This window comes from Agelaius tricolor, unplaced genomic scaffold, assembly GCF_023055355.1.
Source record: "Agelaius tricolor isolate 1412-34295 unplaced genomic scaffold, bAgeTri1.0.p SCAF_13, whole genome shotgun sequence".
NCBI lineage: Eukaryota > Metazoa > Chordata > Aves > Passeriformes > Icteridae > Agelaius > Agelaius tricolor.
The window spans coordinates 7291404-7579761 of NW_027269273.1; the positions used below are offsets into that span (position 1 = coordinate 7291404).

The 288358-nt window shown below is 41.6% G+C and overlaps 4 protein-coding genes across 19 annotated transcripts; 2 read left to right on the forward strand and 2 right to left on the reverse strand.

Annotated features, from left to right (window-relative positions):
• The first annotated feature begins 13994 nt into the window (after positions 1–13994).
• On the forward strand, positions 13995–173644 carry JMJD1C (jumonji domain containing 1C). Of its 14 annotated transcripts, XM_071438599.1 has the most exons (27): positions 13996–14341; positions 65507–65671; positions 117291–117404; positions 134369–134474; positions 139222–139346; positions 140616–140759; positions 140877–141063; positions 141151–142100; positions 142719–142817; positions 145911–146083; positions 146403–148606; positions 151171–151372; positions 153070–153284; positions 154230–154382; positions 157102–157191; positions 158477–158604; positions 158782–158995; positions 160288–160502; positions 160769–161047; positions 161436–161604; positions 162006–162096; positions 162211–162341; positions 163449–163571; positions 164601–164740; positions 166966–167142; positions 172278–172409; positions 172742–173644. In XM_071438599.1, the coding sequence occupies exons 1-27, from the start codon at positions 14201–14203 to the stop codon at positions 172829–172831; spliced, it is 6957 nt and encodes a 2318-aa protein (XP_071294700.1). In that variant the 5' UTR covers positions 13996–14200; the 3' UTR covers positions 172832–173644. The 14 variants fall into 14 exon arrangements, with proteins under 14 accessions (XP_071294691.1, XP_071294692.1, XP_071294694.1 ...); XM_071438590.1 differs by having other exon boundaries at positions 13995–14341; positions 141151–142817; XM_071438591.1 differs by having other exon boundaries at positions 13995–14341; positions 141151–142817; positions 158845–158995.
• A 6079-nt stretch (positions 173645–179723) lies between these two features.
• Positions 179724–267823, reverse strand: NRBF2 (nuclear receptor binding factor 2). Of its 3 annotated transcripts, XM_071438614.1 has the most exons (6): positions 267723–267823; positions 249336–251069; positions 207240–207387; positions 183780–183864; positions 182326–182366; positions 179724–181260 (listed from the first exon to the last, which is right to left on the reverse strand). In XM_071438614.1, the coding sequence occupies exons 2-6, from the start codon at positions 249464–249466 to the stop codon at positions 180544–180546; spliced, it is 1122 nt and encodes a 373-aa protein (XP_071294715.1). In that variant the 5' UTR covers positions 249467–251069; positions 267723–267823; the 3' UTR covers positions 179724–180543. The 3 variants fall into 3 exon arrangements, with proteins under 3 accessions (XP_071294715.1, XP_071294716.1, XP_071294717.1); XM_071438615.1 differs by lacking the exons at positions 207240–207387; positions 249336–251069; positions 267723–267823 and adding an exon at positions 193930–194100; XM_071438616.1 differs by lacking the exons at positions 183780–183864; positions 207240–207387; positions 249336–251069; positions 267723–267823 and adding an exon at positions 183583–183748.
• On the forward strand, positions 266089–268779 carry EGR2 (early growth response 2). The gene is made up of 2 exons (XM_071438611.1): positions 266089–266537; positions 266872–268779. Exons 1-2 carry the CDS (start codon positions 266360–266362, stop codon positions 268077–268079), a joined length of 1386 nt encoding a protein of 461 aa, XP_071294712.1. The 5' UTR covers positions 266089–266359; the 3' UTR covers positions 268080–268779.
• A 1638-nt stretch (positions 268780–270417) lies between these two features.
• ADO (2-aminoethanethiol dioxygenase) lies at positions 270418–273538 on the reverse strand. The gene has a single exon (XM_071438617.1). The coding sequence runs from the start codon at positions 273483–273485 to the stop codon at positions 272742–272744; it is 744 nt and encodes a 247-aa protein (XP_071294718.1). The 5' UTR covers positions 273486–273538; the 3' UTR covers positions 270418–272741.
• Between the last annotated feature and the right edge of the window lie 14820 nt (positions 273539–288358).

Sequence of the window (288358 nt, forward strand, 5' to 3'; positions counted from 1 at the left end):
AAGGGAAATGTGATCTGAAGCGGAAGGGGAAAGTTCAGAACAGCTCCATCTGAGACTTTCTCCTGGCAGCAGTTGCATGTCCATCCTACCTTATTGCTTCCATTTGCAGTTGAAAGCATGTAAAATGTGGCCCCCACAAGGGCAAGCTGAGGCAACAGAGGAGCTCATTTCCAGCCCAGGAGGCTCCCAGAGCCCCTCTGCTGTACCTGTCACTTGCCTGCTTCTGTGTTGCTGAGCTATAGACAGAAATGCCTGACATGTAAGGTAGAAATGTCTGACAGGTATTGCATGTGGACCTTCCAACATGACCCCGCAGGTAAGTGTAACCATACCAGTACATCCCATCCAGTCCTGTAGAGAGGTCTGTACAGTTATTTCTCCCATGTTCCCATTGTGTGTGGGAGTGACATTAAAGCTCTTAACTTGTTCAAAAGCTGCACCTGAATGTTTCAGTAAATAGACACCTCCCTCATGAGAGCAGACCCATTTGAAATGATGAGCTACACATAATCTGGCATCTGATGATCCACTCTTTGGGATTTGAAATCTGTATAGAGAGACAGACACCAAAGCCATATTATTCCTTCCTGTCTGGGCAGTATCACCTCAGCTATATTCCATCACTACTTGTGATGCATCACATTTAATAATTACAGCAATCTGTTGGAGATTGTTTCTAAATACACCTTCTGCTTTTGATGTTTCTGATCCCTGTGGAAAGCTTATGTTATTTTATAGTCTGCTGACTAAGCTCATGTGCACACCAGCTGCATTTTATCAGGGAACAATGATTGCCTTTTGAACCAACTGATGGATTTTCCTTAAAATGAAGAGGAGCTAAACCTTCTTTGACAACACTTGGATTGGTGTTCAGCACAATCTCTATTTGCAGAGTGTCAGAGAGTCTCCAGATAAACAATGCTTGTTCAACATTGCCACCAGCCCAAAAGAGGTGGAAAAAACATATCTTAGAAACAGAAAGGACCCCAAGTTTTTCTGCTGCATAAGGAAACAAGGATCACCCCCTGTCATTTGGAAAGATGTCTTGTCCTACCTGTTCCTGAAGCCTTTCAACAGCAATTACACACCTTTTCTTAACTATGTTTAGTAGTCCCTCATTATCCTACTGGGAAGCTCTTCCTTGTATCAAAGTTAAGCTGAGTCAAGGAGTATTCAGCAGTTTTTATCCTGCCTCTCCCAAGTATGGAAAGAAAAGTGTTCATTTCCTTTGCAGCAACTTCAAAAACTAAACCCAATACTTATGTATCAAGTCTTCCTTGGAATAAAGAACTCCTTATGGGATATTTTCTAGTCCTTTTGATTCCTTTTCTAACCCAACTTTCTTGAAATGCAGAGCCCAGACCCATACACAGAGCTCGAGAGGAGAATAATCAGCACCAAGAGCTGAAGGATTACCTCGTACATTATCCAGCAGCTCAAAAGGCTGCCAGCAAAGGACACCAGGCTATCAGGTTTCCCTTTTCTTCTTTCCCTCACTCCCAGGGCAGCACAGCATGATCAGCTGGGACAGATGCTCAGGGGAACCTTTGCTGTGAGGCAGGATAGCAATTCCTATGTGCAGCCCCAAGTCAGCCTTAGCCAGCTGACCCCACTCTGCCTTGCTTGCTCATTCCAAGACAAGTCTACTCAAAACTGCTGACCAACAAACGCATTTAAGGAAGCTGTTTTATTAAACAATATCCTGATTTGGTTTTCCCTTGGAGCTATGCTTTCTGTCTTCTCATTACTTGAGTTCCTTTTTCCCCCAAGGAGTGTCATCTCTCTGCATTCTCCCCTGAACTGGGGAAAAGGTCTCTCTAGATTTTAAAACTGAAAGGGAATATCAAATCATTTCATCCCACTTAAACCCAAGACACAGAATCATTAATTCATGTGTTGTGTCAGGTAACCTTTGTTTCCTAGAAGCAGTGCTGCCAACAAAGGATATTGATTTGAAGGCATCGATTTTTTTTTTAATTTGCACCAGTAATTTTTTTTTCCTCTTGAAAACTTTTCAACTTTGAATTTGCCCATACTTTTAAACTTTGAATTGGCCTTTAGTTTCCAGTTTAGGTTCCTGCTATGCTTTAAGTGCTAGATTAGAGATGTCTTTCTCACTTACTAGGTCTCCACAAGGATTAATGCATGCATAAGTCACATTTCAGTCTCTTGATAAATTGAACTGCAAGTTTCTTTGAATGTTTTGGTTTTTTTTAGTCCCTAAATGCTTTATGGTAGATTTCTAGCTCTAACCCCAAATTTGTCCAGCATTTTCATATGCTGAACTTTGTAACCACATTTCTGTTAACTTTACCAACTTGCTGTTTGAATGGCATAAGATAATAAATCTGCCACCCTCTTTTTTCTTTTGTTCTCATTAACAAAGAAAACAATGTCCTTGGGTGCTCATATTCAATTCTTTGTCCTCTGATCCAGGCACCTGCCTTGTATGATGCTTCTCAAACTCCTGGCTACCAGTCAGAATGTTTTGTTGATGTCTGTTCTTGGAGGGCTCACCTAACACAGGAAAAATTACTTTCAGAGCCCAGGTTATGAAACACTTCCACTAAGATGCTGTTCTCCCTTACTGGAAGTAAAGGGAGTTAGCACAAGGTTTCCCAAGATTCTTCAAAGAAAGGGAATGGACCCCAAACATGGCTGGATAGGAGCACCCATGTCTCCTCACTCCTGCAAGCATAACAAGGACAGCTCCTGCTGTGCCACCTGACTGCCTTTCCTTTCTCCCCACCTCTGAAAAGGCCTCCCAGGCTTGTCCTGAGGTGCAAAATCAAAGCATGTTTCTATAATATATATCCCAATCATACAGAGTGTGCAGTAGATCAACAGCAAAACAGGATCAACAGCCCTTATATGGTGCCTAAATTGCAATTTGCAAAGCTTCTAGAGGCAACATTCATTTCCACCCTGCAAGAAACAAGTACTTGCTTCTTGCTATACAGAGTGACTCAAGTCAGCACTGAAGAAATTAAAGATCACCTAGAAAGAAAAGAAGTTGGCATGTCTGTTTGTTTTCTTGTTCAACATTGCCAACACCAGCAGATATACACAGCAAAATGTCTCTCTTAGTCCACAAGCCCCTACACAGAAATTTGTTTCTGCCTCAAAAAGGTTTTTCCCATCTTCTGTGGCAAGGAAGTCACCCTTGAGTTTTCTCCTCTGTTATATGAGTAGAATATTGCCAGCCAACAGAATACATTGCTATGTACTCTGGTATCCTTCGGATATGAGTGCAAGCTGTTTGATACATTAGCAATAATTGTCAAAGGTTTGAAGCCTCTCTGGGGAGCAGCAGGAGTTTTGCCCATGGATTTTGTGCACTGCCAGAAATCCCTATCAGTGTGTGTTACTACCCACTCAGAAGGCAGCCTGAAAAGCCTCTCATACTCAAAACTCTGCCACCTTGGCTTTCCAACTAGCCTTTTAGTTCTGAGGAAAGTTGACTCTGAGAAAAGGAGCACAGACAGTCTTTCAGCCTGTCTAGACATTCTGGATGCTGAATGTTTAATAGCCTGGTAGAGCATAGTTGGACTAGAGCAGTAGAAAGTGATGAAGGCAGGAAAAACAATAGGCAGAACTTCTGGTTTAACAGGCATAAATGCACTGTGTCTGGAGCTGCTCTGAGCTGGTAGCCTGCAGGAGGCTGGGAAAAAATCATCCTCTTTATGTCAAACACACTCTGTCTAGACAAATCAGAGCTTCACCTTTTTTGCATACCCCTTGTCTCCCAGAATTTACTAGAAAAAACTGTTAGACATGAAAATTTACACAAAAAGCACTCTCCAGCAAGCCAAAAATGAGAATCAGTAGCTGGTTTGTTTTGGCTTCCTTTCACACAATATTAATGTACAGACACAGTTCTTCCACATACTCTTTTTCATCCTCTTTCACACATTTTGGAAAATAATCTATCAAGATACATGAAACCTGAATTAAAAAAACCCTGACAAAAGTAAAGAACAAACTAAAATTCAGGGCCTTCAGCAGCTGATCTCTGGAGTACTTAGGACCACAAATTACACAAATGATGGATGCTCCTCAATTAAATGAGCAGCAATTGTTGAAAGCTGAATTTAAAAAAAAGTCACCTTTATGGTTTTGAGTGGCTTTAATGTTTATGGTTGACCCACTGGGTTCATAAGCATAAAACAAGTACTCAAGTTTCACCATCCTTAGTATGGAGCAAGTCTCCTAGCTTATGCAAATGCTGGAAGGAAGACACTAATACCTTTCCTCACTTCATTTCCCTGCAGATGAGCTGCCTCACAACTGTGAGCACCACTAACTTTCTCTTGTATCAATTAGTTCAGTCATCAATTGGTTCAGCAGTTATCAAACATGTGCTTTCAGACCCCTTTTTTTGTCTCAAGAAAGTTAACTTAAGCAACATGAAGCACAAGCGTTAAATTGCTGGGTTCTAACTTAGAGGGCTCAAAGCAGTTTGTGATGTAAGAAAATTGGAGTCAACACAAGGCTCTGAGCTGGTGCTTATTGCAACCATTTCCTTGAACTTCCATTTCATCTTTCCATTGACATTAATTGCAAACAAGAAAGACAGTGGATTTGCATTACATTTGGGCATATGAGAGTCACAAATTACAGATTTAATAAGAGTCATTTAAGGCCTCCTCCTGGAAAGGGAACGACTCTCCCCAGCCCAGCCATGCAGTCTGGCTCATCACCTGCCTTGGACCTTGACCTTTCTGAATCATGTCAGTGCTGAGTGCAGTCAAGTCTGCTTCAGGTAAATAACCACTGGGATTACAGAGCCATCAGACATGGCTTGATGGCCTTTTCTGAGGCCCATGTTCATGCAGTGCTTTTAAATACAGATCAGACCATGCTGGGGAATTTTCTGCGTAATATATTCTCATGATTACAATTGCAACTTGATGTTTTGTAATTTGGAGTCATCTTTTGAAGATATGGTCAAATAATGAATATTTACAGGTAGCTACTGCTGCAACTTAGTAATGCCAAAACAAAGTTCTGGGAACACCATTTTGATCAAAAGTGAAAAGATGAAAGGGAAGAGGGATATAGAGCACCAAGAGAAGAAGGTATATCTTCAGTTCAAGTAAATTAAAGGTGAAATTAAACTAAGTTACTTTGATTTTTCCTCACTTAAGATACTTCTAGTATTTAGGATAAGTATTTTGGTTTCATATTCTGAAAGTAGGATCAGTATTTCAACATAGAAAGGGTGGCACAGTACTCCTGCTGGGACCCAGGAGGTTCTTGGTTTGGGACTCAACAGCAAGAGCAAGCCCATCTTCAGAGCACTCACTGAAGGGAGGCAGGTCTTCTGCAGACCTGTACAGTGTGTCCATAGTGCATGGAACCATCTGCACATACCTTACTAAAATTTCTTCAGCAGGTCTTGTATTATGAGCATTTTTTAATACTAAAAATCTGCACCTGCTAAAGTAGATTGATCCTTTGGATTCCTGCATATCATCCGACAAAATCCAATGGGAAAGGACAAGTTCCTGTATAGATAAAAATTCAAAAATACTAATTTCTCTGAATAGAAGCTTCAGGTTCCAAAGTCACATGCAACAGGAAAGTAATGATACAAAATGTGATTGAGCATCAGTTACCCTGGGAACAACAGCAATGCAGATACCTGCAACTACTGAGGACTAAGCACATCTTTCTCTACTAATCCTTTCCAAAACTGTTTTTCCCAGTTCAGTCATGTTTCCTGTCAGTGGTGCTTCAGCTACAGAGTACATGCTTTTCTAAGTTTCACCTGCAATTGGGACTTAGCTCAGTGAGAAAAACATCTCCCTGGTTTGTACACTAGAGTAGCTGGTGCTTGCATTCAGAGGTTATTTACTGAAGACAGACATTTTCTGTTGGCTGAACTTCAGCCAACTGGGCAAGAAGAACCAATTTCTGCTTCTGCCTTTTCCAGTAGGCACTGCAGGAGCAACAGCAAGGATACAAATATAGGAAGCAGGTCCCAGCACTTCTGCCATGGGAATCTGTAGAAAGTGACTTAGGGAGAGGGAGGACAGAGAATTGGATTCCTTTGGTGCCACAAAAATCAGTAGCAAAAGTATAATACATACTTGGTACTAATCAGGGTGTTATTTATAGAAATAGCTGGAATTTATATAAAATAAATAGCTACCATTTATACAAATGGTTGCTGAAATCTTGTTTCAAAGACAAAACAGAGGAGCCACCTTTTCACAGTGGTGCCCAGGGAAAGGGCAAGAGGCAATGAGCACAGGCTGAAATACAGGAAATTCCATTTGAACTTAAGAAAATACTTTTTCCACTATGATAGATTGCACAGAGAGACTCAAGTCTCCAGCCTTAAAGAAATATTTAAAGCTTGGCTGGACATGGCCCCAAGGAGCCTGCTGTAGGTGGCCCTGCTCTGAGCAGGGAGGGGTCAGAGCAGACAATGTCCAGAGGTCCCTTCCAGCCTCAGCTAGTTCATGACTCCAGGACAACCTTCTCATTCAATTAAATGACACAGCAACAGCCAAACCCAATCTACTGCTCTTAAAGCCAAGAAGACATGCAAGTCCCTTCTCATCTCCATGCTTATGTGGGTTTGTGCCTTTTCACATTGTCATTATAAGATGTGATGTTTCATTACAGTCCTGGCAGTAAGGGCAGACTTAAATCAATTGCCTTTATAGGGTCAATGTTGAATGTCGCCTGAACAAATGTGACAGACAGACCCTGGAACACTTCTAATGAGTACAGGAAATTAATCAAAGGAGTTACTGGCTGAGTAGAAAATTTCTGATAGTTTTAATTGGGATAACAGTGCCAGGAAAAATACAAAAGTACCACTGCTTGATCAGCACAGAATCAGTAACATAATTTGTTTACACCCTGTGCCAGACAACACTATGAGATATAAAGACCTAACCCTTACCAAAGAGATAAATATTGTTAAATAATAGCTATTACTGAATTGCAGAACACAGCTAACACTAATTTGTTTTCCTTTCCTGATACATAAACTCAACAAGACAGGCAGCTGGAATAAAGGAAAGAAACCTGTGTGTCACTTGTGAGCCAATTGGCAGACAATTTGCTGGCAGGAAGAAAGAACAAGCATGGCATAAAAATATTCATCAGACAAATTTGTTAAAGAGTGCTTACCATGTGATATGCACTGTTACTGTTTTACACAAAACTGGCAAACAATTATACTTGGTGAGATAGAGATATAGGGGGAACACTGCAATTGCATTAAGAAAATGCAAAGGAATTTGGATAGCAGAGTAGTAAATGAGGCTGAGAAAAGATATTGTAGAAATTTCAAAAAGAAAAAGTAACTAGGTTTTTTCTTAAGCCATTAAGAGCTTTTTTTCCTACCTCAGTTTCAGAAAGGCCCAACCATCTTCCTGTCAATATTTTTTCTTCCCCAGACAAGCATCAGGAACACTGTCATTTTCCCCATCTAGTACACTTTAATGGTAGCTGAAATCAGCTGTTTCTTACCTCAACTTCGGGCTTTTCTAAAGCCCAGAGTCTCCCATTTATTTTTTATTGTGCATATTGTAGAGCAGCATTATAAACCATTTCCTTACCATAACCATGCCCTGTTCTAGTTAAGTCAGGATAGTCAATACCAACATCTAAGTAAATTCAGTCCAAAGCTGCTGTTAACAGGAGCCCCTGCTTTTGAAAAGGGTACCACCCCAACACAAATCATAGAGAAGCTAGAGGTTCAGAAGGAAGCCTCCTGCACTGCAGCACCAGTACAGCTCTTAATAGTTTGTTTAAAAAATACCTTGTAAGCTTTAAAATAAGCATTAAGATGATTATGTACAGAATAGTAATAAGATTATAGAAGTTCTGTTCCAAGTACTTCAGTGCAGTATGTGTGGGGTGCTGTAGAGACCTTTAACAACTCAGGAGGCAGAAAACTCTAGCCAGATATAGTTGTACATTTTCCCTCCTTTTATCTTCACTACACAATATCCCAGTGCTCTCTGGTGAAGATAAGAACTCAACCCACCTCCCAGTTAATTCAAAGAAGATCTGTAAGTTTACTTCAGTGTTGAGTATATCCTGCTCTTTTTATCAGTAACAGTAGCTACTCACAAAACACTTAAACTCATGATCTACTTAAACACCTTTCATCCAAGAGAGATATTCCTCTACAATAGTCTGGGAAACTTTAGTATATCTTAAAACTGAGATAGAAGTCTGATATAAAAGCAATAACTGCCTTAACATAGCTGTTTACGATTTCAGAGATGTTCTTTTTAGTGTTACCCATCTGCTAACCTTCAAAAGCCACTGATTGTAAAAACACAGAAATAGCAACAAGCAAGCACTTAACATGAGGTAAAAATATACAAATATAATCCACAAAGCTGCTGCCCCAGGAGCCCATGTTAGAGAAGCCTACACTTCCACACACTCACCTATCTTTCCAGTTAACGATACCCCAGCAGGGGAAAAAGCCTTACTGACTGACCTTTATACAGCTTAGGTGTGAGTGGGGACCAACCACCACTGGAAGCAAAGGTTCATGGGAAGGTGATTAATTAATTTAAAGGGTGATTGGGTTCAGGTTTTCTGTGTGAGTGATTGGCCAGAGAAAGGAGTGTTGCCGCTAGGAGCAGCCTAAGGTAAGTCAAGCCATTTCAGCAGTGAAGCTGTTTCAGGTAAGCCAAGCCTTTTCAGTGCTGAGGCTGCTCAGGCTCTGAGCGAGCTCAACCTCTTCTGGTGTGTTGTTCTGTAGGTGGATGCCCTCAACTAAGTAAAAAGCTGTTAGCAGTTCTTGTTCTGTCATGTAGGTATTACAGTGTTTGTTAGGGGAGAACTGTTATGGGCTGACTGATATGCCTAAAGCTCAGTCTGATTCTTGGGATGTACCAAGCCTCAAGCTGGCATCAGCAGCAAGGTGAAAAGCATGAAAGAAACTTGAGCAGAAATCTAATATTGCTAGAACGGCCACAGAAATGTTACACTACTGCTGCTGTGCATTATCTTTGCTATTAATGCTTGCAGCTGGGTTGAGTGACCAGTAGAAATGGCATCTTCCATCTGTGCCTTGAAGAAACTCAGAGCATTTTCCTCCAAACAAATTCGAAGTTGTTTTAGGTGGAGGCATTATCTGATAAGGCCAAACCAGGGGCATGCAGTTTCACCTTAGGAATTAAATCCTTAAGTATTCAAGGAAAGGTGGAGACTGAGAGCATTGTTATCTCTATTCCCCCACCTTCTGCATTTTACCTCTACAGGATGTAAACCCATCAGCAGGGGGAGGGACTGTTTGTCCTACACCAAGGTGTAGTGCTGGTCTAATGGTGATTTACCCTCAGGCTGCGTTTAAAAAGCGCTTGAAGGTCCTGCCGTCCCCAGCAGGAGGGAGTCGGCCAACCCCGGGGCAGGGTCAAGGGGTGAGCACATCCCAGCAGCTCCAGGTCTGAGCTGAACCCATCCCTGCAACCTCATCGGGCTGAGCCGGCCGAGTGTGTATTTAAAGCAGATGTGGGGTACCCAGGAGTTCTGTTTGTTGACTCAAGTGTAAGGCAGTGGTTAAGGATGGCAGGAAATGGGGGGCAGGGGTTGTATAGGGATAGGTTGATGTCTTAAGATGTTAGCAAACTTCTGAGAAAGAAAATGTATTGAAGGCTGTGTTTATTCAAGTTGTTCAACCTTTTTTTTTGGTGCCATCTCATTAGCTGGAACAGAAGGAAATGCTGGGATTGGAATATGTTGTGTTCATCTGTTCTGGGCTATAAATTGACTGTGAAACATCACATGGAGGCTCAGTAGTGCTCCTTGCTGTTGTCAGTGTTGATGGAGTGGCACCCTGTGAAAGACAATGTTTTCTTTTGCAGATATGGTTGGAGTGATTCACAAATGCAGTTAACTTAAATCTTCTCCTTTGTGTGCTGTAGCAACAGCCAGGATGGTATTAAAGGAGTCCTGAGGATGAAACCTGGACACAGTGAGGTGCTCTATTCACCTGCAGTGTAAATATAGCAGTAAATTTGCGGCTTTTTTACAACTGTGAAAGCCAAGATATAGGAAAATATTAGGAGTGGTCAGTGGGCAGACCCAGATGGAGAGTGACTGTAGACAGCTGGAGATGCAGGAGATCACCATTCAGGATGTTAATGGTAGAGCTGGGGAGGTAATGCCACAAACCACAACCTTTACTCTCTTACACTTTGCTACCTCCAGTGTTCAGTGCAGCCTTTGCATCTGCATTAAATAGTTGTCTTTAAAGAATCTCACCTTCTCACTGATTCTACATACTATTCAGTGTTCAAGGACTTCCTCACAACTCAAAGAATTGTGCTTTCGAGGAGGATGTGCTAAGAAAAGCCCATGGACTCTGTAGAAGATAAGACACTTGGAAATCAAAAGTTAGCTTTATATCAGAAATAACTGATGTTTGATGAAGAATTTGTTTTCTCTTGGCTATGAATTTTGAAGTTACAAAACTCTTTAACCAGCTTGTTAAATGTAGATTCTTAATTTTCTGCTGCTGAACACTGGAAAACATTACATGTGGCTTTCCAAATTTCCAAGGAATTATGAGTTCAGAAGAAACTGGTGGTCCTAAGGGAAGGTAAGATAGATCTAGAAGTATATAGTACATATTTTAGAAAGGATTAGTTCAGTATTAATTCTGCTTAAGAGTTGTGACACTGACAAGTAATTTTGTCTTTTTCTCTCGATTTTCCTTCCTGTAAAATGGAAATAATAATTTCTAAATATGGCATTTATCTGTATGGAGAAGGTGCAATTACTACTAGTACAGGCTGTGCTGCATTTCAATCAAGAAGTTAGAGAAGGCTCTCAGTAAATATCTTGATTCTGCACCTAACCAATGTGTGTACTTTCAGGGAGTAAGCGGTGAGTTTGTCCACAGTCAATTTCCCAAGAGAAGCTCTCCTTCCCTGGGGGTCAGCCTAGAGCTCTTTTGTTTTATTTTTTTTTTTTGTGGACTTCTTACCAGCCTGAAGGTGTCAGCTCTATTTTGTTGTTGCCTGTGGGCATCTGGCTCTGGGTGTTCCTCCTGAGCTCCAGGAGGATGATTCCTCTGGTCTTTTCAGAGTCATCTACAAGAAGAGGCTTCCTTATGCCACTTTTTTCAGAAGATACATCAATTCATAACATCCCTAATCCTTTAAATCCTGTGAAATATGATCCTTTGACTTTTCAGTTCAAAAATTCCTTAATATTTATCAAACAAATAAGGGAGGTGTTGCTTTGAAAGGGGAGTTAATATATTGGCTTGATGCTTGCAAAGGCTTCTGAAAAAGGAAGAAATCCTACTGGAGTGTGGTAGGGCACAGAGTGTTTAAAAAGTCAATGTCTAAGCTATTTTCAGGCCTTGGCCCACAGCACCATGACTTTGTTTTGTTGAAGACAGAGGTTCTGAGTTGATTTATAGTTGATTTACTCATATCCTGAGCATTTAGTGCTCTCCCAATTTCTTCACAGGGAAACAAGGACAGAAGGAAGCAGCAATGAAGAAATGGATAAGCGAAGAGAGACAAAGAAAGTAAGTTGCTGGAGGTGGAAAATGTTCAGCAACCTGTGGGTCTCATAGGCTGTTCCACCTGAACATAGTAATTTTGACCTTCCTAAAGTACCTATGGGTTAAAAAAGCTGCTCCAAGCTGATTAAGTGAAAGATAGAAGAGCTGAGGTGTGGCTTGCTGGGGAGTGAAGCTGCCCTGCAGTATGTCAAGGCTTTCCCTGGTCCGTCTCAGTGCTGTTGTGGGGAGCAGGGTAAAGCCCTGCCCATCTCACCTGGCATCTGGGAACTGAGAGCTAACCGTGGCAATTGCCACCTAAATGTCCGTGTTACTTCATCTTACTGATATTTTCAGGTGATTAACAAATATAAAATGGTTCTGCATTGAACAATAGCCTTCTGTGAGTTCTAATCTATAAAAAAACATATCTCCAAAAAACAATTCTAGTGTCAGTGCCTTGAAATGATTTTTTGCAACAAATTAAAAATATTTGATTCTTAACAGTTTGTTATTCTGTGATAAATTCACAAGTTCAGTCTATTAGAATCATGTAAATTGGCATTTTGGGGTATATTTTGTTTTATTGCACATTAATGTCATTTAATTGTAGAGTTCAATAATATCTCAAATTACTCTTTGATTAAACAAGAGGGAATGAATACGAGTATTTTGATATGATTAATATTTATTTAGTCAGTTTTGTAACTTCTCCTTATTCCCTTTATGGATAACTGCCCAGTACTTACATAATTTTTGTTCTTTCTGCAAAACTGCAGTACACTTTTGTTGGTTGTAGCATTACCTTGGAACATGAATCAAGATCTCATTTAGCTCAAATGCACTATGGTTGTGCTTCTGCAGCTTCCAAAGTGCACAGCTCCATCCATTCTAGCCTGGGATGCCATAGGTTCCAGTATGAATGTTATGTGTTGTAAATTATTCTAATCCTGTGAACAAACTTGTCATGGTGAATGATGAATTAATTTCTTTTTTCGTTTGTTTTCTGTTAATTAACTTCTCTTGTACCAGAAGTTATTTGTTCCACTAAAATATACAGGAATGTGAGAAGTTGGCAATCTTGATTTATGGCTTTCACCTCATAATCTATTTTTCAAAAATGCACTATTCAAATTTGCTTTTAGTGCTAGATGTGAGATCATTAACCTGCTCTCTTGAGGGCAAGCATACCAGTAAAGGCAGGCAGAAGTTCAGGAAAGCTACACCTCCAGATAACGTGAAGGAAAAACTCTTCCAATGCAAACATGGCGTTACCACAGAATGGCTACAGGAGCCATGGAAAGAACAACAACCCCACAACCACTGCTCCAGAACGTGGCTGCACGGCTCCTCAGGGGCTGCAGCCCAAGGTCTCAGCTCCTTCTGAGTCTGTGAGCTGACTTCTTGGATATGCACTGATTGCTGGCATCCAACAGAATGCAACGGTGTCTTCTAGAGCTGAAGTGTGCTGTCCCTAAAAGCCTCTGAGGGGTTAAACTGACATTACATTCCCGGGGAGTTCTGTAGGGAACTGCCCGTTCCCTGCAGTAGGGAAAGGTGGCTGGATTGGATGGGTGTCTTTGTTGAACTCCCCAACAAACTGACTTCAGGGGAGAAGGTGCTGCAGGTGGCAGACCTGGTCCTGCCTCTCCCAAACCCTGCAGGGCTGGGACATCAGCATGCTGGTGCCTGGCTCTTGGGATGCCCTTGCCAGCCTGGGCTCTCACAGAATCACAGAATGGGTCAGGCTCGAAGGGACCACAGGGGAGCACTGGTCCAACCTCGCTGCTTGGCAGGGTTGTCCTGGGTGACATGGCACAGGGTTGTGTCTGGACAGGTCTAGAGCATCTCCAGCAAGGCAGGCTGCACCCTCTCTGGGCAATCTGTTCCAGTCTCATTAGCACAGTGATGAAGTTCTTTCTCTTCTTCTGGTGGAACTTCCAGTGCATCACAGCAACACCTTGCCTGTCGCTTCGTGTCCTATCGCCTGGTGCCACCGGGGAGAGCCTGATTCCCCCTTCCTGGTACCCCGCCTTCGCACATTTATGTACATTAATGAGCTCTCGGAGTTGTCCGCCTTGAGCAGGGTGTGGGCGAGCCCGCGGAGGACGGACAGCGCTTCTTCCACCGAGGGAAGTACCCCGGAGAGGCCGTGCCCGAGCTGCCGCCGTGGCACCGGAGGCAGGGAGCGGGTACCCCGCCAGTGTCACATCACCGCGGGGCTGCTCTCGGGGGGCGCCGGGGCGGCAGGTGAGGGTCGTGCCGCCCCGGCCGGGGCTGGGCAGGGGGCGACGGGACGAGCCCCCGCGGGGTCCCGGTGCCACCCCAGCGGCCGCGGACTCTTTGCCGCGCTGCGGCCGCTAGCCCCGCGCTGCCTGGCGGAGGGAGACGTCGCGCGGCGTCGGTCTCCATGGCAGTGGGGCTGCGTGGGCGGAGTGGTCGGGGCCGCAGCGCGGCGGGCGGGCGCGCGCGGGAGAGAGGGAGGGAGGGAGGAGGTGAGGGAGGGCGCGCGCACCCCCGGCCCGCCCCCGCCCCTCGCTCGCTGTTTGTGTCGGGCTGTGGCGGCGGCGGCGCGGCCGAGGGGCTCCGACCCTCCCGCCGCTGCGAGCCCGAGAGCCCCGCGCCCGTCCCCGCCCCACGCCCGCCATGCGCGGCCCCTAGAGCAGCGGGCTCGGCGGCTGGTGCGGTGCCTGCGCGGCGGCGGCCATGGCGGTGGAGACGCGGCCGGAGCTGGTGGGGAAGCGGTTCCTGTGCCTCGGCGGCGAGGAACCGCCGGAGAGCGGGCGCTGGCGGGCTGGGGTCATCCGCGCCGTGTCCCAGCGGGACTCGCACAGCCCCGACCTGGCGGTAAGAGCCGCGGCTCGGGCCGGGCCGGGGGCTGCGGCGGGGGGCGGCGGGCCCGGCGTGACACGGCCCCGCGCCCGGCCGGGCACAGTGACGTGGAGCCGGGGGTCACGGCTGGCGCCAGGTGCGGATCCTCGCGGCGTGCGCGGCCGCTCCGTGCCCCGGCCCGCGGGGCGAGACGGCCGCTGCCCGGCCTGGCCAGCGGGGGACAATCGGGCTGCCCCCGGAGCAGCGGGGGAGAATGCGGCTGATCCAGGGGAATGCAGGAACTGCCGCCGCGTAGCACTGTCCGACTGGGTCCAGCGCGCTGGTGAACGTTGTTATTAAAAGAATGTCATTGTTTCCCTTCCTTTCATGCCCGCTGTCAGTGTTTTCCTAAGGGGTGTAGGAATGTGCGTGTAGGTTAGCGAAGGAGCCAGGATATGTGTGTGCTCTGTTGTGCTCAGACACACTCTCGCTGTGGGGGGGAAACACGGCCAGGATTTCCTTGGGTTGGTGTTCTGAATGCATAATCTGTAAAATGGAGTTTTATTGTGCTCCCCGGACTTCGGCGTTATATTGTTCGTGAATTCCGCAGTCACAGGAGTGCTGTGTTACCTCTGTGGTTGTCTCCTGCCATGTTTTTATGTCATTTGGTGTTTCTGAAAGCACATTTAAAAATATCACGACTATGTAAATGGGCATTACGTAGGCTGAAAAAAGGAATCACCGGACTGCGCTGGGCAATCCATATTGCTGCTGGCAAGGGGGAGGCGTTCACAGCCCGACACTGATGGGGTGGAATGTTGCCTTTTTTACAAACTCATCAGGCAAACAATTGCCTGGTATTAGAGATTATCGATTGCTTAGTTCGAAGTGTGAATCACAGAATTAAGAACTCTTGTTTTTGTTCATTCCAGACTTTAAGCTTTGTTTCAAAAACAGAAAGTGGACTTGAGATGCTACTTTTTTGCTGTATTCTGGGTTAGTTTTCTTGGTTGTTTGGTTGGTTTTGTTTGGTTTTTTTTGGTTTTTTTTTTTTTTTTTTCTTTGCATGCTGTTCTGGATTTTTTCCTATTCTCCAGCTATGATTCACGGAGCCCTTGAATTCAATCTCCTAAGTTCATGCCCTTCTTTATGAAATGGTTTGTGTTTTCAGCCTTTGGCTATATGTGAGAATCGTCTAGAACACTATTTTTAGAAGCTATTTTGGATGTTACTCTTGCAGGGCAGTCTCTAGAATCTATATACAGTTATGGAAACACTGAGTAAGGTTTAAGGAGGTATTTACTAACATTTACAAGTCAGAGCCATAATTTGTAAACTCTAGGGGCAGAGCTGACATAAAGAGAGAAAGTCATTTCAGGGGCTCTGTCTGTTTTGTTAAAGGCATGCTGCCGATTGTACAAACTTGTTCCTCTTGTTGACTTCGGTGTCTGTTTTTCTCTTCAGATGCTCTTTCTTTACAATTCTTGGTAATTTAAGGAAGAACAGTCACGTTTCAGCTGGTTTTTGAGGCAGGATGACTAAGGGTATGCTTATGTGTTGTAGTGAAGCACCATTTGCATAGATCCAAAGTACCTGAGAAGCGGGCTGGATGCTCCAGCATTTCAGCCTGGGTGCAGTGCAGTGCTAACGTGGCCATATTCCTTCTGGTGTTCAAGATAGCTGCACAGCACTGCATTATGCTATGTACATACACTCCCAGTCACCTACGAGCGCTGGAAGCCTGGGAAGGTCTTGAAAAGAATTTCTAGGTCTAAAGAGGTGCAGTAGTACTTAACTACTGGAACATCATTGCCCTCTTTAAAGTGCAGCATTTGGGGTTTGTGTTATATGTTCTCTGCCCCCACAGCACAAAGAAGTGGATAGAGGAAAACATGATAAGGTTTCTTTAAGCAACAGGTAGTTTCTGCAGGTTAGACTCTCTTTCTGCATTTATAATGAACATTAGCTTCTCGTTAGTCGATATTTGCTAATGTGATGATCCTCTTCCCCTGCCCCCAGCAAAGGACAAGGATGTTTTTCTGTTAGCCCTGTTCTATGTGTGCTATCCTAGCTGGAGTAACTACTGCTCTTATCCTTCTATGGCTTTTGTTTTGAGGTGGCCATTCCTGTAAATAGGTCCCAGACCCTTCTGCTCCCTGTCACTCGAGTGGAGCAGTAATTCTTGTTGACAGTTTCATTGCTGCCCACAGGGTGCGGTAGGAAAATGTTGAAATTGACTTTTGTCAATTTGGTGTTTTCCTGATCCCACAAGAGTGGCATGTATGAATGAAAAATGCAGAAGCTGCCCTGAGCCACAGGACAGGAGGAGGGCAGCAGTGGGCATTTCAATGTGAATTGCAACTGGCTGGAACTGAGTTACCTCCTAATCCTGGCTTTGGAAGGAAGTGCTATTTGCATTGACTTTGTGTCTTTTCTTCCTGGGTAAGCGTGAACCCCCCAGTCAATTTGAACCAGTTTAAGAACAGGGAGATGTTTGAGAAAGACTGCCTTCCCCTAGTCTGTGAAAGTTGATATCTGAGAACCCTCTCCCCAAAAAACCATAAAAGCAGGGAGGTCATGGCATTTGGTGTTCTCCTGGAAGTGAAGAGGCAATCTCCAGCTGGCCAGCCAGCGTGCACCCAGCCTGAGAGCAGCTGCAGCATATGCTGTCTGTCTTACCCCATTCAGACATAGGTGATGGAATGAGAAGGTGGGTTTGAGGGCATGACAAAGAGCTGAGCATTAATGGAAGTGTGAGAGCAAGCCTCAGTGTGTGCCTGTGGGAATAAATGGACAAATGGGGAGTTTTATGGGGTGCAGGAGCTCAAGCAGACATGGGCAAGTTTAGAGGCAACTCAGGTAATTAATGTTAAGTGGCCACAGGGCTTATAGGAGCAAATCCAGAGGAAACTGAGCTTCATTAGTTCTGCTGTAAACAGAACTACTCATTAAATCAGGAACTCCAGACCTGAAGGCTAGACTAGCTGCTCTCCACCTTTGAGCAGGGAAATCAAAAGCTCAGTTTTCATATGCTGCTAAATTTGTTTCATGATTGTGTTTTTATAGATAAATTAATTATTATTTTCATTGAAATTATTGTCCTGGTAGAAAAACATAGGAAAGAACTCAATTGTCTAGTATTTTCCTCCTGCTAAGTCTTCCCTACTCCATTAGTGTACTAAGTAAAATAAAAAATATATTAAATAACTCTTTCCTTATACTTTTCATGACTGCAATATAGCTGATATGCAAGATCTTTTTTATAATGTATTTCTTTACAAAGAAAGAAACCACTGTGAAAGTATCTTTTCTCCCACTGCTTTATAGAAATTTTGCCTTCCTCAGCTTTCCTATTAATTCACCACTAGTGGGGAATATGGTGAGAACAGCTGGCACTGGTTGTGAGTGCTGTTGGTCTCCTGGAATATGAATGCTCTTGCCATTACATGAGACCCTCCATGCCAGGATTTGGAAGCTGTGCCTCTTTCTTAGTCATCCTGTAATGCTTACAGATGTTGTAAACACCTGCCATACAGGTATAATGTGTGCAATGTAGAAAATCTAATCCAGGAGTTTTCTTCCTGGTTTTCATGGTCTGAGCTTTATAAATTAGACCTCTTGATCTTTCTTGGACATTGTTGTTGCATGCAAAGCATTTGTTTAAAAATCAAAGCAAGGACAGAAGTCTGATATATGTGTTTGTGTGTGTATATGTGTGTCTGTTTCGTAGCCATTGAGAGAATGCATTACTATTTTTCAGCCTCACACCAAGTGTTGTTAGAGGAAACTGGGAGCTGTGTTTTTCCTTCCTTCTAACTGCCTGGAAAAGCTTGTGTGCTGCTCTGATTACAGTGATAACTCTGGGCAAATAAAGAAATGGCCAGGAGGAAAGAGGTGGAGTCAGTGCCATATGATCTCCCTGCTCTTTACTGTCCCATAAGAATTGCTTTCTGGACCATAGGTTGCAAAACTTTGATGTGGTGATGAAAGAGAAAATGGAAGTAAACTTTTAAACATACAGTGTGCAACTCTTAATAAAGGAATATCTCATTAGTTTTAAAATACTGAAATCTCAGTAATCTGTAAGTTCTGGTTTATTGATGCATGAATTTTCTGCCATGATGCACATGGTTTGGAAGACAGCATAAAAATTGAGTTGGTAGTCTTTAATGAATTATGATGGGCAGACTACCATCTAATAATTGTGCATAGGGAAATGTATTGTGGCAATAAATCACCATGTCAGATACTCTTCATAAAAGCCTAAATATTAATGATAGTTTGAAGCAGCTGTGTGATTTTTACAGTAAAGTCAGTAAGATATAATGCTGTAAACAATACATTAATACTTTTGGTGAATTGCAGTTTTTTGGTATCTCGTAATTGGTAATTTACAAACAGGCAATTGTTAAAAATTCAATAAGTCTGGTAAAACCACTTGAAGAGAATATCAGCAGATTGTGTATCTGTTTTAACTGAATTTGTCTCCATTTAAAAGTAAAGTGGAAGTTCGCAAGATGTAATGAAAATTTACTACTACTGTGTTGCACTTAATATGAAAATAATTTTAAATAATTTTGGATAGTTGAAAAAAAATATATATTTTAGACAAGTACTCCATACTCTGATTAGTTTCTCACTAAATGATGAAGTTGAATTTGCCTTCACTGTGTGTGGAGCTGCTCTTACCTAGTCTTTTTACAAACTGTAATTGTTTTCATCTTCTTGCTTCTGCATTCCCAAGGTTTATGAATGGGATCTGTCTTTGTCATAGAGGCACAGACTTGCACTTCTGTAGGTTACACTTGGTTCCTGCCATATATTGATTTTTAGTGCAGTGTGTTGCATATTGTCCTCTGTTTTCCTTTTGCTAAGATAGTATTATAAGGAGAAAGTGCATGTGTTATTTTTTTTAACAAATTTGAGCTGGTCTGTTGAAAATGAAATTTCTTTTTTCATTCCTTACTATTGAAGTATGTGCTCTGCAGCTTTGACTTGCTAGCCTTGACATAAACTGGAAGACACAGAAAAATCTTCAGTAAAATTATTGTAGAAAGTAAACAAATAAATATGCTTCAAACTAGTCGTGCACAGCTTGTTGGTGGTTAATGGAATTTAAAAATTCTGTGTTTCTGTACTAGCATCTGGGTTAAAGATGAAGAGCAAGTTGTTGATGAGGATCCTGTCACGTTATTTCCTTCAGCTATTGGAGATGACACTAAAGACATGCCAGAGTTTATCACATCACTGCTGCCTCTGAATGAAGGAATGTTGTTGTAGGATGTGTTTTGAATCTGGTTTGAAAGGAGTGGGAGAAGCTCAAAATTCAACGGGGATTTAGGCCTTTTTCAGTTGTTTCTGCTGTTCTGTATCAGTGTTGATGCCAACAAGAGTCTTGTAAGTTTGGTGTGTGTCAGCTGGCCAGTCTTTTCTTGGCTAAGCTGTAAAGAAAACTTCCTATTTCCTTTTGTGTTTCTAGTAAGGTTGAGCTTGTCATCCTGTGTCTGTGAATGTCGCCTCATGTGTATTCCAGAGATAATTCAGGAAGGAGTACCTCTTTCATAGTAATTTGACTAAAAGATCAAACAGAGGAGTAGTCCTATGAAATTGACTGCAAGGCTTCAGTGCTTTATACTCTGCCCTTCCCTCTTCACTTCTCTTAGTAAAAGAAACCTGAGTATGATGTAGATCAGTAGGTAAATGTACCTGCACTGATGGATTTTGAGTAAAGTTTGTTTGAATGTCAGGATTGCAGAGAGAGTTTAGGTGTCCTGAGCTAGGGACGAACCATTTAATTTGTTGCCTAGTTGCAAAGTAAACAACAGTGAACAAAGTATGGCAAAAGAAAGGTTTTATCTTCTTTCAGGAGGTTCTTAGGAAGAGATATCAGATATTTTCTTAATTTAAAAAATTGCTCTTGCCTTTTATATGTTTAGTGTATAAATACAGTATTATTCCACATTTGTGTTACCTCAGATTTTTCTTCTTCTGGAACTTTGTGTGAATCTTCAGAGCTGTCTGAAAGCATGGCCTAGCCATCATAAAGAGTTGTAAAAAATGAGCAACTATTTTATAAGAAATCATTCTTCTTGTGCACCTTCCAAGATCTCTGAACCTGCTTGAGAACAGCAGAACCGTTATTTAATATCAAATAGAATGAATTTTAAAAGTGGTCCTTGTGAAATTTGGCCAAAAATCAGCTCAGCCTTCTTCTAATCCTACTATCAGTGAGCTGTAGAGATGCTTAGTTCCATCAGGGATCTTGAATCTTTACTGGGATTAGGCTTGACTTTCCCATTCAGTTGGACTTGGTAAACTGCTGCTGCTTTTGCTGAAAAAAAGCAGGTACAGATCATCTGAGAAGTTCAGCTGAAGTTGGCAACGAGTGTTTGTCTGGGAAGAGACACACACCTCTGTGACTCCACATGGCTTTGACATCCCATGTTGCTTCAGGGAGGGTTTCCCTCCTCACCCTGCTAGTAGGGACTGAGACCTCTGTTTGTAACCAGCCTGTTCTTGGAAACTGGTGGAGAATTCTAAGCTAAACTAATGCTGTATTGCTTCATTATATTGATTCCTCCAGAAATTGTTGTTAGTTGATGTTGTACCTGTGTACCACTAATTTTCAGTGTTATAAGACAGAATGAGAGCAGGGGATCCAGATGAGCATCAAGGATTTTGCTGTGTTTTGCTTTCTATTAATTTTCTTTAAAATATTATTTTACTTAAAACAGCTGTTGCTGTGTTTCAGAATTAAGTGGAATGAAGCAACTTGATTTGCTCCTGAGGAAGTTACTTATGTACATACAGCAACTGGCTTTGAGCTAATTCATGAGCTCTGTTTGGAGCTTCATGGGCACAGAAGGTGCAGGATGAGCATTAAAAGCGTCTAGCTTGATCCTCCAGTGGCAATGTTTTGAGAAGTTTTGAAGACTGTGGTTCCACAGACATTTCTCTTGGTGGCACTGCTGGCTTAATTTTTTTTTAACCCTGAACAGTTTCCTGATCCTTCACCGTATGGCACTTGAAGCAGTTGTACTGAGGCTGGAGATGGTATGGGATCAGTCCGAGGGCAGGAGCAGCTTAAGGTGGAACTGTGTCCAGGAGAAATGTCTCTGGACCATGGCCTGAGTGAAGTTGAAAACTGACTTAAATACTTTGGAGGGTTGTATGCAGTAACTAGTAGATGTGTTCAGTTGTATTAATGGTACTTATTCACATAATATGACTAATTTCTTCTTTCAGCTGAATAAAGAAAGAAATGTTCACAATAGCGCATGACATGATCATTTGATGTCTGCTGATGCAAGACTTACTTACAAAAGCAAGTTTTGGAAGAATAAATGTGAAACTAAATGCTCTGACAGAAACCTAAGCATCTAGATCTGTGTTAAAATGCATAAACCTCTGATGACTCAGTAAAGTGTTGCCTATAATATTTCTGCATCAAGGAAGATCTTTTTGAGTGTGTTGAACAGCACCACAGCTGATGCAGATGTTGAAATGATTGCAGTGAGGCTTCACTGCAGGTAACTCAAGTAGACACTGCTGACTTATTATTTGGGTTGGCTCACCATGGTTTTAGTTTTTGGCTAAGGGACCAGGGCTCTTCAATCAAATGATGGTTTAAAATCTGAATTTTGATTACTCTGTGAAAAAGAGAGCACTTGCTGAGTCATTGCCAGGTGGTCCAAGTCAAATCTCTTCAGTCCTGCATGTCTGGTGAGGAGGGACTGGAAAAGCTGTATTTTGGAGGAGTGTTGGCAAGGACAGTTCATTTTGAAACATTCCTCCAGCTGATTTCCTTATTTCTTTGTTTTTCTTGGCTTGTCTTTTTTCCTGAAACGTGGAATGTAAATTTACTACCTTTCAAAAACAAACAAAGCGGCCTAAAAGCCAAAGTCAAGCAGACAAAGGAACTTCTTGGGGTAATAATAGAAAATATGTGATCTAAACTGTTCAGTCAGTATAGAAAATCTTGGAGAAGGAAAACCAGGAAATGGTATTGAAGTCTTGGGCTGGAGTTTCTCATTAATCTGTACTTTTTCTTGCACCTTAATTCTTCATACAACATGACTTGAAGACTTCAATTTGTCAGCCTTGGTTTTCATCAAAGACAGGAGCAAGAGCATCCAATCAAGACATGGTGGAAGCAGCTTTTAGAGGGCAGGTTAATGAGTTTTAGGCTGTAGACTCTTGGTGAGATTTAAAGAGTTAGGAGCTAACAGTGGTCTAGTTTTAGCCAACATTTTAGTCAAAAGTACAAAAGCTGTTATAATTGAAGAATGAATGGAATGAAGTGCTGTGGCCTTCAGAGCTGTTGGGATGCTTTGTTGTCAAACCTCTACAATTCTGGCACAGGGCTGCACTTCCTCAGTGTTTTTTAATAGGGATTTGGAGCTCAGGGACTTCATCCAGCTGAGGACTTTGAGGTTTGTAGCCCTTCCTGGATTTCTCATAAATGAATTAGTGGGAAATCTTTTTGAATCTATGTGAACTTCTCAAAAGCCTGTGACAAAGAAGGGTCAGGCTTTACCTGTGCATCACAGTCAGGATTCCCTTCTGTTGTTTCAGATATGCTTTGGTCCCTGCATTGAGAGGTACAAGTCCACAGTCACCCCTTTTTTGCCATTCATGATTTTTTCATTGTTTTTGCATGGCACTCAGGATTTATTAGCTCTGCTCTGTGACTTCATATTTATCTCCTGGAGCTTATAAATGTGGCAATTCTCCTTCACTATTTCTTAACCCAAGAGAAAAGGAGGTATCTCTTCTGTCAGTCCCTACCAACCCTGTCCAAATAAATGTCTCTTTGAACTAGATTATTCCAAAGAGTGCAGTTGGTTTGCTTATCTTAAATGGCTCTCCACCAAGATGTGTATCTTCATGTGATTCCCTTTCTGCAGGTTGTTCTGAACAGATTGAATTTAATATTGTAGAGTTAATTTTTTTTCAGGAAATGAGGTAACATTATAAATGAGTTTTAATTTTTAAAAATTGTAATTTATTTCTTCACTGGAGTATATAATTGATATTTATTTTTAGTTTTGCTACCAAAATTGTCTATTGCCGGTGCATTTACATTTAGTATACCTAGATGTTGGTCAGACCTTGGTGGTAATCTATTTAATAGCAGTTTAACAGTGAGTAAGATAAAAAACAATGTGGAGATGATAATGAAATATTTCTGGCTTGCTAACTGTTAATTCAGGTGTGCTGTCCTAAATACACCTGAACCTCCTATATATTGTCATATTTTAAAATTTGTATGTAGGTCAGAATGTGATATGTGAATATTTTTAGATAATGTCATGATCACTTCTCAATTAAATAGGTAGCTTTTCTGTGTAATGGTGTACTTACCTCCTTCTGTGTGATCTTTTAGAAGAGATAATACATTTTGACTCATTTAAAGGAAGTTCAATTTGTTTTTATAAATAGAAAATGTTTCAAGTTCTTTGTTACTTTGTAGTATTTTTTCCTTTAAAAGTATGTAGTCTAAATTAATCCATTTCTTTTGTTACTGATTGCTTTTACAAGATTTCAATTTAGTGAGTCAGGCCTAGGACTATAGAAAATGAAAAATCTTGTTTAATAAATTATTCATTGACTAACTTTATGATTCCATCAGATGGTTTCTCTTAAAACTGAGTGTAGTACTTTAGTAAATGATTGTAAAGATTTTTGTATTTGAAATTAAAAGATTTGGCTTTCTGTTGATGCTTGCTGATACTGCTTGATTTGTTGGTTGGGGTTTTTTTTTGTTTTTTACGTTCTGTAATATTGCCTTTTCAGGTAAAGTGAGATGTGTGTGTATACTTTGGCATATTTTTCCCTGTCAAAATTTTTTTGACAGTAAGTTTTCTGATGTCTGATTTAAAACTTTTTTTTTTAAACTTTTAAATGCATTTGAGCACGGCTGATGTTTCACTAACATGGCAGAATTCATTGCTGCTCAATGGCTTAGTTTCAAATGTGATACACAGGATACAAGTGTTAAGTCTGCCCATATATCACTTTTCTGCTAGAATAATGGTAGAACTTAATAGGGCTCTTCAGTTGTTCCTCTGAAATGGAGGAAGTTTGTATCTCCAGAGGGTTCTTAGGTAAAAGGACTGCATTCAATATCCTCTTAGGCTCTCTCCTAAGATGTGTTTTGTATTATGGTAACTACCCATTTCCAGGTGTCTGGAACCTGTGTTCCAGGAATGTTTACTGGTTTATTTGAAAGAGTTTGAGGCTTCAGTTGATATAACCAATTAGCTCTATGTCTGTGTTTTTCCTTCCTTTTTTACAGAAGTCTGGTTTTGGTCTTGGTCTGCCTTTTAGGAAGTATGTCTTCAGTTAAGAAGAGGACAATGTAAGGACATGCAGAATGGCTCTCAGGAATCTTATGATTTGGTTTATATAGTGTTTGGAGGCAGGAAAGAATGAAAAAGAACTTTTATTTTTTCTTCCTTTTTTTTTTTCCTCTCTTTTTTCCCTGAAAAATTTTATCAGTTCTTGAGCTCTTTAATCAGGACTTTGTATGCAAAGACTGAGCAGGCACATACATGGAGGCACACAGTTTGTGGTGATTGGGAGTGGGGCTGTGGCTGAGCCTGATCCCCAATGGGCCACAGCTGTGAGAAGCAGGGGAGCAGCATTGAAGGTAATGAGCCATGGAGTGCTGAGGTGTGCTCACCAATCACACAGGGAACAGAGGGCACACAGGTGCAATGCATCAACATGAGGGCATAAAAGTTTGGGGCTAAAGAACAGGGTGAGCACAGACCTGAAGCCTTCTGAGCTGGTAAGGTGTTCCTGTGTATGGGTTGAAGCTTTCTGAAATTGTTCAATGATATTCTGTGTTTTGTGGCCATCTCAACTGTGACGTGTGCTGTGACACACAGACTGGAAGGTATGGGTCAGCCAACAGAGGAGGCAAGGGGAGAATAGAGGACTCTGATGGTCTGAATGCAGAACCCCTTATGTAGTTTGATGTAAATTGACAAAAGGAAGGCTCCTCCTGTCTGCACAAAAGGCAGTATCCCTTCCTGGGGGGCTTCTGGCTGCTCTAGGTCCATTCTCTAGCACAAAGAAATATTAAGAAATTTGTAATCAAGGGAAGTCTAAATGTTGAAGTTCAGTACCTGAATTGATAGCTTTACTCAAACCTAGTGGTTTCTTAAGCTCAGGAAAAAAGGAAATCTCAAAAAGCATTGATTACTTAAGATCAGAGCAGAGACGTGAAGCTGGTATTGCTGTGTAATTAATTACAGCTTGGGCCATGTGCACTTCTTGTTCCTAAAGCTGTCAGTTTGGTATTTCTTATGTCAGTTGTAGAACTGAGGGGGTTTTTGTGGCTGCTCCTAATTGCTTTGTTTACTTCTCTTTCCAGGACTTAGCTGTATCTGCTTGTTATTTGTCAGCTCTTACTGCAAAGGGAGGCTCACTTGTAACATAGCAGGCATGTGCTGCTCTTCTGGGACAGCATGTGCAGGACAGAGAGCCTGAGCTCAAACCTCATTTAGAATTGCAGAGTTTCTGGGATAGAGAACTATAGGCTGGTGGTCTGAGTAATGTGGATAATGACACAGCAGCATAATTCTGGAAGTTAAGAAAGTTTCTGGAAAGTTAGGTCTTGGAAACTGCTTCCTTAAAGCACATTGTGGTGGAGGGACATGGTGCTTGATGCTGTGGTAGGTTTAGACTACTTGTGGCACACAGAAAAATGGTTTGGAGTGTGTCTGTGCTAATGCACACACGTTTTCTCTGAATATGTGCTGCTTGATTGGCTTCCCTTTCAGCTGACTTCTTTAATCTCAGATTTTAAGAAAAGCTGCTGTTGAATTCTTTTAGTTATGAGAACTCAAGCAGACAGGTAGCCTTGAAGGGGATTAGTTTATCAGATGTCTGGTAAAGTGCAAACTCTTTCTGCAGCTTTATCCACCTTCAGGCTATTCGAGTGTGAATATCAATCTTAATGTCTGAACCAGTGAGGCTACAGAATTAACCTTTTTCTTTAGTGTGTAGAAGTTGGTGGTTTTTTTCCCTTTGGGCCTTAGAAGACAGTGATGTCTAACTTAAATATGTGTTTTGCTGAAAGCTACTTTTAATTAATACCAGGTGTTTTTTCACCACATCAGTATTCCATACCTTTCTTTATTGGGCCTGTCAGCTGGGCAGTGGCAACATGAGGTTTGGAACTGCAGGCCTGCCTATTAGGCAAGCAGCCAGCTCACCATCAGTACAGTGTATGGATTTGCAAGTCATTTGGTTTGCAAGCCTCATAAGAAATTCATTTGTGGCCAGAAACATCCAGATCCTCTGAAATTTGTCAGTAGCTGAAAGTTAATAAGGAAATCTTGACTGGGAAACATGCTTAAAAATTATGTATATGTGTTTGTGTGTATATATACACACACCTAGAAACAATAGTAGAAAGTAATAAATTTGTGTGGTGATGATATATTACCTACTAGTATTGGCATTTATGGTGATAAAAACTAGAGCTGTTTAATAAGAAAATTGATATATCTGCTTTGCAACAGAAGTTGAAAATTGCTGCTGTAGTGTTTGTGCAATGGACTGTGCAGGCCTTTCCTCTGCTGTGTTTTATTGGCTTTGTTGCTTGTGAGAGCTGAGGGGGTGGGATTTGTGTTCTGTGGCACTTGAGTAGTGGTGAAGGTGTGGGGAGCAGTAAGCATGGATGTGGGGCAGTGCATGCTCTTAAATTGTGCTGTGAAGTCTATTTCTTTATTGGTTGCTTCTGTGCAATCCTTTTATCTGTTTTCTACCACTACTGACATGATCTAAAATGGAAACTACTTACTCAAATAATCTGATGCAAGATTTTACTAACTATCTGGAAGATTTACTAACAATCTGGAGGAAAATGAAGTCCTGTTGTAGCAGTCATGCCAAACTTTGTAGGGTGGTTAGTCTGTGACGCTGGTTTGAGCTTGCAGTGATCTTTTACCCAAAGTGTATGTGCATTATGGGAGATGCACTCCTGAGGAAAAGCATACAATTAAAATTTTTCTACAGGTTGCAGTGTATAAAAGTAATTTGCAAAGAAGTCTTTAAACAATTTCATAGAACACTTAATATCACAGTCATTGCAACTAGAAGGCATTGTTGATGTGCTTTGAAATGAGTGCTGTTTGATAATATCCCCATGCATCTTGCTGTATTCTATGTTTTTTCTCAGCTTCTAATTTTAGAAATATCAAACCAAGGTAGCCAGCATGAGAAAACTGGCAATGGAAAGTGTTATGCAAGGAGAAGGTGTCTTAAAATAGCCTATCAGACTGAGATCTTTCTGAATACATGAGTGAAAATTATTGACACTGCTTTTAATCTTCTCTCATCCTGTGCAAAGCACTCAATCCTGTTTAGTACCAAAGCCCCAAGTCTGTTTAGCATTTCTTGTACCCTACCAATCCCAATGATGAGCTATATTTTAATTTCTCCTTAGACCAAATCTCTTTATTGCATTTTTCTATGGTTAGAGTACTTCAGAATTGTCATAATGATCTAGTCCTGTCCTCACAGTTGGAAGACTCCAGTAAACCTCCTTTCCCTCAGGAAATAAGATACAGTTAGCTAACTAATAACTTTTATTTTTATTGTGAAGATCAAACCTACTGAAACTACTGATTTCTCATTTAAAAATAAAAGATATAAATGCTGCTTCTGGTAATGGTAGATGGTTACACAGGACTGTTGGCTCTTGGCTTTTGTGGGCAATAAATTGATTTAGTAGTGGTGTATTTTTGCTGAAGATGATCTGATGGGTTGGCAGTGGTTAACTTCAAAAATGGAGTTGTGAGTATGTGATTTTTGTTTGTCTGAAGGTAAGACTGAGATGTTCCAGGGTAAATAGACTGTGTATTGCACAATAAACTTTGGCCAGGTCTGTTTTGGAATTGCTGAGATTAGGGTTTCTGTATCCATGCAACTCTGTTTGCTTTGTAGGACACTCTTTGACCAAAACCTCGCTGTGGTAGGTGCTGTGCAAACGCAGAGCTAAAATTGTCACTGCTACGGGGTTTCTGAAATCCAGAGTGACAAGGAGCTGAAATGAGCTTATAATGATGTATTGTTTGTGTCTTGCAGCCTAACCTTTGGGAAATCTTTTGACAGAGGAGAGTAGGAGACATTTTTGAGGTGTATAGCAAAGTAGCTCTACTGGAGTTTCTCAGTTGTCTGTCAAACATGAAGGATAGCCAGGGCTAAAACTCCAAGGTGGCAGATTGAAATGGAATTTTCCTTTTTTTTTCCCCTTTTGTTTTTTTAAGGTAGCCAGTGACAGGTTCTAGCTATTCATCAGAAGTGGGATTTGGCATTTTGTAGCTGAGTCTGAAGTCTTTGAAACCAAAATCCCAGTAAGCTACATTAATAAAGGAAGGAGGCAAAATGATGTAGAAAAGACAGATACTGTCATTATACAATTCTTGTATAATAGCATTGTGAGGTGCTGTGTGTGAGCAGAGTTCTGTGAAGTCCAAAGTAAAAAAATGATGTAATAACTGAATTGCAAACCTAGGGGAGGACTTAAAGATACACGAGGGTAAGGACCTTGAAGGAGATGATAGAAACAACAAGTGTTGGGATGAACACTGAAAGTTCTGTCTTAGCACAGCATGCTTGAGGTGCAAACTATGCATGTTAGTATCACTGAGGGAGTTGGAATGGGTTTTGTGACCCTAACCATAGGATTCAGCAGTCTGATTCACCTCCTATTATAAGTATATTCTGAACTTAGTTCCCCTCAGCACAGAGAATGTATTCTTCATTTCTATCCCACTTCTTTTGTTTCTGTGGTATCAACTCAGGAAATGACTTTTGAAATGGATTAAACTTGTGACTTTTGAACTCTCTGCATATAATTTGTGGTCTAGGAAACTAAGTGGGAAGTGGAATGAGGTATTTCTAATGAAAGTTTAAGTGAATCCTGATCTCAAAGTTTGAGTGCTACCTTTTCAATCCTAAAGGCTTTGGAATCATTTTACTTGAATGTTTTCCTGATGGTTTATTAGACTCACCATCACTGACATCTTGATGACAGAGGTTGATGGCAACTTGAGTTGCCAGCAGACTTTTTCATATATCACTTGTGATTCTAGTTGTTTTATGTTATAGATGTAGCAAAGACGCCTTGGTTTTGGCTTTATTGTAGAGGTTTTAAGAATTGAGTGACAGAGGAGTTGAGTAATAATCAAATTAACCTGGATTGCCCAAATATCAGTCTCAGCTGTAACAGTTGAGATCCTTTTTCTGTGAGGAGCTGACTTGATTTGTCAAGATGTCAAATTGGTCACAAGCCAAGCTTATCACTTCTGTGGGTTGCATCAAGAAAAGCAGAAGAAGTGCTCCATATGTTCTGATCTGTATTCATTCAGTATTGCCTAACAAAATTTTAAGTGTTAAGCAGGGTTTGTGACACCCCCTTGTTTTAACATTTCCAACCTGTAAAAGTGGTAAAACATGGTGGAATCTGGACTGTGATGTTATTAAATGCCCTCAGGATTAAGTTCCTCATTCTTCTACAAGAGGACAACCTGTGGGAGTTGCTAGGGGAAGAAGAAGCATTGGTGTGCTTGCAGTTCTCTGAGACTTCATGCTTTTTGAATTGGGAGGGAGTATTTATCCTAATTTGATAGATTTGGAACTACAATGAATATTTTATATTGACCAAGTTATTGAAACGCTTAACTGTGTGAACATATTAGTTTAGTTTAATGGGAAGGAGGAGGTGGAGGTGTCTAGGGAAAATAGGCAGGAACAGAAAGAATTTTGTGTCTTGGCAAAGAATTTGAGTGCTGTTGAGCCAGTGACTGTGTTATCCCTTGTGTTTCAGGGTTTTTTTTCCTTTGCTTTTTTTGGCTTCTTTGTTTTTAATTAAGCCTCCAGGACTGCTGTTGTAAAAGAAGATTTTTAAAAAATTTTTTTTGCCCACATTTTCAGCTCCCACTCACAAGTGTGGGTTGTAATAATTCAAGCATTCGGACTGAGATGTAGGAGTCCTGAAAATGGGTGTGCCTGAAAAAATCAACATAGCCTTAAGTATCACCACAAGATGTTAAAATAGACATTCTTTAGACTAGTTTCTCAATCTTTCTCTCATTGTGCTTAAAGAAAAACTGGAAATCAGTTTGCTTACAGGTTCCAAAAAGTGTAAGCTAAAGAATCAGTGAGTAAACAAGGTAGAGCCAGTAGGTGATGAGCAATACTTATGATGGGTGACAGGGCTTTGTCCAAGAGCACAATCAGAGGAATTGTATGAATAAGTTAGGTTGCAGCATCTGGGTCTCTGGAGGGAGATTTGCTGAACTATGAGTGACACCAAAACTTAGTTCTGTAACTGAACCGAATCTTTACTTTTCTTCAATTCTGTGCTCAGAGAATTGGTAAAGTTTTTATGCCTTATGGTGGGAGGGAGTCTGCCTTTTTAGGGTAAAACCTTGGTGAACCTGCAGCTTTTGTATCCTGTGCTTACAGTATGTGTATATATAGTAGGCTGTCAGTTAAAAGGGCTGCTGAGAAGGGAGGTCATCTAGATTTAGCAAATGTGTTAAGAAAAAATAGGAGCTCTTGAAAGATGGGCATTATTGTGTGACTGTATTAGAGTATAGCCAAACCAAGATTCAAAGGTAGAGAAACCATTATTAAATATTTTGCTGTAGGTGGTTGGTAAAAAACTAGATATGCTTTTCATCATCTGAGTCTTTGAAATAAAAGCAGCAGGGTTGAGGGGACGGGAGGAGGGAGTGAAAGAACTGCTAAAATAAGTTTCTTCTCCAGAAAAAAAAAAAAAAAAAAAAAAGTTGGTTGTTTGGAACATGAAGAGGGGAGTAAAATTACTGGGTTTATGGCACTTTACTGAGTTTATGGTTTTTGGTGTTCATTTAAGTGTGTTCGTTTGTCCCTAGGCTCATTTTTCCAAATAAGTTTTGTAGGCTTCCCTTGTGGATAAGAGCAGAGAGGGCAGAGATTGTTATTTGCTGAATGATGTCTTGCTCTGGCAGCTGGGTATTTCTGTCCTTTGTAAATGTCTCTTTAACGAGCTCCACTATTACTGTGGCTTCTTAGCTTCCATTAGGCACATAGTGCACTGGATGAGGAATGTTACATTCTGGAAAGTGCAGGTGCAAGGATTTTGATGTCTGTGTTGCAGAATGTGTTTACTGTGGTGGCATTAGATGTGCTGGCAAGTCGTTGTCTGGCACTAATGTAGCTGCTAGGCATTGGGACAGAAGCCAGCTTAGTATTTTGTGTGAAAGAGAACCCTCTAAAACAAAACTGTGAACTGATTAATGATCTTCTGTGCTAAATAATAATTGGTTATTCACCATCAGTCCTTCTCACAGTTTAACCTGTTGTTGTGCATTGGTTGAGAATCCTGACAAACCCTAGGTTGCACTGACTTGTAGGTTTGAATGCTCAGGTATTGCTTGTGTTTGCATTCACTGATCACTGACCAATGTGTGTCTAATGTTTTCTTAGCTAGTCTTTGCCCACTTTTCTTCCAGAGTTGGTTTTTCTAATGTGACACTCTGGGCTAATAAATCTGCTGCCAGTTAAGTACCAAAACTCTTGAGTTTACTTAGGCAAATGGATTGCTGCACTCCAGATGCAAGGCAGCTGCAGATCCTGTATAATTGGCAATTGCTGGTAAATCCTGTTCTGGTTTATTGATGAACCTAATCACAGAAAGGAAAATCTAGGTTTCCTTTGTTAGAAATGGCTATTTGTTTGTCAGTTCAGTATACATACAGCAAAATTCTGAGCCATAGTGTTCAGGACTCTTGGCAATAAATGTAATCCATTTAGATAATCTAGTAATGATCATCTCTTGAATAATTGAGGCTATGAAGCTTTATTGAAGGCTGTCTAGCTGAGTTTTCAAAGCACATTTAATGCAAGCATATTTTCCAGAAAGGGCATTTAGGCTTGATTTGAAGGTTCCGAGTAGTGAGTCCATTGTCCTTTGTTAGTGGTTCATCGTTGCTGTTAGAATACTATTGAATTTCCTGTTGAGAAGCACAACAGGGTGAATTTCAAGTACTGTGATTCCCCTCTCACTGCTCTGCCACCTGACACCAAAATTGTCCAAAGTTTTTGTGATTCTCGCATTTAGTTCTTGAGCAGAAGCCTTAACGATTGAAAAGTCCATGAGATCTTAGAATCCTCCAGTGCTTTCCAGAGGCAATCTTTGAATTGAAAACAGCTGAATTTTCAAGTGAATCATGTGAATAATGTTTGTTTAAGTACAAAGCTTTTTGAAAGATACAAATCATCAATGATCATTGCTGGTATGCTTGGCCTGGTTTTCAGTCAGCTGAGCTTAGCATAGCTGAGAGCTAATGCAAGAGATCTGCAGCCTGTTAGAAAGAAACTCAGTTCCTCAGTTCATCTGGGCACTGTGTTCCCCAAAGTGGAGCTCAAACCTTATGAAGATTGAATGTACATGTTTGCTGTGAAACTTCCTGTTGCCCAGTCTGCATAATTAATTACTTGGGGATGTAAATGTATTAGCATTCTGCTAATGAAAAGCTGTCTGGTGTAGCATTAGGTTTTTGTCATGCGAGAACGTCTCAGATCCTGGCAGCACAGACAGCATTATCACTGTCTTCTCAGCAGATGATTCGTTTGGGTTATGCAAGTATACTTTGCCTTCCCAAACAGCAAAGGAGAAGAGAATCACATACCAAAGGAGTTTCTGTGAAACTTCAGTACCTATCTATGGAAAAAACTTGGGAGGTGCTGACTGTGCAGACATTTTAATGATGATAAGAAATATTTATTCGTAATTTTAGGCAGAGAATAAAAAGAAAAAAAAAGAAAAAGAATTTTGAAGGAGCCCTAGTTGTGACTTTGTCATAGTGGCCTATTACTATCTAGCGTTTTTCTGTGAAGTATTTCCTGGTAATATTTGCAAGTTAGAGTCAGATTTTTCTATCTTTGTTAATAATTTGCTTATATGGGACTAAATGGTTTTTCCTGCCGATTTTCAGCACTCTTCTGCATCCTCCATTTCTTTTAGCATGCTTCTAAAAATGTGAGCTTCTGAGATAGATGCAGTACTTTAGCTCCAATCTCAGAAAATGTTGGGTAAAATGATATTGCTGGTTTTGGTCTCTGATGTTCTTCAGAGTTTCTTTGAAGGAGTAGGTATTCATTGTCTCTCACTATGGCAAGGTGCTGTAAATCATTGATGTCTTCTGGTCTCCCATGTCTCTGAAAGTTGGGCCTTGGGATCCTGATGGGTTCCAAACTCTGTGGGAATGTTATCAGCATGCTTAACTCCAAGGGTAAGGGAAAAAACAATACTATCTTAAGCACTTTGAGAAGTTGCCAGTTTTTCTTCTGGAAAAAGAAATGATAGTGAGCTGTGCTGGTTTCTCAGCCTGAGAAAAAAGGGTTTTTTGTGGGTGTTTTTGGTTTGTTTGGGGTTTTGTTTGTTTTTTATCTATATTTATTAACATTTCTTTTTTTTCCCAATGGTTTTTACTTTTATTCTGAGAGATAGTGAATTTCTACATTCAAATCCACAAAATAAATCAACACCAGAAAGAAGCAAGCTAACACTTGTTAGTATCTTTTTGATGTGGTTGTGACTCCAAATTTATTTATTATCTTTCTTGATCTACTTCTGTTCTAGAAAAGTGGACCACCCTCCCACTATCTGCAGTTTTTGTTGTAGAACTGACCTGATTGGCTGTTTATCCTGACTTTTCTTTGTGTGGCTCTTAAAATGAGTTCTCTACATGTGTTTTATTTCTGTGTCTTCACCATATTTCTTATATGGGTTACTTTGAAACCATGTTGTAAATTTCTGAATAATTTGTGAATTTAGGAATTCCACAAAAAAATCTTCTGTTAATGGTCATTTACTTGGTTATTTTCCATCTTTATGCAAACACCCATTTGTGTGGGCAGCTTTCTCCACTTTGAGCGGCTTGACACACCAGGGCCAGCTGTGATCAAATAGACCCTTTTTCCAAAACACATTCCAAACTACAAGACTCACCTTGGTTGAGAAAGGAGAGCACACAACTGGTGAGGTCCAGCACCAGGGCTCGGCTCTTTGGCTCCTCCTTGCCCTGTGGAGCCCGAGTGGAGTGACAGCAGGGGCACAGGACTGCACACTCCAGTGATGTGAACCAACTGCAGGAAGGACGTGGTGAGGAAAAAAGGGGAATTTGAGCACTAAAATGGCTGCATCTCCCCTTCCTGGAGCGTCCTCACTTTGCTTCAGCACAGACATTTTCATCCCAATTTGCTCTCTCCTTGTCTCTCAGCTCTGAGACCCTGGCATATTGCCTATGCTATACTCTGACAATAGCACTAGTGGGATCCAACCTTTTGCCCTGCAGATGGTCTTCCCTGTTTTCCTTTAGCCCTTTGTCCTCCTGTCAGTCTGGAAAACAGCAGTTAGTCTGTGTTTCACCCAGGAAGATGCTCCTGAGAGGTTGCATCAATCCTCTTTGAAATGTCTGGATGGGAAAAAAAGTAGGATTAGCTAAATTGATTAGTTTAGATGGGAATCGACAGTTCCACCTAAGCCACCAGTGTACTGAAAGTAAAAAAACAGAGCAAACCATCCCCAGCCCCAACTGGCACTCAGTATCTCTGCTGTACCTTGCTTGTTAGTTATAGTAAGAACTGCTTATGGTTGCCAGTTCTCTGAAGTGAGGTGCAAAGAAATGACAGTCTTGGCATAAGAGGCTGGCTTTCACAGGGCTTTTCCCAGAGGAAACTTAATCATAATTTCTTCCTAGTGAAGGAACTTTGTTAGGTATGCATGATGTGCATTTCATTTCCCTCCCCAGTGTTATTGCACACTCAGATCTTATGCTTTATTAAATAGCATCTGTAAATTGTTTGGCATAAAACATCCTGTTTTAGAAAGACCTACTTTTAAAATGAAATGTTTAACTAGAAGAAATGCTTTTGAATTTTCAAACAGCTATCAGCATTAGAAGAACAGGATTGCTGGAAACGTGCTGTGTGGTCTTCAGATAAATGTATGAATTTCTCACAGAAAGGGAACTGTGGAGCTATTACTGGTGTACTGTAGTATAATGGTCTCAAATGCAGTTGTGATTTAGTAAGCTGTACCAGATTTCAAGCTGTCTGCATTGCAGCCTTTTTGTTATTAATAGTTAATGATACTCTCTGTCTGTAAGCAGATCCTTGCTTTCAGCCTTCCCTCCCCCCTCAATCCTGAGGACATTACGTTTTTCCTCTTAACTGGGAGTGGGGGAATGGGTCCAATTGCTTTCAGAGCTATCAGGGATGTTTGGGAGGCAGTCTGGAGAGACTTTCCTGGAGGACAATGCGAGCTGGCCCGTGCCAGCGTTGCTGGGCTTGCCTTGGCTGTGGGCACCCTTATCACACAGACACTGCTCGCCTTGCAGGCAGTGCCGTGCGCTGCCTTTAGCCCGGTGATGACCCTGGATTATGTTCTTGCTCATGACATGTCTGCAGCCGGTGCAAGGTTCCAATTATATCTGCCTTCAGGCGGTTCTCAAGAGATGGTGGGGGGAGGAGAGGGCAGGAAGCAGAGCAATCGTTTGTGTGACTTAGAAAAGACTTGGAAAAGCCTGTTTCAGGGAAGAAATCTGAATTTCCAGTATAATTCTCATCTCAGACTTGAAAATCACAAACACAAATAAATTCAAAATTTGAGACTACCTCTTGTACTTTGTTTTGGTTTTTTGTCCTTTACAAAAGTGTCTACTAAAGCGATCTGGTTTTGTTTTAAGGATAATTTAAGGAGGCACTACATTACTGAAAAAACTCACAATTTTCTTGTTTTGTACTTCGGAAACAAGTAAGACAGCAATGAACTCTGAACTGGAGCTTGGAAAATGTTTTATTTTGCCACGTTTTTTTCTTTTTTGCAGATCGAATAATGTCACCAAAACTGCTTGGCTAGTACATTCTTTTTCATTACCTCTCTGCTTGCCTGTTATCTCTTCAGTTTCGATTAGCTTCAGCTTTGCTACTGCCTTTACTGGTAAGCAATCTCTTTCAAGACCTGGGGACAGAGAAGGCATGAACTCTTCACATAGCAGTGAATGGGAGATATTGTTGTGCCAAATTCATGACAGTATAAATTATAATTGAGCCATCAGTGAGACTTTGGAAGTGACTATTCATAGCTTGTCTGCAAACAGACATTAAAGAGAAAAAGACATTGTGTTTTCAGTTACAGCAACAGTTCTACAAGATTTTCCTAGTAAACATGTTAAAAGCAACTTGTGAAAAGAAGACTTTCCAAAACTTTGGAACCAGTTGGTCATAACTTTCATGTTATTGTACAGGTGACTGATGTAGTTGCTTATTTGCATTTTGAAAACCAATTCAAGAGGAAGGACATTTAGTTTTTAATTTCCAAAATATTTTTATTCTTATATCCAGAAGCAATGCAAAAATAGTGATTGACACCCTGTAGTGAGAGGTTTGGCAAGTTTTCATTAAGAGTAGCCATGAAGGGCTGTGTGTGGAGTTTTCATGTCCTTGTGCTATTCACAAGGGCATAGAGGACACTTTAAGCTGTATGTCCTGCAGTGCTTGGGCAGAGAGTTGGAGTGAACTCATTGTGTCTTCTATTGGGAAGTTTTGTTCCAGTAAACTGTGGCTACAGTGAGTGGTGTTTGATGTAGTTTTCTGTGAACAGCTAGAAACAGCTGCCTGGTGTGTGGCAGTGTGCTGGTTGGGCTTTTTCTCTTCAGAAGAGATTTCTCTGTCACTGGTCAGCCCCAAGAAAGCAGCAAAATGTCTGGGAAACTTCATTACCTCTCTCTTTGAAGAGACTTAAATTTCATTAAGGTATTCTGTGGACAATACACTGAATGCTGTCAGTGGTCAGAACATTTGGGAGCCACTTAAAATAGATAATAAGGTCTAACCACTTCCCTGAGTGAGATTTTATAGACTGTTCCTCTTGCTGAGCAGTACTCCATCTTTTTATTAGGATGCTCAAAGTCCAGAGGCAGATTTCTAAGGGAACATATGCAGAAGGCTAGGGAGCCTTCTCTGGTAAGGTACCTCAAAGGGGAATACAAATGAAAGAATTCAGATTGTCCCAGAAACCCTATTTAACTTGAACCCAAATATTTATAAGCAGCATATCCTTTCCAGATCAGTGGAACTTTCACAAACATCAAGATGCTCTGTAGAAAGGGGGTTGTGACCAGTGATTTGATGGCTTTAATGGATATCATTGATGATCAGTTTTTTGCCATCAGGGATTCCCTTTGCTTTAAGGGGAAACAATCAGCCTTCGATGTTATGAGTTCTGTCCCAAGGACAAAGGAGTAAAAAACCTCTTAATTGCAGGTTGCATCTTGCATTGCTAAGGCAAAGAAAGCAGATCCTCTCACGTGCTATTGTATGTGCTTTGATGTTGCAGACATCAGTGTTGCAGTCTGTTGGGAATTGCTTGCAGGAGAGTCTTTGCTGCTGATTTGCAGGGCATTAACTTGTGACTTGTGTCCTAATCTAAAGTGACTTGATTCAGCAACAGGGCGTGCCAGCTGCTTTTTCACTTTGAGCAGCTTTAATTGGTGCAACAGCTCTCCATACCTCAGATTTTGATGTGTTTTTCTAGCTTTACCTGTACATGTAGCAGTCCTTTAGCTGTATCAGTGCTTTTGAGAGCTTTCAGGCAAGGCAGTGTGAGGCTAGTGGTATTCCCTCACTTAGGGGTTGTGGCTTCAGAGAGCCTGTGGTGGTAGAAAGTCTGGGCAAACTTAGATTCATGCATTTTGGATGTAATAGGGATGAGGCAGGAAAGAAGCTGAAGATAGGTTAATAAAAAAGAAAGAGAAGAAAATGCCTGGTGATTTTCAAGTTTGTAGTGCTGTCTTGAGCAAGAGCTGTGCAGCTAAGTGACTCAAGTTAGAATATTCCTTGCTGAAGATCTTTACTTTCCTTGATACTCTTTCAGGAGGGGAGGATCTTTAAATGCCTCTTGTTTTAACAAGTTTTAAACCAGATTTCTGCATGTAGCTTCTAAAGCTGGTTTTTTATGGTTCCCTCAAGGCTGACTTGTAACCAAGACTTTGTTCGTTTGTTCTCTGCTATGGCCCCAGTAAGAGGAGTGGTATCAGTGAAGTAAAACAGGTGGTTAATCCAAGTTGTTTTTTAGCCTTACCCTGACAGAGATCTCAACGTGCTGATAACTGCTGTGCTAGGTAATGTTAAATAGAGGACTTTGAAAAACTATTTAAAAGAGCCAGGACTCTTTAAATTCTTCTAGAAATGCAGCAATTTTCTCCACAGCAGTAGACATCAACCCAAATGCCTTATTAGTACCTTTCAATCACCCACTTAAAATAGAGTAATTTTACGATGAAAGATGATATTTTAAAGCCTGCCAAAGATCTGTGGGCCACATTATCTTCTGTTTCCACATCATCACACCATGCTAACCACATAAATTGGATACCTTCCAAGAGGGTTGAGTATCTTTACAGTACTCTCCAATTCTCTCTAGCAGTCATGGCAATTGAAAATTAAAACAACAGTGCCTAAAAAGTCTGATCTCATGGGCAGATGGATGTCAATAATTCTTTTTTTCTCCTTTCCTCCCCCCCTCTTATTTTCTAGGCAGAACAGTTTAATATTAAGTTGTACTGTCAAAATTCACTGGGGAAAGATTGCTCAGTTCTTTTGTCAAACCCACAGGGAGTTGGATAGCAAACTTTGCTCGATTGTTCTGGGTATCAGTGAATGGCCAGAGCAATGCTTTAGTCTCTTGGTGTTGCAGATACTGGTATCACTACAACCAGCCAGGTTTCTGATTGGCAGTGCTTTGCTGTTCTCAGGGGATACTAGGTGATAATGCAATAACTCTCCTTTGAACAAATTTTCACTTAGTGCAAAACCAGGGAAAACCGTGGAGTGGTATGGTTTACAGACTCAAATACTTCACTTACTGCATGTCTTTGTGGTTAAGCAGCTCACAAAACTTTATGAGCTGTCTTTTGGTAGCAAAGTCTGTAGGTGTAGTTATCCATTGACATGAGGATGTCTGAAACATCCTTAGTCAGAAAACAGAGTAATTTGTGATTTGTTTTCAGTAGAGACTTTGTAGGTCAGTGTTACATGGTTAAATCAGGCTGTCTCAGTCCATAATTTTCTGCAGCAGTTGAGCGGTTCCAGGAAGTGAAAGATTTCCATCAGGACACGTTTCAAATGCAAATCTATTTGTTGTTAAGCTTACAAAGCCACTCACAACTAGGGCTAAATAGACGTCATTGCCTGCATTCAGTTGTGTGCATATGTGAAACTGCTCACAAGGGTTGCATTGGTGCATCAGCCTTTTTTAAAAAAAAACAAATGTAAGACAGTTGGTTTTTCAATGGTGAACAAAGTGAGAAGGCATTTGTCTCTGAAATATATTCACTTTTGCATTGCCTGACAGTCCTTCAGTCAGTGATTACTTTCTCGTGGGCTGTTTTGAAAACAACCACTTTGTAAACATGAGGATCCTTATACCTGATTGTATGTGGAAAACAGAGATGTTCTGAGAAACAGCTGCGTTAGGTCAATGTTACATGAACAGGGAGACAAATACCTTGTCCCAAGCAGTCCAGGTGTGGGAATGATTGGTTGTAAATCTGCACCATTTTATGGCTGTGGAACGATTGAAAAATGAGCCAGTCTTCTTTGTGGCAGATCCTCTGGTTCATAAAATAGAAGTGTTCTGAGCCTGCTGGCCCTCAAATGAGTAATTCCTTGAGTAGGTCAGCTGCTTCTGGAGAGGTCTGTATTCTGGCAGGGGAAAAGCCCAGTGTTGGTTGTGGATCTTGGCTCAACTATTGTGTACTTCTCTTACCTGTCTGTGAAACACCCAGATAATCTCACTGCTTCTGGCACAGCCTCACTGGTTTTGTTTATCAGACCTTACAGTAAGATGTTTGTGGTTACAGCATTATTTTTTGACTGAGTAGCAATCACACCTAAGATTTCTCAAGTTATCTTTGAGCCTCTCTTTCTCCAGTCCAAGTGCCTGCCTTTTGCTTGTCAGGATGAAGCAGAGTGATATAGTCTGATTTTTGAAACGCTGTGTTTGTGTGGAGCAGAATCTGTTTGCTTAAAGCCTAAATAGTTTTGTTTCTTTTGGTTGTAGAAGGAGTAGTTTTTGGCAGACACTACTAAAGTGGATTACAGATTGAGGCATAACAAAGAATGATATCAACAAATACTCCACTGTATATTGGAAGTTATTCAGCTGGGTCTCAGACTGTCTTCATAGCTTATTTTGGTGGGTTCCCTGTGGTGAGGGGTTGGAGAGAGGATACGTGGTCTTCGTGTATGTGCTAACCAAACAATGTGCTGATGGAAGCACTGGGAACAGATGCAGTGAGAGTTGCCTCTCTGATCTTTCAGATGAATTTTTAGCTTCTATCTCCTACACGACCAAGCTGCTAAGTAAGAGTCACATGCACGGATACTTGAGCAAAAAGCTGTTACTTAATATAACAATTGTGCTTAGAAATGTTCTGTATTTGTGGATCCGGCAATTTGCCCTCTGCTCGTGCAGCTCAGTTTTATTTGCAGTGGGGCCCATGTGGGTTGCCTTGACCCTTGTGTGCTGGAGCCTGGGAGCTGAGGGCAGGGAGAGTGTTTGTGTGACCCCTAACGGAGGCTGCTGAGGAGAATTGCCTGAACTCAGACTGAATGCACACATATGTTGTGTGTAGGATCCATAGCTACCAAGTAACTGGAATTGTAGTTACTACTTTAGCATAACTTTGCGGTAAATATAATGTGGTGTAAATGCTTTTGGCAGAGATGAAGCAGATAGAAATTTTTATTTCAGTATTTAAGTAGATTTACTGAAATGGCAGAATCGTTCTTATGATTTAATGTAGTTTTAAAAAGATAGTTCTAGAATGTGAATTCAGTATAAGTGTACCTGAAAATGCCTCCTGCACTGGATGTTCTTTACTGCAATAAAATGAAGTTGTTGCCTCCTTTGTTGTGTTGCTCAAGAAGTGTAAACTCACTTTGACAAGGAATTATGATCTGCTCCCTGGAGGTTATATAGTAGAAGTGATAGACAGCTTTGTTCACAAATTTGGTGACAAACATCTTCAAAGTTCTCTTGGTAGGGAAGTAAAAAAACCTTAATGAACCTTAAACTATGGTTGTTTTTATTGTTCTCCACTTGTAGATCTGTGTTTTCTCACCTTCTCAATGTTGGGAAGAATCTTCAAAAGAAAATAGTATTACTATATTGAGTCCTTTTTTATGATGTCTACATGATCCAGTTCTTTCCAGTTCCATTTGAATTGGTGTTTTACAGTCATTCAAGTATGGTAGGTTTAACTTGCTTTCCTGACTTAAAGAATCCTTGCCTTTCACATGCAAAACTTATTTCTCTTTATTGTTCAATTACTCCATCTTCTAGCATGAGCTTTCCAGAGTGCGTTTAACTCCTTCCACTTAAAAAAAGAATTAATCAATATTTTCCTGGTCATGTAGGCATACATTTTGTTCCCGTTGACTGCTGTTGCTGATTCTTAACAGCAGGAAAATGAAATTAATCAGGAGAGTCTCTTTTTAGACTTTGCTTTCAGCTGTTAGGTATGGTAGTTTTCAGACTAATGCAATGATGTTCTGCCTTTAAAATGTAATCTTCTAATAGTAAATTCCATTTCTTCATCATAAACCTATTGCTATTATGGATTTTTTTTATTCTCTGGGAGAAGGTTGATTGGTAGTTTCTATTTGGCCCATTTAATTGTTGGAAGAAATCTGATGCCTGGCTCTTGCCATTTTGGCAGTCTCACAGAAGGGCTAAATTACACTGCAGGTCCTGACTTGCCAGTTGTATGAAAATACCTTTGTGCAGACATAAATCAACAAGCTCTGTAGTATTTTTGTACCTAGTACTGCTGGGCAGGTACAGTATTCCCATGTCAAGTTTCCCTTTGCAGAAGGAAGCCTGCCAGGTTACCAGGTTTGTTGTTTCTCCTTACTTTTTGAGTTTGTGGCTCTCCCAGACAACATGCTAACCCATTTAAAAATGTTTTAGGATGCAATGTCTGAAGGGGGAAGGAAGTGACTTGTGTTTTATGTGTTGTATATATATACACACATGGAGGTGGCAGCATCTAGCTGTTTGATGTTTTAGTTTCTACAAGATGTCTTTAATGTTTTTCCCGAAAGACTTAAAACCCCCACTCCTACATATAAGAGTTGGAGTTTTGGGGTTTATTGTTGTTGAGGTTTTTTCTTCCCCAAGAAAGTGTTTTGTTTAAATCATTACCTTTATTGTGCTCAGTTTTTTCTTGGCAGTATGTCAAAACAACTGACTGAGATCACTTTGGAAATGCCTCTGTGCCCAGTGTTGGTGCAGCACATGGGGGCTCCTGGTTCCAGCTGACCCCCAGCAGCTGTCAGCTCAACGTGCCACAGCACTGATGGATGTGATATTGCTCAGATTCCTTGTGGGATCAGGGTTGCTGTTGGTTGGCAAGACTTCTTGCCTGCTTGGAAAGTCAGACTGCAATTTTATTGGGTAGAGGAGCCTGTGAGAGATGGGGGAAGATGTTCGAGATACTGCTTATGACTTTGTATAGATTTTTGCTGCTTTACAGTGGTTGGATTATTCTCAAAGAAGGGTATTTGGAGTGAGTTTGTGCCTTCCCTGCCAGGTACAGTAATCCATCCACCCAGAAGCTTCTTTTCCTAGTGTATTTTTATGTACTATTGCTGCTTAGACATCCCCCTTAAAATGGTTAATTAGATGTACCATAGTCATACACTTCAGGAGAAGAAAAGGGTATGTGGTTTTTTTTTGACCTTCAGTTGGCAGAAATATAATTTTCAAGGTCTGCTTTCTAAAAGTGTATGGGTGTCTGGCCAAGAGTTTGTCAAGAATGCAGAGAAGCCCTGTTCTTTCCTGCTCTATAAATGTTAACATGGGTAGATGGGAGGCACTTACTAGGTAGTAGATATACTGTCCTGAGAAATGGTTTTATAGTAAAAGAAAGGGTTTAAACCTGTAGTGCTGAGATTTTTTTCACTTTTCTTTATCCATTTTTACAGGCATTTCAATTTGTAGTAGCACAGTTTGAAGTAAGGACTGCTCAGTGTAGTAGATACTGGATGTAAGAGTGTGTATGTAGTCTGGTGTTGCTGCTTTAAGACTATTATGTATAATAAGAACTATTCTATCTCTCCATGATTAAAGTAGAAAATTGGAAAAGTTTCTAGATTTCATTGGGAAATAACCATCTCTACTTCAAGAATCTGGTTTGCTGTGCATGTCTGTCTTGATAGACAAGAATTTCCTCTTTTCTGTAACATTCAGATTCACTCTCCCTGCCCCTTCTCCCCCAGCTTTACCAGCTTCTCTTATTGGCAGTTTTGGAGGACTGTGTTGGTGGGCACATCTACCCATGTCCTTCAATGGCAAAGGTCCCCAGCAGTTTGCTTTAATAATTTTATTTCAGGGATGTGGTGTTCGGGTGTTTTTTTTCTTCCAGACTGATATTAGGACAGATGCAAAGAAAATTGTGACGGGTGTAGAAGCTTAAGCATTTTCATGGTTTTTTTTGTTCTTCAGCCATAATTTGTTTTTCTGCCCTTTCTTGCTGATGTTTGAGTCCCTTGACCATTTCCAGTGCCATATATGGTGCAAGAAGCTATGGTAACTAAATACATAGAGAATTCAATGAAAACTGATGTTGAGTAAGTGAATGAGAGTCCCAATGAACACTTTGCATACCAAGGCAGAGGGAGCTCAGCAGGTGATGATTTAATTTGGTCACAAACCAGTTGTGCAGTCATGTATGCTCTTAAGCCCCAGTGTGTGCTGTCACATCCCCAATGTCCAGGCTGGATAAAGCTGCAGGGCAGTGGTGTGGAGTAAGATCACAGTCTAAGAGAGGAAGATGTAGTAAGATATTGGAATATGTTACAGGAGGAAACTCAATTTTGCAACTCCTGGGGAATTCAGAGTACTACAATGAAAGTATATTTTGGAACATAAGACATCACACAATTGTCTTCTGCTTCTGGGGGAAAAAAGTTCAAAAAAATGAAAACCAAAATAGTATGAAGGCAGTGAGTGATATGAAAGATGTGTCCCTTATAAGCTACTGTTATTCAATACGAACAATGAAGCAAGATCCAATTCTTGAAGCAGTTTGTGTATATGATGTGGAGAATGTAACTGAGATGATTTTTTTTTTTACATATGTGCACCCAGGTAATGTGGTTCAAAATTGCACTCCCACAATTTTTTTTGATAATTCCTGGTGTGAAAATGTTGTGGAAACTCAAGGTTTACTATTGAAACATCAGGAGAGACTTCAGGATATGTACTAACAAATCAAAATTGAAGACTTCATGAAATTTGTTCATGCTTCCTGAAGTCTTTGCTGTCAGGTGATGACAAAATCATTTTTCAATGTATGGTAGTATAAACTGAGGACTAAACAAAATTAAATGAGCACAGTCCCTTCTATATAGAGTATTGTTTTTCTTAGATCTTCAGTGCTTTCTCTTACAGGTGGAAGGGAAATTTAAGTATTTAATTGGATTTCTGTAAGAATTAAAGACTTGGAATTTGTCCATACTACTTGTCAGGCTTGAGCTATGCACAAACACAAGGCAGGCAAACCTTCCAATGCAGCATTCATTGTTGCCAGTGGTATACCTTAGTATTTGCATTTGTGCCTTTATTTCTGTCAAGTGTTGAATGCTGTTTGGGAAGGTGGACTTGAAACATCAGAGTAAAGTTCTCTAGAAAAAGCCTTGAAGTGCTAATCACTGGGACTTGTTTCTTTTTTCCTTTCTTCCTTTCCACACATTGAAATTTAGCTGACCATATGATGCTCATTTCTTCAGTGAGATTGTCCTGGCAGGCCAGCTAATAGGTGGGTTAAATAAGAAATTGATGATTACAGTTGGTAGGTTTATGTGATGCTGTTCTGAGGACTTATTAAATGCTGCCTGGGTGTTTAAAGAAATATGGAAAGATGCTAATTCTGGGAGGCAAGAATAAAAGAAGCCTTCTTGTCAGAATTGATAATTGCAATACTTTAGCCTGTCTGTCAAATAATCCTGAATATGCTTGCATTTCTAGAATAAGGGAATTGTCACCATGCCAGAAATGTTGAGGTACTGCACACATATAGGATGAACAGCAGTGAATTGAAAAGAGGTACAAACAGGGTCTCTTGGGGCTGTTTGGGGGCTTCCCTTTGTTTTCTGGGGATGAAGCACTCAAGTGGAAAAGCCAGTGCAGCTGTACAAGTAAGCAGCTGTTGCCACCTTGAAGTCTGTGAGAGTCTGGGTAAGAGACCTCTAAGGTCCTTCAGCCACTGGGTTGCAGGGGATAGATCTCTAATCCTTGGAGTTGATCACTAATAGGTTGTGAGTATAATTGGGTATATTAAGCAGAAGTTATACTCATTCATACAAAGTCTTAAAAGATTTTAATGTTTTTAGGTTGTGCCATAGCTAGAGTATATGTCAGCTGTGGTAAACCTCTTGGGTGTTGGCTAACTTGTCACTTGCATAATTAATTGGCCCTGCAGAGTCTCTGTGAATTACTGGTCACATGATGATGCCAGAGCAGTGATGAGATCTGGCATTTGCAAGCTTGGGTACGGTGAACCTTTTTCCTTGCAATAAACATGGATTTATTGCATTTGTGCATCTGTTGTAAAAATATTCTTTGTACTGTGTGCACTGTACAGAGTGATAATTTAATTTCCTGATCTGTGTAAGCAGATGATGTTAGACTAATCCCATTTTATCTCCCGTGACATAAGAGGCACCATGTGTATGATGGCAGTTTGGCTGGATCTCTTGGTGTTTGTGTTGCAAGCAAGGGCTCTGCTTTCTGGGTTCTGCCCAGCTGTTGGACATGCAATGTGGACTTTCTCTTAGTTTCCTTGGTAGTTTGGGGACATTGGCTTCTGTTTCTTTTTTCTTTCCAATTCTGCTCTTTTGTCTTCTGAAGGAGTAAATTGCTCTAATTGTTACTTTATATGACATGCTTGATTAACTTTACAGGCTGCTGCCTTTGCTGACCGTTTAAGTAGGAATCTAAGTGTTTGTGTGCTCACAGATCAGAGTGTAGCTATGCTTTCTAAATTGATTTCATTTTGATACTTCAATTAACCTTTCTTATAACTGAGTATTCATGTCCTTGCAAGTGAGGAGAGGAGGGAGTATCACAAGTGCTACATGCAAGAATAGTTAATGAAATAAAACCCATTAAATTAGCTGGCTGCCTAGTATGCTCCTTAGAATTTTCAAGGTATCAAACTAAAGTGCAAAAATCCTGCAGGCATCTCCGAGATAAAAACATCTTGACAGCTCTAGTTAAGAGTATCATGTACCAGTCTTTAGCTTTAATTTCATTTTGCACTGGAATATCAAAGGATATAAAACAATAGGAATGCAATTAAAGATAAAGACTACAAAATAGAATGTCAGTACCAATTGAATGTCAGGAAATGGTAATGCTCTTCCAGCTCAGCAGAATAATACTATCTTGCCACACTTTGTAGTTCTGTGTATTGCAGTGAAATCTTAAAGACTACTAAGTTAAGGCAGAGAGTTTCGTTGGTATTTTAGGATGGGGGAAGAATGTAATTATCACACAAACAACTGGATTACTAAACCCATAAACTTCCTAATAGCATGTTACATAGAAAATTGCACAGCAATTTTTAACAGAAATTTTGAGGAAAAGTGGAATTGCCTGTGTCTGTTGTTTAAGTCTGCATTTCTCTCTCTGTGCAGTTAATTATGGTAAACACAGTTAATGATATTTTAAACCTCTCAAGGTTGTTCTGTAAGTCTTTGTCGTTTTGTCCACGTGTCAGTGTTTCCCCAGCCCCCAGTCTTCCCCCAGTAAAATGCTCCCTTTGATTCTAAAAGAGTGACTTGACTTGAGTCTTTATGTAGTTCTCTTCTGGCAATTTCTTAGGTTTGACCCATCTTTCACACTTCATGTAGGCAGCATTCTTATCCGGTGTTCATACAAAAGGAAATCTTTAAGGAGTGAACCTGTGTTAAATGAAGTAGACTTCTAATGGTCAGAGGGTCAGACTGGCTGGCATGTGATAGCTGTTTTATGCATTCTGGGGCTACAAAGCAACTGCAGAATGCAGAGCTGATTCGAACAGATTTACAGCTGCTTTGCCTCACTCAGGGCAACAAGACCTGCAGTTTATTTTCATTCTTGATACCTTATGAACTCCTGAATTTTCTCTTCCTTATTTTCTCCCCTCTCCCCCCCCCCCCTTCAAATACATATCTATTTCCCCTTTCTGTGTGTCCATCTTGTTGATGAATTCAGATGCAGCAGCTCTGAGGATGTTTAGGAGTGAGATTAATTTTTTAGCAAAAGGATCCTAAAAATGCATTTCCCTCCATTGTGTCTGCAACTTCTCATTTTTCAGTCTGACTGAAGTCACAACTGCCTGAATAAAGATGGTCACTACTTGCCTTCTGTTTTTGCTACTGGGAATGAAGCCAATTGCCCCCAGGGGAGAAAGTGGCTTCCTATCAGTAGGGGTATAGATGATGACTTTGAGAAAGGATGAAAGCAAAGTAAGTTATTCTTTGCTGAGAGGCAGCCTATGGCATCCATCCTTTTGAGAGTGTAAGTAAATGGCAGCTGTTGTGGAAAAAGGGCAGTTGTTTTCAAAGATTCTCTGGAGAGCATTATTCTTCATTCTCTTAAATCCATGGGAGAAAATTACTGCTAAATCTAAAATTTTCTCTATTTCACTTAATAAATTGTAATATACTAATCTTAAATATACATGTATGGAGATTATTTTGGGGAGCAATTCTGGTAGCACGTATTTAAAGAACTTTTTACATCCTTTGAACTAGTGAACTTTTGCAAATTCTTTTTAAAAAATCCATTCAGTACAGAATGAATAAGTGCTGTAATTCTGTAGGGGATTGCCATAGTTATGCATGACTAGAAGCTTTAAATCTTAGATTTAAGTACTGAACCTCCTTCCCAACTATTTGATGCTAGGATAGTGGATATCTAATGGTGACCTACTTGAGCTTTCCTTGGGTAATCATTGACTACACAGCTCTTGTGGAAGCAGCATTTAGGCAGCTTTTCCCCTCCTCATTTCTCTCTACTTAATTGAGGCACAAGGTTCCATTGTGACTTAGGTGTGTCACTGAGGGTTGTAACTGACTACTTAAATAATGTGCTTCTCTGGGGTTCTCTCAGAGCAGCATGAGTGAGTGGCATTAGAGCCCAGCAGAGCAGGCTGAGTCTGTGCACTGCAGTGCAGAGCAGATGTACTTGAGCTGGATTGAAGCTGTCGTAGCCACGGTAACACAGAGTTCAAAGTAAATGCTTTGGCAGTTGGCCTGCACTCATAAAACTGGTCTTTACAGATCCTCTAGCTCTCCTCTAACATCCCTCTTCCTCTTTTGTTGGATAATGTCCAAGCTGTACACTCAGTCAGTGAAGGCAGTGTAGGTGCACTCTGCATGTGCAGTTTACGTTTATCAGGCACTTCATTTACTGCTTTGTGGGGTAATACTGTGTCATCAGCAAGTCCCTGGAAACTGGCACCCTCTCTGAGGTAGAGATAGACACTCATGTCCTGGAAAGCTGCAGAAATTAACCTTCTTCAGTATCTTTCCCAAAAGTAAATTCTGCTGATTGTTATTAATACAGTTCAATTCCAGAAGTGAGAGTTAAGCATGCATTGTCCTGCCTTGTGTAGAAGTGTCAGTAACAGGAATGCCAGACCAATATCCTTCCATACATGTGTGTGCAGATGTGAACTAATGTAAGTACTTTGGCTTCATATAGATCTCTTCTATATTCCCATCTGGCCAGGCTGCTTCTTGAGTACAATCTTTTTAAAAATAAAATCTATTCTCAAGTATATCAGTGCAGTTGCTAATGTTTACATATAAAAGCATCCAAATTCTGCAAGCTGTTATTGATCTTGATCCTTACAAAGATTTGCCTTTGGTATGTGTGTTGCTGCATCTTCCCTTATGGGTGATAAATATCATTTGAAGAAATCAATTTATAATGGGGACTTGTACAGATCTGCTGAAAGAAACACAGAGCATGACAGAGACTTATTGGTCCTTGTGCTCTTCCCTGAAGCATCTCACGCAGATGTTTGTTCATTTTCTTGGCTTCTTTTGAATGGAGTATTGGTTGAATGGTTGAAAGTCAGGAGACAGCTGGATACTGATAGGCCTTTCTGGAGCTGCCTTCTATTTTTTGACATGTGACAAAACTCTGTACCCCTAAGTGTTCCACAAAAAGGAGATCAGCCCTGACACTAGCAGCTAGATCAGACAGGAAACACTCAGGAATAAAGGTTGCTCAAAGGAGCTGAATGCATTTTTCAAAGAATAAGTGGAAGTAATACAGAGAAATAACTGTATTTCTCTGTCTCCTTGAAATATTCTCATGTCCTATTGCTGTTCAGCTTTAATAAGGCAATAATAAAAAAACCCAAACCAACTAACAGAGTCATTTATCTGAGAGATAGTTAAATTCAATTTTAATAATTTCATTTTTGTGTCTTGGATGATACCAAGTTTTATCATACCATTAAAACTTGCTGGTAGGTGTGTGTAGGAGCAGCCTGTACTTGCATTGTTTTGCTGTTTGTGCTGTTGAAGAGCCCTTTCCAGTGAGCCAGGCCTTGCTGTGGGAGTGCTGGTCCCTTTTCCCATGCCCCTGTCTGTGTCTGCTGCACAGCCCTCTCCTTTTCTCCTTTCTCACAGGACCACATCTCCTCCCACTCACCGTGCTCCTGGTTCCTGGCACGGAGCTTCTGCTGGGCCTTGCCCTCTGGAAGGCGCGTGGTGCCCTGGGGCACTGGCCTTTGGCCCATTCGGTAGGACTGTCCCAGCTGGGGGGGTCAGGAACTAACTGAGCACCACTGGGCTTAGTTCAGAAAAGAATCCTGAATTTGTACTTTGAAGATCACTTAGTGACACGTAATGAACATAAAATAGTGCCCTGAATTCTGTCAGATTGCTTTGTTACTGGCCCTCTCTTCTGTGTGCAGAAGGCTTTACTTATAAATCAGTGCCAGATTATCCATCTATAAAAATAACATTTTATGTGTAAAAATAGAACAAGCTCAGCTTTTCAGCAGTGTTGGAATTGATCACTTATTTCTTCTCTGTGGACTCTTGCTACAGCACTGGTTTTATGACATGTGATAAGCTGTTGAAATAAAAAGCATGTTGTTTTTACCAGGAGCCTACAATTCCCTAATCTGCTAGCATATTTGGATTATATTTCTGAGGTTGCTTAGTAAGGATTTTAGGGCAGAACTAATGATTTCAGACTGTTTTTTAACTTTGAGATCTGTTTTTTAGAACTTTGCGGGGCGGGGGGGGGGGGGGGTGTTGTTGAAGTCACTGAGTTGAAACAAAGGCACCAATTATGTCAATATTCAGTTTTCTGAAACTTTGTTTTTATGTTGAGTAACATTTAAGTAAAGTTCTCCCCTTTTTTCCCCTCCATAATGTTTCTCTGTATGTGGTATCAGCTGCCCACTATTTAACAATGTGGAAAAATGGGCTGGCATTAAGTAACTCTGTTCTGCTGTAAAAAGCAAAACCAGAATAAATCTTAGCAGACACTGCCAGGTAGACAAGCACTCTGTGGGGATGGGAGGGAGGACTTTGCTGGTAGTGTTTTGGAAGATTGCAGGCTGAGTTTCTTTGCTTATGTAAAACAGGGGTCTTTGTTTGGCACTTCCAATGGCGCTGGGACTGTTGTGTAGCTTCATTGATTGGTTCCATGCAGTGGAAATCTGACCTTTAGCAGATGTTTGAGAAATTGCCAGCATTCAGAGTGATCAGCAGACGAGACAGTTTTTCCCTTATGTTGATGAGAACGTCCATTAGATTAGTAACGTGTGTGACAATGTTGAGCTTTTAAATGATTAGAAAACTTTTTGAAACAAGGCAGATTTTCCTGCAGTGTAGAGCTGCATCAAGTAATTTATTTTCTTCTATGCATCATTTTGCTAATTGCTTAGCTAATGGAAATATTTTGATAATGTAAGTGGTGTGGGGTTTTTCTTTTTGTAATAAGCCATTTGGATTTTAAGTAAGTTTTAGTTTGTCTGTATTTTTCTTAAAAGGTCAGTTTTAGCATGCTGTTGTAGCACCAGTTTGAAATAAATGCTTTCAAAGAAAAAAGAACAAGCTGAAATGGGCTGGGGAGGGGGAGGCAGCAGTGAAACATATCCCATCTGGAGCATTTGGCTTGGAACAGGATGTTGCATGACTCCATGTGAAGTCTGCTCTCACGAACAGGATCCTCAGCAATGCAGGAGATTCAGCTGCTCAGTGGTGGGAGTTCAGCATGAAACGAGGTCTGTTTTCTCAAACTCCAACGGTTAGAGCTACAGGAAAGAGGTGGGACTTAGTAAGAGATTTATGTGTTGAATAACTCAACAACACCAGCAGTTGCCAGATTAAACCCTTTCCTGCAGGTGCTGGCTTTCCTCAGACCTCTGCAATTGTTTTTCAGTGTGATGCATGTGGAAAGAATAATTATTTCAAGGATTAGAGGTTTAAAATGAGAACAATACAATTACTAAGTTGTCTGTTTCTGGTTCTAAATTTAAAAATCAAATAATTGCAAGAGGACTGATCTTGTCTTGGCATTAGATATCCTGTATACGTGTGTGCTTTTAAACAAAATTTGACTGAATTAAGTTTCTAAGTTTTTTTATTATCATTTTGGGTGCAGAAAACATGTTAAGAAAATAGACTGTATTGAGAGCAAAGGGTCATTTTGACAACCAGTCCTGCTATTGTGGACTCTTGGGCAAAATGTTTCCAATGTATCCAGTGAAAATATGTTGTGGGGATTTTTTGTGGTTTTTAGTTTTTGTTTTTTGTTTTTTTTAACATGAGTATTAGGAGGGAAGGGATGTGATGGTAAGAGAAGACACATACATTACAAAGCCTGGAAATCTTTGCCCTTTGCTCTCAGTGCTCAAGAACACTTAATTTTTCCAGTGCTATGGAACTTGTCAGGTATGTCTCTTTATTATACGATTCCCATGAAATTGTGCCAAAATTCCTTGGCAGCTCATTTTGTTATCTAATAATCTATGTACCAAATCAGATGAAGTTTTTTTGGGATATAACTAATATTCTGATTCCTTTTTATAAGCAAAACTAGCAAAGCTGCCCTTGCTTATATGCAGCACATTTAAGGCTGCTTCTGAGTCTTGTTTATTCAGCCTTCATTTCCTGATCTAAACATGAGGGAGTGGGAGATGGTAGAAATGAACTGATTCCCTGAGTGGGTGAAATATTTGTTTGTCTGGTTCATCAGTGGTGATCTCCTTCCCACCCTGAGAGGGAGACTTAACAAAATAGGTTTTAGCTGTGGCATTCCATCCTTTTTTTTTTTTTTTTTAATGCAGTGACTGGGGAGTAAAGGCTCTTGATCTTACTGGTTTTGGGGGAAGTGAAATGCATGGGAGAAAAAACTGGCTTTTTTCCCCGTTGGCCCTGTCTGTGAAGCTAATTTTTGTACATGCACTGAATAAAAATACTGGTATATGTGCTTGTCTGAAATGCTGGCACTGTTGTCTACCCAAAGTGTATCAAAGTTGCAAGATTGCAGGTCTTGGCTGTGCTTAAAACTCTTCATAATTATGATATGTGAGTTATTTGTATCACAGTGACATAACTGAACCAAAATGCTGTAAGGAATCCAATAATGAACATTACTTTCCAAAGTATTTATTGCATATTCCTTTAATTTATTGCAGTATTAATATCTGTTGACTGTAGGAGACAGACCTCTCTGGCTTGAATGCTAAATGGACTTTTTCACATGAGTAATTGTTCCTTTCTTATGCACAGTAAGTTGATTGCAGCAGAAGGTAAATTTTGCATACAATTCACAAGGAAATGAGACTAACTGTTAGAAATAACATCCAGATTTTAAACAGTTTATAGAGAGAAGTGCAAGGTGTTTTGTGAAACAAGATAGAAACCTCAGTTGTCATTCCCTGGTATGTTTTGAAAACAGATTAACTTCTTTGTCACTATCAAATGCAAACTGCAGTTATCTGATACCACAAATAGTTCTGCAGCTGATAGTTGAAAATGCCATCTCACAGTGTGTTCATTTTCCTGAAGGGAACACTCATGTCCCTAAACTTGAACAGTAATTTCACTGCTCATTCCCTAGGGGAATGGGAAAAGTCTGATGTGACTGTGCTCTCTCTTCTCTTGCACTGATTTATCATAGTACAGTAAAACTGTCAAATTCCTCACTGCAGGAAAGCTGGGCGTGCTTCAGTTACCTCTGGAGGTCATGAAGGCCCTGCCTCATTTCCTGATGTCTTTCCAAAGTCTTGTTTGTATTCTGTGGAACTGTAGGTACACAATCAATTGCAGTTTGTGGGATGGTTTTGTTTGTTTTCAAGACGTTTTCTGACTCAGCTTGGAATAGATCAAGTTGTGCTAACATTTGTTACAAGAAAGGACTTGGTTACATTCATACCTTTTTTAAAAGATTCTGAGAGTAAGCGATTACTGGAATTCAAGGAGCTCCTCAGAAAAGAAACTTTCAAATAGAGATGGGAGCTGAAAACTTGGGGAAATTGTCCTGCATTTTTTGTGTATAGAAATGGTTTATTCAGGGGACAGAAAAAACTTATTTCCTCACTATCATCTTGCTTATTTAAAATTAAGATAAAGGGGAGAAAAGAGGAAGTAAAGGGTACCAGCCCTCATTTTGTGGTACATTTATTGTGTGTATAATTTCTAGCATTAAAAGCTGTCTTGGACATACACTAAACCTTGTTTTGTTCCAGAAGCTTGAACAGATGGTGAGAAAATTCTGTACAGTTCTGAATTAATGCTTTTTTATTCTCTTCTCTGCAGCATTTTCAATTGCAGGGAGGACTTTTTTTAAAACACTTAGAGTTACACTGTATAAAACCATTGTACATAAACAAACGTCTTTTTTAAATTCATCATCACAGTCTTCTTTAAAATGCCATTTATTCAAAAATATTATCCTTACTGTTGTGACAAGGAGTGTCTGACTTTTTCACTAGTAAGTTACCCAGAGATGGCTAATGCAGTAATTAAGGTGATTAATTGGGTTCATTAGGCAGCTTTTGATGTATACTCATTGCCAATATTTTGTTCTTATGTCTTTACTTGTGGCCTTAAGCACTAAGGGTTTGATTGTGTTATCTGTGGGATCTGTTGTTCTCTTGGTCTTATCAATGGATCTATTGTTCCTCCTTTGAAAAGACCTTTGTAAGGAATCACTAGGGGAACTGAAAATGCATAATATTTCGTTGCCTTCACTTTTTTGTGTTGAAGTACATTGGATGTTTCTAGGACAATTTCAAATTAACAAAAGTTATGCTGCAAGCTTTAAAACAATTATGCTGTTAAGTTAAAAATCAGACATTTCTCTGTAGTTTGGACAATTGTAATACTGAAATAAGTTAGTTAATTCTCAAGATGTAAAAGGTTAAATGACCTCACATTTTTGAGAAATTTTATTGAAGAACAAAAAGTGATGTTAGAGGACAGAGCAAAAGTCTCTTTTCTAAAAAACAGTAGTAGACAAATTGAAAGACAATTTTAATGTACGTGTTGTGCATGGCTTCTGTAACCTTAAGTGCTTTTCACTGAAGCTTTTCTGCATCAGTAATTCTGTTTATTTGAAGCCATTCCTCCTGTGCTGTAGCCTTAGCAGCTGCAACAACAAAGTGGGCAATTGTTCAGAGGAGCTGGTTGTGTTTGTAGTTCTATGCTCCAGCACAATTTGTCTTGTAACACCTCAGCTGCACCTGAAAACCCCCTGGCATTCCATCTGCAACACATTCAGTGTCATGTAAACATAATCTCCGTTCCCAAGGAATTTGTGGTCAGAGGAGGCAGCACTGGGCTGAAGTGACTGCACTCTTGGTCTAGAGGATGGGTGTGAAGCACAGACTTTGTGACTTGCTTTCTGCCATGGAGTGAGGGCAGAACCTCCCAGCTCACCAGCAGTGACTGAAGTTTTTGATTTGAGTATTTTTTTAAATAAAAAAGCCAAACACAAGCAAATTACTATTAAAAGACTTTTGAAATACATTGTTTTATTAAGTTGGGACCAGACTGTCCACATTGCTAATGTCTTCATTGTGATGTAAACCATCTCCTAAGATTGTGCAATGGGAAAGATGATTTCCTAAATTACTTATCATGCTACTGTATTTCTGTATATCTGTATGGTTTACCTATTATTTATAGAGGTGTAATTTTTTTGCTCAGACATTTAGGTTTCTGTGACTCAGGAGTGGCCATCATGGCAAAGAGGAGATTGAGGATGGTGGGTTAAGACAGACTGAAACCCCAGGAAGCCATGGTCACATTTCCCCTCCTGCTCCCAAAATGTTGCTTACCTTTGGTAGGCTGTTTCCTGATGTCATGTTTGCTCACATGTGCCACCAGCCCTGCTCTTAATCTCCTCTGACCTTTTAGTAATTGCTGGAGGTATCTCAGTTCAGAGTTGAATGAACTTTGATGCCAGTTTGTGGACATTTATGCACTGGTGAACTCTGAACTGTAGTGACCCAGTTCTTCTCTGTCAAGTCTAGCCTTGCAGCTTGGTGTCAGATGGAAAAATAAAGATAGATCATATAGACCTTAAAAGTCCATATGTTAATCCTTTGAAGCTTCAACCTCTTGAGTACAGATCTTACTTTTCTGTTTTATGCTGTGTTTAACCTATAGGAAAGAAGTAGACCTGGGTAAGTTTTGTTTATGAATCTTTTGTTAGCAGGTGTCTTCAAGTTTTTAGTTACATCAGAAAAATTTTATGGGAGTCTTTTTGAGTGATGACTCTCCAGTGTGAAGAATTAGACAAGTGTGAGGGAAACAGAGATGTAGCATTGAAAGATGACTTGTAGAGGAGGTTGAAACTCAAGAGGCTGCAGTGGTAACATGAAGTTGACTCTTAAACAACAAAACAGTAATACAGCTTGTGAGATAGCACTGACTGCAGTCACAAGACAAGGGAAGACTTTAATAATTCACATTTCCAAAAAATTAGAACATGAACAAAACGGCCAAAGTCAAATATCTCTGAATTCTAGCTAGGAAGAAGTTAGAAACTGTTTGCTGTTATTGTTCTGCTTAAAGGTGGTTTTACCAGGACCAGTTTGCAGCGTGGTTATTGGTAGCATGTGAATTGGAGGAAAGAGGACAGCAAATTACTGTTAAAACTGTAACATGTTCTTCTCCAATAAAAGATAAAGCTTTAAAGTAATTGATGTGGTACTAACTTCCCGACTCAAATATTCTGGCCCTCTTATAATGGAAAAAAGGCCTGAAAAAAAATTCCAATTATTTTAGCAGATGATCAATGAAGTAGATAAATATTTCACTAACATTTTGTCTTGCTTCAGAAGATTATGATTATTGTTGCTATTACTGCTATTTTCTCATCTGCTTGCTGAGATTTCTTTGGTTGGCTTGTTGCCTAAGGTTAACAGTCTCGGTTACAAGGGCAAATACTGTTGTCAGAATACAGAAAATTACCATTTTGTAATTGACAATAATTTATAAAAATGCCAACATAATGTCTCTTTTTGCTTAATTTTTCTCTTGGTTTCCTGGTTACTCTTGGAATAGTCCTCCATAGTTCTCTTAATTCCTGTAAGATGACCAAAGAAAGCAAGGAATTGAGTGAGTTTGTCTGCAGGAATTTTTACTGTTGATATGAGCTAGGCCTTGAGAAAATGTCTCTAGTACAAACAAAATCTACCAGCCAGCTTCCTCTGGTCATTTGTCACTATGCTAAGGATTTGCTGGTGTCTTTTTGATATCTCTGGCTTTATCTGACAAAAAGGAAATAGTTTGTGAGCCCACTCCTGGTTTGTTTGACTTGCTGTCTGGAGACTGATGTGGGCACACAGAGCAGCTGAGAGGCACTTGGTCTTGCCTAGCCTGGATTCCCCAGTATGAGTATCAAAAGGTCATCTCAAAACCTTGATTTTCTTTTACAGTGTCTCTTCTGTTCCACTTCAAATGAAGGTTTGCTGTTCCACAGTGCAGTGTTTAATCAGTGTCTGCGCTGTGGATTTGGGAGGACACCACTTGTCCTAGCAGCACATGAATCAGGTTGAACCTCTGTCTGGGCAGATACTGAGAAGGACTTTCAGGTCCTTAGGGTCAGTCCTTTGAGCCTTGGAAGGATGGCTGTTTTGGCTCCTCACCTGCTGAGGATGGATGATTGGATTGTGTTGGTAGAAATAGGGTAGAAATCGTGTGCTTTTGGCTCTTGATTGCCTTTAGCAGTGCCTTGGGTTTGGGCTATTCAGCTGGAGTGAGACATCAGAAAAACTCAGGTAACTGCAGCTCCCTGCTCAGGTCCTGATCATCTCCCAGTGCCAGCTTTGTGCATTTAGGCTGAATTTAGACTCTCAGGAGGACTGAAGCTGAGCTGTTTCCCCATGGGTGGCTTTGCAGCCATACCTTGCTGGCTACAGCAACAGCCAGGTTGGTTGCTTAAGTTTCCTGCCCCACAAGAGGCAGATTTGTTTCTCTCTCAGACTGGGGATGAGGAACAATAGCAATTGGTGAATTCTGACTAGGAGATGACCTATTCCTTTCACCATTCACTTGAATTTGGCCTCCTGGAGTGCATTGTGATTGCTGATGATCTGGTGGACAAGCTTTGTCTTCATTAATAAGCCATCACATTGTAAAAACTGAATTAAATCCATTAATATCTAGTTTTTTTAATAGTGTAATAGTTATGTTTTGTTGGTTTAGTCACATCTTCAAATGACAGATATATACAGTTTAAAGTCAGCATAATCTTTTAAAAATTGAAACTTAGCAGTAATGGTTCCTTATTAAATGACAGGTAGTTGGTCTTTTTAATGTGATATTACAAATGTTAGTACTAGCTCAGATTAATTAACAAGTCATCTAAATCACTAAAGTTTTTTAATGGGCTTTTAGTTTACCTTATTTAAATTACATCTGATTGGAAAACAAATTGTAATTGGATTTTTAAATTGAATGTGTAGGCTTCTTGTAGTATGTGTGCTTCTTAACCACTGTTTTTAGACCTGATCATTTAGAAATGTAGGTATAGTAAAAGTTTCCTATGTTGTGTAATAGTGAAAAGAATTTGCAAGATTTTTTCAAGCCTGAAGGGCCAGGAAGTTTTTGTGTGATGTGCATACTTTACCTAGTTATGATTCAGTAGGCTGTGGTTTCTTAAAATAGTAAGTCACTTCTATTCTCACTTGGGATAAGTAATTCAGAAAATTTCTGGCATGTAAAACATCTTTCAAATGGGGCTACTTGTGCCCCATTGGTTTCTTTGTAAGTCCAGTAGAGTCATGATTTAATTTCTGGTTTGTGTGTTACTTCACTATGCTGTTAAAATGTGAATTTGGAATAAGATTTGCAAAATAGGTATGCCAAATAATTTAAACACTTAGAGTGATTTAAATAGCTTGTGAAGTGAAACTTGGCACTCCTGTAGATTATCTTTTTATCAGAGGGAAGTCTTTTTTTTGAGAAATGAATTTAAAACTCACATACAATAAGCTTTTTTTCCCCCTTTCATTTCATTGTAGATCATATTTTCTCCATCTTTGTGTTCAGAATATGCATTTTAAATTGTGGGCTGAAAGTCACATACTTGTGTTAGATGGTTTTCTTTATTTTCAAGGCTGGTATTGGGGCCTGCAAGTAGGATGCTTTTTTATTCTGTCATCTTCTCTGCAATCTCTACTCTGTGCTCTATGTGATGTGCTGGTTGCTTAGCAATCCAAGCTAGAGACTGCAGCAGGCTGTTGCAATAGTACTGGTATTTTTCTTCAGTTTTGAAACCATTTTTTTGCTGCATTTTTCTTCTGCAGAGGCTACTTTGTCAGTGTTCAAGCATGCATTTTGGGGAATGCAGAATTAAGGTTTGAAAATTAACCATAAACTGGAAAGAAAGAATTGTTGTTGTTTCAAGACCTCTCTGTATTTGTAAGATATTTATGTTTTAAGGCTTAATCTAAGGAAGCTACCTGGAAAATGCATGTTTATTGGAGCATGTATTTGCTTCATCTGGCCCTGTTTTCTTCTGCACATGGCACATATTTGAGATGTCTTGCAGCCAGTGTGTAGCTCTGCTTTATTCAGGAGCCTGTTGAGAGAGCAGGGTTGTCTTCCTTACCCTGCCAGCCCTGGAGTGTTGAGCAATGCTGGCAGTGCAAATGTGGCCTCAGCTTGAGTGTGTCTGTCACTGTGTGACTCAAGCAGTGACACAGGCTCCTCTGGAGTTTTAGACATCTTCAGCAGATGATCCTGAGGCTGCAGATTTTTCAATTGCCTCAGTAATGAGAACAGTGTTTTTAGAGGGGTTGTCTCCTTGCATTTCAGAGGAGCTGTAGCTGGCTGCTGTTATGTGTGGTCTTTCAGTGGGAGGAAGTAAATCTTGGTGCTTTCCTGCTGGACAGACCTAGAATCATTTTGTACTAAAAAAAAAAGAGGGGATTTCCAAGCAGTTGTGAATACTGAAGCAACAGAGTCTTAATACTCTGCAGATAATAAACCAGCCTCTCTTTTTGTACACTTCAACTTTCCAGTTTATGATTGAAGACTGCTGCTGGGAAACTACACCTATTCCATTTCTTTTGAGTAAACAGAGAATTTAAGTATTCAGAATTATCAGCATGCTGTTTCATGGTAGAAGGGTATATCAAAACAGGATTTAATCTTTGAGGAATTGTCCCCTTGATTTCCACAGCTCATCTGAAAGTAGCAGGACTTTCTCTTCTCATTTAATAGAAAATTAAATCTTCTGCCCTTAAATTTGTTACTTCTTGCAAGCTCCACAAATAATCAAAACAGATGTGCAGATTTGAATATTTGTTCAAACCATTTCATGTTTTAAGAGCTGAAATAGCGTAAAATAACTCACACTGCTAATTTCTCCCATCTTCTGAGGAGCTTTCAGTGTTCATGTCTGTAAAACATCTATCTGATTCTACAGCTTTTTTCCTAGTGCTTGAGAGTTAGAAGCAGGGCTCTTGCATTTTAGAGAGAAGCTATTATGTTCCTTAAATTGTGGCATACCAGTTTTGTCAAGAACATTTTCAGGTCTTCTACAGACTTTCTGTGGTATTGTGGGTATCTACTCACCCTGGCTAAAAAATACATGGTACATTTAGTACTTTTTGTCAAAACCAGGTACTTTCTTGACTGCAAATTTAAGTGAACAAACACGTCTGATCTGCACTAAAAAGGCTGGTTATTTTAAAGAATATATGGAGTCAATAAACCCCATCTTTTAATATTAAAATATTTGCTAGTTAAAGACCAATCTATTGCTATTATTTCAGCTGTTTCAGTTGCTTTTAGGCTATATGGAGAATGTCAATGTACTTTAATATGCTTTTTATGAGCTTTTTTATTGTAGAGGACTGTGAAATGATAATGTGAAAGACTGAGGAAATTTTGGTAACCAAAAGCAACATTGAAGCCCTTTATTAAAGAAAAATCTGACTGCTGCCTTTGGTTGCTGTTTGACCACTTTTCCATGTGGAAATGGGTAGCACTTGCATAAAAGAGTAATAATTTTCCTGTGTTAAGCTGTTTTGCTTTATAGTAACTTGTGCTTTGATTGCATTTGATTAGGTTAAGATATATTTAGGAAGACTTGACTGCTGGGTAATGCCATCTCCATGAAAGAAACAATTTGTAAAAACCTGAGAAGTCAAGGATATTGGGAACAGGATGGGAAGATGAGGTTCTATAAAAGCATCCTTACTGCCTCCATTCCCTCTGTACTTAACCTAGCCTTAGTTTGTACCAGCTGGGTGTTTGGCCATCACATCCATCTCCTTCAGGAGATGGACAATTTTCCAGAGTCTAGTGGTGTTTGTTTTAGTTTTCAGCTGTGTACCATGCTGAGGATCACACCAGAGCTGAGCAAGGGGTCAGAGCTGTGCAGGGTTCAGAACTCCAGGACCATTCCTGGCCATTTCAAACCCCGTCACTGCCATGGGTGACTCAGTGTGGTGTCCCTGGCCTTGCTGCCTCCCTCCACCTCTGTGGCAGCAGCAGGAGGTACTGCCTGCTCCCTTGGCTGCCTGGGGTTTCTTTCCTGCAGGTAGATTTTCTTTCAAAACCAAGAAATTCCCAGAACCCTTCTTACTGGGCTAAGAATAAGCCTTTCTTAAACATCCCATAGAGTGCTTGTTCCCCAGAATGAAAATGTGCAAGTTGCACTTAACATTGGGGAATATTGGAAGGGAAGAACTCATTTGGACTTGTATTTTGAATTTTGCCATGGCATCTTGTTATGAAGTTTCTGGTTATTTTGTATAACTTTGTATAACTTCTGTCAAATAGAAAATTTTTCTCTTCCTTTGATGATGGTACCATCATTGGAAATTGAGTTGTGTTTTTAAGTAAAATTTTGTCTTTTTAAATACATTTCTGTTAAGTTACATACAAGATTTACATTTGTGTATTCACTTGGCTATACATCACAAGGTTGGAAATTTGACAGCTAGTTTTTGAATCTTAATTACATACTAAGAAGTCTAGGTCTATTTTAAGTTGCATAACTAAGAAGTTTGAATTGCACAGATAATTTTTAGCATCTGAGTCTGCAGTTCTCAACACTTAGAATTTGCTTATACAGTATATATGTGTAATAATTGAACATGGCATAATATTCTATCTGTTGTAATATTGAAGTGTTACAAGTGAAACCCAAGGGGATGCGCTCTGAGGCTCACCTTGAAGTCAGCAGCCAAACTGGTGTTGATGAAAGACTATTTAATATTGTATAAAGTAGTGTTTTCTTGGCCAATTGAAAACATCTTGAGAGAGGTTGTTTGGATTTTTTTCTTCCTAGAAATAAACATTTGCTAACAAGTATTAGGTGGTAAAGGGGAAACTACTCTCTTCCCTTAGGAGGGCAAACAGAACTTGGATAACAAGGCACTCAAGTAATTTTAAGAAAGTGGATGATGCATGGGCTATGCTTTTTAACATTTTAAGTCAAATTTTTTGGAAGTCAGCATTGCTTTTGTCACAGTTCTAAAGGATTTCAAAATTTATTTGGTCAGGCATATTTATTTGGAGCAGAAATGACTGGAAAACTCTCGATTACAGTTCTGCATGTAGAGGATTTCACCATGGTTGTTGTGTTTGGGCTTTGAAATAACAATATTTTGTTGCAATTGCTTGGCTGACTCCATTGGAAATAAATTTGCTGTCTTGCTTTACTTGGAAAAGCATGCTAAAGCTTATGCTGCTTCCTGTTGGAAGATAGCAGTGAGTTACAAAATTAGCACATTAATGCCAATTATAAATATAATATCATCCCAGGGGGAATTTCTCCTTTTTATTCAAGAGAATGCATACGTGGTGAGAAGGCTTCAGCTACTCTGGGAACACAAACATATAATATCTATCCACAAATAGCTGACAAGGCAATGAAGCAAAATTTGGCTGAAAAATCTCAAAATCAACATTCATTCTTAGGGAGGCAAATGTCATAGAGTTTCTTGCTGTATAGTGTTCTGTCAGCAGAGCAAAAAAGATGAAATATTTTTAGGCTTTGCACTCCTTAGAGGGTCTAACTTTGGCTCTATATTTTATTTTGTTGGCGTAGGTTGCTGGATTGCTTCCTTTCCTCATCTTTTTCCCTTTTTACTCCCTTTCATAAACTGTGCTGTTTGAGATAGTGCTCGTCTCTGTGTGGGAGGTCAGTGTGCACAGAAAGGAGAAGCCTCAATTCTTCAGAGCCTTTACTGTTGCCTTAGAAAAATTAATTTCCCAGCCAAACAGAGAATGGGCAATGACTGGGCACTTCATTTTGTCTCTTTTGCTTCTGCTTTTCAAAAATCAACTTGAAAAAGCCAGCAGATAGTTAATAGGCTTGGCATGGAAAGCTGAAAGTGGTGGAAGCTGGCAGAAGTGATTCCCAAGGATTGTGTGTGTGGAACTAGAGGCGGAATACGGTGCCCTGAGCCATGGCAGACTGGCTCTGTGCCATGCTCCATTCTCCACTTTTCTTGGAACTGCTCCTTTGAAGATCTAATTATATGGTGCCAGGAGACTCTGCACATAGCTCAGCAGTAACTCCCACTGTTGCTGTACTGAATTTTGGTTTATTTGGGGTGCAAAACTTGCACACAAACACTAGATTGTATCACAGCTATCCACAAGTTTTGGCCAGTGGCCAGAAGATACAGTATGTTTTAGTGGGGCTGTTTCTAAACTGCTAACTCTGCTTTAGACTTATCTGTGTTTTTCAAAAATATTTATTCACTTGATTCCCCTTGCCTCCTATTTTTTTTTTAAATCTGCTGCTGTGTGAGGTCTGGTGCTTAACCTCTTAACACCTTGCTACAGACTACCCAGGTGAGGTGTCTTTCTAGATTCTAAAACAGAATTGAGTGAAATTTGCAGGAGCAAGGTGAATTTTAGAGAATGATTTTTAACTGTACCATCACTGAAGGCTGTCTTTAAAATGGATCAAATGAAAATTTTACAAATAAATGGTTCTCCAGAAGGGTTCAGAGTAGCTGCAAATACAAGCTAATGAATGCTGCTAGAATGATTTGGGCTATGATGTGCTTTCCTGCCAGTGTTTTAAAGTTTTACTCTGTTAACTGTTCCTCTTAACTCTTTTCATTAAGAAATGAGTATTCTGTAACTTTACTATATATTTTAGACTGTCTCTAGAAATGAAATTATTATAAAGGGGGGTTTTTTTGGTGATAAGTTTTTGCTGCTGTTTTCTACTTGCTTTGTTAAAATAAGAGGCGATTGCTGTAGTAATGAACAGTGGAGGTGAGAGGATTTTCTTGATCTGATGCTTTAAAGAGGGAAGGGAAAAGGAAAGTGTGTGGGAATGAAGTGGGAGTAATATGGGTTAAAAGTATCTATGGGGGGGAAAACTGGGCTGATGAACTTGGGTAGAGGAGTGAGAAGTGGCTTGGTGAAAATTGAAGTTGTGCACGCAGAAGGACAAGATGGGAAGGAACACTGTGTAGTACACGTTTGATAGTGTGAGACAGAAAGTCTAGACAAGAAAGTATGTTGTAGGCCTAAAATTAACCAGATCTAAAAGAGAAGAATATTTCTGTGACAGTGATTTTTAGTTCTCAGAAGCAGATAGAGGAAGAAACACCAGTTTCGGATATTGCCTTGGGTGTGGCTGAGGCTGAAGTTCAGAAGGGTAGGAAAGCATCTTCCCTTCTCCATTTAGTGTAACAAGCAGTGGCTTTTTTGTATTTTACCAGCTGCTTTTTCTTATGAAATTTCTCATAATTGGGAAAAGAGAACAATTTACTACTTTGAGTTATTTTTAAATTTAAATGAATTCTGTAATTTTGAAATGTAATGTGTTTAGCAGAGTTGTATTTGGTAGTGCAGATAGCTTTTGGATAGCTTTGAGGTCCCTCTGCTCTGCACAACAGGAGACAAAAGGTGTGGTGTCTTTAACCTAGTGGTTTAGTGAATGCAGCTGAGGGGAGAAGGTACAGCTGTTATATATTGGGATAGCACAAGATCAAATAATACAATAATACAAACTGGTTCCACATTAACCTAGCTGGAAACAAAATGTGGTGGTATTGTTTCTTGTTTGGTTTTTGAGCCAAATTGCAGGAGGAAACTGAGCTGCTTCTGTGAGCTGCTGCGTTGTTGGACTTGCTTGTAGTAGCAAGGTCTGCAGGCTCAGGATGTCCTTTCTGGTGCTGTTCCAATTGACTTCCTTTTCTTTTTCCCTTAAAACCATATCATTGGTTAGTTGGTTTGTATTACTTGACATGTATTTGAACTGAAAATGAGAAGTATTCATAAAACTTAGTGATTATGTAGATAGCTGTATGTATTCCTTGAATGCTACTATTAAATACTTAATGTGTAATGCTTTTTCTTCTTGAGATAGGACACCCAATGTTAGTGGTAATGTTTTAGTAGCTCTCCTCTCTTCACCACAAATGCACTGCCAAGAAAACTGTCTTCTGTGGTGTAGGAACTGAATATATAATTTCAAAACCATAGCATTAAAATGGGTAATAAAAAAGATCTTGCATTAAATTTTTTAATGTGTACATTGAAAAGTGCATGTAGATGAGCACATGCTGTGTATCTGCAATAATGTATGTCCTTTCCTTTCTTCCATTTCCCCAGGTGTATGTGGAATTTGATGACCTTGAATGGGAAAAGCGAGAATGGGTTAAAGTTTATGAAGATTTTGCAGCCTTCTTGGTGGAGTACCAGCTGGTCTGGGCAAAAAGAAAGGACCCAAGCCAGACTCAGGGATCAAAAATCAAACAAATTCAATGGCCTGCATTGGTAAGATACTTTAATTGCATTTACTAAAGCATTTAATTCTCTTTAATTCTGTCCTTAAGAAACTGTCTAGGTTACTCCAGTGGTGATGGCAAGTGGTGAGCATGGAGGGGGGAGAAGGGTAAGACAAGGATAAGAAAAAAACTAGTAAAGCATGTTGGTGTTGGAATGATATGATAATAGTCACTCATCTTCCTTTTTGAATCAACCTAAAGCACTGCAAAAGTGGTGTCTGAGTGACATAACCAGGATTATTGTCACTTTACATAGTCAAAGCATCTTACAAATATAAACTTACCAGTAACACATCTTGCTGCTCTGGGGAGGATTGAAATTAAGGTGAAAAATAAACCCTTAAGCTTTTGATACCATCAGTTTCCACGAAGGGGGTATCTGCAATTCAGGTCAGAGTTCAGAAAGATGAGAAAGGATTAATCAAGTAAGTGGTAATTGTTTGCCTGGTTTATGAGGTGATACTTGTGACTCTATTCTTTCTGGATTGTTGCCCAAGCATTTAAAGCTGTTGAGATAACTGCTAGGAGGCTGTGTGCATTTAGATATATCTGATGAGATAATCTATCAAGTAATAAACATGTGTGCCTTTTTTCTCCAAAGAAACTAGTAGTGCTAACAGAGTCTTCAGGAGAGCCAAACAGATGTGAGATTTTGGGAACCTACTGTATTGGATGGTTTTGCTTTGTATACACTTGGGGAAGATTCCTCACAGACTTGTGGGTGAAAGGGGCTCCAACAAATCTGTGGAAATGATCAAGGGAGTTCTTAGATATATTTGATAATAAGCTTAATATCTGTAACTTCACTCTTGTTTTTTTAGATATTTACAGTCATAATGAATTTAGGTGATGATATTTTTTTTCCTCTGGCTTTTGCTGTATCTGTTTCTTTCAATATACTGTTCATATAATTGTCACTGAGCACCTGATGGATTTCTTGGAATGCTGTTGTGGGATAATTTTTTTGAAGCTGGGGTAGGAACAGTCATGCTGATGGTCATGAAGCAGTCTGGTCAAAAAAGTCATGGATGAATTTGGATTGACTTACTGCTCTTCAGTTAATACTCCTACTCAGCTTGTATGTTTGTGCTAGTGTGCTTGAGTAAAGCAGGCTAACTTTCTGGATGTACAGGCTGAGTCATGGATTTGCTTTTTCAGGCAAGTTAGTATATCCTTGAGCAAGAATTTTTAGTTTTAGGGAGCCATCTTATTTGCTCTTGGAAGCCACCCATCACTCCTTGATTGAAATGGGTCTTATAATTCTGTTAAAAACTTAGTGTCTAACTACTCTGCTATTTTACATGCTTTTAATCTCACCCTCTAGGATAGAGATCCTTCTTGGGTTTAGAGGGGGTGTATTTCTATGAAGTATTCCAGTCTGGCTGCTGATCCTGTCCCCAAGTTGAAAGTATGTATTTGCCAATGTGTGGAAGTGTTTTGGTTGAACTTTTCTCCTAGCAGACACTTTGATCAAACTTGTGCTGGTCCAGCAAAAGGCAAAAACTTCTTTTCTTCCACCACTATCTTACAAATTCTGTTTTTTTTTTTAATGTTTACATTCTTGAGGCAGCTGATAGGCATGAGAAGGAAGATGTTGAAAAGATCTGCCTCCTGCTTTTACAGTTAAAAAATTGAAATAGTATAGGCTGAAGTGATGCTCAAATAGGTTCAGGTCACAGTTTTCAGATGTTAAGGATGAGAAATTCTCAGAAATTCTCTCATTTATACTTGGCCTGCATACAGATGTTCTAGCAATTGTTTCCTGAGTCAAACCCTCTAGTCATCCATTCCAGAAAAAACATATTTGAGGGGAAGTACAGATAGAGGATATTAGCTGTAGTCAGAGCAGATTCTCTCCACAGAGACCTCCCAAGGTTTTGCTGTGTGTCAATAGCAGCTCTGAGCACACCATGGCTTGGGGAGCAGTGAGGGTGCTCAAGCTGCCATGGAACTTTTGGGCTTTGTCACCAGACTATCAAAGCACTGCAGTGGATTGGAGTGGATGAGCTCTGGGAAGGTTTGTGTGCTGTGTTTTGGTTGTGGTTTTTTGTTTATTTTCCAAACAAGACTCACTAAAAATAAGAAAACATGAAAAAAGTGGTAAAAAAAAGATTTGTCAAACAGCAGTAGGAATATTTGCACTTTTATGTAAAATCCTACATGTAGATGTGGTAATACACATATTTTGAAAAAGCTGAGTCTTGATGTAGCCTTTAAAGGACAAGTCTCAAGCATTCCCATGCACATGAACAATATTGAAAAAAAAATCATACCAAAATAACAAGTTTTGATACAGTTTTATTTTGGAAACTAATGTAAATGCAGCAAAACAATATTTTAGAAAATTTTATGTAGTGTTTCTCTAGGATCTTTGTGTTCAGTGGAGTGAATGAAAACTGCTTGCTTATTTCGATGGTTCTTATCACCTTCTCTTCTTCTTTGATTAATGTACCCTGTATTTACTGTATGGTATTCAAGCCTGATCAGAAGACAAGGTCTGCAATTGCTGTGGGGCTTTGTGGGTGGTTACCAGGCTAGCTTTCATCACTCAGTTGTGTGATATGATGTAATCTCCACTTTAGAGATGAAATTTCTAGAATGCAAGTTGTTTACAAATGTTGCTATTTTCAAATGCCTGAGTGCCTGAGGTGTGGCTATTCCTGAAAGCACAGCATCTATTGACCTTGTGTAATGATGTAAGATTTTAGGCTCTATTGTCAGGCTGAGAAAGGGAGGAGATGGGAAGCACTGTCTCCCCTTGTTTAGAAACTCAGTAACAGGAGAGGGGTAGGCTATCACCTGAATTCAGTTTCTCTTAAGATGAGATTGTACATTTTTAAGTGAAATTCCTGCCTCAGGTGAAGAGTTGGCTGTAAATGACCCTGGAGCAGCCCTACTGCCAGTAACATGCTTCATTGTGATGACTTCATGTGATGACTTAGAGTGGATACCTCTGCCACTGTGCAGGGCTGAGAAGGAGGGAGGAACTGCAGTGCCTCAGCTTGTGCATGCTCTAATCAAATGCTTTTTCTTCCTGGCAGCACTGGAGGACTTGGCTGCCTAGCTGGTATAATTAGAAATCACCTTGCAGCCTAAAGAAATGGCAGTAGTGATAAGCAATGTCAGTTTATGTGTAGCCTGGATAATGGGGAAAAGTAAGTTTGGTAAACAGTGCTTGTTTTATACCTTAAAGTAATAGAGATGCTTTACTGATGTCAATGCAGGAGAAACTTCTTGGCCAAAGTGTTAGCATAGGAAGAAGTCCAAGTATGGATTCTGAAAAAAAGTTGTAGGTAAGTGGAAATGAGTGGTGTGCCTTCTCACATTAAGGGATTTAAAAAAGTAGTCAAGATAAGGTGTTGAAATTGAAGGCATCATTTTGGGTTGGTAAATAAGAGGGGTGCATGTCACAAAGATAGAAAAAACAGGAGTGATAGGCTCAAAGTGATGGGTTAGAGGAATCACCAGTACTTCAACAATGAGACAGAATTGGGTTTTGAATTTCTCAGAAATAACTTTGCAGTAATTGACATGCTGAATAAAATTATTTGACCTGTAGGTAGACAAAGAATAGTTGTTTTTTAGGGAGGGTAAATTAATTTTGCTATGTAGAAATAGTTTGGGTACTGTGATGTTAGAGATCAGTGCTAACATCATGCCTATGATATAATTCAGTCTGAAGTCTCAGGAGTATGGTGGTATCCCCTCAGCAGCCAGTGGGGGAGTGTGTGGGCAGGGTGACAAACTGGAGCCAAGGTTTTAATGTGGACTGAACAGAATGCTTCTGTGAGCTGTCAGTTTGAATTTAATTATTGCCTCTCTAATTGCACATTAAAATATCTAGAAATAAAGTGCAGAGGGAGAAAATGAGATGACAAAGGAGAGAAGCAGCTAGAGACATTTTAGAGAATAATAGAATAATGTGCAGGAAAAGTTTTAAGGTGACAGACTTACTAGCAGAGGGCACTATGGTAGAAACATAGATAGCAATTCTCATTTTTTCACAGCATCAACTGTACATGTTTTAAGTACAGCAAGGTGTTGGCTGAATGTCTTTTTCTTAATAATTGTGTTTGGAAAGAGGGTTTTGGAAACATGAATGATATGCTGAACCAAAAATTTATTATTGAAGGTCTACAGATAAGAATGAAAGAAAGACATTTCAGACAGGCATTTTAAGAAGTATGTTACATCATCTTGAAAGGAAAATAAGGGAAAAAGAATAATGGAAAATGCAGTTATGATTAAATGAGTTTAAGGTTGATAGGTTATGGCAAATCTGTGCTTTCAGGTAAAGGATCTAGGAGAACACAAGAGGTTGGAAAGAAAAGGATTGGAATTGAATATAAAGAAAAGTGAATTCATTGAATGAGAACACAAGAGAAACTTCTGCAATAAGAAAGGAAGAGGATATAGAGCAGAAAAGGAAAATATCTTATTTTGGCCTTTTCATTTTGGAAGAAACTGGTGGTCTTGTGCAGGGTAGATGTCAAAGGAGGAAACAGTTTGGCTCAGTATGCTGTGATGAAAAACAGGACTGGGGAATGGTACATTGGGCTGGCAGGGCAGAGCTGGGTGCCTGGGATGATGATGAGTCAGAGTGCTTCATGTGTTCTCTTGTTTTGTGAAACATGTGTTGCCTTTTTTCTACCTGTAAACCAACTAGTGCTGCTTGTGAATTCAGTATGAATCCATATGTAATAAATCAGAACAAATCCTGGTAGTTTGTTGCTCTGACTATGAGGACAATGCTTCATTAGCTTTACAGTACTTGCCTTGTCAGACCAACAGATTTGCCCTTTGGTCTCAACTAATATACAAAGGTCTGCCGTAACTATCACTCCCAGTTTCATGCTGGTATACAGCAAGAACTGGTTCTCCTGCAATTCTGTGTTTCTGAGGAACAGCTAGATAAAAGCTAAAATACATTTTCATGAGGAGATTCTGAATATGCATATCTCCTAAGGTAGGGAGGCTGGAAGAACAACTCAACCATCCCCCGGCCCCAGTAAAAAAAGGAGCATGACCTGTTTGCCTGTCTCTCTTGGATCAAGTGAAGTAATTGCTAAACCAGTGCCTTGAGAACAGTCTTTTCTGGGACTCTGTGCAGGGCTCTGCAAGAATACAGAGCTTTAGCCAGACTTATAGCAAAAACAGAGACAAAGAGTGAATCTTCACTGGCAGTGATGAACCCTTTTCCATTGTGAGAATGTGGAGCTGATTTACAATGGCCAGTGCCAGTAGCACATGTGGGGCTGTGGGCCTTCAGTCTGACTGTCATGCTAATGAGGAGATCAGCTTCAGCAGAAGAAGGAGATGAGCTTTGTTTTGGCGGCAGTGGATGTGTTTGTTCTGGTTAGATGTGAATGGGCCCAATATGTTCACGTGCTGACTGCGCATTAGGACGCCTGGTGGTAAAGTATGTGAGGTGAAGCATTCCTGGATACATGGAAAAGAAGATTTGTCCTCTGACCTAATGTAGCCTTTTCCCTCCTCCCTCTGTGCCCCTCTGTCCCAGCTGTCAATTGCAGAATCCCTTGGCTTGACTGCATTCTGCTTCAGCTGGCTTGCTTGTGCTGGATTATGAAGCAAATGTTTTTGAAGTGCCAGTTTATTGGCATTTGTGTCATGATTAAAGAAGAAAGTGTACAGTTTGTACAACAAGCTTCTACAGGACTTCCAGATGTTCTTGAGACAAGTCAAATTCTTTATATTTGGCACAATAATGGAAAGTAGAACAGGTTCCTTGTTCATTTCTGTTTATACTGTGACACACTACTGCTTTTTCACTCTCTCAAGGATTTGTTTTCTTCTTTGTCTTTATGTTCTAATTTTAGCATTTCTGAGTAAGTTTCTCTTTTATATGTTGATCCCATGGCTCAGATTGATCCCTGTCAAAAGCAGGAGCTTCTATAGATATTGCTGATGTTCCCCCTGCATATTCAGTTATTTCATTGCAGCCTGTTCTCTCTGCACAGTGAAAAATAGAGGTATGCACTGCCAGATACTATGATTAAATCCTCAGTGGACACTCAAAATACTCCAGCAGTAAAAAGAAATTAATTCACAGAGGATTACTGTGTCTATGGAAAGTAAGGCAGAGAGAAGACTTGGTCTTCTGAGTCCTAAAAATAAGTAAAAACTTTGATGATATTTCAGATGTGAGCGGAGCAAGTGCTGTAGCTTCCAGGGAAAGCAATCAAAAATCAATAGTGGTTTTTTCAGGTACTCCTTTCCCTGCATCAAAATCCTGGTGCTTGTATCCCTTGGTAATATGGGGTAAAGATAAGATGTATGCAATAGAGGAGAAAATGCTTGGAAGCTGTCAGCTTCTTGGAAAACTTTAGAGCTTGGGGAAGAGAAAATTTAAGTAACTGACTCAGCAGAGCATAAATGACCCGATTTTTGCTGCATTGTGAAAGACAGTAACATGCAGAAACAGCACTTGGAGATGGTTCAAAGATTACTCTGTTGGAGAGTACATTACTGTGATATTCCCACAGAACATAAATGTCTCAGGCAGTACCACATTCTGCCTGTGTACTTTGGCACCTGCTCCTTTTGAACTGCTGCTTACTGGGAGTCTCTGCTCTCCATGCAGCCTTCCAGGGAGAGGCCCTTACCTTCCCAGGACATGCCCCAAATGAAGAGCAATGAAGGGGAATCTGCCTCCCCAGAGGATTTGTTACAAAATATGGGTGTTGCCCTGTGGCTTCACTCTCTGGAAATGAGTGATGGGCTGGAAAGCCTCACTGCAGTGCTGTTCTCTACGTGGCCCTGGTACTTTCTGTGCACTCTCCACTGCTGCATTGGTTGTTGCAAAGTTTTTTCTCTTAAGGTGTTGGCTAATGGCAGCCTTCCTTTTTACTTTCTTGTTAAACTTGCACTTGTAAGCAATGGGGATGATTTTTTTTTTGTGTGAAAGGATTTAGTTTTGTAAAAGCGTGCTTATGAATATATAAAAGAAATATTTTTTGGTAGTCAAGTGCTGGGCTAAGAATAGTTCTTTATGTTAATTTCATTTATAGCAGTTACAGAATGCCAAACAAAATGGAGTATTTTCTAGACTTCAACAGTAACCACAAATGGCATAGATCATACTGTCCTGGGAGTTGCCATTTTGGCAGCTCATTTAGAGAAATTGGCTTTAGTATGTCACAGCACCCTAGATGTCTTTGTACCTCAGCTCTTTCCTGCTAGTAAAGCACTTCTGTTCTCCAAGGGTTGTGCCAGGTAAAAAGCCTTAGGTAGTGTTTAGTGTCCTCCAGCTGGAACTGAGTGATGCTCCCAGCTGAGTGTGCCTCTGTCTCTCACACCTGTTCCAAAGTCAGATAGCAGTGAAATGCTGCTGATGATTTATTTACATGTCTTTCTGTAAAAGACAGATAGGAAGCATCTTGAGCTTCCATATTCAAGCTCAGCACTTGAAGCAGAGCAGTTGAAGCCACAGCTGCAGGGAGCTCAGTGCAGGGTGACTGCTTGCACATTGATATTTATAACTGAAACTGGACTGGTTTGGGACATGGTTATACTCCTGCTGCTAGCCCAGTCAGCTAGACTGCAGTTAGTGTCTGTGTATCTGAACTGTGTTCACACTTTGGCTTCAGTGTTGACCTACTGCACAGCTTCTTTGTGTAGAAGAAACACAAGGTATGCTGGGTTCTCTGGAATTCACTTGAAAGTCTTAAGTATTTGATTTTTCTTTTTTTCAACAACATTTATGAGAACAAAATTTTCACTTGTGCTGAAGAAAACAAATTGCTTTGTAGCTGTGTAGATCATCTGCACTTTTTCAGTGAATTAGAAAGATCAGCTCTATTTTGGAGATATCACAGTGAGCAGGATATAGGCTGCTGGATGCAGGTGGTTATTTCAGTACAGTATTGTGGAAATTCAGCTTCCAGAGCTTGAGCTTTGGAAGATGGCTCTGTATCTCCATCAGACTTATCATTCTGTCGTGTTGCTGCTTATATAAATTATGAATTACATTATAAATCTATAATATCTATATCTAGAAAATATATAATTATATATGTGTGTGTGTGTGTGTATTTATAGATCATGTGTCTAGAGATATACACATAAACAGAATACTTGTCTCTATATGTTTAAAACATTTAAAAAAGCCTATCTTTTGAACTATACCTGTTGAGAGTCTGTACAGTGAGGGAGGGATGTCAGCCTGGTACTTGTCCTCCATCCCAAGAGTGGCTGTCCAGATGAAGGAGAGCTGTGCCAGGAGACCTCCATCCCCACATACTGCTCAGTGTTTCTCTGGTGATGGCAGGAGGAGCAGCTGGGCTTTACACCTGTCAAATCCATTTAGCAGCTAATTTTGAAAGCCACCCACTCTTCAAATCTCCACTGCTGTTTCTGTGCATTAATAACTTGTCAGCTGTGCAATACTAAAGCCCTGCTCACATCATGCTTACTTGAGTAAGATAAGTTATGGAAAGCATAATTAGAATTTTATGAGCTTTGTGTTCTTCTTTCCCAGAATTCCAGCAGTCTCTTCTGTGCTTCAGTGCTTACCATGATGTGTAGTATGAAGTCTCAAAATCCAGCTCACATCTAGCAGTGTGCAAAACCCACCCAAAACGGGAAGGACTTTTCTGTACAAGGTACTTCAGTAGGTTACAGGGCTGTGGATACACAGGGCCTGGTGCATTCCTGTTCCTCCCAGTCTCATACAGCTGAGACATTGGAGCTTCAGGTGAAATTGGTGTCTCAATAAAGTAAAAAATGTTACAGTCAGGACCAGACATTGTGTTTTCTTACCTGGGGGTAAAAGTTCTGTATTTTTCAAATGAAGAAGGCTTTTTTTGGTATTCTTTAGAAAGCATATCCTTCAACTCCCTCTGAATTTCAGTTATTAACATGCAAACAAGGCAACTCTTGTTGCTTAGATCTCTCACCATGCTGCTACCTTCCCTTTCTGGCACTGTGGCTTAAACCCACCTCAGTCTCAGTTAGATCCAGAATCTCCGTCCCCTCCTTTACAGAAATTATTCTTTTAGAGTACACTAAGCACTTGTGAGCTAAGCAAACATATATGTGAGAATGAAGTGCTATTGTTTATTTCTCTTATGCATTGTCTGTACCTGAATTGTATTGATCACTTCTGATTTATTACTTTTTTTTTGTTTCATTTTGTCATTCTCAGGGCTCTGCATTTGAAAAAGATTTTAAAATGAGATGTTGGTAGTTACCTGCCATTAACAGAAATTTCTTTTGCTGGCAGATGTTGCAGGCCTTCAGTTCCACTAAAACAGGCTAAATCAAGTATTTGGAGAAAAAATTCACAGGTGCTAAAGCATTATAAATGGGCTGTCCATGATATATTTATCATGAGCCATCTTTCATACATGGCAGTTTCTTGAGGACAGGAAAAGTCACATTTCCATAGCAACCTCAAACACTGCTGAAGTTGTTCTAGCAACAATTTGATGTTTTACTATGTTTGCTTTTTAAATATATCTTAACTGCTAAGGAGAAAAGTGAACATAAGAAAGTTCAGGAACAGACTGTCAGCTTGAGGTATTTAACTTGCATGAGGAGAATAGCTGAGTAGAATCTGTATTTTGTGTTTTTATCATCCTAAACTTTCTGCTAACTTCATTTTGTAGCAAAGTGACCATGGTGTGCATTTTTTTGAAAAAAACAAACCCTGAAGTAGTAAACCCCCTATGCCCTCTATTCCTGCCTTCACTGTCACAAGAGCAGCTTCCTGAAGTAGTGCCAGTTCTTTCCACGTGCATTTTTGTATGGGAACATGTTACTTTCTGCAGTTCATATTGCACCATGTATGTTGACATGCATGTGATCAGTGTTTCTGAAGCCTTTCTTGGGTTTGCTGGCTCTGCATTTGCCCCAGCTGGGCAGGAGGAATGGAAATGTTGGTGGGCTGCAGGTCACACCACTCATTATGACAATTAAGATGTAGTTACTGCCTAATCACAGATGACCTGGAATTGTGAGGGAGTATTGATGGGGAGGGAAGGATAGAGGAGAAGGCTGCTCAAGGCACAGGTTGGTTTCTTCTGCTGAGCCAGTTTCCTGTCCTGTCCTCACTCCTGTCCTCACAGGTTTTATTTATGTGCTGTGGGTTCAAAATCCATTTGCTGTGCACATGCAGAGGCCAGGGCTGGGAGCATATTGTTTTACCACTTCCTTTCTTGTACCCTTGGATTAACATCCTTCCAGCTGCTGGCCAAATCAGGAAGTTGAGGCAAGGGCAAGAAATGGCAAAGACACATCCAATGACTTCTTGAAAGAAAAACAAAAGCTTCAACTGAAGATGCTTGTGTTTCTCTTTGCAAAGCCTCTCTTGCTAAGATGATGAGAGTCCTAAACAAATGATAGAACAACACTGAAACCATTTAATTTTTTTGTAATTCATCAGGTATCAACAAACTACTTCATGTGCTTTGTGGGTTTAGAAGACTTCTGGTTTTCTGGCATCTGTTGTGTGATATATTCATGTAAATGGGGAAGGACATAGGGTGAAACTTTGGTTTGGGATTGGTTTTTTCCCCTCTAACTTATCTGCACTTCCTTACAGCAAAGCCTGAGGTTACTTCAGCAATAGTTATTGTTAATTCTTTGAGGTGTTGTATCTTATTTAATGTGCATTGCATGTTTAAAGCATTGTTACATACAGTATCTTTAATACCAGAAGGTGAATAAATGCTAAGAACTGTAAATTTAAGACTATATAGGGTCTTGAGAAACCAAAACCATTTCAGAAGAGTATTCATTAGGCTGATTTTTGTAAACAATCAAAACAGATTATTGATTAGGGGGTTGATTTTGTTTGCAAGTAATATCCTTTTGCAGTAATTAATACTTTACTAGAGCAATACACCAGACCTCATCTAACCTTGAGTAAGTCCGACTTCTTATTTACAGATAGGTGAATTATTAACACAATTAATGATATAGTGTTTATTTTTTGTCTACCAGCTCTCAGAGGGTCCACCAGTTATGGGTGGAAAAAAAAGTATTGTATTCAGCTTTTTTGTCTTTTATTAGCTGCTGTTGTATTTCATTTTGACTACTTTATGGAAAAGTTTTGGTTAGCCAATTTTTGAATAGATCTGTATAAGAAAAAAATTAATTATTCTTACATATAATGCATCATTCTGAAAAAATACGGACTGAGTATTTTAATTTGAAATTTCCCATCAATTTTGAGTCTAGGACATGGGGTAAGTACCTCATTTCTTTTAATAAATGATACAAAATTAGATTTCTGTTCTTGCCTCTAGTTTCAGATGACTCTGAAAAATTCTTACATATTTAATTTGAAGGGTTTTACTGAGATTTTAAATGCATATACTGAATTGCTGCAGACTGTATGAGTACCATCACAATAGGAATAAACTACTGATTAGTCAGGCTGATTGTGAGTGGATAGATATTGTTGGAATCCTTGAAACATTTAGCTGCATCCTGAAATGAGCTGAATAGTACTTCTTATCACTGGCTGATATATTTAGTTATTTTGGAGGTATAATAATAAAACTTTATATTAATAAAATACAGCCAAAATATCTTTATGTGTTGCATTTGAGTGTAACCAGCTTTTTAGGGAACTATGTTCCTATTTATTTGGGTGTATTTGCTGGAATAGGATGATCTTTGTAGGTCCCTTCCAACTCAGCATATTCTGTGATCCTATGATTCAGTGCTCTGTAAGGCTTAGTTACCAAGTTAAAGCCTGTTGGTTTTGGTTCAAGAACTTCTATTTGTCCACATATGCTCTTGCTTGTAGTAGCACTTTTACTGTTCTAAATCACAGTACTTTTAGTACTTGTAGTACTTTAGTCCAAATTATTCATTGAACTTTTTTATTGCTTCTAAATTTAAAATCAAGTCTTTTTTCCACATCATGATTACATAAAGTGCTACAGAAATGACAGGGTATATCTTCATACCTTACAGAAAGGTGAGTTTGAAGATGCACCATGAGACCCTTTCCCTTCAGGAATCTTGTTAGTAGTGAATTGTACATGAAGAAGCACCAGCACATCTGTAAACTGCTGTATGATGTTGCTGGAATCAGATGCTTTACTGAAGTTTGAGGCAAGATGCTAATCCTTTTAATCCTGAACAGTGGGCATCACCATCCCCATTCCCCCTTTTTGAACTGTCTCCTTCTGTTCCATTACCTAGGACAGACCTAATCGATTCTGTCTAACTTCCTGGGTAGGACACAATTACAAGGTAGTGTGAGAGGTGGTAATGAATTGATTGTTGATTGGCAAGTAGGGTGATAGGCATTTGTGTGCAGTCATCTTCTAAGATTCCTGGAGCAGAACTCAGGGCAGTTATGGACAGCTGTGGAGGAATTACATTAAGTCAGAGATGTCTTTTAGAACTGTGTCATCTCAAAAATAACATCAAACTACAGTAGAATCATGTATGCATTTATTTATTGATGTTTTTCTACTGTCTAGTAAGATGCTGTCCTGTGGAAAAAAGCAGTTATGAGTTTGAAATGGTGTTAGAAGTTTCATTGACCTTCTTGTCAAAGTGATGTCAGGGTGTCACCTAGACAGGCAGAATTGAATGAACCCACAGCAAGTGCCATCAGCTTTGCTGGTGAAGGTGGCTGCAGGCAGCAGCAGGATCTGCTCAGTCAGGACTCTGGTGCACTTGCAGCTCAGAAATGTGTATGCCTGGATCTGCAGGTGGAGGGATCATGGATGGTTTTTATAAGCCTGACTAATACATTCAATATACAGAGAACTTGCTGTGACTCTGCTGTTTTTTTTCCACCCCCAAAATGTGGTCAGGCAGAAATGCAGCTCTGATGTGTGCCTGAATATGCAGCAATTTGTGTTTCCTTTAAAGTTGGATAATCTCAGATGAGCTGTTGGTAGGGAAGAATTTATGCAGTTTTCATACAATCTCTTATGAATAGTTTTGGTTTTCTGTCCTTTAACTTGGAAGTTAATCAACCTACGTAAGTGCTGTGTACACATACTACTAGAAGGTTATGCTTCAGGAGGGCTTGATGGCATTCTTAATTGATCATATGTTTTTTCTATGCCACGCTATTTTGCTGTGTTACTATCAAAATACCCAGTGAACTGTAATTAATGACATTTTTGCACACAGCTGTGAAATTACTGCCACTGCTGTAGAATGCTGTTTTCAACATCTTTGGCTGCTGCAATTGCACAATCTTTTAATGACAGATGTACTTGGAGTTCCTTCAATACCAATGACATTATTGGCGCACTAGGGTTGTATGCTAGATTATTCATTAGAATAACCATTGCACTTCTTATTGTGCCTTTTAACCTCTCCTCTGAATATCTAACCTAAGCTTCCTGTCACAGTGACAAAATGACCAGTGTTGTATCCTTAAATACTACAAATGCACAGACCATGTACAAATCCAAGTAGGAAGGGCAACTATTCCACACATCCAGGGAAGAGTTGGTGCTATTGGATGTCGTTTGACTGCTCCCATATTTGCCTGATTTTGGGGATGGTGTGTAGGACATCTCACCTGCCCAGGGCACTGGAAAGCTGTGAGCTGTTCTGTGTCTGTATCACATTTTCTGGTAATGTTATTTTAATCAAATTTTGGATGATAGGGAAGACAAACTGGCTTTTTCTCTGGTTTTACAGCATTCTAACCAATTCTTTTTATATGTTAACGGTATTGTAACATATATTTTAGTATATCTGTTTGCAGTGAGACACAGACAGGTTTGTTTTTGTAATCTATATAATTTTACTGTATAAAGAAAGTACAGGTCTGTTACTTGGCCATGGATGTTTTGGCACAGTGATGCTGTGAAAGGTAGTTATTTTCTATCAGGGAACTGGTTCTCTTTAACATATATGTACTTTTTTTCATTGGTGTTAACCAGGGTCTTAGCATCTCCATTGTAAGCTGAAAACTCTAGCTGCAGTTTGCTTTCTTGGTACAGTTTCAGTGTAGTTTTTTCAACTAATGTAGTCCAGATTTTTGTTGGTTGCCTTTGTATTTGAAATGAACTAAAATATCTGTTTATCTTAATAAATGAGAGATGAAGATGGGAGGTAACAGGGAAGTCATTGCAAAATTTATAAAACACAATAAATCATAAATACTGTTGTTATGTTGGCCAGCAATAATATTTTGACTATAAAAAGTAAATGAAGAAAACCCACTAACTGTTTATATGAAATTTCTTAGGGAAAATAAGTCATTAGGCCAAAGCAGATACTTGCTTCTCCCTTGAAATTGTGTTTTCAACTGTGATCCAAAATTGTGACAAGCTGAAGAATATTGGTAACCATGTATGCATGTAAACACAGTAATTTTTTATTTATCAGAAATTGAGCCTTATTTTCCATTTCCAAGCTAGGCATGAGAAGATGGATATGAATTACCCAGAAATTAACTGCAATAAGTAAGGTTAGTAAGATTAGGATTTCTTTTTCAAGCAGTGTTGTGTTCAAACACTCTTCCCATAAGAGTAGTGAAAATAAGAACTTAAAAAAAAACCTTAGGTAAAGTGGTTTTCAATCCTGTGTATCTTCAACTGTTGTAACTCTTGGCCATTGGTTTTGTCATGCTTTTCAAGTCATTTGATCTGCACAGAGTAGTTTGGGTTTTCTGAGTGCAGGGGTTTGGGTGTCCCAAGTCAGAGAGTGTAGCTTGGATCCACCTTCACTGAATCTCCCAATGCCCTCCCCCATGCTCGCTGACTTTGATGAGTTCACCAGACCATAGTTCTGTCTCTTCTGCCTTGCAGACAAAACCTGTGCTCTCTTTGTTCTTTACATTTTACTGCTCATTGAACTGTCCTGCACATTAGTCACCCTCTGAGGGAATGAGTTTGCAAGTAGGAGAAGTTGTGGAGTGGGGAAATAATGTAGTTCCTGTCTGAGACCAAGTGATGAAATTCATTAGCCAAAATTTCTGTTTCATACTGTATGTTGAGAAAGGCCAGAGTTCTACCTCATGGCCATTGACTCAGTAGTGTTTGGCTTTGAGATTAACAAGGCAGTTTACAGATCTGATTAATTTTTCCAGATTGATGAAGCAATGATTTTCAGCCTGTTCATAGTTCTAGGCTTAGCTTCCAATTGTGAAGTCTGTAATTATACTTTTATTATTGAGAAATCATTCTCTTGAGTAGTTTTGTGAGAAGAGATGAAGTGAATCGTGATTTCTTATGATTCAGAGTGACAGAAAGAGTAAAGAAGACTTCTTTTCCCCACAATTTGTCTGATTTCCAGTTTTGGTACGATTTCAGCAGTCATGCAATAAATTTGGCTATATGTTGTTCTAGAATTCCTTCATTTGTCTGCTAGGATTGCTGCTCAGCTGAGAAAGGATTCACTACTTCCTGTGCCTCCAGGATGTGCTGCATGTTGTCACATAGGAGGTTGTATCTCACTGTTTGAAACAGTGATAGGTGTGTGATTTCACGCCTATCCAGTAACAGAATAGGTGTGAAAGCAATGGCTTTGTCTACTTGAACTGCTCATCTTTGGTTCCAGGCTATGACTGGAGCCTGCTTTAGTTCTCTGCTGCTGTTTGATAACATTGCAAGCAGTGTTGGTTCTTCTGGAGCTGTCTGAGCTTGTACTGGGATGGAGGCTGCTGGCAGAGGAAAAATGGGATTTTGGAATTCATTGTCAAAGAACAAAAAAAACATGGCTGTGAGGGGAGCTGGGGAAAGAATGCTCTGTACTTGTGCTGTTTACCACTTCTTCACAGAATGACTGGGTTGGAAGAGGCCTTTTAAGATCATCTGTGCCCTAACACCTCAACGAAACCCTGGCACCCAGTGCCACATCCAGGCTTTGGTAAACACATCCAGGGATGGTGACTCCACCACCTCCCTGGGCAGACCATTCCAGTACTTTATCACTCTTTGTGTAAAAAACTTTTCCCTAATATCCATCCTGTATTTCCCTTGGTGCAGCTTGAGACTGGGTGCTCTGGTTGTGTCAGTGCTGCCTGGAGAAAGAGCCCAGCCCCAGGTGAGCACAGGCACCTTTCAGGAGCTGCAGAGAGTGACAAGGTCACCCCTGAGTCTCCTTTTCTCCAGGCTGAGCACCCCCAGCACCTTCAGTCATTCCTCATAGGGCTTGTGCTCCAAGCCCCTCACCAGTGTTGTTGCCCTCCTCTAACCTTCTTCAGGTTTTGACTTTTTTCTTGTGTTTCAGCATCAGCTTTTATATTGAATCTGTTAGCACAAAAGACTCAGTCTCCATCCATTGCTGGTTTACTCTGTTCCCAAAGTAGCCAGAATGAGGTATAAACTAAAACCTAGCTTTCTCAGGTAAATAAATGACTGCTAGAATATAAGGTCATCATCTCCCAAATTCAGAGAACTGTTGCAGGAGCTCACTGGTGTCAAAAGGGGGAGTCTTTGTTCTCCCTGTTCTTTTCTCTGAAGGTGGTTCAAATGATTGTGCTCTTTAACTAGAACACACAGAGCCAACTTGCTGAGAGAAATAGAATTATACAGTATCTGGGGTAGCTGCTGTCTCAATTTTCCCTTTGAAAGGAGAATTACTGCTGCCACAGAAGACTTCAGAAAAGAACAGGATGATGTCCACTAGCTTTTTCCTTTTGCTTCCTTGTAGTGATGTTTTCATGTTGTCTTTTTTGCCATTTTTGGAAGGAAGAATGGGAGAGAATCCCTTGCCTTGATTCCAGCTGGTGGGCTGAATAGAGGAGTGGATACTGAAAGAAGTACATGTTTGTTTGTGCAGAGCCCCAGATTACCGGTGATGTACTTGTACAGCTTTCATCAGAGCTCTGGGAAGAAAAACTGAAAGCAGGAAACCTCCCCACCCACTTCTGCATAACAGACTGGGGTGATGGTCACAGGCAGAGCATTGTTAGAATTTCACAAATGTACCACAATATAATCCAGGTTTGAGGGATCACTGATCCCTTTTCTGTGATGCCTACAAATTCTTCACTTTAGACACACGATCAGCTCCATTCTCCTGTTCCTCATTTTGCTGTGTCTTGTGCACAGATCTGTTTAACAAGACTGATAACTGTAGCGATATCATCTCAGCCAGCCTGGAGATGATTCTCCATGTCACACAGAAAGAGCTTTTCATTCCCAGCCACACAACCTCTCCTGAAGTGGAGGGGTTTTAGAAGAGGCTTATCAGATTTCTGAGGAAATGCATATGTAACAGCCTTGTGATGAGTTTCCTCCTGTGCCCATAACAGATAAAAGGCCCTCTGGACCACACTTCTGAATCCTGTGCCCATAGGTTGGTTTCCCAGGCAGTGTACAGAACGTGCTCCTTGGGGTTATGTCCAAGGCTCAGAGTTACAGACACCTTGTCCTGTCCTGGTTGCTAGAGTTTTGTCATAAAAACAGTTCTTAGAACTCTTCTCCTTAAAGATTTCTCACTAGTTTCAAAACTTTCCTTCTAAAAGTGCTCCCTTTGTGGAATCTGGTTCTGCAGTTTGCTAGCAATTCAGCTTCAGTAACCTTAATTTTGTAAAGAAACTCAAAACTATAATAGTCTAGGATAAAAAAGAAGTTGACATACAAATGCAGACACATGTGTCAATGTGCCATTTGTTCCTTTTCTCTTACTCCTTTTACAGTGCCTGGGAGCCATTTGGTATTTCTTCACTGTCCTGGATCTTCAGTCCCTCTTGTCCTCCTCAGCTGTGTTTTCATGGAGCTGGTACCTGCCTCCTGCACAGGGTGCCTATCTCTCTTATAGCTCTGCTTTCCATGTGAGTCAGTCCAAAGACAGTGGAACGAGAGCTTTGCATTTTCTGTAGAGTACAGGATTATTAATGAGAATCTCCTTTATGTAGCCTTTGTTTTCCTCAGAGGACAGGATGTTTGATTTGTTCAGTTCCTCTCCACAGCTCCCTTTTGGGTCCTGGATGCCATGTTCCAGTATTGTCAGCACATGGTCAGTCTCAGCAGTTCACAGGACACACAGGATGCAGCTGCCTCCAGGAAATGCCTCTCTGGAGTGATGCAGGGCACATTTGCATGAGACAACTCGTGTTTAGTCACCTGACAAGGGTGCAGTCACCGTGGCCAAAATGCAGGCTTTTCCCATGTCTGCTCATGTGCCTTTGCTGCTTTGTCTGCCTGCTAAAGAGGGTGCTGGAGGGCCTTCAGTGCAAGGGAGTGGGCTGTGCCTGGTTGAACAACTCTCCTGTGGATCTCCTGTCCCCACACAGCTGGAGAGTCTGGCACAGACTCTCACTTGCTGTGAGTCACAGGTGGCTCTGCTGTGCTGTTCTCTTCTTGGGTATGGCCAGGATGGGAGCTGACTCTTCACAAAATCCCATTTGGGGCTGGTGGTGTAATCCCCAACATGCTGTGCTGACATGTCACAGGAATGAAATTAATAACTAATGAAATTAATAAATAATGCTCCTCTCTGAGAGGAGCATTGCCAGGAACTTCTGAGAGCTTGAGTGCTGCCACAAAGCCTACCATGCTCCTAGGATGCTGAACACAATGTTCAAGCCTTTTGTTGATCTGTTTGAGAGACTAGGGATCATCATTTGGATGGGAGGGGAATTAGTTACTTGATGAGTATAAGCAGCTTTCACAGGTCCTTGGACACAATGTGAAATATTGGCAGTTTATGTGTTTTTAGTGGCAAAACCATTGTGAATTGATATTTATTACAGTATGCAGGCTGTCTTAATATGCAAAGTTGTCATTAATTGTAAAAACAGATAGAGGCATGAAAAGGCTCTGAACTAAATGCCAAAACCATACGGTGACTTAACATATCTTGAATTTATGGAGCCCAAGTTGGAGAAAGGGATCAAAAAACTAGAAGGATAGAGATATGTAAATAAATGGGTATTTCTGTTTATCAACTCATGGAGTGCAAAAGAACTATATATCTTGGTCATACAGGTGGCATGATCCTTTAATAATGACTGACTGAAAAAAGAACAGATCTAAATTTATATTCTTGGATTTCAAGTATCACTGGACAAAATTGTTGTAGCCACGTAAAAAGTACACACAATTACCTCCTGATCTCCATATTAAGAACAATTTCAAAATTTGTTACCTGACCCAGTTATTTATTGCTTTACTCTGCCCCCCCCCTCAACTTACATCACTGAAAACTGCAAGTTAAACTCCTTGCTAGTGAATCCTTTTAAATCTAGGCAGCAAGATCAATTCTTCTGGTTTGAGAGTCTGCATTATACCATAGGAAGGGACTATTTCATCACATATATAAAAATATCAGCAGATGAAAACACTTGGTTTAACACATAGATTTGTTCTTCTTTCAAGAAAAAAATACAGAGTTAGGAAATGCTGGTCTCCCTGGATTGCAGTATTTTTTTGAAAAATAGTGCAAGTGATAGGTAAGCTTGTAGCAGCTATTTTGGGGGTGGTAGTGAGCACTGGAAATTGATGCATTTTTCATGATTTATTTCCAGCACTGTAGGTTAATGGAGTCAATAGTGTCTCTTTTATTGTAGAACCACATCCTGTCTGGTTGAAAAGGATGGAATTATTAGCCAAGTCTGTCTCTCTCTGTGACTTTTTTGTCAAGACAGGAACTGCTTCATGCCATGCTGTCTGACAGCATTGCTCAAAAGCTCTTCTGTCACATGTCCTCCTTTCTTCCAAAGGCACTGGCTCCTTTTCTGAGGGGTAGAGATGAATGTTAGATTCTCTCAAATCTGAAGGTGTTTTTTTGGACATGGCTTTAATGACTTTAATGTCAGTGCTTTCACCACGGTCTGCTAATTAACAACCAACAATTATTATTATTCTGTAATACCAGTTGATGCAAAACACTGGCATATATTTACCTTACTTTGGTGTCAGGCATCTCTGATGTTTGTTTTTGTGTGCTTCCATGGTCAAACTGACTGTGTGTTTGTACTAAAGGTGGTAAATTTGTAACATCCTTACTGAGGTTGAAGGGCAGGTTGCAATATACAGAATTATACCAGGTTATTTGCATGTAATATTCAAAGAAGAGCAGACTTAGAATTTACTGTCTGCTAATGTTGATCTGTTCTTTTGATTTTGGCACAGTGCTGTGTATGAATCATATTTAATGGCACAGGGAAGGCACCGTGCTCGGTGAGGCAATGAGGCCGTGCTGCATCTGTTTGAGTCAGCAGCCAGCGCATTCTGCTGCAGCTCAGAACAGTCTGGAGGTTATTTCAGGGGACAGTGAGTCACAGCAGTGCCTTCTTCACTCATCACCAGGCTGCAGGGGACACGCAGCTCTAGTGCAAACCTCTGCGTGGTTGGAAGGGAGCGATTTAAGGTTAAAAAAGGAAGTCTTGTTACTTGAAAAGAAAAAGATTTCTGGTTATAGAGATGGGGAAAAAAAGCCCTAGAATCTGAGTAAGTCAGTGAGGGTCTGCAGGTGGAAAGATTTCCTTAATGTGCTCAAGGTCTAGCCACTCCATTTCTGTAGAACTTGCATTTTCTTTATATGAAAACAAATCTGGATGATAGATCCAGCATGAAAAGGATACATAATACTGTATCTGAATTTATTGCTTGAGCTGCCTAGATAGTTCATTAAACATAAAACCACAGTTTTAAGTATGAAATTAATTATCAAATTAAATCTGGTTGTGGCCACCTCTGCTGTGACACAAATCTCTGAAAAACAATGCAAGTATCAGTTCATCCTCATTTCTCATAACCATTATGGGAAAACCTGTGACCAGCTGAACAAGAAGTACTGTAATTTCTCTTGCTGAAGTGGTAAGAACGGTGAAAGCAGAAAGAGGCCAACTGGGATTGACCATAAAAAGCATGCTTCCTTTCAGAACTAAAAATAAAACCTGTGAATCCTGAGTACCAAAGCTTGTCTACCAGATAATTATGACACTCATTTACATAGTCTTTTATCTCCTTCTAGGGACTGGTCTGAACAGTCTTCTCTTAAAAACTCTTCCAGCTTCTGTGGTTGCCTTGCAGCACAGGTTTTCAGGCTCCTTAGCTCAAAAGACATCTGACAATGTAGGTTGGTTTTAAGCAAGGTCTTGTGGGTTTGTGTTGTGTGGCACCCTGCCAGGGATTTCTGGTGCTTCAGTTCCAGGGAGGAACAGAGCTCTGAGCAGAACAACACTTGGTATTAAGTTGTGGAAGCTGAAGAAGCTCCTCATCTCAGGCTGTCATTTTGTTTTAGAAGAGAGAGTGTTTTAGAGTAGGCGAATACGTGTAGTTCCAGACAGGGGCCCCCATGCCTGCTGTTCTTCCATTCACCTAATTTGGCTAGTAAATTAAATGTGAAAGTTGAAATTAGCATTGGGAGCTCTGTGGGGTCATTGTGCTCCCACATGGTGGAGTTTCTGTAATACCAGTTTCCATTTTGAGTTTAGGAGATCATAGACCAAAAGACTTGTGCTTTTAGGGTCATTGCTCAGGTTGCAAAAAGTCAGCCATTGAAAAACTGGGAGACACTGTTTTCCTCTATGTGTATGAATCTGAAGGTGTAAATTGTCTGTGTAAACTTTCAATCCTCTGTTCCTGAACTTCAGAGTTTTGTTTCATTTTAGCTGAATAAGATTTTACCTAAAGCTGCATATGTAATGAAGGGATGACAGTATCTATGCCTGATACTCTTCCTCAGTCATCTCAAAATCCCCCAGTTAGTGGATAGATGATCCACCAGTTCTTCTGTCAGTGGTGAAAGATGGTCCTTATCTGAAGCCTATTGATTCACTATGCATTTTCCATCATTTTCAAACTATTGAGTATTTTAAAAATTTTACATAATGCAGATGATGTATTCTTCCTTCTTCCCATTACCTTTCACACAGTTATGGGAATTGTCCAGAACATGCTTATTCCTAAAAACTGACAAGTTTAGTTAATAGCTAGGTGGGATAGAAGACAAATTAAAAAGTTAATTTTGTTGGAGTTCTACAAAATACCATGGTGGAATATGTCAAAGAGCATTATATGAGTTGTAATTTAATAACTGTAGCTGCAATATAGTTGCACAAGTATTTCACATATCATAGACTTCAGAGTGCCTCATAGTTGTTCTGCATAAAACTATGTTAAAATATTCAGAGGATGGATTTTGACTATATTTTTGTACTAAAAAAAAAAAGCAGCTGAGCAGATAGCATTGTAATACATGATATATGAAATGTTATTCAGGAATGGAGTTCTTCTGTTCCATTACTGGTGCTATAAAAATAGAAGTGGTCAGTTATCTTTTTAATATAAGCATCACTTTTTTAATGTTTACTTTAGGTCAAGAGTTATATAAGACTTATTCCTAGTACTCCTCAAATATCATTTCTGCTCCACTTTCCAATGCCCAAAATAGTTTTCTGGTTAAAAGGCATTAATTATGAAGATGGCTATACCTTGTAGTCATCCTTTATAAAATTTCATATCAATGATGCTGTATTCAGGTGAAATTGAAATCAGGCTAATTGAATTTTTTTTTTACGCCAGTATAGTACAGTTTAAGCACATATTTAAACTCTGAAAAGAAAAAATGTTTTCATTTATACTAAAAGCCTAAGTTGGAGAGTCAACTACAGTATTTGTCTTGGTTTTTGACAAATTGGGAGGAAATTTCCCAAAATGCAAGTGTCCTCTAATAGAAGGCAGAATTCAGCAATCCTTCCCCTGTGGTAATCACATATCCTCTGAACAGAGAGAACATAGAGACATAGCTCTCCCAGGATTTCCCTGGGAAAAGCTGAGAGAAAAAGTTAAAACAATTATTATCTCAATCTCTACACCTGGCAGGCAATCTCTGTTAGTCAAAGATGTTTACAAAAAAGAGTTATCCTTTCTTGACCAGTAGGTAAGAAAAGATTCCTAAAGGCCAATCAAGTCTGAGGTCCACCACTGTTTCTATGAGAACTGTGAATTTCTAATAATAAAATGTCTGTTCATGCCTTCTGCTGATGTTCTCTGTATCCTTTGTCTGTCCCTGATACCCCTCAGTGACACTCCCCCACCCAGATTCATAGAAGAATCTCTGGAGGAAAGTGAAAAAAAACCCCTGTTTATTCAACAAGCAGGGTGCTCACAGGCATGAGAAGACACAAATAATGTTAAATAATGAAAGCTCTCGCTGCAGAGAAGGGCTGGTAGATTGGGAGTCCTTTCTGTAGGTGTGGCTCAGCTCTCTCCGGGATCTGGAGCTGGCCTCTGGCCTGATGTGGGGGCTCCTGGCAGCATCCTGGGCTTTCAGACTGGAGAAAAGCTGAACAGTTCCAGAAGAATAAGAAGCCACAGTCCCAGGACAAACTTCTTGCCTCAGTTAACTAAAAATCCAGCTAAAAAAAGGAAAGAGAAACTCTCCGTGCCTCTCTGCGGAGGAAAAAGCCGCGAGAGCTGGAAAAGACGGCGAGTTCTCGGAGTTTTGAACAATGCTGCCAAAAGAATTCCACTGCTTCCCCCTCGTTCCAGCTTAAAGCTACAGGACTCAGGCCTGACAGGGGATACAGGAGCACAGAGTCACCCCAGGACAAGTGTGTATGATCCCCTTTCTGATCCAAAAGGATTTGCTGGGAGATACTCAATGGGATGTGGCTGCCATTAAGAATGCACTCTTGCAGCTAGAACCTTGTAAACAGCTGTCTTTAAATGTTCAGGAAACATGAAGAAAAACTTTCTCTTCCTTGGCTGAAGTGTATAGGGGTCTTTGGTATGATCTTGAAAATAATATCAGTATATCTTTCTTCTGCTCAGTCTGCATTTTTACAAGCTGCTTTGTTGGCAAATATCCTTCTGAATAGCCTCAGGAAATATTTTCAAGAGAAGTTCACCCAAGGCAATGATGGAAAATGCTGTTTTGGTGTTTGTGCAGGACACCAAGGTGAGATTTATCAACTCACAAAGACTTTGTGAAAAAGTCATACTTTTTCATTTCTGTTACTTTTTCTCTGGTAAGAGGTATGGATTGCTGATGGTCCAAAGGTACTGTGTTCTTGCCATTGCTTTGTTCCAAGTCATCAGGTTTAGTCTACTGTATTTTTATAGTTTCATCTTTTGATAAGACTCCCTATAAGCCTTGTCTTGCTAAAGCTGGAGGCTTTTTCATAATGTTGTGTCTGTAAGACTATGAAAATTTTACAGCAAATTTAAATCAAGTTTTTGTATGGCAAAAATAATTTTAGTATTTTTGAGATGTTTCAAATACATGCATCAAAAGTGCTTACCTCAGCCATCTTTTTCAATTGTGAAAGTAAGAAAGGAATCAAAACCATTACATTAGCCATCTTTCTCAAATATGGGTTTTTACAAATGCAGGCTTGTTTCAGGACCCTGGATTATTAACACTGACAAAGTGTCTTGTTACTTTGACTCATATCTACTTCTCAAATGAGGTAGACGTTTATTTGACACAGGTGTTGACAGTGTCAGGCACTAATGGAAATACACTATTCTGTAGATCAGCTATTAATCTAAAATAACATTATTTCAAATTTCTATGATCTTGAAATTCCGTGAAATGAACAAATCTTTGTCAAACTCTCCACCTTTATGTAAGCCTCTCTGTGAAGCTCTTTTTCCTGGTTTAGGGCAAATTTGAGAGGAAACCTCCAAAGGGGTCCCTCTAGAAAGCAAATTCAAGAGGCTTCTCCCTGCACCAGTTCGAGAGACATAAATCTTCTTCGAGAGAAGTGGAAAAAACCTGTTTATTTAACAAGCAAAGTATGCACAAACATGAGAAAAGGAATAAAATTCAACGATGGAACCTCTCATTGTTCTGAAGAGGTGGCAAATCCAGGAATTTTCATGGGCTGTAGCTGGGCTTGCTCAGTGTCTTACCAGTGCCTCCTGCGCTAGAAGTGCCTCTGTGGGCCACAGGTGTGAGATCCTGGTGTTTCCTGGATTTTCAGTCCAGAGCAGGGCTGATCAGTTCCAAGAAAAAGAAAAGCCACAGTCCAGGGAACTTCTCTGTCTCAGCTATCTAAAAGCCAAGGAGAGCTTTCTCCTGCTGTCCGTGCTGCAGTCAACACGCACCGAGAGCAAAGGAATTCCGGGGGAGTGAGACTGAAGCTTCTGCACACACCAACTGTGCACCATCACTTCCCCCTCCTTTCACTCCTGACTCTAGTTTTAAAGGTGCAGAACTTAATTCTGGGCTAAACAGACGAATGGGGAGACAATTCAGCATCATAAAGCCACCCCAGGACATTGTTTCATTCAGAAATGCATTGGTGGCATTAAAATAATTTAGGCAATAGAATAACTAATAACTGATAGAATAACTAATAACCAATAGAATAATAGACTAGCCCTCTAAAAGAGGTGTCTAAATTCTCACTTGAAGTTTACCAAGCATTTAAGCATCATTCTAAAGAGCAGGTAGTGGTTACATGTCCTCAGTTGACCTTAATTATGTCTTGCCTTTTCCATCTTGTTTTAGCTCTAGTGATCTGCTGAGTAACAGCAAACAGTGGAAAAAGACTGAGTGTAAGGACAAAGCAAAACTTAAAATCATGTTCCAGTAGAAACTAACAGTGCATGTCTACCTGGCATAGCAAATGCAGGTTATCTTAAGGCTTGTATAGTAGAACTGTAAATGAAAAGAAGGCCAGAAGAAAATATTCTTGTCAGGACTCTTAAACAGGCTTTCTTTTGTGTTTTCTGGCTTGGAAAAGGGCTGGTGCTGGGGGCAGCCTTTTGTACAGCCATGGATGCTGGTGAGGGAGCACGTCAGAAATGACTGCCTTGAGTACCAATGGATGGCCAGTGAAACAGGGAGCAGCAGGTTCACAACAAGCCAAAGGAAATACTTCATCAGCAGAGGGAATGATGGTGACTACCATGGTGCCCTTGCTGCTGAGTGCTGTGCTACAGGGGTAAAAAATGTTCATGGATGCACAGAGTGGTTATGGTGACTCAGGGGGAGGATGATGAAATGGGATGCAGATTCCAGCTCAGGCAGTCAGTCCATAAACTGCTGTTTGCCAGGGGCTGCTGGATCATTTTGGGTCCCCTTTCTGGTTTCAAGGAGGGGAAGAGTGTGTGTGTGGGAACTGCTGAGACCAGACAGTGACCTGGTGTGACCTGGTATCACTGCTTGTAGTCTTGTGAGAGAAGAGATGGGAATAACAGCAGTTAGCAGTTTTGTCTGCTATGATACACCACTTGGACAAGATTTTGTCAGTTTCTTTGGGAAATATTTTTTTTTCCCTTCTAGGTTTTTGATTTCTTTTCCTTTTAACATACTTTGATGTGGTCTAGTGAGCTGTGTGTGTGGTCAGAGGGGGAGTTATGCTGTTCCATTTTGATATGCCTTTTCCCAGTGTCTGTCTGCCCTTTTCTGCTCCTGGAAGTTTCTCTTTATGTCCTCTTGTGCCCCTGCATTGAAGTGAACAACTCTCTGCAGTGATTTCATCCTCAATGAAGACAGGATAGATGATGCTAACAGCACAAATTAGTGAAGCTGTAAAGTAACATTTCTCTGCCTTCCCAGTTTTCCTTCCTTCCCCTTACTAGCATGAAAAGTCAATTAGCATTGTTTCAGCAGCTGCCTGGGTTGTAAACTCCCACTGCTCTTCCCACCCCCCTCAGGACCATCCCAGCTTTAATTCCATAGCATTAGCTGCCGTGGATGGCCATGGGTATTTGTCAGCCTAAAGTATTTCATACCTAAGACTTCATAGCATGTCATGTATCTGAGAGTGGCTTTCTGATAATAAAAGTCTCATCCAAATCTTCTGTGACCAGTTAGAAGTACATTTTACCAGGAAAAAATAACAAACCATACAACAAGACAACATAATCCATCGTTCTAAGTTTGTGATTTTCATGGTTTTTGCAGGAAATCCATGTAATCCATATGTTTGGATATGGTTTATTTTGGGCTTTGGAAGTGTGTGGTATCTTGTCTGGCCTGAATTAGTCCGTGCAAGAAACCCCTCACCTAACAAACCCAAACAATAAAGCTGTTACTGAGCTTCAGCTTCCAGGCTGTCATTCTCAGGCAGTGCTGAGGGCTAGCAGCACATGTTGTGAGACACAGAGACACAGAGGTAATCCAGTGTTTCAGCAGCTCCCTGCTGGCCTTGAACACACAGAGTCTTGTCAGCTCTGGGCACTTCCTAAGAAAGAGTCTTTGGTTGGAACATACAATTATCCAGTGCTGCTCTGTGTGCCTTGAACAGAAAAGTTGAGCTACTTGAAGTTCCTGCCATTAGTTAGTAGACATGTGCAATTATCTGTTCTGCAACCATCAGAAAAAGCAAAAGAATTAATGAAGCTTCCAGATGGAGGTACCAGCTAACCTCATCACCACAGCAGCTGCAATAAAGCCTCCCAAAAAGGTTTGAAATCTCAGTGCTGAGAGAATTAATATGGGAAAGCAATTTTTACTTTTGCCAAAAAATGCAAAATTAAGGGTAGTACATGGTACTGCCACAATACTTTTGTAAGCTGTTTTTAAGCAATGTTAGCCCATGATCTCTCCAAGTGCACTTGGCAGTTTTTTTTCAGACTAAAGTGGGTACAAGGTACAAATCCAGAGATGTTTATAGGAGCTCTTGAAGTGTCTCCTGTGAAGCTGGGCTGTACAATTGCTGTGTGGATCTGCAGGCTGCTGCAGTGTGCCCTGGGATCAGCACTGGATAAACAGACACCTAGAATTTCACAGGTACAATAAGTAAGCATCCACCTGGGGTGCTTTGTGATTTCCCAGAGTAGTGTGGATACTGTGATTGCAACTCTGCATGTTGAGACCTGTGATTAAACCTGCTTTTTGTCAGCCCCACCTGGGTTGCTTTTGTCAGTCAGAGCAGTTCTCATGTTTGAGGTTTCTCAGCTGGGGTGATTATCTTGTGTGATTGGAAGAGGTTACTTTGAATCTAGAGAAATGTGAAGGGCTGATAGAGGTAGCACTCTGGCCTGCTACCTCACACCTGCAGTTTTGAGGAAGACAGAATTTATTTTTTTTTCTTTAATTATTCTGGGGGAAAAAAACCCCAAACCTCATGTTTGGAGATGAAGTCCTGAAATGTGGTGTGAATGTAACAAATACAAGGACATCTGCTTGCTGCTTCTGAGAAGCTATAAGAGGAACCATATACTGCTTTAAAAGAGTAAATGCCAAACCATGTGACTTCCCAGGCAGGCTTGCCAGCACCAGTCCAACAGAATCCCTCTTGTGGGGAGAAGAAGGGTGCAGTTGCTTACTAGTCTAGCCCAAGGCTTCTGGCCTTGTCGTAATGTAAAGATTTCCTCACATCAAAAGTGTGCTAGTAAAAAGGTTGTGAATTTTTGTTACCTGCAAACAAAGGGGGGATGCTGCTGTGTTTAACACAAATTCCCCATGATGCCATCTCTGCTTCTGTAGGAAGGAACACACTTGCTAAGACAGTTTTAGGAGCCTGGAGCAGCACAGCCATGGCCTCAGTGCAGGCTCTGGGCATCTTCTCTGCTCCTCAGGAGCTTGGTGTGGCTATGCTGTGGGTGCATGGCTTGTGTTCTTAGGGTGAAATGTGGGGTTTTGTTCCTGGCTATGCTCAGCAAGGTCTCCCAGAGCTGACTGCAGCTCCTCTAGTCTGGCTTTAGGGGATTGTAAATATGTTGGCTACACGAGCCAGCTGCTGCTGCTCCCTTTGCACCATGAGCAACTCTGAGGCAAAGAGGTGAATTTTATTGACAGACTCTTGCCAATACATCACCATTGGTTTAAATCACTTTTGAGAAAGAAAGTACATAACCTACAGTTAAGGAAAATCTGACAGAGAAGTCAGTTTCTTTCCAATTTATTCTCAAACAAATCTGTTTACATGGTAAACTTTGTTGTGTAGGGTACACAACAAAAACCAAAAATCTGGTTGCTTCTTTCCAGGCATATGTTAGTCCACCTTTTAGTATAGGAGTACATAATTTTCTGAAAAGCATGTAATCATGCTAATATTCTTCAGGGTAACTTACCTTTTTTCCTTACCTATTATGGGGGGGAGAAAAGAGCCACTCATACACATTCATGAGTTTTAGCTTGCTAAATTGACACTGTAACACCATAGGCTTTTTATTAAAATAGAAAAAAAATTTGAAGTGAATGAATCTTTTGCATAGTTTTTTCTTACTTTAAGCACTGAAAAGTTAGTATTTACTGTAACTTGGTGTAACCTAGAAGAAAGCATATTATGGAATAATTTAATTTTTAAAAATAAATGTAATTATTAATTTAGTAAATTTTGATTGGTCCAATTTCACTTATTTTCTTTGTAAATATGAGAATTTGAGCATTCAGTTAACAAACATGAATGCTGCTGAAATTGGTGGTCATCTGGGCTCCACTTTTAGGGTAGGAAAAACTGTGGTCATTTCACACATCCCAGTGTGGTAACTGTTGTTAAAACAGATTGCCCATGGGAAATCCCTTTGTAAAACTTGGGATAAATATCTGTTTTCTCTGGATTAAATGCTGCTCTCCACTGAAGACTGTTCAGCCTTCAGGGCGGATGGCTGATATCCTCTAAAAGTCAGTGTGTTGTGCCTGTTGGGCAACAGGCAGAAAAACTAACAGGCAATTCAGTAAACACCAGAGGCACAAAAGTTGTCATGAAACAGACTGAAACTGTCTAATCTGTTAGCTGATTTCTTTCTGCCAATACTCAAAGCCTGAAGGAACCCAGACCTTATTAATGTTCAGGAATCTTCCCCCCAGTCCACCCCAAGGGCCATAGAGGAAAGCTCAGGAGTCAATGCCTAAAGGACTCTTTGGCACATAATGCAAAACCTGGTTTGATTGCTCTTAATAATCCAATATTGGACTCACCTGTCAGCAAGCAGAAATTCAATTATTGCCCTTGCTTTTTAATTCCTAGTGATAAGCAAAATATATTCAAATATATTTATTTGAGCTGCATCCCTTAGGAAGCATTCATAAGCATCAGCCTTTGCCATGCCGCATTCTCCTCTTGAATGAGAATTTGGTTTCAAAAATGTTGCTGAGGAATGAAAAGATGTTAATTTATTGCACTTTGACTGCAGTGGAGGTAGCCTGTGAGTATTTCAGGAAGGCATCCTCCAGTAAGGAGCACTGGTGGAAGGAGTGCTGACCCTCCACAGTTACTGTGGGCTGACTGGCTCCTGCTTACTACCACAAATCAGGTTATGGTCTTCCTTCTGTGGCACAATACCTACACCAGCAAAGTTTGCATGGAAAAAAAAATTTTTTTTCCTCCATATATTTTTCTTATCTTCATCAACCTTCAAACTACCGTGATCCTTAAAATGTAGGTTTTTAGCCCAGTGTTAAGGGCTCTCTGATTGGAGAAGTAAGATTGTGCAGCAGAATGTCAATTCCAATCAAGCATACATTTCATATTATAAAGACTGTTACAATCTAGAGTTCAGTCAGGTGTGTCTGTGCATCACAGAGAAAACACTTCTGAAAATAAATCGTAAGTTTTTGCATCTCAGAAGTAGGGCTGCCAGACCAAACAACAAAACAGAGGGCTTTCCCTTTTTCTTGAAAATGATTGAAAATTTTTCTTGGAAAGGTCATAAATAAAAACCTGATAATAAAATGAGTATCTTTGTCCTTTTAATTTCTTTAAAGATCTAGAACTCAGCTTCACTTTCCAATTTCATACACCTCCCATCTTCTACCAATTAGTTTTAATGCTGATGTTATAATTCCATTTGTACACATTTACAAATAAATTTCTTTGCACTCTTTAGCCACTCACTCATGTTCAGGAGCTTCTGCACCAACTTCCTCTGAGTTCTTTTTGCCCTTCAACTGAAGCACATTACTATCCTCAAAAGAAAGGTGGTACTTCTATATTTAGAAACCTAATTTAGATTCTGCTCTGACAACTAGGGGTCCATTTCTTTTTCATTACAATGATGAGGTATTTATTGCTGAAGTCCATTGGTAATGTTACTTAGGTCACTGTAGGCAGACAAAAAGTTGCCAGTATGGGGGTTTCTGCTATTGTTAAAGCTACTATTAAAGCCACTTAGTGCAAAGCATCTGTACTTCTGCTGAAATAGCCTCAAACCTGTGGATGCATTTTTCCTTATCCCCTCTCTTTTCAGGATTAGTAATCTTACAGAGAAAGTCAGGTATAACTCAGTTTTAGAGAAACCCAGAGAGTTTCAGAGGGGGAATAATGACAGAGAGAGAGAAATGAAGCATTTCTCTGCAGGTGTGCCAGAATGATTTTGTCATATGGGAAGGTAGTTCTAAAAGTAAAGTAACTGTGCTTCTTTCTCAAAATGTTCTTAGCTTTTATATTCGTTGGAAAACATCACACTTATTTCTTTTTTTTCCAGAACAAGTTGTGGGGTGGTGGGAAGCAGGAAAGGTTATGTTTTTTGCTTTTTATAGGCCAAATGGCTATGTGATTCACAGCTGGGATTTTTGACCAGAAATGGGTCATTTATTTTATAGATTCTCCTGAAGTAATTCACTGTGCAGTGTTATAGCACTATGCAGTTGTGGGGGGGAGGGAGGAGATGTCCTAGAGATTTTAGTGCTTGCTCCATTGTCTAGCTCTACTTGTGAGTCTTGGTCTGATACAGCTCTCTTTCAGAGAAAAATAAAAACCTGTCAGTGAGAATTATTCTTCTGTTCCCTCAGTACCTGGCTTATGTAAAGCTTAGTCTTGTTACTTTGGGGCTGAGGAAGAAAATAAAGTTCTTAAAAACATTTTACAGGTATGAGACTATAAAGACCAATGGGAGGCTTTGTTTTTAAACTTCCATCCATAGTTATGTCTTTAAGCTCAACTTGAGGATATCTTAAATTAGAGTAACCCCCCCCCCCCCCCCCCCCCCAACTTTTGAATACTTTTAGATTTGAAGCTGTTATCTGATTTATTGATAGTTTTGTGTCAGTTATCCCTGGCTAGTTGGGCCAAAAAAAGAGCAATTTAGTTTAAATAGTAAATGAAATACTGTTACAAAAAATTGAACACGTGCAGGAGAATTATTTAAAATTGTTAATTACTACACTAAGTTGAAAGGCAAAAATAAAGGACGGCATTCTCATCCTCAGATGTGTAAGTGTCTTGCAAGAGGCAAAAGTAGTCATAAGTGACACAGGCCAGGAAAGAGAGGAAGGTATTAAGCAGAACAGTGTATGAGGAGACTGCCTGGAGGATTTGTGCTTTGACACTGCTGTGAGCAGGTAGTACTTGCAGAAATAAAATGCTGCTCCTTCTGTCAGTTTGGGGTGGGGGATCCCTGTTTTCATTGATGGAGAGAAGGGAGTGGGGTAGAGAGAAGCTTAATCCCTTTTAATACACAAGCATTTTACAGAGCCAAGTGCTTTCTCCCACATCAGTTGGCTTTGGTTTTGTGGCCCTGGTACAAAAGAAGCAGTAAGTTGTCTTTGTAAAACACCAGAGGAATGTTGCCTGGGGTTTCTAGGTGTGTTTCCAGCTTCCAAGGGGGATGTGTGGTGGCAGTACACAGAGCTTTCTATTCTTGTTAATCCATTGCCAGCTGGTTTGTGTGTTCATTCTTTCTCACCCACCTGGTGGTTCTTTCCCTGCCCCTGTGCCTTCTCCTTTGCTTTTGTCTCCCTTTTTCTTTAGTGCTGGCTGCCAGCAAAGAGGAGCACTCTTTGTCCTGATCTTTAAGGCCACAACCCTCAGTAATCAGGAGCAGTGATTGTCAGGAATGGAAATAGCATCTTGCTTGCAAGCATTTCTCTGTCAGACATCTGTGAACTCTTTTTTTTTAAGGCCTCTAACTGTGCCAAATTTGGATAGACTTCCATGGGAATAACCAAAGCAGACATCTTTGACACATCCAGTTTATTATGAGGCACTGAGCTTATAGCAGAGGTCAGCCAAGCCAGCACAGCACCCTCTCCTGAGGCATTGGGAAGCAAATCTTGTTTCTTGAGGACCAGTGACAAGTGTTTGATTTGAGTGTAATTTATGGACAGCATTTGAACTTAGGTATGAGGCTGGTTCCTGTTGCTACCCACAGCTGATCTCAATGAAGGGCTGAAATTCCTTTAGACAAGAGGTTTCAAAAGTCAAGCAGCTGATAAGTAGTTGCTGTGTAACTGGTGAGTATATCAAGGGAGTTTAATGTGTCCTTTTTAGAGGCAGGGACTCAAAATAAAGTAGAGTTCATAATCAAAGAATGGTGGAGGAAACCTGAAAAACGGCTGATTTAATAAAGATGACTGAATATAGTATGCATGAAATTACTAATACTGTTCAAAAGTGAAGAGGAAGAAAGCCAGAAAAGCAGGGAGGCTCAAGATGCAATTGGCAGTGAGGCTGGAACCTAAACCAGATCCAAGAATTAAGGGAAGGCTGAGAAACTGCAGATTTCTTGGTGGAACTTTTGATGTTGCTGAATGGGAAGATAAGAAGGAATGAGAAAGCTGAGAAAGATCCTGAAGGGATTTGAGTGGGAGTGGGAAGGAGAGACTCCATCATTAACTTCCATGGTAGGGTAAATGACAGTACATTTTCTCTGTGGTGGATTACAGATGTGCATACCATCCTGGAGAAGGCAGAGCAGATGTGTGACAGTCCTAAGTGGAAGTATGGTACCTGGTGGAGAGAGCACTCAGGAGATACTCACAAAGAGGCTCTGATCCCAAGGACCCAGAAAAATTACCTGTGGAGAAGGTGGTAGTGCCATGGCTGGGAACTTGAGTGTAAGGAAAAGCCAGCACCAGCACTGCAACCTCCATTCAGACCTTGCTGTTGGGTAAATGTTTCTTTATTGGCATATGGAAGAGTGCCAGTGGGTAGAAGACTAGACTGAAAAGGAAAAGAGTTCCAAGATTAAGGAAAATGACAGTCAGGCTTTGCAGCTAAGGAAAAATTTCCACTGCATAATGGTATGTGATTACTGAGAAATAACTGAAATGTTGAGAGCCTGGACAACAAAGTGGAGAAATCTGAGCTTCTCATAGAGGTCAGGATATAAAACATCCAAGGACCAGAAGGTTGGCAGAATGTTCTTACTAACTGGACTAGATGTGTTTAAAAGGCTTTGTGCTGTTCAGAAATAACTGAACAAAAGCAAAAGTTGTGCAGTAGTAATTATATAGTGGTCTAGAAAAAAAGGCTTTGGTGTAAAAAGGTCAGACTGAATTCAGTTTGGCTGAAAAGCACTTTGGAAAAAGATGACAGAAGGAGCAAAGAATCTGTGTTAGCCCCAGGGTTAGACTCAAACAGGGGTAGGGATCTTTGTATGTAGTGTTGTTAGATAAATACTGCCTTATTATCAGGTGGTTTACTTTCCTGGGTGGAGATAAGAGAAGTGATAGGGCCAAGGTACTTCTGGATTTGATTGCTGGCAAATTTCTTCCTCAAACTAGTCACTGAACCAACAGGAACAAAGTGTTACTTTAGCCTTCACTTTGAAAAGCAATGAGGATATTCTAGAAAATCATTTGGGATTGAGCATTCAGTTTCCCTTTATGCTTTATCATCTGCTGAAGAGCTGGCTTCCCTCTCCCTGCCCCTGTCCAGCTCATCTGAGCAGTCACACAGCCAAGGCATGAGTTACATCAGCAAGGTGACTCCAGTGGCAATGAGTCAGTCTGGGGTGAGTTCTGATGGATCAGGCCTCCAGAGAGAGCTGCAGCCACTGTTGGAGGCTCCTGAGCCACTCAGGCATTCCCTGCCAGGGGCAGCTTCCAGTTCAGCAGATGAAGTGGAATGTAAAATTGCACCCTTAGTAATCATGGCTTGATTCAGTTTGAAATATGTGAAAAAAATACAGAGAACTGGCTTTGGAAATCTAGGTTTTAAATCATACGGGCAAATTTAAATAAGCAAAATTGGTCACAGGTGTAAGGAGCCTCAGGACTCAGTTTCTGGAACTTACAGATATGTAAAGCTTGCCTGGAAACTGAATCCTCAGTAAAGAGTAATCCTGGTCTGTAGTTCCAAATGGAGGAATAGCCTGAGAATATATAGTACAACTAATGCAGGAATATTGCAGGCAATGGGGAGGTGGAAGGACAGGACAACTTAATTCGGGTTTGTTTCTAAAAATTAAACTTGATCTTGCAAATTATGTGAAAGCAAATAAAAATAAGGGTTTGTTCTCAAACTTCCACACATTGTTTATGTCTTTAAGCTCAACTTGAGGATGGTGGTGAGGATAGAGAATAGAGAATAACCATAATACAGAAAGAAAACATTAAATATTTTTGGCCTAATTTTCAGTAAGGATAATGATAAAGAGAGGAAAATATTAGATGTATGAGAATAAGAAAATGGCAGTTGCTACAACCAGAGGGAACTTAAGAAATTTAAAAAGTCTCATAAGATACTCAGAGACAGAGAAATTTTCATCTTACAATTGGAAAAAAATTAGTGTTGATGTTAAGTATTTTAGCTAATTTTTCCTTCAGGGTGATACCAATCATTGGAGAAGGCAGTGCCAACATGAAGAGGGAGACAGGAAGAATTAGGCAAGCAATTAAAAGCCTGTCAGTCTATCCTCACAATATGTAAAACTTTAGAAGGCATTGCAGTGTGTGGGTGAGGGGCTGTCAAGGATTTAGGAGATAAAAGAAAACAAAGTAAACTACAGTGCATCTACTTCAGAGAGTGAATTTTGTTGACCCTATGCTTGTCTTTGGGGAGAATTAATCTTCAAGACAAGGAAGGCCATTCTATGGCATTCAGGTCAGGCATGATCTGCCAGAATCTTTCCCAAGGTCTGCAGGTAAATCTTCCTGTTCAGCTGCACTGGTGGGAATATGGAGGCTGGGATCAGAGCAGCCAGGGAGAGCTGGTACCTCCCAGCTCTCAAGAGCACTGCAATACTGCTGCCAGTCTCAAGACTCTTTTTGCATTGCAGCCCTCCCAGGAACGATGGTTTGCTGCTGTTCAGAGAAGCCATGAAGTAGGTGATGTTGGGCAGAGAGGTACATGGCATAATAAAAGCAGACTTAAAGATATTAATTTGGCTATGTGTTTCTAAATACTGTTTTATTTGGGAGAGGTCAGTGACTCTGCAGATACTCCAGAATTGTATGACTGAAAAAGACCTTGAGATCATCTAATCTAAATTAAGGCAGTTAAAACTTGTTGTGTCTGCTGTAGAGATTAAGAAATTATTCCTTGCAGCATCCTGTTTTCATAACTGGGGACACACCCAGCTGTTTTCCCCTCCCAGTCTCTTCAGTCTGTATTCATCTACAGTATTTTCCAAAACTGTGTTCCTTTTATTGTACATACCTATCTTGAAGAGCAATATCCAGAACTCTGCTCACTTTATAGTACTATAACTGAGGCTTTATGAATGCTGAACACAGGTTGTACAAACATTCATATATCCCAGTATTGTGTTTATATTTTTACAGCATGATACTGTTAACTCAGTCCAGAAATTGAACCTAACTTCTCTTTTTCTATGGAATTCTTCCTTAGCCACTCAGTATTTTTGCTGTTGACTTCTGCCTATGTGCAGTGCTTTGCATATCATCTTTTTTCTTAGACCACTTGTCCAGTTTTCCTTTTTGTCCTCTAATATAATTTGCAGTCCCATCAAGCTGGTTGGTTGTCAATTTAATAAATGTAGTCTCTGTTCCATGATCTGGGTCACTAATAAATATAGTGAGTATGACCAGACCCAGTGTAGGTGACTTTGGGAACTACACTCTACATACATATTTTGCATATTTTGACAGATAGTTAGTGGTGATTTCTGAATATTTGGAGGTGTTTGTTTTTTGGTTTTTTGGGGTTTTTTGGTTTTTTGGTGGGTTTTTTGGTTGTTGTTGTTGGGGTTTGTTTTGTTTTGAATTGTTTATTCCTTCTTTTTTCCTCTCCTTATGCCTCTCCATTAGTTTCATTTCAGTCTAGTGTGTTTAGCTTGCACACATGAGTGTCATAGGAAGCAAAGTGTCAGGATATAGATCTGCTTCTCTAGCTTGCTCTTTTATTTGGCAAGGAAATTTGCTTTGACATTTTTGATTTAATGCTGCCTTTTACTCATGGTCTTGTATCCTTTAAAGTCTTCACAAACAGACTGATTATAGCTACTGTGTGTTTCTTCCCTCTGCCCTTAATCCTGGTCTACTCTTACCAACAGCACCCTGAAATGCTGTATCATGGACCCACCTGAATAAAAACTCCAGTTGGCTTTGTTGTGAGGCAAGAAAATGTAATTAATATCATTCATCTAGACTTTTGTAATGCATTCCACAGTATGTCAAGCAGAGAACAATCAGAGGAAGACTGGGATTAGTAGAGTGAACAGTAAATTAGGTAGGAATGAGTTTGTGAGATGTTGGCTATGTGGTATTGAAACAGGTGGAGTGTTGTGGTGAAATATTTTTGTCTGCCAATAGCTGTTAGCACATTTTGGGAATGACTTGCTTCGTGTTTTTACTAAAATGTTTGGACTAATTCATTAAATTTGATTAAAGCACTAGATGGTGCAGAATAGGAGGAGCCCTTAACACAGAGAATGAGGGTTTTTTATGCAACTAAAATGGAATATCCTTGAGAAACAAAGAAATAAAAATGGAACAAAACGTCACTGCAGAAATCAGAAAGTGGTGGATTTAGGAGCAGATGGCAAATATAGATGAGAGCTTATCCAGGAGCAGCACTGGCAAGGAGAAGCTTTGAGCCTTCTGGCTGGTCAGAGGGCTGAGAAGCGGCTGTGTGGTGTCGAGCTGATGGCAGGGGTGACTCTGGGGTGTGTGAGAACAGAGGCAGGATTGTGTGCCCCTGGAGCTGCCCCAGAGCCCCTTCACACTCACAGACATAATTCTGCTCATCCATGCTGGAGAAAGATCATTTGAAGCCAAAGAGGATGCAGGGGAGGAGGATGAGGATAATCACAGTATAGAATACAGTCTAACATGAGAGACTACATGGAAGTAGAAAATGCAGGTTAGTAACACTGCCATGTATGCTAGTATGGGAGGAATGAGGGAATGTCATCTATAAATAGATCTTGGAGGGAAGTACTATATGATATACTATACAAAGGGATCCAGAAGATCCCAAATTCACAATACAGACCTGAGACATAACTTGGAAAAAAATACATTGCATTTTTCTAAAGTACCGTTAAGTTTAAACTTAGCAAAACGTTCCACATTCTGTAGAAAACTTCTGAGTGAGACGTGTTTGTGTGACCTTTCAGAGACCCTAGAGAAAGGAGATGAACAAGATCTGGATCATTTTGATTTTATCTTTAAACTCACAGCTGTCACAGTTTGAAGATAAGTGAATTTATAGAAAGCGGAAAACTTGTTATCTCGGAGAGAAATACTTTGAACGCCATCTGTCCTGTGTTTTCCTGAATGGAAAAAAAAGTGATTGTCCATCAAGGTTGCTACTGGACAAGCATGTAGGGCAGATGTGAGAATCTAAAAATAGCATTGGGCGGGGGGAGAATCCATTATGATATCTAGGTTATTTTCTAATTTGTTTACTAGATAGACTGATGGTGTTTCAATATTATTTCAGCATTATCCTGATGCTGGGATATATTGACTAAAACCCTGTCTGTTCCATCAGACTTTTTATTATCAAATGTTAAACTTTTAACCTCACCTTCTTAGTGGCTTATGCCTGTAAGAGATTTTTATATGAGAAGTTCTCCCAAGCCCTTAATGCTGCAGATTCAGGAATCAAACCAGTGTATTAGCAAGTGTATCTGTGTAGGAGGTCTGACAGAGATACAGTATGATTATAAAATAATCATAGCAGGAGAAAATACTGCTCAAGAAAGCTAAAATACATTTCTATGTAGTCTGACACTTGATTGTTTCTTTCCCTCCCTCACACAGGTGAGGTGAACAGTCTGGTGTTTTTATTTGAGGAGTATATATTAGCACGTTGTCTCAGTAAGATGGAGCTTTTTATAAAGATAATTAAAACATAATGCACACTGTTACTTAATACTTAAGTCTTCGTGTTTGGAAATATGAAAATACTACTTTTAAGATACCCTTATGGGTAAAGTGTACAATGTTTAGAATATAAAAAAGATGTATTGCAAAACACAGACCGATGTTCCAGTATGATCTTACTCCCAACAAGCTGGAATTAAGAGCAAAAAGGCACTGAGTCCAAAATGAGTAATTCTCTCCCTCCGTGGCCTATGGGAATCCATAGACAGCCAGCTAGAAAGCCTAAAGAACTGCCAAATGGGGTTTCTGCTTTTCTGGAGACAGTGCAAGTAGAAAAGGAGGAAGGAGTAGAAGTTGCAGCCTTTTAACTATTCACCATCCCTGGACCACCCTGTTCATCCCCAGTTCAGAGTATGCTGCAGACTGAATGTGCTTATTCTGCAGCTCTTACTGTGTCTGCCAAACAGTGAAATGCACTGCTCTCAGTAACAGGGAGTAAATGTAGACCACGAGGAGTGGCCCTGAGGAGTCTTTTGCCTCTCAGAAACTGAATCCAAATTTATATACAACAACTTTATTCACATGATAACATGAAGTAGGTATTCCCCTCTTTCAGCTTCTATGACATGTTCTTTTTAAATACTGCTCTCAGTTCTTGATGTTTTTTCAGTATTTTTCTTCTTCACCTTCTGTGTGTTTTTGAGGTTTTTGTTATTGCAAATAGCTCCAAACAGGAGCTTCTCTCTAACATATCCAGCTCTGTTTCAAGAGGCAGTTCCACTCTCTGAACTGGGTTGTCCCAGCCTACTACTCAAGCGACCATTTTATAGCATAGTGTCAATACCTTGCACGCCCTGGGTGTGGTGTCAGGCATGTGGGGAGCATTGGATGTTACAAGAGTCCTGTGGGGCTACAGGAATGGAAAATACCAGCACTGCTGCGTGCTCGCCACTGCTGTAAGAGGAAGTGATGCCTGCAGTGAGGCTCCCTCAGAACCGCACCCTGACTCGCCTCCAGTGGAGCCAGTGGCTCCTTTCCAGGAGGAGTCCCTGGACCAAAGGGCCTGCCAGCATCCTGAGCCATCAAGAAATCTCAACTTCAGTGGGAAGCTGAGCTTTCTGTGGCGAGGATGCTCCCGAGTTGTTTTGGTAAAGAGCAAGCAGAAAAAATGCAAAATAAAATACAGTCCATTTAAAAGACAGGAAGATGACTAAGCTGGTGAATAAGATGCTCTAGACAAAGGACAGGGAGTGGCAGGGCAGAGGAGCTGAAAAAACAGCAGAATTGGGGAAAAAACCCCCCAGTGTTCTGGAAATTCAAGTTAACAAATACGTAGGGGATAAGATGGAAAAAGGTGAGGCAGGTATTTAGGTTCTGGGTAATAAGAACAGAAAGGGACCTTATGAAAGCTAGATCTGGGTGACTCAGGAAGCAAGATGAGCTTCTGAGAGGCAGTTGGGAATGCAGTCTGAGAGGAACAGGAAATAGTAGGAGGGTGAAAGGTGGACTCCTGTTCTGTAATGGATCTCAATTAGTGGGAAGAATGAGAGCAACACGACAGTGCTGCTGAATCAGAAGAGCAGAAATGCAGTGGATGTTTAGAAGCCTGAAGCTGATTTTCTTACTAAGGTTGTTTTTCTGAAGGTGAGGCTGGAAGGAGGCCAGGTAAATGAATGTTACATTCAGTAAGTTATAGGGGAAAAGGATGCAAGAACATTGTGAATGTTGCTGATAGGACTGGAAGAAAAAAGAAAAGCCAAGAAATGAGTTGGATGGAGTTTGGCATCACTGTGATGGAAGCAAGAAGGTTGAAAAAGCATGAATACTGCAAAACATGGATGGCACCCAAGTTGAAAAGGGTTTGATGAATATTGCAGACAGTGTGGGTAAGAACATTATGAACTTGAAGCTGTTGTGCTTTATGAACTTGAAGCTGTTGTGCTTGCTTTGTAGAAGACAGAATCTGTCCCAAGGTTAATGAATGTTATGGCACATTACCACGACAATTGAAAACTGTTGTTAAGAACATACACATATATTGAAAACTCATGTGAAAGTCCAGAATTCCCTTGTCCAAATGAGTTGTACAACAAGCACAGAATGAAAAGGGTTCCTTTCTGCACAGAGTTAACATCAGACTGTGAGTCAAGGGCAGATGACACACAGAGACAGGAGGTGGGAAATAGAAGGCATTACTTATGAGGGAAGATGAGGCTTCCATCAAGCAGTGCCCAAGCCATTGTCAAGGTTTCAGAGGTCAATCCAGCAGGCAGAGTTTCAAGGAGAAAATGGAAAGATGTCAGTGAATCATCTTTGCTAGTGTTGTCAGTAAATTGTTCCTGAAATTGGTAAATGAGTGATACCAGGATTGGAAGGTGCTGTGTCGGGAAGTGCAGTGTGATGTAATGGGGCTGCTGGGGGAAGGAATGCAAAGAGTGGCTGGGAGTGTTTGTGACAGCATTTTGTATGGTCTGAACATGTGTGCATTAATTAAGGCCAGAAGGAAATCCAGAATGAATATAGGCTAGTGCTCTCAACTATGGGGATGGGTAGAAAAATGTGTTTTATAAGCTTTATTAGAAAGACCTGCACTCAGAAGTGAGAGAGCAGGTCACACATAAGGTGACATTGATGTTACTCAATTTGAGTGAGTGGCAAGGGTCCCAGCATTTTGGATCAGTTAATGAGGGAAGGGGGATTAGGAAAATGCAAGTCTTTTACAGTGATGCTGGGCTTAAAATGAGACATCCACAAAGTAATGCCTGAGAGACTGCTCAATATTTTGTATTTGAACATAAATCTGGAGTTAGAGCACTGTCCAGCAAATAAGAAAACTCATACAATTCTATTGACTACAATGATGATGATTTTTTTTTTTAAGGCTATGCATCTGGTTTTTCTTTTATCACAATTATTGGTCTCCTGTTGCAGCAGGGACCCAGATCACTAACAGGACTTATTCCCACAGTTGTGTTAACAGTACTGGTATGATGAAGTAGATGGGGATGAAGTAATGGGGAAAATTGCACAGTCATGTTGATGCATGCAGCATTAAACCCCATGATGCCTGTCCAGGGAAGGACAAAATTGGTTTTAAAAGTAAATTGAAAACATTAAAAAGATAGACACCATATTTTAAATTGGATTAATTTGAGATATACTGTAAAATCAGTTAGCACTGATCTGGAGTGTATTAACCGTACTGTTGCATATGTTTCTTCATGTACACTCTTGCCCTCAGCTTCTCAATTTTGAAAAATTACTAAAGATAGCCTGGTGAAGTTTTTGCATGTCTGATTTGCCCACCTCAATAACCAAAAAAGGAGAGTTAAATGAAGAATTTGCCAAATGAACTGGCACCTGAATGCTAGTTACTGCATTTCTCCTGTTGCAGTTCCAGTAGTAATGATTGTTTCACACACATTAATTTCTCCTTTGGACTTTGGCTTCTGCACTTAAGTACAGGGTCTGAACTCGATGGGTTGCACAAATGCATAATGGAAAGTTAATTTCTCCACTAACATGAGGCTGACCGTAGCTCTGCCCTTACACTGCATTATTTCTGCAGGAAATATCTGCAGGACTATCACTATGAAACGGTTCTGCTTGCTAAGCAAATGTGGAGCAGCACAGACAGGAAGAAGATAAGTAGAAAAAAATGCTAATTTAAATACTGAAGACCGATTTAACTAACCTTCATTTGTTTTAAAGTTTAAATATTTACTCATTTGCAATATTTGCATGCGCTCTTTCCTGGCCCGCAGCACTGCGCACGTGGGTTTCCCTGGCTCGGTGTGAAGAAGGAGCAGGGTTTGCAGTTCAGGGGCTTCTCCCCCTGCCCGAAACCCGAGGGGGTCCCAGCAGAGCCCCGGTCCATGCGTGCTGTCGCTCCCCTGCAGCCGGAGCGGCATTCCCGGTGGCCGGAGCTCCCAGCAGGGCGGTGGCACAGGGCCCGGCGCTGGCTGCCGGCCAGCCCGCAAGTGCGAGGGCTGCAGCTGCCACCGGGCCCTGCTGAAAAACCTGCCAGGCCCCTCGAGGGGAAAAATAGCAGGGGAAAAAAAAGAGCAGCTCTTGCACAACTGTGCCAGCACAACCTTCCGCCTCAAAGCAAACAAAAAACAAACTGAAAACGTCCAGCGGAGGACGGCAAAACCATCCACCACCTGGAATTTTTCATGCAGTCACTAAAAATACAAAACCTGCAGTATTGCTGTCCTCACATGCGTGGCCCGAGCCTGGGCTGGGCTGCAGCACACCGGGGAAGTTACAACTGCGATTTTAGGAAGGGAATGTTTGCATTTTTCCGTTGATTTTCATGATTATCTGTAGTTCTAGTGATTATCTGCAAAATAGGGCACGCTGTGTTACCAGTAATACATGTATCCTGTGGCAGTGAGCCAAGGCAGTAATTGAAGGTCAGGGATTGTTTGTCGAGTGCAGTTCAGTGTGCTGCCTGATTCCATAGGGGACTGGCAGTGCCAAAGAACAAAGGCAGCTCTGTTCTGCAAGCTTATAGTATGGCTTGTTTGACAGAGCTCAGGCCCAATTGTGAGAAGAAGCAAACAGTAGTGGAAAACAGTGCTAAAATAACGTGACTACTAAATAAGCCTTTCTAAAGTGTAGTAGTTTGCAAATGTCAAAACCAGGCTTGGATAGACACTAATTTTAAAAATTCTTATATAAAAATTTACCTTTACGTGGCAAATCTGTGTTTTGTTAAGAACATACACATATATATTGTAGTAAATTTTGTAAGTAGTAATGATGTAAATGTCATTTTATGTTGCCTTAGTCTACTTAACATTAACAATTATACCAGTAGCAATTTCCTTGGGTTTTTTTAACTTCCAGAAGGTGTTTTACCACTTAGTGGATTTTTCCTGAGGATGTCTTTGAGTGAAACTCTTGGAAATAAGAGTTGCTGAGTTAGTACTCCATGCATAGCTGGTGCAACATGAGAATTTTTTAGCAAAATCTCTCTGTGGTAATGAATTGGTGTGCTGGGCTGGGTATTAATATTCTTTGTTACTAAGTCGCCATCTATTAATAAAGCTTTGTCCAAACGGGCAAACTTGCCTGTCCTCCAGACTGTCTTGTGATTTGTATTTTAATAGTGTCTGTCTTGGATATTATTAAGGATTGCCTGCTTTGACAGTTGCACTACATACCACCCAGCTATCACAGCACCATTAGTTCAAGAGTAGCATGAAGTATGTTGAGCTCTGTAATAGGCATTTTTCATTTGTTTGCCCTTCCTGAAATAGCTATTAAGTGTCTGGGCTCTTAAGAGAAATGGTAAAACAAAACCTAAAGGTGTATGAGAAAGAGGGGAATCTAGTGGTGGAAGTAGTGTGCCTTTGGGATGCTCAGTACTTCTTGGAGGTAATCTAAAATGTGCTTTAAAAGTTAAATTGAAGATCATACAAGTACAGAATTAAGTTTTGGAAAAATACTTTGTTTATTGATTACTTGGCAGTCTGAGTTCCAAGATATTTTCTTGTGTCGGATATTACTGATAGGTCAAGTTTTATTTCTTAGTGGTGATGAAGCCTCTGAAGGACCAAGTCTGTGAAAGACTGTCCTGCCCACTTACAAGTGGCCCTGTTGCTGTTGGGTGGAGGATAACAAGGCACACTTTCAATCTAAAGGGGGAACAGCAAACTGCAGCCCCAAACCTGGAATAAGGCTGCATTTCAGTCTTTGCTACTGCATGACCTCTCTCAGTACTGGTGAAAGCGACTGAGGTGTTATTTCCCCCCTACCCAGTGAGAGGTGGTCTGGAGAAAAAGGAAGTGAAAGGAAATGAGGTCAGAATGGTGTCACTAAGATGTTTAGCTTTTTTCTCTGGAGATAAGGCAGTGCAGCCCTACCAAGGCATGGCTGGGGCAGGAGGTGTGTTGAGGGGGAACCAAGGAGGTTAGTGAGCGGTGTTCTGCTGGTGGTGAGCCCTGGGTGAATCTGGTGAGGGGCTGTGGCAGGGGTGCCAGAAACCAGAGGAGCAACTGTCCAGTCTGGGTGGTCAGGAATAGATGGAGGCTGCTCAAGGCACTGCTGCCTCCCCGCAGCCTTGCTGCCATATAAGGCTGCCCAGCTGCCTTGAGCCAGCCTGGATGGAAGACCACTTAAAAAGGAAAATCAATACCATAAACTGTCTCTGCTAGTGTCCTTTCCAAGTGAAATCCAGGAGCCTTGCAGTTATGTGGTTTGAGCACAGGCCGGGTAGTGTACAAACACCATGTACAGGTAGCCTGGTTCCTGCCCTTGCTTGTGTGCTGTTATGGAAGAAAACCAGTTTGCTGGAGAAAAGCCTGTGGTGGGTAGAAAACCTTCCAGTTCAACTTTAATGTTTAGCTGTACCTAAGTATTTTATTTCAGAGCTTAGTATGTTATAGCATTCTAGTACACCTTTAAGCTTACATCATTTGGAATAATTCAAGATGAGAACAGAGATGTAGTCATGCATTGATTTCCCATTATTCTCATACTTTCTTGGCAAATGACAAGCCTTGTATTTTTTCCGTGAAGTGAAAAATGTACAGCTGTTTATGTTTAAAGAGATTGGGGAAAACAAATGTCTCTATCCCAACCTCCCTTGTGATTATTTTTTTGGGTTTTTTTTTTTTTTTTCCTTACTATCCATGTTTATGTATGCGAGCTAAGCTCAAGGAGTATATTACAGGTGTTTTTGCTAAATTTCTCTCTGGAAATAATTTTCTCATTAGGAAGTGTCCCCTGAACCTTTTCCCCCTGGACTATTCAGTTGAAGTTTCCATGTGAACTGTAAACAACTAGTTAGTGACATTTGGCTAGTGTTGGCAAGTGTGAAAACACGTGAGTTTTTTGTTTGGTTGGTTTTTTTTGGGGGGGGGGGGGGGTTGGGTGGGGGGTCGTCACGGAGAAAATAGGTTATATACTAAAAATGAGGAAATTGTGCTTGAGGTTTTCCGCGAGTCCCCGGGCTGAGTCCCCGCTGAGCCCTGTGCGCTGTTGGTGAAGCTTTTGGGCGGCGCAGGGGGGAGCGGAGCCGCCCACCGCCCTCTGCTCCGGCTGCTCCTGGAACCAAACCAGGCACTGAGCTCATGCCTGACCCGCCCTTCCTCTTTATTGCCTTTTTTTTTTTCCCCTTGGTTGAATGTGGACGAGCAGCAGCCCTCGCTGCTAACTTTGCAGAGCCCACCCGCGGGAGGGATGGAGAGCAGCTTTCCAAGGCCGGGCTCAGCTTCGCGGGGGGAGGAAGCACCGAGGCTGTAGACGAAGTTCGAGGTTGCGGCGCGGAGCAGCGGCAGCAGGAGGCTCCAGGCCCCCGGGTGCCTCGGCCGCTCTCCCGAGTCACGACCACACGTGTCCCGGGGCTCCGCCCCCGCGGGACGTGGCCGCGGGCCGCGCCTGCCGAGCGCCGCCTCTTCCCGCGGCGTGCTCTCCTCGCCCGACGCTCAGCTCGGTGCTTCCCCGCCCGGCTCCTCCCGCCCCGGCACCGCGCACTGCGCGCCCGCCCTTATGTAAGCGGCGGCATCGGCAGCGCGCCATGACCCAGCAGCGGGGACGCGCCGGGGCCTCCGCAGAGCGCACAGCTGCGCGATAGTCCGCGCCGGCCCCACAAAGGGCGGGCGGTGAGTCGTCGTCGTCCTCCTCCCCGCCGCCTCCTCCTCCGGCCCCGCAGTCTCCGCCCCCGGCGCGGCCGCCCGGCCCGACCCGGAAGCGGCGCGGTGAGAACCATTTTCCTTGTGAGTTCAAAGGCGGAGGCGGGCGCGGAGGTCCCGCGGGCTGGGCCGCCGGGCGAGGTGCGTACCGGCCGACGGGGCGGGGGGAGCGGGACAATCCGCCGCTGTCGTTCGGGGGGCCGGAGGGCGCCTCCGAGCCTTCCCCCGCGGGATACGTACCCGCGCGGACACTTTAACTTTGTGACGGGCGCCTTTGTTTGCCCTCCGAGGCTGCTGGGGCGGAACGGGCCGCGCCCCCGGCCCGCGGGGCTGTCGCGGCCCTCGGCCCCTCTCCGTCCTATCCCTGCGGAGCGCGGAGCGGCGCACGTGACGAACGGGCTCCCGCGGGGGCGCGCGCGGCGCGGCACGCGGCCGGCGACGGCGGCTTTGTGCGCGGCCCGGCGGGGACGAGAGCGCGGCGAGCCCGGGACAGCGTGAGTACCGGGCACCTCCTGAGCCCGCGGAGCCGCGCAGGGCGGCCTGCGCCCCTCGGGAAACGGGAGAAAGGGAGTTCGGAAAAAAAAAAGGTTTTGTGTTTGGTTTTTTGCTTTTTTTTTTTTTTTTGGCTTTTTTCGGTTAAGTTTATGCCGTTGAGGCGGGGTGCGGGAGCGGCAGGACTCGGTGCCGGCCGTTAACGGCACGGAGGCCGCCGTTAGAGCAGCCGTGGGCGCCGTTGGTGCGCCCTGCCATGCGGCAGCTCCGGCGGGCAGCGGGCCCGGCTGGCGCTGCCTTCTCCCCGCGTCCCGACGGGTACTTCCTTCTGCCCCCCCCCCGCCGAAGGGCTGCGGGAGTTCCGCCCGGAATAACGCCTTGGCTGGAAACGGCCGCTTCCGTAGGGATTGCAGGCAGGGTAATCCGCGAATGAGGAAACCCCGTGCTCGATACTAACGTCAGATCTGCTTTACTGATTGTCCGCTCTTTCCACTCGGTAATTCTGCCTTTGAGTACAAACCATGGCAACAAACGGGCGTTGGAAGAGAGCTACAGCTGTTTCGAATGATTAAGTGTCATAAAGAAAAGGTGCCGATGTTTGCGCTATTGCAGACTAAACAGCAAGGTTAGAGAACAATATGTGGAAAAGTTTACTGAATAGCATGTAAAAATTAGGTTTAATTGATCTTTTCAATTTTTGTGCTTTAAAGAGGAAGAAGTATAGAATGTAGATGTTTTAGTGCAAGAATAGCTTTCTAAATTACATTATTAACTCTCTAAAAGTCTGTTTGGCTTACGGCATGAATTCCTCTAGAAAGATTTTTTTTAAAAGGGTCACTGCGGTAGGTGTGCATTGTAGGATGTGCTTTTGTGGTGTGGGGAGCAGGCTTGCGGCACAGAGTGCCCAGCTAAGCAGGCTGTGAGCTCCAGCCAGGCAGCTGAGGCAGTGCTACGTGCGGGATGAGCTGGGCAGCAGCTGCGAGCTCAGCTGTAACCCGAGCATTTGCTGCATTGAGCCTTCTGGGTGTCACAGCCTGGCAGCGCCCAGGCTGCAGCAGTCGAGGTGCAGCAGCTTCTGGAGCCCTGGCCAGTGCCAGGGAGCTCCCTCCTCGATGCTGGAGGTACATTACCACCACTCCAGCTGCTTAATTGCACTAGGCAGAAGTAAAAATGCACTGTGTGCTTGCTTACTACTGCTTCCTTGAGAAAGTGGGTCCTATGATTGCTATGGGGGTTTTGGAAAGATAAATAAAGAGATGACTTGTGTTATTGGGCATAAGAAAATGCTGTCACTGGGTAATTTGTTGTATTAGTATTTTGTGAATGCTGTTGAATGGTTTTGTGATAGTTTGCTGTGAAGTGATGCTAATTTATGTCTTCTGAAAAATTATTGGAATTTCCAGAAGATCTAGAATCCAATTTTCAGACTCAGTGCTGTGCCAGCTGCCTCCTGTAGGCAGGTTATTTCTGGCATGAGCCGGGCTAAAACCATGGCGAGGGGCAGAGTAAGAAACACCCTTTATTCAGCATCAGGGAACTTGTTAGCAAAGGAGCCAAAGAGTGTGTGTGTGTATTCATGGAGCTCCCTTTGGCTAAGCAGGGAAATCTGGTGGGGGGGGGGGGAAGTGGGATTTATTTCTTTTTTTTTTTTAAGCATCTAGTTAGAATAGTGGTAAAGCCAGATGTCACTTAAAATTGAGTGCTTGAGTCCTCTGCTCAGTTGTGGTCTTTGAGGAATTGGGTTAACATATAAAACTTCTTTTACAAGCTACAGGTTTGAAAGGGAGATTTTAATTTACAGAGGTTTAGCTTTTCCTGATTTCTGCCAGTATGTTTGGTTGTCCTTAAAGTTGTCCTCCACTTTGGGAATGGAAAGAGGGAGCATCTGCAAGGAGCTTTTCCTCTGAAAATCTGCAAGGAACTTCTTGGACCTTTTTATATATATTTTCATGTAGTTACATGCCTCATATGCTTACCTCTAATAGCCGACTCTTGCCTGCTGTGCTCTCAGTCTATTTGTCTTTGGGCATGTATGATATGTAGTGTGAAATTCAGTTATGTCTTCCATTTAAAATTTTTCAAATCCCTAACCTATCCCAGGTTGGGTGTCTCCTTGGTGGCCTGCCTATCTTGTGGAACTGATGGAGTCTGGACTTTGCTTTTCCAAGAAGGCGTTTACTTAAGGGTGGTGTTTTGTTGTTGATAGTGGCAATGTTTTTTAATGTGCAGCTGAGTGGCTATCCGCATAGGAGGAGGTGTGTGACATGGCATGGTTTTGCTTTATTTATTTACATATTTTTCCTCTGTGCTTGTGGGATAGCCTGCATCCTCTACATGAGTATTTTGGGGGCGTTGACCTGTCTAGAGGCATAGATCTATGAAAGTAAGAGAGAAGGCATTACGTTTCTCTTCTCAGAATAATCACACAGATCTATATTTGGAGCTAGTTCTTTTAATACCAGTAGGAAGATAAACCAGTGGCTCACATGTACCTTAATCTGTAGTGTTGTCTGAATCCTGAATGATAACTGCAAGGCACATTCCACACAGTTTCATTTTAGCTGATGATTTGGTACGTCCTGTTGTTTGTAGTCGGAAACTCATTTATTGACCTGAATAATAGCTCAGAAAGTTAGAAAGAAGGCCCTGTGGGAAAAGCAGAATAGTGTGAAGGAAGACATGGGGGCAGTTAAAGAGCTGAAGGACTACAACATTGGCTTTTTCAAAGAAAAATTTGCTTGTGAGTTTGTACACTCAACACTTTGCAATTTCACGATGCGAACTCCACCCTCTCTTAACCATTAGCAATACAAGATCCATTATAGGAAAGTGATGTAAGAGCAAAGGCCCTTTCTTAGCTATTAGAGGTTAAATAATTATTTACTATTTGGACTCTGTAGTTGGAATATTATCATACACTCTTGCTCCTCCAGCCCTTTCATCTAGTTACCTGTTGGTGGAGAGGTTTGGCTTTTTTTCCTTCCTTGTCTGAGAAAGAGTAGCAGCTGAAGTGAAACCTTAAATAAAATGGAAACAAGAATGCTGTGCATTCAGTCGGAGCGTTTGTGGAGTTTGATAGGTTTATTAGAAAGTATAATGTATCTCCCATGAAGAATTCTCTCATTTGTTTAGTAAGTGCCAGAGCTGAAGCTCCAGAGACACTTGGGTTATATTTAGCCTAATCTCGAGGCAACACCTTTGAAAGTAGGTAATGAAGCCTGATAAAACCTTGAGTGTTCTCTTAGGAGCTGCCTGCAGACTGGCTGAGGGCAGGTCACTGGCTCTGCTGCTGCCCTGCTTAGTGGCTTTTGTCAAGTTATGGATTGCTTCGTGCCTCAGTTTCCCCATCTCTAAATAGGTCGTGGTGATCCTGCCTTCCCTTGTAAGTACTTGGGGTCTCTTGCTGCAGGATGTTGCATGTGAGCTGCTATAGCAGCATTTTATAGATGTTGGTAACGTTTGCACAGTGCTCCATGTGGTTTGACCTGCCCTTGTTTCTCCTCTTTGTCTTTTTCTCCTGCATCTTAAATTTAGAATCGGTCTCAAAGGGCTTTTTTCTTTTCCTGTTTTCCCTCATTATTATTTTTGTGTCCTGTAAAATAACTTTCCTCTTATTTTTTTTTGTCCCTCCATGTTTTTTCCCCTAGCATCCTGCATGCTCTTTCTGCCAGTCATTTCTTTTGTTCACAGATGTCTTCCTCTTGCTGTTCCTGTCTGTCTTCAGAGCAGCATTTCTCTCCCCTCCATCCGCTGGGATTTCCTTTTCACCTGACTCATCCCCAGTAGGTACATCCCCGCTCGGCTGGGCTCTCCTGGTGCTTCTGTTCCAGGAAACCCAGCCGGCAGGGAAGGCTTTGCCTGCTTGTCCCCTCTCAGGGGAGCTCCCTGGAGCCATGGCGCCCTCCCTGCTGCATCCTGCTGTGCCTGCATGAGGGCAGGGGCTTTGGGCAAAGGCTGTGCCCGGGTGTCGAGGAGCCTCTGGCTCCCTGCTGCCTTTTTCTCCGTGCCTGGCTTTTGCAGCAGAGCTGGGAGGTTCCTCGCTTCCTCCAGCAGCGAGGGTGGGCAGCACCTTGTTGCTTCCCCGGCCGGGGGGTGGGTGAGGGAGGCTCCCGGCCCTGCTGCGAGCTGCCCGTGCCCGGCGCTCCGGGCCCGGGGCCGCTCCCGGCTCGCTCGGGGGCGGTGTGCGGAGCAGCCGGCTGCTGCTGCAGGGAGGAGCGGCTGCGGGGGCGGCAGGAGCAGAGTCAGAACAGTTCAGAGATGGGCAGGGAAATGAGATGCTTGACTTGAGGCAAGGTGAACGATTTCAGAACAGGAAGCGGGGGGAGGGATTTCTCTGCAGTCTGCTTCCACTTGAGCTGTCCTTAGTATAATCACTGCTGTGCTAGCTGGTCCTGCAGGCAGGGAGAGAGGAGCTGCGGGCTGAGCTCTGTGTTTAGGATGGAATGGTGCTCCTGTACTTTGAGCTTCTGTGGTAAACAATCTTGCTCAAGCATAGTGAAGGAAAGGAAGAATGTATGGTGTAGTTCTCTTTTCTGGCTGGTTTTCCACCAACGGCACAAAGGAAAAAACGACAGAACACAAATTCTCCTTTCTTGTATAATTAGTAACTGTTATTTAATTTGAATGGAAAAATACATCAGTATTTATACAGTTTTGGGGGTTTGATATGCTGAGGGTTTTTTTCAGTTGCCTGATTTACTCTTTTTTCCTTGACAGACATTCAAGCCCTTGGTTGGAAAAAGTGTATACAATTCAATTACTGCAGTAGAATTCCTTGTGGACAAACAGCTGGATTTTGTAACTGAAGATAGTGCCTTTCAGCCCTATCAGGTAAGAAATTTGACTAGTGTATGAATACTGTCCATTTGATTTATTTCAAAGCCATGATTTTACTATTGTTTAAGTGCATTTATATGTTCAAGTTCTCTGTTACAGGAACAATTTCCTATTGGTTATTAGCAGAGATTGTTCCTTGTTCTGTGAAAGGTTATATTGGGTACTCCATTATTCTAGTTAATCTGATCATGTCAAGGTGTGTACTGTGCCACGAATACTACTGTAGCACGTTCAGATAAAATACCTGACCCCTTTAAAGGTTAACCAGTACCATTAATTGTAGAGCAGATAGAAGATAGTATCCCTCCTTCTGAAGCTTTCATTTTCAGGTCTTTGCATGATTACAGTGATATTCCACTTACTGATTTTTGGTTCTCTTGGAAAATAAATAACAGAAAATGTTAATATCTTAAAAAAGAAACACTCTTCTTACTGTTGCCTGCTAAAATTTCCAGTATCCTTGATTTTAATGCCTCTCCATTAATTAGAAACACATTATTATATTAATGTGTGTGTATTTAAAGAACAAGAGAATTAGTGATTCCCTCCCTTGCTGCTTCAGAAGAAGGTCTAAAAAAATCTCTTCTATGACAAATAGAAAAATACTTGATACTTCAATTTGTGCTGAACTGATTGCAATTACAATAGCCATAAATTCTTCCTTATGGCTTGGATGGTACACTGTGGTGTTACAGAAATAGTACTTAGAGGCTTGGAATAACAGATGGCCCTGAATAAATGCTATGTAATTTTGTCCTGACACCCCTTCTTCCCTCCTGCTTCACCAAGATGTTTTTTTTTCCCAATGCCAAATACAGAGCTAGAAAAAGAGAGTGGCTGAGAGAGAATCCTAGGGAAAGGAGAGGGAGGTTCAGTTCATGGAAGGGCTGGTGCTTTTGTGTGCCTGTGGTAGGGAAGCCAAACGAGTTGAGCATTTCTCACCAGGGTGAGGTTACATGTTATGACTCGAGCTGCTGGAACAGTTTGGCTGTGCCGCAGACAGCAGCTCCCACTCTCAGACCCTGCCTTCAGTCCTCTAAAGCAGCACAGCCTTGATTTTGGAGCAGGGAGGGGGGCACGGCGCGGGGGAGAAGCCTGGGATGTTGTTGAGCTGAGCTGGATTAGCCCGGGGTGCAGGCAGTGCTGCGGCTTCCTGCACGGAGGGGGTCAGGATGACGCAACACGGAGCGGGATATCCTCCTTTGGCAGCAGCGACCTCTTCAATCAGCTGAGCCCTGGAGTGTCAATTCACCCTCCGAGGCCAGCCGCAACCTTCCCGATTCGTTTTACAAAGCAAATACCGGGGCTGCTGTCTGTCCTTTGCCTGAAATCTGTCAAGAGCATGTGTCTGGTAATGCTCATTCCAGTAACAGTAATCAATCTCCTTTTGGCAGCGGATCATTTCTGATCTGAACAAAGCAAACTGAGCATAGGAGGACTGCCTTTTGTTAAACAATGCCATTGCCAGGCAGTGACATTGTGATGTTCTATGCATTTTAGGCCCTCCAAAGAATATTAACTGATAAAGCATTAGACTTGGAAGCTCCTTAATTTGGGAAGGTGCATTCAGGTTGAAGGTGTGATTTTTTTAAAATATGTCATACTGTCTTGATCAGTAATATGAAATTAGCAGTGTTGACGACTTCACTTCTCAAAGACCTATTCACCAAAAATTGCTGCAAAGCAGTAGCTTGTCAAAAATAGTTCCAGACATAAGCCTGTTCTCCTTAACTGTTGGCCTCTATTTTTGATACATAGAGGGCAATTCTGTGTTAGATCAGGCTCTTTCCTTCTCTCATGGAGCAAATAGTTACCTATTGAAACCTGAGATGAGGGCTGTTGATCTGTATCCATCATGAGTAGTTTGGCGACAAGATACTTAAATTGTTTATTTTAATATTACAAGAAGTTTCCTGACAGAGATTCCTCTAAGTACCAAGGCACCCAGAATTTGCATTTTAACTGGATATTGCTTGGATATTGACTGTAGTAGCATAAAACAGCATTGTGCTCACTGATGAATAGTGCAAAGATTTCTTTATTTGAATGGTTATAAAAAGCTTGAGAAATGTTTTTCATAGGAATTTCTCTTTGCAGGGCTGGCAATATCTCAGTGCCAAGTTTCACAAGTTAATTGTACAGATAAGAGCTTTACTGAATGATAATGTCTTCAAGAGAATAGAAACTATATGTACTAACAGTATGTTAGACAGAAATATTAGCTTTATTACTGAGACTTTTTTCTGCTCAAAGATAGCTCAAGTGGGAGGATTGTTTCTATTCCTTTTGCATGCTGTTTTCTGTTAATGGTAGAAATCACATTCCTAGCATTAGTCACTTAATGTAAGGTAGTTTGTGCTTGTATGTTTTTTCTGGAAGATCTCCCTTTTCTTTGCCATTATACCAGATCCTAGATAAATCTTTGGTAAACTTCCTGTTAGTATCTCCTTTTCAAAAAAAATGGTGGTTCTGCTCCCTTGTTTAGTCTGGAATAGCATTGATCTGCTTGTGAGCAGAAGACAGAACTGAGGAATCATTTTTTGCATGGATGAGTTAACTTTGAGTCTTCTGAAACGTGTTTAGTTTTTTGTTCAAGCTCTCATGGCTGCACATTTTCAATATGAAGTCCTTAGAGACCATGTTGACCTAAACACTTTTTTATTGCATTTTGCTGTTAGTGCCTAAAATTCCAGTGTCTCCCTGCCAAAACAAACAAAGTTTGAATTTGTGTGGGAAGACTCCATTTCACTTCAGATACAATTCTTAACTACTGACTAATTTTTCCCATCATTACATGGACTCATAATACTGGTAATGGGCAGCAGACGAGTATTTGGTATGAATTCTGCTCACATCAGTTCTGATCAAGAAACAGTGGTGTTTCACATAACTCTTGGGCCAAAAGGCTTCATGAATAAGGTGCTGCTGTCCAGTGTAAAGGTGACAACTGCTCAAAGCAGAGAAAACAGCACACTTGGCATCCTTTCAGACTTGGCAGGAAAAACAAAGTTTGAGTAGGCAAAGAACTAAATTACTGTCGTTACCAGAAGTGGTTCTTCCAGAACAAGATTAAAGAGACTTTGGCAGGACTTCTGGGGAATCGTGACCCATGCATTCCCATGCCATGTCTGCTCTTTGCATAAATAAACATGTTTCAATTGTTAGGAGATTCAGTGACCTTGCTAAGGGCTAGATGAATATCATTATTAAAAGTAGGGTACGCTGCTGCATTATGTGAGCCCACTTCCATGTCTTCACAAGGTTTGCTATACCAGCTGTAACACTTGCCAGTGAATTTGTTCTTTACTGCTAAATGTGTGGTTCTTCTTTCGCCTTTTGTGTACTGCTTAGAATCCTGCTCTTCTCTTGAGAAGTTGCTTGGATTCTGTATGTGTGGTGCTTTAAACACTAACCTACAACTTGTTTCCTGTGGCTTTTATCTCTGTTGCTTCATGGAGGATGTAAACTGTATTATTCTTTATGTGAAACTTGTGTGTGACTGAGTGACTCATTCATTAATGTGGGATGGTCAGACCATTTAGTCATGTAGTGCTTTTTATGGTGGTGACAAGGGGATCTTGAGGATAAAGCAGATGTGAAGGTTTGCTGTGGTACTTTGCTTAGCAATGGAATGGAAATTCTGTGCTTTGTAGGAAATAGACATAAAATGTACAACTTTTTGATATTTTTTACATTAAATTAGTATCTGTAGGAAGTTTAGTCTTGAAATGGACATGTAGATTAGGTCCTTAAAGTGAATTCTACTTTGCATTCATAATATCATGTATGTTCTGTGTTTAAAAATTCACTAGTGTAGTGAGTTTAATAATGGCTCTTGGTATAGTATGAAAATGAACATTTCTTCCAAAAAGCAGTTTTAAGGAAAAATTAACAGTTAAGTGTACACATACAAGTGTGACCTCAATCAGATACTTTGAACTGAAGAGGTTTTCTGTAATAAGTTATTTGTACTGTTCTCTGACATCTCTGTGTGTCTGTTTTGTGGTACACATATTAAGTTAGGCAGCAGCAAAGCTAATCATGCCTTAATTTGTTTAAGCACTGTCGTTTACTTGAAGGACTATAGATGGGGATGTGAAGCATTAAAGGCCAGCATATGGTATGTGTGACCTCATCAGAGTGGTGTTTTTGTCTGGCTGGTGTTTGGCAGTGCCCGTCACGGACACTGTTGGGCTGAAGTGTGTGATTCTGCTGTTGCTGGCTGAAGCAGCTGGAGTCAACTGCATTATACTTTGGACAAGCAAATGAAGAATAACAAAAAGTGGTTTATATTTTGGTTTTTTTCATAGTAAAATAGGCTTGTGGAAAGATCTGGAAAGACTCTGCTTTGCCTGAAGCAGTGTGTGCATTTCAGCTGTGTCTGGGTTGGGCAGAGCAAGCGTGCATGATTGATTATATACTTCCAAATATGTACATACTGTGTGTGATAATGTATTTCCAAAGGATTTCTGAGCACACAGCACTGGAGCAAATGTGCACAGTGGAGGCAGGACAGAATTCAAATGAAGTTCCTTCACAATCATTAAATGTCCTGCAAAGGGTATTTTACCACTCAGGGAGGAAAGTAGAAGGGTGCACAGTCTTTCAAAAGTCCTCTTGTTTATTTGGTTTAAAGAAAAAAAAACTTGCTAAGAATGAATATTTATAGTGAAATCTCTCTTCAGGCCTCACACTCTCCTTCAGAACTTTTTTTATTTTCTGGAAGACAAGCCTGGTTGCTTTAGTGTTTCAAAATGGTACAGTCTGCCTGTCTACCTCAGTGCTGAAGGTTGCAGATGTAAAGATAGGGCAATGAGAAATCCCCGTGGGAGGTGTTGCATGAACAGTGATAGGCACCTGTACTTTGCTCTTTTTCTAAGTGTGTGTGGCACATCTGAATGCTGGCAGGTCAAATGTCTAACACGCCTTAAAGATTGTTGAAACAATAAACTTTCTCACTAATCATGAAGTAGGTACATCAGATACAGGAGCTAATATACACTTATCTTGATCTATTACAAATTCAAGTCATATATGCCATTAAGAAAGACTTGAGTGAAGGGCCATGGGCAACGCCACTGCTCTGCTTTTCTGTTCATTACGGGCAGACATTGGATATTTCAGACCTGGATGCCTTTGGGTTCTGTGACTTGTTTGCTTGTAGGAGCAAGTAAGCTGGGCTTGTATAGTAATGACATGTGCACATAAAAAAGTCTTTAAACATCTTGAAACAGGGATAAAATAGTATTTTTCTGTCTGTATTTTAAGCACCCCATAATTATATGTGCACTCATCTTTCAAACTTCTTACTTTAGGCTTCAGGCTTAAAAATAACTACTGCAGCTGAAAATTGCTTTTCCCATAAACTTTTACCTCCACTGATGGGCAGGCAGGAGCTTTTTGGGGTTGGTCCCACCCTTTGAGGTTGCCAGAAGCAGCTCGGGAGCTCCGGGTGCCGGCCACAGAACCTCTGTGCTCCCCTCCTGCTTTTGGTTCCTCCACAGACAACCCAGGCACACAGAGCTTTCTGCATCTTTAACTCTGCTCAGTGTTGTGCTGCAGAGCTGTCTCCATTCTTTCCCATGTCTCTGGACCACCCATAAGGAGTCCAGCTGGCTTCCCTGGCAGCCTTGTAAAGAGGATGGTCTAAACAGCTCGTTACCGACACTTGGACTCGAAGTGCTCGGCTCCAGCATGTGGGGAAGCACAAAGCTGGTCTAGCTAGAAGTGGGTCAGATGACTCACAGCACTCCTCACTCCCAGCAACACGTGCAGGACAGGAGAGTTTCATCCCAGCTCACAAAAGGAGAGGAATGAGGGAGGAGGGGTTGGCACCCTCCATTTGCAGAGTCAGAGGGACGAGTACATCATCTGCCCTAAGCCTGTATTTGTGCTTCTCTTTGAAGAAGAGCTTCTTGTTTGAGAACCTCCTCGTTTTCTCAGAAGAGATGGAATAAAATGGCGCCTTTCTGTTTTACCTTGATCTGGTAAGAAGTAAGAACTCAGTCACTTTTTTTGTCTCTCAGCAAGGTCTGGCTCAGGAGTGGAGTTCTTCAGATCTGAGAAGCCTTAGGGAAGTGAGCAGTGTGCAGGGGAGGCCATCAGTCACAGGAAGGTGACACAGTAGTGTGGCTCCACTAGTTCAGGTGGAGCTGCTGAAGCTGTGGCAAGGTACACAGGGAGGAATGGGGAAAGAGTTGGAAGGTCCTTGGGATAAACTGAGGTTACTACAATGCCACTCAGATCCATAGGAAAACAGTTCTCCTTCCTTTGTCATATTCTTCCTACAATTTCTGAAAAAAACAGTTCAATGATTTGATTTCATTAATCCTACTGTAGGAGGTAGTTTTTAAGTGAGTAATTAAAAGACTGGATTTCAGAATGGAAGAGATAGAACAAAACCTGCTTCTTCTTTGAAAGTGAATATTAAATCCTTTTACTAAAGTATTTTGGTACTTCTGAAAGGCCATGCTTGGGATTACTGAGTTTAAAAATCCATCCAGTGTTTCTGGGTAAAAATTTCCTGTGTTTGATCACAAGTGATTACTTTTTCAGCAGTAAAAATCCATGGAAAATATCTCTCAGTAGTAAGTGAAGGAAGCCTTATTCTTGGTTCTGTGTCCTTAAAATTTCTGTTTCATCTATTAAAAATGAAAGTTTAAAGTATTTCTCTTATGTGGTGGTCCTGACCAGCCCTGCTTCTGTAATCCAGACTCAGAGTCAGCTCCTAGAGAAGTCTGTTTCACATTATAACCAGTTGCTGCTTTGCTCCTGTGTTCTTGGTTTCCCAAGCTGCTCTTTGTTGGGATTGGGAATCCTCGTGCTTTAGGGATCCCAGAAGTGTGAATGCAAGTAAACTCTGCAGTGTTGCATGGGAGTTTGTACCCAGAGCAGGAAGAGAGTAGGCATTCCTGCATTTCAGGTAGGGGCAAACTTGAGTTTCATGAAAATGTGTTCTTTCCCAAATGAAGCCTTATCTTGAAATGATAACACAACAGCTCATTTGGTGAAGGGCTCATGGGTTTGTTTGCTTTCCTTCCTCCCTTTGATACAATGTCCCTTTGTTCTGGCTGCAGCTCTAGATATTTTTCTTACAGAATGTGTTTTTGAAATTACTCTAATAGAAGTAATAATTTGTAGTCTGGGGTTACTGCTTCACGGGAGCTGCTCCACAGCCTTCAGCAAGCTACAGTTAGTAGGGGTTGAGAGCTATAGCAGTTCCAGGTCTGTGTACCTAATTCTTTTTCCAGGCCAGACATCTGGGGAGAAACTCAAGTAATTTTATACCAACTTGAAGTTTTAGAATTAAAACCAAGTATGAATCTTGCTATTTTCTTAGATGTTGGAATAACTTTACCAAGGGCTTGTGGAGGACTTGATGCACAAAGCATTATTTATTTTTAACAGTATACTAGTAATTACAGTTATAAAGTCCTTTTACTACTATTGTTTGTAAATACTGAAACCCCCCCCTTTAATCTAGCAAACATTTCCTGTCTTTTGAATGGAATTAAAGTTAACTATTCCCTTTCTTCCCCTGTAACCTCCTCTACTTGAGTGTATCTGCTAGTATTATTGAGGGTAGTATTTAATGGTTTTGCTGAGCAAATGAGTTTGAATCATAGTAATTTCTGTGCATGTCACTAATCATTACATTTTTTGTGATTTTAGTTGTGAATTTTAAGCATGCAGTTTAGAAATTATATTTCAAGCATAGAGGCAGGGGTTTTACCCCATTTGAATGTTTTCTTCCCTTTCATTGTCTTATCACGATGTCACACCATTTTGGTATATGGGAGATAAAATCAGGTTAAAGCAGGTTTCAGAATGCATAAGACTTGGTGTCTGAATTATGGTGCTTGACAGGCTTGAGGTTTTTTTTTCCTTCCCCAAGTGATGTAGTTCAATTTTGAATTATGTCTTCAATAGGAATTTTTTGGTTCTACATGCTAGGAGATTTGTCTGTGAAAAAATATGGTGAAATAGAAGATGATTGTATCAATTTTAAACTCTGAATGACTTACCTAAGTTTACCCCAGGGAATTTATTGCAGCAATAACTGAAACATCCCTGTTTTCTGATTAGCAGTTTAATCTTTCCTCTCTGCAAGACTGTTATTCATCAGTTCTATAAAAGACATATCCACTGCTTTCTCTAGAGTTGCAGAGAGCTGTAGTGTTAATCCAGCTATGATATATGTCCCAGCTGGTCATATCTGTTATTTATAGGGAAAATTCCTAAAAAGGCTCCAACAGGTCATAATGGAGTTCTCTACAGGAAAAAAAGATAGTGCTGCTTTAAATCCTGTTAGAAATTAACTTTGAAAAGTTCTCTGCAACTAAAGTGGTACTTTTAAAATGTGAGAAAAATGAGCTTTATTTTGATCTACTTTCATAATACGAGCATGTGGGCCAACATGTATGTATTTTTGTATTACAAGAAACACATTATCAAATAAATACACTTAATAATGAAATAAATTATAATAATGAAATTAATAATAATGAAAATAAAACATTAATGTAATTCAGTGGACTAAAACATGCTGGGTTTCAAGAACATTTGGATGGTATCTTACGTATTTTTTTTCTGCCTTAAAAAAAAAGTTAAAATATTTTTATTGTTTGTAGGGATTTGTCTTCTGCCCATAATCATCATGAGTTACAGAGAAGAGGAGTTGGAAAGTTGTATGTTGGCAGAGTTCCTATTTGGTAAATAGGATTGAGGATATCTGCAGGAGAGACCAGGTAGCTGTGTGATTGCTGTTGGTAATCTAAGCTGGTGGTAGTTCAAATTCCAGAGCAGGGAGTCATTCACAAGAGGGATACACTGATGAATATCTCTAGGAGGTGGTGTTGATTCTAGGATCTGTCATCACACTGGCACGTATTGGACAGTTTTCTGCAGTTTTCTTCTGCAGAACTGGATTGAGAGGCCTTTGCTCTTCAGTAAGCTCTCAGTAGTCTTGTCAAGGAATCTGGTATTGCTGAGTAATGCAGCTGCTAAAGGATTTGGTGGAGGTGACTGCTGTGAGCTCAGAGATGACCTGTGTGGTCAGTCATTTTCTGTGGTGGTGGTACACAGCCTTCCAGTGCCACTGATAACCCCTGCTGTCCCTCAAGCAAGGAGCATGTGTCTCTTGTAAAGTGGTCAGTGTCTGAGCAGGCCTCTTGTCTTGCCTTGATCTCTGGTTGCCCACTAGTCCAGACAACTGGTGATCCACAGAACGTGCTTTCTTTTTAGCCTAAAGATGCTGACATCCATACAGCTTGTCCTTCAGCTGATGTGATTTGGGTCTTGTTGAATACCTCCTGAAAGCTGTTCACAATTCACAGGGTGTCTGGTTCCCAGTTTAAATTTTAATATCAATGTACAAAAGAGATTTCTGCAATCTACTTACTTAGCAGGTCTCCTTGTTAGCATCAACTTCACTCTGCTAATTGCTTGCTTCAGGGAAATGTCTGCACTTTGAGGTTTCTTTTCCCATAGTGGCAGTGAGTTGCTTAGTGACTCAAAGGCTGTTCCAGTATTGCCACATGACTGAGTGGCTTAGGACCAGTACTCCCTCCCTGTTTCTCTTGCAATTAGAAAAAACAAAATGCCAAATCAGTACAAGTTGCATATTGCTGAGATGGTGGTGATAAAAACGTGGAGCCTGCCCTGAGGAAGCGGAAGGAAATATGATTCAGTGGAAAATGAAAGAAAAGCAAATGTGTGGCTGTGTCAGCAAAATGGGAGAGAAGGTGGACATGGAGTAGTGTACATTTGACCTTTATTTGTCTCTATGTGGAGAATATAAGTAGTACAAATGGTCACCACAGTGTTCTAGGTGGAAGCTGAAAGCCCCTCTGTTTTTCTGTTTTGTGCATAGGAGCCACTTTTTTTGGGAGGTCTTAGATGCTAAAAGATTCCTGTCTTTGGGGGAAGAGTTTGCTTTTCTGACCCAGATTGTCCTTCCTAGCTGCTCAGAGAGAGAGAAAGTAACATAATTCATGGGCATAACGGTCATCAATTTTTTTTATCTCTATTTTCAAGTGCAGGACTATTGTAGATGTCACTAGAGCAGTTTTTAGGCCAGTTTTTGACAATACTTGTCTAGCCCAGGTTTGGTTTTGGTTACCCATTGGTTGTTGCTTACTTTCCTGCCGGATGTTCATCCTGTCCATGTTCACGTTTCCCCTCTGCCTTCCCACACCAGATTGTCATCTACAGATAGAAGAATAATAAACTGACTTGTAAAATGTAAGTTTTCCACGATGCCAATTTCACCTGAGGTATTGATAGTTTTATAGGAAGGCAAATACCTCTGTTGATTTTTGAGTTAGTAAGTTAAAATCACGGAGAATATTAGACTACAAGTCAGATTTCCCCCCCCGTATATTTATGTTCCTAATGTTAGTATACCAGTTATGGTTCCAGAATTGAACAAATCAGCGTGATGATGCATCTTCAAGCCTGAAGTCAGTTGAAGAAGTGTATGTAGCTCTGATCCCTTGGTTCTCAAACCTGATAATTAAAATTTTAAAATCAGTTTCAACTCCTGAGGTAAAATGAGGAAAGGAGTAGGAGTGTGTGGGGAGGAGTATTATGCATAGGGAAGAGTGGGGAGCAGCAGAAAAATCGTTGATAGCTTTTCCTGAGAAATGTTAACTTTACTGACAGTTGGAAAATCACTAAATTTGTATTCTCATCTTTTTTCCCCTTGTAATTTTAACTTCCTACTTACAGAAACATAGTCATTGCTGTTCCACACTGAAAATAACCCCTAATCTTTAAATGTTTGTGGTCTGAACTATCTATAACCATTTGTCCTTGGAGCAGTGCATTCAGAGCCCCTTGCTGGATTAGTTATCCCCGTTGTGTGTCCTGGCCCCTGCGTGCAGGGCCAGCGTCACTGCCCAGCCCTCATGCGGGGCCGTGCCTCTGCGCACGTGGAAGCAGGGCTGACCTCGGCTCGACTTTGTTTCTGCTTTAGGGGTCAGGGTTGTGCCTTCAAGCTTGACTTAACTGGTTCAGATGTAGCCCAGCAGCTGCTGGGTTTGAATGAGGTAAATTGTGACTGTGCGCTCAGAACAGCAGAAAATAGGTCAAGTGTGGGTTGGGTTTACATAGAAAGCGCTCACGTCGCCTGCTAAGCCTAAGCCTCTTCTCTCAGCTCAGACAAAGCCGTTTAAGGTAAACTGGGAAGTTCCAATCTCCCCAAAAAACTTTCTAGCCTTTCTAGCTTTCCTGCCTTGGTGTCTGTGGGTGGTGTTGCCCTGGATGAGGAGCGTGGAGCAGGAGGGAGGTTGCCCTGCTGGGCTCCGTGGGTTCCCAGAGCCATCCCCTCTGCTGTGCCTGGCTGACCTCCTGGCCAGCAGCTGCACTGCCCTGGCAGCTGGGGTAGCCTTTCACTTGTCAGAGAGAAATCAGGAATATTCTGCTAACCAGTGGTTTAGGCATGCTGTGTGTCTAGGAGGAAGCTGCAGGAGATCTGTATTTAGACTCATCTAAATTTGGTCATTTCCCTCCTCAGTTCTGGTGTGGTCTGTGTTGCAGCCGCAGTGCCTGCCTGGTAATACCCTCAGGGGTGTCAGTTGCTGCCAGTTTTTCTGTGTTTTAGTTAGATTCTTATCTTCTGCCACTGAAAAAAGTCTGGTAGCAGGGCAGAGGGATTCTACCAGTTCATAGGTGATGTTCTTGTTATGATATTTGGTATTCTGCCTGTCTGCATTTTGTGTGTTTTTTCTCACTCTGATGTCAAGTAGGACAATGTTAAGATTGAAGGTTTGTTAAAAATTACTGTCAGTGAAAGAAATTACAGATCAGTGATTTAATCAGTATGTCAGGTGACATAATCAGTGAAAGATGAAAGAAAAGGATTTTGCTGGTTATCAAGAAATGAAAATGAGAGAGTTGTACAGGCCTGCTTTCAAATGAGGGGTAAAAATTGGCATGAATGTGTTTGAGGCTGGGTGCAGGTACAATACTTAATCTTTTTTATGGAAGAAAATAATCAAAAATTGGCATTAGGGGACTAGTATAAATTCTCAGCCATTTAGATTTTGAGAAGTGCTTTTTGCTGCTACTGTTCTGCTCTCTAAAGACTTGTGGCAGTCAGTAGGGAAGTGTTGGCTTGTTTTCACACTGCAGTTCTCATACCTAATTTCTATGCAGCTGAAGTTCAGTGCAGTTGTACAAATGACTTGCTGCAAAAGGAAAAAAAAGGGTTGGGGTCTGATTTTATAGAAGCTAATATTCACTTAGAAAACAAGAACAACACTGAGGGTTCGGGACACTTTGAGGTTTTCTTTTGCACTGTTTGAATTTAAGTGTTGTCCCTCTACCATTAAACTCCTGACAAAATACTTATTTTAGTGTGCAGTGCACACTGTGTAAACATTGTAAACAGGACTGTCAGGTTGGTTATGTACTAGTTATCATCTAATTCGTGTCCTAAATTATCAGAAAACCTCTAAGCAGCCAGAGGAAGCTATAGTTAATTAAGCCACAGATGGTGAGGACTAATGTGGCGTTGACCTTTGCGAGGACTGCAAAATCTACTTAGTCTTTCTCTGGAAAACACTAGCTGAAATGAGTTCCTACTGATATTAGAGAGATGTCCTTGATGCATGAAGCCAAATGCAGAGACACCATGACCAAGGAAGGAGGTTTCCCAAACGAAGGTTTGCCGGTTCCTAATGTGTGATGTGTGTTGAGATGTAGTCCTCAGCGCTCTGATTTAAGCCTTTTTAATGCCAAAAGCCACTGTTTTTGTAGGACTGGCTTACCTGGAATGCATATTGTCAGTTCTCCTTCTCTTCTTCACTGACAGTGGAGAGTTGACAGCTGACTGGAGCGTGTGCACTGTCCCATAAGCAGCATGCAGGCTGTGTGACTGGGGCTAGGAGCAGCTACTGGAGTCCACTTCTTTGTTCCTCTTTGCTCCAGGGTTTCATCTCTCCATGAACTCATTTCTGCCTCCCAAGCTTCTGAATGATGACTTGGAAGAGTATTTTAAAATGCTGAGGAAATTGTTGCTGCAGTAGTTTGGGTCTTGTGGAGGAGGTAGCTGTGGAAATAAGTAGACCCTCCTAGCACAGTCATACCTGGCTGCCCAAAATGCAAAAGGAACTTCTGGTCATTTGAGCCTTTCAGAGCACTTTCTATGGTCTTTGGGCAATGGGCAGGTTCAGCACATCTGGGGATAGCTCTCAGTGTCTTGGACTATTTTTTTGAGGATGGAGAGCAAGAAGGAGAATTCTCATTGGGATTTTGACTTGTTTTTCTGTGGGTACTATCTTGAAATTCCTGTTTGATCTCAAGGGAATTTTGACGCATGGCAAGTGATCTAAGCACTGGTTCACCTGGGACTCTGAATGATAAATTATTTTTAGTTATTTTATTATGACTGAATAAACTCTTTGAAAATGCTTCTCTGAACAGGAATTTCTCCTTCCTGGTTAGAGCAGTGTGATACCTTAACCTGATGGTATGGTCTATGGTTTCAACCTGCTTGTTTGTATCGTTTTGCACAAGGATAAAGAACAGATAAACTCAGAAAAGCACAGCATCTTTTTTGATACTTGGGGAAAAATTTCATTCTCTGTTCATCTCAGAACTTCCCTGGAGTCGAACACGTCCCCAGCAGGTGACAATGATCACCTAGAGAGATGTGCAGCTGACCCAGTTCTATGGATAATTAAGCATAAAGTCCAGTCCACTGGAAGTGAGTTCATTCCTCTTTTGATCTAGAAAGAAGGAAGAATATCAGCAAAGATGTGAAAAACTAGTCACAGATTGGCAAGCTGCTGATAGTCACATTTCCTCATGTGACTGTTTTCCAGAAGGGCAGGAGGGGTTATCTCAACCATATTTTTCTAGCCTATAGGTGTTTTGTCTCCTTCCCAGAGTTGCATCCAGTCATTTGTGCAGCAAGAGGCACTGCCACTTGAAGTACATAAAGAGAGCCTCCTCCAGTAGACTTGAAGAAGAATATAACAGTCCCCTTTATTTGATTTGCATCCTGATTTGCATAAGGATTTCAAACCAGTATTAACATCCTTCTGGAGGAGATATTCCAGGACTTGTGGAAAAACTAGTTTAGGAGAGGGTACCATAACTTCTGTTTGTAAAACTACTTTCAAATGAGGAAAAGTCTGGAGGAAAATCCTGCAGGGCATTTAAATCTTCTGGAGGTTAGTCTGTCAATCATGCTGCATCTGCTGAGAAGAGGAATACTGAGGGTTACAATTGCCAAGGTTCAAATCTGTAGACAGTAATTGTTCCTTGAGCAATATAAACACAGGGTAAGGAAAAGAACTGGGAACTGCAGAGTCACCTGCTTGCCTTCAGTGTTAAACTGGGGAAGAGACTGCAAGTCATCAGCCTTACCTGTTGTCCTCTCCCTGCTTTTGCCAGAGTTTGTGATGTGTGCTGAGACTGTGTGGTTAAGGCCACTGCTTTATAGTTTTAACACATTATGCAGTTAATTTCCTGGGTTTTAGATATTCATATTTAAGACTACAGATGGAAAAAGGTAAGTCATGACACACAGGTATTTTTGTAGATACATGTACACACAATAACAGAATTTTTGAAATTACAGAAACTTCTCTGTTAGTATCTTCCGCCCTACCCTGTGATTGATGTGTTAAATGTGTATTGTGTGTATATTTAGAAACTCTGGGCTCTCTTTCGTATCATGCACATAATCCCCGTCACAACTGCATGCAGTTTGTGTAATGGGTCTTTGACCTAACTTGTGCCTTTTGTAGCTTATCTTTGAGCTCATCTTTCTCCAAGGGTGAGGAGATAAATACAAAATGGACTTTGCAGTCTCCTTTTCTATATGTTCACAGGGAGCACTCTCAGCCAAGCATGCTGATGTCATGCATCTGAACAGGAGGTAGAGGTTCAAATGTACAATATATAGGATGGACAATATCTTCAGTGTCAAGTTCAAAGAAGGCCAAGATGCTTAGGAAGGAAGTGAAATCTTAAGAAAAAAAGCACGAATGTGTGTTGCCTTCAAAAGTGGCTTAAGATGACGTAGAAACTCAAAAACTTTGTGTCAAGAACTCATGAAAATAGTATAATCTTAATAGTAACAGGTTTGATTTCATGGTACTTAATCAATGTGTATAATCTCCAAATGAGGATACAAGTTTTCTTAGATGTGACTGAAGAGATTACTCACAATGTTCAAGATCTGCACGTCAGCTGCATTTGTAGGTCAGCCAAACTCAGAATTGCAGTCCTCAGTCTGTTGCTTAGATCCAGTGCATGTGGATCTGAGTGTGGAAATTTCTGCTGTAGGAGTCTCTTGCAGCTGCTGTGAAAGACAGTGCACAGGATGGAGGATTGATCATCACACAGCTCCAGTTTCAGGATCTGTTGAGTTCCCCTGGCAAATAATTCCCTTTTCCCAGTGGTGGTGATATTTTTTCTGTACATAGGATCATTGCTCAAATGGATTTGCACATGTAGGCAAAATAGCCAATACTCTCTTTTAAACTGCTTTGGGAGAGGCCATCCTTGAATAAATTTTAGTTATGACTCTCTTGTGCCTCTGGTAATGCTAACAGCATACTTATCTGGTTGGTATTTTGAACCTCATGGTAGAGGTCCTGTTGATCTTCCTTCCCTTCACTTTGTTCCAATTTACATGTATTAAAATGCTCATCTTGACCATTTCTTCAATCCAAGGCCATATCCTTTGTAGAAACCTAAGGAAAGAGAGCAGTAATTTTCTCTAATAATCAAAGCATTGATGGATTCTCCATAGTGGAGCACAACAAATCTCCAAGTGTCAGGAAGTGAATTTTGAATTGGAAATAGATATCCTGTGATCAGTGGGTTAGCAGGAATAATCTCGTCCAGATGAATAGAGGGAAATTGCTTGTGTCACTGGAGGGCCTGGCAGCAATGCTCAATTCACTGGGTGTTACTTGTATCTTTGTGTTCTGTGGCTGGAGCTCTTCATAATAAATTGTGAAACATCAAGGAACTTGCTGGAGATCAAAAAAGAAATTGCTTTATCTCAGCTGCAGTACTGATAAAACATTCTACATTTTGTATGTGGAGAATTGCACTCATTATTTTAGCTGTCTGAAGTTCTCTTGCTATAAATGAATGTTGCTGCTGCTCATGGGTTTCCAAGGCCGTCTTCAGCCTGAGAAGCCACTGGGCTTTTTTTCTCTGCCACAGTCTCAAAGACAGAAATAGCAAGTTTGCTCTGAAATAGAGAAATAGGTGTTCTAGGAGTCCAGAGATGAATGGTGATTCTTAAGCCATGCTTGCAAGGGTATGAACCAGATTCTGTGCCCAATTTTTTTTCTGTTAGAAGGAGCCACTGAATATATCTTCATTTCCCAGATGATATCCTACCAAATACTGGAAAATAATCTTTTCCAGGGGAACTGATTGTAATAAACATAAAACATGTCTTATTTGAAACTACCTAATTAACAAAGACCAACACATTTGAAAATCAGCCATGGTGTTTATCTCAGAATGCTTGTTTCTCCTAAAATACTGCTTATGTGTTACATTTGTAGGTTTGATATCTGTGTTTATGCTCAACGTGTCCATATTATTACATTTTACAGATATGGAAACCAGATTTTTTTTAAACAAAATTTAGTAATTATTTAAACAATTCTTTGTGCATACCTGTGAGCACCTAAGTCTCAGAGGGCATTTTTAGCTTGTAGCAAGACAGTATGAAAGTGTGATCCTATTAATAGCTTACAAGTCTGGCCACATGTGGGATCTGACATACCGTGTTCCCATGAAATAACTTCTAGCACTATGTTATGCTTTTAAGTTTTCTCTAAAAATAGTACAGGGATTTGTAGGCAATCAGTAAAATTAGCATCTAACGACTTAATATTGTATTTTAAAATACATCTAGGAAAATAAACAGAAATGTTACAAGTAAACATAACATATGGTTCTTTTTTTAATCTCTACTTTAGGACGACGTAGACAGTCTAAACCCAGTTCTCAGGGATAACCCGCAGTTACATGAGGAGGTAAAAGCCTGGGTAAAGGAACAAAAGGTTCAGGAGATTTTTATGCAAGGTAATTATGTGGGAAATTGTGTTATTTATATTCTGTGTTAGCTAGTTTAAGGCCATTACTTGTGTGGGACTCATCCCATAGCATTTGTGAAATAATGGAGAATATATTTTTTAACTTGGAAGTTATTTTTTGGAAGTATTTGTTAATACAAGGAAACAAGACTGTAAGAAGCTGTTGGTGTTTGCTTCAGACTGTTCTTAACTTGTTTGATGTTTTAGTGATTACAGCAAAAGCTGAATATCATTAGTCTGAATGTAGATATTTTATGAAGTTTGTTGTGAAAATAAGTGTGTATGAATGGCCTCCACACACATTTTGGCATGTTTAAAACTGTTCTGTGCTCTGTTAGTGTTACTGTTACGTGTGATAACTTCTCAGATACCTACCTGTCTGTGCTTGTAGCTCTTCACAGTTCTGTCACAGATGAAGAATACTTTCAGATCCCCACCCCATGCTCTCACCCCCTGAGTGAAAACTTGCTTTCAAATCAGTTACAATTTGTAACTCAATTCTAATGCTGGGAGGTTGCAGAAAAAGCTGTGTACAATAATATTTACACTGTAGATACAAGTTACAAGGAAACTAGTATGAATTTGAAGAAATTATTTTGGTGCCATCTTGCTGATAGTAAAAATACTGTATGCATTTGCAGCATTTTTATTAAGTTTCAGGAAGCTCTGCAGAGGAGTTCCTGTTAGTAGGAGGCAGAACCCAACCTCTGTGGGTCTGGGCTAAAATCCCCAGGAAAGAAGTTTCAGAACAAAAATGCTTAAGCAGTCAATTTGTAAATGAAGATTAGGAGGGAAGCTGTAAATAATCAGATATTATAAGGATGGCTCTGAGGTTTCCTTGCTGTCTAGTCTCTTTGATAAAACCAAGATCAGAAGACTAAAAGAATATGGTAAGTATAATACTGAACTTAGAGTAAAAAACTTGTGTTTTTCCTTCTGTGGAGTTTCTCATTTGACTAGAAATGATTCTTATGGGCCACAGAAAAAGGATGCTGAAAAAATGAACACGTGGAATTGCTTAGATAGTAAGTTGGCATGTTGGTGTTAGTCATTTTAGATTTTACTTCTGATATCATCAGATGCAATACAAGTTAATAGTCTGTTGATGAAATTTGCAGACAAAACTGGATTGAGAGGTGATGCAAAATCAAATCAGGGTTATATGAAAAGGAAACTGAAATTGAGCTTGTTTATTGTATTTCATTAGAATAACGACAGTAAGGCTATTGTAAAAGTCTCTGTGTGCATTGGTACAGAATCAATAGTTGAGCAAAGCTCCAGCAGTATTGAAATTGTCATCTAAATGAGACTGCCAGCCCATCACCCAGACAACTCTCTCCCATCATTCCAGGGTCTGTATTTTTGTCCTCATAGATACAGATTCTCACACAGGGGTTTCTGTGCTTAGAAGTGCACAAATGAGCAATAAAATAGATGAGAAGATGTAATATAGATGTAGTAATATAGATGATAAGATGAATCTCATGCCAGTGTTGTTCTCATCTGAGGAGAAGCTTTAGACCCACTTGCTCCCCTGATGTGATGTGTGACCTGAGGAGCCACGTGCTCCTCACAGGGGCCTCAGCCCCATGGGTGGTGGTCAGCCAGCAGAGACTGCTGTCACATTCTCTCTGCCCAGAATCTGCTCCTGCTCACGCAGACTGCCTTGGCACCAGCCTTCCAGTGGCTCACAGACAGCCCTCTGACAGTGCTAGCTGCTGTCATCTGGTCATGTTCTCTTCCTTTTCTCCTCCTCTCTCTTCTCTGGTTTGCTTCACCTCCTCCATTTTCTTGTTCCCTGCAATTTAAGCTACATTTTTGCCTCTGCCTTGTCTAGATGCATCTGTTAAGGTTATTACCACATTCTCGTACTTCATCCTCTACAATATTTTTAGTATCCAGCCTTTTCCTTGTTTTCTGTGATGCTGAAACCTTCATACCATAACGTCGTATTTTCTACTTTGACTTTTGCAGTTAAAACACAGTTTATCTGAAGAAAGAGGAGGGTCAGATAGGAGCATTAAAATCTGGTTCCAAATATTTGGAAAGGAGCATGCCAGTTTGAGGAGGGAGAATTTTAGTCAAAACCAGTCCAATTATTTACAAGAATGAGGCTAAAGAAAAAAATTGGCCCATTTACCTTCTCCTTTGGGCAGCAGTCACAGCAGCATGCTTTGCAGTAGAGATTGTAGCTTTGGCAGGAAAGTAGTTTGTTCCTTGTTTAATAAAAAATGAAACTCCTCCCAAACTTGGCCCAGTTGAAAGCTTTTGGGACAAATAAAACCGGTTCAAGGAACATAGTGAAGTGTCTTTGATTTTTAACAATTAAAAGATTTGATTTCTTTCTTCTGATTAGTTTTTTTATCATTACAATCTCAGGCTGCATGTGTAATAATCCTCCTGAAACACTGAGTGTGCTTCAGCTCTGAACATATTTTCTCATAGTACTGCACAGGCTGTTTTAACAATGTGTAGCTGGAGTGATTCAGCCAGGGACTGGAGACAAAGCCAGGCTTTTCCTGTAATGGCTGCTTGTGGCTGGGCTGGGCTGGGCTGGAGCTGAGCTGGTCTGTGTTGTGTGACTGCAGTTCAATCTCCTTCTTCCTGTCATCCCATCAGCATGGAAGGAAAAAAACCCAACCTGCTGCTTTTAAAGGTAGATAAACTCTCTTTTAAAAATGGATAGGGTAACAGCTGGAATGAAGGATGGACACAGATTAGAACAAGGAGTAAAAGGAAGGAAATTGGCATTGGATCAATGTAGGGGAGTATGGGAGAAGCTGGAAGCTGTTGGAGAAGGAAGAATGGAGCTTGTAAGCTGAGAAGACTGGGGGGGAAAGGACTTAGAAGCTAGTGGCCTGGAGTCAGAGTAATGCTAAAATGAGACAAGAAGCTGGGGAGAGATGCTGGTTCTGCTTATGCAAGAGACTGAAAATCATTGTGCACTTAGCAGTAGGATGCAAGAGAGGAAAGTGGGAATGGGAAATTTGCACAAAGAGACACAGGCAGAATTTTACTGAGACTGTCTGAATAAGGCAGAGCTTTGGGACAGCCTTTGAAAGTTCAAGATGTGAGAATGTGGATGGGGTCAGGCAGTCAGAAGTGTGGGAGCTGAGCTGGAGGCGTTCTGCAGGGTCATGTGGAGTAAGGGTTGGAGAGAAGCCATCAGGAAATGCGTCCCCATGGGAACCCTGTCTGGTCCAAGACCAGAAATGTGAGACAAAAGTTTGTAGATTGTTCCTCCTTTTCTGCCCATGTGTACCTGTGATTGGCAGTGCCTGTGCTGGCACACTTGTGGCCCTTGTCTGTGCTGCTGGAACCACACTCCAGGCACCAGTTAAGGCATCAGCTCAGGGGGTTCAGGAGGTCTCAGTGTTTCAGTTGTGCCATGAATGATGTGGATGGGGGTAAGAAGGCTGCTGTGGTGTGGTGTTTCTCTTCCCAACTGGTTTAAAAATTATATAGTCACATGCAAAAAGTATTTCAAGAGACTACTTGGAAATTACTAAATAATTACTGCTTTTGCTCTTCTCTTGATCTGTCAAATGTTGACATTAAAAACAGTCCTTGCAGTAGGATACTGTCACATACAGAGGGGATAACAGACCCAGTTGTGTGATCCTGGGTGTTTTTTACTAGAGAAAGCTGTCACCTGTGAGGTCCCTGGCCTGTTTGCTGCAGATGTTTGAGCTTTCTTAATATACTGGGCAGGGCTTGGAAAAACTGATCTTTAGGAAAGACAGGGAAATTCTGGCCTTGCCTATGTGGTTCAGCAACTGAGCAGTCTTAAATCACTTAAGTGAGGCTGTTTGTAGGTTGTCACTGACTGGTTTTTCCTCCCTTCCTGTTTGCCTGACCTGGGACCTGGGGTTTGATTGCAGAAGTAGCAAAGGCCACACAGTTGGAACTGAGCTTTGGTGGCAGTGTTGCTTGGTTATACAAAGTGCCATATAAACACCAAGTGTAGTGAAACTTAAGAGTTCCAGTGATCAAGTAAGACATTGAATATGAATAAAACTGTTAATTCTTGATTTCTGGGTCTTGAAACAAACTGTAAAATAGGTACTGTATCACAATAGCTCCCCATTCCCGTGGGTTTTTGGAGGTGAATTATACTGAGCTTTGCAAAATGTGTGAGGTTTCTTTGGATTTGGTATGTCTGAAAACAGGAGCTGAAGTGTTCATAGTGTGTGTGTGTGCTTGAATGTTCTGTGTGGCCATAGCAGTCACGGGTTCATTCCACTGCCTTTCTGCTTGCTGTAATAGAGAGAAACTCTGTGGTCACTTATGGGAAAGACTTGGCAGATGCAGAGCCTAACCACCAAGATGTAAATCTTTTAGCCAGCAAAGCAGCTGGGCATGTGACTAGCCTGTTAGATGGCTTCTGTATAACCTGCTGCTGCCACTTTCTAGCCTTTCAGATTACTTTTCTGTGGTTGCTGTTCGTAGGCAGGAATTTTCCCATCATGTGTCATCATGGTTGCAGAAAGATTTAGTTAGATAAGAAAATTGTATGTTGAAAATGTTAGCAGAATTAACCTCAAAGCATACTTACATGGATCATTTGCTTTTCAAAATGTCTTCCTGAATCTGTGGTTAGCTGTCCATGCCATGTGCACATATATTTGCTGTGAAGCTTAGAAAAAAAGTAGGAAAATTCATGTATGCCTTTTTTTCTTTTTTTTTTTTTTTTTCTGCATTCCTCAATGGCTTTTTTATTTCTTCCCCTTCCAAAGGTCCGTACTCCTTAAATGGTTATAGGGTGAGAGTGTACAGACAGGATTCTGCCACCCAGTGGTTCACTGGCATCATCACTCACCATGATCTCTTCACCCGCACTATGGTGGTTATGAATGACCAGGTGAGTTGATGTGGATGATACTCAAAAAAAAAACTGCAATAAGCTGTGCCTTGGGAGGTTCTCATTTTTGGTGGTAGCACTCAGAATCACACCAAGCTGGTTCAATTCCAGCAGGCTGAGGGTATCAGTGCACTGAAACTGCAGCACCAACGGCATTGGGCTGTCAGTTAAATCCTCCTGGAGCTGAGTATTTGTGCTGCAGTGATAGGATTAATACCAGTCCTACAGTTTGTTCTGCTGTTGCTCTTTGAATGTTGAAGCCTTTGAAGTAAAGCAATCCAGTTTGAAGAACTGGTCTTCCCTGTCTGCTCTGTTGAGAATTTCTTTTCCCAAGAATGAAATCTTTCAGCACTGCAGTAGTGGTTACCTTTTCCAAGCAATTGAAATAGTCACTTCCTGCAATTTATTGAATTAAGCATTTACTGCAGCCCCAATTTATATTTGCTGTGGTAGGTTTTAGTTTTATTATGGAATTTGATGTTGCAAAAAGAGTTAATACTGGTATTTTTAATGTCAGTAATGAATTCTATTTCAGGAGAATAGGGTGATGACTCAACAATAATAGAGTCAATGACCCATCTGCCTTGAAATGACTGACAAAACCATGTGTGACAATAAAAATTTAAGACTAGTCTATTACTCAGATATGTTCTTTCCCTTAATTTGCTCAAATTAGTATTCCCCAAATGTTACTTTTTTCACTTTGTGCCATGTCCTTTGAAGATATGGTTAGCATTTCCTACTTTATAAAGCATTTCTCACTAATAATGTTCAACAGTTCTAGAGTTGTTCTTTCCAGTCATTTTGGTTCTGGTAGCAGTTTTGCTTCTGTTGAAAGTAGTACTGTAATGTGCTTCTGCAGTATAATTTATAGTATATTGAATTTTATAAAATATTTGTATATTGTAATTACTGCTTATGGGTTATTCTATGAATAACTTGTTAAATCTCAAATTTGCAGGTTAGTGAAGGGGGAGGGAATGGGTGGTGGGATACTTTTAGCTTTTTTTTTTTTTTAATTATTTTTACAATGGCATGTAAAGACACATTTGCTTTGGTTTGACGCTGTTCCCAGCATTTGTTGTGTCATATGTCAGTTCTGCTTGTCAGGATTAAGTAGGCTTTTCTCTGATTAGTCTTTAGCACACAAAATAGACTGGTGAACACTGGTACAGAAAATACAGATTAGGCATTGTCTGAACATCTGTGGATTGTTATTTTCTCTCTTCTCTTTTTTCTTTTTTTTTTTTTTTTTTCCACATAAACCAGGTGTTAGAACCTCAGAATGTTGATCCTTCTATGGTTCAGATGACCTTTCTAGATGATGTTGTTCACTCTTTGTTGAAAGGTGAAAATATTGGAATCACTTCACGCCGACGGTCTCGTTCCAACCAGAACAGCAACACAGTTCACGTAGATACATTTATCTTTTTACCTAAATATTTTCATATATTGCAAATGTTAAAAATACATGTTTAAAGACACCAATTAACATTGCATTTAAGTCAATTAATAACAAATTATTTTTAGGGTCATTATACACGTGCACAAGCAAATAGTCCCAGACCAGCAATGAACTCCCAAGCTGCAGCACCAAGACAGAATTCTCACCAGCAACAGAGGAATACTCGGCCAAATAAGAGGAAAGGGTCTGATAGCAGCATGCCTGATGAAGAGAAGATGAAAGATGAAAGATATGATTATATAGGTCGAGGAGGTAAAAGTGGTTAATGGGAAGGGTGGGAGAGCTTTGTAAAACTGTATTAGACTGAAAATCTGATAGATGTGTTTTTATCTTTTGCAGAAAACCCCAAAACCAAAAATAAACACTTTCTTAATAAAAGAAGAAAACCTGAAGAAGATGAAAAAAAACTAAATGTGAAGAGACTGCGGACAGACAACATCTCAGATTATTCTGAGAGCAGTGACTCGGAGATTTCAAATAAAAGATTAACAGATTCATCCTCGGAGCAAAATTCAGAAAATGAGTTAAAAAGCAAGAACTCTTCAAAGATAAATGGAGAAGAAGGAAAATCCCAAACTACTGAGGGAGTAGAACAAACACTAACAGATAGACAGTCTCCATGGGATGAGGTGCAGCAGGATAAAAACCATGAAGAGACAGAAAGACTGAAGTCATCGGTCTTGGATCATCAGGAAAAATCTTCGCTCCATGCAGCGGAGCAGCCACCACTTTATGAGCAGAATGCCAAGGATCCACCTGTTCAAGAGTGTAATGCAGAAAAACATCATACTGTGGAGTTGAAAAATGAGCAGTTTTTACCCAGGCCTCCTACTCCTAAGTGTGCTGTTGATGTTACTAATAAAAACAACTCTGAAAAGGAGAACCAGGATAATGCTGCAAGTACCTTTGGTTTGCAAACAGTTCAGAAAATAGAATCTCACAGCAGTGATTTAAAGCAGCAATTTGCAAATGCAAATTTCCTTGAAGCAAGAAAACAGGAAGCCGATCAAAGTTGGGTTAGCAGTGTTGGTAAAACGGATTTGATACAACCTGGGGTTGTAAAAACATTACCAGTAAATGAACACTTAAATTCTGAAAAAGTGCAGTATGGCTCATTTATGTCTCCGTTAAACGTAGCTTCTCTAGCAGAAGAGAGTAAACTGCGTAAACAAAGTCCCGTCCCCGATTCTGTGAAGTCAAAATCTAGTGCTTCAGTTGATCATCCTAAAACAAAGTCACCTGATGTTAAGCCTAAATTCACCCAATCTTCCGATACTGTGAAGTCGAAGGTTAGTTCCCAAAACAGCCATGCTACTGGATTAACAAGGTCAGCCAATAAAACTGATCATGATTTGCCTAGGTCTAGTTTTCATCCGGTTCCAGCTAGAGTTAGTGCTCTAGAAGCTACTAAGAGTCCTCTTATCATTGACAAGAATGAACATTTCACAGTATACAGGGACCCCACTCTGATTGGACAAGAAACAGGAACTAATCACATTTCACCTTACTTGCATCAGCATAATTATCCTCTGCATTCCTCATCCCACCGAACCTGTTTAAATCCAAACGCACATCATCCTGCATTAACTGGTTCATCCCATCTGCTCGCTGGGTCTTCAGCTCAGGCTCCCTTGTCCGCTATTAACCCTCACCCCCTTAGCAGCGCATCCCACCATTCTGTTCATCACCCTCATCTACTTCCCGCAGTGCTGCCCGGAGTGCCTGCTGCCTCCCTGCTGGGCGCCCACCCGCGACTAGAGACTGCTCATGCTAGCAGCTTAAGCCATTTGGCATTAGCACACCAGCAGCAGCAACAGATGTTACAACACCAGTCTCCACATCTTCTCGGACAAGCTCATCCTTCTGCTTCCTATAATCAGCTAGGGCTTTATCCAATTATTTGGCAGTATCCAAATGGAACACATGCTTACTCAGGACTCGGTCTGCCCTCCTCCAAATGGGTCCACCCAGAAACTCCTGTTAACGCGGAGGCTTCCTTGAGAAGGGTAAGTTGAGATCCTTTCTTGATGACGTATTTAGCTGGGCCTGGTGTCTCCCAGCAGTGATTTCCTAGGTACAGATGTGGTAGTTTGTGTCACACTGAGTAATGTTGTGATGGTGGGGTTTTTGAGTAGGCAGATAAGTAGGACTGGAGCTACAGCAGTAACCACTGTCTCATGGTGGATGTGTGTAGGGCGTTTTTCCAGACCTTGATTTCCTAAGAATTCTAAAGGAAGATGAAATGTTTGATTTTGATTTATGACTAAGGGTGAGGTCAGCTAGCATGTTTGGGAACTCAGGTTCACAGGGTAAATATTTGCTGCCTGAAACTGTGTACCATTGTGTAAGTGAAATATTAGGAGAAGTGAGACAGTTGTCTTCATAGTGAAATTTCATACTTGTTCACTCAGTAATGGTGAAAGACAGAGAAGGAAGGAGTACTAAATGCAGTGGGAAGTTCTGGAGAGAAATACTCTTGCGTTTCTAAATGTTTCAAGTACACTGTACACCCATTTCTCTTGTCTTTACACCTATCTGTGTACCCTTTCTTGGAGTGTTATTTTCTCCCCTTCTGTTTCTTGTTGACACACATCTCTGCCTTCCCATCTGCTTTCCACTCCTCTGTATTCAAGTCAGGGTGATTGCTCTGTCTGTCTGCTGAGTGTAACCACTGCAGTCTCAGAAGAGGTGGTTTGTGTTTTTCAGCCTAGTGCCCAATGTGGTGGTGGGGTTTGGCAGGCAGACGTGGCAATTACAGGAAAGGTTTTCTTAGCTCCTGAAGGCTTGGGGTATGGCATGCTCATTGCAGGCCCCTCAGAGGAATAGTGTAAGATGAAGCATGTGTAGTGCAGACAGAAACTTTGGAGAGCTTTACTGCCAGCTTCAATTAAACCACCACTGAGCATGTGCATACTGATCTTTAGAGGCTTTCAACTTGGCCTAATTTGGGCAGATTTTCACAGGGACCACAAAAGGCATGTCACTGACAGTGGTCCTTCTGCCAAATTGTAAGCCTTTGTGTCAAAGCTTGGCCTTCTGAATGGTTAGAAAGATTTTTTTTTTCATCATGGGGAAAGCTGTTTCTCCCCAGATTCATTCTTAAAAAAAAGCCAAACCATTGTGGCTAAGTCTTTCCCAAAACAGTCAGTTTGAGTTGGCCCTGTAATATGAAGTGAGTTTGATCTAAAATGTGATAAAATCAAAATGTAGCAGTGAAGAAAAGCCTAAGAGAAAAAGATAGGTGGATTTATCTTTTCGTGTTGCTGCCTGCTCCACCCTATAGAGAAGTCCATTTTAAAAGAACTTAAGATAGACGTTGTTTTCACTTTGGCTGCCTGAAGAATGCAGCCCTGCATACTGAGGCACGTAGCTTTTTAATTATGTTGATATGTGGCAATTGTCTTGTGGTGACTTGTCTTCTAGCTCTTGCACTGGAGGCCTTTTTTAAATAGATCTTAGAAACCCAGAATGGGCGTTTCCAAGGTTGGTTTGCATGGATGCCACAATCACAGAAAGGGATCTGTGTTTGAGCTGTAAGAGCAGCAGCAGCAGCCACCCTTGGCTCAGGCCTGAGCCTTGTCTCTGAGCTGAGGGAAGCGTGCCCCAGTCCCACCTTTCCCTGCTGTCCTTGGGGGGCTGTGGCAGCTCCCATGTTTGGGCTGGGCAGTAGATGGTGCAGGTGGAGTCAGGAAGCTGTTTGAGCAATGCTTGGTGCTCAGGCAGATGTTCCCCAGCTCCTCTAGGGAGAAGGTGATGGGCCTTCTTTGCATAATACTTTAATGCAGCTTACAGGCTGCTCGTGGGAACTCCCCGCAGCGTGGGAACTCCTGGCCGAGGAAACGTGCGCACTAAAACTGTCAGCACAAACCCAAGTGGCTGCTTTAAATATTCAAAAACACAGAAATCAGAACTTCAAAGTTGTAGCACCTGCAGATCTAGGCTGTGCTGTGTGCACGTGTCATGAGAGCTCTTGGCTCCCCTTCTGCTGCAGCAGTTCCCAACTGGAGTTGCCAAGTCAGAGGAGAAGGATAGGGATGGACTGGTGAGGAGTGTAGGGAGGGGAAGGAGGTAGGGATGGACAAGCACCTGAGGCTTTGGGGTGTGCACAAAAGCTCACTCTTGTCCCCCAGTCCCTTCTTGGATTGTCCCCAGCACTTGAGCCCCACTTAACAGGTGCCCTGCTTTTCTACTCTGCTGTGCACTTCTTGTAAGCAGGTCTCCTCCTAAGCAGAGGCGGGAGAGAGAGAGAGAGGGCAAGAGGAGAAAGAGAGCTGCTCCTGGTCTTTTCTGCAGGCTGTTACACAAGTTTCAGTAAAGATAAGAAAATAGAAACTTAACAAACTAGTAGATTAAAAAATAGTTTCATAGATTAAGATTTACCACTGTGTCTGAACAAGGAGACCCACCTTTGGAGTGTTGAGGTACACAGCATAAAATTGGACTGTGTCTTTGCCATGCTACACAGTATGGCAAGTGTGTACATTTATGGTTTTAATAGCGTGATGATGATGATCAAGCCAAATAAAAATGCCTGACTAAATAAAGCAGATTAATTAGGATTATCATACTTAATTATTTGGTTGGGGCAGGAGAGGAACAATCCAGGAAGGAGATACTTACATCCCTTTTACTGAGATTTGTCATAAGGCTGGAGATAAAATTGCTTTTAGAAATATCAAGCCATATTTGTATTTTTTAAGAAATACTTCATGCAATTCTTTGAAGAGGTAATGGTCTTTTTACTAGTGAATATAAGTGTTGTCAGGTTGTCATTGGTTTATTAATTTTGATGAGCTTGAAATGCTGTTCTGGAATTAACTCCTCATCCTGAGTACTTGGAAATTAAATGGTTCTAAGAATGCTTCTGAAATGTGTTAACTGCTTTGTATGCTGAAAGTCTAGAGGAGGAAGTACAGTCATATTTTATTTAGTTGGTCAAAAAAGTGACTTAAAATGTTAAATTTTATTTACTGTCTATGATTCGGTACTGAAATATATTACTTTACTTTGATCATTGGTAGGACTTGGTAGAGTTACCCTTGTGGTCCCATGATTGTTTTGAAATCTGATTTTCTTTTTGTTTTGGTTGGTGTCAACAGAATACTCCCAGCCCCTGGTTACACCAGCCCACCCCAGTGACCTCAGCTGACAGCCTCGGTTTGCGGAGTCACATTCCTGTGCGACCGTCCAGTGCAGATCCCCTCCGGCCTCTCAAGCTGACCACGCATTCCAGCCCGCCTCTGTCCAAAAGCATCGTAGAGCATCGCAAAGAGTAAGCGTGCCACTGGTCTCTGTGGGTGAGGGTGCATTTCTGCAAGTGATGTTGCCTTTTAGCTTCATTTTAGTTTATTCATAAATCTGGGTGCCTGTGGGGAACACAGGCTTGTCACTGTGTTGCCTTGTTGTGACTTGGTGTGGTACTTGAGCTTGTGAGTCATTTGAAGACTTCTGAAAATTGTACTTAATATAGAGGAAAGTTTATTTTGTGTTAATAGATAACTTGGTTCAGGGCATGGGAAGAAAGGTCTTCCGTCTAGCACATGGTACTACGTTCAGGCTAACCTGTGTTTGCTTAACCTTTCTTCAACCAGAGAGCTGGAGAGGAAAGCTTTTGCTGAACCTTTGCGTTCTGTCACCACTGCGCCAGTGAAGAGTGAGCTGGAGCAGAGCAGAACACAGACAGCAAAGGAGAGCCATATGCACAGACATTATGCAGATCCAATGTTGAACCAGCTGCCAAGGCCACCACAGGAGACTGGGGAGCGACTGAGCAAATACAAAGAGGAACACAGGCGGATTCTCCAAGAAAGTATTGAAGTTGCTCCTTTTACAGCTAAAATAAAGGCACTGGAGGGAGAGAGAGAGAACTACTCCAGGGTAACATCCTTATCTTCAAGTCCCAAAAGCCATTCAGCAAAATACGACAAAGACGCTGAACGCTCTGTGTCAGAACTGTACAAAATGAAACATTCAGTTCCACAGAATTTGCCACAGAGTAACTATTTCACTACCTTGTCTAACAGTGTAGTAAATGAGCCACCAAGATCGTACCCATCAAAGGAAGCTTCAGGTGTATATGTTGATAAGCAAACTAATTGTCCTTCAACAGCAGCTAGTGCCCAGGCTCTCCCCTCCTACATTTCTTCACTTTCAAAACCGCCACCTTTAATTAAGCACCAACCGGAAAGCGAAGGCTCTGCAAGCAAGATACCCGAGCAGCTTTCACAGTCGGCGCAGTCTCACGCTGTAAATTCTTTCAGAAGTGACAGCAGGAGCCCTACTCAGTTGTCAGTCTCATCTTCAAATACACTCCGGAGTATGCCTGCCTTGCATAGGGCCCCTGTGTTTCACCCTCCCGTGCACCAGAACCTGGAGAAGAAGGAGAGCAGCTACAGCAGCCTTTCACCTCCAACTCTAACTCCTGTTCAACCCGTTAATGCTGGTGGTGGCAAAATACAGGAATTGCAGAAACCGCCAACTTTAGTACCTGAGCCCAAGGAAGCCCAAACTGTTTACAAGGGCACTTCTGAGCAGAATTTATCAGAAATGTGGAAGTCTAATAATGCCCCAAATAATGAAAAAGTGGATTGGCACACCGAAAGAATGAGTGGAAAGTCGCAGTCCGCTACAGCATCTGTTATTGTGCGTCCTCCTTCTAGCACAAAATATGAGAATGTACCAGTAATGCAGTCTGCTTCCAAAGATCGAGTTAGTGAGAGATCCTCAGCTGTGACAAATCCAGCAGATTGCCTGAAAACAGCGGAAGCCAGGGAGACTGGAAGAGTCATACTGCCAAATATGAACTCAGACAGCGCTCGCACACAGTATGAAAAGAAATTTGCAGCTGTCTCGCAGGGCAGCATTCCTCGTGCTGTCACTCCTACCACAACTATCATCTGCAGCACCAAAACGGATGTCACTGCGTCGGCAGCAGTGACCACCAGCGTGTCGAGCCGGGGCAGCTCTGCAGTGACGGACTCGGTGTCGAGCGCGGTGTCCTGCGCGCCCCTGGAGAGCGCGGCCCCGAGGGCGGCCGGCCAGGGCCAGGGCCAGGCGCAGCCCCAGGAGTGCAAGGTCAGCACTGCAGCTCCGGTTACATCCGCTGCTGGCAGCGCTGCTCAGCCCAGCTCGGCGTTCTCCACCTCTACCGACTTTGTTCATTTGAAAAAGCACAAGGCAGCGTTGGCCGCAGCTCAGTTTAAAAGTAGCAATGCCGCTGAGGCTGAGTCCAACTCTGTGAAAAATCAGACATTTTCAACCTCTCTCTCCCCAGACAGTGCTATCGTCTGTAATACAATAAACAAAGCGAACTCTGTAGGCAGTGGGCAAACTTCCCAGACGAGTCAGCCAAACTACCACACTAAACTGAAAAAGGCTTGGCTAACAAGGCATTCAGAGGAAGATAAAAACACTAATAAAAAAGATAATTCAGGGAACAGTGTTTCAGAAATTATTAAGCCGTGTACTGTCAATTTAATAGCTTCTACATCAAATGATTTGCAAAATAACATAGATAGCAAAATTTTGGCAGATAAGTTTGTGAAGGAAGATAAGCACCCAAGGAGAAAAGGAAAACGAACGTACGAGTCTGGCTCTGAAAGTGGTGACTCTGATGAAAGCGAGAGCAAGTCAGAGCAAAGGACTAAACGGCAGCCCAAGCCAACTTACAAAAAGAAACAAAATGATTTGCAGAAAAAAAAGGGTGATACCGAGGAAGAAGTGAAACCAAATGGTGTTCTTAGCAGGAGCGCCAAAGAAAAAAGCAAGCTGAAGTTACAGAGCGGCAGTAACAGCAGTGAGTATATTAATCTGATTTGGAAGACACAAAAGTGTGTGAAGTCCAACACTGTTAATCCTGGAGGGTTTGTCATGTACCATAGCTGGGAAAAGAGCTAAAAAACATGCCTGTGTAAATGAGTAGGTCCTGATTTATCTGTCTTGAGGCCATTTGAAATATCCTGGTGTAAGAAATAGACCATTTTGTATATCTGTGTTAACAAACTGGTTCTTGGCCTAAAAATAAGCAGTAAACTGTCTTGCTTATGCTGTCCATCAGAACTGAGCAGGCTGGTGCATATAGCTATGCCACTTGTATTGAGCTCTCTCTATATATATATATGTTGGGTTTTTTTTTTTTATTTTAAGATCTAATGCGTTTATTTTTAGAGCACTGCTGGAGGGAAAGATTCTCTGTTGTTGAACTCTAACTCATCCTTTGATCAGAAAGCCAGAGGCAGTTCCTTGAGAGCCTGGTGCCACTCAGTTATGATTTGGTTAATTTAATGAAAGGTTTAAGGGAGAATAATTTCACACTCCTAACTAGCATGTGTAGTACATGGTGTTAACATCCCTCTTGTTTAAGGAATAAAAAATTTAGGGAAATACAAATTTCCATTTAAATGTAATACTGTAACGTATAGTAGATTGTAACTAGATTAATCTGAAAAGAGAAACTGGTCTGCCAACATAAGGGATTTTATTTAAAAACTTGCCTTATTTTTATCCCAATTTATTCTTCTCCAAGGATTCTTCTTTGTCTTTGGTCTGGTTAAGTATTAGAGAGTCTACCATTAAATTACTTCTTGTGAGACTTTTTAAGTACAGGTAGCAAGAAAATGAGCAATACTGCCTGTAATTACATTCTGTGGCTTTTCACTGTCTGGTGTATAATGTTACTCTTCTGGTATCTGAGAGTACTTGATCCCTGAATTGTACTGGGTGCTCAAAGTGTTGTAGTCCATGTGAAGTATTCTAGATATTTGGTCCAGTGGTAATAGTACTTTTTCTTTCTGCTCCCAAGTAAAGGGAAAATCAAGGCAAACATGCCTGTGAAATCTTTTCCAGCTTCTCTTCTTCAAGTAAACTGTAGATACATGTATTTAACATGTTAAGTGCTTATGATCTTTCTGCTGTTGCAAAAGATTTTTTTGTGGTAAATCTCTGCAAGAGAGCTGTCAGAAATTTTTCTTTCAAAAAGAACTTTCCACGAAGATTTTACACAAAATCATAGTCAACCTTGAGGAGCTTTCAGCAAAGATAATGTTCCCTTGGAACAGCTGCCTGGGTTCTCTGTAGGTGGCTGGAGGTAACTGGCTGTGCTAGAGGCTCAGTGGCAGCTTTGCAGCATGGGTGGTGTGTGGATCTGCTGCCAGGGTTGAAGAGTGCTGTGTCCTGATGCTGTTTTGGAAAGCCCTCGGGAGCTCTCAGAGCTCCGGGCTGTGAGGCTCCCTCCTGCAAAGCCCTGCACGTGCTGGGGGTCTTCAGGTGCCTACCCTCAGAGCTTGAAGTCTTAGCAGCTACCAGGTGACACCCAGGATCTCTGCTTCCAAGGCAGAAATCATTGTTTTGGACTAGTAAAACCTGTACTTGTGCCCCTTTTACTCCTCGGGTTTTAATCCGGTTAGTGTCATGCCTTGGGTGAGTGTGGAATGTGGTTTCTAGGCCAAGAACTGAGGCACAGGCAGTCTGTCACTTGTAAAGTTTGCACAAGTCATCTCTGGCAAAACACCAGTCTGCACCCAGGTCCCAAGTCCAAAGTTAACACCCTGACCCTTTTATCATCCTACATCAGATCCCTGTTTACAGGACATGAACTTTCAAGAGTAGTGGTAGATGAAATGACAGATAATTCTCCCTGTCTGCAGATAAGAGTGGTGCCACTTTCAAGACTCCTTAAAATGAAAGCTTGGTTAAATGACAACAGGGTTGAGTTTCAAAACCTGTATGTGAAAATTGCACTTATTACTCAATAGACTTGCTCCTCATGTTACTCAGTGTCAGATCTGCTGACTTCAGTATCGAAAATAGAATTATACAGCTTGGTCTTGCAAAGCCAACAAACCAGACAGAGTGTAAATGGATTCTGTGAATATAACTGCTATTCTGTAACTTAAAAAAAAAAAAAAAAAAAGTTTGGAAGGAGTTGGAATTTGGTTTTAGGTTATTTTTTTTAAGCTCTGCTGTTATTCATTTAACTGTGGCTCTTTTTGCCCACACCTTCAGAAACAGAGTACAAACCGAACTTTCTTGCAGTATTGTATGTCTTTGCTTTTTTAGCAGAATGAGATTCTGAAGAGGTTTTAGTAGAATATCTGGGGAATAATACACCTAATATAAGGAAAAATGTAGTGTCTTGGGAGCTTAGCAGTTACTTAGGTGTGCTCCTGCCTGTGCAAGTTTTATTGGTACCATTGCTTTTTTCACTTGGCTGCTGACAGGCAGGCAGGTGGAAATAAAAATGAAATACATTATGCAGGTAACAAATGTACCAGAAAAAAAAGTTGAATTCTGACTATCTTGTCTCTGATGTGTGAGGAAGCAGTGCCAGTACCTCACCTGAAACTGTCCTTCCTTTTGCAGCTGGGATACCTCGCTCCGTGTTAAAGGACTGGCGCAAAGTAAAGAAGCTGAAGCAAACGGGAGAGTCCTTTTTGCAGGATGATTCTTGTTCTGAAATAGGACCAAATTTACAAAAGTGCAGAGAATGTAGGTTAATAAGAAGTAAGAAAGGAGAAGAACCCACTCACTCACCAGTATTTTGTAGATTTTACTACTTTAGGAGGTAAGTATGCCTAATTTCCTGGTAACGTGGTGCTTCAGCTTTTAAAAATGATATTGACAAAGGACTGGCATACTTGAAAGCATGTCTGATTTTTCTGGCTCAGTCTACCCGATAAAAGACAGCATCTATTTTAACAGTATTTACATTTGCATTTCTTTTGTGGATTGACTTCATTGCTGTTTAAAAGCTTCATAGCAAAGACATCAGAACATCTGCCTGCTGTACCTTAGGCAAGCAGAAAATACAGCACATCACCATTACACAGGTGTCTGACATTTGAAGTGGGATTTTCAAAAGGCAAGCTTCACTTTTTCTGGACAAGTTGTACAACCACAGAGTTGCACTTACTTGTAATTGTTCTTATGCCAGTATATGGTGGGAATGTTGCTCAGGGTTTTATGGGAGTTTTCTGAGGACAGAGAGGAGTTGTGATCTCTTCTTTTTGGAATTAATGGCCCATCAAGGAAAACTCACAAGGAAGGAAATTTCCTGGGGTTCAGGAAGCTCCAAGAAAGGATAAAACAGCTTCAGTTTGTGTATGGATTGTGCTGTCAATATTAATCCAACTTGTATTTGACAAGAAACTGTTCCCTAAATGGGGTTTAATTTTTTATAATGAATCTTCAGTTACAAGATTTGATAGATCTATAGCAATCATTTCAAGGTTGGACTCTGAATACCTTTTCTGTTAGGATACTTGCTTCCACATTTGGCAAAATTGGAATTTTGGTTGATTTTCTTCCCCCAGTCTAAAGGAGAGAACATGAGGGTTTGCCAACATTTTTAAAAAACAGTATGGGATGTTTTTATTGTATTGTGGTAAATTTTACAGCAGTTAAATTATTTTCATTGTGTTTAGGTAGTTGAGCTTGAATTGCAAAAGAAGTTTACACTTCTTTTGGAAATTGTTGTTTTGGAAGCTGAAAGTTGATAATTTCATCTTGTTCATTTGAATACATATCTAAATGCTGTTATTGATACTTGTAAATTCAGAACTGTCTTGATGCCATAAACTCCTTAACTGTTATAATCACATCTGTATAATGACTTATCCTGTTTTGGATAAGATGGAATGATTAATTGTTACCACTTAAAAACAGGATAAGTGCAGCCAGGGTTAGTAGAATGGCCCTGGGTAGGGCAACAGGAAAGCCTTTGAGAGGTCAGAGTTTAGTGGATACAAAAACGTTAGCTTCTCTTGCTGATTTGTTCTGCCTAGAAAAATTTCAATGTAGTGTTTGAACCCATGTTTTCTCAGTATGAGAGCAGTGGGATACAAGAATCTATAAAATAAAAGTCAAAGTGAGTCAATAGAAATCAATGTCTGCTGTCACAGACATTCTGAAAATTGAAAGTGAGAAGGGAAAGTGGGTGGAACCCAACTTCGATGAAAATAAAATAGAAAAAGAAAATTTTTCTGTCTGCAATTTTCAAGGAGTAATAAATGCTAGAGGGAGAGAATGATGAGTGAATGGAATGGGAAAAAAGTTCCTAAAAGGTTAGTTTTAGTTTTTGTGCTTCCTTACTTATCCTTTTAAAGCTATTTTCATCAGTAGGATTTATTTTAAAATTTAAACATTGTGTAGGATGATAAGGTGGAAAGAAAACATCTGTGTTGTAAGAGATAAGCAGCAAGGAAATTGGAAGTCACAGAGTATACTGATACATGCAGTTCAACTATCTGTTTTCATTTTTAGGTTGTCTTTTAGTAAGAATGGAGTGGTTAGGATAGATGGTTTCTCCTCTCCTGATCAATATGACGATGAAGCGCTGAGTTTATGGACACATGAAAACTACGAAGATGATGAACTGGACCTAGAAACTTCTAAATACATTCTAGATATCATAGGGGATAAATTTTGTCAGTTGGTAACCTCTGAGAAAACAGCCATGTCCTGGGTGAAAAAAGACGGTAAGGAGCCCTCAAAGCTCTCAAGTGTTCTGCAGTTTTTCTTGGATGACCTTTGCTTCCTTTTGTGCGGCTCTCTCCCCTGGCTGTTGGATTTTCCTAGGCTGTTTGCTAGGAGGACATGCTGGGAGGGTTCCTTCCTCAGTGGGCCAGCCCAATCAATCCCCTCGCTGTGCTGGTGGCTGTGCCAGGCCAGGGCCAGGCTCCTGGTGGGTTTGGAGTAGCCTCCATTGCCAGCTTGGCCTCCAGCCAGAGCAGGCAGCTCCCAGCCAAGGCCTGTGGTGAGCCAGGTACTGAGTGCTGCCAGCAAATGGTGTTTGTGATGTGTCTCCTTTCCAGAACAGAGGAGAGGAGTGGAGCAGAGTAGGTCCTGCAGAGCGTGTGCTGCCACTGTCACCTCCCCACCAAAGCTACCCTCCATCCTTCTGGCCCACAGCAGATGGGCACAGCCTGGTGGCTCTGCTAATTCCAGGCTGTATGAGGAGGAAGTGGAGCAGAAAACACACACTAGCCAGGTCTCCTGAGCAGGCACCTCCCTCTCCTTCTGCCAGCTTCAACTGGGCAGCTCACTGGTTTGGCTGCCCTTTAGATCAAATATGTCCTGGGGCCAGTCAGGTGAAAAACCCTCATGAGTGCATGGGTTAAAAGTGTATGCTGAAAAAGTTCTTCATGCTTGCAGGAGTGTATTTTCTGTATTACTTTAGTCTGTGCTTTCTGAATGCCTTATTTCTTTATAATGTGTTGATAATAGGTAGCATTGAAGGGGATGCTGTGTAATGGAACTAAGAGGGCAGCTCTGGATGGCCTGTTCATGAAGGATCACTTTCCTCCCCCAAAACCCACTTGTGTCTGGGGGGAAACTTATGAATGCTTCATCTATAAAGACTATTCATTCTGTGCTTTGCATTTAAATTTCAGTCCTTTTATTCTGCTTATTTTGTATTTCAGCCAAAATTGCATGGAAGAGAGCAGTGAGAGGAGTCCGTGAGATGTGTGATGCATGTGAAGCCACATTATTTAACATTCATTGGGTCTGCCAAAAATGTGGATTTGTGGTCTGCCTAGATTGTTACAAAGCAAAGGAAAGGAAAAGTTCTAGAGGTCAGTTTTTTATGAACTGGAGTATTGTATAGGTTGTTTATTCTCATTTGCTGCAGAGCTGCTGATTCACTAGAACTGTCTTTCTGTAAAGTGTTAAATTACTTCTTGTGTGTATTGGTTTCTCTTGGATCTTTTTTGCCTCCTTTTTTTGTCAGTAGATATAGAATCAGTCATTCTGAAAGCAGCTGTTCTGGGGGCTATTTTAGCTCTTTGTCCACATTTCAGTCTTGTTGTGTGGATTGCTTTGCCTTGCCCCTCAAGGTTAAATCTTGTTCTTTGGTTGAGACTGGTGCTCAGTCACACCTCCCTGTTTATGGTAACTCATTGCTGTTAAGACTTGCCTTGATTTAAATGCTTTCTGGAGTCCTCCCTCCAGAAGTGGCTTGTCATACTGATGTAACATCCTATTGTATAGTTTTATCATAAAAAAGAGAGAGAGAGAAAAATACTTGGGATGGTATTTAAAATGAGTGTTGATGGAAGTTTCACAATCCATAAGCCTACACATATATGTGGTTTATCCTGTGCTCTAATGGAAATGTCTGCTTTAGTCTGGAGAGAGAGAAGTATAATCAGCAAACCTCTGATTTCTGGGTGACCCAGCTGGGTTGCAATTGAAAGGAGGAATGACTTGGAGGATTGATTTGGGCTTGGAGCCCTCAGCTGTGACACTGGAGTGCAGGCTGCTGGTGGAATGCAGGGAGGCAGGCATTGTGCCTGGCACAGTTCTGTGGTCAGACACTGTGCCAGGAACTGATTCAAGGATAATGCTGTTTTCAAAAGCAGTTCCATGTTTGTCATAGCCTGTAATGTCACAGATGTGAAATGTTAGTAAAATAAAGCTTAACTGTTAGGTGGCAAAGCTTTGCCAAATGGAGAGTCTCACCCACTTTGTCCCTGGCTTGCAGTGACAGGCCTCCTACACTGAAGTTTTTAGGGAGCTAATGTCAGTATTTTCCTGCACTGAGAGCATTTGTTACTGCTTTAGTGCTGGAGGCTGCTTCAGCAGCTCTTCAGGGGCTGCAGTCTGTGTGTGCATCCATCTGACGTGGCTTGGGACTCACGCCAAACATTATTTACCCTGGTGGGAACACACAGTCAGAGGCTTTTTATAGTATGTGTTAACCAGCCAGGAAAGTTTTAGCAAAATGTCTTAGAAGTTGGAACAAGCAGTATAAAGAAGGAGGCTTCTCTTCAGTTTTCTTACAGGGAGGATATTCTCCTTTCTGTTGATTGCATTTTATGTGTGAGAGCAGAAGTACAGCAGCTTCCCTTGCTGCAGATTAATTTCTAATGATGCTGTAGGATTCATGTGAACTGTTGTACTCTCTTAAAAAACATTCAGAACCACCCACCCATCTCTATATAATAGGACTTTATATTACACCATATTTCCTGGAACCAGGAGTTGTTTTTACAGTTGCTGAATGTAACAGAGAATCCCCTGGTTTTCCCCTGCTTCAGCAGGAATGTTAGAGGTTTAAATATTCCAGATTCAGATCCTTATCAATGACTTCTCTTATCACTTTACTACATGAGTGGATGAATATGCAACCATTGTTACCTTCAGACAGTTTATGGCACCATCAAGTGGGATGCCATTTTATGACATTTCTGTGAGAAAATAGATTAAGTAGATGCATACTGCTCTGTTGTCTTGATTTATTTATGTTTGTGACCAGTTGGATATTCAGATGTTTTAGGTGCTACAAAAACTACTGACTAGCTTATAAATTTAATACTTATCTGAAGGAACATTTGAAACACTGTACCTACTACAGTGTAAAAAAATGCTTTAAATGTGTTAAATGCTTCCTGTGTTGTGTTCCTTTGTTGAAATTGCTGGAGTGAGCAAACTGGTAAAAGGCTTGGAAAAATTCCTTAAAATTAGCAGTTCAGTGAATAGGACTGGGGATGGAGAAAGAAATTGAGTTCTTTCTGCCCCAAAATCACATAGCAGGTTATGGACCAGTTGCTTGGCCAGACATTTTTTACTCTCATTCTTCTCGTGTATTTTTTTAAACATTGCAAATTTCAGGAGAGTCTTCCTTAAAGCTTTTAGAAAGCATCTTCTACCAGTTAGGCCCTTTCTGCTCACACCAGTGATTTTCAGCCAGTACATAGAGACTTTGGGTTTCATGGTTGCTTTAATGTGCCATAAATCTGTGATGCAGCCTCCCTCTCCTTTGTGCCACCAGTACCTGTGGTGTAGCTGCATCATAAGCTGAATCAGAGAGATGACTTGATTAGAAGTTCATCTTTTTGGCTTCTCTGGGGAACTCTGGTTGAAAACAGACACTTCCAGTTGGAGTGTGGATTGTGTCAAATTAGATGAACCATAAAATCACAGCCTAATTATGTCTCTTTTCCATGGTAGGATTCATCCAGAGAGGCTCATGGCCTTAGTAGCAACTGTAAAGGATTTCAGCCTATGTTAAATTGGCAACTCAATAAATGTGATAAAAGGAATACACTTTGAAATTTGGAGGTAATTGGCAAGGGCCTGTGTTACAGATGAAGCTATTTCAGTATTGTTTAACTCTTTTCATTAATGTGGAAAGTAGCTGTTGTATGCAAGTCCTTGTCACACTGGATGCCTGGACAGCAGGCCTGTATGTGCAGAGAAATGTTTCTGACCAAAAGCAGTCTGAAAGGCCTTAGTTCTGTCTGTGTGTGTGCAATGGAAGGGAAGTCAAACACTGGCAATCCTATTTTGCAGATAAGGAGTTGTATGCCTGGATGAAGTGTGTGAAGGGACAGCCTCATGATCACAAGCACCTGATGCCAACACAGATTATTCCAGGCTCTGGTAAGACCATATGCAAACAAGCAGAAACTGCTTTCTCCCCAGGTCTTTCTGTGAAAGCAGGGCCAGAGTTGTTTCTTGAAACTTCTCATTTTCCATTTAAAAACCTGGGAATTGGGTTAAATTGTTGCAAGAAGGCAAATGCCTCTGGGCAGTTACCAGCACTGGGCACAGATGATGATGAGAGTAAGAGGAGGGTGCTGACAGATGTGTAAAGGGGTTTTGGGGACAGGCAGTGAAGAAATGGAGGGCCTTTTTTGTGATGGATTTGTACCTTTTCACAGCAGAATGAAACAATCAGAATGTATTTAATAAATCTGACCTTAGCTGTTAAAAGAAAATGTTTAAATAATACCACTGAGGCAAAGGATTTTTGGGGATTTGTTTTTCACTGTTGTCTGTCCCATACCCAAAAAAGAAAAAAAAGGTTTTGGTTGAGATGATTGAGCAGAATGCAGTGAGTGAGCTCATTATAATTGAAAAACTAAGCAGGAATCATAAACCCAGCTAGATTCAGATTTCTGCTTACAACCAAGTAAGTTGTCTGAAGTAGTGCCTTTAGGTGTGGTGTAGTGGTTGTTAGCACAAAATTTCTGTCAGCATCGATATGGACCAGAAAATAGAAAACTGCAATGTGGCCTTAAACGTATTAGGTAAATTCCCAGGTTATTTTAAGCTGAAAATACAGAACCAAGCCATTATTCCATGAGTTGTTGCATGTTAGTTCAGGTAGAAATGAAGGTTGGGTAGATTCCATAACAAATTCAAATTGTGACATTTCCCAGAACAGGTTCTAGACTGAAACTGGTTTGAATTTTAAACTGTGAAAGTGAACCACTCATCTGGAAACAGCACAATGAAGACTGCCTACTTAACCTCAGTTTTGTTCTTCTGTGAATGCCCATTATCAAACAGCCTTCATTTACATGCTCACATACTGATTTTTTTGTCAAGACATGGCTCACTTCAGTCTGTAACTGATGGTTTTATTGAATGAAGCAATGATATACCCATTGAACAATGAGAAGTAAATAATTACTGGCTTGCTTGGTGTGTGCCATGCAATGGGAGTGCAGACTAAAGCTCAGATTATTCAGAAGAGTAGTGTGCAATTATTTAATTGAGTGTCTCTCTGCACAAGCTTAAAGATAAACTGGGCAGTCAGTTTGGAGTAGTTTTGAGTGGTAAATTCAGGATTTTTAATAGTTAAAACATCACTCTGTGTATGTTGTAAAGAGGGTCACAATGATTGACAGCTAGTAATGTTTTTCTCCTTAATTGTCTTTAGTTTTGACAGATCTTTTAGATGCTATGCACAATATTAGAGAAAAATTTGAAATTAAATCCCATTGTCAGTGCACCACCAAGCAGAACACACAAGCTGGGAAGCTCCCTGCAATGAATGGTGTGTCTCAGGTGAGTCTAAAATACGTGTATACATTGCATCTTGAGGGTTCTGATCCTGGTGGATTTTTGTATTTGAATAGTACCAGTTGCATTTCAGTTTGCATATTTGGGGGTTAAATACTGGCCATGTCTTTGAAATACTTTAAAGTGAAGCTGTGTAGTTAAAAATAAATTTGTTCTTTACAGGTTTTGCAGAATGTCCTTAACCACAGTAATAAAATTTCTCTGTGTATGCCTGAGTCTCAACAGCAGAATACTCCTCAAAAGTCTGAGACAAATGGTAACACAAGTCCAAGGAGTGATGTGAGCACAGACAGCAAGTTAACACCACCTGAATCCCAGTCCCCACTGCATTGGCTGGCTGATCTTGCAGAGCAGAAAGCCAGAGAAGAAAAAAAAGGTAAATATTTGAAATTGTCATATCATGTTTGTGACTTTGGGGGCCCTGCTGGTACCTTTCAGATGACACCAAGTTGGGAGCGTGTGTAGATCTGTTGGAAGGTAGGAGGGCTTTGCAGGGAGGCTTGGAATGGTTGGATGGATGGGCAGAGTCCAGTAGGATGAAGTTTGGTAAGTCCAAGTGCTGAGTCCTGCATTGTAGCCACAATAACCCTGCAGGGCTGTAGGCTGGGGACAGGGTGGCTGGACAGTGCCCAGGCAGAAAGGGACCTGGGGGTGCTGGTGACAGCTGGCTGGACATGAGCCAGCAGAGTGCCCTGGTGGCCAAGAAGGCCAAGGGCTCCTGGCCTGGGTCAGGAATGGTGTGGCCAGCAGGAGCAGGGAGCTCATTCTGCCCCTGTACCTGGCCCTGCTGAGGGCACACCTGGAGTGCTGTGCCCAGCTCTGGCCCCTCAGGCTGGGAAGGACCTTGGGACGCTGGAGCCCATCCAGGGGAGGCAATGAGGCTGGAGAGGGGCTGGGAACACAAACCCTGTGAGGAAGCACTGAGGGAGCTGGGGTGCTCAGCCTGGAGAAAAGGAGCCTTATATCACTCTCTACAGCTCCCTGAAAGGTGGCTGTGCTCAGCTGGGGCTGGGCTCTTTCTCCAGGCAGCACTGACAGAACCAGAGGGCACAGTGTTAAGCTGTGCCAGGGGGAATGCAGGCTGGATATTAGGAAAAAGTTTTTTGCACAAAGAGTGATAAAGTACTGGAATTGCCCAGGGAGGTGGTGGAGTCACCATCCCTGGATGTGTTTAAAAAAGGATTGGATGTGGCACTGGGTGCCAGGGTTTAGTTGAGGTGGTGTTAGGGCATGGGTTGGACTTGATCTTATAGGTTTCTTCCAAGCTAGTGATCCTGTGTGATTCTGTAATTGAATTAATAAAGAAATAATGCCATTTGCTGTTCACAAAAAGAAAAGACACTGTTCTTTCTCTTCCCTGGTGGCGTCAGAAGATCACTGGTGGAATGGCTGCATGCTGGGGAAGTATTTTCAGCTACAGCATATCTCACTCAGGACAGGCACTCACTCAGCTGCAGGTCTGAGATGCTGAGGGAGGCCTTTGCTTGGTCACCCTGTCTGACTGTGTTTTGAAGGATGCAGGTCATCCTCTGATGTGTTTCCAGGTCAATAAAGCACTAGTGCTGCACAGTCTGTTACCACCACTAGGAAGTGCAGGGTACTGGTGCTGTTCCTGTGTGTGCACCATGATACTACAGCATAAACTTGCAATGATTATTTTTGTTTTAGAGAACAAAGAATGTCCTTCTGGAAAACATTCGAAGGAAGGGAAGGATCAGGATAATTTGGAGTCCCCAAACTGTAAAAGTTCTCCTCCTTCATCCCAGAACAACGAGCAGGGCTCAACCTTACGAGATCTGTTAACTACAACAGCAGGCAAACTGCGTCTGGGCTCTACAGATGCTGGCATTGCTTTTGCTCCAGTGTACTCTACAGGAACAGCAGTAAGTCTTTACAAGATGCACAGTTTTTCTCTTAGGATTTGAAAATCTATCAGTCTGTTCTGGCACATTACAGTTAGAGCAGTCTGATAGGTGTATTGCTTTAAATACTCATTCATAATTAAAACTTCATATGCACACACATTAACATTTTATTTGTTTTTCTGTGTGATGCTAATTGATACAACATCAGAAATGTTACTCTCTTTCAAAAGGAATTGCATTAAGTTGCTTTTACACTGTTTAAGCATGCATTTGTTTTCTAACAGAGTGGCAAGAGTGGAAGGACTATGCCAAACATTCTTGATGATATAATTGCTTCAGTAGTAGAAAACAAGATTCCACCAAATAGAGCACCAAAGATAAATGTAAAATCTGAAATAAAAGAAGAGCCAAAGGATGATAAAAAAAGCATTCAGGATGACTGCAGTAAACGGTACAGTGATATCCAGTATTCGTGGATCTGTGACAAGCATGTTCTGTGGCTCAGAGATCATAAAAACACCAACAACTGGAAACTCTTCAAAGAGTGCTGGAAACAAGGAAGGGTAGGTATTGAGCAGGTTGGTCAGTAAAGTGACATCAGCAGGAGCTCTGGGGAGTTGTGTATTAAAGGACAGATATGCCTAACTCCATGTTTAAAACTGGGGGTAAAAACAGGTTGTCAGGTAGAGCCCACAGATGAACCATGTGTAGTTAAACCTGAGGTACCCAGTTACAATAAATGAGACATTTCTGTTGTGGAGTTACAGATTCCAGAAAGGGGTAACACCTTCGGATATGGGTGCTGTTGGAGAAGTGTTAACAGCTCAGTAAGGCCAAGGTCTTCCATGTGTGTTCCAGACACATTTGTATTCCAGTTCAGTTAAAGAATTTGTCTACTTGTAAAAGGATAAGTACTGATTTTTAAAAATTATTTTATTTTACTCTTTACAGCCTGTTTTGGTATCTGGTATGCATAAGAAAATGAACTTCAGCCTATGGAAAGCTGAGTCAATCAGTCTGGATTTTGGAAACCAGCAAGCAGATATCTTGAATTGCAAGGACAGTATCATTTCAAACACCAATGTCAAGGAGTTCTGGGATGGTTTTGAAGATGTTTCAAGTATGTTCCTTAAAAATGTATTATGGTATTGATTCTGAACATGATCACTGTTAGAAACTGCAGTTAAAAATTATCATTATGGATCTTGGGGCTTTGAAGAAACTTTAAAAAGAAAGCTGTAGGTAATCTGTTTCCAGAGAATGTGGTGGAAACTTGCACTTTGTATCTCTGCAGAATTAAGAATGCACTATTACACTAGCTAGGTCTGACTAAGAAACTGGACAAATGCCCTTCTTACTTAACTAGCTGAGTTTGGTTTGTATCATTCTTGAGTCTTGAAATCAACTATCTCCTGTTTATGCATGAAATTTTGATTCTTGGCAGGTTTAGAGTCCATGTTTAGTTGAATAAAGTGAAATGCCGACAGTACATGAATTTTTAGTTATTTCTGTTATTTACAGAACGGCAGAAAGTAAAAAATGGAGAAACAGCTCTGCTAAAACTGAAAGACTGGCCTTCTGGTGAAGATTTCAAAACCATGATGCCAGCAAGGTATTTTGAGTTTAATATTAGATGTTCTTCAGTCAGTCTTAAGATTACTCTTGCTTTCTCTCTCTATGTAACGGAACAAATTCAATTATATTCTTTTTTTCTTTTCTCCTCCAGATATGAGGACTTACTAAAAAGTTTACCCTTGCCTGAATATTGTAGTCCAGAAGGAAAACTAAACTTGGCTTCTCATCTGCCAGGATTTTTTGTCCGGCCAGATTTGGGACCCAGACTGTGCAGTGCATATGGTGAGTGTGCCCTGTAAATGCAGCTGTTACCTCTTCCCTTAAATGTGTAGAATATCACACATTGCCATGCTTGACAGAAAGATGAGCTTTCTTGATCACTGAATGTAGGGAAATACTGACTGACTTGGGATTTTAACAGTACTTGCACCTGGGCCATGAGAGTCTATTTGCTTCTCCATTTCCATCCATCTTTTCTTATGCTATTGGAGTATTCTGGAGCATATAAATGGTTACCTGCTTGTGCACAGTGATAGAACCTGTCTTTAGTAATGCTATGTGACAAAATACTTCATGAAATATCATGGTATTCATAATTCTGGTCATAAATTAATCTCATAATATTTCTCATAATTTATTTTGTGTGCTGTACACTCAAAAACCTGTTTAGAAAAGGTTGATTCCCTCAGACACTTCGTCTGCTCCTTCTTTTGCCAAGAATTCTGTTCAATTCTGTTTTACAAATAGGACAAGAAATGAGTAGTAATTTGTGACACAGTGACTTTGGTTTTAAAAGTTCTCCAAATATCCTGTGAAAGAGGCATATTAATAATAGTGATAATGGCATGGGTCTGAGAACTGAGTCATTAATGCCACTCTGAGGTAACACTGCTCTAAGGCCGTGTTCCAGAATGTCCTTTTGATTTAAGAATGTTCATTTCCACTTCTTAAAACTACAATTAATTTTCCTCTTTGGGCATAATTTTGATTAAGAACTCTCTTACAGCCAGACATAAAAGTGACAGATTTGATAACCTTGTGTATTCATTGTACCTGTATTGCCTTTGATAACCTTGTGTATTCATTGCCCTGAACAACCTGCAGGGTTGAAGAGGAATGGAACATAGTGGTCAGGAAATGTCTCTGACTATTCTGAAACATTTTGTTCTGACACAGATGCTGTGTAGGGACAGGTACCTGGGCTAGGAGAGAATCTCAAGGACTTGTTAAAAAGTAATGTTTTCTTGTTTAGCAGGTGAACCAAAACCATGTTTTTGATTTGTCTATCTCAGTGATGCCAAGTATACTTCAGAAATTTCTTCACTGTTGTTACATGTTCTGATTTGAATATGCAATACAAACAAATCTTAATTTTATCTTGTAACATAGGTGTGGCTGCTACTAAAGACCATGACATAGGAACCACAAATCTCCATATTGAAGTTTCTGATGTCGTGAACATCCTTGTTTATGTTGGCATAGCCAAAGGAAATGGAGTACTTTCCAAATCAGGTAATGTCATCTCACTCACTGCAAGAGGTGTAGATGGACTGAATGTTCTGCCCCTTCTAAAATTGACACTGTTCTTTGGAAGGCAGATCCATAAGAACTGGCTTACAGCTGGGTGATTCTTTGTTCCAAGGGTTTGCACACACATTAGTTCTGTATAAAATACACTGCAGTTCATGAATTATGAAATGGTATTTCAAACTCTTTCCACTTTTTCTGCCATTACATATAATTGATGCACCATTGCTGTGCTGGGGCTGGCATAGCTAATGGAAGTGCAGGGTGGAGGATTTTCTCTGGAAGCTGTGCTGGTTCTAACAGTTATGTCAGGATGATGTATTTGCCAAACCTTCTGTTTATGCTGCTTCTTCTGGATGCATTGTGCTTACTCTATTGAATTTGGGCTGTAATGCAATTTTTCAACACTGGAGAGCTTAAATTGGTGTATGTTAGTTGTCTCTATGAGGTTTATTGCTTATGTGAAACAGTCTTTAAATCACTGAAATAGTTCTGTTTCTTTGCCCTTTTTCTTTTGTCCTCTTACTCTGTAATCAGCAAATGTAGATTTTGGGTGTGACTAATAGAGCTGCAGTAAGGTTTGTCTTTCATTTGCTTTGTTTTCACTTGTGTATGCATGGAGTTAATAGCAGCAAACTTGAGCATCCTGGGAGAGCTCTGGCTGCAACAACAGCATGCTATACACTGCTTGTGCTGACTGCAGGAAAACACCTCTGTCATCTTTTCATTTTTTGGTACCAGCCCTGCTTGTTTATTTCAGCTAGGAGATTGTGTTCTGTGGAATTCAGGAAATGTGAAAAAGTTCAAAAATTAAAGGTATTTTTAAGGTATCCATGGCATTCATGTTCTAGTAATGAGTTACAGACACTGAACAGAAAGATCACCTGGTGGCTTCTGTGGTATTCAGCAAACTTCCATCTGCTCAATCTCACACAAGAATTTTGAAAAGAAGATATTTAGTTTTTGTGTTTTTTCTCCTTCTCACATTTAAAGAATATTTTTGTTGAACCTTAGGAGTTTTGAAGAAGTTGGAAGAGGAAGATTTGGATGACCTTTTAAGGAAGAGGTTGAAAGATTCAAGTGAATTACCTGGTGCTTTGTGGCACATTTATGCTGGCAAAGATGCTGACAAGATAAGAGAGTTTCTGCAAAAGGTTAGATTTATAACACATCATTTATAAATATAACCTAAGTAATTGGTAAATCAAAAGGGGCTGGCAAAAACCACAAACCCCACTTCAATGTTAGAGAAGGGAGGGAGGCAAAATTATTTCCTTTATAGCACATAAAATAAACTATACTTGACCTGCTGCACCACCAACAAATAAAGTATGTAACACATAAATTCACTTTGTAAGAGTGACAGGTGGTCTGTAACTGAGGGCTTAGGAGCGCATGGAGATCTGCTCTTGCCCTGCTCCAATACAAAAGATAATTTGTGGGATGGTGTTTTTCTGTCACTGATCCATTATTGTGTTATTGCTGCTGAATTTTTGGTGACTTTTCCCATGCCAAATTCCCTGACCACACCACCCATGGCCACCAAGCTTTGCCAGGACTGTGTCACATCAATCAGTAAGCACAGGAACGTGGCTGGGCTCTTGGTGAAGGTGGAAGCAGTGGGAGAACACCCCCAGGGGCAGCAAACTTAACCTGGCTGTGCTGCAGATCATCCTTCAGTGGCGTGTGGTGATCAGAACTTAGAGCCACATCAGAACCTTTCAGGTTGTTCCTAGGATGAATATCTATCAGTGCATTAAATGGAGGCATTCCATCTTGGAAACAGTTTTCTGTGCCCTGTCCTTAGCACATTTGTGTGCTCTGGAAAGTGGCCTTGATAGAAGACACAGACATACCAAAGTATCACTGAAGTGATTGCTCGAGGAGGTGTCTTCACTGTCTTCTTCTGTCAGGAGAGATCAGATGAGTTTTATCTGGCTGCAGCAAAGGGGTCCCTAAACAAACTCGAGGCCAAGGGCTCTGCTGTGAGCAGGGGAGGCCCAAGCAATTCAGCAGTGGAGATTCCCTTTGACTGTAAAGCAGTGTTACTGTACCATGCAGCTGTCCTCCAGTGACTCAAACAGTTGCTCTTTGGCAGGCTGAGCTGTGGGGAAAAATGAGCACTGGTAAGTAAAACGAAGCTAATTCCAGGAGATGATGAATTATTCAGCAAGACTTTTTGTTCATTCAAAAAGTAGGTGCTCATAAATTAGATGGTGCCTTTTCAGTTCAAAAAAGAGAGTTGTGAATAAAGTCATGAATGCAAAGGAATAGGTGGACATAGAGAGGAAATGCTGAATACTCCCTCAGAGCACTTGTGAAATTGTAGAGAATAGCTGTGAAGCTATTTGAGCAGCAGGTTTAAAACAGCAGCATTTAGGATGCTGTGTAAAGAAGTTTGTCATTTGCTACCACAGTTAGCCCTGGTATCCCAAGTGAGCTGTGTACCACCATGTATTTTAGGAGTGGTGGTATTTGGGAAGTATTGAATTGGAGATTATTGATGAGTAATCATTGGGACCACTTTGCTGCTGCTAAGATATAAAATCTCAGTATCTCGTTAGAAGGGTGATAATACTCAAGGAGGGTTTCAAGTTCTGCATCACATAATTACATTCATTTAATAAAATTAAAAAAAAAAATCTATGTTTCATGACTCATGACAGGTGGATTAGGTTTTTGTTCTTTATATGTCATCACTTTTTTCTTTTTTAGTGACTAGGATTGATTTAGAGTAATATTTGTTCCCCTGTGGTTCACTTGATGAGAAATGGTTGTGCCATTCCATTTAGTGATTTCAGGAAGTATTTTTATGTGTTCATCATTTTTTCTGAATACCTTCATAGGGTGGTAGGAAAGCAGCTTCTCACACCAGTGTGGCTGAGGTTGGAAGGGGCCCCTTGAGGTCCCTTCTGTCCAGCCCTGTGCTCAGGCAGAGTCATCTGGAGCAGGTTTGCCAGGACTCCAACCTTTGGCTTTATTGGCTGCTTTGTTCCTGAGCTCAGGTGGTGATGTTGTGTGTCTGTGTCAAAACTGAAGAAAGTTGTAAGCCTGAGGAATTGGCAGCACAGGAACTCCAGAGCTCAGATTTTATTTTCTGGATGAAAGAAGTCACACAGAGAGCATGTTGCTTATTAATAGATTATTGTGCTGAGTTCTTTAAAGCTCTGCACTTTGGAGTGGGAGGGAGTGTTACAGATGTCCTCAGTTCAGTGAGACTTCCCAGATCCTTTGGGGTTGTTTTGAATCCCTAGCCAGAGTTCTTGGTTGGTATTGGGAACTGAGTGACATTGCTTGGCAAGGTGAGCTTACATAACAATGATCAGCAAAAGGTTTGGTTCTTTTGGAAGTTATTTGGGATGTTTTCTGTACTTAACAGATAGCAAAGGAGCAAGGCCTGGAGGTTTTACCAGAGCACGATCCAATCCGTGATCAGAGTTGGTATGTGAACAAAAAACTTCGCCAAAGACTTTTTGAAGAATATGGAGTAAAAACCTGCACAGTTATTCAGTTCCTTGGTGATGCTATTATTCTACCAGCAGGAGCACTTCATCAGGTAATGTACATTAAATTCAAGACATAAAAGATGAATAACTTTTTTCCAAAGACATGGATACATCTGTGCTCAGTTACATTTTATTTTTTATTAGTATCTGTTAGCATGTAGAAATGTAAAATAAGATACATCTGCTGGTGTAGCTGACTAGCATACAGCAAATGGAATGCTTTAAGGATTAGTTCTTTTTTTACTTTATAGATGAACAGACCATTATTAACCATTGTTTTCCACTTTTCATTTCTGTAGCAAATTTCTGAACAAACTGAGTCTAGTTATGGCAGAGTCAGGTTAGTAATTTTCTTCTTCTAAGCCAGCAGTTAACCTAATTGAGGAGGGGCAGGGAGAGCAACTTGAGCAGGTATGGATGGAAAGCACCTGGATGTCAGGTGTCCTTGTTTTTGTCCTTAGCTGTAGGTGAATTGTAGTGGGCGTTCTGGTGTTTCTGTAACAGATATTTGGTTGTTTTTCCACGCCACATTTAAGTTCCTTTTAACACAGAGGGTACATCAATCACCAGAAGTCATCATTGTCTCTTCAGCAGTTTTTCTTGCTCTGAAAAAGAGTGATCTCACCTTTGCAGCAGCTGGGCTGATCTAATCTGTAGTTGGGTAGGAAAAGTGCTGCCAGTGGGGCACTTCTGGAGAAGCAGGATGAATTTGTGTTAGTCAGCCTCAGTTGCCCCTGGCATAAAGGGTTATTAGGTACTTGCCTTCAGGCCTTTTTCCCTCACAGCCTGTAAACTGCTGCTCCTTGGTGGAAAGAGGAAGAAAGCTCAGTTGTTTAGGTGAGACTTCTAGGCCATTCTAGACTTACTTTGATGCTTCAGCAGGAAGTGGAGCTTGCTGGCTTGCTGTCTTGCCAGCTGTCAGGCACCACTAATGAGGTCCTTGACTGTCAAGGAATGAGGAGCATCCCCACCCTGCAGTTGGTTGTAAACCATTGTGATGTTGAAGATCTATCATTGATCTCCCTGTGGGTTCAAGTGAGGCCAAGCCTTTCTGAAGAAGGTGCTGTTCGGTTTCCAATCTGCAGATCAGCTTCCAGCTGTGGCAGAGAGGAAGCAGTGGCTCACCATGTCCCTGTGGCCAGGGCAGTGGAGTTTAGTGGGGTTTCCCCTGTGAAAAACTGACAGGGGTGTGGTGATGACAGGGGTCATGTCCCTGCTCTGTCTCTGGCTGTGTCTGTTGTGGGGCATTGAAAGCACCTGGGACCTTACCTGCACTAGGCTCCTCCTCATCCCCTGAGTTTCTGGGTGGGTTTGACATGGTGGTATGTAGCTCTGGATGGTCTGTGGGGATTTGTTTTCTGGCACAGGAAAGGAAAGACCCAGACAGCCCCAAACAGACCTTGCTGACCCAAATGTAGGGAGGTGTAGGTTGCCTTCCCCCATACAATGACTCTCAGGGCTTGAAGTTGTTTCACAAATGTGGAGGAACAGCTGACATTGCTGCTGTTCTTGGCTCCTGTTAGGCTAAAGAAGTTGGCACTCCCAGAGTCATGTATTGCATCCTCCAGCAGCCTTACTCTGATCCCATGAAACAAGAGAGATCTCTCCCAGATAGGAGAGTGGAAGGGAACCCAGGGGAAATAACAAATGTCCTGGGAAATCTGTTCTATATAGCATGTGCCATTATATAAAGCCATACAGAATATAAAACATGAAGTAGTGGGACTGTTCCAGTCTTCCCTCTACTTTATATGTTTAAGGACCAAAAATAAGACCACTCTTATCTTTATCTCCTTGGCTTTAAACTGGAGATTGTGTTTGAAGTGGTAATGTTGTAGCTTCTGGCACCAAGGAGTTAATAACATGGTGTTTTTAAACCTTAGTGGGTGAAGCTGAGAACCTTTTCATCTTCAGTAAGAAGTTCCTGTGAATCTGCCACGTAGGAGGAAATAAAAGCATCGTGTTCTTTCATGTATGTGCATAGTGCTCTCTGTAGAGATGCGTAAATACTGACCTTAGGGATCAGCAGCAGCACTTCAGAGATACAAAGCACATTTAAAAACTGAAAAATAAGTCTGCACAAGAATACATACCATGTTAAGTTTACACATTAAGTGTTTCAGATTTACATGCACATTATGAACCTTTTAATTATTAAAACTGGGTAAAAGTTGATGCTATATTAGGTGGTAAATTAACATTTTTATTTGCTCATGAGTAATGTTGTGGAGCAGAAGGAATCAGACTGAGGGCTGGAGCTGGGGAGCCTGGCTGCCTGTGGTCACTGCATAAATGTAGTTCTGACTCTTCCTTTCTGGAGCCAGTTAGGATTGTTGGCACACTGCTGCTTCTGACATGCTGGTCTAGAATTTACTGCCCTAACATGGAGGAGGTTGTGTGTATTTCTTCTGTATATTGTTTTTCCACCCCCCCTCCCTCCCCCTGGTTCTATGGATTCATGTCTGGCTTTTTAAAGCTTATTCTTTACATTTCATGGCAGCATATGCATTCCTCTTGCTTCCCAGCTTTCTCCCCCTCCCTGTGTACTTGCAGACAGCAGTCACATTCTTCTTGTGAGGGCTGCAGCAGGCAAAGTCAGACTGTTCCCGGTGGGAGGGGAGGGACAGCCTCTCCTGTGAGCTGTGACGGGCAGGGCAGCCTTGTCTGTTCCTCTTGTGGAGGGAATTGCTCTCTCAGAAGGAGAATCCAGAAATAGATACAGTGTTGGACTGTCACCTCTGCAGCTGCTTCCCTGAATGCTCTGTGAGGGGCATCTCCTTTCTTCTTGGCTGTACAGGCTGGGAGCTCAGCCGTGTCCCTGGCTGCTGATGGCTGAGCCTTGTTCCCTCTGGGGCACTTGTGACTGGGAACTTCCCCAGCTAAAAAAGGGTGTTGATACTGTTCTTTTGCAAGATTCACTCTTCCTGCTGCTCCACTGTGGGTTATGCTGTATCACAGACATCTCTAGGGATGGCCTCCCTGGTTTTAACTTGGTAGCTCCAAATTGGTAAAATATTTTAACTAAAAAAAAAGCTAGAAATACTGGAGTCAGTAATTGAAATGTGGTGTTCAGGCGCCCTGCAAAACTTGTTCATAGTGGAACAAGTGATCATGATGTTGTTTTTTATAGAGGCATTATCTTGATTTAACAGCAGGATTATGCATTGTACAATAACTCGCTCGCAGGTAACGTGGCATCCTGGCAATGCTCCGATAAGGATTGTCGGATAAAGGTCTGGGCGTTGCACATGCACAGCTCGGGGAGCTCAGCCTTGCAGGAAGTGGCTGATCCCATGGCCATCAGGATGGCTGGGTGGCCCTTTCTTCCCTGCCCACTCCCTTTCCCTGTCCCAGCCCAGGTCTGAGGCTTTTCCAGCACCGCAGCCCCTCCCGGGCCCTGCTGGAAGCGCCGGCTCTGCGTGGGCCGGGTGTGGAGCTGTTCTCAGTTCAGCTGGAAGTGGCACAGGCGTGGGAGTGCTGCACTCCTCGCCCCACAAACCTCAGGGGAATCGTTGCTAAACGTTTCTGTGTGTGTGTCACTGCATCAGCTTGTGTTATAAATATTATAAATAGAACTGCCTGGGGCCGTCAGCGGGGCATTCCCATGCTGAGCACCAGAGCAGCCGGGTAAAATCTGTCCCGCAAACTTTCACACGGATAAGACAGGCCCTGGAAGGGAGGGAAGAGCAGACTTCAGGCACAGCAGAATTAAAGGTCTGAGGGAAACAAGTGTTTCCTATTCTGCCATGGAGGGTTAGGGAGTCAGTAAAACCTTGTCTTAGTGAGGAGAAAGTGAATGAGTGGTGTGGGATTTGCATGGGCTGGCAAGGAAGCCAGGGGCAGGTAGAGACTTGAAAGAGGTGGGAAGCCTGTGAGGGAGGGGAGGGGGCTGGAGCTGCTGTCTGCACCATGCAGAGGTGCCTCACCCCAGGCTCTAGGAAATTCCCTGAGTGCTGGTGGGAGCCTCGTGCTGGCACTTCTGCAGCTGCTGCCTCTCTCCTGGCTTTCTGCTGTTTGCAGATGGTGTGGCATCAACAAACCCTCCTTGTGTCCAGAATTAGTTCTGTTTTGATGAATTCTCAGGAGGAGGGACCAGCACTGCTTTGTCCTTGATGATGATGATGAGCAATCAAAAACCCCATGTGCAACATGACTGCTGAGCTGGGGGTCACCTGCTGGGATTTCAGCTGTAGAGAGGGAGCTGCTCTGTAAAATCAGACTTGGGCAGGGGTTTTGGAGAAGAAAGAAAATTTTAAATTAAGTCCTGTGCCCTCAACTGTGTAGACCCCAGTGGTTTCCTTGAATGTCAGGTACCATAGTGGAATTTTTAGAGTGTGCATTTAGAAACTCTAGATTTTGCTAGGTTTCACTTTAAATACACAGATCTCTATCAGTCCTGAGCAGGGTGGGATGGAGTGTTTGCTGGAATGGCTGAGGCTCTGCCTCTCTGCCCCCAGGCTTTGGGAATTCAAACTGTTGCACATCACAGCTTCTGTGAGGAGCTGTTGGAGTTTGGGGAAAAGAGGATTTTGACTGCTGAATTACAAATTACAGTGTAATTTGTAAGGGTTTAGGGGTGAAAACACAATTGGTTCTGAAGGAAATGAACTGGAGTTGGTGGTTGGGTCACAATGAGGAAGCAATTTCCCTTTCCCCTGTCCTCCAGGCACGACCTGGGTGGCAGGAGATGGTGTCTGTTCCTCAGTAGTTATCTCATGTCAGTAAGAAGCAATGTTCAGAGAAAAGAAGAAGGGTGCTCTTTTCCCCCTACTTCTCAGCCTCCCCCTTTCCCTGTTGATGGTTGTTTCTTTCAAGTATCTCCACTGGCAGTTCCTTTTCCATTAAGGTGCCAGCTTGCAGCGTGTGTGCGTGGCTGAGGAGCCGGGTCCTGCAGGGCAGGGCAGCTCCAGGGCTGGGCAGGCTGAGTGCAGCTGCTGAGGGAGGAGCAAGGCCTCAGTGTGGGATTTATGCTGAGCACGGGCAGCTGGGCAGCCTTCAGAGGTGCTGTGGCAGCAGCCAGCCTAGATAAGGCAGACAGACATAATTGCTCTCTCCCTGTAAAGGTGCCCTTTAGTCCCATAAGGCTCTGGTTAAGGCATCTCAAGGCCCACTCTTTCCTCAGGTACCTCTGCCAAAGAATAACCCCAAATACTAATGATCAGTCTCTTTTTGTTATTTTGGATAGGTGCAAAATTTTCACAGCTGCGTTCAAGTAACGGAAGACTTTGTGTCTCCAGAACATCTTGTACAGTCATTTCACCTAACGCAGGAGCTGAGGCTGTCAAAGGAAGAAATCAATTATGATGATAAACTGCAGGTAGGCAATGAATGCTGCTCTGGAAGGGGCTGGGAAGGCAGGGTGTGCTTGGGCTCATTGAAATGCCGAGCAGTGTGTGGAGCTACTTCCTTGCTGCTGTTCACACAGAATAACAATGAGCAGCAGCATGAATGCCAGGGCTGTAAATGACTCTGCCTTGAGCTGCTGGCTTTATTTCACATTACATTTTAAAATGTGTAAAAAGCTGTTCCTTTTGCACAGGCTCGATGAAGCCTTTCTTTTTCCATCCACTAAGCTTAGGGCTCAGTCCTAAACTTTGCAGAGTTCCTGGGGTCATAGTCCTTACTGAAATCTGTCCCATGTTCTTGCAGGTTAAAAATATCTTGTATCACGCAGTTAAAGAAATGGTGAGAGCTTTGAAGATTCACGAAGGTGAGATGGAAGATATGGATGAGAACTGAGCACACTCTGCTTTTTGGAGGTAGCATCACCCAGAGGTTATTTCACCTGATCTGTGAACGGTAAACACACTAATTTAAGCTTCACAAACCATCAGTGCCAAGAAAACACAGTCATCATATTTACTTGTTAATGACACTGCAACGGTAGAGCTTCATATCACAGCCACTGTGATTCCATGTTCCACTTGCAAACAGTTGAGCAGCGTTCTGCTGTCTGTATTATAATGTACATGAAGTTTGTGAAATGTCAAAGATTTAAGATGATGTATTTATTTTTGGAAAAAACGACAAAATTCTATGCTATATTGTTGATCAAATGTAAATGTGACTTGTACAGTTTGCTAAAATAATTCAGATCTTTTTCACTACATTGAGACAGTTACTGTGAGAGTAGGACACAAACACCAGCTATTGCCTGCATTTGGGATCTTGCTGAGTCCGCACAGCAGTCATGTCATATTCTGAAAATTACTGCCAAATAATTGTAAACTTTGTAAAATATAAAGTATATAAAGTAGATATTAAATACAGACACTTCAGTATTTTATTGAAGCTATTCAGTGTACAATTAAACGTTTTCAAAAGGTGTAATTTATTTAAAAATTGTCTCATTTTGGTAAAATTTATGTGAACTTTTAAAGCTTAAATATTAAACTTAATATGCTATGTAAATATATACATATATACATTCAATGATGTATTTTTTTAAAACATTGGCTTGCTTTAATTTGTTAAAAGTGCAAGTGTTACACATGCTTTGTACATTGAAGTTGAAAGGGGTTTTACATTTTCCATTAAAATGACTTTGTCAGACGTCGCGGTGTGGGTTTGTTTGTTCGCTGCTGCCAGGGCAGCCCAGTGCTGCCCCCTGCCGGCCGCAGCCGGCACTGCCGGGAGCCTCTGCCCCCGCCCCTTCCCTTCGGGACTCGGCACCTGCTCCACGGGAAGGGCAAAGGCGTTTCTGTGCCATGATTGTCTCCTAACAGCTTGCCTTTGATCGCTCAGGTAATACTACAAAATAATGGATGTTTTTAAAAATTTATTTTTATGGGTTTTTTTTATTTAATAATGATAAATGTTAGCAGTTGAGCAGAATTCTAGGTTTTTGAGTGAGTTTGAAAAGCTTCACTAGAAGTGTGCTTTAAGTTATTAAAACTATTCAGATACTTAGATTGATTATCAAATGCTGGGCAGAGCCAATGGCTAGCTCCTGAGGTGTCCAAAAGGGGATAGTAATTATCCTGGTTACAGTAATGACCCTGGTTACTGCTTCCAGTCTGACACATCTGACTGGGTTTGGGGTCACCAAAAACCCCAAATCCCATGTAAGTCACCTTTCAAAATAATAAATCACAAAAGCAATTCCTCATTCCAAAAGTCAAAATATTTAGTTGGCTTGAAAACTTGAAATTTGTCAAGTTGCAGAGAAATACCAGGGAGTTAATGGTGCTGCACTTAACAAATGCTTCTTAACTTTGTAGCCTGTTCCATCCATTATCATCTTTATTCTTCCCTGCAGCATTAGAGCATTGGCTGAAAGTGGAGGATCTGCCAGTGTATATTTGCTTAATGAGAAGTGGACTCTAGTTGTGCATACTTTTATTTTTTAAGTTCAAGATATGTAAATACTTTAGTATTTCCTTCTTCAATTGAGTTTTTTTTCCATGTGCCTTACAAGTATGAAATTATAGTTCCTGCTGCAGAGTCCCATTGCCCTTGGTTCTTTTCCTGCAGCCAAGAGCAGTTGCTGGCCCTGGGCCATGGCTGCCATCCCTGCTCACTCCTGTGCTGCTGCTGTGTCTTGGCAGCTGAGTGGGAGGGCAGGGCTTGGTGTCCCCTGAGTTAGTGTCCCAAAGTGTCACATTGCCACGCCTGCCCTGGCCAAAGCCATGGGTTTTCTCCTCTGCCTGTTCTCCAGTGCCTGTACAGCTGACAGCACCTGTGCCTCGAGATCTGAGCTTTGGTACCACCCTATGGCCCCACTGACAGCTGCCCTGCCACCCCAGAGGGCTTAGAGACCTGGGCAGGGCTCCCTGGCACCTGCCTGTCCAGCTGAAGATGTTCTTCTCTCCTTAAAGGAAACTGGAAGAGTGACTAAACAGTGCAGAAGTTGTTGAAGTTCACAGGTACTCCAAATACCACTAAAAACACCAAAAAAGTTGTTTAAGTACTTGGTGTAGCACATCCTGCTTAGTACCTTCAGGTTTCTGGCTCTGTCACCATGAAGCCAAGCTCCCTGCAGGAAATGGGAGCAGGAAGTGGTGCTGGTGTTGTGCTTGTGGCTGTGAGCATGACCAGAGGCGTTCACAGCTGATGTCTGACACCAGAGGGGTTTGTGGGAAGCTCTTTTGTTCTCAGGTTAGTTTTTCCCTCTTGACCTTTTTCCATGTTCTGTGATGTGTTTCTGGGCATGTTTTTCCCATCTTCATTTGCTAAAGACTCTTGGGGGATTTCTGCTCTACAATCTCAACTATTTTAATACAGCCAAAAGTATTCAGTGAGATCAGCTGAAGCTGTTGGAGTGCAGGAATGCTGTCAGCTGCTACAACATGGATATGAAATACTGTGTGTCATCTTTTGCCACCTTCCTGTTGAGCACAAGCTCTGTCTTTGTCTGCTTTGCTCTCCATTAAACTCTTCCTTCTTTCTCCTTTCCTGTCATTTGAAAGATCACACCTCAAGAGTCAGCAAAACTGTGAGCCCTGCTCCCCACACCCCCCTTTCCCTCTTTTCCAGTTCCTTATCACCATCTCCATCCTCAGCACTGCTGTACAGTAAATGGCCACAGCAGTTTCTTTCCTGTTGGAACTGCAGAGGTACCTAATGAAGAATAAGTTTTTAGCAAAGAACAAAGCAGGGCTGTGATGACCTGAAGTATTTCAGCACAGATGGCTGCTGCATTTATGGTTTAGCAGAAACAGAAATTGCTGGAATTGCTGGCAGGGAAATGGTGGTCCCTGTTAGGGAGGTCAGACTAGGGGTTTAGAACAGTCTGATTTGCAAATCTATTTATTCTACTCCTAGCTTCATGCAAGTTGCTCAGATCTCTGTGTGTAGGCCAACTCCCATCTGATCAGCCCTACGTTCTCATGCTCTCTGACCTTTTTGGTAGGTGGTAGTTTTGTTTGTGCCCTCTCCTGTGACATCTTGTCAAGCCCTCTTCTGCTCTCACAGCTGACAGCCTTCCCTGCCCTGTGCCTGTAACTGGGAATTTCCCTTCCTTTTCCCTTCCACAGCCACCATTGCCTGCTCTGCTCCTTTCCAGAGCAGGATGTTTGTGCTCTCCCCCACATCCGTGCTGGATGAGCTGCCTCACGCTGTCGAGATTCCTGGAGTCGGTCTCTGCTGCGCTTTCCCCTGCTAAGCCCCAGCTTTGTTTCAGGCAGTGTCAGCTCTCGCTGTGCTCCTGCTTGGCAGCTTTGACCCGTGCTTTGAAGGCTGGAGCGCTGTGTCCGTCCCGCCGGTGTCCCGTGTGCCCCCGCAGAGCAGCAGTGCTGGGGGCGGTCCTTGCCTGCAGGGGCCACCACCGCCTTCTGCTCTTCCCATCTCAGCAGGGTGGCCCAGGAAACTGCCCCGGGAGCAAGTGCCCTGTGGCGTCAGCAGCACACACAAACCGACCTCTGTACTTCTTTCATTTGTTCTCATCGGTTTCGAAAAGGAAGTCACCATCTATAAATAGCTGCTAGGAAAATCTTGCCTCATAGCAAACTGAAGATGTGATTCACCTGATGTGTTGTGTGCAAATAGCTGCATTTTAAACAAGGGCCTTTCTAAAGGTAGGTGGTGGACTGAGGGATTTTTGCTGTTATGCTTCAAAGTGAACGTTTCTGGTACCTTCCAAACATACCAAGGCTCTATATTCTTGTCCCAGATGCCTGTTTCTTTTTCCAGTCCCTGGGTCTGTGGTACCTTGGTGAAAATAGTAGGGTTTAGTAGCTCTGAGGCAGAAAATCCTGTATTTTCACAGCTCTAAGGATTTCATATTGTTTGATCTCAATAATACCTTAAGTCCTGCAGCAAATGGGCCTGAGGGAACACTTCAAATGATTACAAGACAAAAACCCTGAGTAAGCTGAAATTACTTCTGGTAAAACAAACATGAGAAAAAAAGAAGGTGGAGGAAAAGATGTCCATAGCTCTTAATTCTTTAGGGAACAATGAACTTTTTATACAATTGAACTCCACAGTCCTCATACTCAGGCAGGAAGATGTGGCAAATAACGTCCAGCCTGTGCCTGACTTGTGGCAGCCACAGCACTGCTCTGATTGCTGTGGAACTGTTTGATTTTGTTTTCTACTGTTTTAGCCCAGCTCAGTACAGGATGTTATTAGCTGTTGTGGCTGTATTTGCTTTTCTCCATGTACAGAGCTGGACTGGAAGGGGTCTCAAAAGATCCAACTTTTTGTGGGAAGGAGAGTCTAGATGAGGTGTAGCTCCTGTCACTTGAAGCAGTGATCAGGAGCTGCAGATGGCTGAAGAGCTGCTGCTGAGAGGACAGTAGGAAGGAGTTCACTACCAGAGTTCCTGAACATGAAAACGCTCTCAGAGGAAGCAGTCACAAAATCCTTTTTTTCCCCTTTTAATAAAAGCAAAATGTAAAACCCAACACTTCTGTATTTTGGTTTTAGCCATCATTTTAAGTAGCAACTGGTAGTGGTGAAGTCTGCACATTTTATTCTCAGGAGACTCCACATTGCTTCCCAGTTGCCTTTCTTTGGTTTCTCTTTCTGTGGTGATACAGCCAGAGATTGGATAATTACAGTTTCTTTTGGCATAGCATGTGTTGGCAATATTCAGCAGGGCCAGTATTTCTGTGTGCCAAGACAAGGGTGGTTTCTGTGGTTAAAGCAAAGTCTATGAATAGAAGTCAGTGTCTGGATGTGTATTTAAAATTGGTTCTTGGTGAGACACTGAAACAGCGGACCACAAGATTCTTTAACTCTGTCCATTATAAAACAATGCAGCCCAGACTCAGCACCCCGGGCATGTTTCTGTGTGCTGTGCCAGGCTTTGGTGACGATCCCTGGGACAAAAGTGACTCACGGCTTTGTTGTTGCTGTTGCAGCTCTCTGCACGTCGGTCACCTGCTGCATTCCCGCACCATGCCTCTTCCGTACTCCCTCCAGGCCGGGGCATTGAGCCCATCCCGTCGGTTTGGCGGTGAAAGAGGCGAGGGCACGGCCAGAGAGGGGAGCCGGGCCCCGGGCTCCCGCCAGGTGGCGGCCGTGGCTGCGGGATCCGCCCGGACACGGGCACCGGCCGAGCGCCGCGGAACCGCGCCCGGCCGCACCCCGCCCGCAAGCTCAGTAACTTAGAACAGTTTTAAATTGTTGTGACACAAATTAATTGCTGACAGCCACGGGAGAAGAATTTCCCGAGCTTTACTGCTATGAATCTGTAAAACCTGTCCTCTAGTGGTGAGTATTCTTGGTACAACATACCTTTTTCCAATGCACTGAGTAATTGCTTAGCTCTGCATTCAGACTGAAGAATTCCTTACTTTAAAAAATTCAGGATCACTCACGAGAGTGGAACACGCCCGTGGAGTTGGGATTCAGCAGCAGTCGTGTTGAGTAGGCAGACTGCAAGAACAAACAAGCACTTGCATTGCAGGAGATAGAGAAGACTTAACACCACTTCCAAAAGTGGCAGTATGCAGTTTTGCCCCTACTTGGCCATCCTTCCCACAGAGAAGCAGCTTCTTTCAGATCTGGTGTTTTGTTTATGCAGCTACACATGAAGGGACAGTTTAGCGTTAAAGTCAAGAAGGTAGAGCTTGCAATTCCCAAGCTCCCACCTCTGAAGAACCCTGACTTCAACAGACCTAAAAACTGCTTCCTTCTCTAGCTGCCATTTGCAGACACCACTGACATGTCTTGTAGTTAACAACCCTGAGCTACCACCCCAGCAGTGGCATGAGGTAGGTGCTTACAGGATTTTATTTCCATCTTGTGAGCACATTCTTTGCTTTACTTACATGACCAGGAACAGCATGCTCCTCTGCCTTGTTACCTGGAATAGTCAGCCAGGCAGGGGCCAGCAGAGACTGGCACTTGCCCTTGGTGGGAGCAGTGAGCTGGGTCTGACCTGGAACAGGTCACCTCATCACAGCTGGATGGGGCTGTTTGCTAAACTGCTCCACGTGAAAAATAACTTTTTTATTTCCCCAGCAAGATTAGATTTAAGTCAGCACAAGGCACCTCCTCCAATGAACTTGTCTTACCTCTGTTTCTATAGACTTTTTCTAACCTCCAGTCCCTACGCTCCTTCAAGCACAGAAGATGCCAGGTACACAGAGGTAAGGGGAGAATTGGCATAGCAGTAAGGTGTTCTTGCTGCTCTTCCAAGTCTATTCTGGAAGAAAAATGCACTCTTAGAAAGCAAGCTTACCTTTTAACAGCATAAGAATAACTTAAAATGCCGTAGCTTGCAATACTGAACACTTCCCTAATCAATAACAGCTGAAGGTAATTAATACCTAACTACCCACTAAAACACTTGGAAAGCCCCAGCTGGGCTCCCTCCCCAATGCTGGAAGGGACAGGTGTGAGGAGGCTGCACAGCCCTGCCCAGAGCCAGCATCTTCAGGGTGTATGCACACCCTGCTCAGACCCAGCACCCTCAGCACTGTTCCTACAGCTCCTGCTGGGCTGTGCCCCACAAAATCCACGGAGCTGCTCTGCTGATGCTCCAGTGCTCTACAGGGCTGGAACCCAGCTGTCAGCCAGGTCATTCCACAGGTGGGCAAGGCCCTCTGAATTCATCCCAGCTTTCTTGAATTTGCTGGATGATGAATGTGGAAGCTCAGCTGTAGGTGTACCCTAACACTTAGTACAAGTACTAATATGTTCTTTATACTTGGCAACATTTGTACAGATGTAAGAGACAGTGTCAAAACACCTTGGTTTTTATTTTCCTATCCTTTTTGAATCAGGTTAAGCTGTAAACAATTTCTTTTTCAATCAAATACTGCCAGCTAGAATTACTTCCATTCATGCATCACTGAAAACAAAAAGGGTATTTTACCTTAAGTATAGATTTTTCATTTTAAACCATGTCACTTTATACAGAAACCAATAGCTAGATTCAATGCACCCTGATTAGTTATGTAAACAGATAACCCCCCAAAAAACCCACATCGACAGAACGAGTAAGTTGGTTCCTTCATAGCATGGAAATTAAAATCTCTCCTGACTTGAGGTTAACATGGTCAGGAACACAGAGTGTGGCACATAAATCCATCTAGGAGGTGTATAAATTGCACTGTATCTGAATTAACAAAGTTATGCATAATGAAATGCACAGTTTAAATTCATGCTAGAAAGCATTTTTCAATATGAAGTGGCAGCCAACTGGCAACCATAACAGTTAGGTTCTGCACCATCATTTATGGCATTATAGATAACTATTACATATAGCATACTTAAAAACCCTGAAGGATTGTGTTACTTGAAACATTCTCCAGGCAGTCATTTGGTTTGAAACATTGGGAGAAAGACGAAAGAGATCACCATCTTATACCAACTATGGTACCTTTAACTTCCATGAAGTAAATCAGATATGATGTGTATTTCACAGTAACAAAGTTGCTTAATGCCTTTTCTCCAACAGTAGGATTGTGGTAAATGTTTCTGCCCTCACATCACCATTGTCCTGGTGGCTTTCCCTTTTCTCAAGTTTGGGTAACTACACTGAGCACTTTTCCTGGTTTTTAACTATTCATCAGTCCTTTCAGTATATCATCAGAGAGCTCCAGCAGTGGGAGCTCTGGGGACGGGATGTCCAGGGGGGGAAGGTTGGGTATTGGAATGTCCTTTGCCTTCCCAGCAGTTGTTGCAAACTTCTGCCAAGTTGCAGCTGAAGAAGCAGATTCCGAGTGCTGCTGCAGACCCCACAACTCTGACTTCTCCACAAAGTCAGTGTCTACATCCAACTCCTTGTCTACTGGAGATTTTTGGAGTCTAGCTCTTTCTGCTTTTAACTGCTTATTCTCTCTCCTTAATCTCTCGTTTTCAGCTACAAGAGATTCTATGAGCTGCTTCAAATCTGCAATTTTGGTTGCCTGCTCTTCTATTATTGTTTTGTCATCTTTTGGCGCTTTACTCCCAATACATGCTTCCACTGGCTCCTTTTTTTTCTGAAGCAGAAATAGAAGTGTATCTGGGTCCCTGTCAAAGACACCCCGAACATCCTGTGAATGTTTCTCTGTGGAAGAGCTGTATTTCTGAGCAACAGGAACCAATATGTTTTGATCATCAGAGTCTTCAGCAGATGGCCTGTAAGAAGTCTGAAGATGTGCAGCTGCTTCCTTGTCAGCATTCTGCTGGGCTTTCAGCTTTTCCTCCCTCTTTGCCCTTTTCCACCTCTCCTGGATGAGCAGTAACTGTTTCATATGACTATCCCTTTGTAATTCCAGTGATAGCTGAGCCTGAGTAAGAACAAGATTAAACAATTTAGTTGGTGATCCCTAATGCCACCCAAATAGTCACAAACATTGAATTACATGTGTGTAAATATTTACATCAACAGCATCACTGCATGCTCAAGGGGGGAGCTTTTGTTATTCAGACATTAAGTCCAACAGGAAGTGCTCTCTGCTTGTACAGTGCAATAGATTCAGATATGTCAGATTTAGCATAACTACTGGTCTTTTTGTTTGTAAGTCACTGACCAGGCTGCAATACCTCTGGGCAGAGGCACCCAGAGTTTAACTGACCTATGACCAACACCAAGAAGGAAGAGATTCACTTGGCATGCACAGCCACACTCTGGCTAAACAATGCAAACTTTTTGTATGTTTCTATGATGTTATCTGCGTAGCTGTATCAATAACACCCAAAATGAAGCAGCAAATTGCTCCAAGGCCAGGTATGGCCCCAAATGATTCAGCCATATTTAATGAAGGAGGTGGCACAGTGGTTATGAACTCACCTGGATCAAAGACCAATTTTCTACAAGAATGACCCATTGGAGCAAAGACAGATGTCTGATCTCCAAGGGTTATTTATTTCATAATATTGGCTAAATTCAAAACCTGCTGGTACAAAAGTACTGAGCAGACTACACTACTACACTCACAGATAAACATGCAATGAATAAGAAAAAATGTCAGGGCTGTTTTTCTAGAGATCCCCCAGTCAGGATGCATTAAGCCAAAATGACACACTGTAGGTGAGATGCTTGGGTTTTTGTCTCGGCAAAATACTAACAGATGAAGTTAAACATGACACTAGTTTTGTCACATACTTGAAGATGTCTGGCAGACTAGAAAGTTGGAGACCCCTTGGATGGGTTAAGGTTTCTCTTGTCCTTGGGAAAACTCTCTAGGAAGATTAGTATTACCACACTTGTGAAACTCCTGGTGCAGTTGCCAAGGGTACAGAGAATTTTGCAGAGGCTGATGGCCAGGGGGGGTGTGATCAGACCCAAGGGGACCCATGGGCACACCATGGGGCTGTGGCTGGTTCTGGCAGCTGCTGTGCTCAGGTCTCACCTGCTCCGACTGGGTCAGCTTCATGGCGTCCGTGAGGTACCCTGTGGGACAGAACATCATCCATCAGCACTCAGGGCAGCCTGGGAACCCTGAACACCTCCAGAAAAGCTAAGGAAAGCCTTCAGACCGGTGTGCTCAACCCCACATAAAGGCAGCAGTCTAGAGGAAAGTATTTACAAGTTACAGTGGCTGGAAACACCTGCTGTTTTTCAGAAGTCTGAAAAAATTACTGTAAGACCTTGTAGTGCACACATGGTCTTACAGTAATTTCCCATGGTATCTTGTTGGCTTGGGTCACTGCAGTTTGTTTTTAGAGCAGCAGCAATTTCCAGAAAGACTTTGAACATATCTTAGTAGTGCTGAAAAGGACAATGTATGAGAAATTCTCAACCAAATTTGGAATGATGCAAGACAAAAGCAAAAAACATTCAGTGTAGTTTTGGCTTTTATCTTGGTATATGAAGTGGAAGAAAACAAAAAGTATGCATTTTAGAATGTAAGTGCAATCCCTCATCACTCTGAGTATTCATAAATACCAAAGAAACTATTAGTTTCTCACTTTATGGGGTTTTCTGGTATTTATGAATGGAGGCAGAATGCCTGGTATCTAGGTTACCATGTTCAGAGCAGCCACTTACTTTGTCTCCACGCAAGCCCTGTCACTGAAAATGCCCTACTTGTTGCACCAGTTAAGAGCTCCTTTCTTCTTCTGCCAAGGAGCTGCACACTGTCAGAGAGCTGGGGGACCCCAACACAAAAAATGAAGCAGGACTATTTAAATGGACAGGTAAATGCACAAGATCTCACAGAGGAGAGGCTGTCCCTGCAGAGTCAAGGTCTGTGATGCAAACTGCTGTTTTGCTTGAGTTCTGGGGAGCTTATCACCTGTTCTTAGCTGCCTTGATGCAGACATTAGGAAAGGCAAGTTTTGTAAGCAAACATTTGTTCTTTACTAACAGAGAAAGCACTGTGACCTCGCCTATGAAAGCAGTAAAGAAAATGCAAAGTATAAAGTGAAACTGGCTTAGAGCAGGTACACAACTTCAGTCTCTGCATACCACAAGGTGTTGGCTTCATCTATAGTCAAGAACTGCCTTCACAGTGATAATCACCCCCAATCTAAACAACTTTGGAAATGTCTGACTCTAGCTGCTCACATGAGAAAACATGTTTTCAAAAGGGTTCTTGATCTAGACTGAAAAACAAACTGACATTTTAAAAATATAAATTTTGCAAGTAACGAGACATTCTACTTACACAGCATCACAGAATCTGCTGAGCTGGAAGGGACCCAGCAGGACCATCAAGGCCAGCTCCTGGTGCTGTGCAGGACACCCCAAGAATCCCATGTGCCCAAGCATTGTTCAAATACTTCTTGAACTCAAGATAGGCTTGGTGTAAGCAAATCTAGAAACTGATTTTAAGAGCTGAAATGTGAGAAATAACCTACTAACCAGCAGCTTTTTTGTGACAGGAAATTGCTTCTTCATATTTCCCCGCTGCCAACAAGCGGTCTGCTTTTCTGCTTTGCTGGTGAGCCTTAAAATGAAAAGAACAACATTACATCAATGAGGGTTAATGGACAAATAGTTATACCTATCTTTAAAGTAATCAATACATCTGAAAAACCTGTCCTGATTCCAGTTCTCAGGCTTTTAGGCTCAGATTTTCACTCCCTTCCAAGCTTTGTAATTGGACTTCTTTAATAGTACCTTACAAGAATCTGTACTGGTAAGAACTGAAGTTTGTTAATGCAGCAAAACTGGTGTGTACACAACAAAATACTTTTGAAGCTTTTTTTTTAGAAAGCACACGTTCCCCTTTCTAGGCAGGCATTTACCACAGTAATGTGAAAAGAACACCAGGCCAAAAGAAGTTATGAGAAGTACTTTGGACCAATTTACCTGGCAGAATGCAAGATATTTGAAGTGTGTTACATCCTACAGCTGATTTGATATTTTCTGCTGCCCCATGCCCAAGACACTTTCCCTCTTGGGTGAATAACTTGCCTTTTTTTGTGTGTGTGTGCAGCTTACACCAATTAATGGTTGCAGCACAGCCATAGTTAAAAGTATCAAAGTCACGTTGTTGCAGTTAAATCTATATGAGTATTTGTAAACCACTAATGTAAACCACAAACACAGACTAAGGTTGTTGCTGAAAGCAAACATTTGATGCAAGTATTTGCATATGCTTAGTGAGAAACTATTGCATAACCAGCACTGCAACATTCATGAAAGCAAGTCTTTTTTGTCATTACTACAAGACATGGATTTTATGGCCCTTCCTCCAAGACAAGCTGTGGAATGTGAAATGCTACAAGCACGAGCTGGTGAGACTGTGAGTTACACACACTGTTCAGGACTGCTTTACTACATGTTGAGCTTGAAGTAAACAGACATCAGGTACTGATACTTACCTGGTACTGATATTAACATCCATTTAAAATACAAGGCCCAAAATGCAGGTCAGTTTGTCATTTTTTCTGCCAAGTGGAGTTATGCCCTACAGTATTACAGTAAGTTCAGTATTCTACCAGAATCTTAGCAGCTCTGACACCACAGAAGAGAATGACTTGTAGAGAAAACACCTGTTTAGGCAACAGCTGTTCTTAAGCAATCCCTGGCAGTTACATCACTCCATGAAGACAGACATTTGGCTTTCCTAAAACTGATTTCATATGCTAATATGGTGTGTTCTTAAAAAACCTAAACCAAAACTCCTTGTTTCTTCACAAGAAATATTATTTACTATATTCTTCTTTCTCACCTTCACTGAATCCTCAGAGCATTGTTAGTATTTCCCAGTTATTCTGAGGTTAAATAATCTCAGAAGAGGAAGTATTTTCCTATTGGAAAATCATCTGTTTTATGGCCTTTTTCTACGGACTCCTACAAACAACATATGCCAGAAAGATAAACTTATTTCCCTTTGATATGAACAAACAGTATCAGCACAGACAGAGCCATCTCCTTGGTTATTCCTGGCAGCTTGTCCCATTACAAATTAGCTATGTCATGGACATAAAAACACCTGAGCTAGTTCTTTGCAAAACAATTTTTCAGTAAATTAGTATTGATACAGCTGCTTCTGCAAACTGCATGGGCGGGTCTGAAAAAACAGGGAAAGAGGAAATAGAATAGCCAGAGACAGAACTGAGAAAGCAATTCAACAAGTCAGAGGACAAGTTCCATTTACTAGTTTTTACATATGAAAATGTGAGTCTCATTGTTTTCAAACATTATTCATGTATGTTTTAAACTGCTGGAGTGTGATCTTACTCAAATCACTTAAGCACATGCAGAACATCTGAGGACATTCAGTTCTTATTTGATTGAGCAATTAAATTATTTCCATTCTCAATTAACTCCCAGTGAAGCTGAAGGGAGTCTGAAGAAGTTGGGCTGAACTGTGAATAAAATTAAGAAAACAAAAGTCCACAGATGTTGACAAAAACAAAACCTAGGGTCCTTCGATAACAAAATCACAATGCCTTTCTTGCTCTTACATTAAAATATACATGTCAGGCCATCTTACTCTGATGCAACAGAATTCCCAATGGAAACAACATGAGCCACACCAGGAAAAAAAAAATCAGTTTTCAGCACAGCCCTATGTGAGAAAACTAGCTGTTTTACAGTCAGTCATGGGCAAGGAATTCCTATTTTCCTATCTTTTCTTGACAGGTTGACAAGAAAATACTTGCCATTTATTCTAACCTGTGTCTGTTCTAATTAGTTGATTGTGGAAAGATCAAGGAATTTCCCCCACTTTCACATTAGCTTATTTATCAAGAAGCAATTGGAAGAAATTAGTGGTGCTGTTTCCTAGCAGCAAGTGATGAAGCTGCAACAGAAGTACTTGGATGCTTACTAGCCATTATCATGGATGAGCTTCTACATCTATCTACTCTGCTGGTTTGTTCTGAGTGCTCAGTTACCCTCAGCCATGCAGCTTCCACCATTGCTAGCACATCTGTTTTGAACTCAGAGTGGCCTGTGTCCCATTATAAACTAGCAATGGAAGAACTGGTCCTCTGTCATAAAGAGAAGTTTACTCTCAAGCTTATCCCTGGTCTGATGTCATGCTAGAGGAAGGTATTTACACAACAGCTCTGGAGCCTCAATGCTGGTTCCCAGCAGATTCAAGCAGGATTGCTTTGACCTGGTCTTGCTGCTGTATTACAGAAACACCAGCTGTTTGACAGTGGTGGGTTTATAGATCTGATTTCTCTTTTCTCTGTCCTCTTCCACCCGCAGTGCTGGAAATTAATTTATTAAGAAGCTATAGAATTGAAAAGGGGAATCAGGCTGACAACTACTTTCAGATGTCTCTCCCAATCCTGATGAGCAGGAATTCCCAGTAGGCAAATGGATAGGTGTAAGAACTTAACTCTTGTAATAGGAAGCAGGTGTGAGTGAAGGATGGCCAAGCTATAAAGCTTCCTCACCTTGCTCCAATATAATTGGCTCTCAAGAGATTTGGGTGATCCTTACTGTGTGACTTGGAGCAGTCTGGGCTAACTGCAGAAAGTAAGTGAGATATTTTTCCATACCCTCTGTAAATGTAGTTGAGATGCTGAGGGACAACACTTGCTTTAGTAAGTTTTACTGCTATTCTGGGAAGTGTTCCTATTGGATCTTTCCACCTGACTAGCCCAAATTGTTGTCTATATAATCTCTGAACAGAAGAGTAAAAGCCCAATCAAATAGTCCTCTAGAACAGCAATGAGGGTGTTCTCTTTTTCAACAGCTTTCTTTAACTAAAATTTAACAGTTCACTTCTTTGTTGGTTTGGTTTTTTCCCACTACAGACTAATGAATGATGTGACTGCAGGCTGTGAGGAATGAAGCCGTAAGGCCCACTTGCCAGACCTATTACTGCTCCCTCAAAGGAAAAAATAGCAATATTTTCTTTCTAGACACAGCATACTCTTACAACTTAAAGGACTACCACAGTGTGATCCTGGCCTAGGTTGTGGGGATAAGGAAGGAAAGCTGCTACTCTTCCCATGCAACTCTAGTTGATGGTTAGCTATTGTGGAAAGGAGCATAACAGGAAAAAACCTGTTTGATTCAACAGTATAAAAATAATGTTCCAAAAAAAAAAAAGGGCAGATGAAGTACACATTTTCCAACAGAGTAGGCCTACCACCCTCCTCAGAGCAGTCATTTGCAACAGTGCTCCTGCAGCTGAGACAGGTATGTTTTGTTTTCCTCTGTTCCACTAAGGGGAGCAGATCTTCACTGGACAAAGCCTTGCACAAGATGTTAAGCTTACAGCCTTCTTAGTATATTACAAAGGCCTCACCAGAAAATTATGTATTTTAATGGGATTATGGAGCATAGATTACAGCACTTTACTTAAAATGACAAAAGCAGGAAAAACCCAGCTGCAAGAATAATAATGGCGCCTGATAAAAGTTTAACTGCAGAGAAGTTTCTGTTTGTAAATGTTTTAAGTGAAACCACTGCTTGATGCTGCTATCATATATTTTATGTTATGGACTGTGCATATCAGTTATTATTGCCTGAGAAGATTAATACCTGTGCTCTCCTACTGCTGAAAACAAGGGGGAAGGATTTTTTTGAGAGATGAGGGATCTATTTTAGGATTTGTTTCCTTAAGGCTATAGGTCTGATTTCTCCTTTGAACAGTCAAAGTGCACACTGCATTGCTGCCCTATTATCCAGGAGAGTGCCAAGTGTTTTCCATGTGGGTGTTTACAGCAGCAGGCCACAAAGGGTGGGACAAGGTGGGGCACCATGGCTCTCCCCACCCCACACACACTCTGTCAGAGGCTACATCTACAGGAGCCTCTTTCAAAGCCATTCTTACCAGGAAACACTGAATTTAGAAAGGTTTGAATGTGTATGTCCTCATATGCAGTGAAAAAATGTAATGAAGAAGAGAATACAAGTGCAAAACTTGATCTGAGAGGTCTAAGAATAAACTATGGCCATTCATTTACTAAAAATAGTGCAACCTTGATCAGGGTGTCTATGGAAAATGCTTGTATTCAGTGGCAGTTGCACTAACATAAAAATAATAATAGAGTTGTCCTGTAACTTATGCTAAATAATGAGAATATATTTGCAGTAAAACTAAAGAAATGGGAATGGTGTAGTTTTACCAAGAGAAGCAAAGCCTCCATTTTTAAATACTTGTATTTTGTAGAGAAAGATGACTAAAGGTCAACCAAAAAATGGCAGAACCCATTGTGGCTGTTCAACGAAGACCACTAGTCACATGTTAGCTCAATTTTCTGTTTTTGAAAGCCTGTATTTAGCAAGGTTGACAGAACAATGACTCAACTGTGTAAATTATAGGGTAGTGTTCCTATAGAGCAAAACAAGTGACACTATCATGAGAGTGTTGATATTGAGAATACAGACCCACTTTGAATCACTTTGTATTGAATTGTAAAGATGTCAAAGTTCACCTTGCATGTAAGTAATAGTATTAGACTTTAAATATATGGGCAAACAAGCAAGCAGCTGTTTAGGCAACCCCCATTAATTGACTGAATAGCTCTAATTGACTATGCCTGTGTTCCCAACCTATTCCAAGTTTCAGATAAAATAGTTACTTTGAGTTCCTCACCATGCAAATGCAATTAGAAGGTCTGGAATGAACCCAACTTCCATTCATATTGCTTGGGTTAGGTGGAGTCTTCAAAACCCCATCCAGGCAGAGCTGCAGCCCTTTCCCTGAGCACCTGCACCTTCATTAAGGTGTGGTATCCTTTTACCTAGTGCACAGTCAAATCAACCTCATTCAGCTCCTTTTCATCCATTTACTATGATAAAAGCACTAAATGCTTCAACTTGTTTTGCAGAGCCATTTTCAGACTCCCAGAATGAATGAGGAAAAGACAGTGAGATTGAGTTCAGCCTGTGACTGAACACCACTCTGTCAATGAGACCATAGCACTGAGTGTCATGTCTGGTCTTTCCTTATCCAGGGATGGTGACTCCACCACCTCCCCAGAGCATTTTGTGTGCCTACAGATCTCAGCTGCTTTGGCTATGTCCCTCTTGTCCCCATTTATAATGTGTCACAGCTGGTACTACACAAGTCTTGCTAACTGAAGGTTGCAAGATGAGTGAGAACCACTCCACTGCCCTGATAAACACAAAACCAGTCTGGGCTTCTGTCTGTATGTAGCCCTAAACCACAAAGCTCAAGCTGTTACAGCAACTGAGCTGCCCCTCAATAGAAGCATCTGAACCATTACAACAAATTGTCCAGTAAACAAGCTTCCAAGAGAAACAATTTCAAAACAAGTGGGGCAGAAAGGCTTCAACTGTGCCTTCAGTCTGTCTCACCAGGCTTCTCTGAGATGGCTTCATCTGGGTCTTTAATCTGCTGGTCATGCTTCCTCAGAGCTGAGCTCTGTGGCTGGATGAGAGGCATGCAAGGCCAGTGTGACACAGCAGAAAGGCACTGCTGGTAGGTACCCAAACAGCACAGGTACAGGGAGGAAATAACACCTGCCAACCACCCAGTGCTTAGCTAATTATGTTCTTGACTGGGAGCTGCTGCAAGTTGTTTTATGTGCCACAAGAAACAGTTTTGTGCTGTGCTTTTACAGCAGTTAGATGCCTGTACACAACATTGTCCAGCTTCTCCAAGGTGGCTATTACTGATCTGGCTGTTCAGCTGAGTATCTCATGCACCTCCAGCCACTTCACTCAGATACCCTGCAGCCTCTGTGGATTCACACCTTTTGGTTCTTCCACACTGTGGTAAAAACAGATTTTGTGTTAAGTATGTCTATCTAGTGATACTTCCCCTTTTGTTACCTTACAAGCTTGCTCTCTGTAATTGGACTTCAGAATTGAGTCCATCTGCCTTTTTTTGGTTTCATTTTACACTGGAAGGTGAAGTATAGCAGCTGACAGGTTAAGACTGAAAAAAAACAATCACAGAAAATAAATGGGGTTCCATGGATGTTTCTGTACATTAACATAATATTCCTGGTTTTCCAATGAAAATAACAGAAGTGCAGGCTGGCATTAAGTCTCAAACACATTAACATGTGTGGCTTAAATTCTATGGTCTCTAGTGAACTTCTGTAGATGTTTTCTATTTTCTCCTCCTACGCTTCCATGTTGCATATTACCCTGCTTGTTATTTTGCCTTTGTGTGGATGTAGTATTACCTCATTTTGAAATAATTAAGTAAACCATTGATTGGCTTGCACTGGAATGGTTGCTACTGATGGCTAGCAGCATTAATATTAAAAGCTTTCATTATATGAGATTCTTGGAACACACATTTTGTGCTGTTCTCACTCCAGCTATTGGTCTGTGCTTTCTGGTTTTCACTAAAACAGCAACTCTTCAAGCTGGGTCCTTTATGCTGCAGGAAGCTTAAGAGATGACAGATACTAACCAGATTTTGGATTGTATTTTATTATAAACCATACAAATACTACTACCTTGCAGGAAGAATACAAGTAGAGGTGGTATAGCTCCTTAGCTACAGGACACTACTGATCTGCGAAAGTAGAATCTGCAGAATTATCAAGTCCTGGGTGTCAAACCCTGTTTAAGGAGCAATTTCTAGTCTCTTCCTGAGATTAATACTATTTGCCTCACTTTTACTGTGTTACTTCCAAGCTTCTGATGGTCAGCAGTGTGTGGTTGTGCTTCTTAACTTGAACTTTTGCTCCTACACCTAAGGGTAAAATTATGGCTGGATGTGGGATCAAAATTCTTTGCCTAAATCAGAGGGCAGTAGGAAGTGCCCCTATAGCAAGCAGCACAGAGAAGCTCTCAAGATGCTCTGTAAAAACACGCAGTGTTCATAGAAGACTTATTTTCATGCTTTTACAGTGCAAGTTTTAATTTGTAAAAAGAATGTTGAGGTGTTTTTGATCTAGATTATGTGTGAAATAAGTAATCAGCTGGCGTATGGCTGCCTGCTGGTGCAGGGACTCCACTTGCTTCATGCTGGTTTTAAGTTCCGTGGCATAACCTAAAAATATTTTGTGTGAGGTTGAAAAAGACTCCATGTTTATTTTAGGGAAATGTATCTTTCAGAAGTTTCAGAAAAAGAGCATAACTGAAGCCAGGAAAATAGAAGATTTGGCATTAAAGTGTAAGAGGTGGGGTTGGTTGGTTGTTTTTGTTGTTCTTGTAATTGTTTTTGTTTGGTTTGGGTTTTTTTGTGGTCAGATGAAGTAGCCAGGAAAATCAGGACAGTATCCATGCTTCCCAGTAACTAAGACTAGATGCACCAATCCACTACTAATAGACAATTTTTACAAGACAAAGCAAGATTCAAGTACTGTGGTAAATTCTAATGAATAGCCTTAACTGATGGAAAATCAGTTTTGTGAAAATTGTCAAGCTGTGATACATTGGAAGAGGGAAAATATCTTGTATTTAAACCATTGATAGCAGTTAAATAAGACTAATGATTACTGTATCACTTTGTAGTTTAGGTGTTGGGTGATTTGGTGGCTTTGGTTGGTTTTCCTTTTTTTTTTTTTGGTAGCTTTATTTTTCTCATTGGCATATTTGGAAAAAGCTGTGCTTTTCCAATTCATTGGAACTAGACTTAGGTAAGAGAAGAAATTTATGGAAAAGGAGAGTGCAATAGGTAACACTGGATAGTATCAAAAACTTAAATGAACATCCTTATTTTGGAGGTTGGCACCTTCCCTGAATGATGTTGTCAATCTGAAGCTCCACAGCAGGGAGGGGCTGTGAACAGCAGAGCTTTGCAGAACTGTAGTTACTCCTTCCTGCTCATGTCCTTGTAAAAACCTAGGCATGCTCTAACCATGGCACTGAACCCAATCAACCCTCTTATCATGAGGAGTTTCATGGTGCTTGACACAGCCTCAATGGATGTCTCACTCTCCTGTATATGATGATCCATGACTATATTGCACAGCAGTTTCGAGAAAAGTTTTTGTATTTCAGGACACTCTCAGGCAGTAGGAACATATTCACAGCCAAATTCATAATTGTGTGTATGGAATTGTGTAAAGCAACTCTTCCCTGTATCATCCATTACATCCAGAAGTGTCTTGACCTCACTGTCAGCCTGGAGCTAGACAGGCATGGTGACTGCACGCTCCTTTTGTGGTTGCCAAGTCATAAACCAGGCTTTAGCCACAGTCATGTCACTCCTATAATCCTTCTAAGTGGTCTCAGTAAGAAACATTACTGACTGGTGACATTGCCAAAAAAGTTGCTACTTTCAGACATTTACTAGTGAATATACAATTATAATTTTCTCTTTAGAATCTTATGAACTACTATCTACTTTTTAAAAAGGTTTTTACAATGTCTGTGAAGTAGCTATAATTTAGCCCTCCTGTTTTACCATGCTTCAAGTCTTCCTGACTTTAACTCCATGATATCAACAGGTTACAAGAGCTTTCCTATTTCCTGCTATTCCTTATTTCAGTTAGTCTTTCAGTAGACAGAGTAAAAAGTGAAGATAGTATGATGCTGACATACCCAATTGGTTCTGCACCACTGCAGAACCTACAGATCTGAACAGACCATCTTCCTACTACCCTGTCAGCCCTAATTCCATCAGTGGTCTGCAATGACAGCTGTGTAAATCTTTCTGAAACTAGGGAGAGCTACCTAGAAATACCTGATTGACTCTGTAGGCAATGTTTTGTCAGGGCTGATACCATGCTGGCATAAATAAGCTTTGGTTAAAACCTAAACTGACACCAGTCTCTGAGGTTTGCATGGCAATGTCTAAACAATTCCTGGATCTAACTCATTCCTGGAAGCAATACAGCTGTATTCTCAGTGTGCTGCCTCTGGCTAACTGGACTGCTGGACCTAAACTTGTTTTCTAAGGGAATGCTCTGTGTATCACCACATGGCCAAGCTACAGCTTTGGTAAAACCCACAAGGCAGCAGAGAATTAACTCTTCTTGACCTAGATCTTGTCTATGGGACAGAGACCTGACAATTCAGACTGTTTAACATCTGATTAGCTTTTGTGAAGAAGTGATTTTTAGATTATCTGTGTTTCAGTTCAGGTTCCTTAGAAATTTAGTTTAAGCAAAACAATTACTGATTTAAGGTTTTAAAGCATTTCACCTTCTGAAATTAAAGGAAGCACTTAGCCAATACCAGGCCCTGACAAGCCTCACGGTTATGGTCTGTGTCATCTAAACGCTTCCTCTAGACGCTTCCTTCCTGAGCTGCCGCTGTCCCTCGCTTTTGCAAGGCGATGTCCCCACACCCCTCCAATGTAAACATGCCACGACACGCACCCGGCCGCTTCCCCTCTCCGCGCCGCGCTCCGGGCCCGGAGCAGCGCTGGCCCCGGCGGGACCAGGCCGAGCGCACCCCGCTCCCTCCCGGAGCCGCCGCCGGGCCCCGCTCCCGCCCGGGCAGGGCCTGGCCCGACACCTGAACAGGTGTCTGGGGGGAAGAAGGGCGGCAAGAGCCCCTTTTTTTGTTCAGGTCGCGCCTCTCCGCCTGCTCACCCGGGGCCAGGAGCCGAGCGGTGTCACCCTCTTCCCGCTGTCTGAGCGGCGGGAGCAGCGGCGGCACCGGCTGACCCGACGCGCCCCCCTTTCCCCTCCACTCCCCCTTCCCCTCCACTCCCCGCGCTCACCAGGTTGAGGGGCCCCTCCATCACTTCCATGGACGGCGGGGGCTGCGGGCACATGGGCGAGGGGCGCTCGCCGGTGCCCCCGGCCCGGCCCGGCGCGTCCCGGCCCCAGCGCGGGTTGTAAACACGGCGGCCGCTTCCGCCCTGCCCGCGAGAGCCGCGCGCCGCCTCGCGAGACTTCGGGGCCGCGTCGCCGGGGCAACGGGCGCCGCGCGCACCGCCCACCCTGAGGGCAGAGGGAGCGGTTTGAGGGAAAATCGGGAATGGAGAGAGAAAAAAGAAAAAAGAAGAGGAAAGGACATGTTAGAATCGTAGGATATACTGAGTTGGAAGGGACCCATCAGGAATATCGAATCCAATTCCCGGCCCGCACAGGACACCCCAGAAATCACACCCTGTGCACAAGAGCGATGTCCAAATGCTCTTTGAGCTCTGTCAGCCTTGGGGCCGTGACCACTGCCCTGAGGAGCCTGTTCTGTTCCAGTCGTCAGCCATCCTCTAGGGAAGAACCTTTTCCTGATATCCAGCCTAAACCTTCCCTAACTCAGCTTTATGCCGTTTTCTCGAGTCCTGTCAGTAGTCACGAGGGTGAAGAGATGAATGCCGGCTCCTCTGTTTCATGAGGATGTTGCAGACCGCAATAAGGGCTCCCCTCAGTCTCCTCCAGGCTAAACAAACCAAGCGGCCTCAGCCACTCCTTGGGCTTTGCTGCTTATGATCTTGATTTAAAGTATTTCAGCACTAATGGTTGTTCTGTAAGGATGAGTAGTCTTACAGAGAGGTTTCTAATCCAAGTTTGTGGTCATGTATGCACGTTTATCTCAACTTTAGAATGGCTTTTGACAATCTTCTGTAACATCACTGTATGGGAAGCGTTGAGGTATGATTTAGATAAATAGAAACGGAGAAGGACCGAAAACTGGCTGAGCTGCCAGGCTCAGAGGGCTTGCTTTCATTGTGATCAGTGGCAGAGTTGCACTGGTGTCCAGTGACTAGTGACATACCCCAAGATATGATACTGGGTCCAATATTATTTAATGCCTTCATTATCAGTATTACTTAATGTCTTGCACCACCCTCCTGCATGGATTATACTGATAATGAGCTTGCTGGGGCGAGGGGATGTCTGTGGGGAAAAGAGCCCCCAGCATGACCCATAGGGGTTCTTAGTGCAACACCAGTAAAATAAGTGCCTTTTACAGTGCAGTATGGAGAGAATGTGTAGAAATATGCATGAAAATATGAATGTCTGGTCAAAACCTTGCCTAGCAATAAGTGATGTGGCTCTCAAAGAGTAAAAAATTGTTGTGTTTGAGTTGCATCATATTCTGGGCAGTATCAAGTCAGCATTCCCAGGTCTTTAATAAATGTCAGGAGGATATAATTCAAAATAATGGCTGTAAGCCAATATAAGGCTGGAACTGGCTTGTAAATTTTGTGTATAGTTGTACATGCACAACAGAAGCTAGCTGCTAAAGTGTCAGTCTGAGACCTCTGAAGATCTGCCACAGTCACTGCCACACAGAAGCTTTAAAACTAGTATGAAGACCAGAACTGGGTGAGTTTAATTAAAATGCTTTAAAAAGAGAACTATCTTGCTCACATTTGGCTATACTCTTACTATTCTTCTCTGACTTCAAGTTACTGTTACAGTTCTCTCTTTAAGAGAATACTTATTGAGGGGAATAGAGCAAAATGTGAGATAATAAAAAAGGCTATGCTACTAAATGCTTCTATCCCATGGAAGCTCAAAAAACATTTTAAAAGTTCTAGGTAGAGGCTTCAGGGACAGACACCAAGGGCTGTGATGAGGAGTGAGTGGGATTCCTGTGGGGAAAAGTTCCCCCAGCAGAGTCACAAAGCAGTAAAAGTGCAAGGGCTCCTCATGGCTTTTCATTGCAGGAGTGCATGGAAACAGGTGACAATGGCAGTGGTACTAAAATTGCCATAGTATGTGTATGTGTGTGTTAACAGCACAGTAGTGCCAACTCTCCTACATAACAAGTGATAGAATAAGAGGAAATGGCCTCAAATTACACCCAGGAAGGTTTAGATTTGATATATAGGAAAAATTTATTCACTGTAAAGGTTGTCAGGTATTTGGTACAAGCTGCCCAGGCCAGTGATGGAATAGCAGTCCCTGGAAGTATTCAAAAAACTTGTAGGTGTGGTACTTAGGGTTTATGGTGGACCTGGCAGTTTTGGGTTAATGCTTGGACTTGATCTTTTCCAGCCTCAATGATTCTGTGATTAGTTATTCAAAATACACTGTCTTGAGAGGGACCAGTGAAGCAGGGCACTGAACATGGTGAGGGTCGTGGTCCTCACAACTCTGTGCTTTGTGAAGACCAGAGAAAAGTGTGATAGAGGGATTCTGTGCAACTTTGTCAGCTGGAACAAAGGGTGCCATGAGTTCGTATAATAGTCTGAAAGGGGAAAGAAGGCAAGAAAAAATAGGGAGAGATAGAAGAAGGTAGGACTGAAGCTGAGACACCTAGAAGATAAGAGGTGAAAGAGCTAATTAGCAGCAAGTGAAGAAGGGGCAGAGTTCCTGTGTAGCTGCAATGCTCCGCGGTGAGTGGCGTCTGTGGGTCTCTGAGGGAGCCCACATGGCCTGATACTGCACAGCTCTCGACTGTGCCGCAGGGAGCAGCCCTGCAGCCTGGGAGCGCTGGCGGGAGTTTTCCTTCTGACATATGCGGTTAGACAAGATTGTCTCTTCTGGCAAGGAGTGTCCCAAAGACAGCTTGCCAGTTCCCATTTTCATTTGCAAGAATTTATCTATCACTTTGTTTCAGTATGTATCAGCAAGTCAGATCCCCTGTAGCCCAGAGGGGTTTTGGTCTAGAGCGCTTTTATTGGACAGGAGATAGGGAAGTTGTCCTGGATCAGTTGTTAAAGGCATAGGCTGGCCTGGGTGAGGGAGAAAGGGTAGCTGGCGCTTCACTGTCAGCATTTACACTCAGACATGAGATGATAAAATTGAATTGTTTCATTGTACTGAAGCATTGTGTTTCCCTTCCTTTTAGCTCATGGACACACAGTCATGAAAAAGTAATATTTAGCAGTTATCTGTGGGAGTATAGTACCCGTTTTGACCATCCCACTTGGTCACTGTACCTCTTCACAGTGACAAGCCCTTCTCTAATCCTTAGCCCTCTGCAGCCTGGCCTTTTCCTTTCTCTTCTGGTTGTACTAAAAAGGAAAAAGTTTGCCAAAGGTCTTTACAGTTGGGCACAAAACTTGGTTGCTCAGTTGTTAATGAAGTTATGCTGAATTTCAAGTGTCACAATTTACTGATTTTCTTGCATGTAAACATCAGATCTTACACTTAGCTAGCTGATTATCCTTTTCCGTAGTGCATTAATCCAGAGGCAGATGTTGATGATCTTGTTAAACACTATGTAGGATGAGATTTTCAATACCCTGGCAGTTAAATTGCATACTGTCAAGCTGTTATTTCTAGCACCTTTACTAACTTTTTTTCATCTATTATGATGGAACTGGAGATTTTAATTTATTTATTTATTCAAACCGTATTCCTGATCTGTTTGTGTATAATTTTTTTTAATTTTGTATAAAATATCTGACTTGTGACAGGTAATTGCATAGCTGGTTTTTGCTGTGTGCTTATCAGTTATCTCTAAGTCATACCAATTTGCTAAAACAGATCGTTAGGTCAAACACTTTTGTAGAAACTAAACAAACTAGTTCTGAGAAATGTTTTCCATTACTCCTGCTGCTGGCTGAGGGAAGACAATTTAATTTATTGGATTTTAAGACACAGTCAATGTTAATTTCAAGGCACATTATCTTCAGTGGAAAAAGGAGTAAGATGCTGGGCCAATTTACCATTTGTGGAATGGGAGCTAAAGGATTAAGGGCTATTGTATCAACAGAATAAAGGTTTTAGAGGCTGTGTTGTTGAATCAAGTTGTGTGGATAGGTAGTACTTTTTGGCTTTAGCAAAATGAAAATATAATTGTCCCCTGGTCCTTCAAGAAGCATCACGTTGCAATGTCCTGCAGTGGCTGCAGAAAGCAAGTAAAACCTGTAACCTCATCTTTGTGAAATTAGATTTAATGTGATATAATGATGTTATTGCTCCTTCAAAAAATCTAAATTTAGACGGAAGTTTTTTTACTTAGAAAATAGACTTGGGACATTTTGTGGATTTTTGTCCAAAATACCAAGATCCTGGGGTGCTGAATGTCACATATTTATTCCAGATGGTGTGCCAACCTCTGCTGTGCTGCTCTGAAAATGGCCACTGTTTTCTGCCAGAGTCTACAGAGGTGATCCAAAAGATAAAAAGTTGCCCTCTGGAAAGAAACAGAACCATAGTAAGTACTCTCCTACATTATCTGCAAATTTATCAATGAATACAGATTGGTTATTCCTTTTCATTACCACCCTTTCTGTGTTTTGCATGTTTTGCCCCTCCCGAGGGACTGCATGGGAATAGCATGTTGACTATAAGTATAAATTAAATGTTTGTGTAAAAGAAGAACTATTAAAATGTAATCCTGGGCAGGATGTGCCTGTCAGCAGGAAGCTTCCTAAAATACCCTGTGTTTTAAGGGTGGAATTTTAGAGTAGGAGGGGAGTGTAGAATTGCTATTTACCTGTCTGATGCTGCTTTTGACACACATGATGAGCCAGCTTCATTTGACTGTCACCTCCTTAGGAGGCAGAATTCCTCGGCCCACACTTTGCTCAGCATTGACTACTTCTTTATTTACTCTTTGTGTCTTTGCATTTTATCTGGACTGTGCATTTTCAGTGAAGCTCCAGTTAAAGACAGGCTTCTCAGTCATGGCATTGTAGGAGGGCCCACAGAGCCTCCCACACAGTGCCTTCCTCAAAGAGAGATAGGGATGTCTGATTCTTTGAAGAAGCACTTTTGAAACAAAAGGGATTCCCCTATGCCTCTGACAATTTTTTTCCCACCACACATGTACAGAGCCATCAAACTGATGGGCCTCCTTCCATTTCTCAGATTTTTCAGAATAACCAGATTTTAGGATTTCCCCCTGGATGTGCTGTGTCTCTTTGTGTTGCCTCTGGGGAATGCCTGAGAGGAGCTGTGGGTGAAGGAGAGCTTTGACAGCTGGGGCTGAAGGAACCTCAGTCAGAGGACTGGCAGGTTCAGGACAGTGAAATCTTGGAGAAGGTGTAAACTAAATCAAAACCTTTCCCAGTCCCCTTTACTCCTTTTTGTGTCTATTTGGATTTGCCTTCTCAAGGTCTTCAGTGACCTTTTCCTTTATTACTGACATGTGGTCAGCAATAAGAACCAAAAGAGCAAGTCATTAAAATCCATTGAAAACTTGCAGTTACAATGCCTTGGCATGAGAATTTTGTCTCTGAAAGGACTTGAGCACAGCTTAGAAATCAGCAACCACAGTTTGGCACTTTTCTTAGCTACCAGAGCAACTGACAGAATTTGAAATCAGTCAGATTTGCAGGGAAGAAAAAACTGGTGAGTTAAAAAACAAGAACATAGCAAGACCATGTCTGAATAAATTTCCAGTCGTCTGTACGTAGACCATTTATTGAGAAAGATAAGAGAAACTAAATTTTCATAATCCTGATTACATGCAGAGGATTGACCCAGATGCATGATTTTAGCTGTATTTATTATATTTAAACACAATGAATGCCTTCACGTATGTTTACTGAAATGAGAATCCACAACCACTTAAATGCCTCTTAAATATTCCTGTTTAAAAAAGAAACTATTGGATTCATGCATACTAAGAAGTAATGTATATGGCTGTGGTGTTCTAGAATTAATTAGGTCTCTTATTAGTTTTAGAATCAAGAAAATATTTTCTCATTGCTTGCAGAATAAAATAGTTAAATCCTCTGCTTAGATCTGAAAGTAGTTTTGCCCACAGCAATCAAACTGATATTTTCTTTATAGCTCATTCTCTCTGTAAGCCTTATGCTGATTTCATTAGGCTTTAGATCAGGTTCCAAGTAACTAATTATATTTATAGTGTGATTTCTTTGCTCAGAACAACTAATTTAGTTAAAGGAGTTGGTGGGAATGGTGAAAGGTTAAGTACTATTCCTTTGCATTACTTTGTCCTGGTGCAAAATACCAGGAAAACTTTTGTCTTTGTGTTTATAAGCCCTCAGTATTAAGCTGAGCAGCAACCTTCCTGTTTTCAGTATTTTGTGAGAGCATAGTGATGAGCATAGTGATATACTGACTTTTTCTTTTATATTGAGTATGGCTGATACATTTTTGGCATAAAAAGTAGGGTCAAAAAACTGGCCATCTGAAAGTGATGAGAAGTCAAAATGTGAGGATTTCCATGTTTTTCACGTATGCTCATTGCCCCAACTCTCTTCCTAACATTTCTTAATGCATTTTTCTCACACAGCTCTACTGTAAAGCCACCACCCTGCCTTTCATCACTTTCCCACTCTTGCCACAAATCCCCTCTCACCTACAACCCACAGGCCTGCCCCTATTTCCTCAACTCAGACCTGCTGCTGCACTCATGCTCATCTTTGAAAGGACCTGTGCTGCATCCATGCTTCTGTTGCTGCCTTCCTAAACACTGCCACAGGCAGCTGAATGATGCTTCTCTCTGCTGGCCCTATCCACAAACGTACAAGACCCTTTCAGCTTTGGTTTTGGGGATTTAAAAAAGCTTGGACAAAAGTAGGTTTGTTCAGCAGCTTTACTTTGCTAAAGGATATGAAGGTTCTGTTTCTGCATCACCAGCACTGATTCTGTTTCTCTTTCTCTAGACTGGCTCTCTTATCCTTACTCCACAGCTGTGTTTCTCTGCACAGTACATTATTGCTTTCCTTGCCCTTAGAAATCAACATATTTTCAACATACAGTGAATATCACATATCCAGAGTGCACAATCAAAAATTTTCTGGATTCTTTTGTTTTTCCTCTCTGAAACTGTAATGCAAAGAAATAGGCCTATTTCAAGTTGAATTTCTGATAGAAGGTCTGGTATTTGACACAACCCTGTAGACTACAAAGCAATGTTGGATCATTAAATGCTGGATTTTGTTCTAGTGGAAGCCTGCAGAATTTTGAAGGTCTGAGCCATAACATTATGCTCTAATCTAAAATGTACTGAGAACCTTGAGTTACCTTTTCTTTTTTTTCCCCTGGTGTGTTTCCATTCCTGAGAAAAGCATGAGCTGCAAGACTGACTTAGATATACTCATTCAATTAATCAAGTGAGAGTGAATCAAACCTTTCCAGGCAATTTTGTTTGAAGTGTCTGCACTCTTCTCTGTATCGCATGAGGTGCCAACACCAGTGGGAGTTTGCCTGAGGTAAGAGCTGTGGGTTTGGATGTATTCTTCCATTTTTATTAAGCCTTACACTCACAGGAATTTTGTGCTTTTTAATCTTGTAACTGTACAAAACTTATCTGAGTATGGAGGAAGATAACTTAGTGAATTGCTTTAATTGTTCTCATACCTGGTCACATTAGGTGTTATGAGCTAGTCACACTTAAAAAAATTCCAGACCCACTTTTATAGCAAGAAGAGGTTTAACTGAAATCCTTGTGCCATACATTTAACCAGTAAACCAGTAGCTCAAGTGAGCTACCAAGATACATCAGTACTACCTGCTTCTTCCCAGTTGGTCCTTAATTTCATTGTATCCATTTAAGCCTTGTAACTTCCTTTTCTGCCTTTATTATTATGGTTTTCTTTGAAATCCTTCATATGGAATGACTTCTAGCAAAAAAGCAAGTTGTCAAAAAAAAAAAAAATCCAGCTAAACACATTAAAAATTTATTGCTCTTAATATTCAGAGTATAGCTGCAGAATTGAGTAGTATTTATTTGCAAGGCAGTAGCACTGAGATTTCCCATGCTGGTAAATAATATAAGGCAATCTTACACCCCCTGTAATCTTTCAAAACAAGAAAAGGGGCTGAAAGTGAGACTGGGACATGAAGAAGACAACAGCAATTTGGAAAGGTCTTGTGGCAAGTATGGTGCAATGCATTCATTTATGAATACAATTAACTATTCAGTTAAGCAGGACTTGTATGCTACTTCACATAATCAAAATTAGATCCAGTAACATCTGATATCTTGGCATGAGAGTCTACCAAAAAGGTGGTAATATGACAAGACTGACTTTCTTTTTGAAAATATATAAGGTACAAACAAATGAGAGAAGAGACCTGTTTGGTCTGTAGCATGGGACTGAAATTCTACACAAGGATAGTCATAGATTAATTCACTGAAAGTTTTGAATTAGCACCTTAGACTAAGGAGCTAATTAATAGCTTTCAAGGAGCTCTCAATTCTTTGGAATAAGTTTTTCCAGGACAGGTTAATACTTGAATTGTTTTGTTACAGTCTTTCAGCTAGTACTCCCTCCAGTACTGGTTTCTAGAATTCATCACTTAGCTTCTAAAGAGGAATGCTCAAAATCAGAAGTTGGGTCTTTCAGTTAAGAGAGAGGGGACATGGATGTTCAAGGCAGACAAAGGACAACATAAGCAGATGCCATGTGAAATTTTACTAGAATGGGAAATCTAAGTAGATGAATACAATTAGATCTCTCTCAGCTTCAAACACAGCAGTGAAAAGACAGTTCAGTGCTTTATTTCCTGTCTGTCAGTTAAAAGTGCAATATAGAATTATGGCCAAATACAAATACCAAATTTTCATATGAACATGTGAACTACTGGTGTAAAGCTGGAAAGAAAGCTGCAGCAGTAGAAGCACATTTTCTGGTGTTCCAGAGTGAAACCATCTTACATTTGTAGATCTAGGCTGTGAACATGAACCCCCGTTTGTCTCCCTGCACACCTCCTGCAAAGCCACAAAAGTGTATTTTAGGTAAAAACAAACAGACCAAGTGCATTTCATGTGCCTCACACCCTGCTGCTCAAATCAGAGCAAGGTTTTAAATACACTGGGCTAATTTTTCCCAGCTGTAGTGGGAAATAATGTTTCTTTTCCCTACACAGGCCATCATCTTTTAGTAAAGGCCCTTGTGCAGAGTATATGTTAATCCATGCATTTTAAAGAATGAGACAACTTGCAGTATAAAAACCCAAAGCATTCATATCAGTTACAGACACCGGAATACTTTTGATGGATCTAATATTCAGCCTTTGGCTGGAAGGCAATTTTGAAAGAACCAACTAGTTAAACTTGAGATACTTCTATTTCCTCATAAGATTTACTTCTCCTCCTTAATCTGTAACTCCATAGTGAGTTTCTCTAACCATCAATACGACAGTACAGCAATATTGCCTCATCAGTCATGATTTACTTAATGTTTTCTGAATTTAGTAATATTTGATTAAAATTTAATGTGAACATATCATATCATGCCACATATATTATTGCATCCATTAATCAGGTAACCATAATAATGAAATGTCGGAAGATTGGATGAAAAAGGAGCTGAAGTCTTTGATATATGTTTGGCATGGGTTTGTGAGTGATTAACGAAAAGATATCCAGTCAATTGTGTAAAGCTTCATTAATATACATTTACAATCATCTATGTACTGTATCATTAGATATTTTTAACCTTAGTTAAACTTGATTTTTTAATTTACTGCATGACACTAAATATTAATAATCCTGAAAAATATATAGTATTCTATTAACTCTCATAATGCCAGAATGATTCATAATGTGTCCTAATGCTTTTGTAGCAAACTATGTACTAAAAATATGGTCAGAGTTAATGGATCAGTTTTGTTAAAGGTGGAATAACAAATGCTTTATGCATGGCTCTATAAACATCAAATTACACAATCTTATTAAAATAAATGTAAGTTGGTATTTCCATCTACTTTTTTAATATGCAAAGTTATATATGACCTAGTCTAGCAAAGCATCTACTGCAGTTTGCTAAAGGAGATATTGATAACAGTGACACCTGAGTTCATACTCATAAGTATTTTGTTAAACATATGAAAACCAAAATCCAAGCCAAAGTCGAAATCCTTTGGCTTCAGTTCATGAAGCAGGATTATTACATGTTCTCCAGGTAAACTTTGACAAACATGTCATTGTTTTCTTGCTAGTTGTGAAAGGAAACAATTGAAGCAATAATCCTACAGCCTGGATCCATGCAGGAAGTTCTTTATGGCACGATGGATCTTTTCAGGGCTGTTTGTCATGGCAGGAGTGCACACGTGGCTCTTGAGCCGTGTGTGTTCTTGCACTCAGGGCTGGGCACAGAACAGATCAGAGCACACGTGCCTTGTTGGTACCAATGGCTTGCAGTGTATTCATTGTGTACAATATGGAGCATCCTTGCAGGGTGTCCTGGAGGTACTTGTTGAAAAGCTGCAGCTGTTATACATCTGATATTTGTCTCATATCTTCTCACACTTTTGGTAACAATTCAATTTATTTAGTTTTCATATATTGATTACTGTGAATCATAAAGAACACAATCATTTTTTTCACTGCAGGTAGCTAAGTACATGTTTACCCTACAACAACTTCAGAAAGCAGATGTCTTCAGAATAGTTTCAGAACAGTGCTGCCATTTGTCTTTTAACATGGCCTGAGATTTTGAAGTATGTTTGGTTAGAAGCTGGATGCTGATCTCTAAATTGAAATATTGCCTCTTTTGAAGGCTGTGGGAGATCACTGTTGTGTGGTGTTGATCTGTATAAGCACCGTGCAGTATATTGGCATCCAGTTTATATTTTTACTCCACAATGTCTTGTTTTCAGCTGATTTAAGGATGTTCTCTTCAGTGGTGTCTAGTGGGCAAAAGCTGACAGCACTGTTTGGGTACTTGGGTAACAGCTTAGTTCTAAGCAAGGCGGATGAGTGTGCTCATCAATCTACTGATAAAGGGCATTAAAAACAGTCAGGCCAGGATGTATGGCTCTTGTAAACTAAATTCAGCCAAAATAGGTCTATGTAGCTGCATCTGGTACCTGTTCTGCTAAGAGATGTGAAATCATGAATTGAAGGAAAAATTGAGGCTGGTTACTACCAATTTAGTATGTGTAAGCAGTCTCACTGGATGCTGTACAGAACCTGCTTACTTGGAGATTGACAGAGACATAAGTAAAATAATTATTATTCCACCTAAATATAAAATGATCCACCTGCGCTGGCAACATTTTTAATACATGCTTTATAAAAAAAATTGATGTGAGTGTGCAGGCTCTGTATCATGTTGCATTACTTATTTTACACCACCTAGTTCACATGCTGCCTTTGGCACCAATAGGTCTCAGCATATATCTTGAGTGTGCAGACTGGTGATGAAAAAAATGCATTGTGTACTTTCATTATGTACCTGTGAAGAAGAATTAAGAAGACACAGAGTACAGAATTCGTTCTTGGGCTTAGGTGGACTTTTGAAAATGAATTTGCTTCTGAGCTCCTGTCAGCAAGAGTAACCATAACTCATTTTCTGTGGCTGTTAATCCTGCTTGTGAGGGGGTAGGGATAGTCATTTTCTTTGTAGTTGAAGGCAGGAACAGCATCATAACAAATAATGACTTTAGGATAAGCCTAAATGGATGAAGTGCAATTGCAGTTGTCCTTCAAAATTAAGAACGGTAGGACAAAAAATTACAGAAAATGTGATCTAAACTAATATTACTTTCAGCTTTTGTGGAGTGCTCTCTAGCCTAGGACCTGTCAAGGCTTGCAAATGGTAAGGCAATGGATTTTGAAACGTCTGTGTTAAGTAGTTATTTATTCACTCTTTTACAGGTGGGAAAATCAGAAATATACAGAAATACAGGATACAAGTGCCCCTTGTATACAGGTAGTAGTAATAGAACAGGGGTTGAACCCCAGAGACCTGGGTTTACTTTTAGACACTGCAGTTCATCACTGAAATAGCACACTGAATATAACATACATTCCCAATCTTTTCAGTAAAGCAGGCTTTTTTCCTACACACTCACAGATTTCATACAGGAGAAAGCCCATCAGAGATTTGGTGATTTTTAAACAGTGTTTCCTCTTTTCATCTTCAGTTATAGCTGGGCAAATGGTGTCAAGTGTAGGTATCAAAAGCCATGGATGGGAACTCCTATGAGTATGTAGAAGGATTCTATTTTGGTAATTCTTTTTGATGAAAGGCATGAGAAGAAGTTGTCTTTGAGAATGTGACAATTGCTGCAGTGCACAAAGTTATTTCCTCCTAGTGGCATCTGTTTTCCAGGAGAGAAAAATGCTGAGATTATGCTACAGCCTGAAGCTCTAGCATGTTGATGAGGTAGAAGGAGTCCAAATAAATTAACTGTTGTCAGACTCTGATTCCAGTGACTGGGATTTTATGTGGTTGGGGAAAAAATGGTCTTACATATTTGGAAAATTGTAGTCTGCTTTGGCAAGAAGGAAAGTGAGCAGATCAGAGCCTGTTTCTCATGTCATTGAAGCGTTTGAGGGCTTGCCTTCTGCTGAGATGGGAGAGAACTTTCTGCAAAATTAAAAGTGTTTGTTACATCTATCTAAAATGTGTAGCCCTGTTCTTGATGTAAGAAGATTTGCATGACTTCAATCTGCTCTTCTGGCCTAGGGAGGTCTGCCTCTAGCAGTTAAAGGAGGTTTTTTTCAGGAATGAACTCTGACAGTTCCTTGAGTTTATGGTGCTGAACTATGTAAATATTGATGTGGGACTTGAGGAAAAAGAGCACTGTGAATTTGCCAGTGCTAACGTCCTTGCCCGGTCTTTCTGCAGCTGTCTCTGATACGACGACTGAAGTGTTGCAAATACTTTGTTACTCCTTAATATTATGGTTGCAAAAAAGGGAGGGGGGATTGTTTGCAGCTGACTGCATCTTGGAAGTTGATAATTATTTGCTTGTCTCCATGCTTCTGTATTTTTATATTCATATCCAGTGTGTCTCTGATGGGCTTATGAGAATGATGGGCAAATCTTACACTAGGATTTGGATACGAAGACGAACTCTGAGTTTGGAATTTCCATTTTTATGGACTTGCACCTTTTCAGTATGGTATGGGAGAATCTAGTGGTGCTTTAAGCACAGGTTCTCCTCACTCTTGCAACAAACTGGGAGAGGAACTGCATGCATCATAGGTCCTTGTGTACAGCATAGGTAGGGCTTTAGGTAGGTGCTGTAAAGCTTTAGTTTGTTTATGTGGAAATGAGGGTGCTGCTCTCTGTAAATCAGGGAGACCAAGGTGATGGAAAATTTCTTTAGCAGAGTGATTTAGTTGGGATAACTGGTAGCTAACAATTCATGCTGCACATTGAGAGGCAGCCATTGAGAAATTTCTCTCTTCTGTAGAAACACACAGCCACTCAGTAGAGATTCGTTTGTGCAGCACTGAGCTGAGTTACAGTACCTGAGATTTCACATGACAAAAGAATCTTGCTGTCAGACTCCCTCTGCTGAGCTGCTGATACAAAGGGCTGTGGGAGGCGAGTAGGAACACCAAAGAGTCTCCAATTGTTCTCAGATAGCTCTTCACAGAAAGGTCTTCCCAGAGCTTGCTGCATAGAAAGCACAACCCACACATCATTGTTACTCATTCGTTCAGTTTAAGAGGCTTGTTTTTCACAGATGTGCTCTTCCTGTTTGGCATTTGTAACTGAGGATTGTTGTTAGTTGTAGAAAAGTGTCATCCAACTATAAACTGAGATTTTCAGCTGATTCATGAGCCCCTTTGTTAACTACAGCATAAAAAGGAATATGGTTGAGTGTGGAATGTAGGTTAAGCTATTTCTACCCCAGTATATTATACTGCACAGGGAGGGTGAAAAAGAAATCTTAATAGTGATGCAAGAATTCCCTCCCCACCTTATATCAAATAGAATTAGTAAAACAATTAGAAGATAGAGTTAATTTCTATATGTTAGCCTTTATTATTCATGTGGAGCCTATATATAGAGATGTGTATGTATATGGATTTTAAAATAATTATCCAAAATTGCTGTCCACAGTAAGTAAAGTAAACAATCAGAATGTTTGAGTAAGGCTTTCATGTCAGAAAATTGGCCAGGCATGCTAAGAAAGGCAGTAAAACTTGGGAGAAGAGGAGAAAATGAATTATCTCAGAATAATGGGACCAGGACCATTCATGTCTGTATAACAGATAATTTGTGGAGCTTGAAAGTTTTTATTTCTACATTAATACTACAGCCTTATAGGATAATCACAGATAAGTAGCTGTTTATTGTTGTTCCAGGGAATAATGATCAGATGTGTGTTATTTCTGCCCAAGTTTTCTTCAATATATACTTTTCATCTCATGTCTAGCTTTAGAAAAAAAAGTCTAGATTAAAAAAATAGTAAAAATGCCTTTTGAAAGTGATTTAAAAATAGCTCTTCATACTGAAGTGCAACTGTGAAAACACTTCTGAATTGGAAAAACAGCTTCCTTTTGGCATATGGATGAAATGTGCTCTCTCCTAGTCACATCTGTATCTGGCTGGGTACTCCATCTCTAGGAATTTACACTCTTCAAAAACAGCATTAGGTGTGAATCTGGGTGCTTGTCAGAAGGCTATCCTTGCTTAGGCTTCCTTAGATCAGTGAGTTTTTAAAAAGTAAGGATATTTTTTAATGCATAAGTATTCTCCTAAAAATTGATAAGCACATAGAAAATGTTAACTATCAAAACAAAAAGGATAAATAACAGCATTTGCCAATACTTTTGCAGCAGAGTGAGAACCCAACACATACCTCTGGAAAGTTGGTGTACTAAATTAAGTGCAAAATAACTCTTCTGAATTATCTAATTGTCTTTTCATTCTTAAGCTTTTGGTTTATTGTTGCAAGTTTTTTTTTAAACCTACAATCAAGGATCTAATTTCTGGTATCTGAGCATTGGCTCATATTGGAGAGAAATACCTTAAGTGGAATCAAATTTATTCACTCTGTAAATTACAGCTGTATTTAACATTGAGTGTTCTGGTATTCCTGGAAGTCTTCCTTTTCAGTGAATTTAGGACTAAAATGCCAGCAAATCAGTTTTAGTGGTGTTGATATGATGTGTGTTCAGTTGGAAAGAATGAGTGGAAGAGGGAAGAGACATCTGGATGGTGTTACTTCTGCAAAGAAAATATATATCCTCCATCATAAGGCAGAATGAAGCACCAGAGTGACTTTTCTGATGCTATGCAAATTGTGGCTGTCCTCAGCACATTCAATTTCTGTTCTGAAACATGATTTTTAAGATCTCTTCACTCCTAGGTCCAGACATTCCACACAAGGTTGCTCCCCTCCAAGATTCTGCAGACGATGTGGCTCAGGCTGAGATTTACAGGGGTGAATCAGCTGGGTGCTGCAATCTGCCTGGCAGCTGCCCCCAGCCAGTGACCTCCTGTCTGTCCTGGGGAAGAAGGGCACTGGCAATGTGCCTTTCCAGTCAGCCCTTCATTACCCAAAGTGAGGTGTAGTTGTTATGCTTCCTTCCCAAATGGCCACAATGTGTATCTGGTCTCATACCAGTGTGTGTAAGGAAATAATCCAGGTGTGCTCTCCTGCCTTCAGCCCACAAACAGAACGGCCGTGGGACTCCTCACCCTCAGATCAAAACATGAGAACTCTCTTTGCATTAGTTTTTCTCACAACGACTTTGCCAAATGTGCAGAGCAACGGGGAGCCCTGAAGCAGCCTGTCTCCTCATTCCTTTCCAAAGCCACCTCCTTAAAGGATCACCTCATAATGGGGACTGATTGCCTGTCTGATCTTGGTGAGCCTCAGTTTCACACTAAACCACACAGATGCCTCAGGGGCCACCACAGAAGCACGGGTGATGAGGGGATATTAGTGTATACCTGCATTCCTGCACAGTGTCTGCTGTGTAGTTAAACACCTTAAATAACCCTTGGAAATTATTCTGGCTGTATTAAAAAGTGGTAGCTTAGCAACTGTGGGGTTTTTTGGTTTTGTGGGTTTTTTTTAAACCAAACAGTAAAGGAAGTGAGTTCTAATCCTCTTGAGGGTGCTGTTTATTAAAATTTCCACCATGGAAATTAGACAGTATCTTCCTCTTTCCCAAAACAATTCTGAACTAATTGCAACAGAAATATTTCTTTTATTGAAATGACAGAAGTGAAGTGACAGAAATAGATATTAGAGACAGTAAACAAAGGGTTTTTTTTTTTCCAGAAAACTGGAAGATACATGAAGTTTGTTAGTGCATCTGTTAAATAATGCCTTTAGGAGGTTAGATAGGAGAGGATACAAACTGTTTACATGCTCTGGATAATGGGTCAAGAACCCATAATGAGAATTAGGGTGCCTTGTAAATGTGTGGCAGCCACAGCATCAAGGTTAAATGGAATTGCCCAATCAGCAGGGTGGTAACAGGGAGTTGATGTTCTTAAACCCATTCTGGACTTTGCTTTCCTGTGGTTGGTAAGGGTTGAATTCCATGGGAAGTGCTCTGGGAGTAGGGGAACTAGATGAGCATGAGTTGGCATTTGGGATTTGACCATCTTAGGTGCCCATCTTAGAAAAAGAAAGTGATACAGTTTGTTGTTGTTTGGTTTTTTTCCCCTCCTGATGAGTATATGTGTTCTCTCTTGCTCTTTTAAATATTAAATATCTTAATATAAAGCACTTCTGCAAGGTGTAGGCTTCTAACTGTCAATGCATTGAAGAACTTATCCTGTCATAGTATCCTTGACTTCAAAAATGCTTCTGGCTTTGGGGGAAGTGCGCAAAAAACTACAAGTAAAGTCTGTGCTTTACTGTGCTGCACCCTGAGATGTTTCCTCTGCAGACAAATTTGTACTTGGCTATGTATCTTGAAATTTGTAATTTCACACCTGAATTGATGATATTGAGTAATTTTCACTATATGTGCAAGGTATTAAGAAATGTATTCTGTTAATGATTACTTTCACATTTGTGACATTGAACCCAATTAGAATTCCTTGTGTGGTTTTTGTATGTTTGAGATGTCACTGATCCTGGAATGGCACAATTTGGTCAGTTAATCACTGGTTTTTATATTTTCCTTCTTTTTTATAGTGTTTTATTGGTGTTCTGTGGGGAGAGATAGGATGGAATTGAGCTGCAGGCTGTGGGATGTGCCTGCAGAACTCCCTGGCAGCACAGGGAAATTTGTCTCCACCTGACTTTGGGGAGGAGGTGCCACATGGCAGAGCCTATGGAGAGGAGCCTGTGGAAGCTGACAGACCCCTGAATAGCAGGTGATCACCCCTACAGGGACATGAGGAAAGTGCTGCTGACATGGCAACGTGTGACAGGCTGGTTAGTGAGACTTCCCATCTAGGAAAATAGTGTGTCTTGAAGAAGTGTATGAAACCAGCTTGTTTCTTTGGATAAGCAATTCAGATTCCCTGCCAGTCTGAGTCCATGTCTCACTTGTTACTGTGCTCCCTATTGCAGATATTATCCATTGAAATTCAGTTTACTAACCATACTATAACTGTTGCTTCCTCACAATGGTTTTGCACCCATTGGAGAATGCTTTAGGGAAGGAAATGCCAAAATAAAAAAGGGGGAGAAAGACCAGTGCTTAGAGGTCCCTCTTGGCCACTTTAATAGAGATAATTGCAATAATCATATTTATAGTAAATATGCTAAAAAGCAGTAGTAGGTTAAAATTATAAAATTGCTATAACTATCTGTTGATAGCTGAGCTGTGTCCAAATGTATAGTAATAAAATTATTATTCTGAAAGCTTCTCTTGTACCTAGGGTGCCCCTTTTCCCTCCACAGCATTCACAATGTGCATCCAATGTCAGTGCAGACAGGTTTTTGGACAGAAGGTAAAGTAAGGGTAGCTGTGGTACTGAAATAGATGTGCAGTTGTAACACAGGACATGGTGGCATGCTCAGCTGGGTAACCATTGCTCCCTGGACAGTGGCAGACCCTGCCCGGCTCTAGATGCCCACACGTGTGCCAGGCCAAGGCACAGAAACTGTGTTTCATTGGGAAGACTTGACAGTCTCTGGGCTGGGAGGTGAGGAAGGGCACCAGAGGGCTCCTGGAGAGTCTCTCCCAGCTCTTGCCAAGTTGTTGAGTTGTGGTGCCACACTTGCATGTGTGTGCCATAAACATACAGGGTGTAAAGCATTGAAGGTTCTGGCAAAATACCTGTGCAGGTCTTGCTGTATGTAATGCTCCAAGGCCGAGACCTCACAGGCAACTCGTGTCTCCAGCTCATCTTCTGCAAGGCTGCAGTTCAGAGAGAAGAAATTCCTGGAGTGTTTCTGCCTTGCAGCACTGCAGATAGAGCAGGAGACTGTGGCATGATGATATGGCAGGGTGCAGTATCCAGGGGAGCTGTGTGAGGGAATACACTTCCCAGCTCCAGTGGAACAGGACAGTCCCTTTTATTGTGTGATCTGGCAAATTACCCACTACAGGTCAAAACAGAGGGTCTGCATTTGCTGGTGCTTAACTCTAAGTGCTTATAGAGATACAAATGTTGCTATGAATACTCCAAAATAGCATTAAAACTCCTTAGTATTTCAAGCCCATATTGCTTAACTAACCCCTTGAAAACCCATGCCCAGGGAAAAATTACTCTAAATCTCCCATGTCCAAATTCCAGATTTGAGTGGAAAGAATTACAAAATTGCATGCAAATGTTTTGGATTAAAATGGATTTTTACAGTGAAGCCTTACAATTATTATAAAGTAACTCCTATAAACTAATCCATTATTTTAAACTAGTTTGCAAACAGAAGTAATGCAATGGCTCTTGCTCCAGAATCAGGAAATGAATCAGAGATGGTTTCTGAAGGGCTTTGCTGTTAAAGCTCAAGGACCATGTTCCATTTTAATTGGGAGGAAGCTGATATTAGGTACCCTCGCTTGAAAAGGCCCACCACTCAGCAGGACAAGGATGCCTGGCTGTGTATTGCTAAGATGGAAAAAGAGAAATCTTTTCTCTCTCCCTTGGCAATGGTTTATGGTGCTTACCTGGAACAGGCTCTTCCCATTTGAACATCTCCATAGCCACACACTAGATGAGAGCACAAGATTAAAGCAGAAATCTTGTTCTTCCATCTCAAGAGACAATCTGCCATCTGCACAGCTTGTTTTCATAATACAAGCATAAGTGGAATTTTGTAAATGCTTTTCATTTCAATAATTAAAAGTTTATGTCGGTGAAGGAAGACATTTTTAATAATTTTGCTTTTAAGGCTGGGAAGGGGAAGAGGGGAATATGCCAGAGACCAAATGGCTGGAATTTTTGTGTGAGTAAAGGAGACAGGAAGGATTTGATGGTTCAGCCTTATCAATGTTACAAAACATGGGGCAGGTGCTTCTAGTAGATGGAAACAGCATTAACTCAGTAATGATCAAGTAATTTTTTAAGGGGACATGAAGTAGTGTAAATGTGACAGGGAACCACAAATGTTCTGCTTGCAAATGTTTGAACTTGAGAGGTTTCTGTAGTTTGAACTTCAGCAGACTGCATTCAACTGCATTACACACAGTTACAGGGCAAAGTGAACTTCATTACTGAAAGGTGTCTTGGCTGTCTGTCTCAGTAATGACGTAGTCAGCCTTGGATTTATCATATAAATACCGCTTAAGAAAACCACGTGCCGTGTAATAAAAATGTTTGATCTAAAACCACACACTGGATTATAAAAGAAAAGGTTTGTGTCCTTGAAGAGGCTGTGAAGAACAGAAAACTTCACAAATTCTTATGTTTAGCATTACTTTTTAATATCCTTGCATTAAAAATGAATGATTACTTTTTAATATTACTTGTAGCCAACTATCCCCTACCGTATAGATAAATTTCGTGTATGATTTTATTATATGCTCAATAATAGTACCTATAAGCTCAGATTTCTTTTGAATATAAATGATTGGAAACAATATCTACCCTAAAGCATCTTTAATGTCATTATAGATGGGTAGGAGTAAATTAAGCGGTATTTAGCCACCAAAGTCTTTAATTTCATTGCATTTGAGTAGGAGTTAGACATTATGAGGTCCAATTAAAAAAGTCACTAATGTTTTTACATCTGAGTAGGAGTAAATTAAACAAAATCACTCCTGAGCTGCTAATATCATTTTAATTGAATGTCATTCAGTTTCTAACTGCTGTTACAACACAGTAGATAATGAGTCAAGCTCAACAAATCTTCTGAGCTCCAGGTACCATGGCTACTAGGGGTGAGGGCAGAGTTTAGGGATGGAGAGGGAAACTGTTGGAAGTTAGGAAGCTGACAGGAATGATAGCAGGCCTGACATCTCTTGGTTGATGAGACCTATGTTCATCTAAAAATATCACCCTAACAAGAGCTAATCTAGCAAGGCTGCAAGCCAGGTCATTATTTCTAGTGTTCAGACATAAAAAAAAAAAAAGGCAAAAAAAGGGCATTTATCCAGAAGATGTGATTTACAGAGTGAATGCTAGAGAGGCTAATGCCATTTATTCACACCTCATGAATAATTCATTGTTTAACGTTAGGCTTGATGATGAGACAATGGTGAAACAATACTAGACAATATATAGATTTACACATGCGAAAATATAAAATCATATCCTCTCACAAGCATTATTTTTTGATCTGTAACAGATAATACTGCATTTTCCTCATACATGGAAATCTTTTCACTTTGGTAAATAGCAGGTTTAAGACAAGCTGTGGCACTTCGTATAGTGACAGTTAAAGAGAATAGAGTGAAAAATACCCTTCATTGTAACTGAAATTACTATAAAACAGTAGATATTTTGCCCTAAAAACAGTTCAAGCTGTTACACAATGCCAGGCTTCCATCTGGAAAAACTGCAGGGTTTTCAACTCACTATTAGTTTGTGAGCATCAGATCAGTTCTGATGTTGCTCAATGTGTACATGCTTCACTGCTCAGAACAAATATTCCTTTAAAGTGTGCCTGTAAGACCAAGAGACCAGGGTTTCCTGACTGAAGCTCAGTCCTTGTTCCAAACTCAAGCTGGGTGTTGGCTTCAGGTATAATCACACACTTGTGTATAGTCACACCCTTCTTTTTGGTCTGTGTGATAGGTGTGGCTGTGGTCTCTGCAGAAAAGAGTGAGGTCAAAGTGCCACTATGGTCTGTGTGTTCACATGTATCTGGTGCTACTTGCTCATGTTCAGAAAGTCCCATCAACTCTCTTGGCTATGTACTCAAAATCATAGAGGGGGAAACTTTTAGTTCTGACTGCTTCTTTCTTTTGTATGAGAAAACTGGAGGAAGATAGCAGATACCGTAGACCTGCCTTTTGTCTTACCTCTCTGCAAGACTGAGGCCCCTTCCAAAGCTGAGATCCATACACCTTGTTCCTCCTCCAAGGGTAGGGAGAAAGGTGAAAGTGCTGCTGGAGAGGGAAAGGCACTGCAGAGCTACAAACTGTCATTTCTCAGGGCCCTGAGGATACCCTGCTATAGAAGAATAGGTTGCATGTAGCCACAGCAGCACCCTTTTCCTCAGGGTTCTGCTGCAACCCCTGTCTCCAGATAACAGAATGTACCAAGGCAGCACAGAGTTGCCACAGGAGAGAGATCTTGTGCCTCTCCAGGATGGACTTTCCTATATTCTCCATCTTAAAGGTCAGTTACTTAGCCCAGGCACTGCTAGGTAGATCTGAGCTATATTCCAACAATGTCCTTTCTGTCATATACCATTCCCTAATTTTTGCAGAGAGCAGCATGGATGTGAGGAGGTAACTGTAGAAAACTGTAACTGTAGAACCTCAGTGGTGGGATAGGAAAGCTACAATTCCTTTTTGGCTGGAAGGACAGATTTCCCAGTGCCAAGGACACTGCCTTCTCAAATATGGTGCTTTGACAAAAAAGACAATTGTCAAATTCTGCTTCTTCCCAGGTGTTTCTCATATTTAATTGTGAGATTCTCATATACTCTCTCAACTCATGCTATGTGTCATTGTGTAGTTCTGCTTTTATTTTCTTGCAATAAATGGATGTCTGACAAGACATTCTGGACAGCTTGAAATTAGTGAGTAAATTAAAGAAACTGTCAGTGGATGTTAGGAGGGAGGCAATCCACTAGACTCTGGTGAACTTCTCAAATAAAAATCTGGAGTTTGTTAGCTGTTAGTTTCAGATAGAGAAAGAGGATGGAAAGTAAAATTGTTCATTAAGTAGGTTTTGCTTTTAGAGCTGATTTTCAAATGAGCAAATATGAGCAGAAATTCCTGCTTGGGATTCAAGTCTGGCTGCTTTTTGCATTCACCTTCCGTGATGTGGAACACCAAAGAGCCCCAGTGCTGAATTTTGGTTCAGTGTTCCCAGCAGGCAAGAGAGTGAGCTCTGTGAATTAAGACTTAAAGCTTTCATACAGGGTGTGTGAAGAAAAGTTTGAGATTGAGCGTGGGCTAAACTCTCTGTGTAGATGTGTTGTTGCAAACATGCTCTGGGACATGCGGAATTATATTGTTACTTGGGGGAACAATGATGAGATGTTTTGACATAGCCTTTTGTCTTTTCTGTGTAGATTGCACTGGAACATGTTGCAGCTTGTTTTAACTAATGTGCTACATAAGTTGGTTGTGTCCTGTGTCTGTGAAATTCCAGTGGTAGCACTGCAAAAATAATTACTAACAAAACTCTTACAGCATTTACTTGGGAAACTCCTAAGGAACTTAATGACTTCTGTCATGTTAAGATAGTTAAATAGGTAGGATTTTACTTATTGAAGGGCAAGGATATAGACTTTGCTTTGGGATACCTGTTTAATGCCCTGCCTGTGCCTAAGTGGCAATTTGTGAAACATTTTACATCTGCACATGAAGTCATTCCACTTGATCTCTGTGTCTGTCAATCACAAAACAACAAAACTTTTTCAAGAGGTCTAAAGACTACTAATTCAGTATTTAAATATTAGACCTGGATCTTATTTCCTGAAAAAAAAAAATCTCCTTGCAGTCTTATATTGCCATTTTTCTCAATCTTCCACTGCACTTCCAACCTCCCAGAGTCCAAGGGGTTTGTGAATTGCACTTAGAAGCACTATGGAATTGGGATGCCTTCCTGAGTAAGCAACGAAAGTCTGTCACCCACAGAAGTATTACTAGGCTAGAAGACATCATGGCTGATACTTCTGCTTGCAAGGAAAGCAGTTTGCTTCAGTAAAGAAAGTTGTCAGTAGAAGATAGTAGAAGTAGTAGAAGATAAAATAATAAATGTGTAGTAGAAGATAAAGTAATAAATGTTTTCAGTTCATTTTTTTTTTCTCCTGGCAATCCTGATTTGAGCACTTGCTCCCTTGAATTTGGTTGGTCAGGCAAAGTTCCTTGGCTATTCAAGTCTACTCTCTCTGGTTTAGCAGTCCTGTTGGAGATTTTTATCTTAAGCTTAAGGAGGTTGGTCAAAACCATCTTTCTTTTCAAATGGACCAATTTAAATCAAAATGGATATGTTTTTCAAAATTTCCTAGTTGTAGATGGGGTCAGGCATGTCTAATGCAAATTTAGATTACTAATGAGTCTGCCTTTGTTGCACATTGTTCTTGTAGTCAAGCCCTTAGTTTCCTATCTCAGAAATATTTATGTCCTTCATAGCTGAAAAGTCAAGTTTTGCTTGGTGTCTGTTCAGAGCCCAGTTACTCCTTCCCCTATGACTGAAACATGTAAGCTATTCTCCACATATAACAAATACCTCTGAAGTCTGTGGGCACAAAATTATGTAGAAGAGCTCTTGAAAATGTATCTGGTCTCAAATGAGGAACTTTATTTTTTTTCTCTAACCACAAGTTATGGAATTAGTTTGATGGTAAGAGTTATGTTTACAGTGTCCTTAGTGCTTGCTTTGAAATATGTCAGTAAATATAAAACTCAAACTACTCATTGTATTAATCACAGGTGAATCTGGTTTGACTGTTTGCAAATGGCAGTACCTTCAGTGCTAGCTGAAGATAGGAATGCTGATCTTGAGAGAGCTATTTGTTCACAAAAATCACAGAACTGGGTATTTATGCCCTCTGCCCAGCCATGGCCTACAGAAAGCTGAAACAATGAGCTACCGGGGGCTCTGTGCTTGAACCACCTCCCCTGTAAACTAATGTGCTGGAGTTGATGAAGTTATACTCTTTGTGATGAAGTTATACTCTTTGTGGGTTTTGCACAGTTCTGACAGGTGACAAAATCATTGCAGGTTGTGATCCATGTCATCTGCTGCAGGCATTCCCTGCATGAGTCTTTCAGAGCACTTCTAGTTGGAGCCACATGAGGCCAGCCTGGGTTTTACCTGGGCTCTCTGGGTCTCTGTGTGCTTTTGAAGTGCTTGGGTTAGAGAGAAACCTGGACCATGAAAGGTCTCTATATAAAGGACTCAGAGCTGGTTCTTTTAAGGAAGAAGAAGGACTGCCCACCTCCTTGCCCCATGCTTGGGCATGGCAGTGCTGCCTGTGACCCATTGTCCTAGCTGAGTCTCAAGGAAGAAGAGATGTGGCTTTGCCTATTCAAGCAGCTAACAGTTCTAGGTGGGACCTTGTCTTTCTTTAGGGGTACTGGGGAGAACATGCACACACCACTTCCATCCTAGATTTGAGCCCAGACAGGCAAATTCTCTGCTTATGCAGCTGAAGAAAGATGCCCTCAGAGTACAATTTATGGCATTTAAGTCAGATGCTTAAAATGAGACAGTCTGTATGCATCCTCTGTCTGTATTTTGTATACTAATCTGAAAACCTGGATGGTAGGAACCTAATGCTTTCGAAGCCTGTGGGCAAGACTGCTAGATATCTGCCTATTCACTGCATGGATACTCACACAGAAATCCTCTGTGTTGTCTTTCATCAGCTCTGCCAGGGAACAACAAGACTGAGAACGTGTGAAGTTTGCTGTTCCTGCATCTCTGTCTTTCCCAGGTATGCAGTCATCAGAACTGCTGCCCAAACAGGATTGTTTTGCTTACCATCTTACAGGATGCAGAAAAGCAAAATTTTGCCTCTAATTAGTTACACAGTGTTTTCCTTAGCAGTTAGGAGTTTTTGATCAGTTTAGAGAGTTTGGTATGACATAGTGCTGACTTTGGTTTGAGTATCTAATTCTGTATAAAAGGAACAGAAGTGTTTTGTGTTTTTGGTGCATTTTAAATGTTGCTTCTTTTTACCCCTTAAGATAAAACTGCAAAATGACCTTTTAAACCTCAACAAAGCAGTGTAAGATATGGAGTAGTGCATTCTGAGTAGAAGTTAAACTAAAATTCTTTAATCAAAGTCCAGAGTGCATGATAGACTTAAATAGCACTCTTTGGAAAGCAAGTCACGAGCTGGACTTTCACATTATTTTAATTACTTGCATAGGAAAGTACATACCTATACTTGTGGTTATTTTCTCTTGGAGCATCTCAACTTTCACAGTCTGTGTACCTGTGTAATAAACATGAATAGATGCTGGCAAAGGGACATCACAGCACAAATACCCTTTTCCTTTTTATGAGGTTTAGAGAGACTCATTCTTGTCTAAACCATTAAAAGCTGAGTTCAGGCAGTCAACAACTTAGAAGAAATGTAGCTGTCAGAATGGGTTTCAAAATATACTCTTCCCATGTACAACACACGAGACTTAACTGTTCTGTCATCCAGGTGCAATTGTGACTGTGGTTCCCTGGTAGAAACCAAGCACAATGCATTGCTTTTAACATCTTGTTCTGAGTATCCTGGGTATGTTTAGAAAATGTTGGTGCCAGCTGGCAGATTGTTGGTGAGGCTGAATACATGAGGCTTCTGCTCTTGCAGTGTCATTGCAGCTCCACAATTCCTTCATCCATTTTTCTGATTTCTGTAATGCAAGAGATTTGCTTTGCATGCACCTTCACCTGACTTTGCCAGGAGTGCTTTTCTGTATCAAACCTCACCTTTGCTGCAATTTTTTATTGCAGGATTAAAAAAAATTCACATTAAATCAAAATCATGCAACTAGTTTCTTTTTTTTCCCCCTCACTAATTGCTTTTACGTTAGTCTCACTAATCCATAAGTGCCAGTAGTCTCTGAGATACTGGATCTCATTTAATTTCCAAAGAAGCAGAAGAGAGCTAAAACAAGAAAATGTCACAGCATAAACAGACAACAGAAGGGAAGAAAAAACTAGATAAAACAGTTTCTTATCCTCCTACTTTACATTCATTCACTCAGCCATATCACATGTAACATCAGAGCATTCTCATCTTTTGAAACTTACTTATCACTCAAGAAGAGTGACAAGTTGATCTCCCTTCATGTACATAATTGTGCAAACGTCACAGAGCCTGAGGAGAGAGGACTCTCCTCCTGCCCAGTAACCATTACAGCTTTAAAGGTTAGTAGAGGCAGTCAACATTATTTCAACATTTTTCCCCAGAACTGAGAGTATAAATCAAAGACGGTTTGTTTGGTTTTTTACTTTGGGTTTGTTTTTGTTTTAAGGGTGATTTTTAGAACAGTATTGGTTAAAAAAATACAGAATAAAAGCCTTGAAACTATGGAAATATTTCCCTGGATTTTTTTTTTAAGTTAAGTTTTTAGTCCAAGTGACTTTTCATTTAGGAATTTAAATTGATTTTTTAAAAAATCAAAGTGAAATGTTTAAAAAATCTTGAAGGGTTTTGATTGACTTAATCAGTGTTGTATCTGGATCTCCATTTGTGGAAAGTTTCATCTTTTTATTCCGATTCCATTATTTTCTAAAAATAGAGGGCATATTGAAGAAACTTGAGTATTATAATTTGAGCCATTGAGAGGAAGAGTTAATACTCTGACTTGAAATTATAGTACCCCATTTACTTGAACAGGTAGCAAAAAAATTAAGATTTTGCACAAGTTCTGTCTAGTTCATACGTGTACTTGGTTAAAAAAATCTTAGGTTATTTATATAGGGAATTTTAATGAGAAAACAATCAGAAGATAATTTCCTTGTTTAGTCACAAGCCCCTTTCAGCCAGTGCTATCTCAAAATTTTTATATTTTTGAGAGGTTCTTCCATTAACTTCCCAGGTTTGCTGATTTGGATTTACTCTTAAGAAGTGAGATAACTTTTATTGTTTCCTATTGGCTTAGTTAAACACGAATCCATTTTATCCATCCCAATCATAGTTAGCCTAACCCCAAAGTTATGTGATAGCCTAGGTTAAAAAAAATGTAGCTAAGGATCACTATTTTGAAGTATCATATTTATTTAACTTTGACAAATGCACTAGAATTTCTGATTTCAATCCTTGACTTTTATAAATCAATATTAGTAGCAATATTTTTACAGTTAAAAAAAGTGCTGTTTGAAACAAAAATATTCTATTCAAAAGCAAATGTGATGTAAAAAATGTAAGATATCTGTTTTGGAAATTAAGTATTGCAAATTTCATGACTGAATTTGTTTTCATTCAAAAAATATGTCAAGATTTTGGCATTTTGCTTTTATTTGAGACAGAAACTGTTTTAAAATCTTATATTATCACAAAATGGAGAAAACATTTTATTCTAGGTAGAAATTATAAAGGTAGTGAGGATAGCTCTGTGATTTATCCTTCCCAGAGGCATTGACTTAGTGGATGAGTCTAAGAGTGAAAACTTAAGAAATATTAGAAACAACCAACACAGACAGTTCTTTATCTGGACATTCATCTCTGAACAACTGTGTAGTGGAGAAGCTCTTTGGCTCACACCTGCTTGAGGCTTACCACTTAGCCACTGTTGCTCTTCATGTTTTCTAAGCTATTTTTCCAAATAATTTTTGCATAGAAAAGTATTCTGTTGCCTGAAATGATCACATGAGCCTGAGAGAAATGGCAAAATCAGCCCCTGCTCAAAATTTCTGAAGTGAAAGTGAGCACAGTTGCTGATTAAAGCCAAAGGTAAATTCCAGAGTATGAGAAGAAGTGTAACTCCTAGTATAATTTTGAAGGTAGTTGTCTGAGTGGATCTATAGATTGGGGAGGTTTTGCCTGCTGTGGATATACATTCATTGTAGCAGAAAATTATTTTGTAGTCCAATTGTTAACACAATACAAAACTGCTTGAAGAATCATAACTCTGAGGAGAATTGCTGAGCACATACATGAGGGCAGATCCTTCTGTTCACAAGCCTTTGTTCTCATGGGGAGAAGCCAGCTGTAGTGTAGTGCTAATGACTAGCTCACTTTTCTCATATCAATATAAATAATACCCATGAGAAGTACTCTGCCTTTTCATTTCTTTTGATGATTTGCTACATGGTGGGTAGCAATGCCAACCCTCTTTCCTCCAGGCCCCAAATGGATGGTCCCCACACAGCTCTGTAATATAAGAGTCTGTCATGGACAGGATTAGGCCATCTCTGGCAAGGAGAGACTTTTGTTTATCTTCACCAGCAAGAAGATGTTTGAAAGCCCCTCAGCCTACAGGCTGTCATACTGACAGTCAACCTCATCCTCATCTTGCTACCCTGACTGGAGGGTTGGGCTTCTGGTCATCCTACAGCAGCTGTAAAACAGCAGATGAACATGGGATGGACATCTTTATTGCTACAGGATAAAAGACTGCTCCTATAAAAACTGAATATTTACCTTATACCTGGGAGCTATTCGAGGCATTAAGCCCTTCACAGGAACATTGCAAATCCAGCCAGCTAGTTAATATTGCTAATATTTTTGAGCAGGTCTGCTGAAAATGGTGATTATTTGTACAGTAAATGAATAACTGAGAGGCTTGCTGTTTTAAGTTTAGAGCATATTTTATGGTGTAATGGTTTCTGACAAGCAGTGTGAAAAAATGCTAAATTGAAAAAGGCAATAATATATGGAAGCTCACAAATGTGAGTGTCAGTGGCAGCAATTTGTTCTTTCTTGTTTGCTACCCAGCCACCTCTCATTATGTTATTCTTCATGTCCTAAAGTCGACCAATTCCAGGAACAAATCAATACCAGGGAAATCCTTTTGTCTTCTTCTAAGGCATAACATGTAAAGAAAGCTCAGTCAATATGTCTTTTAATAACATCTAATGGAAATGCCTGGATTTCCCTTCATGTTCTATAATTAATTGAGCTCCTTGCCACCCACAATGTATAGTTGTTCCCCTCTATATTCTCTTTTGGCCTAATTGTCATTTGTTTTTCTGTTCGATTTGTCTTCAGCTTTTTTTCTTTTTTTTTCTTTTTTTTTAAATGGTGTTGGATGTGCTTTGTGCTTAGTTTTATCTTCCTGTGCTTTTGCTTCTAAATGTCAGCATAATTTTTCTGCCTTATAATATCGGAGAAGTTATAACCATCAATCAGTCCAATAGAAGAGCAGAAAAGATTAGATACCATTTATCTGTATTGGTTGCCCATTGTAATGACCCAGTGGACAACATGAACAGATAATCTGTTGCTTTGATGGAAACTAATTATTCTTAAGAGTGACAGCGTCGAAATAGCTTTTGTGACATTGTTTTTAAAAATGATGACTACCCAGTCATTGCTAGTGTAAGACTGCAATTTCTGTGCTGTTTTCCCTATATAAGCAGCAGGAAACTTAGATGGTTTTTTCTTTTTTTTTTTTTTTAAAGGAAAGAACCCTATTTGCAGAGACAAAAATATCTGACATTCCATGTAAAATGCCTATTAAATTTAATACAGAAAACACTGCTCTAGCTGCTGAAAAGTAAAAATGCACTGCCATCTTATTTCTGTTGCATGTAGTTGATCTTGTTGTTCTGTGAATATGAAGCCTTTTTTATTTTGACAGCTAATGGTTCTGCTAGTGTACTGTGCTGGCATTTCACCTCTTGAAAAGAAAGTTTCCTGAAGCTAAAAATATATGTCTAATTGAATGATGGAATTAAAAACAAGTGATACAGTTAAAAATAGCTGTTTCCATCCTTTCCAGGCACATGTAAATCACACAACTTTTACTCTGTGTCAGTTAAAGGACTGGGGGGCAAAAAGGCAAAAAAGCAAAAACTTTCAAGAACTTCCTTAAAACTTGCCTGTATGAGGACTTGGTAGATGGCAGGATTCTTCAGTGTGTCCTGAAATTCAGTACATGCAAGCCATTGTTGTCTAGGGAAGCATAAGGAAAGAGTCTGGGGCGTGGGGTCTCCTCACTGGGACAGAGTCTGTGACCTCAAATCCTTATTCAGTTACAGGGCTGTTGTGCCACGTCCTGGCTGGGCAGTGCTTGCATGGCAGGGGCCACTTGCCTTGGCCAGACAGGAGCTGCCTGAGTCTCCTACAGCTGCTGCTGAGCTTGTGAAACTGCTGGTCCTTGGGGCCAAGTGGGCAGGGGAGGTGCTGTTTGGGAGGTTTGCACTTTGGGTGTGAGCTGGGCAGCCACAGGGCTGGTGCTGTGCCCACTTCCAGAAGTGTGCAATGGGAAGCTGGAAGTGTTTTTTATCTCTGCTGTCTGGCAAATTATTGACATGACTGAGAGGAAGTAGAGCAATATTCCTGTCTTCCTAAAGAAATGGAGGAGTATACTAAGTCAAGAAAGTTCAACTGACTCCTCCTGGGTAGATGAGTACTTTGTCAGTACTGTCATTTTATTTCTCTGCTCTGTGGGATGTCTGGACACACTACCTGGCCTGGTCAAAATGTCACCTTGGCCATTTGGTCAGCTCTGATGTGACTTAATCTCACGTGGGCTGTTGTAAATCAAGATGTCAGATCCACTATCCTGCAAGCCCATGCAGCTGGGATCAGGGAGCTTGGACCTCTGCCCAGCACTAAGTGCAGGTCACCACAAAAGGTCTGTGCTCTTCTGTGGTCTTGGCTAGTCCAACCACCATTTGAAATGGCTGAAGAAATTTGAAGGCTTTGAGGCAATATCAAGCATTGATTGCTGCGCCCTCCTCCACACTGTTTTCTTGGAGGGATGGGAAAAGGAAGCTCAGAGGTCAGAAGAACTGGCTGATTAATTTGAACAATAAAAACTGATGCATACTGTGAATGACAGTACTAGACTAGATTTGTTTTCATGGGCCCTAATGAAAATTTCTTACTTATATGGTTGTTTGGAGTTGGGAGCAAGTAGTAAGTATAAAGTCTAGACTGCTAATGAACAAATAACCTAAAATAACTTAAATGCATAAAATATAGCAGAGTACCTATGAATCCTTCTGAAGTATCTGAAAATTAAATTGTGATGATATTTCAGGATGAAAAGAGTCAATGGTAAAGAAAATTTCAAGTGGTTCTGCAGTGAACACAGCACATTTAAAATACGTATTTTAGGCAGCAGACTTAGTTCAGTGTGGCTTCTGCAGACAGTTCTCTGCTGTTCAGTCCAGTCCACCTTTTCTTCCACAAGTGTCTCTTCCCTCTGCAAAAGCAATATAAACCTATGGACTAAAGAATTTTGCTTATTGCTAGAAACTGGTTCTGCATGAATTCTCAGCAAGGTTTGCTTTAATCCTGTGTATATTTTGTTAGAAATACACTCAGTAGAGACATCTCTACACACATCTCAAGTGTGCTTTTGTGTGTGAGTATGCATTTTTAAAAAATTCTCGTAGAAATTCCACCGTCTCTTCTTATGCTTTTCTTATTCTTAAGTTGCTCTGGAGGTAGAGCCTGTGTTATCAGCCCTTTTTAAAATACACAAAGCAATCTGTCATCTTCTACACGGCATTTCAGATCTTTCCAAAGTGTCTATCTTAGCATCACTGAAAGGAAAAAACCCTGATGTTAAGAACTGCCAAGTTAATGGTTAATCAGTGGTGTCTGGTCCCCATCCATGGGACATCTTGTAGAACAATCAAGCCTTGCTCTGTCATAGTCCCAAGCAGTGATTGCCTCTGCATCCTATGAGACATGAGGCACTAGGGATGAAGATGGAACACCTCAGTAGCTAATTAAACAAGGCAACTACAACTAAAGTACATGCCTGAATAAATAGGCTGGAGTACAGAATCTGTCAAGCTGATCTGTCTTTAAGTGCTTTGCACCCTTCACTGTACCTGGTTGAACATTAACATCCCAGATTTGCTGATTTTCACCAATATCCTGCCACATGCAGAGAACTGGCTGAAAGGAAGCTGGTATTTTTTGTAAAGTAGCTCCTTGAAGCATTATCCGAAAAAAGACATCAATCTTCACTGTTGTAAAGAAAGAGCACAAGATGTTTTAAACATTTTGAAGGCAAAATGCACTGTCTGTACTTTCCTATTTCTATTTCTCTTCTACTACTTCCTTGCTCACTGGGGATGTATATTTTTATGAGAATTCAGAGAAGGAGTATCATAAAGAAAGTGAAGGAACAATGACAAAGCAAGTGCTCTGCTCTTCCCTGCCTGTTCACAGATTTTCTAACCTTGTCTATAGCTGAGCCTTCTAAAATTATCTGTGCATTTCAAGGGTCACCAGGACTTCTTTCCAATGAGTCAATGAAGAGAATCATGCAAAATAAAAGCAGGAATAAATACAGGAGGAAAGCTTTTCCTCAAAGCATTTTATCTTCTTCTCCTGATCCTCTCTGTATCAAAAAAAAAAACCACATATGCAAAATATAAAGGAAATAACCAAAATATTTGTTGGAAATATACATTAAAAAAGGATGGGGAGAGTTGATACAGTTGAAACAATACAGATGTAGAAGCAGGAATGTGAGGAAAAACAGCACCAAGAAGCTACTGCTACTGAGGTTGTGAATAACAATCTTCTCTGAGTGAGGACAGCAGAGATCACAGAGTGGTATTCCAAAAATCTGTGGAAAAGTCTGTGCTGTAACAGAAAGATGTCAGTGTAGAGAAAAAAATATTTAGCAAATTTGGCAATAGTTACTGAAATAGAGCTGCAAATGAAATTTTCCCTTCTCTAGAAAAGGTTGCACCTTTAGAATAAATTATCTCCTTAAATGTATGCTTTGACCCTGGACAAGGAACTGTGCAAAGAAACTGGAATATACAATACTGGGGCTCAAGACTCTTAGATGATTTTGATAGGAAGATCAATTCTTGTTCAGAGTTAGGAGTCCTCAGAGTTACTGGAAATTTTGGAAGGTTTGGGATGAGCATGGGCAGACTTTGTTGAGAATTAGTATTGACTGTGCCAGTGAAAGTGGAGGAATGGTTTTGAGTGGAAGATTTTGAGCACCTATTGTGAATTTTAAGGGATAAAAACAGTTAGGATAAAACTTGTGCAAATTGCTGGGGATAGTACAGGTAGCTGTCACAAGGAACTGTTTGATGTGGTTGAGGAATGGAACAAATATGGCAGGACAGAAGTATAAAAATTCTAACTGTGCACACTTTTGTACCAGTGTTCCCAGGAAATACCAGCAGTCTGGACAGATAAAAGTTCTGAAAGTTTGTGAGTGAGACTGGGAACCAGATTCTGTCTTCAAAAGGGGTTTAGGCCACAGAAGGATCTGTGTTATCGGAGCTGAAATCAGGATGCCATACGTAGAGTGCACAGCTAGTCCTTGAGCAGGGGCTGGGCTCCAAGCCTTGCTCCAAGTATTGTACTATAGCTCAGATGTGTACTTTTCTCTGGTCCCTTTTGTAAAGCAGCTTAAATAGGAAAGCTGGGAATTGCCTTTTCTGCTGAGGAGGTGGGATGATAGAGGCTTCTCAGGTGCAGCTGAACACATTTCAACCATTTGGCAATTGCAATCATAGACATGCACGTTATTACATCAAAATCACCAAATGCACCTCAGTGCTGAGGAGGAGTGTACAGAAGGAATAGTCTCTACATTGTTTCTGCTGAAAGACTCTGAGCAAGTCATTCTCTGGGCACTTTGACAAGATCTCCGTTCTATAATGATGGAAGTTCCTGGATGTTTCTGCCCCCAAGAAATTACTTTGGATTTGTTTAAATGTCTTAGTCCTTAAATGTCTATTTCTATTTATTTTTTTTTTCAAAGCGAAGATATTTCTAAAGCTCCATTTGAGACCTTATATAGAAAATGGTAGGAAAATGGAAAGCTAAATTTTACTTAACCGTGGGCCAAGGAAGTGTACTATAAAATTACTGACATAGGCTGAAGTCTGGAAGTGCAGATGTATCCTTGCAATAACTTTCATTTTAATTGTCTGTTTCTGTTAAATCAAAGAAAAAAATGCAAATTGCCGTGAAATCAGAGTTAATTTATATTCTGTGTAGCTGAACTGTTTTATGAATGTTTTCCCCTACAAAAAAATGTCTTTTGAGATATAGAAAATATTCACAGCCGTTTTCAGATACATGGAGATATTCCCACTTTCAGTACAGTAATTCAAAATGGAAAAAGTTCTAAATGAATCTGAAGCTAAAATAAAAGCATCTGGGATTTGATTTACCCCAGTAATTCCCCTTCTCCTCTCTTTTTTCACTATTGGGAAGAGGGGAGGGGAGAGGAGGGGAGAGGAGAATCCCAGAAGCAGAAAACCAAAACATCAAAACTTTTTTAAAATTTAATTTGTTTCAAATCTTCTTTTGTACCTGTGCTAGATTCCTAAAATTAAAAATACTCACAAAGTAAGTGGAAAAGGTTTTACTCCTACTGACATTTGAACTTTGCTACTTGTTTCTTCCAAAACAAACCTGGCAGAAGACTGAGCCAGACCATCTCTCTTCAGGAAAAAACACTTTTCAAATCAGTTGACGTATCAGCTGTGGTTTCAAAGGCAGTAAGGTGCTTAATCCCCCTCCATCTCCTGGCAGGTGTGAAGATTTACCTAATCATTCTGCATTACTGTAAATAACTGGCCAAACCATGATTAATAGAGAATTTGTCCCTAAGGCTTAATCTTAAAGCAGTTGCAATGCAAGTGCTATAAGAAAAAGTGATGTCCCAGTTGTACACTGGAGCTCAGTTTTGGTCTGAATACTGAATGTGCAGAGTTTGGCTAATAGCAGTCAAAGTTTTCTCGTTATGTGGATACTCACTGAAACACCTAAAGTAACCCTGGACTGATAAAATTAGAAGTGGAATCAGCAGAATGCTGCAAGACAATATTTCATTTCCTGAAAATGTTTTTCTAGCTAATAAACATCTGCCAGAAAGGACTCCGTGGGGGCAAGAGCATCTAAAAATATGGAAAATTTAAAGAAGTATTCTTCCACATTGCTAATGACTTGGTCAACTGAGAGTGTGAAACACAGCTCATTTTAGTTTGTTGTTAGGCAAAACATGCTTGATTCCTAAGTACAGAAAATATGAGCTTTTGATATCACTAGTTAGTCTAATTGACTCATCTGAGTCCTGTTTGAGCTCTATGATTCATCATTTTTCAAATTAGTAGGGACATAGGTAGGATAATATGTGGGTATAATCAGTGAAACATTTACAATGCTTTCCACTGTAATGGATTATCCTGTCATTTACAGTATCTCTTTTTTTCTGCTATTATCAGGGCTTCATATCCCAATTAAAAGCTTCATTAATTCATTCTTGAGGAAGCTGCCCCTCTGCATGACTGCTGACAGCTGAAGGAAGTGTGTCAGCTTGTTGTGCAGAGCATTATTTGCTTGAAGATGGCAGCTCACTTTAGCACAGACATCCTCCTGCTATACAGGAGATACTCAAGTGTCAAACGTTTTCAGGCCATCCATCTTCTTTGGCCATTCCACCCACCCATGCTCGAGCCACGTCCACCAGTGCTGCTGCCCCTCTCTGCCTTCCCTTTGTCATCATGTCATTGTCAGTTGTTCAGTTTATTCAGTGATTAATCATCATTTGGAAGCTTCTGCTGGGAGTAAACAGAAAAGGGGGTATTCCTGCAGGTGGTTTCTCTCTGATTAGTTAAAGCTACAATGGCTGGCTGCTGAGCCTTTGTTTCGGCTTCTTCTGAAGATTGCATGGGGTTTTTCCTTACCAGAATCTAACTGGGCTAGTAACTGTGGGGCTGCCTTGGGTGTCCCACTGGTGAATGCTGAGAAGTAGGCCTATTAGGCTCAGTGAATTTGTGTCACTCCAACAGAGGAATCAGCTCTTTTGCAGAGATTGCTGGAGGGTTTTTGTAAGGAGTCCCTTGCTATATGTCCAGACTAACCCTGGTACAGGTTTGAAAGCAGAGCTTTTCACTATTCATTCAGAAACACCTGCCTGGCTGCTTTGTGCATAAAGGATAAATTGTTGCCTGGAAGATGAAGGCAATTCAGCTTCTCATGCTTCCTTTGTATTTGCACCAACTATTTGACGAAATCAAGTAATAATAATTTTCAATAACCTTTGAGAAGTGAGAATGATAATATTCAAAACTATGGAAAACAAGGGAGCTCTTTTAAACTTTGCTTATGTCTTCTGCACAATGGTCTAAATGCAACTCTTTCCCCATCTAATAAAGCATGGTTAATTTTGCACCTCTTTGGGTCACGTGAAAAATCATATAAATTCCATGTATTCTGTCTACTTCTGTATTCCTTGACAATCATACTGAACTTACTGAAACTTATGGTCAGTTAGAATGGTTGATGACAATAACAGCTATGCCATGGTTCCAGATCTGTTGGCTTGCCTGAGTATTAAATTGCTCTTCATATTTCTCTTACAGATTAATATTTCTTTTTATGCTGCAGCAGCTTTTAATGTCATCAAAAGGAGACAAGATGAATAAGATACGTGTGGGAGGATGAAGCAGTGGTCACTCAAAGTATCCTGCTGTTTACTCTGGCCGCAGAGTTTATAGTCCCTCCCACAAGGCAGCTGGCACTGGGCTATGATTTTAGTACTTGCATTATTTGTAATTCACAGCCTCCAGTGATGAAATGACAAACTCTGAGCATTCAGGTAAATGCAGCAGCTGTATTCTGACAGGCAGACTCGTGAATGTGATGGGGTAGCTCTGAGTGACATGCTGAAAGGATTCTGGGTTTGCATGTTTACTGTTTGTTTTATTATATGCGTAAGAAAGGGTGGATGGATGCTAGCTGTGGGTGGAAAAGGCTTGAAGGGCTGTGCAGACTTACTGAGACCTGAAGGTGCAGTCGGTAGCTTAGGTGGTTGTATGTTTAACTAAAAGCATTCTCAATTTTTGTGCAAAGAAAAGGCCTTCTTTTGGTGTGTTTGACCAAATCACGATGTGATTCTGCTCCACCCCTTCTCCATATGTAGGAAGTGAGAGGCAAGAAACCCAAGGCAAGCAAATAGCAGTGGTGAATGGGATAGCTTTGAGAAGAGTTTTGTCACGCAGACCTGCTATTCTAGCTCTACTGGGTACAGCCATAGTGAGCATTCCTCTGCCTGGGAATGATTCTCCGGGGGTGTTTCAAAGAGTGAAGAAGCAGCCTGCATGCCCTTTATTGTCCCAAGGCCTAAGCTGGGAGGACATTTCGGGGGAGGGAGGAGGGATAGGACGGGCCAGCAGCCGCATGTGTAAGTCTGTCCATGGTCCCGTGTCCACACCAAGTATGTGGGCATGGGTGGTAGGTAATGTGCCAACAACTGCTGCTGTAAGCTGCACCAGCAGCTCTTCAAGTCTGCTGAGAGACTGAGTCAAATGAAGGGGGAAAAAAGTAGAAAGCAATCTTAAAAATCATGAGGATTTTGAAAACAAGTTGTTTGAGTTTATTTGCCCATACTTCTGAGAAAGGTCTAATATTTCTCACTAAGGCTAAATTTGCCACCTAGCAGAATAAAAAAAATGGAAATAGACTTTTCCAGAATGAAATGCCTCTAAGAGGGAGCAGCACCTTGTGGTAAAGCACCAAAATCCACATGGCTTTTAATATCAATACAAGACCTGATAGTACTATTGGCTGTTGCAATGAGAGGGCTCACCCACCTGGCTGCATATGCAGAGCCCTCTTAGAGTTTGTGTCTGTGAAGTACTCCCAGGGTACCTGCACAGATGGGGATTGTGCATATGCTAATGGGAACCCTTTGGCTTTTACAAACCCACATAACTGTTCAGCCTAAAACAGGAGTCTTGGACTAAAAGTCAAGCAGGAGGAATCTTGAGAGTCAGGTCTTGACAATCAGTAAGACTTTTCTTGCAGGAGTTGCCTGAGTCACATGCAGAAGGAGCCTTCTTTGGCCTTCTTTGTATTTTGCATTATCAGAAAAACCTGTCTGCAAAACACTTGTCACTCATAGTATTCATGTTTTGCCAGTTAATAATTGACTTGTGCTATACTCCAGCAGTTTTAGTCTTTTGCAACTGTTGTTTATTATAGTACACAAATTAATAAAAATTAATAAATAGGCCTAGAGAGTAACAAAACTTCAGAGAGACTTAGAACGAAGTGCTGTAGAAAACACTTGAATTGCTCTTTTAGAACTCATGTGGGTCCTTCAGATAAAGTTCACAAAGTTGCCTGCAGTTTGTTTTTCATGAAACAGAAGGAAATGACAAAGCTGGTGGCATGGGGCAGCTATTACAGGATCCCTCACCCTGCTGGTGCTTCCCCTCCCTTGCCATGCCAGGGCCAGCACAGAGGAGAAGCAGTCAGCAAAAGGCAGGAGCCAGGGACACTGGGGATACAAGGGACCTTCCCTCTTTGGAGCAGCAGGCATCCTCTCTTCTCTCCCGAGGCAGGAGTCTCCAGGAGGTGTAGCCAGAAGTCATCCTGGCTGTTGGGGTCACCAGCAGCCTGTGAGCACGGGGTGCATTCACTGCTACTGCACCCAGCTCTGTGCTTGGGGGGTACTGGCCACTCCCCAGGGCCAGGAGCGGTGCCTCCACTCCAGGGCCAGACAGTCCCTGCAGCCTCAGGAGCTGACACCAAAACAATGGCTGAGTAATGCTTTTGTCTTGGATACTTTATAACATTAACATTTTCCTTTTATGATTATTTTTGTTTACTCAAATTCTACTTAGTGCATCATAGAGCAATGTGACTATGCCTTCGTACTATTGTAATGATTATTGTCTTTTAACCAAGTTATACAATCAGGTAGACTTTGTATGCAAGCAGAGGTTTTACATTTTTCAATGAAAGGTAGGTTAATTTTAAAAACATGCCAATTAAGTTGCTGTATTGTCCATAAAGGGTGTCTAATTTGACAAGGCTTTATTAGAAAAATAACATTATGTTTCTGATTGAAGATGATACTGTGGAATTTTTTAAAGGCCTGATTTAAAAGAAAACGACTTAAAAACATAGAAATGAGGTATCAGGAAAAGAGAGATCAACAAAGCAAGCTGACTACAGGCAGGAGATACTAACTTAAAAGTAGAAAATTATTATTACATTAAATGCACAAATTAAAGTATACTCTGGCTTATGTACAGGAGAACATGTACATACTGAGCAATTTCAAAAGTTTCTGGTTTTGTTTTTGAGGTTTCTGTTAATTGATTAATGCTGTTCATATGCCTGGTATTGTACAGTGAGCTCTACCCTGTTGATAATAGCACAGCCCCCTCAATGTAAGAACTATACTAAATTAGCATATAGCTGCAGGTGATATGGCATCCTATTTTTACACAAATCAAATATGCACTCTGATCCATCTATTAGGTGCTTTTCCTCAGACCTCCTGTCACTGAAGCCATTTGGGAAACAGGGTTTGGTGCTGTGATTAATTCTAGTTCAAGCAGTTATTTTTGGTGTTTGGATATTTCCTATAATGCAGAGCCCAAGACTTCACTCAGATGAAATCTGAACTGATCTGGTCACATGGGACCTGTATCTGAAGGATACTGGAATAGTAAAGGAGTATCATGCTTCAAAATGGAAGAAAAGCCATGCATCCTAGTCCCCTCAATTTTTAAACATGATCAAATGAAATTATTTTACACACACACATGCATATCTATAATATATAGAGGAATATTGTTATGTGCTTTTGTCAGTCTGGTGAGTGTTTTTTAGGTATTGAGAACCAAACAGTAGCATCCACATTCTATCCTATCTTTCCTATAGTGGTATGCTTTTTGAAAATAAGATCTTTTTGGAAAGATGGTTTAACTGGTTTTGTCCAGATAGACTTCATGAGTTGACTTTTTGTGGCAGTGGTTCAACAGTGCAGCCACATTATGGGAGAGCTGAGGGTACTTAATCCTCTCACCTCTTACTCTCAACCAAATTATACATTGTAAATGGCACTGAGTTTGTCACAAATGGGAACATCTCAATCAATATACTGAAAAAAGAAATAATTTATTAATATTTTACTTCAAGGATAATTTTACCCCCAGTTATTTTCATTGTTTCTAGCAATATCTTTTATGATCATAAACCCCCAAGAGAGCTCATTAATGTGTATTGTGTGCATCAGTATATAAATAGCTTCTACTGTATGTAATAGTCAGACCATTTTTAGTCAGTGGGATGCAGCAGGCAAATAATGTTGGTTGTCTTTATTCATTCTTACAATCTCACTGTTCTCAAAGTTTATATTTATGTGTTCTCCCTGTTGAAGAAATTTTGATTCTGGTGATGATGGCAAGTACAACTTTTGGTTTCTCAAAATAATGAAGGAAAACAATTGGTTCACTAAGTATTGTTAACTATATGATACTGGAATTTTTAATAGAAGTATGATAGGGATAAAAGTACAAGGCTTGTTAATTAAGGGCAGTTACTTTCTTGGAACAAGAGAACAATGCAACATAAATGTGTGTACAAAAAATGTGTCCCACAAATGATTTGCAAATGTGCTTATTTGTGAAGAAAAGGAATTGTATTTAGCTGAGCCCATGGAAGACTTTGAACTGCATGAGGACTATTTCTATATAATAAAATACTAGAATATTAACATAGAAAAATAGAAATCATTATATTACATAGAAATAGTCCTTATGCAATCCAATAAATACTTCTTCCTATAATGGTGAAAAGGGAAACACACACAGTGACTGGTGTCTCCTTTCTGACCCAGTAAAACTGATGAAAGTTTTTCAGTCAAAACGATATCCAAATAGAAAATAGAATTTTGTTCAAAATTGTATTTTCCTTGTGTAAAGGATATAGATTTTGGTGGGAAATTTTAATGAAGTGTAAGAATTTCAGTGCCTTGGGTTTGTGTTTTTGGTTTGTTTTTTGTTTGTTTGTTTGTTTGGTTTTGGTTTTGGGGTTTTTTTTAAATCAGAACCCCTAATTATACATCTAAGTCTTAATTTCACTATTTTTTCCCCCTTCCCTCTGTAATGACTTTTCAATGTACCTCTCTCCTCAGACTTCAGAAAAAAAGACAGAAAAAATGAAATTATTTCTCATTCTGCAAATCTTAGTGGTTGATAGTCATAAAAAGAGTATTTTTGCCGCTCTAGGCTCAATGTCCAGCTTCTAGGCAAGATCTCTACCTAAACTGGACTGGCCTTCAATAGTTAAGAATCTAGAATAAATAAATCTAATAAAATTGAGAGAATTACCCAGTTAACTAAGAATTATTCATATGAATATATATTGCAGCTTGAAATACCGTCCCTCAGCTGATAAAATGTTTTATAGCAATGATCATAAAACCACATGTCATTTCCTTTGTTTATATCTTTTTGAGCTTTGAGAACACACTCCAGAGAGGCTGAATTGTGTCTCCTGGAATGACAAACCCACACGAGCCGAGCGGTGTCATACGATAGGTGTTTGAAAGAGCGGAAATCTCCCGGATCCTGCTGGCAGCGCCGATGCCAACGGCGTTGGCTGGAGGTGTGAATGTTCCTGCTGGAGCCCTTGTGCTGAGAATGTGCTCCACATGAACAGCTGCCCTCCTGGCTCTGCAGCACAGCCGGCCTGCTGAAAGAGCTGCCACAGAAAGCTCAGAGAGAAAAAATCACATAAGCATTATTTCAGCTGGAAACGACAGGAAGATGTGCTTCCCGTTGTAACTATAAAAAGTATTTGAATATTTATGTAGGATTTATGCTCATCTCTATGAGTGGGGGATTTATATAGATTATTTACTGTACATAAAGAGGAAAATACCCCGAATATACTATTATGTTAGTTATTCCTCCACAAGCATCCATTTTGCAGTTCATTTTCCAATTAATCTTTATTGTCAAACAAATGTTATTCTCCTTCTCCATTCCCAGTGGTAACTTCCATCCTTTGAAACAGTTTTGCAATGGGTGAATTAATGAAATTATGTTAGGTGATTTTGTTGCCAATATGTACCGTGTATAACGGCTGCTGGGATCCTTGCTATTTAAGAATGACCATTTAGAAAAGGACAAAATACAACAGTCTTCAAAAAGATTGTTTTTGTGGAAGATTATAACCAAGATGCATGTCTAAAAGATGGAAAATGGGAGATAAAGACATGGCAATGGTTTGTTATTGCTCCTTTCTTCTCTTCCCCAGTTTTAGACTTTTAGTGTGGGCCCTCCCCAAAGCTTCCTAAAGAAGCTGAGCTGTGAAAGATGGAAGTACTTCATGTGGATAAAAGAGTTAATTGAAGGTACAAAACAAGGAGCAAGAATAAATTATTAGGTTGCTCAATGGAGAGACATCACAGGAGAGTCCTTTGGAAATGAGTGCTAGTCCTGGGCTGTTCTACATCTTCATAATCACTTGTAAGGTGAGTGGTGGGGTAGTGAGAGTATTTGCTGATGTGACATTATTAGGGCAGTTAACTAAAGATATTGAAAGAATAAAGGTTTTAAAAGGTAGATAGAACAGTTTCATCCTATAGAATGTCTAGGAAATTAAAAAGGGGGATGACATTCAGTACAGATTAAATTAAATTAAGGTACATGGGGAAAACACCTGATGCTGCATGCACAGTAATGTGTTCTGAATTGCTTACTGTCATGATGGCATTATCGCAGCTCTTGAAAACATTTAATCAGTGCTCAGTAGCAGGCAAAACCCACACAAAATTAGGAAAAGAGCAGGAAACAAGGTAGAAAAACAGTTTGATCATTGCAGTTAACCATGAGCTCAGCTGAACAGTTAGCACTTTGCACAGAAGAGAGGGAATTGAGAAAGGGATTATAGAAAGCTGTAAAATCCATAAAAAAATTGATTTGGGAATTACTGTTCCTTATCCCCTATACAACTCCCAGGAGCCATTGAAAAAACACCCCCAGGCTGTGGATTGAAAACAAGCAAAAGAAGTAACTTCTTGCCACAGTGTGCAGTTAAACTCTGGAAGTCACCACCATGGAATGCTGTAGATTGTTACAGGCTTACATGTTCTAAAAGAAATTAGAAAAATCAATGGAAGAAAATTCCATCTAGTGAAGTGCAAAGGTGCCCTGCCTGGCTTAGGAATCTGCTATGTGTACATCCACCCTGTGTTACCTTCTTTCTGACCCTCTGCCACTGGCTGTGGCAGGAGCACAGGATTGTTGACACCTGACTCAGGGTGGTGGCTGCTGGCAGGTGGTGGGTACAGCCCAGAAGGTGAAAGAAGCAGGTTGCCTTTCCTCAGAGCTCTGGATGTCCAATTACAGCAGGTAGGAAAGAGCTAAAAGGTAAGACAACTTCTTGATGCACTTTCAGAAATGAAGTGGTTATTCTGGGCGAAGAAATGGAGTAAGATACAGTGAGAAGAGAACTGAGAATGTTGAGAATCATCAATATCAGCCAATATTGATGTTGGCTTTTGCAAAGAGGTGTGTGTCACTGCATTTTCACAGAGTTACCTGTTTGAGGCATGTGAAAATTGCTGCTGCAAAGAGCTGAGGTGGATCATAACCTGCCACAGGGACCATGGCATGGCTTAGAGCCAGGAGTGCCTCTCCTCCTGTCCTGCACAGATAATCCTCAGCAAGAGGCTGACTTGTCAGGGCTTTTTGCATGGACATAGGACTGACTTCCAGGAGTAGGGTTTGAGTTCACAGTCACATTGCCAATGAAACCTCATGTGAGTGGAGGTTTGCAAGGCTGGATCCACAAAGAGCCTGGTGGACTTTGGTTATATTCTTATCTGTTTAGGTAAGGATTACTTCATTTTAGTCAGTTTATTATTCAAGTTTATATTTGTCTTATAAAGAACAAGAGTTTTGCTTTAGTCTCTGAAGAAGAATGCAAATAGGTGGGGAGTGTGTTTTTTACATATTGAGTATCTGGTGGCTTAAAGGTTGAGCTCAGTTGCATAACTTGAGGGCTGTATGTCTTGATGTACTGAACAGTTAAAAAGAAGTCATTGTTTCTGATCTTTCCTTTTCTTTTTTTTTTTTTTTTCTTTTTTTTTAAGTAAAATTCAAATTTGAAATGTCTTTTGAGCAATACTTTGAAGTACAGTGTAGCTCCCAGAGGTGGGTAATCTTCATGCTAATTTACTATACAACAATGTGCATTATTAAAGCACATATGAACGATTCATCCAGTGAATGAAGAAAAATTATTCCAAATTATTATTGATGAGTTAATCAAGATAGCCATGTCAAATTTCTTTTGTCCATTAATGTGAACAGTATTTCACAATCATCATAATAAGAGCCAAATGTTAATGGCTGAGGTAATCAGACGCTAATGAAGAGCAGTGAAAACTGCTCTCTTTAAATAGTTTACAGTTTTCCTAATCACTGGAGTGGTCAGTTGGTCCCATGATTCTTCATATTTCATAATGTATTCCACTATCAGCTTTTTGTTTTCACTTACTTTTTCTTTCTTCAGAAGGTGAGTGAAAAAAAGAAACATAAAACTGTGTAACAGCTAAGCAAATAAAACTGTTTTTGTAACGTGAATCCTTTCTAAAAGAAAATTATTTTACATCTGGAATTAAAGGTATCTGGGATCTTCATCTGCCTTTTTGTTCTTCATAAAATTCTTTTGTTGAAAATAATCACTGTAGTTTTTAAGAGCTCAGCACAAGCTTAAACCTCATCCAGCAGACAAAGATCCTTGACCAGTTTTGGGGAAGAATATTTTAGCTGCTGTCTGTGTTTCCCAAGTAGTGATCCACAAAGAAGCAGTTCAGGAACTGGTTTGTGTGACTGATCCTGTGAGTAAATTTACTCAAGTGGCTTTTCAGGTTCTATATCTTTCTCCTTGCTTGTATACTTGTCTTTCTCTCCCTGTAGTATCTGAGACTGTTCTTTGAGTATGTTTTCTCCTTGAGTGTAACATTTTCAAAATTAATAAAAAATTATATAATTATATGTCATCTCAGGTTAACAAATTTGCCAAATGCTTGTAGTTCTGACCAGTCCACTAAATATCTATCTAGCTTCCTCCTTCTTTTCCCAAGGGATGGAAGTTTCTGTCACCATCTTATAAAATAGAGACCATTGGTATAAAAGATCTAAAGCCACTAAACTAGAGCCACAGAAATGTCCTAGGTCACTGCAGTGGTAGTAGGTAGCAATAAAAAGGGTAAAAGTAAGCTTGGCCTGGGCGAAAATGCCTTCCTGACTCTGGTGTTTCTTTACAGTTCTCTTCCCTGGACAAAAACCTTACCATCCATAAGTTTCTGATTTGATGGATTGCTCTGAGGGCTAGAAGGAGTAACTCGAATAGTTCAGTTACTCACAGTTTGTAAGGTGGGACAAACACAATGTTGTTTTGCTGTGCCACATATCTGCACCAATTCTGAAGACATTTGGACCAGGACATGGCATCATTGAGTCATTCCTCAGGCTGCCAGGGACCAAGCACCAGCCAGGGAACAACCTTCCCTCAGCAGGCCCAAGCTCAGCTATTTGCCAGGAGACATTGACCCTGCACTTGCACAAGGCTGAGGTGTCAGAGTAGAAACCTTCTGCTGTCAGATACATGTCGAAGCCATTTGCCCTTGAGGGGGACCACTGGGCAGGAATACAAAATCTCCAACTGTTTAGAGCCTGCCCAGGCTACAAGGAGGCAACAAACATTCCTGTTTTTGTTTAAAATATTTTATCTGTTTTTCAGACTAAACTATTCAGGAATATTCTTGGAAATCTGGGGGAATAGTAATTTCTGGGGATGCATCAACTTGTCAATAATTACAGGAGCTGTTTGTGTGGCTCTTACCTACTCCAACAACCTGAGATCATAGAGACAGTGTCAAATGAGAAATGAGAAGGAAAATCTGACAAGGTGTTGAGAAGCCCCTATGCAAATAGTAAATGTACACTGTATTTTGTTCTTCCCTCCCCAAAGAGAGAACCTCTTGGATTGTTCAAATTACCAGTCCTGTAATGTAGGTCACAAACAATCTAACAAATAAAAAGTAGAGGCAAACATTTCCTTTTAAACTGTTCTAAACTATCATAAATATATGTCCATGTGTACACACCAGTATGGCATTGAGAAGGCCAGGGGAAGATGCATTTTTCCTGTTAGGGGCTTACCAGTAATAACTTCTCATGTTTAGTTAACTTCTACTGCTAAGCTGAATTTGTCATGGTGCGTGTGCATTTAATGTGCTCTCTAGGGAAGGAGGGAAAATGCAAGCAGTTTTTGAAAGTGTGGCCTGTCTAAGGCATAAGGCTACATGTGACACCAGACACTGTCACACACACATCAGAAGGCCCAGCTTGTCCTGGCTTGACCTTCAACTTTTGAAGTCAAGCTATAGAGTAGAGGTAGTGTTGTAAATTCAGAATTCCTCTTATGCTGGGTACTGCAGGTTTTAGTTCTCATTTTATGTCCTGAAATGACATGTTCAAAACACAGGCTGTGGCCTTTCCCAGAGTCTGGTGGGAGTGAAAATCAGATCTGGAGCCAAAGCCAATGGTTTAACACATCTGTACTGGAAAAAGAATATACTTTTATGTTATAATCATTTGATATACTTGTATCTGTATACCTAAGAGTAAATTCTCTCATGCTGTTTTATACAATGGTAAACTTGGGATGAACTGCCTTAATGGGAATTTCCTGAGTTTTAGTATTGGTTCTGTCACACTATTTATCCTTTCTTACTTACATACTGCTTATTTTTTTTTATAAATACCATTATGTTATGTAAGCTATCAGTAGGATACTCAAATTATCACCTGGGTAAGCTTTTGTATCCTTTTTATCTGTTCTTCTTTGCATTATCTGACCTTTAGAAAAATAGGATTAAAATACATTTTAAGCTGTTCATAAATGATTTTAAATGAATTGTTTACTAGATATGACATTTACATGCAGTGTGAGTTACTTATGCATGTGAAAGAAGAGATTAAGAGAGCTGTTTATATTAGGCATACACTATCACATTTATGTTAAGTGTCCACCTGCCATCAGTGGCCTTGTAAGACCTTTGATGTTTGATTTACAGGTTACAATCAAATTTCTTGCCCATTGCTGTGCTGTTGATGGTTTTACTTTCAAAGCCCTTGTTACCTTGAGGTAGTTTTTTGTGAACTTCGTCAGAGATGCACACCATGATGCTGAATTCTCTGTGAGCTGGTTATTTCCACCTATTCATGGGCCCATCTGGTTCCTTCAGAGGCTGCTGCCTCGGGTTGAACCAAAGCTTTGCTTTCACACACTATATAGTATAGTTTGTGTAAATGTAAATGTTGTTCAGCTCTCATGCTCTTAGGAATCAGTCAGTAGCAGAGGCATATCTTGCCTCAGAAAAGGAGGGGGGGCAGCAATGGTGTTCTGGAAAACAGCACCTGATGCTGTATTCCTGCTGGAAGTTCAGCACCCTGAGCTCTAGGAACAAAAAGCAGGTCTCCAGCTTGTGGAAGTGCAGCCCAGGAGATAAGGCAAGCCTGCACAGAGTATTTCATGCCCATTCCTGCAACCCCCGTTTGTATCTTCATGCATGTTCCTTCTCTGTTTGGAACAGTCCTGTTCTATTACATAGCTACTCAAACATGGCACATGACCAGTATGAGACTGAGTGTGCATGTGAGAAAGATAGAGGTAAAATAAGGTAGGTGAAAGCCCTCCCAGGCTTTTTGGATGACTCCAGTGTCTTCCATGATCAAAATCATGTTTACAAATTGACACAGCTTCTTCCTTTCTTTGGGGCCTCTATCATCAAGGTGCTTATAAAAAACACACAGAATTCAATATTGGATTTTCATATATTTCTGTTATTTCTGTGCTTGGCTTGGCAGATGTTCCTGTGTACCCATTCAGTCTGCTTCTTCAGACACTAATGTGCACCATATAGTCCTTGTAAGCGTGTTGGCTCCCATTTATATGCTGCTCTCATTTCTTCTGCTCCCCTGCTTCAAAACCCTTCACAAATAGGGGTGCAGTGATGCCCAGTATCTCAGAACTCACAGTATGGGAAACTTCATACTTAGACAAGTGTCTTTGCTACAGCCAAATCCTCTGCCAGTTTTCTTTGGCTGTGATTACACTAGAGCTTGCTGTAGTTGAGAAATATGTTCTGTCAAATGATTCAGTGGTGTTTTTTCTTTCTCTAAAGGTTCCTTTTTTTTTTTCCAAAACAAGAAGGTAACTGGTACAGGGAGTACCACTGACCATCAAAGCATTTGTGCTTCGTGGCCTTACCTGTTGGTTGATGTTCATATGTCTTTGCTGCTTTGATTCAAGGAAATACTGGGATTGAATTTGGATAATTAACATGAAAAAGTCAATGTCAAGACCCATTGCAATGAAGAGAGAGAGTGTTCTTATTTGCAGGGTAGTTTCTCAACAGTCTGGGTTGCAGAGAAACACTTTCCCTCCTCAAGTTGTGTAGGTTATGTAGTCATGAGGAAAATAGCTCAATGGTGATTAATTTGTTGATTTTTTACACTGGTTTGTTTTCCAAAAGAGTTCCTAAGAAGGCAACAGAACTGTCATTTATCCTGTTCCCATCACAGTCTTCTAGCTTAATTTTTCATAAGTACCTGAGTAAGCTGTTTTTCATTCCTGAAGTTCTGTTCAATTACTTCAGCTGAGGAAGACTGGCACCTGCTTAAAGCTGCACCTGGTAATGCCAAAGTTTTCTTTTTTCCTTTTTTTTCTTGAGAGTGGGATTACCCTGTCTGGAGGATCTCCCATCTGGCTGTCTGCAGCTTTCAGCTGGCTCCAATGGCCATACCCTGCTCCAGCTGCATCTGTGCAAGGTTTGTCACTGTAACTTCATTGTGCTCACCTGCATGTCATAGAGATGGGTCTTAAAGGCCTCATTTAGTCCTGACATTTAAATGGATTCTTCCTCCTGACTATGAGGACTGGCATATTGCTGGTATTGCTATAAAGCTGTTGGCCTCCCTTTGCCTGGCAGAAGGATATTTTCCATTTTTTCAAGGTAAATGCAGGTGGTTGGCCTTGCTGAGACTGCTGCGTGGGGACATCAGTGGCGAAGTTTGTCACTGAATGCTGAGGATGAGCAGTGCTGGGAAACCTGAGCCATCAGCTGTCTCTTCATTTAAGAAAATTGTTCCAAGTTTGTTGTAGTTCCCCACTGCAGAAAATTAATTAGTTATGAAATTAAATGCTTAAAAGGGTTATTTCAGGGCTTATAAAATCTGTATAAAACCAAATAGGAACAATTCAATTTTTTATATAAAGATCTTCTTCCAGGAATATTTGATCTCTTTACTACAATCCTCACTATTTCCTACATCTCTGCTTAGGGAAAATAGAGTCCTAAAATAATAGTTTCAAATCTTCTTCACTACTCCTTCCTTTTAATTTCTTTTTACTACGTGATTGTGTAGTTCCATGAACACAGCATGTTAACAACATGACACTGTCTTCCAAATACAGCTTTGCTGAGGGATATTTTCTTCTGACAGTTGATATTTTGGTTTGTTGCTCCTTTGGCCCTTCCCTTTGGATCTGTGGGTCTTTTCTGCCAGCTTTGGGTAAAAGGAGTGTGTGTTTGTATGTGTGCATGAGTGTGCATGCAGGAAGGGGGGTTGTTCTCTTTGGTACTGCTGTGTCAGTATAATGGGGGTTTTGTTATGGGTTTAATTGATAAAATAAATGTCTCCTCTTTGATAAAAAATACTGAAACGTTTTTTAAAATTTAGCTTGCAATTTAAGACACTATGTTTCATTAATGAAAAAAAATATTTCTAGTGATAGCATTTTAATTCCCTTCCAAGTGCTGTGGATTCTAATTCTATAGAGTTAGGTTTTAATAAGATGATACAGCTTTTCTCTTCAATGACAACTACTCTATTTTATTGTTCAATACTGATCTACATTTTAAAACAAACTGAATACAAAGGTTTTGAACAAGAAAGAAATACCAAAATATCTTTTATGACTACTTTTTTAAAAGCAGGTAACTTTTTGAAAGGCTGTATTCTTGAGTCTCCAAAATATTTAAGTTGCTGTCATGTGAACTCCTGTGAGAGAAGGAAGACAGAGAACTCAAGTGCCTCATTCTTATAGTGTGAAATGAAGTTTGTGGGTGGACTTTTCACAGAGCTGCATTATGCTTTGTCTCCATGTGACATGCTGGTTAAATGGACAGGACAAGCCTTTGTAGTTTTGCAATGTCCCAGTGTTCTTTAGCACATAAGAAGAGTGCAGTATTGGTGCAGCTGTTCATAAACTGGTCATTGAAAACCTTGTTCAGGGCAAGACAGAAAATGCTACATCATAATTCTGAATCTGAGTTTTGAAGATGCTTCTGGCAATGTGAAACACTCCCTTTCCTTAAAAACATGATTACCTCTAATCCTCGTTGTGTGATACTGCAGATGGAGACGGTACTATGCATCTATTAGCAATTCAGATACACAGGGCTGAGGTTGAAGTTTTGATCTTTTATGTTCTCTGAGGATCTCTGAAGAGTATTTTTGGCCTGGGGGTTTTACACAACCCTATTTTGTGAGAAGTGCTGAGCTCCCATTTCTTTTCTTTCTGCTTTGCTGAGGGTGGGGCTCTGAAAGCCACTGCTGAAAACTTCAGTTGTAGTTTGTCTTTTTGAAGTAGTTGCATTTTAAGTACTTAGTGGGCTTAAAGGATTCTAATTTCTCTGGTAATAATAAATGCCTTCCTTGAACAGTAGAGAGGAGACTCGCTAACTCATGTAAAATCACACTCCCTCCCCAGCTCATGTAAAATCTCATACCCCAGGGTACCAGAGCCGTTCTTCAGTGCTGACCTGGACACCAACCTCTTACTTTAGGAAGGAAGGAAGGAAGGAAGGGTTTGGCCTAAACTGAGAACTGGAGATGTTTGCTGGAAGGCTGGAGTGTATGAACAAATAACGAGATGTTATCTGTTGCAGCTGCCACCTTGCCTCAGGTGCTCCTGTGAGTTTTTGCTGTTTGTAGAGGCCCACAGAGCTGGTGCCATGCAGGGAGAGCAAACTGAAGGGCCAAGAGGATGTCAATTATGTGCTCACCTGAGGGGTTCCAGATGTCCTGGAAAACCCATATAAAAATGCTAGGTTTCATCTGATACCATCTCACATTCCCTGCCCAGGTTGTGGGGTGGGGGAACACCACTTTGTGGCGTTTTAACCCTGATCTGTTGAAGTCTAGATGTTTGTCTGGTACTTCTGTGCTGGTGATTTTGAAGTTTTCTGTATACTGAGAGGCTTGTTTTCTGGGTTGTTGTGGGTTGCATCGTGATCATTGAAATTCAATATAAGAGGACAAATCTGTCCTTGCTATTATTTTTTTTTACTCATGGTTGGTTGGTTTAGGAAGCAGCTATCATGGAACAGGGTGAAAATATCAACGGGCATGTAGACCACATTCATACATGTATTTCCTCTGATGTTTGTGTACAAATATGTGATTCATGAGATAGTTTCTGTTGCACTGGCTGCTGTATGAAAGATTAAAGCTGGGAGCAGTTTGTTTAATTAATTCCACTGTAGCAGAGCCCGCTGCTAGTATGTGACCAGAGGCACAGAGACAAAGGAGGGTCTTCAGAACGTGTTAACTGCGGGGCAGCGGGGGCGGCTTCACAAAGGTCACAGCAAAGAGCCCATCCCAGCTCGGGGTAAGTGATCTCCCTGCAACAGAGAGCAAGTGCTGCTTTCACCTACATCAGGCTCTTATTTGCTCACCATGTGACAGTACAAAAGAGAATCAAAATTAGTTCATATATTCATTCTTTTATTTTTTCTTTTCCTTGATGACTCCCTGTCATTACTGAAAACTAATGTGTTTTCCAACATGAAAATATTGGATGGGCTATCAATATTCTAGTGTATGCTTTCATGTTCAGAATGTGGAAGGGGGTTGCTAGAAGATAACATCCTGTATTTAATTAAGTAGCTTGTATATACGTGGTAGTTTTCAGAAAAATGAACTGAATAATCTCAGGATATTTCAGAGTGCATAGTATGAAATGATATATTGCACCATCCTACAATGTCAATATTTGTTATTAAAGGAAATCTTAAAAAACAGCAACAACACCCCCAAATCATGATTATTTGATAATTTTACCAGTTAATTTTCTCACATCTCTGTGTTTTGGTTTTTTTTCTTGCAATTAGAAAATAGTGTGTACAAAAACTCGTTGGTTCTTTTGTCTTTGCACAGGGTCACCTGGAATGATCTCAGCATTTTCATACAAGCAGCAAAGAGCTGCTCATTTTAGTGTCAGACTTGCTTTCTGGCCCAACAGGTACTGGATTACATGCTTAGGTTCTATTACTGTCAATTGTATATTTATAATCTTTAAAGCACCTCCTTTCAGAAGCAAATTAAACTCCTTGGACAGAATTTGTAAAGTTATTGAGGTTCCTGAAATGCAGATCATTTCCAGCTGGGACTTTTAAAACATTAATTGGGACTCCCATATACTTCTAAGAATTCAGGTTAGTACATTGCTTGCATCTTTAGGCCAAATGAGGCCTCACTTCTTGAGGAAAGCATTTAGGAAATGCTGTCATTTGGAGACATGTCCAAAAGCATGCAAATATTTTGCTGAGTAAGACCAGACTTTAAAACGTGTGCTTTAGTGTTTTGTGTCATTTGGCTGACACACCATGCTTTCACTTCTGGGGGATGTGTGTGCCTGGCTGAATTTCAGTTCCATGTTTCCTGAATATGCAGGCTCTGAGCAGAAAATGGTGAACCTTACTGCTGGCATCAATGTATGAAAGGAAGGTTTTATTACAAGCTGTCACCCCAAGTCCCTTAATGTAACCACTCTGCTGGTGAGCCTATGCTTGCCTGAACTTCATAAGCAAGCAGCTTTAGACTCTGGGTTTTTATCATATCCTAAACAGTCTGAGGTAATCTCTCAGATTCGTATGTAAAGACCTATATAAATGCTAAATATTCCCAAAAGTCTGTCTTTGTGGGCATCCTTGTTCCTTGCCGAAAAAATGTCATTAACATATTTTATAGAAAAAGTAGCCCATCTTTGGGTTTTTTCCCATCTATTTCTTTCTCAGTCATGGGAAGAAAATCAACCTCTTGATGACCAAGGTATGTTTACAGGTGATACATGTCATGATTTTGGAGTTCTTGGCACAGCCAGGGCAAGAGGTTTAGGATTATGAACAGCTTTAAGGTTCCTCTATTTAGCAAAAAAAAAAAAAAAAAAAAAAAAAAAAAAAAAAAAAAAAAAAAAAAAAAAAAAAATCTGCTGCAATATCTTTAAAGAAACTGAACTATTCTAGCCTCATGTCGACATTAAGAGTAAGGATTAAATTTCTCCAACTTTCTCCCATTTTGATATAATTTGGGAATATTTAGAGTTGAATATACTGCCATTGGAACTTTGCAGTCAGTGTTTTGTCACAAAGGTATTCACTGTTAGAAGACAACTTAGATCTCATTCAGAAGCACATTGCATCCACAGAAGTGACAATTTGTTAGAATTAATGGAATTTGTTAGAATTAATTTTAATGGAAAATCCTCCATACAGGAAGATGAGCAGCTTGGTGGCTGAGACCTGTTTAGTGCCACAGTGCACATGCAGGCAGCAGCCACTGCTCAGCATGTGCCACATGCAGGGGGTCAGCCTGGAGCTGCTCTGACTCAGGTGAAAATGCAATGTGTGCAGCAGCATCCAGCATATGGCAGGTCAGCCTTCTCCCTTGACTGAAGGAGCCTGGCCTGAGAGCACAAGCATTGGCAGTACAAAGTTTATATAATGCACAAACAAAGAACATTTATTCAATTATGACAGCTGATTGGAGATACAACTATTGAAACACTGAACTGGGGATTCTGATTTACTTGTGTGAAGATAGTTTGTACATCAATCCAGCACAATCCTTGGATGGATATTTATCTGTAAGCCTGGGAGTGTCCCTAAGGAAGTATCAAATGGGGCATTTGCAGAACCATTTATAAAATCTTGATAGTACTGGTGATGAGGAATGAAGAAGCATCCTTGTTGGTGGAGACACATGATTGGGTGCCTGCTTTGTGTGTTTTTAGAAAAGAAACAAGCAAACAAACTGTGTAGGGTAGAATAAAAATCATAGTGGTAGAAAGACTCAGCAGAAAACCCGACATTCTTCTGGTGTTCAGCAGAACTGATAACAATAAATGTTCTGCTGCAGTGTGCCAGCCATTGAGGGTATTCAGATCAGCGGAGGTAAGATTCATAGTCCTGCAAGAAAATTTATAATCATGACAAAAATGGAATTAAATCCAATTCCCCCCTTTTTACGTATTTTATCTTGAATTGTATCTTATGTGACAGGACTGCAATTAATATCTCTTGGAAAACAGAAGGCTTGTTAAATTGGCCTTGTTATGGTTGCTGAGGTGCTGTGCTGCTGCTGAAAGGGATTCCCCCATTATCTGTGTTTGACACATACTCCTAATCAACCAGGCCAATTCTGCTTTATCAAAGGTCTGTCACATGAGGGGAGATAATATTTAGTCTGACTTGTACTAGCATAAAAAATGTGGGTTGCATTGGCAGATACACAACCCTCTGTCAGAACTGGTCACACGGAGCATTTATTGAGGTGTTCCCTTTCTGCAGAAGTGATTCCAAATACAGCCCACTTCACCTTTCACCACTGGGGATCCCAGGTCATTCCAGTTTTTAAAACCTCTTCTTTCAAGGAATATTTATGAAATTAAATCTCACAGCAAGAAGTGTCAAATGGCAAGATTAATAACAATTCTGCAATTTCCTCTACACTTTATTGATGAAAAAGAAAAAATCGGTCAGTCCTACATATCCAGTTTGCTTTGGAAGCTTGTTACCAATATATATACTCTCCTTTCTGAGAGGTGATAATATGTGTCACAATATTACCTCATTTGCTGAAAATTTTCTGAACACTTGGTTTTGCTTCATATTGATACTCAGTTTATCAGGGACAACAATTTTCTCTGTTTACAAACTGCTCATAGAAAATGCATGAGTTTTAACTGTTTCAGTCCATTTGGTTTAGCAACACTAATAAACTAACTCAAGGCTTAAGAACATCACCTGTAAAAGGCTTGCACAGATAGTTTCATACTATTGCGGTGTTATGTGCTCAAAAGAAACATTTGTAGCTGTAATGCAGCCTCATATGTTTGCATGAGAAACCACCTGCCCCAAACCACAATCCAAATGCTCTCTTATTTACATGTAAGAATCTAGTGTCTTTGGATAAGACACTAGATCCATACAAACTACATATATATGTATGTGTGTGTGTATGTATGTAGGTATAACCTATACAAATGCTAGACATATTTTTGATTTTTCATTCAGCATCTCTAACCAGAGGAGGATGCTTCCTTCTCTCCAGTAACACAAAGCATTTTCTGATTTGAGGGAAAAGATAGGAACTGGGAGGAAAGGCAATTGACAGAGCTCATGCCAAAAGTTGGAATGATGCTGCAACACCCTGCCCAGGACCAATTGCTGGAAGAATGCCAGAGAGTTGATGCAGAAGGGTGCTGTTTTCTATGCAAGCCATTATTTGGTTGTTTAAAATTTTCCTTTTCAGCAGTACAATTTTTTGGATTATCAGAGAACACCGACCTACATGTTGCAACAGACCTTTTGGTACAGCAGTGCCAACATCCACCAATATTGGCAGATACTTCAGACACTGAAGCCAGGAGAAGACAAGTATCCTTCCTCCTCAGGAAGAGGTGTGGGAATGTGCTTGCTGCAGAAGTTGCCCTCATGTCAAGCAGGAAGGTGAGGAGTTGGAAGGGTGCTGAGCCCAAAGGAAAGCAGATACTGTCCTACAGGTGCCTGGAAAAGGTTTTGCAGCAGAGTCCTTCTGGGCACAGCTTTGTTCCAGGGCCCTTGGCCTCCCCCTTCCTTTTGTTCTGGGGCTGAGGGCTGAAATGCTGGATGTCCAGGAATCAGATGATTTCCCAGTCACTATTCTGTTCCTGGAGAAACTGCTTCTGCTAATGAGGGCCTTATGTTTCTGATTTGCTTCACTATGCAGAAAAGCTTCTATTGGGACTCTAATTCAGAAGATAGCAGTTGTCTCTTTCTCCAAGAGATTATTTGAGTCAGTGAACTGGTGCTGAGAGATTGGGTCCTTTATTTGCTGTTGAGGAGAAAACTTCCCTTCTTTCTTTCTTTCTTCTTCTTCTAAGGCAAAAAGCTCTTTAGTATTTCTCTTGTCCCACACAGAATGATGAGGGGATAGTTGTATTTTACAAATGAACAGAGACACAACACTGCATTCAAAAGACTTCAGTCTGATTGTTCTTAGGTACAGTGTGCAGAATGTTGAAATGTCATATGGAGACATCATATTTTAAATCAGTTAGTCATATCTTGGAAATTATTAATGCAATTTTCAGTCAAAACATCCAAAACAGATGAAGCTAAAACAAATTGAGGTTTCTGATCATGTAGATAATAATCTTTCCTTTTTTGCATGCTCATCTTCCATGAGCTCCAGTATGGGGTGTACTTCTAACACTGTGTATCTTGATGCACAATTAACAAGCTTAGTAAAATGCCACGTTTGTTTATACATGTCTACTTTAGATTTATTAGATGAAATATCCTGAAAGTCAGTGTTGGAAACAGAAAGCATGGAGGTAAGATTTTGATGAATAATTGGTTGTGAAGTTGATGCTTTTGCAGACGTAGATCATCAGTTAAACAAACATGATTACAGATGGCAAAATGGTCCTGGTGGGGTATTCTGCACCCCCTGAAACACAGCCAGTCCCATTTGCACAAAGTTCTTCCAGACTTGTAGAGCTGCTGCCTTGTACTTGCAGTGATCTGCTGCACCATGGCAGTCTGGGGCAGCAGAAACTCCCCAGGCACTGCTGTGCTGGGAGCAATCAACACCTGCACCTGCAGTTGAGGGGAGGAACTGCTCCTGCCTCCAGCAGGGCTTGGAGCCAGAGAGACCTCTTCGTTATTTACAGTACTCAGAGCTGACACCTACATGAACTGGAGTTTGCATGGATTATTAGAGCACAGCTCTGCTTGTGCTTTCAAATTTTCATTCATTTCTGTTGCACAATGTCTTAAGCATTTTGCAAGATGTGGCAGGAAGGATGCAAAAACACACGGCCATATTTCCTGCAGTAAGTCTGTCTTTCCCACTGTAGTGGACTAAGGTCTCAAAGGGAAAGTCCAAGAACTGATAATGGCTGGAAATAATTCAGTTACTGAAGACTGAGTGAGCAAATGCTGAGAAAATTGTAATTCCAAGCATGGTCTGATGCAAGAGGTTGATGTACTGTAGGCACTTCTTAACATAATTAGCAAACAACAGTGGCCAAATTCTTTCCTCTGAGTCTTCCTAATCTGAAGGAAAGAATGGAAAGAAGAATCTTGCATCTGCAAGGCTCAGAACTGTGCATTATTCCAAAACAGTGGAGCTAAAAATACAACTTTAAGTGTTTTAGACAAAGATAAGCCTTTAAAGAGTCTTTCATTTAGAGATCTGACAAATGAGAGAAACGGAAGTTAAGCTCTCTGCTTGCACTGAGAGCTGATTTCTTGAGGTCAGTGACATTGGGGTCAGTTTTAGCTGACGGTAAGGAACTTATGTTTTTTTAAATAATTGCACAGAGGCATTTTTATTTTATTCAAATAATTTTATTCAAATAATTTAATGGAACCAAATTAAGTGGTTTATCTGAAAATACTGAGGCAAAGTATTTGTGTTTTGAATGTTAGACTGTAGGAGTCAGGCTGGTATTTTGCCAGAAAATGTGATTTTGGGGAATTCTGTGGAAATTTCAAGAGATTATAAACAGAAGCTGACTAGCAAAAGGTATGAAATCCAATGTTTTTGTCAACTGAAATATACTTATTTAAGGAATACTAGAGACACCAACAACTGAACAGTGCAGGGAGTGGGAAGGGACACCTGTTTATCCTTTAATCCTCCTTAATTTCCTTCTAATCAATCTAAGTATCAAGCTGACTGATTTCTAACTGCACCCAGCAAAAAAGAGACTTGTTTATTTTTACTCTTTAAATTTTAAGCCTGGTGTGGATTTTTAGAACGGAATGTCTTTATGGAAATTGGCTATGCCAATGGACATAGAATGTTTGAAGGATGAAATTCAAAGTTAGACTTCAATGCAGCACCTTATCTAAATATTCCCCACAGGTAGTTACATATTCAGCTGACTGCTGCTAAATGAATAGCTCTCCTGGAAACACTGTCCTTACACTTCAGAATATCAGAAATGTTTTCTGGTTTAATTCCTTATACATAAGGAAAAGCAGAATGTGTTCCAATAGGAATAGGAGAAGAAAATGGGATGCACGTGTGTGAGAAGTTTAACATATGTGTAAGTGCTCAAAGTACAGCAGCCTGTACTAATAAAAATTACAGATTTTTAAATTTTCAATTGCTTTTTCACTCTGAATGGTTGTTGAATGGCTTTCTAGTCTTGTTTGGAAATACATTTTCTTTTTAGAGCTTATACAGTATTTCAGACTGCACAAAATATTCAGTTCTTAGCTGTAGAGTAGAGAACAGGTCATTATGCTGGAAAACTACTCTGTCTGCCTGAGTTTTCTCCCAGTTTCTCTTTGCTATTACAGACAGCTTGAAATTCCTTCCTTTTTTGCACTTATGCCTGTCTTGCATACATATTTTCTATCCTATAGATCATACTATATTAAAACAGTGTGATTGTGACAATGTATATCAATGTTATTTCAGGAGTAACCTGGTTTTTAATTTTCTATTAATAGACAGTATTTTTATAATAAGTTTTTTTTTGTCTTTTTTCTGGCAGTCATTATTTATCCAAAATTGTGAGGAATTGTGAAAGATTTTGTGTATCTCCAAAAGGGTAGCCCAGTGCATTTTTATTTGCTCTAGGCCTAAACTTCAGCAAGTGTGTGATCAAGTATACCGGAAAAATCCTTTGTCTATTGCTAAACCTTATGAAATTATAGATCAAAAGAGTTTTCCTATCTTACAAGGACTGTGGTACCATTCATGGGCTGAAAATGACTGTCAAAGTAATAAAACAACTACTGTTGTCAGGGAAAGATTAAAAGCAGCAGCTGGATTGTACACAGTCAACTTGAAAATCTTTCTCTGGGAAGGTAAATGCTTTAGAAAATGATCTGGCTTTTCAGTTGATATGCCATGATTGGCAGCCCTATAAAATGGCTACTGACACAGGAACTTACAAAAGAAAGAAGCCTTTTTTCCCCAAAAAGAGCATATTCTGCTTCTTGCCTTCTCCCAGATTGGACTCTGCATTTGGAAGTGAGATGTAATGCAAGTGTCATGGTGATGATGGCTGCCAGCCTTTCCTCTGTTTTATCCAATTTACCTATTCCAGTTTTTTTCCCTGAAATCATTCCTGCTGTCAGTTTTCTGCAGCTTGTGTTTTAACCTATGCTCATTTTACTGTTTTAGTTTTGTTCCTTGAGTTCATCGGTACATTTTGCAATTCTCCTTAAATTCAGTATATTGCCACATCTGTTTCCATGTTATTTTTCCAAGACCATAATCCACTGGAACAGTACCAAATACTTTTAATCTCCATTCAGATTCTCCCATTATTCCTGGTATAGAGGAGTGAATATTTTTAATTGTCTCCATACCTCTAGCCATCCTGCTCCTCAAATTAGCATGTGTGCAATCTTTGAAACTTTGTTTATGCAAGGTCAGCATTAATGATTTCTTTAATTAGTTCCTTTCTTTCCATTTAATTATCTCTCTTCTTTCTAGCCATCCAGACTTTCTTGTTCTTTTGAACCAAGTAGATTATCTTTCTATCTGTATCACAAGATTTGGCCATCTGCCTTCACTTGGTGATTTTTCCCAGATTGTCGTTGTCTTTGGGCTTTTCTTTCCTGGTATCTTTTTGATTTATATCTATTTCTTAATGTCTTCCCTCAGATATTTCTCACTACATAACATTCACTTGGAGAGTAGTTTATCTTTCTTGCATCCTGACAACACCACTGGAAATGAACTCAATGGTTTGCCATTACTTTGCCAAAAGCTTTTTCTCCCTGCTTTCTGATTCCAGCTCTCCTCATGTTGTAATTTTGGGTTCCACATTCCCCTGAGAGCATTGCTGGACCTCTCCTCACCTCTTCTTGGCCAGATTTTCAAATATAAGATGTGTTTGTGTTGTCTTCCCTTAGGATTATGTGCAATGGAGATAGGAAATGGACAGCTTTGTTTCACTATATCCCATTTTCCGTGCACAGGTCTTAAACCCATTTATGTGTTTGGCTTTTGTGGGTCTTAGAATGGGTGTGTGTTGCATAATTGGTCACATCTCAAAGCCACTGGTGGTGGCCGTGCCAGGCCTGCAGCATGCCCAGTCTGTGAGCAAGTGCAAGTTCCTCTTGCTCATTCACATGCTGGGCTCAGCACACACTGCCCCAGCTTCATGTAAGCTCAGCAGTGTTCTTCCTATCTGTGATGAGGATGGGAAACTTCAGCTGAGAGCCAAAATCTGCTGTTCCTTCTGATCTTTTGTCAGTGCCCTGCCTGAGAAAAACAAGCTCCCACGGTAGGTGACAGTTTCAGAAGGAACGGTGTTCAGGAGAGGTGCTGGATGCAGCCCCTGGCACAACAGCAGGCACTGATCCAGCCCCTGGGCAGTCACCCTGCTGCAAACTCCTCTGCCCAAACCTACAAACAAACTGAGTGCCTTCAGCTTCTTCTGTGGCTCAAGCTCTAACAGCAGCACCAAGCCTCACCCCTGCTGACCGTGGACCTTGAAAAAGAAAAGAACAATATCTGAAGTTATTTTTCAGATCTTTTTGAAGGGGAAATGTAGATAAAAGCAAAGCTCTTTGTGACTGATTTTTTTTCACTATCTACTTGAAAGGCAGTGGGTCAGAATTAAGGCATTTTTGCTGCGGAGGAAACGTGTGGGATGTTGGCTGCAAGCCAGTAGCCACTAACATCCCCGCTGCACCAGGAATACTTGAATGAAGTGGGCGTCACCCTCGGGAGAGCAGGCATTTGGTAACAGACTACCTACATCAGAGGAAAACCTCTTCATTGAGATTCAAGCAGTAAAAATACTGAATGAAGATAAACGGGTTTGGTAGATTCTTCTGGGGGACAGTGAAAATGGAAGAATTATCATCCAGTCTGGAAGATCATCCTCTAAGCTCCTGTGTTTGTCAGGTCCTATTCATCCCGCAGAGAAGAGATCCATACAGCCGCTGACTTTTCTGACAGTACTCAAGTTTTATCTTCCAGTTCTGTTTCCTCAACACAAAGAATGATGAAATAACATCTGGAGCTTTCAGACAGTAGTCCATGCTATCGTCAGTCTTCCAGGATTTTTTCCCAAAACCAGAATAAAAATCTGAAGTGTGTCAAATGCCTCTATAAAATATAATTTATTCAGACACTAATTCTGCTTGTGTCCAGCTGGATATCCACTGGGAAAAATAAAAGTAATTTCTAGAGGTTTTTTTTATCACTAAATTATGAATCTGAATGATCAAATAGAATACTCCCAGTGTTATCATTGTTATTTTTCCTAGTTAAACTCTCCTGCTGAGTCAGTCACCAGTGCTACCCAGTCAAAATATGAGCACATTTCCCTTGGATCAAGTCCATCATCCCAACATGACATCTATGAAACAGTTTCTCTTTCCACCTCCAGCAACATGATAAGTAAGCCACAGATATTTTTTTTGTCTGAAACTGCAAATCTTGTTTCCAGTGTGTGTAATGGAAAGGAGATTTCCATCTTATTCCATCACTGAATTATTAGAAATTAATATATTCATTTTTTTCAAACACAGAAATTACACCAATGGAAAAAAGGAAGGAAGCATTTTGGGTAAGTGTGGGCAAAGGAAAAAAGTGGCTATAAGAAGACTGAATGGCTAGAATAGAACATCCTAAATATTTTTAAAAGCTCTTCTCCTTGTGGAGAAAATAAAGAGATCCTGTGTAAGTGACAAAATTACATCCATGTAAATCCAAATTCTTACATGGTAATAATAATTTGGATTTTGGATGCAGTTGTGCATGTTGGGTCTGGTCTAATAAGACTGAGGTTGCAGAAAGCTAGGGGATCTATGACAGCTAGGTGACATGGATGAAAAATAAGTGAATTTGAGGAGGATTTGGGAAAACCAGACCCATGAACCAGAGCAGGTCAACCAAAGTAAGGTAATTATTGGTTTCAGTTTTACTATGGGTAATAGGTTTGTTTTGACAATCTGCCTTTCAAATTCTGGTTTTGGAAATGACCTGCACAAGGTATTTGTGGGCAGTTGATTTGCAATGTCCTACCCCCTGGGCAGAAAGCCTGGGGCAGGGGAAAACAACTTTAATGCCTCAGGGCTGCACAGTTCCTGTGGCTGGCAAACTGGAAATCACCAACCGACCAACAGAGCAGGTCTGGGTGGGTTGATGGCAAAAGTCTGATAGGAATCAAGCCTGAAAGATTAGGGAGAGAAAGTACTTGCTAGAACAAAACTAATTGTTGGACTTAGAATAGGTTGGAAAAGTGAATTCTGGTTGCAGCTTGAAAAAAGGTGTGAGGCTGACAGGTGTGTAGCTAAGAAAAACTGGGAGAAAATTCAGCTGCAGCCAGGAGAGCCCATGGACTGCCACATGCCATGGAAGCAGCAGATGCCAGCATAAATGGGGACATCTGTGAGAAGACACAGAACAGAGCTGGGAGTCAAAGTCTGAGATGAGGAGAAGGACCTGGAAGAAAGCTTAAAGCCAGCAAAACGGGAAAGAGGGAAGGAATGATGGAGAAGGTGATGCAATATTGGAAGCCAGACATTTCAGCAAGAAAAATGGTCTGATGGGTAACATGCTCAGGAAAATGGAAGAAGAATATGTAACTGTAATGACTTCTTCTGTAAAGAACCCTTCTTTTTTCTGAGATCCTGGGGTGGCAAGCAGCAAATTAGCAAATCCTCAAAATTAATTTGGAAAGCAACCACACTATCTACTCTGAGAGAAAAGTTTAAACTAACAGAGTTTTTGTAAGGAAAAAGAAAATGTGCCGGAGGGTTCAGTGTTCTTAAGACCAAGTGATGAACCTTTGAAAATAGGATTTTATAATGGAAATGCAGAGATCATTAACTATTGTAAGCACCTCTAAGAATGACACCTCTATAGTAAATTACATTCAAATTAATATAAAACTGTAAAGATTCTCTGACAGCTTTGATTATGTAAGTTGATTTTAGTAGTTAAATGTTGACTTTCTATAATGCATTCTCCAAATATTATACTGAATGCTGCATCATATATAACAATTACCATGTCACAGTGCTATTTTGTGTAAATTAAATTATTGACAGCAATATAATTTTGTATTCACTTTATTATTTTGATCCATTTTTCTGTCAAAATATACAATGACTCTTCACTAGATTTAGAAACCAGAAAAACTCTTTAGATGGTGAAGTATTATTCTCCATACATTATTTTTCCTTAGCCTGTAATGAGTTTGGGGAAGGAGGGGGAAGCAACATTTCATTCCTCCTCTGACATTGTGTGTGTTTTTAGACACGTTGTCAACTTTAAATTGTGTTTCAATAATTGTGCTTATCAAAAAGTCTGCAAAGTCCATGGCAGGCCTGGTCAGGCTGTCCAGGCATGTGGCAGAGATGGTGTTTTTAGTGAGCTCCAGCACAAGCACTGTCCTCAATCACAGCATGGAATATAATGTGGTTATGAGCATAGGTTATTATTACAGGTTGGAATTGATCGTCTCCAAGGTCTTTCCCAACCTAGTTGATTCTTTGATTCTGTGTTTCTATGATTATTCAGCCTAGCTTTAAGGAGATTCTATTGTACATCCCAGGTGAATACTTCCTGTTCCTTGATATCTCTTATGAGTTAAGGTGAAACACATCATCTGTGTGGAGCAGCTCTTTCTTCACACCTTTTCCTTTGTCCTTCTGGGGGCTGGGGTGTGAGTATGGCAACAATTATTGTCCATCCTTGGATGCCTGGAGAGTGCTTGCAGGTTGTGGAAAAGGAAAGGTTGTGGTTTTAACTACTTGTAATGCAGCACTTAGAGTTTTCTCATTCACCTTTCCACAGATGCACAGCCTGTTGGCTCCTCGTGACCTGCACCACACTGGAGTGCAGAAATTGGAACACAAGCTCTGTCTTCCTGTTGGATCTCAGCTCTTCTCCAGGCAAGTACCCTGACCCCCAGTATGAAGACAGTGCAGCTGGCTCACTTCACATAAAACCAAAGCCTTAATCATAAAGACATGAGGAGGCACTGAGAGTGACTCTGAAACATGGTTTTGGGTGCTATCCTGTGAGACTTAAGAAATGGGCTGAGATGCTTTTAGGCAGAAAGGAGGACTGAAACCAGCACATCACATACCATGGGCAAGGACTCTAACCCTGGGTACAAAAATTCCCTCCAATCTGAGTGGTGGTAGAAAGGCTCAGAAAATGCTCATTTTCTCAGCTTGTGCAGACCAGGGAGGTTGGGATGCACATCTCAGTGGGGTTTAGTTATGGCTTAAGTACAACCAAGCCATAGTTATATCCTTTATCTGCTCAATAACAAAAATCAAAGACACATTGGCACCCCTGAGAGCCTGGGAAGCAGTTTCTGGTCCCTGGGCCAGTGAAGCACACTTGTTGGTGGCTGTACAGCTGTGGGCTAACTACCTCTTCAGTAAACTGGCCCAGGTCTGTGCCCTTAATGCCCTGTGAGCCTTAAACTAAAGATTATTTTTCAGATGCTCTTTGCAGTTTTTATTCAGCTGAGCATGTGGAATCAAGGGGACTGAGAGGAAAGCTGCAAGTTGCCAGCATGGTAGAGATAGCACAGGGGTAACTGGGAGGGTACTCTGAGTTCACCATTTTTACTAGTGCTCTCTAAATATGCCAAAGCTCATTTGTCCTCAGGTTGGAAACACATAAATAAAACATATGTGCTTTCTATGGCAGCACAAAATTACAAAAACTCATCTAATACTGATCAAATGCACTTAACCATTGCACATGCACTTAATTCAGTATGAAATTGTTATTACCTTGTTATTTCTGTGTGCACCAATTCCCTTGTGCTCAGTTTTAAGGGACAGAAGCCCATACACACTTGGCAATCTCTCCTGGGAATTGCTGCTAATGCTGAAAGAAGATGTTGCTTCTTAGCTTGGGTCATTCATTTTTCCCTTTGCTTAGGCTGTTTGCTGTTGATCTACACTGCACATTCAAGATCTGCAGTGTGGTGGCAGTAGTAGTAGTGTGAACATGGAAAAGAATCTGTTTGCTTGAAGACTGATCTGTTTTTATATTAGTCTGGTAGAAAGCATTAGAGTTCTGTCAGCCTTGCCTTCCTAAGATACTGGTATTGACTTATATTCTGTAGGCAAACTGAGCTCATTAACAATTATTACAGACACAACTGCTGAAGTACCAAGTCAGAATGACCATTTCTGTTGGCTGGAACATTTATAAAATGCCAGGAATCATCAATGGGTAGAAGAATTACTTTTTTCTAGTTTCTTGTCTAACATTAATAGCAATCTCTCCTTTGTGTGCTTAATTTGTAAGGAAAGATCTTGTCTTTGCATTTTTCTGCATTTAATTTCATGTATCTTTCCCTCTATGAAGCTGTTTGACACACAAACACATTGCAGGAGTAGAGTTCTAATAGAACCAGCTTCACTTGGGAGTAGACAAATAGACTTGGGTCTTTCTATGGCACAAGCTAAGCCTTGATGCTGATTTTCTTATTTGGCCTAATTTCTTGTTTGATCTGCCAGTGTGGGAGTTAATTGTATAAACACAGAAATATGGGAGATAGGGAGAAATACATTCTGTGCTGCCCTGTTCGGGTGGCTCTGTTTCTTGCTGGCTTTGTTAATGTGTTGCTTACAGCAGTTTAAATGGCAGGGGGGATGAGGAACAGTTGGTGATGAAAAGGAGTTAATGTGAGAAGACATGAAGAAATCAAATTGCACGATAGGAAATTGTTCTTCCCAACATATTTCTGTGCTAGCCCATATAAGTGGGACTCCATAACAGTACCCTGTGCCTACACCAGGAACTGCAATGGCATTGAGTTCAGGTGTTAAACAAGTATATAACCAGGTTCATCTAATTTTGGCATTTGATTTTAGGCGGCAGTCATTCCTCTTGATGTCTGAGAGCCCAGACATTGTGGTGATGAGCTAGATCTCTGTTAGCACCTCAGGTTACTAACCTGGAGAGAGGAACTATGCACTAAGGGAGGATTTAAAGCTACAACACAGCAAACAAGAACTAACACTTGATTAAGTTATCCTGAGAGTTGGGAAAAATGAACCTGCTGGGCAGGTATTCCCTAATGATGCTGTTTTGACTTTACTAGCCTGTCTTCTCAATGTATCCTCTATTTATTCAAAGAAAATCATCTGCTCCTCTCAGTTATTTCAAAGTAAAGTCACAAGAATAGCTTGTTCCCACTCTATTCCAAATATAGATGTTGGCAGCAATTGCTTAGATAAGGGGGAAGGAAAGGAACTACCAAGGAAGAGGAAAGACAGCAGGAAGAAGAGGGAAAAGAGAGCTGAAAAGGTTGGACAAGGGAGTAGAGAGAGACATGAATGAGAAGGGAGGTGAAAGAACAAGGACAGTATATCACAGCAGAGAAAACAAATCAAAGATAGCAACAAACTCCTGTGAAACAGGTGGAAGCAGCCCAAATATAGGATGAAAAGGACTATGCCTGCCCTCAGGAGTTTTAGCCTTGAAAAGAAACCAAACTGTAAATAAAATCATGTCCATTTTTTTTATTCACTCAGATTGTAGGGGTTACATGATCAGAAAACTCAAGCTAACTTATGCCACTTAAAAATCTGGCCCTAGAAATGTTAAAACAAAACATGTTGCTTATTTTAATCTCATGGGGGGGTGGGTGTTTGTTTGTTTGTTTGTTTAATTCTCTGCTGCAATAAAATTTTCTGTCTGTTCTGACAGAAAGCCATCCATTGGGTAACTTTGCTGAAAATGAATCTGAATCCCTGTGTCCTAAAGAATTCACAGTCAGGATGGTCTTCTGGTGAAACTAGAACATGTAGACATACCCTCAGGAGCAGAAAATAAATGCTGATAAAAAGTAAGGAAAAGGCAGAACCACACAGATTGACTTACCCAGAGCAAAGAGCTGAATGTTTTCCAAGGCTGAAGGCAAACTTCTTTAAGACAAAAACACAGAGAAATGACACATAAATGGAAACAGGTTTTGAGAAGTGGCACATAGAGCAAATGCAAACGAGTGCTTGGAAATTTAGAAGTCATGTAAGTGGCTCCAGCTTCCTTGGAGGGATGGGAAGTTTCTGGGAAACACCCCACAGAGCTCTTCTCAATCTCTTTGCAAGAAAAGACTGCTTGGAAAATGATGTTAGAAGTTTGTTTTCCCTCTTGGTTTGCTGGAGAGAGATGTTATACCTGACTTTACACATCACTTGAGGATAAAAAGGTATGGCCAGTGCTGAAGACACTGTTTCCTATAAACTGAATATGTCCAGAAACCCTTCTGACAGGCTTTCTAAGCACTCAAACACTAGGTGATGGGACCAAGAGAATTGAAAATGTGACTCTTGCTACACTTGTTTTATTTCAGTCCTTCAAGAAAGAAGACCACTTGCATCATGAAGGCACGTGCTCAATCAGTCTCTCTCTGGACTGAAGGCCCAGCCATGGGACAAGGCAGTATTTACACAAAACACAGGAGGCACACTGGAGCAGGAAATACAAGGGTAAGTGGAACTAGTTTCAGAAGAAAGGACTGGAAAGTACAGCTTTGCAGGCAGACTATCACTATTTAGAAACAAAGTTGTCATTATTTTGAGTCTTGTCTCATAAATGACATGTGTATCCCAGCAATTTTCACAGTTGAGAAAGCAACTTTTTTTTCTTTTCTTTTTTTTCTTTTTTTTTTTCTTCTTTGTCCCCCCAGCAAGCAGCATGCAGAGCTGATATTTTAGCCTTTCAGCAGGGATGCCGCTCTTGTGGTTTGCTCCAAACACTTCACACATCGACACTGTTGGGGTTGTGGGGCTCACAGCTGTGGCCGGGATCTCTGACTCAATAGGGCTAGAGTCTCTCTATAGATAGCACGAGTGTGATGAAAACCTTTAGGGGTGCTGTTATACGGTGAAAGAGCAGCAGAACTCAGCCCAGAACATCGCTCTTCGCTCTGCTGCTGTGTCCTCGCTGGCTCCCGGGAGCGCCTTTCCCCAGGAGAGGGCAGTGGAGCCGCACACGCTCCCCGCTCCCCTCCTGACAGCGGCGGGAGCAGCCGTTCCCTCGGGCGTTCCGTGGGAAACTCATGGGGTCAGTGGAAGTAGGAGCACGGATTTTATACATATGCTGGAAAGCGTGTACAGGAACGTCCAGGAAATGTTCTATGTATTTAATAACAGGAATAAGTTTTGAGCAAACAAGTTTGTTGTTGCTTTTATTTAACTGGAAGTTTTCTCTGTCACACATACTTGTTCACAGCCACACGAACTTAAAGTAGTAGTTTATTGATTCCACATGGGTTTATTTAATTCCTATAGCCCGAATTAGAAAAAGTTATTGACATTTAAATAACCCTTCAGAATGTTGCTACTGCTATCCTAAGCCAAGGACTCACAAGAAAGTTATTTACTTATTTCAAATTTACAGGCACTCATCCTAAGACAACAAGCAGCCTTGGCTGAAAACCACAGAGTGGTTTCAAGGTACTGTAATTAAGGGTAGACTGGGATGCCTTCTCTGCTCCTTAACCATCCCCTTCCCCTAGCATGCCAGCAGCCAGCCAGATGTTTTCTGTAAGCTCATGTTTACAGCAGGTTTCCCTGGCTGGATTCCAGGTTTTGGTGACTGGCCAGTGCAGACTAAGAGCCTATATCAGGCCTGTGAGGGGCAGGCAGGGCAGACTGAAGGGAAGTGGCTTTTGCCAGCAGCCTGGGAATCCAGCAGACAGCCGTGGCCAAAACAGAAGGTGAAACAGTAAACAAGCATTTCTTCCTGTGAGGACATGACAAATCTTTTTCCGGTGAAAGGGGGTAAATTTAGGAAACTCTGAAATTCAGCTTTGGAGAGAAGATTTTCTCTTTTACATGAAACATTAAAAACCCACCAACCCCAAAATGTATCTATTCCAGATTTAGGACAGACATTCTTTGCTGTTGTTAGGCTCATTCATCTCCAACCTGTAAACAACTCCCTGTTCCCAAATGAGTTCCTACTCCCTAGGGCACCTGCTGAGCTGGGGCCACCTTAACCCTCCTGAAAGCAGCAGGATGCAGAGTGGAAGCTGCAGGGTGTGTTTCCCATGCAGGCCTTTTAGCACAGGAGGTCGGGTGAGTTTTGCTGCAAAAGCATAGTAACCCCCTGGAGAGATGACTCAAATGTGTGATGCTAAGCTGGTTAAATGTGTTGCCAGCTCCACAGATGATAAACTGCCTTTCCTTCCTCAGCCACTCTCAACTCAGGTACAGAGGCAAAGATGATTTTATTTCTACAATTGCTATCTCAGGTACTGATGTAAGAGAATGACTGCAGGAAAATATACCCCCAGTGCAATGTCAGCTAGCAGCTTGTTAAAAGAGCAAGTACAGTAAATCCAAAGGGGCCTGGTTTCAAAGAAGTTGGGAGTAGGAGAGAAGTTCTGCCTTTCAGCTCTGAACCATCCTCAAGCACTGCTATATCCACTAAGAGGTCATGCATATTCAAGGCTCTTGGTGTGATTGGGAATTTGGAAATTTTCACCAATAATCTGTCTGTCATATGAAGCCACATTGTTTACAGGAACCACAGAAATCAGTAGGATATTTCTGTATGTAAGGGCCACTGACATCAGTGTGAGCTGGACAGTCCAACCCTCAGAGTCTGCTGTAATCAGCCAAATGGAGATCAAAGGTACAAAGCACATGCAAAGCAATACAGCAAGGATATCTGAAAAGGGCCCAGAAACATTTGAGTTTCATCTGTCAACAACTTCCTGAAACTGAGCATTAAGTATGCTTCCATCTTGCCCCACACCAGATCCTGCTGCCATTGAGACAAAGCCCCCATTGAAAGATGTCAAGTGATTTGATTGTCCCTGGAAATTTATTCCATTCTTAAGAAACCTTTTAAAATTAACCAGCCAAGTCAACTACAGTAGTATTCCTCAGGTGAAGTTAAATTTTGTGTCGGTCTTTCATTCAATCCTTTTCCATAGTGGAAGAACATTAAATTAGCCAAGTTAGTTCAAAGCTAGAGTTGATTCATGGGGGGATTAAGGTGGGGTGTGAAACCTTGGTTCTCCTTTCTTCTGTGTGCAGTATGATTTAGTGTTATCCGTTGGCATATGGTATTTTGAATTATTACAAGATGATGTAGACTATTGATAAGCCCTAAATCTGAGATATCTGCAATGTTTTGCAGTAAAGGAGGATACTGCACTTGGAGTTACTGTTTCTCAAATTCATGTAAAGTAACTCACCCCACTGCACAACAGATTCCAATATTTTGTTCTTTCATAGTAACGATTAGACCAATTATAGCTCAGCTGTAACAGAAAGGTACAATACAATTGCTCCTACTTCTCAGTCAGATTTCCCAGAACCTGTCTCTCTGTCACACTTTTAAATTTTACTTTTAAATTGAGATGGTTTTTTAAATGAAAATATCTAGAATCCCACTGAAAGCTTGCTTTCAACTAAATCTCATATGTCAAACTGTATTGGCTGTACATTAAGTGCTAGAGAGGACTGGTAACAAAAATTTATGTTAAAAACCACTGTTACATATTTACTAATTACTGTGCATACTTCCCTGATCAAGGCAAATATCTAGCTTTATGCCTACTATTCGTTAGCAAATGCCCCTAAAACCTTTATTTTTCCAGGGATGCTGCTGTCTAATCTGGACTCTGTGGTGCCTGAACAAGTAACGAACCTGGAGCATCACCAAAGGCCGTGATCTGGAGGAACTGAAAGAGCCTTTCTCAGCTGGGATGTGAGGTGTGGCATGGATGAAGAGGTTCCAGAGAGACACCGTGACAGTGCTTGGGAGCCAAGGCAGAAGGTAAGTCTATACACCACAGGGAGCACACCCCTCTTCTATGGCATAGGCTGTAATGTGTTAGACCTGTAAACATTGGTGTCTGCAGTTAAAAATGAAAGGGAAGAGTTTTTAGCCTTCCTATGTATTCTCTGGCTTGCTGCTTTGGAACAGGAATGCACTGTCATAATATCTCTCATATGTTGCCATGTCTTGCTGCTGCTTGGGTTGTCAATGGGTTGTTTTTTTCACTGCAGACTATTGAAAAGGGGCCTCACACGCTATAGACCATATGTGAGAGTTGCTTTCCTAAATGCAGTAATAAACAGCCACGAGATGAAATATCCCCAAGTAATGAGATTAGTGACACGGGATACAGCTTTCAAAAATAATTACATCTGACACCCTCATCAGCAAGAAGATGTAGGGGCTGCAAGCTCTAAGCTTGGGAACAGCATATGAAAGATTGGCTTCTCCTGGGAAGGGAGGCACAAGGGAGGTTATTTTTAGTACTTTGGAGGAAAAAAAGAAAAAGCCAGAATTTAAGCACTCTTTGGTTTGATACCCTCGTTATGGAGGAGATCACGGAGAAATAAAGCAAAAGCGGCGGTGGAAATGTTACTGAGGATGGAAACTGTGGGAGCACGAGGTTGAACTGAGCAAAGCGGGAGCGGTAGGGTCAGAACGGAACGAGGTGGGGGGGCACTCCTGTCCCCCTCCCCGCCACCCCTCCCCGTCCCGTCCTCGCTCGTGCCCGCCGATACAATAACAACCCAGCGACGGCGGAGCAGGCGGTTCCGTTTTCGCGACGGTATATATAGATCAGACACTTTCCAAAACAAGCAGCGCCGCCGAGTCGCTCTGTTCGGCGGCTCTTTCCACCCGTAATTCAGAAAGAAAAAAAAAAAAATTTTTAAAATTACTTTTTCTTTGACAAAGGAGAAGCTTTATTCCGTGAATGCGGCTGTTTCCTGACCCGCCGCCGGTTTGCGGTTACAAGCTGCTGAGAAAGTGAGCGGGGTCTGGCGGGGCGGCCCCGGGACCTCCTCTGCTTTTCCGAACCTTTTAAAAATTTCCGGAACAAGCCCTAAAAGGGCAAGCGGGGCGGGGCCGGATCCTCGCCTTTTTAGGACAAGGGCCCCGCCACCGGAATACCCCCCTGGGCGGCGCGGCGGGCGGCGGCGGGGGCCGAGCGGGGCCGGGGCGGGTCGGGGCCGCCCCCGCGGGGCGCGGAGGGTGCGCAGGGAGGGGGGGTCGGGGCGGGCGCGGGCCGGCGGGTCCCGCACGCGGGCGCCCACGTGACCGCCGGGCCCCGTTCCTCAGTCCTTATATGGGCAGTGACGTCCCGGGCATTCAGGGGGCCCCCATAAATAGTTACCGCCAGACTTGTCCTCCAGCGCGAGCTGCGGCGGGAGCGCGGCGCTCCCGGGGCACCGCGGGCACCGCACCGCCGCGACGGGGCGGCCGCCCGCCCGCACATGCCGCGCCGGCTCCCCGCCGTCCCCCCGCGCTGGTAGTGGGAGGCAGGGGGAAGCGCCCCCTCCTCTCCCTCCCCTCCCCGCCCCGAGTGCCCACCGCCGGCCGGGAGCGCCGCTCCCCCGGCCGCCCCGCTGCCCCCATGATGACCGCCAAGGCGGTAGACAAGATCCCGGTGACCCTCGGTGGGTTCGTGCACCAGCTCCCCGAGGGCATTTACCCGGCGGATGACATCTCCGCCGCGCTGCCAACTTCGGTCGCGATCTTCCCCAATGCCGACCTGGCAGGGCCGTTCGACCAGATGAGCGGTGTGGCAGGAGGTAAGCGGAGCTCTCGCAGGTGCGGGCCGGGCCAGCGGCGGGGCGGCGGAGACTCGGGGCGGCGGGCGGGGGTCGGACTGGGACGGGGCGCCGGGACCCTCTCCGGGGCTCTCCCGCCGCCCGGCCGGGTCCCCGCCGCCCCTTCGCGGCAGCCCTACCTCCGCACCCAGCTCGGGGGGGAAAGTTGCAGTCGGCTCGGAGCCCCCCTGCATCCGGAGCGCAACATGTGCGCGCCGCAGCCCCGCGCTGGGCCGGGGCGGGCGGTGGCTGGGACCGGTGCCGGTCGTCCGGCGGGTGGCGGCGCGGAGGGCTGACCTGCTCCTTGCCCCCCCAGACGGCATGATCAACGTGGACATGGGCGACAAGCGGGCCCTGGACCTGCCCTACGGTGGCGGCTTCGCCCCCAATGCTCCGGCTTCCCGCAATCAGACCTTCACCTACATGGGCAAATTCTCCATCGACCCGCAGTACCCTGGCGCCGGTTGCTACCCCGAGGGCATCATCAACATCGTGAGCGCGGGGATCCTGCAGGGGGTCAGCACGCCCTCCTCCGCCGCCTCCTCCGCCGCCTCCTCCGCCTCCTCCGCCGCCTCCTCGGCCACCGCCGCCTCCGCCACCTCCCCCAACCCGCTGGCCGGGGCCCTCGGCTGCACCATGGCACAGGGCCAGCCAGCCGACCTGGAGCATCTCTACTCGCCTCCGCCGCCGCCCTACTCGGGCTGCGGTGACCTGTACCCGCAAGACCCCTCCTCAGCTTTCCTGCCCGCCGCCGGCGGCGGGGCACTGCCTTTTCCCCCGCCGCCCTCCTACCCCTCACCGAAGGCGGCGGCGGCCGACGGCGGGCTCTTCACCATGATCCCCGAGTACGGAGGCTTCTTCCCGCCGCCCCAGTGCCAGCGGGAGCTCCACGCCGGCCCCGACCGCAAGCCCTTCCCCTGCCCCCTCGACTCGCTCCGCGTCCCGCCGCCCCTCACGCCGCTTTCCACCATCCGCAACTTCACGATGGGGGCGCCCCCGGCGGGCGCCGCCCCCGGCAGCGCTCCCGGCAGCGGCGGGGGCGAGGGTGCGGGCGCCCGGCTGCCCGCCGGCGCCTACAGCCCGCACCACCTGCCGCTGCGGCCCATCCTGCGGCCCCGCAAGTACCCCAACCGGCCCAGCAAGACTCCGGTCCACGAACGGCCCTACCCGTGCCCCGCCGAGGGCTGCGACCGCCGCTTCTCCCGCTCCGACGAGCTCACCCGGCACATCCGCATCCACACGGGCCACAAGCCCTTCCAGTGCCGTATCTGCATGCGGAACTTCAGCCGCAGCGACCACCTCACCACCCACATTCGCACGCACACCGGCGAGAAACCCTTCGCCTGCGACTTCTGCGGCAGGAAGTTCGCCCGCTCCGACGAAAGGAAGCGGCACACGAAGATTCACCTGCGCCAGAAGGAACGAAAAGGAGCCGCCGCCGCCGCCGGTGGGTGCCCGCAACCCGGCGGCGGGAGCGGCACGGCCGCCCTGGCCCCCTGCGCGGCGCGGACGCGGACGCCCTGACGGCGCGGGACGCGCAGGACCCAGCGCGGAGCCGCCGCCGAGCGCGGCGGGCGCGGAGCGGAGCGGGGCCCGGCGGGGCGCGACGAGCACCTGGCGGCGCCGCGGGGCTCCCCCGGGCCGGGGCGGGCCGGAGCGGGCCGGAGCGGCGGGTGTACATAGGGGCTGCGGCGGGAGGATGGATGCATGCAGTGCCGTCGTGGTGAGGTGTCCTTGGTGCCTTGTGTGGTGTAGAGCCCGGTCCCCTGTCTGCATGTGGGGGGTGCCTTACCGATCCGCTCCGACGACAGCGGCGACACCGAGACCGGAAAGTTTTTCCCTCCCTGGTTTTAGTATGGCTGTACATTTCTGCCTATTAATATTGGGATTTCTTTTTTTTTTTTTTTTTTAGAGACTATATTTTTGTACGCACTGGTTTGGGGTTTTGGTTTTGTTTTCCTTTTTGGTGACTTGAAAGTGTTCCGTTTGTAGTAGGACTTGGGACAGGATGTAAATACTCGGGCTGGGACCGGCGCCCGTGGTCGGCCGGCACCCAGTGCGCCGCAGGTAACACGAATAATGCACAACCACTAACGGGGGCTGGAAGGAGAGGGGGGGGGTATCTTTATCTTTCTGGCCACTCTGTAAATAAACTTTTCGACAATAGGGTAGGTGCTTACAAAGTTTATAAAAGACGACAAATAAATCTCTTAATTATGCTAAATTGACATCTTTATTTCCGTAGGTTCCCTGGCCTGACCCAGGGAGGGGTTGTCCCCCGCTCGTCCCCGACCCGCGCCGGGTCCCGGCGGCGGAGGGCTGCGGGGCAGCCCGGTCCGGGTCCGATGGGCGCACCGCACCGCCCCGCAAAGCCTCGGCGTGGAAAACTTGCGGCCTCGGCCCCAGCGTACAAACACTCGCTTTTGGGCGCGGGAATTTCCCTCGGAGACGAGAGACGGGATAATATTAACCAGGGAGCGGGGTGGGTTTTTTTTGACTCATTCTGTTTTGTTCCGCGGTTACGATCCGCCCCAGGCAACCTCCGCGAGTGGGCTCCGGAACAGTGAGTACCGCCGCCCCGACGGCCGCCGCTCGGGGGAAGCGGCTCCCGGCGGCGCGGGGCTGCGCGGGCGGCGCCGCGCCCGCGCTCGGGGGCTCCGCAGCGGCCCGGGGCGGCGGCGCTCACCCCCGCGGCACAGCCGGACTGTTTTTGCTGAACCCACATGGCCGCAATATCGTGCCTTTTTTTTTTTTCCTTGTAAACTTATTTTGGTTAATGTTTTTTTAAATGCTATCCCGGTCTCGGCCCACCCTCGGATCCTGCCATCGGTGCAGAGCCATAAGCGCCCCGCGGGCTTGCCCCTCTGCCACGCAGATCCCTGGTGCGGCCCGCACTGCAGAAGTGAGCTATGCAGGATGGACATCACTAATGCCACAACCCAGAACAGCAGGGCGAAGGGGTTAAGTCCTTTCTCGGTAGTTCCCAGCCTCCGCTTGCCCAGGTGTTAGGTCCCATAGTGCAAAGCCCCAGCAGCACCTGCTTTTTCTGTCTGATAGAAATCCCTGCTTCCCATTTTCTGGAACTCATGCCGGCTTTTGGGGCAGCTGCTTTTCCGTGGGAGCTGAAGTGACGTGTCTGGTTCTGAATCAAGACAGCTTTTAAAGTTGGGCATGGACCAGCCTGTGCAGGGGAAGCCGCACTCACTGCCCCGCCATCCACCTTAGCAGCACAAGTAAGCCTTCGCACCCTGGTTTGCAGTTTTGCCACCTATTCCCACGTGGTCCTGGCCCCCAAGAGACCACAGCCTGCTGCTGGAGGGATGTCATAGAGAAGCTGCAGCCTCCTCAACTGCTGGGCTTCTGCAGGTACCGCCACAGCCTTGGATAACCACAGCTCGGTCACAGCCAGAGCATCTTGAGTGAAATTGGTATCTCAGCCACCCAGACACACAATCCAAGGTTCCCCCTGCACTGTACAAACTACTGTCTCCAGCCATGCTACAAAATTAAAACCCAAATCAAAAGCAAAAATGATATGAACAACACTGAAATCGTAAAGGAGGTGAACTAAGGAAACTGCTGGTGATTAGTGTATGGCCACAAGAGCACCTCACATGGACAGTATCAATGGTCCTACACTCCTGTGTGTGCCTTACATTGAGGGCCAGCTTCAAAAGCAGCAATAGTGTACGTGCCTGGATTTGCCTGCAGGATCTGGGCTGAGAATCCAGTGCTAAGCATCGCCTCCCAAGGAAAAGCCGGTCCCACTGTTCGGACTGTCAGGCAAAAGAAACCAGAGCTCGGTACCGTGTTTGGCTCAAGGCTGTCTTACTTGTGAAGGAAAGTAATGACCGGTCACTGGTGAGATATCCTGTATTTATTCTACAATTCAGCAATAACATTATTTTGCTGTTGTGAAAACACAATAACTAGACTGCAGAGAGAAGGAATGGCATTACAGACTTAAACCTTCCGCTTAACAGATGTCCAGAACATAGGAAGTAGGTTTCAATTAGTAAGTAAGCAAAAAGTTACACTAAGAGGCTTTTTTAAAAAATGCATCTCAGGTTTTCTTTGCTATTTTTCCAGCTTTAAATACTTTGATGCTAACACCTTAATTAAAAAAAAAAAAAGAAAAAAAAAGAAAAAAAGGTTTTGCCATGGTTAACAGCGCTCTGCAGTGTGACCATGCTGTCCTCTTCAGAAAGATGCATTAAATACTGTCCCACTAAACGTCTTGACTAGGTTTTACACATGGAGGAAAAAAATTAAAAACTCAGCACAAAGACCTAAGGGGAGGATAGAGCAGATAGGATATAAAAAATGCTCGCTGTTGCAGTTTGTTTTTCCAGTACAGCTGTTTGCATGCACCATGCTATCTTCTTTGTGGACTTCTGAAAAAGGATAACTGTCTTATGTTAGGCTTGGAGAGAGGTAGAAACAGGCTGTAACACAGGGAGGCATTGCCTTATAATTAATGACTACATTCGATCAAGAATTGTTAAACATTAACTAATGCTAAGCTGCAGGGGAATTCCAAGAAAAACAGGTAAGCCAGCTGCAGAAATATCAGACACCTTTAAGTGCTCAAAGAATAAATGGAAATTGCCTGAAATAATTTCTACCAATTTTTCCTTGCAAAAGAATTAATCCATGCATGCATAATGCTCACTGTATATTATGTTCATTCTTTCACAGGCCAGGAAAAAAAAAAAGCAGCAATGCCATATCAGAATCATTTAAAAATTCACACATACAAGCCACTGTACAGGAAAAACAAGTCTGCTTTTATAAATACACAGAAAAGTAAAGCTAGTTGTGAAATGATTTCTGGAGCCAGCTGGTACATCACTTAGGAGGTCGCGTTTTCTTACTCAAATTCTCAATCAGGACTAAGATGGCCAAGGCTGCCCTGGCCTGGGTTTGTGGTATGAAGTGTGCAATAGGATGAACAGGCACGAGACCAGTCCCTGCAGCACAGATGGGGCACTTCACCTGTAGAAAAACTCTCTTCTGTGTTAGAAAGATTGCATCCCCTGCTGTGGACAAACTGCATCTCCAGACCGCTTCCATCATAGCAAGGCAAAATTCATGGTGTCTCTTCTACTCTATGTTTATTTAAAAGCCTTATGAAAAAGTAGTCTTTATAAATAGTATAAAGAGGGAAACTGCAAGGCTTCAAAAGCCCAAAGCGTTCACATATAAAAACACAGACCACGCTTTAAAGAGAAGACATCAGGTCAAATCTTATCAGTACCTAGGTATGCGCTGCTGTATACTGAGGGTTTGCAAATACGCCATGTTTCTAGAATAGCTTCCACAACAGTGGATAGTTGTTTTTTCTCTTATGATGCCCAGTTTCTGCCACTGCTGCATTAGAGGTTCCAAGCGAGGGTAATCAGCAGCTGTCTCCTTCTTGCTGAAGGAAGTATGCATAGATGCACTCAGTAATTCTCAGTTGCAATAGTGAGATCTTGTATATGACACTTAAAAGAACTGTTGAAAAATAACTCTGAACCTGACAGTGTCCATTTGGAGCAGTAATTTCCTTAACTTCAGCTCTGGGGATTGATCACTGGCATTTACTGGAGGAGCATGTCCTGGCTCAGAAGTTGTTCTGGATTTGTTATTTACTAGTAGGGTACAGCTCTTCTTGAGAATCGCTCTGGACACAGTCCCCAAAGGCTGTAGCCAGACCAAGCCCCCTTCCCAGACTCAGTGGATACAGTCCCCCGGTCCCGTGGTGCCAGCTGGCTCAAGCAGAGGGAGCCCCACTGGGAAAAGCCGGGGTGCCCTGTGAAAATTCTTATTGCATTTACTGTCCCTTTGAAGCCTGAACCCCTCTCCCTGATGCGTGGCTCTAACTATTTACACAGGATGCTGGAATATTTCCCCGACCCTTCAGCTGAGCAGCTTAATCATGCTGCTCCCGCACATCGGCCCCAAGGGCATAAACACGTTCTGGCGCTTTATTTCCCCGACTCACGAAGCCCGCGATCAGAGGAAGGCTCTGACCCACGGCGCTCCCGCGAAGCTCCAGCCAGCACGGGACACCGCGTCCCCGCGGTGCTGCTGTCCGCCGGGCTCGGGGAGCGGCCGGCCGGGGGGCGGCAGGTTCCCCTCTCGGCGGGGCGAGCGCACATCGTCCCTAGCGGCCGCCGCCCGGCACGGGCCGCCGGCGGCGACTCAGAGGCAGACGCGAGGCCCAGGGTAGGGCTCGCCCCCGCACCAGAAGTCGGCGGCCTGCGCGGTCTCCATCAGCCACACCTCCCGCGGCAGCGCGGGCGGCTCCGCGCCCGCCGGCGGCCCCTCCAGCAGCCGGTAGTAGTGGCAGTCCCGGCCGTGCTGGGGGTCGTAGGGCGGCGCCAGGATGTCGAGAAAGGCGGCAGGCCCGTCCACAGCGTCGATTTGGTGGAGGTTGTCGGTGTGCGGCGAGAGCAAGCAGGGCGGCGAGGCGGGCGTGTAGTGCTGGCGGGAGCGGAAAAGGGCGCGCAGGCACGGGCCGCCGCCAGCGGCGGGGGGCGGCGGGGCGGCGGCGGCCGCCCCGGCGGGCAGCGTGTCCATGCAGGCGATGCGCAGCGTGCCGTACAGCACCTTCAGCATGCCGTTCATGCCCGGGTGGTCGTGCAGCGGGATGCAGGCGCCGCTCCGCAGCAGAAACACGCCCATGCTGAAGTTCTCCGTCTCGCAGATGTGCATGTAGCTGACGGGAGGCACCACGCCGGCCCACGGCGGACCCCCGCCAGGCGCCGCCGCCGCGGCCGACGGCCCCCGCGGCGCCAAGTGCAAGTCCTCGGCGCGCACCTCGTCCAGCAGCTGCTGCAGGCGGTGCAGGTTCTCCCCGAAGGCTGGGCCCGCCGGGCTGCGGAACGTGATGCGCGCCTGCCGCGCCACCCGCTGGATCAGGGAGGCCATGTTGTCCCGGGGCATGGCGGCAACGGCCCGGCCCGGCCACGGCGGGCGGGGCCCGGCTCCGCTTCCGCCACCGCCCCCCCGGCCCGCCGCGCAGCCGCGCCGCCGCCGGGCACCACGGGGCTCGTAGTCCGGGCTGGGGCCCCGCTGGGGAGCGCGGAGGAAGGAGGAGGAGGGCAGCAGAGGTGAGGGGGCGCGGGGGGCCGCGGGGCCGGTTGGCTCCCAGAGCTTGTGGCGGCTGCCATTGCGCGCTGAGGGGAGACGGGCGTGAGGGGAGACGGGCCGGCGGGAGCGGCCGCTGAGGGGCTGAGGGGTCCCGCTCCCCGGGGCTCTGGCACGGCTGACCGGGGGCTGTGCTGGGGCCGGGGAAACCACGGCAGTGAGTTGCCCACGCCATGTGTTTCCTCCCCACCACTGTGGGGGGCTGAGGAAGCACAAGAGCAACTTGTTACTTGGCTTGTAGTTAAGCCAGGTAAAGCTGAGCAAGGTAGTGCAGGTGCGGTGTCCTGGGCGCATGGCAACTGCCCATAGACAATTCATACTGCTTGATATAACCATGCCATTTAGTTAAACTCATCAGATTTGAGTTTTGTGGCACTGCCTCTCTCATTTCAGCGCTGGGTCGAGGTCGTGCTGTACGGCACGTGCTGTCCTTCATGCATCTCCTTATGGTCACTCCTGAGTGTGATTGTGTCTGAATTCGTTATCTTTAACCACAGGTGAACACCGAAGAGCACACAGAGTTCCAGATGCCGATCCTCAGAGAATCCATGTGTAACAGAAAGGATGGATAATCTTTTGGCTCAGCTCCTGCCTGGTGGAGCCTGCATGTGGTTGTTTCAGGCTAATGTACAAAAAGGGTCCTGCATTTATTCTGCCAGGTTTTTATTTAATTTGTATATTTGTGGCAACAATTCTATTACTTTCTTTCTAAGCGGCATGGCTGTACATAGCAGATCATGCCTAAAAATCCTTTCTTCTGAAGTCAGAAGTTAACCTGTTAGTGCTGGGATTTTTTAAACAAGGCTAGGCTCTGGTCAAAGAAATATATAGGCTCATTCCACCTGGAGTTCAATTACTTGCATGGGTGTGCAGCATTTAAGTACCATGGTAGGTCTAGGTTCTGAGAAACGGCTGAATGATATTACATAATCAAATATGATTCCAGGGGCTGCAGCCTGCCAAGTTAAAATTTTTCATTTTAAAACCAGGTAAACCAATGTATTTTCTTGATTAAAGGCAAACTGAAGTTACAAGATATGCATTAAGCTTAAGTAAGCTACACATGGCTTTACAGTATTCTTACACATTATCACAGAACTTTTTGTGTTGGAAGGGACCTTAAAGATCATCTGATTCTTGGAACATAGCACCATAGCACCATGGGCAGAGATGCCACCTGCTAGATCAGATTGCTCAGGACCCCATAAAACCTGGCTTTGAACACTGCCAGGGATGGGGCATCCACAGGATCTCTGGGCAACCTGTTGAAGTGTCTCACCACCCTCATGTGAATGATAAATACTCTACATGAATCAGAAATACAAGTGTTGTGACATGTGATGGCACAGTAGAGGATGAAATACTGATGCTGTAGACAAAGGTGTGCCTTGGATCTTTTTTTCCAAAACTACTTCCTATAAATAAATTTGGTGCACAGAATGCAAATTCGGGTCATGGCATAGTTGCATCTCTCTCCACAGAGAAGGATGTTCCTTTGACTTGCTGCTTTCAAGTTCCACCTGAAGCTGCAAAGCACTGCAATCTTGAGCTCTTTGTTAAGTGCTGAGTGATTTGCCTGTGCCAGCGTCGGGAGCACAGGGTGAAGATGGGGTGTGTATTTCTGTACCTGGCAGGAACAGGTCTGTGTGGCAGGATGCTTGGCATGAGGGAGCATTATCCCAAGGGGAGAGGGAGAGTCTTTAAAGGTCTGTGAGCCTTTCTGCATGGGAATGAACTGCTGAGGACACTTAGCTGTTGCATTGGGTGGCAACTGGCATTATGTCAGAAGCAGAAGGATTGGAAGGCTCCATGTTCAGTGTGCTCTTCTATTCAGCCCCATTCACAGGGGCAGGCAGTTTAATTGGGAAGATGTGCACTGGAATTTTTGGCAGTATCAGTGATAATGATAAATTCTTTTTTGCCCACCTATTTGTGTCCTACCCCAACAATAGCACTTTGCTTGCAAGTGAGTGCTAGAATACTCCCTTTTGGCCACACTGATTCTTTTTCTATGCAGCACAAAAATCAGATCTTTTGTGGAAACAAATGCTTGGTATTTGTTATACATTGTGTGCTTGGAGTAACTTGCAGTTGAAGGAAAGATCAGCAGGGAAAAGCAGGATCCTGAGTCTGAACTCAGCTTGCTCTTGCCTTGCTGAGTGGTATTAGGTGAGTTTCTTGACCCTTTCACTACTTATCACTCTGTAAACCATGAATCATAAGTTCTACGTACAAGGATGTTTATTAAGATTTTAAGAACATCTTTACATGGACAATTCTGGTGCAATGTTAAACTGGGGATGAGGTTTATATTTTGTGTAATTGATCACCTTATGATCACCAATGTTTTTAACTGCTGTATTGATTGATATTTCTAAGAGATACAGACAAAAATATATCAATGTTCCAGTGAAATCCTGTATCACACCCACATTTTTTCAGTGCAGTGATATTCAAATAAACCCACAAACCAACCTCAACAGAAAAGGAAACTGTCCAGCCAGCTGGCAATTAAATTGACATGTTTTTTCTTCTGAAAGGCCATTTTCTTAACTGGCCTCTACTATCTTGAGCATATGTGAGAAAAAAAAATCATGGTGTAGTTGCTTGGCCAGGCTTTGGGACTGCATTGCATTGGTCATGCAATGACCAAAGTTCAGCTGGAGGTTTTATCGTACAACCAGTGAGCGGGAGGTCAGGTTTGGGTTATGGTTTTGGTCTCCTCCTGTGTTTGTTTTGTTTCTCCACGCACTGAAAGAGAACCAGAAGTGTCACAGCTGCTTGCTCCTGCCCAATCCCACTACTTTCAGTCTCCTCCCCTTTCTACCTGGACTCCAAACTGTGAACAACTTCTTGCTTCTTTGTTGCTGTTACATATTACAGCTTGTGAACCACCTTGATTAATTCCAGCTTTCCTCTAGGGGTTGCTCCCCATATCATCCCAATTTCTTTTGAGAAGTTAGAATTCCCTGTAACCATCAGATAAAACCATCTGTAGTGGATGAAAATGTCAGCTGCTTGTGTAGCAAGTCAGTGGTTACCTATTGCTAACTGTTGTGTCACAAGCCCAGAATGTTTTACAAGATTCAGGGTTTGGATAAGGCAGTACAGAAACCAACCTCTGTTATGATGTTGCCAACAGTTGCAGGTATTTACTTACATGGGACAAAATCCAAGAATCTGTCCAAGAGCATGTTTGCACTGTTCCTGCCACTGGATCTTCAAAGGTGTATTTTGTTTTGTTGTTTTAATAGCTGCCACCAATCGAGGAGCTAGATAGGAATGCTGGCCAAATGTGACTCAGATGAGAACAGGACTAAAAGGAGAGAAGACAAACAACATGTCTGTAATATTTGCTGGCTCTCCAGTAAAGCTTATGTAAAAGAAAGTTGGTTATCAATTTTTCATCAGAGAATTTATTTATCAGTAGAAACACAGGGGAGTGCTAGATATAACTGCACTGAAATCAAAAGGGGAATTAGGTTCATATATATACCAAACATCAAGCAGATCTATGCAACATTAAGACTCCCACCCACCTTTACCATTTCTTTACTGAGATGCATCCTGCATCCATTAACTGCTGGAGAGAATCCAGAGGAGGCAACCAAGATGATGAGAGGGACAGAGCAACCCTCCTGTAAGGAAAGGCTGAGGGAATTGGGTTTGTTCAGCCTGGACAATGGATGGCATAGGGGTGACCTAACTGTGGCCTTCCAGTACCCGAAGAGAGGCTGCAAGAGGGGTGGAGATGGACTTTTCACTGAGGCTTGTAGTGACAGGACAAGGGCTAATGGGTTCAGTTTGAAGGAGAGTAGATTTAGAGTAGATATGAAAAATGTGTTTACTGTGGGTATGTTGAGGCCCTGCACAGGTTGCCCTGGGAGGTTTCCCTGAGTGGCTGCCCCATCCCTGGAAGTGTTCAAGGCCAGGCTGAACTGGGCTCTGAGCATCCTGGTGTAGTGCAAGGTGTCTGCCCATGGCAGGGGAGTTGGAACTAGATGTAGATGATCTTTAAGGTCAGTCCCTACCCAGGCCATTCTGTGGATCTATGAACCACATAATTCACCCCTTGCTGACTCTTCATGTGTTGTAGCTCCTCAGTTAAATGCACTGTTTCTATGTAAAGCACATCATTGATGGGTTTTATTGACAGTTTGCTACGGAACAGCCTAGAGCAGGAGTTGGAGTGACTCAGAGTAGGAAAGGCTGTGCAGCATGCAACTCCCTGTGCATGAATTTGCAGGAATAATGAGCCTTACTCTGATCATCTGAGTTCAGCTCCACCAACTTGATGCTTTCGACTGGTGTGAATCAGGTCTGTGCTGGTGTCTGTGGTGCTGCCAAGGTTAGCTTGTGGTGGTGGGTGCTGTGAGTTAGCCATGGCCATACTCCTTCTGAACTCACTGGCTGTCGAGGGCCAGCCCTGGCTGTGAGGAGGAGGGAAGCTGCTCCCTTGAGGGAACACTCTGTGTCTGTGCATGTCTGTTCTCCCATTATCACTGACCTCAGTGCCATATTTACTTTTACTTGCTGTGTGATAGGTGCAGTAAAAGAGCACTTTTGTCTTAGGCTAGGGTGTGATTCCACTCTCAGAGCCCAAGAACTGGCAGTAGGTAGCAGTAGTTTGGTCACTAACTCTTGAGTCCCTGAGGGTGCCAACTGTGGGACTGCCACTGCTTGTGCTATGGTAAGCAGTGCTCACACACCAACTCTGGAACAGCCTTACTAGCAAGGTCTAAAGTAATCTGTGTCAGTGGCTTAAAGAGTTACTGCTGTGCCTCTGAGTCACATTGCTCACTCATAGCCTTCCCTCACTGCCAAAAATGCATCAGCATAGAGTATCTTGATGCTAAGCCTTTGTTTCTCACAATCACGAGTGAGGACTGGGTATGGTTGTCACACAGGTCAAGCCATAGTAACTTAATTGCCTTTGGTTATACATGTAACACATTATTTTAAGAATCATTTTTCAGCAAGAGAGAGAACTACTTAATTTCTTAATGACTTGGGATCAAGTTTATCCCAGTGGGGATCTATATAGGGCTAATCAACAATGACAAATTTAAGGAAAGAACAGCCAAAGAATATTTTTCAATTTTAAATAAATAACAGATATATTTTTTTCATGGAAAGACTTAGTGTTCAGCAGCAAAAGAGGTTTATGGTAAAACTTAGTGGGTAAGGTATTTAGTGGGATGGAAATTTCTTCCAGTGTTTTTGGGGTTTGTAAGGTTTAGGTTAATTGGTAAATCCAGTAAAATCATTCTCTGTTCTGTAGGTAAATGGTCTGTGTTAGATTCCATGCCTCTGTGAGGAGGAAGGAAATTTTTTTCAATTGTTGAAGCAAATGAGGTGGACTGAGGGAAGCAGAAGAAAAAGGCCAAGAGCTGCAGAACTGTTACAGCCACCCATGCATAGCACTGTTCTCTCTTTGAGAGAACAACCAGTGTCTGACTCCTTCCAAATCAAAGCACATCAATTGGAAATCATTGGCAATTAGTAGAGAAAAATATCAAGGAAAAAGAGAAGGAAGAGATGCTAGCATGGGTGAAATGGCAGTGAATGAGGTCAGGGGGATGTTCCAGAGAGGCAGCATCAAGAGCTGAGTTGGTGTGGTGCAGGGATGGGGCAAGGAGGGAACAGGGAAGTTTGATTCCATGACAAATAGCTGTTCAAGGCCTTTGGAAGATCAGTGCAGTGTGTAGGCTGGGTTTTGAAGTGTGGATTGAAATGATGATATAAAAATTTTAATTTCTTTAAAAATTAAGATAGTGGTGGTGTGTTTGAGGGCAAAGTGACCAGTCATAAGTTTGGAAATGACTCATCTTTGCCAGAGCCAAAAACATGACCTTTGCTGGTTGTGGTTTAATGCTCAGAGTATTTATGTGACCACATGCCCTTTTTAGGGTAGAATAATATACCTGTCAGTAACATGCCACTTCTGCATGTGTACAACTTGGGATGATGGAGGATCCATCACAAAGTTGTCAAGGTATAATGGCAAGCTAGTTCAGATACTAAATATCTTTGTTACTTTTGCATTTCACAGCATGGTAACAGAAGTGTGGTAGATTTTTCTTGGAAAATTAGAATGAATTCCAGCAGAAACTGATGCAGGAACTCCACTTTTCCCCTGAAAACTAGCTTCTACTATTTCCCATAGAAGGATCTAGAAGGGCCTAACAAACCACACATCCTTCTTACTGTTGGTTTGGGTTTGTTTTGGCTTTTTTTTTTTTTTTTTTTTTGGGTTTTTTTTTTTTGGTTTTTTTCTTTTTTAATCTCCAGAAAAACAAAATTCTTCATGTTTCTGTGTTAAAATGATTGGAAATTAAACTTAGGGGGATCTAGCATGTGATTACTTTTTTTAGATAGGATTTTCTTCATAGCTGGGTTGGACTGAGTTTTTTCCCTCACAAACCAGATGGTAAGTGATTCAGTACTTTTAGCAGTAGAAAAATGATTAGTTTTCTTTCCTCAGTAGTTGGTGTGAATGTACTTTTCTTTATCTATTTACATATTACATAAACACATTTTGCCAGCATTTCTGTACATAGGTTACAGTCCTGATCCTGCAGAGAGCCTTGCACACAGGGGTTGACTTGGCTCATATAGAACTATTTGCATGGAACTTATGACAGTGTTGTAACTGTATTTGTATCTTTATGTGTGTACTTAAATTTACAGCACTGTATGAAGATGCCAACACAATTTTAAGTCCACAAAACAATTGTGTAACTTTGCACATTTTGCTTTCTTTTCACCTAACCAAGTCTCTGATCTCTTCTGCTGTGTTCCTGTTATAGGCTGTAGGTCCTTGTGGCTTTTGAGTTCTGCTAAAAGCTTTGTCCTTATTATACAGTGTAAGTTCTTCCTGGTGTGCAGGGGGAGTGAGGTCCTCATTCATGTAACCTTCTGGACTTGTACTGGTGCTTCTCCCTTTGGAAGGGATTGCAGTAACAGTGGCAAATATTTGGGAGAATATAAAAAAAATCACATGAGTACTTGATTTATCAGGGTTATCTGCATGTATATTTGTTGGTGTATTCGTAGTGCTAAATAGAACATATGTGTAACCCATATATGCTGTGTCAGCATATGGGTATTGGAGGCAGAAGGCTCTGAAGCTGTTACTAGATTTACACTCTAGGCAAATACAGTATTACAGTATCCAGTCACTCATTCCCTCTACAAGAAGGTGCAGGTAAGGTTGTCCAAGCAGCCTGACTGATGTCCTTTCCAAGCACTTAAGAGCTGTTTTGTAAATTTGCTCTGCTTTTACTGGAGCTTTACCTGGGAATTAAAATGTTGAATGCATAGTCTCTTACTGCTGCTTTATTGAGATGATAATACTCCATTTCAAACACAGTGACCATGTTTTCTGTTTACAAATCTGGCTGTGCACACTTGGAACACAATTATCAGATTCCCTTCTGGGTTCCTGCCTCATGTAGGTATGCTCTGGTTGAGTCACTGGGGGATTGTGCACAGAGGAGCTGGCTCACCCCTTGCCTTGTTTTCCAGGCTTACCAGAGAGCTAAGACCCACTTATTAGCATTTTTTCTTGAAAAATGTGACAACCTTCTGCTTCCATGTATTCTAATAGGGAAAAAAAAGACATGTGAATTAGCATCAGAGATACTGTGCTGTGACACGTCAAGTTTTTCCCTTCAATTAAATTATTCAGTGGAAGGGTGTCAGAAGGAGCTCCTTGAAACTAGCACTATTTATTTGGCATGGATCAGTAGTCAGGCTGGGGTGATTCAGTGTGCCTTGTATTTGTGAAATAAGTTACTTTTCCCTTTATTCAAGGGAGGTGTTTGGGGGAGTTTGCCTCTCAGGCTGTGTGCTCACACAAGGTGGCAGAAATCTGCAGGGCACACAGTGCTGCAGGATGGTGCTGCATGGGGTGCTGTGTGCCTCCAGTCTGAGGTCAGACTGCCTGATGGGAGCACCAAGAGCTTGCTCAGCCACAGCTCTGTGTGTGTTGCTTACCAAGGGCTGTACCTTCATGAACCTCATCATGGTCACAAATGCTCACATTTCTTATAACTGGGAATCGCTTTATTAATTACCAGAAAGAAATAGAAGCACAAAGCAATGGTGATGCACTTCCAAACACTGTGTCTGTAGAAGAGCAGAGCAGTGACTCCTAACCCAGCTGTTGTGGGCATGCAGAGCAGTGCAATTGAGATTTCTGTTCTCTCAGGCTGGCTGTGCATGCTCTTGTGCTCGTTGTAATGGACTGGCAGCAGCATGCTTGTTTCCCAGTGCCCTTGTCCTGGTGCTTTCATAAAGTACTGGAAATACTGAGGAGAGTTTCTTCTGGTTTCAGTTCATAATAGGGAACGTTGTGTACAGTTTGTTTGCTTGATTGGTTCATTTTATTTTGTGTAAATACACTGTAGAAACAAATTTGCCTTTTGTTCAGTGGTACTCAGCTAGTGTCCTTCTGGTAAATCCAGTGAATTAAGGGAATAAGTAATGTGCTCTGGTCTGTCAGTGAAACAGAGTCCATTTAAAATTAAGACCATGAGGGATATGGTGAGGCTGCAGAAGAGTTAGAAGAACAGTGAGCAGAACTGGTGGCCTGTGCCACAGAACAGAAACCTTCAGGTCACATGTGCCACAGGCACACAACTCACTGGCTATGTAAGCTGCCTCAGTGAAAAAGGGGTGGTGCTCTCCCATGTATGATATGAAACTCTGGCTCCACTGATCTTAAGGAAAATGACAAGGTTTTGGGACAAACTTGGACAAATGAGAACAGAATCTGGCCAACTGTTAATAGCTTTTTGTATTAGAGGCTGAAATAAAGTGGCTGTGTAGGCAAATAATTGTGTAAGCCTGACTTCTGAATGACTCCCAAAAGAAGAATTCAATATTTAATTGTTGGAAATACAAACTGTTTGGCACAAATCTCCTGGTTTGGCTGAGCTATACTTGACCTGTGACAGAGAGAGCAAAGGTGATTTTAAGTCCTGGGATCCCAAGGGGCCAGTGTGTAATGGAACTCAAGTCAGAGTCAGTGTGTTGACTGCTTTGTAATTACAGATGCTTATTTTGTGTACAAAACCAGTTGATTCATTATCTTTTATTTCCATTATCTCATCTCAATCTTTATGTGTGAGTCGGAGCTATTTGAGTTCAAGGGAATGGCATATAGCTAGAATTAAAAAAGGGGCTTGATAACAAAAAGTCGGTTGTTCTGATATAAAGATGTTCTGATGTAACCAAAATGATGAAATTGGTTAAATCTATCTGCAGAAACTGAAAACTGTGAGAAGTCTAAGAAGTCCAAAATAACCTTTCTTCTCATCCATGACCTGCATTTTTTGCAGTATTTTGACCCATGCCTTGGAACAAGGATAGTTTAGCTTTTAGAATATAAGAGACAATTAGAATCAGCTGTGATGCTGTAGCTTAACACTGCCACTCTTCAGCTGTGCTTCAGGAACCAGCTGAACTCCAGGAACTCTGCTCTTTATGCAGAAGTCATGTGCTGAAGATGGCTTAAACCATCCTCATTTTGTTAAATTCTTGACCTGTGGTAATCTCACCATAAGTTATCAGCTGTCCTCATGCCTAGAAATGTGGCCATCCCATTTGAAACTGGAGAGCAGAGAATGTTTTTCCTGGAGCTAAGATCTGTAAGTGCTTTCAGCTTTCAAAGAGCCTCCAGTATTTGATAAAGTAAGTTTTACTTGCACAAGCTAAATATTGCCACTTTTTAGTACAAGTCTTGATGGTGTGGAGAGATGGGAAATTTTATTGGGATACAAGTGTGAGCCCAGAGTTGATGGGGTATGTTTGAAAGTAGTTCCTGGCAGAAGTTACATTGGCTGAGAATTAGATGCTCACACTCATTCCAGTTGACATCAGTGGAAGATGCACACATGAAGTGAAAGTACTGTGTGGCCTTTAAGCTTCTGTTCCTGTGGTACATGAGGTCTTATAATACACAGAAGAAAGGAAACATTCACTTTTCCAGGTAATCGTTACGGAATGGGTGTCTGATCTATTTCAGTCTCCTCTGTCTGGGGAATGTCTCCATGACTTTAGTGACGTGCTGTGCATGCACAACAAGGAGGCTTTTTGGATGGAATTTGTAATGCAGGACTCATTAGCTGATGATAGTGGATAATTTTGAAAGAGATGAGTACAGCACTTGCTGCTCACTTAGATCATAGAAATAACTTGAGGGAATATGTTCACCAAACGGAGATGTTCTCTAAAATGCTTGTAACAGGTTACTTATGCTTCTGTATGCCAAAAGCAGTAGCTTTTTCTCCAAACCAAATAGAAAATTAGATTATCTTCTTTTTTAATTGTACGAGGAGTAAATGTGAAAATTGTTTGGTTTATGTGGATATTATGTAAGGGTCACCAGTGGAAAATCAGGGCCAGTGCTTTGTGTGTTTGTCTAAAGCAAGTGGCATTTCCATTTTGTTTCTCAAGACCCCTGAGGTCTTGCCTGCAACTGTATCAAGAATATAGTCACTCATTCTCCACCACCCAGAAAAATCTCAGTCAAGTTTCCTGTTGGTGTGTGTGTCCTCCCTTTGGCTGTTTGTTATTTTAGATGCAGCTCTGCGGGACAGGAACTGTCGGTCAGTGCACCAGAGCCTGTGGGCACTGCTGAAATAAAGAGAGCAGCTTTCCTTCCACTCTGCTGCTTCATGTAACTGAGGGCTGAGCTGGAGGGCTGGTGGTTTGCTTTTCTAGGTGAACCCAGGGAAGCAGATGGATTGCATGAGGAGTCCTGCATTGCTCTGGCTGGCTCCCAGTGTGGCTGGATACATCAGAAATCCCAGAGCTTCTCAGCTCTCAGCCCTGTCTGTGTGTCCTACAGCACCAGTCTCCAGGGAACTGAGGTTACTAGATTGGAGGATATGAGTTGCATAAAAAAGTCCCAGTCCCCAAGAGTTTAGGAGTGATAGCGGAATAAATACTTATTACTTGCTTTCATGTTACATGGCATGGGACTTGCTCTTCCTTGCAGATGACTTCTCCAGTGCTGTTTGGATGTGCCTGCTGCTCTGTGATTGCTCCTAAAGCCTTGATTTGACAGCAGCCTCTGGCATGCTGTGGGCCACCAGATCTGCATAGCAACAGACCCGCCAGTCTTCCTGCAGAGTTAAAGGAATTTTGGAGAAAATAAGTGAGTCAAAAATTTACCATTCGCTTCTGTGGCAATTCCCTGGATTCAAAGTGTCCCCTGTCTCTGGCACAGGTGGGCAGCAGGCTGGGGAGGAAAGCAACACAAGTTTTATTGTCTTAATGCTTGGGGCTGCTGATGTCAGGTGCTTTAAGTGTAGGGTTTTGAGAGAAGAGTTGTAGCTGAGGGAGAAGCATCACTGTTAAGTGAACTGGAGGGATAGTACTTTGACCTCTTGGAACATAGAGCAGGCTGAGGAGAAGGAAGATTAAAAGAAAGAAAATCCTCTTAATCTGGGTGATGCCAGCTTGTCATTGTCAGTTCAGTAGTTATGTAGCTGAAAGCCTCCTGCTGCCTGCTGTACAAGGAGCAGATCATTAATTAAAAGGCATGGCAGAGTGCAGCATGCTTAGGGCTTTGAGGTGCTGACAAGCTAATACCTCCCAGCACAACTCCAGAGAGCATGTCCAACACGAGGTACAGTTCTAAGAACTAAAAAACCTGTTACCCTGTGTGTCATCCTTGAAGACATGTAGCATACATGCTGAAACCTAAAACTTCCTTGCTCTCTGCCTCCCTAGCAGCCTCATATGTGTATTCAGCTTCTCCTTAGTGTGAGCCACAAGGCAAAAATCTGTGTAACACAGGGGTTGGGAGAGCTTTGGGGTTCCTAGGCCACCTGGCTGTGCAGCAGTCTTTTGATATAAGAAGCACTGGAGCACCTGGGTAATGATGCTGGGCATGGCAAAGGGTAGGAGCAGGTGTACTGCTAAGGTGTATAAATGCCTGGCAAGGCTGAGTGCCTGTTCTGAGATGCAGCCATGTGGGTCAGAGAGCGTGGGACTGAGTTAGGTAAGAGAATGTGAGAACACACTCACTATATGGCTGCTGAACAAGGAGCAGGAAAGGACTTAACTGGTTTTGGCTTGAGGGATTAAGCAAGAAGTGATGGATCAGATAGAAAAGAATCTGGTTGGACTGTGGGTATAATTTGTACAATACTCTCAGCATGCAGTTTATGCCAGACCAGATTGTAAATGTTCAGTAGTGTTTACAAGCATCTGATTGTCACTGCCCAGACAATTTTTCTCCTCTCATTTGTCATACACACTTGCAGATTTAATGCTTTTATTTTGGAAAATACAGCACTTCACTGTCCTGTGAAACAATGCATCTCTTCTGCCATTCTCATGAAGATGTGATGCAATGTTACCACTTCCTACTGAGGGATTGGTGAATCATTTTGTTGGTGTTCACAAATCTCTTCTTTGCTAATAGTTTCTGCACCGGTCTTAATACAATTTTCAAAAGCAAAATCATAGTGTCAGGGACTTTTTTTCTTAAACTTTTTTGTTTTAATTTGTATTTATTTATGCCATTATTTGTTGCATACCATACTGAACCCAAGCTCTCAGCATGCTGCTGGAATGCTCTCCCAGATATATTTGTGTAGCTCAAGTATTGACACCTATCCAGTCAGTCCCTCTCCGGTAGTGGGAAGCATGCTCGCAACAGGGTGGGAGACAGAGGACACATATTTTTTTCATAGGCTCAGGTGGGTGGTCTGATAATTAAAGTTTAAAGCTCTCCTGTGGATCTGGTAGCCTCTTGCATGGGAGCAGAAGCACTCTGAGCTGTCATGGCTGGGTGTGCAAAGGCTCTTCTACTAGTTGGGAGCCTTTGATATTTTATTGTCTGCCTAGGAGGTGTGAGTGGTTGTTCATCTCCATCAGCTTCTCACCTCACGTGGTGTAAAGAAGGCAGAAATCAGGAGTAAGTAGGTCCCTCAGATCTGCGCTGTCCTGGGAAGAAGAGGTGGCAGAAGAGGGCTGTGACGTTGTAGTGAGGCAATGTGCAAGGCCTTTGACATCTTGTGCACTGACAAGGGTTTTTCCTGGGGAAGAAGGGGTTGCTTGTGGTGTGAATATGATCCTGTGAAGGTAAGGACACTTATTCTTTATCCGTTTTTTTATTACTAGGTTTATTCTTGGCAAAACCTGAAGCTTCTTGAGTTGTCTTTAAGACAGCACTAATCTTCTGGCAACTGCAGAGTCTGGGAATTGCAGGAGAAGCGCAGAAGTGCCTTTGCGCATTTCCTTGTTTGCCGGGCCAGGTGTCCCTGTGTCACACAGATCCCGTTCCTGTGTCACACAGATCCCGCCTGTTCCTCCGAGCGCGCACACAGCGGGCTCCAGCAAAGCCCCCTGCTGCCCTCGGAGGGCGTCCCTTGCTGTTTGTACTGCCCCTCGCGCCTTTCCCTTTCCCTCTGATACATCGCACATTGCCAGCTGGTATTTGTAACATGTTCCGTAGAATTCTAAAATGAAACTTCTTTGGAGGAGGTCAGCACGCTGTGCGGGACACATCCTGTGTGTGGGCTGCATCTGACAGATTCCTGTCGCTGTTACCCAACAGGCTTGTCAGAAACGACAGCACCTGCCCGTGGACTGCCCTAACACAGCAATACCAGCCAAAGCAAGAAGTGTTAATAGTATTGTTTGCCCCTGTGTGCTCGTATTTGTAGTCTCTCTGCAGTAGGAGAGAGGCAGTGTAAATATCTGGATGGATAGTTACATGTTTTGGAATAATGATACCAGGCACCATTCAGTTCTGAGCAGTCAATGTACAATGATTGCAATAGGAAACAGCTCAGAAGGTTGCTTAAGAGTTTTTCAGTTATCAGTGACTTTGCTACCCACAGACAGGTAAAGAAGTAACGTGTCTAAACGTTTTGTCATTCTGGAAATAGTGCCAAAGATCAGATCTTCCTGATCCATTGCTGGGAAGATCTGTTCTCACACTTATGCCTACATGCTAGAGATTTTTCTGTTACATTTCTTTTTTGTGATGGGTGAAATCACTTTTTTATATCATTATGTAAGGTCGTTTGACTCCCTCTGCCTGTGTTGCAGCTGTTAGTGCATTTGATATGTTATTAGCACTCTATAGCAGTGCCCAATAGGGGTTCTCAAAACAGCCATTGCTTCACCCTCTCTCTAAGCTTGTCTGCATTCCAAACCACTTAATTTTCCATGTGGTCCACTGTTAGCCTCCCATTACAAATTATCCGATCTCTTAACTCACAGCCTAATTCTTCTTACTATATTCAGTGGAACTACTGACCGCTGAGTTTAGCTGATCCAGGTTGCTGTTATACCTGTGAGAATTTCCTGGCTCCATGATTTCTGCTTATTTTGTAAGTTTTGCATGGCTTTTTGGTTCCCTGGTGCCTTAATTTCAAATACGTCATCCTTGAAATCAGTTGATTTGAACATGACTTTTATTTTCATTTGCAGTCCCTAGAGGATTGTACTTGCAGAATTACCTTGTAACTGCACTGAATTAAGAGACAGAGTCCAGCTGAAATTCCCAAGCCAAAGGATATGATAGTCTCTAGAAAGGCACCTTGGTGCCTTTCTTATGCTTTTTTCTAAAAAATGCCTTTTTGCCTTGTATATGATCAGCGATTTTGAAAAAAAGCAGTTCCTTAGTTGCCTATTACAATTTA

Excerpts from the sequence above, each read along its gene's own strand:
- JMJD1C (XM_071438590.1), top strand. The coding sequence starts at position 14,201 with ATGGCGGTGGAGACGCGGCCGGAGCTGGTGGGGAAGCGGTTCCTGTGC. Across the intron at positions 140,760-140,876 it reads AGAACAGCAACACAGTTCAC|GGTCATTATACACGTGCACA; the intron begins GTAGATACATTT and ends AATTATTTTTAG. Across the intron at positions 163,572-164,600 it reads TGGAGTACTTTCCAAATCAG|GAGTTTTGAAGAAGTTGGAA; the intron begins GTAATGTCATCT and ends GTTGAACCTTAG.
- NRBF2 (XM_071438614.1), bottom strand. The coding sequence starts at position 249,466 with ATGAGGGCAACTTCTGCAGCAAGCACATTCCCACACCTCTTCCTGAGG. Across the intron at positions 183,865-207,239 it reads TTTGTCATGTGAAATCTCAG|GCTCACCAGCAAAGCAGAAA; the intron begins GTACTGTAACTC and ends TTTCATTTTAAG. Across the intron at positions 182,367-183,779 it reads CTGTCACAAAAAAGCTGCTG|GGTACCTCACGGACGCCATG; the intron begins GTTAGTAGGTTA and ends TCTGTCCCACAG.
- ADO (XM_071438617.1), bottom strand. The coding sequence starts at position 273,485 with ATGCCCCGGGACAACATGGCCTCCCTGATCCAGCGGGTGGCGCGGCAG.
- EGR2 (XM_071438611.1), top strand. The coding sequence starts at position 266,360 with ATGATGACCGCCAAGGCGGTAGACAAGATCCCGGTGACCCTCGGTGGG. Across the intron at positions 266,538-266,871 it reads GATGAGCGGTGTGGCAGGAG|ACGGCATGATCAACGTGGAC; the intron begins GTAAGCGGAGCT and ends TTGCCCCCCCAG.